Genomic DNA, 288358 nt, shown 5'->3' with positions numbered 1-288358 from the left:
TTACTAATATTTCTTATAGTCCTAAGTCCTTTTCATTTATTATTTTACCTTACAGCATTGCGAGCGTTTTCATAAATAATCATGAATAAATGTGTAAGTTCAGCAGTGTGATGCAAAATGTGTGGTTAGAAAGTAATTGACATATGGAGTAGATTCAGCTTCAAAACTAAGAAAAAACAGCAAACTCACTTGAGATTACCTTAGTCAGACAGAAGACAAATAGACAAGTTGCAGACAAACGATGTCGTCCATGTTCACATTTATACCATTCGACCTTAATTGAGTTTTCGTGTAACGTATCATACAGCCATGCATTGTATCATTTTCATTTTTCTCAAAGTAACACTAATGGCGGACATCAGGATTTCTAAGCGCTGCATCACTTAGGCTGGCATTTTTGCACTTAAGAAACATCTACTGCTAATTATATATGGAATATTATTTATGGAAAAGTGAAGGTGCGCTGGATTCATATCGATTACTCATCTGTTTATTACATACTTGTAAACACCACATCACAATATCATTGCCATTCCGGTCAACCGGTACTTCATTCCGTACTGGCATTGCTCCCAGTCACTTCTCAGTCAAACTATAATTCTATATACTATTCAGTAATGAAGTTATTTTTCGCGTAATTCGTTGTCTGTTTTCCTAGTCATAACATGTCTTATTTTTTTAAATCCTACCTAATAATTAATATTGTCACCAAACTTTACTATAATTATAAGCATATCTTTATCTTACTATCCAGTCACTACTTATTTGGTTATCCAACTATCCAGTTACCACTAATCTGGTTGTCCCACTATCCGTTCACCAAATATCTAGTTGTCCAACTATCCAGTCGACACCAATATTGTTGCCCCACTATCCAGTCACCACTTATCTTGTTGTTCCACTATCCAGTCACCACTGATTTGGTTGTCCAACTATCCAGTTACCACTAATCTGGTTGTCCCACTATCCGGTCACCAAATATCTAGTTGTCCAACTATCCAGTCGCCACCAATATTGTTGCCCCACTATCCAGTCAACAATATTGGTGGCGACTGGATAGTTGGACAACTAGACCCCACTATCCAGTCATGGCCCTGCAGGTAGGGCGTTAGAATTGTACCTGCTGCCCCTATTGCATGATCGTAAAAGGCGACTAAATTTAGGATCTTATCTTTTCTCTTCTTCCTAACTGACTTTATCTTTCCTAATGCCTTCCTTGGCACTGCCTCACTTTTGGCCTTGAGTTGAGCGTTCGCCCCTGTGAGGGAGGCTCTGGGTTCTGTCCCCTGGCCGAGACACACCAAAGTCTATAAAAGTGGTAGTTTCTGCTCCTGCTTAGCGTTCAGCATACAGGGAGTGGGACGACTGGTTCGCCCGTTGTCAGTATAATGTGACCGGGTGGGGTGTGTTGCTTGGTGTCTTCGGCGGCATGCTTCAGTGATATAGCACTATAAAAAGGGCAACAGTTCCACTATACAAGAAGACACAACACGAACATACCGCAGTCTCCCAGTACACTCATCTCGCACATCATACACGCAACACACCACATACATGGGAGGCCGTCCTTACATGACCATAGCTGTTAATAGGACGTAAATAAATCAAACAAACAAACAAACAAAACTATCCAGTCACCACTTATCTTGTTGTTCCACTATCCAGTCACCACTAATCTGGTTGTCCCACTATCTAGTCACCACTAATCTGGTTGTCCCTCTATACAGTCACCACTTATCTGGTTCTCCCACTATCCAGTCACCACTAATCTGGTTGTTCCACTATCTAGTCACCACTAATCTGATTGTCCCACTATCCAGTCAGCACTAATCTGGTTGTCCCACTATCCAGTCACCAAATATCTAGTTGTCTAAATATCCAGTCGCCCTCAATATAATCTGGTCCCACTATTTAGTCGCCACTAATCTGGTTGTCCCACAATCCGGTCGCCACTAATCTAGTTTCCCCACTATCCAGTCACCGCTTATCGTTTTATCCCACTATTTAGCCGCCACTTATCTGGTTGTCCCACTATTTAGTCGCCACTAATCTGGTTGTCCCACTTTTTTTAGTCACCACTAATCTGATTGTCCTACGAAACATTTACCATTGATGTGATGTGTTCTTCTATCCAGTCGCCAATAATCTGCAGGGACCAATTATCTAGTTGCCATACTAATCTACTGTTACTCTACGAAGGCTGAGCAGTATTTTTCAATGCCCTTCTTAATAACTCCGATTATAATTAAATACATTTTCAACAAATTATTCATATTTTAATTTCATTTCAAATAACGCCAAATATACTTCCTACTGTTGTTAAACGATTTATCACTATAATCTTCTTGTAATTATTTCGTGAAATTGAAATCCGGCTATTGAATTCGGTAAATTTGACATACACACTACAGACCTTTGGGATTATCTTATTAAATCTACAAAATGATTGGATTCTACATTTCTTATCGACTTTGGTTCTAATAAATTTAAAATATGAATTAAATTTTACAATCTGAAAGGAAAATGACTCCGGTTGTTTATATACGGGTTATATTAACTGATATATGAAGTGATATTTTGGTTAATAGATTTAATTGCAAAATGAGAACCATATTCGTATATTTCGATTTAAACTGAAAGTAATACCTTCTAAAAAATGTTACAGCTGGATATCTGACACATACTAGTAGTCCAGTGTAAAAGAAATTATTGTAGCAGATATTATCGCTCATTGTCAAAAGAGAGCTTATTTTACTCTAGGATATTCTAGACTTAAAACATACACAGACATTATAACTGTAATATGAAATTGTGGATGATATACCACCGCGATTCTGATATTCAGTTATTTACATATTACGGTGTCTTCTGCTGTCATGAGTATGTATTTATTGTTTTGTCATGGGTCTATGACTCAACATTGTATATATGAGATAACACGCCGTATTGTTACATACATTGTACTGACATAGCCATCAATACCCACTTCCAAGAGTAGTAATTAGATATAAGAAGGCTGCAAAGTTCCAATGGAGACTAATACTACTCAATTATAGTCTACTACATACAATACGACGATTCCAGGATACAAGGAACTCTTCTTAGTAGGAGGTAGAAAACGTTGATTTAGTCATGTGACCGCGAAAAATTTAAAGCACATTTTTCCGTCATGTCGGTGACACTTTCAGACAGAGAATACCAATGTCCGAGTAAGGGTCAGTGTCGGTAATACTTGCTCGATAATGGAATTAAGATAAACTGTTATTTTTTCTGTTTCTTAATTGTTATTAATTTTTGGAAGAAAGTCCCCACGTAAATTATGAATTATTTGTGAGACGTAAGATACCGTTGATTTCCAACAGCTAGTCGACAGCTGCATTTAATGCCGTAATTTACATGCCATTTCCTTGTGAAGTGTTTATAATCAATTTTAATGCATATTAAGATTATATTTAACACAATATGTTTTGATAATTAATGTTAAGTGTTCTGTCATAATATGTAATTTTTCCAACCGTGGTCAATCATTACATATACCGCAATTTTGTTTCAAATGTGCCATTAATAAAGCCATGTGATAAAGAAAATCACAGGACTAAACTGACTGAATGTCGTTTTCCGGAAACGGCGTACTGTGCTTATCAAATAGCATTATATGACTGCAACACTTCGAATAGAACTGAAGACACAAATCCCCTTTTAATTAGTGTTGATATATTAAGTTAACGCGGTGGCACTGTCGTTAAGTATGTTTAAGTAACTCTTTAAAATGAAATTATATATAGGATCTGAAATGAATGTTCATTCACACGAGATTTCACAAATCTTAGAAGACTTCATTCTTGAGAGTCATGGCGAGCAAAAAATAAATAAAGAAAATTACAACGATCTTCATAAAATATCGTGAAATGAACACACCTTAAATATTAAAAACTGTTCCCGGATGATGAACCATAGTATTGCGATATTCCAATCATATTGTACTGAGTATTCAATATCTCAGTACGTAGGCGTTTTAGTTTTAATACGTCAGTTTGTCTGACGTAATACGTCAGTGTGTCTGACGTATTAGGTAGGACAGGATCGATCATGTGGACATTGTTTTGTCAAGATATTCAACTGCAAAACACATGTTTTTTTTTTTTATTTGCTTTTACCCTTTTCTGATATTCATTTTGTTCAATAACTATATAAAGCAAAATAAGAATATTTAGTCAGTACATATGTACGTAAAACCGAAATTACAATTTACCTTAAAACCGAAAATACAAAATAAAGATGACTTTGTTTATAGTATATATGAGGTATTTCTTTGTCCAATTTACATCATTTATAATATCGGATGGATATTACTTACTTGTATCAATTGTCACCAACTTGACAATTTACAAGTCGAGACAGTGAAGTACATTAATGAAACGGTACCGGTGATACAAATATAGATTTAATGTAAATGTATTTCTTATTACAAGAAATAAAAGCTTATAAAATAACCTATACTGCTATATCCTTTCAGACAATAAGGTCAGACTCTCCCGATATAAAACCGAAGGACGCGTCCTCCCGAGAATGGAATCATGGAAGTGCTTTCTTACAATATATGTTATCACCACAACGACATTGCTTTTTATACTTAAACCTTCAACTGCAGGGAGCTCCGAAGCAAGGGAAACAACTCATGTAGTCATCATTACAATGGTTTCATACTTGTAAAAACAACGAATAGCGTTGTAAGTTCTGCACTGATAACAGTTTACTGTATCATCTCCAACACTTGTTTATTGCAACATAAAAGGAACGAGGAATGCACAGCAGGATTCATCAACAATAAAAAGAGAACAACAAAAAAGCCGTGGAGTATTAATCAATCGTAAGGTTCCTTTTTCTGTGCTGTATATTTTATTGGTAACATAAATATTGTCCACATTAAATGTTTTTCTACAGATGTGCAGACAAAAACCTCCGCCGGGTGTAAGCAGGTCTTCGGATACGGAAGCCGCAGACCGACAAAAGCTAAGTGGTGTATATTCTCATTACCATAGAAATAAACCAGAAATGCTTTAAACACGTTAAGAAGACAAAGACAAAAAACAGAAAGAAGAAAATTGCCATTCCTAAAATGCATACAAAACAAAAAGTTTCACCCAAACTGAATATACATACGAAAATCTAAATTACTTTCTTGATATTTGGCTAGATTTGCACAGCATGTATAATCTAGCATCTTTAGCCTTCCATACCCTGTTAAAGGCGTGCGGAACTTTGTAATAAGGCGGCAATGTTCCGTAAACTATTCTATTAGCACGAATTCCTAGCCTCATCCTAGGATACATGCAACTTCAGGGAGGGGGGAGGATAGGTGGGTAATGGAAAAAAAAAAAAAAAAAAAAACTTAAAAGTTGGCATAAATCACGATACAAACGGATTATTAATTTCTGTTTTTCCCTCATTACGGCTGCTACTCATAATGCTATGATTGAGTTTTTTCAGAGGATTTACAATTTTTTTTACATTTCATATTATGTTTCTTGATAATTAAACTTCAATTATCCTTGATTTTGGGTTGATTTGTCGAACGTCTTATTAACTGCCAGGGTCACTTAAAGCAGTGTCATATTAAAACAATGGAGGAAAGCCAGAGTACACGGATAAAAAAACACGACTTATGGTCATTAACTGACAACTGCCGCACATGGGATTTTAAATTCATGACCGAGAGGTCAATTTGTCCTCGTGACTTTTTGAAGAGGACAAAGATGAATATACCAGACGCCTCATAAGAATTTGCGTTTCCCGCTACAGATAAAGGACCTATCCGACCATTTTATATTAAACACACAGATTGTGCGATGTGGCGTAACAACAAAGCCTACAAAGACTAATGCATGAAAAGCCAAGAAGTACTCGTATTATCTCAAATATAACCTCAAATAGTATTAATACTATATAATATCGAACGAGAAACTATTCCATGCCACGAAAAATATTTATATATAGATACATAAATAAATAAATAAAAAATTTACTCACCCTGAAACTGCTATTACTTTTCTTGTTTTATTAAATACATTTTTAATAAGTGCAATGAGCATCACGAGTTATAGACAATCGCCACACAAGACATGTATCGTATACATAAAGGTATTTGACAGTAAGTCAAGTTGGTTTGGGAAATAAATATACAATTCGTTTTTGGAACATTAATTTGAAAGCCAGTTCAAGTATCTTCCATCTTACTGTGTAAATCCCAACACTCCTAACCTACCACACTCACATAACAAAGGGAATACCACGCTAATAGTCCCCCGGTAATATTTCTAAGTTTAGACATAATACTAATGAACCAATTAGGTTAAGTTACAATTTCGATGCTTCATCTCATATAGATTATATGACGGGGTCATCATGGTTATTTTAGACAAAGCAGTGAAGTTTGTACAAATTAACTAATAGTTAGCCTTCCAAAGTTATCATCTACTGCTTCTTCTTTCCATATGATGACTCCAGATAATTTATCATACAATGTTACAACAAATCGGGTCTTCAAATAACGATTACTCCCAGAAGTTACGCACGTTTTACGATTTCTGAGGCTCGGGTTTAAACGGCCTTCTTGAAACTTTGGCAATACAGAAGTATTTCTCGTTATGCGGTCGTATCAACTTGAAGATGGGGCTGTCAAAAAGGATATGTGTAAACCACGTTACTTCAGGTCAGAAACTGACATTGTTGTCCAAGGAGAAGGAATACAACGCAGATACATTAATGATAGGAGATCTTCCTTTCTTACTAAGCTGCCTAAGAAATATGGTAATGGAACATCATGTTCTCGCTGTTTAATTTTGTAGGGTTTGTGTAAACACTCTAGTTCTACCTTTGGTATGACTAAAGTCCGAAGAAACATCACAAAATAAGGTTCTCTCTTGATAAACAATGGAGCTAATAGGATTTTATAAATGCAGAGAAAGAATTGAGAAATGAAAAAAAGACAAACAATTTTCTCTCACAACCAATAAAACATGATGCACTGTACATTTTAGTGGTATATCTGGCTACTGAGAATGTTACTTTACGAGGGTATGAAGCTGTATTTGTACATGTAACATTTGCTCTGGGCCATTACAACAAAAATAGTTCAGCTTCTCAAAACTACAACGCACATAATGCTGCAGGTAATACCGCCTTAACTACCCAATAGTAATCATACGACGAGAGTTGTAGCGAACTAGGAAACATCAAACGAATCTATACAGGTATTTTACAGACATCTACGTCATATTTTTAATTAACATTAAACAGCAATAAAGATAATTTGTTCAGCATAAACGTTATTTTCATGACATTTTACTGAACCTGGCAGCAATTTAGACATACTTGATTCAAACGTAAAGCATGAATATCGTCCAAAAATATTATGAAGCTATTTCAGGTACATCTGCACGATCGCTCCATTTCCTTCAGTACATATCACTCAAAAAGCCTCCCATTACTAAATTTTATCGCCCACCTGTCGATAATGAACATGCATTTGTGTGTCGTATATCAATCCTGGTTACGCTGTCATTTTGACTTTTAAAGAACGATGAGATTTGTATAAAGATGTGATGTACAGTTGATACATGAAGACAATCTCTCTCATTGTCTTAAATGTGGGGACAGCAATGAACTTTGTGTTCAGATTGTCACTAAGGCTCACCTAAACATTCTTGTTATATTAAATGCTACTTGTATTTGTTTATTGTACTAAAGGTTATAAGATAGATACAGTGTATGTGCAAAAGTTTCAATTGAATTTCAAAGATATGAAATATTCAGATATATAAAATCAATTATGTACAGTACACAAGAACTTTTTTCACGGAAGAATTGTTGATATGATAAAGGCAAATAAAGCATATATATATAATAAGGAGGCAATTTATCATGTGTTAAAATCACAAATGTTTTTCCCCCACTCTGTGAGCAAAGGAGTAAAAGATTGTGTTCGGTAAGAGACCAAATCGCCGAAAGGGCCGAAGTTAAAACATCGCCGACGAGATAATCATAATCTTGTTCTCATGCAAGCCCGGGTCCTATTCAAGAAAGGGTCGGGCATGAAGAAGAATAACTGCACGAAGTAGGCAGTTTATCGTTAACATTTATCTAAGATGCACAAGGTTCGATGTCATTCCAAACTCTTTCGATAGACTTTACAGAATTTTAATGTGACACATGGTATCATAAAGCCGTCCACGTAGATATAACGGCATAGAATGGTCCATGTAGATATAACGAAGCGCCATGGTCGTGTTCCGTGTGTTAATATAACAGGAGTAAACAAAACATGGAGAGCTAATTGCCGGGTATAGAACACGGGCAGCTGTCCCAGGCTACACCGACTTCAATTAGGTGTAAAACAAACGAAGCTACTGAGGAAGGAAAACAATTCAATTAAAGCAATGAGAAACACTACAGCCACTGCAACCATCGCAGTCTGAGGCCCATTAATCTTCTCGGTAAGGCAGAGAGGCGGGTTATATGTGTTGTGTTTTGATAACGTGCCATTCGTATATAATTTAGACTGCTTGTTAGAAAATATGTAAAATTCATTATTGCGAATAATTGACCTTAATATGCAATAAACTGTTACCGATTATTTCTGTCAGATAGTTCATAGACATGTGTAAACTATTAGGATTACATTTTCTACATAGATCAGACAGCGGATAAAACAAATCGAAAATCACATACTCATGGTCTTAAACATATTTCTGTATCACTACCTGAAAACTCAACCAGGAAATATCAGTATATTTAATGCATGGATTTAATTACAAGATAAAAAGGTTGGACGTTTTAGTTGCATAAAGCACAAGTAAAACTGTTTATTGATGAAGTGAATGATTTCGTCATTTACTAACTCCAGGTCAATAAGATTCATACTAAATGATTTTGATTTTACATTGAATTTATCGATATATCTTGGTCTTTTATTTCGAATTATTTATATACTAGCTTTATACCGTTTTACCTCATTATACTAACTCCAAAGTCTTCACTTTAATATGCTTTCTAGTCTGAATATTTATATTTTGTCATCGAGCAGCAGATTACCTTGGAATGGTTTGATACACCTGATAAAATGTGTGGTGATTAAAACCTTTCTTTACCATTACATGTGATGTCTGTGTTACATACCTTAACCTCAGGTAGCCCCACTTACATTAAATAGTGAATTGGTCTATTACAAATCATTCATACGTCTTGTGCACGACAATTTTATCATCTATTACGCTAATTTGATCGAACAAAAATATTAATAAAAACTAAGGAAAAGCAACGTTGGCAAACGAAATCTGCATTGTGTTTAGCATTGCTAGTACAATTAGATCCCATAAGGCAAAATCAACAAAAAATATCAACGTTCGCTTTATCACTGTATACATGTTAGTGTGACGTTCTTCATCAATTTCTAACACAAAAAGACACAAAGCCAAAATATCAAAGTGACATCTATTTATCTTATGACTTCACTTTCCATCAATTGCAACTGCCATTTTCAAATATTTCATACTTTAAATGTATCATATTTCAATATTAAATTTCAATATGTATTTGTAATCATTAAATTGAAATTCCCGATTCTGACGTTGACAGTTTCACAGCGATACGAGCCAAAAATTGCTTTCTATACAAGATGTTTGAGAAGACACGGTGCAATATGATTTATTGATTTGGCTTTCAAACAATTAGCGGGACCATTCAATCATCATTTTATATTGCGTTACTATTATACCTCTGCAATCAGCCTTTTGACAAGGTTGTCTATGGAAAGGTTTGTCTTCTAACGATATTAGGGCACTGAATTTGTAACTTAGTCCCGTCCATCCTCCCGCCCGCCTTTACTTTGTTTTGAGCAAAGTCTTTAAAAGTATATGCAATATACAATATTTCAAATAATCAAATTGTGATATTTGCGTGGGGAAATGTCGGTAAGTTGTCAAATAAATATACTCCTATAGACAGATCGTGAAATTATGATTCATTAACTTTATTCTTGGTGTCTGTGAAAATCGAATCGTACTAGCGCAAGTAACCCGGTACACATACCTGGTTTATTCAGTAAATCTCTTCGACAGTCAAAATTATATGAGGGTGATTGAGAGTTGATACTGTAAAATGACACATTTATGTGAGGACGTATTCATTTATCATTGGAGACACGTATCACCATTGCCAGTGAAATATCAAAATTGAGAAAAAATACAATATACATGTAATATAAGCTTAGCCGAAGTTAAAAATTAAATATATCTTCACTACATAAAGTGATTACACTACGTTATGCTATAAAGAAATCCTTATAAACAAAGCCTACACTGTTATCACGTCTGCTTTACTGATAAAACTATGAGATGTGAAGAAGCTAGCGTGCTAACCTCTCTGTATTATGATTACTTACTAGGAACAAATCGAGGTCCCGAGAGTTTGCTTATGTACAGAACATTGTTCCAGTAAATTAATGCAGATTGCGGCCAAATACGATAACCCGGGGTCATGACATTAGTTCCCCGCCTATAGTACATCTTCAGTAATGGCTTCTACTGTGTCGTTATTATACATTATGTACTTAATAAAACACCCTCGGTGCGAGGGGAAACATATGACATTCCCATGGTACCATTCATTTGCTCACGAACAGATTCATCTCCAGAAAACCCCTTCCTTGATTCAGGCTTCGTATGATGTTAGCTCGTACCTCGTTTGTCTTACATTTTTACCATATTTAGAGTGGCTTCCCTTTGTTATTGTCTGCGTCCAAATGCAAACAGATTTCTTTTTTCAGACAATAAGATAAATAAATCTTTCCGCTAGATTGAGCGTCAGTTCCTGTTGACACAAGCTTAACGTCGATAGATTCGTCGTCTCCGAGGCAGACTAAGCGTTTAATGTATTGGTTAGGATAATTACGGAATTGATTTTCAATTAGTCTGGATTTCCATGTGAATGATTAAGGGGTCATCTTTGACCAGTGTGTGCCCTGCGCTTGATATTCGCCAATAAGACCAGTTGAATGTACCAGACGAAATTAGATCATGGGTTCTATTGTTGGTGATGACGTTTCTCATCTACAGTATGTCAAAGTTGGTAAGAAGACATGTTCGTGGTCAGAAGGTTATAGCGAATCCAAATATGACCATAATTTAATAATACAACGCTTTAGAGATTGCTCGTGACGTCACGCCAGTGCCGTTCACCAAGTATGGTCAGTGATTGTGTACCGATCAAAGGTTGGCATAGTTATTATAAAACTGTCATACATTCAAATATCATACAGCTGTTGTGATTTGTGGACACTATAAACAGCATGATGAAATTTTGTGAAATCCCCTTCATCGTTGTAATCTCATGTTACATGTCGCCGACGTCTTCCTTTCTTTCCTTTCTTCGTTTTTCTCCTCGTCGTTCTTTTTTTAATTCTGTAAAACCTCTTCGGTCACCTCAATTTTGAAGCCTCAGGGAGTCCCTGGCTATTTATATGACGATGATTAATTAATCAACCATACAAATCCTCACTTTCGACCTTGTTATCTGCCTCCTTATTTTGATCCTCCATCTTTTTCTTATCTTCGTTCTCGCCTTTATCGTTTTATTATATTCCTCTCACTCTACGTACGAGTCACCATCTCTTTTTCATCTTTTTTCCGTGGTCCTTTTTCTCCTCCGTGTCACCGTAACACCAGTCTAGACACTGTTGTTGTTGTTTACCTACTCTTTACGTATTATACTTCAATCGATGGTTGCATCATAACGCTTTCATCAAATAATGTTGAGACATCAGCTGAATTAGATATACCACGAAATGTCACGAAGTAAAATGCCACTAGAATCCTTTGGGACAATAAAGACACGGATGTAATATTGCTAATTCCAGAAGCTGCTTGATTGTATTCCCCAGGTGATCTGTATTTAACAGACGTAAGACCATAATAGCCCATCTGATTGTGTAAAGCGTCTCGGTAAATACAACAATATCTTGTTTATATCTGTTGCAACAATTAATCTTGTCGATAATGATCACGGACAGAAGACTTCAAAACCTTCAATAACGTAGATGGGAATTCTTTTAATACTGTTGATATGTACAGATATTCTGGAACATAGAAATCTTTTTGTGTTAAAGTAGATCCATACTTATAAAAACTGCGCAAATTCATATGACGCTAGAACCAGAAACTGCGGAAAATGTTTTGAATTCCAGAATAGTTTCAATACGAAAATCATTAAATAAATCAAATAAAAGCAAGGAAGTGAAAATAAGATGATATTGCTGAGGTTTTTGCAGTCCCTGTCTTAGAGGGAGCCCGTCCGAATCAAAATTTCGGAATTATTAAAAAAAAATCGGATTTCATTAAAACAAAAAAAAAATTGGAGAAAATCATACCAATAAATAGCCATAAACCAGATGAACTGATGTGGAAAGGTTTTCTGCGGCATAATTTCCAAAATCATATTAAAAAATGACCCATCTTATCCCTTGAAATGGTGATAGAGTTGTGAGTTACAAACTTCAAGCTTACAAAATTATGAAAATTTGATCAAAGACCCCATGTTTAATGATATTTAAAACATATGTATTACCTTAGACATATCGTATACAAATATTGTAAAACTGACATGGATTTTCATTTTACTGTTTTGCCTAATCATTGATTTTTAGTGGCGAAAATATAGCAAAACATGATAACTACGTATATAAACGGTCTTGGAAAATAAATGAAATTAGTTAGCATTTGTAAAAATACAATAGTTTTATAAATTGTTCTATCGCTAGAAATATAGGAAAAAAACCAACAGGTTTAACACTACATTCACCCTTATATTACAGATTATGATTTTTCTACTTTCGTCCAGCCAATTTGCACGGATGCTATATTTAAAGCTCAACTCAAAAAGTAGTCGCAAACTAGTCTGTTTTACAGATATGAAATCTTCATGAAAAAAAGGCAAGAAAATAGGACCTGTTTGATAAAATGGCATGGCTTTTGGAGCTAGTTGAGTAAAAACATCTTTTTGTTGTGCACCATTAGCGGTACACTGTGATATGCTCTCAAGACTGACTATTTTTATAAACAAGTCAAACTGTGTGAACATTTACCACTATGGACCTCAGGAAAGTGGTCATGATACGCAGGTGGTGTTTACACAGAGGTGGTCGCTAGGCCAGGCCTGACTTTTGTATAAGAATATCATACCCTTTAATCCAGTGCTCTCCTACGTTTACCAGTCCTGAGAGAATACCCCAATACGTGCGTATAAACCAACAGATGCTAAGATGACGATCAGAGACCAAACGATCAAGATACATTATGATAGCATGTAACTACACCGCACTTATGTCGGCGTATCCATATATAGCCTGTTAACTGTTTTAACTGTTACTTAAAGTAATAAGAGTGATTCACGATAATGTGATTGTATGTAATCCGCGAACAAAGAAACATTGATATAAACTATAGATGTTTGCGGTGATGTTTCGATAATATAAAGTAAAATACCTGGCTTGGTAAAATAAAGACTTCTCATTGGTTATGCTATGATACGATGCGGCCGCTACATTTGAGTATAATTGACCTTGACATGGATGTATAGTGATGTCAAATTTACATGACGCTACATGACGCCATTATAATTTTGACTGAGGTCAGTCATTTAGGAATGCATAGCAGTATCCTAAACATATTACGTTTGCTCCATACACTCTCTCCACTGGATCACTTGCAAATGTGCTTCGCCAACACGTGCAAAGCTTGAATACATAACTTTACCTGGTTTTAAGTAACGAGGCAGATGATTCTGATAAGGATACTTTTTATGTTTGAAGTGCAATGTAATCCAAAGGTGTTAAGTATTCCATGAACGTCCATAAAGGCAGGCATATAGGATTCAATTAATTAGTCGTACATATGAGACAACAGTTTACCATATGGTTTTAAATGTTAGCATTATGAGAAAGTGCAAATTACTGCGGTCATAGTGATCAAAGCATCTCAGTTTAAAGTAACCATACTGAGTCTTAATTAATCTATGATGAAAGTGTGCAAAACAACGGGAGGAAGGTGTCAAGAGTTTCTATGGTAACAGATCGCTAGAGGGTACGATAAACGGTATGCATTATTTATAGTTTACAATCCAAATATTTTAAAAACGTTAATATGAAAACTAATTTTCTGAGAATTATGAGTTACATTATATCACCCGCTGAGAATCGTTCTAGGCTGAACTGCAGAATTTGTACTTCAATTATTACAAAATGGGCAACTTCCAACTCATAAATCTAGTGTATAACGAACGGTACCGACATCATGTTCCAGTTCATCCTGTCACCCAGAACTCATTCCCATTTTCTTGGAAATTGTGATGTTGCCGGAAAATTGACGAATACAATTGTTTTTTTTATTTACTGAAAAAAAAAATCCTTTATCATGTTAGGCGAAATTGAGTTTAAGATCATCCACTCCAAACTTTTATGGAATAATGAGGTCGATACCCTCTTGAAATAGTTATTGAATGATGATGAGGTTTTAAAGCTAGGTTGTTATCTATACGGCTCAAAGTTTGAACTCCTGTATACTCTTTGGAGTGTTCAAATGCCACCAATATTATGATTTAATTTTACAACATTTATCTTCTATCTAACCAGGTTTCATGGCTTGAGTGATCCAGTGCCTATATGATATGATCTGGTATCATTTCGCATTTCGCACTTGTTTGTCTGTTTCGTTATTCCTGCCTTTACTCTTTTATTGAAATATTGTCACATAAACATCTTGACGAGGAATAGGGGAAAATACTATCGAAAAAATCTAATAGTCAATTAACAAATGTTGCGATTTGAAATGATTTTATGTTCTATCCAAAAATTTGTGGAATTGTTTTGATAAATTGACACTCAATAGCGAATCGTTGGTGAAGAAAATTCGGATTTTGATTTTCATTAGTATTAGGCACTACTAAGTCATATTTCATTGCATTGCAAACACCAAAGGAAATGTGAAGCACTTAGAAAGCATCGTCTCCCGTTCCAATATGTAATTCTAGATGGCAATCCAAGACAAAGTCCCTCTGATATCTGTTGTTTTGGTTTGATTTGCGCGTTTATACGAATAACTTCAAGATTGTGTTAATGACCTTGAGAAATTTCGACTATGTTTATATTTACTATGGCACATTTATCATTATAAAGTGCATCTCAACCAGAATACCAGCAACGTATTGTATCTCTTGGATTGTAATATGTTAGCTGACAGTTTTTTGGGCCTAGCAAAGACGACTACAGCATTGCCTGTTATCATTGGTTATAGTGCAATGAAAATGTATTAACCTAAGTACTACCAATGTATCTAACCTCGCTTTCACCGTTATCTTTTTAGTTGTATATTGTTTTCCGCTAGCTGCTTATACCATAAAATTGTCCAAATTAACCTGTTGAATTAGATATCCAAGAATTGCACCTATCAGGAATACATCTTTTATAGTCGGAATCGATTGGAGTTCTATAGAATATATATATTCCGAATTTACGTGTTTTTGTCACATTATTTGCGCACTATATGATCAGTTTCAGTCATTAAGCAGAAAAAGTTTAATTAAGAAAGGTTAAAATAGTCCAATTTCTAGTTTCAATGCGTTTGAAACACTGCCGTGTTCAACTTAACTTAATTTAAATGGTTGATTCTGGTTATTTTTAAATTTCCATAAGATGACCTTTTCATTAGGAACTGGTTTCTTCATGAGCTATTACATTATTTTTTGTTGAATGTAGGCACAATAAAGATAAGAAGAAATTCTTTTTTTTCTCATGGTTACAATATATTAATTTAATGGCAGCCTATTTGAGGAAAAAAATGCTAATAGATTCGATTGGAAGAACTGATACACTCACTACTGGGTCACAGAAAAAACCATACAGTGTATACAGTATACAAAAGTCCATGGAAGGCATTATTTATGACATGTATTCAGAATTAACTTATAAAAACACATTTTAAATAAATTGATATGTACACTTATGTCACTGCCACTTAATCAATGGGAGTATAATTATACAATCGTGACCACACTTAAGCTCTGTTATGCTGCATGCAACAATTTAAAGTGTGCAGATTTTTAAATGGAAACAATTATATTAGGTTTTTTTTTATTGTTTGTTTTAAAGCATTATTTTATTTTGATTCAAACTTTATTTTTGTAGAAAGCAACATTTAGAAATTGATAATCTTTGGTGTCTTTGGTGTTTTTTGAATCTCTGAGAACTAAATGGTCTGTTTCACGCTTATATGTGTTTAACAGTCTTTACATTGGTCTATGCAATGCATAAAATAAATAGGACTAGACTGAACTTAAGACTAACAAATACGCAAGGCAAAATATTTAACTGAAACGGATATGGGACCAGACTGACAGGAAATTAACAAAATATATAAATACGAAGTATTCATCTTGTCGTGGCATTCAAACAGAACATAGAAAAAAATTGGAACTCTATATTGAACTACATTGAATACCGCATTGCTTTACGAATTCTATTAGGGCATTCAAATGCGTTCCACTTGTTTATGGTATTGCAAATGAAAACGATAATTATTTAGCATAACAGAACCTCAATATTGTAAAGGTTTGGAGTGGTACATGTATTTCAGGAATGTCACGACCATGGGCAGTGTTAACATGTTTTATGCTGACAGTTCCCACCCTAATGTATGCGCTCAGCGACGTGTGAAATGGAAGTTGTATAAACAATATGATCTTAAAATTGATTACCTGCTCATTGTTGATAAACAAAATCATCAGCAGGAAAGCATGTTTCAATATGTGGACGCTGTGCTCACAGCAGAAAGTAAAACTGTCTATTACAAATGTTAGTATAGCCGTGGGGCGCCAAGTGGCGTATTTGTTGATACTTCGTTACCTCGGGAACATGACTGGCCCTATATTTCGGTCAGCTGTGGGGTGTTTCTATGGTCAGTAGCGAGTGTAAATCTAATAACGCGGTCATTTGTTAACAGCACCAGGTTTTGACGAAAACCGGAACTGGTCCTGACACTAACAGAAAGATATCCACACAGCTTAACATGTCATAACATCGACATTCCTTCAATAGGAGGAAACATATTATACATGACTGATGGCCGGAACAGACCAAATGTACAACGCCGTACATGTATTTCACAACAAATACATAGAAAGTACGTTTGATGTCTTACTGGCACTTCGCTACTTACTAATATATGATCATCCTCTAAAAACGGGCCCTGTAAAGACTAGAGTGCAGATACCACGTTCCTTTTTTGAGTGAACTAAATTCACAATTTTCAAATACCTGAAAATCTCTGAAGTTTTGTATCAAGTTGAACCACCTGTCTTACATTATCGTTAAAACTATTGCGGTTTTTTTTAGAAAATGTCTTTTGGTAAAATAACTCAACACTCTTTCAACGAACTATGAGGCCGATCTTGTAAGTAGATGACAGAAAAAATAATAAATGAGACAGATGATCGCTAGTAGTTACAAGTGATCTTTTCAGCTCCACTCAACCCCATTAAAACAAAACATTAAAACACGATATAGTATGTAATTTGTGTACTCAACGTTTCCTTTTAAAGAATTCAAACTAGGTTTTCTGGATGAACTGTTCATGAGATTGATAACCTGACTGACTCACATACAGTAATACAAAACCATAACGAACACTACCTGATATTAGTATCACAAAAGGAATAATTTATGTTTTCTACCTCCCAAGAATGACTGATACGTCTACTGAATTGATAAACAGGCTTCCGAAAATTTACGATTTGTGATCATTCTAAACTTCAAATGTGTTTACATTGCAAAGTTAGTATTGTTTTTTTCTGATAATGCTTGTGGAAAGCAGGTGGATGACATTTATGCTGAGTAGGTCCCGTGGGGTCACTGTGAGTTGTTTTTCTCGCTTTAATTCATTCATATCTTGACATTGCTCAGTATATATCATACACCCAATAATTCCCTATTTGAAATCTTTAAAGTGCTCGTATAGGTCGTAGACCTATCCGATGTAGTCTTTAGACTGTTAAACCGTCATACATTACGTTGTTGCTGCAGTGCAATGTATATATATTTTCTGACAAGGATCTCATATGCATTCGCCGCACTGACAATTTAACATTTTTTTCAGTTAGTGTCATTGCTGGGTTTTGATGCAAAGACATGACCATGGTGGAATCTCCGCTAACAAATATGATATTCGCGTTTCGCTTGTCAATCCTAAATCCTCTTATCAGTGTTAAAGTACGAACATATTCTAAATGTCTGGAGTTTGACAAAGATATCTGTATCTGGACAAGCAAATGTCCAGAAATTGATATGCATTACGAACTCGACTTAATCCGTTTATCTAAATATTTTATTCAAACAAAAAACTCGGTCAAAACATGGGACCTTGTCAAACACGACGTTTGAATTGCATTACATCGACTTTTGAAAAGACTTGAGATGTGTTGTGGTACACTGTACAGACGGGATGTTGATGGTTTTTTCCAGGACCTACTGCTATTGCCAATGTAATACATCGAAAGGATGCGTCTGTATGAAAATGACAAAAGTTTCACTATACTAGAAGACGCAACACGAATATATCACAATCTCCCAGAACACGCACCTCAAACTGCATACATGCTACACACCGCAAATATGCGAGGCCGTTCTTACATGTCCCTAGCTGTTAATAGGACGTTAATTTAAATCTACCAACCAAGTATGAAGTAAATACAATGGCAAGTCGAATAGATGAATGACAATATTGGTCTTTTTATTAGTGGAGCTACTACCACTGATAATAATAGTAGTATAGTATTGTTCTTTGCTACATGATTACGTCACTGGTTTGGAAGTATTACAAAAAGCCGTCAAGCGATGTTATAATTACATTGTAGTTACTAAAGTTAATTAGGGCAATCGCATGCTATCTGCAGGCAATGTGTGACTTATTGGTACCTAGGCTCTGTATAAAATATTTTGGGGGATAAACTGCAATGTTAAAAGCGCCCTCTGTAAGTAGACATTTTGGTAAACTAGAAGTTGGAGTTTGGAGTGTAATCGGTGGTAAATGTTTAAGGATTTAAAGTGATTTTCAGAGATATGCTTTTAAATATTGCAAAGTTTCTGGTTTTTAATATATTTTGACTTAATCTCCTCGCGAACTATAGTATATTCCTTTCTGTTTTAAAACCTTTAAGAGGAGCTTTTTGTATTTATAAAAAAGTAATCATTTAAGAGTAAATTGTCCATACCATCTGAGATAGTTAATATGTAACCTGCACTCTAAAATCAAGCTATTTCTAAAAAAGATATTATTATTTGCATGCCCAGGATAGAATGATGTCAACTATTCTATAGAATGTCCCAATAATGAGTACAGGGGCGATGTTAGACTCATCATCTGGTTTACACGTTCATTACATTCTTTGCAAGCCACGACGCCAGTGTGTTGTAGACAACATATGTCTGTCTGTTTGTCTTTTAAGCACTCTATGACTCGGTCTCAGCTAGCAATATTAACAAAAAACGACCGTTAGAATTGATATGAATGAAGAATTTCAAATCCTACTTATCTTCATTCATCCTGTATTTCAAATATAGACTTGTCTATCATTAATTAAAGTAAACTTCAGACAAGCTATACATATAATGCTACGAGTTCATCGTAGCCATTGATAGAGAGTAAGTGTGGAATATCGTTTTCATAAAGAAACTATCAAATAAGCATTCATGATATTTACGTAACAATACAGAAAGCAGCACAAAATAATATATGAGGCGTAATTTACTTCCGGTTCCGGTGCAAACATAAAAAACCCCAAATAAATCTGAAATTTAAAGAAGGCATTGATCTCTGGTATTAAAATGACGCCTAGTTTCTAATTATCTTGACATTACGGATCAATTTGAAGGACATTCATTAAAACATGTGATTTGCAAGCGACATTGAAATGCAACATCCCTTAATTCAGATAATTATTGTTATTCACGACTGGGGGAATTCGTCTCCTAAAGTGGAGAGTGACATTGAATCTCACTTCAAGAAGAGATATATATACAAAGTCATGTAGAAGATGCATTATAATGTGTTTTAAAAGCCATATTCCATGTTGTTCAGAACGAAAAGCTTCCAAATTCACAATAATTGCCACTGTTGAAACGACAGTGTGATATTAATTGGAATACGCTTTTTGTACTATTCAAGGCCGCACAGGAATTGGGAAGGACATGCAATATGAAAACATGTACAAGTGTCTTATGTAGTGCCTTGTTTTTCTTGGATGATAAAACGCAAGTGGTGGAGGCGACGAAGCCTAAGGTACTTGTATTTGACCTTGATGAAATGTTTGTTACGATTAAACCACAGAGGATCTTATGCTTCTGCTTTCCTACCCAGTCTAAATGAGAAGCTAGACTATCAGGTTTGCCAGGGATATGACGTCTGCTGTTCGCTGAATTAATTCTCTTCGTGCAACATTCCAACCTCATAAATGTTACAAATGCTGTTGTTTTGCTTTGTTTAAGATATAAAAAGTTAAACATTGTCTGACGTGAGCTAGATACGAGTAGAACTGAATAAGCTATCTTTTTCATAGATGTTATACTATGGTCTATATATGCGATATAAACGATTGTACAGTTTTGGAACTCTAAAGAAAATCGTCACTATTTCGTGTTAGTGTATCTAAACAGACGTTGTTGTGTAAATACTACCTGCATTACAGGGAAATAGTTCCCAGTGTCACCCCGAGAATATTACTGTCACCCGGGGCAAAGCAGAGACAGTGATATTCCAAGGGTTTTCATTTATTTGCAATCAATTGAAACATTTTACTAATTTTAGCAAAAGTCGAAACTCATCGTCGGCAGTAAAATAACATAACAGCTTCCATACTGTACTCACTAGCGCTTATTACCATTGTATTATCAAAACAGATCACACACAATAAGCATTCTGTGAAATATTCTTGTTGGCTTGTCTCCTGCGTTTGCTAAAAGCTTTTGGTTTCGTCCCGTCGTCTGTTTACAACATTAGCAACGTCACGAAGGCGCTTGTAATCGCATGTCTTTCTTTCACCTAATAACCGATAGGATTTATTGAGAACCAACATATTGCGCTTGAAAGGTAAACGAAAGGTGTAAACGGAAAGCTAAAAGAAATACAAAAAATACACTATCACCCGTTGCTAGGGGTTGCTACGAACGTGTCTATTGTCTCCTATTGTTATAATGTTAACTGCCGTGTGATAGTGTAAAATATCAAATATCTCTCGACCAATCAGAATGCAGGATGCTCACTTGAGGTATAATAAATGACCTTACCAACTGGAAAAATCGTTTACACTCGCGCAAGAATACATACACCGGAACACTGACTACCGCAATAAGTGTATAAGATTTTGCCTTTTTGTTTTTGTATTTTTTAATTCTTCAATATAAATAATTTCAATGTATTGAAAACCATTCAATACATTTAAGAAAAAAAGTGGTTGAGAAATATTGCGTTAATGTATTGAAAAAGATACTATTATTGTGGAACTATATTTTGTGTACTTTGACAACATTTCCCAACAAATTAGAGCTAGCTGTTCCGGGATTCCATCAATTGACCGGCTGTTACATCAATCTTATAATGTTAATAAAACGAGGTTTCATTTTATCGGAACAATAAAGTTAAAAGAAATAGTTGGTTGAAATGTAAATATAAGGAATGGTTTGTATTTCTTGTTGTTTACTGGTGTGTAAACTGCATTTGTTGGACAGATATTTCAACATGACGCGCTAACGCATGTCATTTAAAATATCTGTCCAACAGATGCAGTTAACACATCAGTAAACAACAACAAATACAAATCATCCCTTAAATAAAAGTTGAGGTATAAAAGAAATTGCAGTATTTCCAATTTATGTTTTATTTTATTTTGGTTGATATATGATGCCAATGCGAACGGTAGTGACCTATATTGCATTGCTATTAAATAACTGCCGCTCAATTGTTTTCCTTTGAGAAATGTTGTTGAAACTAGATAACGACAATCTTAAAATCAAAAAATCTTAACTACATTGTGTAATAAGACTACAACACCCATTAGTTGTAGAATTAAGGAGTATGTATACACTTACAGACATAGAGATACTGAAGGTTTTCACAGAAAAAAAAATCCTTAACAAAATAGCGTTCATAGATTCAATCTCTAGTTGGTATCCTACTACCTTTAAAACCAGCATTAACACCATCGGTGAGAGGATCTTAAGAAAACAACACTTCAATTTGATAAAAAAAACGATTTTAATTGTATCAAGTGTAAATTACACTTTATTTGTGGCGTCATGTTTAGATAAAGATTGTTTTCGCACTCATCAATATAGTTGCTTCCTAATGTACAGCTTATATCTAATGTATTTCGATATATATAGCAGATAATGGTAAAACTTCGTCTGTTTTCCTATCCCATTACTTAAGATATTACACCACATTTATCGACTACATTTCCTGTTGCTTGACGACGTGACATTTGTTGGTTAACCTCTGGCTGCAGATGTGTTCTTATAATCATCAAAGACACTATGTTTGTATACACCTCTGGATGGAACGGTGATGACACTATTCCACAATACTTGTAACAAACAATACATTATAATGAACAATACACCGCATTCAAACAGATGATGGAACACATTGTATTAATGTAATACATCATCATAAAGCCTAATATCTGGCAATGGTCGCACCTAATGAAAGAATGAAATGTCCTCGGAAACAAAGTATGTATATTTATATGAGACATACAATTCTCTCGACATCAAGATAATGACATCCGACGGAATGAAACTCTCAGATTTCTCAATGAATTGATAAGGTTAGTGGTTAAACTTCTGTTCGTAATCATATGGTACTTTGTATGTATATACAATGAAACATATGGATTGGCCTTACGAATTGATCGCAATAATTCGGTAATATATGGTAATTCTCGGTAATTTTCGATAATTGTCGACAACTTTCGGTAAAATGGTGGTTAATTGCGGCTATCCCGATCAATATCAAGTAGACTGAACCAGCATAATCTGTCCCTACAATAGTATGGTCCGAGTGGAATCCTGGATATCCCAAGGAATAGCTCTCTGTGATACCCCGACATCCAATGCTGGAGAGGACCTTCTTATCACCAAAAGCAAGTGAAATTATTCTCTCACTCTTTTCCTCAATTACCTATGATAAGAACAACACAAACAAGAAACAAGCTGTTATACAATTAATATAATTAACAATAAAAACAGCGGAAACAACAACGTTAGTATTAACTGTACCAACAACAATTGATTTATTAACAAATTATAAGTCTCACAAACTCATAGAGGGTACGAATGGAGTTAAAATACCTTACTAACATATTTCAATGACATATAACAATGCTATTTTATAAATATTTGAAACAATGTCATACTTGATACTTTCTAACATCCACGCCTGTAAAGAAAGCAATGTATCCTGTCTTCTGTTTGCACTGTTTGTTTTGCTGGACACCATTACCAGTAAGCTTCAGTGAGATAGCACTAAAATGTTACAGATATTTCTGCATGCTTTAGGTATTATCAAACCTTAACACAACCTCATAAAATACACTTAAGCCGCTCAAATGACATTAGATGATTTGATAGAAAACATATTACAAAGAAAACCATTTATCCTTAAACCAATCCTTTGTACTGACATCTTGATTCTGTGTCATAACGTTTTCTTGTTCAATGATGAAAGCTGACCGAAATGAATTTTGCTGCTGATGCCGTCCATATACGTAGGTATTAATATCACTAGACAGCATAGGAAATAAGGCAACAACAAGTTAAGGGAAGACGTATAACAATGCGTGGTATTTCCTAATATTGATGTATGTATCAGATATAACATGAATATCACTTCTGAGCTGGACTGTCTTCTTGAATACGTCAAAGAAAACAAATATCAATTGTCATTTTCCATTAGTATCGCTTGATATCTGATACGATCGAGGGAAAAGCACTCGGATTGACATTTCGTTATACGTATATCAGCGGTGTTCGTTCATGAACGAATATCATAGCATTGTCTATAATACAAATATCCAAGCCTAATTCTGCACATTAGTTCAATAGACGGAATTTCTCACAAAAACTGGCGTTTTACATTTTGATAGAAATTGCGTACAATGCATATATTTCATGTCCGACTGGGTAAATTATTTATTGAATTAGACCGGTCTGACTGACGGATACATATATTTAGACGGAACGGCCTTGGTCTGCTGGCGAGAATGATATTTAGCGTTTCACAACAGTTGGATATGATATAGATCTCTCTTATACTGATATTTGTTATAGCATTAAGTGCACAGCGACAACTATCGATATCTTTAGATGAAAGCATTCGTCTCCTTAACCCGTTTTACTGCACACATCAAATCCAAGTTAGATAAGTGATGGATACTATAGGCCAGATGATATTCAACAACTCCGGCATAAATCATACAAATGATATCATCTGTAAAAGTGAATGGCCAGTCCCAAATTGTTTGTACCCTGCAAATTTACACAGATATTTCGTTTATCATTTCTCGCCGCAGAAAATCATCATCATTTGTCCCTGACGCTACCATTTATATACAAATAGATGATAACTGATGGAATATTTATTCAATAGACTAAATAAATAACAATGTAATATTGGAAGTCTTAATTAGTGTTATAGTAGAAGGGACTTACAATGTAATTTTACATGCATAATAAATCGTATTAGACATACATTTTCAACTTCATCGGATTACGTAATCCTCGGGTTGTTCATATTTCCCTTCTCGCTTAAGCCAATTGAGACATTTTAATTCTTTTACGTCACCTTTGGACAAAGCATATAAAGAGTTTTATGCATTAAACTCAAGACGTCACAACATCCACCATTTTTAATCACACTCTTGGCAATATCCCAGTTTATATAAAAAAAATATAAGACTCATTCATATGTGGATATGAAGGATAGGGATATTCTACCCGAGGGTCATAAATAGTAGTGAAACCCGAGGCTTGATAAAACCCGAGGGTTATGCAACATTTTTGATCCCGATGGAAGAATATCCCTATCCTTCATATTCACTTATGAAAGAGCATTTTTCTTTCATACCTCGACGTTATATTGCAATTTTACAACTATAATATCCCGCCATTTTGAAATAAATTCGAAGAAAACCATGACTGCAAGTCAATTTTCCATACATGAAAAATTACGTGATATTTTCAACACAAATTTCGTTGTTTTCATCTTTTATAATAAAAGTCAAGTTTGTGAAAAAATGTGAACATTTTATCAAGGAAATAGTAATTGTATTGACGCCGTGACGTCATGAGGCTTTATTGGATGGGTAGCAATGCAATACAGCATCAGGCGACATGAGTGTATTGCCCTAGACCAGCCAGTATTACACCCGTAGGTATGAAAGAAAAAATGATAATACGCCCAAACGCACAAATGGCGTGGGTTCATGTTGGGACAAAACGTAAAACAACTGATTGCTCTGTTTTTTATTACCACATGTATGTATTATAACATTATACCCTACAAATGATAAACCAAACTCTAGGCAGATATATTATTAAGGCATGGCCTTATTTTAGTTCAACTGTTGACGTATTGTAAAAGCAATCGTGTAATAATTATATTTCAGGAGTTATTAAAAAGATGTACCTCCCATGTTCTATTGTAAACTCGATGTGTGATATCAACAAGGATCTAACAAAAGGTTTGTTTTGTATTTTGGCTGGTGTATGAAATATTTATTATGTTGGCATGTGCCTATCAGATAGAGATGTTTGCCTCCCTTTCTCTCTCTCTTTTAAACCTGATATGATATGAAGTCATGTCAGACTGAAACAAGTGCCCAATCAGTGACTATTTATATTACGATATAGCTAGGCGTAACTAGCCGGCAATCTTACAACTATGAGAAACGGTTTGTAAACGTTTACTCTTTGTAATTCCAGCTTTACAAAACATTTATGTACCTCTCTATTAATTATGCTCCGTCAATTTACCGCTTTTACCAGCTGAATATCGTAATCTACGCATGATTGTGATCAAGAACATATTTCGTTAACATTCAACTGCTCTCATAGTTGTTAAAGATGAGTCACTTAAGTTTATGCATTCTCTATATTTTATGTCGACATAACAAGGATAGTATGACTACACCATTCTTCGCATTGGTATTTTTATATATTTGTTATTTTTCCGAGTGAATTATTCTATTTAGTGAATCAAATGTAGTATTCTTCCTCCAATACTATTCAGAAGAGCTTTTATTTTCCTACCTTTTGGTCTTCAGTGCAACTATAATTCGCAGACCTGTAGCGGCTGAGCTTATTTATTTTGCTGTAATTGTGCATTTTTGGTGACGCGACACGACCTAGGAAATGACCTTAAAAATTAATTTGAGTGTGGCCCTGACGCCACATTTTGAGATCGGATGCATATCTGAAGATTTATTTGAAGACGACCTTGATACGGGGAGACCAAACAGGACCTTCAGGATAGCTCCCGAGATACAGCTGTAACCTTTCAAAGATGGCTATATCATAGGATTATACGTGGTCATTTAGAACGTTCAGAGGGAAGGCGATGCAAAGTATTGTCTCCGCATGGACGAACCGACGGATGAAAGGCGATATGGAAATTCGATGATTTGATATGGATTGTATAAGATGGTTACATATTAAGAGAGGCTGTATGATACACTAAGCGTTTGTCTCGAAGCTGACTATTTAATTTACTGTACCATCATTGATTATATTGTACATGTCTATCAATAAAAGACGCGCCTCTCTCTATGGAAGATCATTTGCAGACAATATGCCATGTTGTTCCTACAATTTGTAATGTTTATAACAATTACGTAAGTTGTACTCATCCGTCGGTGTACCTTCGAGGATTTGATTTGCTCCTTCTTTCTTGGAGTGCTCACCAGATTAACCGTCTCGCTGAGTCCCTTCGGAGGTTTGTGTCAGTGAAATAGAAACATCATATACGCTATCAGAAGCAGTGATAAGCTTTGAAAAGTTGTGAGTTATAATTTTATAAAAACAAATAGTTTTAAATGTTGTATTTGGATTGAGGTAACCTGAACCCTATCCCCCCACCGACCATAAAAGTTATGCTTACGGGAATTACTAGAAGTATCAATTGTATCTCAACTTACATCTATAAGCACTGCATTTACTTGACCAAGCAGGAATACTAAATAATACACCAAACAAACAAAAATAAAAAACAAAAACAAAAGTGCCATAACGAAAAAACTGTTAAAGAAAAATGGAAGAAAATAGAATATTCCAAAGTTTTCTTTGAACAAATAAATGCGTATATAATACATGCTTACTTTCTAACAATTTAAGATTTATTTTAGTGTGAGATCCCGGCTTTCCGTGTCGAGCACCAAAATAAACCTTGTATGGCAAGATACTAACCATGTATTCTGTTTATCCTACAACCATTAGCTCATAAAATACATATATATATAGAAAAAAAATTGCCGGTTATTTAATTGGTTCGATTTGAAGCAAAAAAAGGTTCATTCACTAATTAAAACTTGAATGTAAGTGCACTCCTTCTTACTGCCGTTTGAAATATATCAACGCCTTCGTAAACAGTTCCAGAAATCCTATTTGTTTTAATTGAGAATGAAATATAACTGAAAATGATATGAAAATACCGCAAAACCAACCATTGCCCCAAAAAGAAATATTTACAATAAATAACTTTTAACGAAAGACGACACCGCAATACTGGGGGTTTTAATATCGTAAAAACTCGGGGTCAATTAAAAAAAAATATCATCAGATGTGATTGAAATGTTCGTGATCGCATTGACGGAGTAACATTTTGTTTTGACAGATAAAGCAAACGTTCATCTGGCAGTAGTTGTCAGTTACCGGTTGTATATGCGACAGTTGCAGTATAAAATAAACCTTGTATTGTAAGATACTAACCATGTATTTTATATAGAGCACCACGTTGCACTTGAGGGCTGCAATACTTAGACTGATTAGTGTTAATATGATTACGAGGTCACCAGGTGCATTCTGTCTCCGTTAATGACTGCTTTAGTTCCAGGAATGGCTCCGGACAATAGTTAGGGATTAAAGTCGCGATGCAATGGCAGGTGGGGGTCGATAAACTCTGCACTGACAAGTATAGTTAGCTTTCACAAGCATACCACAACCAGTAGCTAGAATGGTAATCCTCCCGAGTTATGAGGGATATAGTTAGAACGATACAGTTCTCAGGATATTAATTTTACAATGATATATAGGTGACATTCCAGTCGTCAGAATAGTAATCCTAAAAAGTGAAATAATTGCATCATCTCAGTAGCTTTGTCGAGTTCGATGCTATGAATGATACAGTGATATTGTAACACCACAGAACGCTATCTAAAGTTTTTTTAATGCTGTTAGTGACGTCTTGTCTTAATTGCTCATTGCTAGAATGGATGTCTTTTATGATATGTGTCAGTAATGTGACCGTCCCGTGCCCACACTGGTTACTTATCATGGGTGTGGGGGACATCACTGCATGTAGAACCATATGTTAATGTTACTCTTACAAGGAATAGTTGGCTTTGTAAGCTGTTATAGATAATTAAGTCATGTTACTCCCAAACATATTCCGATATCTTGTACGGGTAAGAAAACTAATGGGCTGTCTGCAAGACTATGTGGCCGTTTCCTTTCAGTCTAACACCTCACGGTCACGGCCGCTTACATTCGAAATAATTTTGTAGCAATTAATTTACGAACGAGTCAGTTAAGATGAAAGGACTCTTTTTAACCAAAATGGTAAAAGGAGATATAAAAAAGTAAAACCTATAAACGCTACGTACATTAGATATATATATGGTTATCTGAAACATGACTTACACACATGTAGTTGGAGGATAGCATAACATCTATCGAAACAAAGTAAAAGTAACCTTTACTTCCTTACACAAAGTGGGAAGATGGTAATAAAATGGTTCATATCGTCTTTCGATGAGAACCTATATGGATTCTTTTTGACTTCTTTATCATTTTTAAACATTTGAGCATTAGTTGAGTCTTGCAAATTTTCACTATAAGTATATACAATATACAGATTTTAATATGTAGCCATATAATATGTTAGTTTCAGAGTGATTAAATCACCACAGTGATAAGATTGATGTACTACAACAAGGCCAACCCGCAAACATTATACCATCTAATGTTTTTGTTTTCGTCTCCATTTGCATTTGCTGTTGTACCTGAATTGCTGTCTAAGCATGTTTTATTGATTAGATGGTTATCCCAATACGTTCCGTTTTTTATTGCAAATATACATTTTAATGTTAATAAAATTGACAAAACAATAATTTGATGTTAAGAAACGAGGACCGATAAGTTTACTTCGCATCCATAAAACCATTTTTTTTTTCGTCAGAATTGAAATTGTCAACAAATACATTCTATTGAATGCAATACCTGTTATCGTGTTGTAATGGTAATTGATACAGACATGCATAAAAATATGATATCATCGGTTGTGTTTTTGACATTGGGATAAAGGACACATTGTCATAAGGATACATGGTGTACAACATTACAGATGGATATTCGCCTTCCTGCGGTATTGTTTGTAAAACAATAAAAGTCTGATTCACCGGGCGCTAACTCCCATGGGACACGTCCATATATAATTATGTGTTTTAATTTCACGACATGCGTAATGTGAGATGGCTTTAATATAAACAAAACTTCATAAATAAAACATATTTTAATCGGGAATGGATTATAAAATTACACTAGTTTGAATATGGGCAGGACAGTTAGAAGGAAAGCAATGGGAGTGTCCATATTATAGGTGGGATAATGTGTATGAAAAACGTTATCTGTTGCCATTGATTAAAGTTCTATACTCACATGTAAATTAAAAATGATTCTATATTTCAAATTTGATGCTGATGGTGTCTGATAACAATCAATCTATGAAACGCCAATGCTGAATATGTGTTGCTTTCGGTTTTTATAGCATATCTGTTTTTGACGATTTGGTGTTTGATTAACGGGTTTTTGTTACTCTTGAAGTCTTTAAGAACAAAAATACAAAAGACATTCAAAATCATAACTTTCTGAAACAATTTGTATTGTCTTGTCATTTTCCATCTTGTCTTCGTCACTTAATTTATTTTGTGTTCAATTTCTTGACATAGGCTTTATTCATATATATATTGAATTGCCATCTTCCTTGTATTTTTTGTTCCATAGATTTGCTGTTGTGTTGATACACATCTACTGACATATATGCGTAGTTCCATGTAGTGATGAGATGTAGGTTGATGGTATCGTTCAACTCTCAGATTACAATTACACGGTGGGGAATCACGTGGTCTGTAGTTGGTGTGTTACACGAATCAAAATGGCGGCCGCCAGCAGTTGTGCCAGAAAAGGAGGTAAGTCACTGAAAATACACTTTGTATTGGCATTTTATAGTGACGAGCATATGCTATACATAATTCTACACAAACCGATACCTTAGTTGTGTTGCAACGCTCTGTACTTTTCTGTAACATTCTGACCAAAGTTTTGAATCGGAGCGATTTTGCTCGTAGTAGAATTGGTAGTATACACGAACATACACTTTTCGTACGTTTTCTGTCTTTAGTCGGACCCATTCGCTGTAAATATGATATTGTCTAAATATTATAGTCTATAGTCTTTGGTTTTGTAAAAGGATCGTTTTTGGTTGATGAGTTGACCCGAACTGCTACATGTACATGTACTTATTTCCGTCAATCTGACTAATCTGGCAAACATCGATAGTGTGTGCTCAAGTATGAGAGATTAACTTATACCAGTTAAAAGTAAGATTAGTATACTTGTTTAATTGATTAAACTTTAACACATAACATTGGAAGGTGAGAGGATATACCCATTTGCATTCCGCATTTGACCGGAAGTGGACGTCGTTTGCAACATCAGTCAAAATGGCAAATATGCACGTTTTTTACGACAAATATGCCATAAAAACAACAGGAATCTGTAAAATATGCCGTACATTAATTATTGGCTTACATCATGTTGATCTCCAGTGACTGCAGTCCCACTAAATTTAAGCACTGTCGTTGGTAAATATATTGATAAATTACTTTTACTATTTAGAGTGTTGAATATAACAAAATAGTGATTAGTTTCTTTAATTGTCTTTGAAATACAAGGGATCCCTGGTGTTATTCCCACAGGGAATAACCGCAGTGGGCCAACCCAATGAAAATGGATGTTGTCACACATTTTTTGTATTTGGTGGATGGATACATGACAGTCATGTGATTTTTTCAGAAAATATAAAATTTAAAAAATTATTTTAAAAATCGGGTTATTTATAATTATTATACTGTTTAATAGTAAATATCCCGTTTTTTAAATAATTTTTCAAATTTCATATTTTCTGAAAAAAATCTCATGACTGTTATATATACCCATCAGTCCATCCACCAAATACAAAAAAATGTATGACAACATCCATTTTCATTGGGTTGGCCCCCTGCGGTTATTCCATATTTAAAGATTGAATATTGCTTTGGTCGGTTTCATGGGGTGATGAATTGAGTTGATCTTGAAACAAATTGAATGACTGCGAAGCAGTTCATGTTGAATTTGTTTCAAGAGCAATTCAATTCATCACCCCATGAAATTGACCATAGCAAGATTCAATCCTTATATTTCAATTCAATATATTAAATTTTTGTTGATCTTTGTTTAAAAAATGTGAGTTTCTGGGCTTGTGCAAGTCTACAACGAGAGACGTAAGAAAATAGTGCGTCATTAGAATACAACTAATTAAAAATAAATGGCACAAATATGACAATTTATTTTACATTTATTTAGAAGCAACTTTATTATCAATGTAATCCAGATGAACCATAAAACATTTACAATCGATTTAGAAGTGATTGTAAAAATGGTCCGCCGAAAATGCGGAAGGATAATGTCTAGACTGTGTGATACGGTTGTCTCCCAAAACAACTGATTAAAGGTAAATCAACACTCTTTGACTTTTATATAGTATTTCTTATCGCCGTATAGGCTTCATCATTTGTTTGTAACTGAGACGTTCTAACGTAGTTTTGACACACGTCACACAGGGACTTGACACATTTTATTTTTCTTCGGTAGGCAATGTTGCTGACTCGAACGATAGACAAGAGTCAGTAAGACGAAGGTTTATGAAAATGCTTTTAAAATTGTAGAAACCTTTTTTTTAAAACCATCGCTGTTTAGATCTTTGACTGGGCCTAGTAGGAAGCTACATCTACGCCATCTTAGGCAAATGTAGGTCTAGATGAAATATTTACTTGCGCGAAAACCGATGTTAAGATAATACCCAAGTTCATACCCAAGTTTATGAGCAAATGAAACCGGATTTTTTTAAAGTAGTTTCATTGAGTCCAACTTCAGTGAAAATTGACTATAACTTCGGAATTTTTAGTGAGAGATTTTTATGTCTTATTTCTGAAGGAAAGAGTCATGACATTGGGTCTTTCCTTAATTTACAATCTTTATTTCTTTATGCAAAATGACGAGATAGTTCCTTGTGATTACCGTAATTCTAATAAAAAAACCTAGACACGGTGCTCGCTAGCGTTCCCATGTTCCAAATAAAGACGTTCCCTACAAGTTTCGCGAATTTGAAATACACTGTGTGTGGTGTAGACCATATTCTCTTTAAAAAAACATTTTACAAATTTGGTATATTATCTGGCCTTTTAATACAGCATATCAACATATAATGTTAAATGTTAAAGTTATATGTGCCGTAACTGGGCGATGATTTTGACATGCTATTTTTATCAAAAACCATAAGGTTTGATGAATAAAGCAGTAAAAACCATTCAAATGGCTTCAGATGACTTATAAACGTTAGTTATAACACAGAAATTTTGTACTGAAAAATTGTTGTTTTTATGCCTTAAATATGTTTAAACGAAAACATACCTGCAGAAGTCACTTTATAATTACTAAAAACACTGTAAAAATGTGTAATGAAATTGTAGACCACAATTTGGCTTCATGGTCTCAATGTATGTACTCATTTCACTTCACTATTGATGTAAATAAATTATTTTTGGCAGTACTGCCAAAAATCATTTTCAGCTTTTATTTGTACATGTAAAATTAAAACCTATGCATTGAAAGCACTGTAATTTTCAAAATGTTAGTAACTTTTGGTGATGAATAACATTAAAAGCTCATATTGATTCGTGAGTATGAAAAATACGGCACATATAACTTTAAGACTACTGCTTTTAAAATACTCAATAAATACATATTGAAGCATGGATATTGTTCATTAGTTTTATTTATACTCTTCTGTACAGTCCTATTTTAATCAGATAGCATTCTTGATGGAATCTTTTTGTATGGCAGCACGTTAAACGTTCCTTCTTTCCGTCGTTCTGACAGGCGTTTTCTTACGGTCTTGTTAAGTGATCTCTGAAAAATACCAAATTCTTATTATTGATGTTGTAAAGATTAATTGATTGTAATTTATAAACTTGTTTGTGATTTTCCCTTTGGATGAATAAAGTTATAGTAAGTAATATGTCAGCCTAAATTGTTTACGAGAAACCATCAATGTCTTTCTGTGACTAAGTTGTAGGTTCATTCTATAACATATTCATTTATAAATCTGATTAACAAACAAATCTCAACATTACCAACACTTAAAACATTAAACATGTGTGTTAAATACCGTATATATCTATATTAATCGTCTTGGCATGGGTGGACACAGACAAAAAGTGTTATGACATTCCCCAATTTTCCCGTTTGTTTCCTTCACCAGATGATATGCAGTCACGGCTTTGATGCGGTACCTGTGAATGTCCTGGATATTATAACAGTTGTCATAGATATTGAACGATATTCCATTGAACGATAGCTTGTTAACATATTACATTTAATTTTAACCGCCCACATACTACATCATGCGGTTGATTCTAACTAGTATTCTACTTAATCACGTAAACATACTTGAACATCATTACATGTATTATAATATCATTGTTTGCCAGCTTAGTCAAATTAACGGACATCCACTGTATGTAGCAGTTCGTGTCAACTCATCACTCCAAAACAGTACGTGTCTACTCAACCTTTCGTAAAACCAAAGAATTAACAATGAACATGATGTTTTCTGTTAGAAAGGTTAGATGTGCAATTGAATGTAGACTTTAACATTTAGACAATATCACATTCACAGCGAATGGCACCGTCTAATTACATAAAACGTACGAAAATTGTATGGTCGTGTATACTACCAATTCTACTACGAGCAAAATCGTTCCGATTCTCACAACTTTGGTCAGAATGTTACAGAAAATGCAGAGATTTGCAACACAACTAAGGTATCAGGTTTGTCTAGAACTATGTATAGCATATGCTCGTCACTATAAAATGCCGATACAAAGGGTATTTTCAGTGACTTACCTCCTTTTCTGGCAAAACTGCTGGCGGCCGCCATTTTGATTCGTGTAACACACCAACTACAGACCACGTGATTCCCCACCGTGAATTAAGAAAGATTATTACGGTGATATTTTTATACGCTCTAGTGTAATGGGAGAAGTGTACTTATTTAGATTAGATGTAAGGATAATTGATATGATTATTTTCAAACTTTTGTATTGTTGTACATTTTACCTAGGGCAGTTTAATATGATAATTTGAAGTTAGTATTTATCATTAAATATTATTACCTTTTGTAGATATCAACTTCTAAAAGTCACGATATAGCTACTACAAGTGATTCATAATCCATTTGCTCGAGCTCGTCTCAATAGCTTACATGAGAAGCTTTACAATCATGACGGTAAATTCATATTTCATTTAGCAACTTTCGCATCCATCTTCAAATGTTTTCTGTTCCGAAGACAGATAAAATTAATATTTTTCGGGAGAAATTCAATTACATCATTGATGTGTCATGCAGTGCATCGATACGTTCTCAACACGACACATAAAAAAGAAACAGTTTTTAATATGGTTACTGAACAAATGGTATCAACTTTCTGAAACAATTTGTAATTTCTTGTCATTTTCCATCTTGTCTTCGTCACTTTATTCATTTTGTGTTCAATTTCTTGACATCGTCTTTATTCACATATATATTGAATTACCACCTTCCTTGTATGTTTTGTTCCATAGATTTCCCGCTAGCTTTCAGATCATGTCATGTTTGGTTATCCTCTGTAGTGGTGGAGTTTTATATCGTCAAATAATGTTATTGTCGAGTTTTCCTTCATTGATTTAGTGTATAGTTTCATCGTCTTCTTCCACAAATAATTTAGCCATGTTGTTTTATGTATTTACCTCTGAGAACGGACGTGGTAACGTAATTTTCGTTTTGTGACAAATGGCCATTTTTTTCTGAATGACATGTTTGTTAAGGCTACAATAACGCCTGCAACATTCTTGCTCATTCCAGATCCAACAATCAATATTAATATCATCTTTTCTTATTAAAGTTATGTACAGTATGTGTAATAGAATAAGATTATAACTTAGTTTTCCAACTTTCCACTGAACAATCTGTCTTATATGATACAGCTATAGTGTGTATGTTTGGAGATAAAGTGCTGTCCCATTGAAAGATACTGACTAAAGACATTACAAGGTTGATAACATGAACATTACCGTCATTCAAACAGGTGGCAAGTGCATATAGAGACAAACTATGCAAGTGCCCATTACCTAACTATGTAACTAAATACTAACTATGTAACTAACTCTGTAATTAGATATTAACTATGTAACTAACTATTAACTAGTTAACTAACTCTGTAACTAGATATTAACTATGTAACTAACTAATAACTATGTAACTAGATATTAACTATGTAACTAACTAATAACTATGTAACTAGATATTAACTATGTAACTAACTATTAACTATGTAACTAACTATATAACTAGATATTAACTATGTAACTAACTATTAACTATGTAACTAACTCTATAACTAGATATTATCTATGTAACTAACTCTATAACTAGATATTAACTATGTAACTAACTATTAACTATGTAACTAACTCTGTAACTAACTATTATCTATGTAACTAACTCTATAACTAGATATTAACTATGTAACTAACTATTAACTATGTAACTAACTCTATAACTAGATATTAACTCTGTAACTAACTATTAACTATGTAACTAACTCTATAACTAGATATTAACTCTGTAACTAACTATTAATATGTAACTAACTCTATAACTAGATATTAACTCTGTAACTAAATATTAACTATGTAACTAGATATTATTTATGTAACTAACTATTAACTCTAACTAACTATGCATCTATGTATTAACACTGCAACTAACTATCAACTCTGTAACTATGTAACTAACTACCTAACTATGTAACTAAATGTGAACTATGTTACTTGCTATTAAGTACGTAACTAAGACACGGTTGGTTGCACTATGCTACGCTACGCGGATTACAATACATAACGTCCGCGTGCTTCTTCGTTTATTAGCATCGATAATGTCCTCCACACGTACTTGTGAGGTAAACCTGAATCATGCTATCATGACAATGATGTAAAGATAAACATTAACAAGAGTATCTACAGTTCACAAAGAGAAACAAATCCATTAACATATCACGATTGGGAGCTTTCATTTCTCTTCTGTCCTCTTCTTCCTACACCGTCCGAACATTAGGGAAGTTAAACATTCATTCCTTCAAGTCATAAGTTACTAGAGAATCTTCTCCGGCAATAATTTTCGTAATACAATTAGTCTCCTGGTTAATGTTGTGGTGTCACGGGGCATGATTTAATGACATCTCAATGTATAGAAATGTTTTGTCTGTTTGTGTGCGGTTTTGTTTGCTTAAGTCCAAGGAAGTTTTGATAAGTATCTATTTTAACTGGATGTCATAGTTCTCCTTGGTCAGCGTGTGCATTTAAATAATTGATTGACATTAAGAAGTAATTAAAATATATAACTATGTAATTGACAGCCTCGGTCTCCACAATAAGTTGAGAAAGCTAAACAGAGGCGTTTCCGTGCACAGTAGGTAGATATAGAATAGGTTTTGTTTTGACCTACATGTACGGAAAATGAAATGTAAATTTGCATAGTAAAACGAAATTGATTAATTGATTGACACCGAAATGTACTCCAATGACGGTTAACGTGACTTATATTATAGGTATTTCGTGTTGAAACTGATTACCTCTTTCCGTTCGGCGGGTCGAGGCGTATGTGTTTAATTTCGTATCGCATTAATTTCACAATCACCCTCACCCTCTGATAGCAATGAAATTAATTTCGTCTGAAGCATGCATGCATACATACATGTACAAACGATATAGCCGCAACCGAATGCTTCAAAATTCAAATGCAATCATTGAAATAGGTTCCATCGTGCATTTGATAAGGTTCGTCGCCTTACTGAAGCACGTGCAAAAATATAAATATAAATAAATACAGCAGAAAATCGATTCCAACTAGAAATACGGACTAAAATAAATATAGAACAAGAATTAATTCAACAACAATTTACTTAAACACATAATGAGTTTCCATTCAGCTGGTTTAATTCACACATCGGTACCGATTACAGTTGGCTAGGTAATCCATCTTTTGCATGGAACACAGCTTCTGTCGGTTCATAACACTGCAAGTCTATCATGACAGTCAATAACACTCAGTACAAAAAAGTGACAGAAAGTCCAAGTGACCGGGCAAGTAACCTGTTTAATGTACGAACGGAGAATCAAGCACCAGCTATTTACGTCTAAGATAACTGCACCATGTACTAACATATGAATTGTTCATGTTCGGACGGAGACTCAAGCACCAGGTACATAAGTCTTAGACAAGGCTTTCAACTGCACCTTGCACTTAACTTTCCAACTAGAAGGTATGTTGCGTACCAATATGTGAACACAACTCAATATGTGAGAAATTGGGTTTTCTTCACATATTGTACGATCCAGTGTTATCCCCAATTCTACATTGAAAGATTCCCATTAGTGTAAATAGATGTAGTACGCATTCATTACGGTGTCGTTAAAAGTTGATTGTCATTAGGTAGCGGTGTACAGTAGATTTTAAAATAAAATCAGCAAAATAATGTGCATGCTTTAATTATGTACACACAGCTTTTTTACCTTAACTAACACCTTTATAAAAGTATATATATTTCTAATCTACACAACATTTACAATTGTCATGCAGAGTTCATTTTTGGACAGGTCTGCTTTTTGTTGTTTTGTGAGCCTGTAAAAACCATTGTAACCAAATTTGTTTTTTGAAAAATTGCAAAAAATTGGGATTTTCAACCCAAAATTACACCCTCTCTACTAGATTTTTTTTTTCCTGAACACAGTTTAAAACCAAGCATCACTGTCGTGATAGCGGACTGAGCCTATTTGACATAAGTATAAAATTAAACTTTTGAGCAATCTTACCTCGTACCGCGGCTATCAATTTTTGCTGCTACAGAGTTTTTTCCGTCTTAGACGCACATTCAGATACCTTCTAAACCATTAAACTCGAACCCATTTTGTTGAATTTCTTTATGCAAATGTGAAGCCTGCATAACAGTCTCTAGATTAAATTCACCAATCTTAGGACATAAACATTTTTAATCTTTTATGCATATATTAAAACAGGGGCTTTCTGCTTTATGAAAATCTCACCCATGGCCATTCGGTTTAACTGTACACTGCGTGTCTTTTATCTCTGTATTATTAAAGACAATGCGGTAGTATCACATTCAATCACAATCGTTTTCCTGTTAGGACGAGCCTGTCTATCACACGGATTCCTCTCTGAGGTTTCCGGGGGATCGACCCACGCAATAAACACTGTGCCGTTATATATTCGCACAAATGTTTAAAGCTACAGTAGGATAATTTAAGCGAGAGGTTTTTACTTTCTCAAATCAGATGGGACACAGCTTAGTGTCAGCTCCCTTTGATTAGTGAGGAGATCCTGGACGATTTCCAAATCACATCTCCAATATTTTTCCAGATCGGAAAGCCCGTGTCATGCGGTCTTTAGTGGTGCATGATGACGCATATGTAATACTTGTCTTGAGGAACAGCATGAACATTTGGATCACCTCTTGTGTGTACGCTATAACGGAGGTCAACCGCACTTTTATTGTTCGGAAGGATTAATGATGTACTACACACGCCAAAATCATGCCGCTCTATAAATTTGATAGAAATATTTTCATCTGATGAAAAATTAAGTGAACAAAGTTGATACTCGACAAAATGTGAGAACATTAGGTCTAATTTGTCGGTGATTGAGGCACGTACAGATAGATACACTCCACCCTCAAATATCGGCCTCTATCACCGCTTATAACAAACGTCCAGAAATTATATGTTTTGAGTAAGAATTAATTCTCCTACATTTAAGTCACGTCATCTAAAGCATGACGTCTGTCAGGTTCTGGAATGGAACACTGGTAGTTTTGGCCGCTATTTGGAAGCAATGACTACTAAAAAACGTTCTGCCTACTTTCTATTTTTTTTCCTAATTTTATTTTATATTTTTGTTCCGATTATCAAGTTACAAACATAACCGATTTACAGCACCTGCATTTTAAGATGTTATAATAGGGTCTGCTTCTCCTTTATGATGCAGTTTTACACCTTCAATTCCTGAATGTTAAAGGTTATAAATCCATTCCAGACACTGAATAATGTACCCGTCAGCTCTTAACACTACCAGGCTGCAGTTATTATACTGCGGTACTTAACTGTATGGCCGACATGCCAGCTAAACACGTGATAGCATTCTGATCATGTAACCTTAACGAGTTATAAAATATGTCATGTCGAGACAATAGAAAAATGATATGGCTTTATGGCGCGACAATATTGACTGGCATCCGATTTTCACGCATTTTTATTGCCATTTCAAAACGTAATTCTTATCGATAGCGATGTCCATAGCTTACATTGAAATGCTCTTAAACATTTTTTTTCGTAACCATCCTTTAGCATACACTGCCGCTATCGTAACGAACTATAACATAGCACATGTGGATGCCTACGTAGTCTGTCGGTTAATCGTCTAGTATACAGGCCTTGAGAAAATGAAATGACAGAATTATTCAGATTATCATATGCCTAATACGTAGTGACAGAAAACACTATGTAACGATTTCAACAGATGGATCCATCGCCCAAATGTTTCAAAACCAGTGTTGATGATAATTTATAGCATTTCCCTAAATTCCGAAATTATGTCTTTGGGCAACACAGAAAGGTGTCATTTACAATCTATTTGTTATTATTTAAATCATCTAAATGATTGTTTTTTTCTCTTTTTCACTAAAGCGTTTCCTTATAATATATTTGATGAAACGTCATTTTACAGTAGTACATGTAATTGACATCCAATCATCCGCAAGCACAGGAGTCTGTATCTTGCCGGTAGGAACGTAAAAATGTCTACCTGTGAGTTTCTTTTCCATAACAGATCTAATGTTTTCTCTTCTTCTTGATATCTTCAGCTGACCATTCGCTCTGCAGAAGGATCTGGGTTATATCCCTTGGTGGTCTATAAAGCTGGTAGTGTCATACCTAGCACACTACTCTGCATAAATGGAGTGGGAAGACTGGTCTGATCGTTGTCAGTAGAATGCGAGCTGGCGACGTGTGTTGTTCAGTGTCTTTTGTCAGTACACTTCAGTGAAATAACACTATAGCATATTATACATAAACGTCATATTGTGAATAATAGATAAAACCTATCTCTATATGGATGATAAGTGTATTTCACTTGTCATATTATCATGGCTCAGAAACCTCTCAAATCTTAAAATTTTAAAGAAACATATTTTCGTATATCTTGCAAATCATTAAAAGTAAAGAAAAAATGCAATAATTATGCAGTCAATCAGTCGAATAGCGAAACGCAGGGAAATTTCGATGGCAATTTCCCAAATATTTTTGTACAACTTAAGCTGTCCGTCTCTTCAACAGAGCTTACATAATGGACGAGGATTCCTATATCCAGATTACATATACATCCAAACAGGACTATGTTGTTGTTGACGTTTCGTCTTTTCTTGCTAATGCCTATGTCTTCATACAAGCAGAGAAGCATCACAAACTGTAGATTTCTCGGCAAGCCTTTATCGTTCTTATGAATGCAGAAAAGAATAAACATGTTGGAATTTACGATAAATCGCCTAAACCCCAAGTTTGAGGATTGATACGATGGCAATTAACATGTTATTCCCGAGCGTCGGAAAGTACTGAAGCCTTTTAAACCTGATCCGTCGATCCTCGAAGGGGTACTTTATATATGTCTGCCTCTGAAACGTGTTGAAGAGATTTTACATCTCCACGTCATCAGAGGGTTTGACAGTGTACTGCGGTCTTTTCAAAATGAGACGCGTCCATTTTACCCAGACTACTTCCGGAGTGACAACTGAAACGTATTATGGGTAATTTCATGTCGTTAGCTGATGGACGTTCTTGTGTGATGAGAAGTCCTCTGGGATCGAAAACCGGTAAAAGACTAGAAAAAGCACGGATGTATTGCGTCTAAGGGAGGATAAAGTTCGAAATAAACAGACGTAAATCTGCTTTCTTAATAGGACAGAAATTTTACAACATCGTTCCTGCAAAGAAAAAAACCGAACACTTTGCACTGTAATAAAGTTCGTTTACAAGACACAAGCATACACCAACCTTGGTGGAACTTATATTCATATGTTTCTTCGTATTATGTTGTCGTTAAGATATTCCAACATATTACGACAAGCTATACTGACCACCTCTGGGTATTGAGTTCGAATGATATCTGCGACTATTGTCAGATACTGAACATTGGACGGTGTGTTTTCTTGGTACTCCGGCTTTCCTTTACCACCTAAACCCGGAATGTCCTCAAATGACTCTGGCTGTTGATAGAATGTTATCAAACCTATTAAGCATATTATCGATACTACTACCGCTTCCAATTACAAATACAATTATACCGATCATATGGCAATTACATACCATTTTTGAAAACTAAGCAATATGGCGCCTTCTAGCGGTGCCCAGATATGACACTGATGGATCTAGCAAAAGTGATTTTTTTTTAAATTACTATCAGACTGTAATTTTCTTTTTCCTCGGAATCAAAATTTATCTTTGATGTGATTTTTTTGTACATTTATATGTTATGATGTCATCATGCCTCACTGCTCAGACAGATAATTACGTAGAAAGGTTTCTAACCACCCAGAAGACTGATGACCTGCAGCCCTCCCAAAGGTAGCATTGTTTCAACAGCAGAAAAAAAAACGTAATTACGTTCTAGTGTTTACAACAAAACACGGTTGATTGATAAATGAATACCAGATCAAACCTTCATGTTCATCCGGGTAAATAATAAACCCCTAATGTTGACAAAACGAATTAAATGCCGACAAGTTTGCAAACATCAATATTTGTATAATGTTTGAACAGTGGTGATGGATACCGCGCAGAGGATATCATTACCCTATCGACAGCAATCGGGAAATTAACAAAGTTGGGACTTATTTTATTAAATAAGTGCATTACAACATTTTTAATGACTTTGGGTGAAATGCTACAGACAATGATAATGAATAAATAATGAAGGTTGGAATAGCAAAATCCACGTTATTTACTTAACTTCTGGACTCACGTTTGCAATGCAGGAATTTATAACATCATTCACTGATATGTCAACAGAACCAGAAAATAGATCGCATGCTACTGAAAACCAATACTGTAACTTCGAATGGCATTGTGTATCTATTATAAATGATTATATATTTTAGTAATAATTAAACAATAAAACAACTGTACGGATTTTCAAGATTCAATTGATATAAGATGTAGAAAAATTAAATGACATCCGGCCGTTCGCATGGTTTAGAATCGTGTTCAAATGTAGTTTCAATAAGGTAACACTCGTTGTTTAACCTTTGTATACTTCATGTGTTACGAGGATGCGATATATTCTTCAGTAAAATGTTTTTGCTAAATCATCGGTACTCAATACAAAATAATAGTAACAAGGACTTAAAGCAGCTCACATAAACAGGTATAATGTGTGATCATATATAATGCAAAGACTGCAGACAAAGCAGTTATCATACTCCCAACCTGGAGCGGAACGTTTAGTCCAAGGGACGCATACTGACAAACCGCACAAAGAACATCAAAACGTAATGTTATTTTAGTTTACCATGCTATTTACAAATTATATGGCTATGTTATAGTGTATTACACAGTCAATATTTCCCAACCTGAAATTTACCTGAATTCGACCAGAATTTCTGGTTAAAACTCGAATTTACCGAAAAGGAGCAGAAAAGTCAATTTCTTGTTAAAAGACTAACATTGATTTCCCCTGAAATTGACCTGAATCTCACATGAAAATCAAATTCTGGTAAATTTCATGTGAAATTATGACCTTAATTTTCTGAGGTCATTTTCACGTGAATTTCTGTTCAAATTCATATGAAATTCTGATCAATTTCAGTAAAAGATTTAATATGAAATGGACTTTTTAGCTCCTTTCAGGTCTATTTGACCAGCAAAAAACTTAGCAACAAATTGACAAGAATTTCAGGTCAAGTTTTCATGTAACATAACAGCGATTTGACAATGAATCATTCGGTATCAAATGCATGTTCTATGGCTACGCTGTACTTGCATTGTACGCTGCATCGTCTATCGTCAGTGTATGAGAAAGACGTACACCACACTAAAGTAGAATTTGTAGGACAAAATATCAGGAATAAAGGACCGTGGTGAACGAACGAAAATAACACACACCTGATTAAGACAAATTTATTGAAAACGACAGTTAAAGTTAAAGAAAGATGCTAGTAAGCGTTGAATGTGATTGTTTGTGCAAACGGAGCTGATGAATTGACATTTAACCCGAGAAAATGGTTTCTTGATTGTGTTAGACAGTACACTCAAATAGTGCTTAACCCTTTCAAACTCGTCTCAGGAAGCCGTTAGACTTCCGCGACGAAGGTTATACGGATAGCATTGCGTTCACGCCATCTCAATAACCCTGTTTGATGTCAGTGTAAACAGCCACTAGATTATAAGGAAAGACATCTTGACCCTTCAAAACTTTGGGCGGTTGATCTAAGTGCTAGGGAACTTCACAAATTTTCTGTTCATTCGTTCATGGATATATTGAATTTATCAGACACAGAGAAAGAGAGCTCCATTATATACCAAAGCGTATCTCGTAAGCTGGAGACGTTTCTTAGGAATAAGGGACGGAAATTGTGAAAGGTATGCCCATGTACAATGGCAATTAAAAGAGAAAGGCATTTGATTATTTTAAAGGATATTGAAGGCATTGGGTACGCTATCTACATTTAAATAAAATATTTGACCTTGCTAACAAGTTGAGAAATAAGAGAGTTTCAGGTTGTTGAACGGGTGTGAAATGAGAAAGAAAGTAATAGTAGCTTTTCCACTGAAGTAAGATACATAAAAACCGTTGGCATTTCATTAACGGACGAAAAAAAGAGAAATATTCCAGACAGAATTGTCTTCGTGATCAATGCAAAGACGTGACAAATGGAACATTTTGAACAGAATCGAGCTCCATCCATTTTTAGTTTTGGTTTAATGACGGGTGTCAATGATGAAATTTGAAATGTTTATTAATCCTGTCCCAATGTCTGTTTACTGTTTATTAATAAATCTTCACAGAGGTCTTATTACCTTGTTCCTTTAATTTGCTTTTGTAACCATTATTATATGGTTATTCAGATGTACTTCAGACAAAACCTTTAACGCACTCAAAAACAGATTTAGAATATGTTTTATGTCCGCGATAAAAGCGTCAGTGCGACAAAGATAGAAGTTCGTCTCTACTCTTGTCGCAGACGGAATCACTGAATAAAAGCTAGCGTAGAAACTACAAATGGATTTTGTAAATGACGGAAGCGATATCCGGTAGTGTTAATGAATATCATATCTCGTCTAGACAGTTGGTTCTTGATTAGTATTTTAAGAATTATTCAGATCTCCATCATTATTTTTTTTTCTTAAGTCGGAACGGGAAATGTTCCGGAAGTATTGTTCTTATATACACATGTATGAGCATGGGTGTGAAATGATTTCGAAAGAAAACCTTTTTGCTAGAGGCCATTGTTCCCCATTGATGCAATATCAATGACATTCACGAACTGTTTCTATAATTGCAAAATAACTCTTTTTATTTAGTGGGGATTTGCCAATGCATGCTGTGTTTGCAAAAGTGTCGTTCCTATTTACTAGACAAGTTCTGATGCATTGTCATTTTAATTCATTATTTTATAGTTTTCCACATTTTACTTTACACATTTAAACTTATTTTATCTCATACTATGATTAATACGCCAAAGTTATATTATACCAGGCATACATTTGTGTCTCAAACAGCTTGGCTACATGTCTGCGAAATTGGTAAAATGACTATTCTTGTTCGGCGGCTACAAGAGATTTCATTAACCAACAGTATATCAGATTTTTTTTAAAGGGGTTATCTGAGAATTTTCGCATGTCGTTGCAGTAGGTTTCAGAATAAACTACAAAAGGAGTAGGACAGTGTGACTCATATCCATAGTCCTCGTTAGAGTACCCGATTTGATGATTCGGTATCGAACGAGAAGTGTCCGAAAATCATAAATGCACCCGCTCCAACATGTTAATGTGGTATAATGTGGATGAAAGGATTGCACATGGATAACAATAAATACTTTAATACTTTGATATTACCTACAGCCTCTGTAAATCAGCTGAAAGAGCAAGCTTTTTTTGGCTCAGTCATGGAGCCGTTGGTTATGACGTTGAAGGGTAAAGCCCAATACCTGGTCGCAAAACTGAATAGGAACGTGTATATTCCTTTTTTATATACCCAATGTTTTTATACCAATAATAAATGAAAATGTCAATATCAATTCAAAATTATTAATTTGATGTATACTTATATAAACATTTTGCAGATTTGTGTCAACATCACATGATTCACTTTTAACTTCTAATTTGATTTAGCTCTCGTTGGTGTACATCGTAAAAATAATCATGACCGACCGATCCTACCATAAATTTGTATGTTGCAATATTATAAACGAAAATTTAAATTTTCTTTATCAGTTTATGTATGACATTGCTTTATCTCCGTACTACCATTTGAATAGCCGTTGTGTAGATTAGAAGCGGATACATCCCCCAATGATAGGAATCTCTCCCTGCATATAAACTGATCAAGTAATACGTGATCGTAGCAGGCCGACCTACGGCTATTGACGAAGGAGGATATCCGTTTATTGCCTTAACGATTTCCATGACACATTTCTGCTGTATTGGCTAAGATCAGCATGCCATTCCGGCGACTGCTCAGAATCAGGACCGGATCGCACTGATTGTGTGACTTATGTATGGCTATCTAATCTGCCAATAAAACGAGACGGGTACGTGATTGAATACCCATTAGGGCAGGCGACCGATCGATAGATCGATACAGACAGATTTTGGATGACCTAGAAATGACATGTAACGCAGAAGACCAGGATATAAACCGTGCCAAACACTGGTAAATTGGTATTGATAGACTCACCATCTGTGAAAAGTGTGTTCATATCTGGAATCAACACGTGTAAACTGTCAAGAGAAAAGATAACTTTGCAATTTTAGAAGATATTTCCTTAAAAGTTCTCCTTGTCGTCGTCCGTCATGAACGATTGATTTAGGAACACCAATCCTATTTAGCCAAAGAAAATACACCATTGTGCTGCGTATTTACTTTAAAATGAACATAGCTGAAGTTAAGACATATTGTTGGCAATTTCAGATCTTTACTATCTATCGAAAATAATTATTTGTTTTATCTTATCTATGACCTTGTTATGTATTCATGATTGTGTGTCTATAACTAGTGTACAACTAGTACTACTGTACACTAAAATAACGCGCTCAGATATTATAATAAAGTTATAAACTCAAACTTGACGAAATAAGAGCATGCGAAGAACCCTAGAAATGTACAAGAAAATCAGACCTAGTGTTAATGCGGTCTGTTTTTTATTGTCGGACTTTATCTTTAGCAACGTTTCTCGGAAATAGTATTTTTTTTCGAAAATGATTAGCTATACTGCTGACCAGACGAAATTCACTGAACAGTCTACAGAGACCATCCCTAGGTGATGATGGTCGTCCTAATGCTCCATTACCGTCTCACAAACAAAGATACGAACCGTGTATTAACGCTAAAAAATCTCCAGAGATGCGACCTCCAGCTTGTATTTATACTACCATACTGTTATCACTCTAAAATTCAAGGCTACTTCCGTTCGTGTTGACGCATGTCCAATTGACAGTTCCGTTTCCCCGGGCTGCAACCGTTCGACACCCTTGTAATGACACGTCAACGTGCACTAGACCGGTAGCACAGTCTAACTACCATTATCCCTCCCTATTGGATAATAATTAGACAATTTAGAGGCCCGGATGTGGGCATTGTCTGTTATACAACGGGAATCATCCTCGCAAAGATGCTTGTCTGGCATCCTGTCAGCCAGGACCTTGAGTCGTGAGGGCCATAAAGGGGCTCTAAACGCCAGTCGATGAAAAACAATAATGCATTAGAGTCATTATATAAAAACGATCTATTTTAAGAACCCCGTATTTTTAGAATCAGATACTTGATCTCTGTAAGACATACGTACATTTTACTATTTTTACGGAAGCAGTCAACAACTCAATATATTAAAAACGTCCATTGGTAATTGACAATGAGACATTTATTTAAATTACGTAATTAAAATTGAGTAACGAATCACTTTTATTTACTGGAAATCGTTTTGACTTACCTTACACACTTTTAAGATTATCTAATGCTTGACTGAGCCGATTTAATTTAGTCACTATAACCCTACCAAAAAATCCGATTCAATTTACTTTACATTTTCAATACATAATGCGTTATAAAATAATTTAACCAAGAGAGGTCCAAACTTTTTTTTTCTGTGTCACGACTATCTAATAATGCATGAGCTGAAATATAAACTGACAAAATGGAGAAGTGGCTGTAAAATGGAAATAAACAACTGTCACTTTGGATCTAGCTTTTAAGGGATGCAATCAGGACAACTGTCAACTAGTGTGTATACAATTCTACAGCAGTTAGGATGCATTGTGTATCCTTAATGAAATCAAGTGAAGAAACTGCGATGTATCTGCAACTTGAACCGAAGGAATTTCTAACGTAATGTTATTAATTGTTGATAAGACAGATAAGGTTGTCCATTTTTATTTAGGTTCTTACATGATGAAGATGACCAGTATCTTTCTGACCTTGATCCACCGTGATATAAACACAGTGGCCTCGCTAACATCAGATCCTATTAATGAAACTAATGACCTTTTTATGTTCCGTCCCTATACTGCCTTCAGTCTTCATTTGAGAACGATTTCTAACGTTTGCAGTATCTATATACATTGACACATTGTATGTTTTACATAATTTTGGATATTACAGAGAATGCAACTTAAATTAACATAACCCTATTTTACCTGAGTGTGTTACTTTATGTACGAATTACCTCCCTTTCGAAAACTTTAGGTGAACGTTGAATGATACATTAATTATATGCAAAATGAGCTGTATCAATGTCATACAACGCACGTTTTATATAAGACTACTCACACGTAAGGTAGGGAAGGTGGGTGTCAAATAGTCGTAGTGAGTACACATCAGGCAACTCCCCACTTAGGTCGTATTGAGTACACATCAGGCAACTCCCCACTTAGATCGTATTGGGTACACATCAGGCAACTCCCCACTTAGGTCGTAGTGAGTACACATCAGGCAACTCCCCACTTAGGTCGTAGTGAGTACACATCAGGCAACTCACCACTTAGGTCGTAGTGAGTTCGCATAAGGCAACTTACCACTTAGTTCGTAGTGAGTACACATTATGCACTTCCCCATTTAGGTCGTAGTGAGTACACATTAGGCAATTCCCCACTTAAGTCGTAGTGGGTACAAATCAGACAACTCCACACTTAGGTCGTAATGAGTACACATCAGGCAACCCCCAACTTAGGTCGTAGTGAGTACACATCAGACAACTCACCACTTAGGTCGTAGTGAGTACACATCAGACAACTCACCACTTAGGTCGTAGTGAGTACACATCAGACAACTCACCACTTAGGTCGTAAAGAGTACATATCAGGTAGCTCTCCAACTATGTCGTAGTGAGTACACATCAGGCAACTCCCAACTTAGGTCGTAGTGAGTACATATCAGGCAACTCCCCACTTAGGTCGTAGTGAGTACACATCAGACAACTCACCACTTAGATCATAGTGAGTACACATCAGGCAACTCCCCACTTAGGTCGTAGTGAGTACACATCAGGCAACTCCCCACTTAGGTCGTAGTGAGTACACATCAGACAACTTACCACTTAGATCGTAGTGAGTACACATCAGGCAGTTCCCCACTTAGGTCGTAGTGAGTACACATCAGGCAACTCCCCACTTAGATCGTAGTGAGTACACATCAGGCAACTCACCACTTAGATCATAGTGAGTACACATCAGGCAACTCCCCACTTAGGTCGTAGTGAGTACACATCAGGCAACTCCCCACTTAGGTCGTAGTGAGTACACATCAGACAACTCCCCACTTAGGTCGTAGTGAGTACATATCAGACAACTCCCCACTTAGATCGTAGTGAGTACACATCAGGCAACTCACCACTTAGATCATAGTGAGTACACATCAGGCAACTCCCCACTTAGGTCGTAGTGAGTACACATCAGGCAACTCCCCACTTAGGTCGTAGTGAGTACACATCAGACAACTTACCACTTAGATCGTAGTGAGTACACATCAGGCAGTTCCCCACTTAGGTCGTAGTGGGTTCACATTAGGCAACTCGCCACTTAGTTCGTAGTGAGTACACATCAGGCAACAAATTACTTAGGTCGTAGTGAGTACACATCAGGCAACTCACCACTTAGGTCGTAAAGAGTACATATCAGGTAGCTCCCTAATTATGTCATAGTGAGTACACATCAGGCAACAAATTACTTAGGTCGTAGTGAGTACACATTCGGCAACTCACCACTTAGGTCGTAAAGAGTACATATCAGGTAGCTCCCCAATTATGTCATAGTTAGTACACATCAGGCAACTCCCTATTTAGGTCGTATTGAGTACACGTCAGGCAACTCCCCACTTTGGTCGTATTGAGTACACATCATGCAACTCCCCACTTAGATCGTAGTGAGTACACATCAGGCAACTCACCACTTAGGTCGTAAAGAGTACATATCAGGTAGCTCCCCAATTATGTCATAGTTAGTACACATCAGGCAACTCCCCACTTAGATCGTATTGGGTACACATCAGGCAACTCCCCACTTAGGTCGTAGTGAGTACACATCAGGCAACTCCCCACTTAGGTCGTAGTGAGTACACATCAGGCAACTCACCACTTAGGTCGTAGTGAGTTCGCATAAGGCAACTTACCACTTAGTTCGTAGTGAGTACACATTATGCACTTCCCCACTTAGGTCGTAGTGAGTACACATTAGGCAATTCCCCACTTAGGTCGTAGTGGGTACAAATCAGACAACTCCACACTTAGGTCGTTATGAGTACACATCAGGCAACCCCCAACTTAGGTCGTAGTGAGTACACATCAGACAACTCACCACTTAGGTCGTAGTGAGTACACATCAGACAACTCACCACTTAGGTCGTAGTGAGTACACATCAGACAACTCACCACTCTAAGTCGTAAAGAGTACATATCAGGTAGCTCTCCAACTATGTCGTAGTGAGTACACATCAGGCAACTCCCAACTTAGGTCGTAGTGAGTACATATCAGGCAACTCGCCGCTTAGGTCGTAGTGAGTACACATCAGACAACTCACCACTTAGGTCGTAAAGAGTACATATCAGGTAGCTCTCCAACTATGTCGTAGTGAGTACACATCAGGCAACTCCCAACTTAGGTCGTAGTGAGTACACATCAGACAACTCACCACTTAGGTCGTAGTGAGTACATATCAGACAACTTACCACTTAGGTCGTAGTGAGTACACATCAGGCAACTCCCCACTTAGGTCGTAGTGAGTACACATCAGGCAACTCACCACTTAGGTCGTAGTGAGTACACATCAGGCAACTCCCCACTTAGGTCGTAGTGAGTACACATCAGGCAACTCCCCACTTAGGTCGTAGTGAGTACACATCAGGCAACTCCCCACTTAGGTCGTAGTGAGTACACATCAGACAACTCCCCACTTAGGTCGTAGTGAGTACACATCAGGCAACTCCCCACTTAGGTCGTAGTGAGTACACATCAGGCAACTCCCCACTTTAGGTCGTAGTGAGTACACATCAGGCAACTCCCCACTTAGATCGTAGTGAGTACACATCAGGCAACTCCCACTTAGGTCGTAGTGAGTACACATCAGGCAACTCCCACTTAGGTCGTAGTGAGTACACATCAGGCAACTCCCACTTAGGTCGTAGTGAGTACACATCAGGCAACTCCCCACTTAGGTCGTAGTGAGTACACATCAGGCAACTCCCCACTTAGGTCGTAGTGAGTACACATCAGGCAACTCCCAACTTAGGTCGTAGAGAGTACACATAAGGCAACTCACCACTTAGGTCGTAGTGAGTACACATCAGGCAACTTCCACTTAGGTCGTAGTGAGTACACATCAGGCAACTCCCCACTTAGGTCGTAGTGAGTACACATCAGGCAACTCACCACTTAGGTCGTAGTGAGTACACATCAGGCAACTCCCCACTTAGGTCGTAGTGAGTACACATCAGGCAACTCCCCACTTAGGTCGTAGTGAGTACACATCAGGCAACTCCCCACTTAGGTCGTAGTGAGTACACATCAGGCAACTCACCACTTAGGTCGTAGTGAGTACACATCAGGCAACTCCCCACTTAGGTCGTAGTGAGTACACATCGGGCAACTCCCAACTAGGTCGTAGTGAGTACACATCAGGCAACTCCCAACTTTGGTCGTAGAGAGTACACATCAGGCAACTCACCACTTAGGTCGTAGTGAGTACACATCAGGCAACTCACCACTTAGGTCGTAGTGAGTACACATCAGGCAACTCCCCACTTAGGTCGTAGTGAGTACACATCAGGCAACTCCCCACTTAGGTCGTAGTGAGTACACATCAGGCAACTCCCCACTTAGGTCGTAGTGAGTACACATCAGGCAACTCCCCACTTAGGTCGTATTGAGTACACATCAGGCAACTCCCACTTAGGTCGTAGTGAGTACACATCAGGCAACTCCCTTTTTAGGTCGTAGTGAGTACACATCAGGCAACTCCCCACTTAGGTCGTAGTGAGTACACATCAGGCAACTCCCACTTAGGTCGTAGTGAGTACACATCAGGCAACTCCCCACTTAGGTCGTAGTGAGTACACATCAGGCAACTCCCCACTTAGGTCGTAGTGAGTACACATCAGGCAACTCCCCACTTAGGTCGTAGTGAGTACACATCAGGCAACTCCCCACTTAGGTCGTAGTGTGTACACATCAGGCAACTTACTACTCAGGTCGTAGTGAGTACACATCAGGCAACTCCCATTAGTCTATAGGTCGTAGTGAGTACACATCAGGCACATAGGCAACTCCCACCACTTAGGTCGTAGTGAGTACACATCGGGCAACTCCCCACTAGGTCGTATTGAGTACACGTCAGGCAACTCCCCACTTAGGTCGTAGTGAGTACACATCGGGCAACTCCCTATTTAGGTCGTATTGAGTACACGTCAGGCAACTCCCCACTTTGGTCGTATTGAGTACACATCATGCAACTCACAACTTAGATCGTAGTGAGTACACATCAGGCAACTCACCACTTAGGTCGTAAAGAGTACATATCAGGTAGCTCCCCAATTATGTCATAGTGAGTACACATCGGGCAACTCCCTTTTTAGGTCGTATTGAGTACACGTCAGGCAACTCCCCACTTAGGTCGTAGTGAGTACACAACTCACATTAGTCTATGAGTACACATCAGAAACTTACCACTTAGGTCGTAGTGAGTACACATCAGGCAACACCTTATCTAGGTTGTATTTAGTACACATCAGACAACTCCCTATTTAGGTCGTAGTGAGTACACATCAGGCAACTCCCCACTTAGGTCGTAGTGAGTACACATCAGGCAACTCCCCACTTAGGTCGTAGTGAGTACACATCAGGCAACTCCCCACTTAGGTCGTAGTGAGTACACATCAGGCAACTCCCACTTAGGTCGTAGTGAGTACACATCAGGCAACTCCCACCTTAGGTCGTAGTGAGTACACATCAGGCAACTCCCACTTAGGTCGTAGTGAGTACACATCAGGCAACTCCCACTTAGGTCGTAGTGAGTACACATCAGGCAACTCCCCACTTAGGTCGTAGTGAGTACACATCAGGCAACTCCCTATTTAGGTCGTAGTGAGTACACATCAGGCAACTCCCTATTTAGGTCGTAGTGAGTACACATCAGGCAACTCCCTATTTAGGTCGTAGTGAGTACACATCAGGCAACTCCCAACTTAGGTCGTAGTGAGTACACATCAGGCAACTCACCACTTAGGTCATTGTGAGTACACATCAGACAACTCCCCACTTAGGTCGTAGTGTGTACACATCAGGCAACTCCCTACTTAGGTCGTAGTGAGTACACATCAGGCAACTCCCTATTTAGGTCGTATTGAGTACACATCAGGCAACTCCCCACTTAGGTCGTATTGAGTACACATCATGCAACTCACAACTTAGGTCGTAGTGAGTACACATCAGGCAACTCACCACTTAGGTCGTAAAGAGTACATATCAGGTAGCTCCCCAATTATGTCATAGTGAGTACACATCGGGCAACTCCCTTTTTAGGTCGTATTGAGTACATGTCAGGCAACTCCCCACTTAGGTCGTAGTGAGTACACATCGGGCAACTCCCTTTTTATGTTGTATTGAGTACACATCAGGCAACTCCCTATTTAGGTCGTATTGAGTACACATCAGACAACTCCCCACTTAGGTCTAGTGAGTACACATCAGGCAACTCCCCACTTACGTCGTAGTGAGTACACATCAGGCAGTTCCCCACTTAGGTCGTAGTGAGTACACATCAGGCAACTCCCTATTTAGGTCGTAGTGAGTACACATCAGGCAACTCCCTATTTAGGTCGTAGTGAGTACACATCAGGCAACTCCCTATTTAGGTCGTAGTGAGTACACATCAGGCAACTCCCAACTTAGGTCGTAGTGAGTACACATCTGGCAACTCCCAACTAGGTCGTATTGAGTACACGTCAGGCAACTCCCCACTTAGGTCGTAGTGAGTACACATCGGGCAACTCCCTATTTAGGTCGTATTGAGTACACGTCAGGCAACTCCCCACTTTGGTCGTATTGAGTACACATCATGCAACTCACAACTTAGATCGTAGTGAGTACACATCAGGCAACTCACCACTTAGGTCGTAAAGAGTACATATCAGGTAGCTCCCCAATTATGTCATAGTGAGTACACATCGGGCAACTCCCTTTTTAGGTCGTATTGAGTACACGTCAGGCAACTCCCCACTTAGGTCGTAGTGAGTACACATCGGGCAACTCCCTTTTTAGGTTGTATTGAGTACACATCAGGCAACACCTTATTCAGGTTGTATTTAGTACACATCAGACAACTCCCTATTTAGGTCGTAGTGAGTACACATCAGGCAACTCCCCACTTACGTCGTATCAGGCAACTCCCTTTTTAGGTCGTAGTGAGTACACATCAGGCAGTTCCCCACTTAGGTCGTAGTGAGTACACATCAGGCAACTCCCTATTTAGGTCGTAGTGAGTACACATCAGGCAACTCCCTATTTAGGTCGTAGTGAGTACACATCAGGCAACTCCCCACTTAGGTCGTAGTGAGTACACATCAGGCAACTCCCTATTTAGGTCGTAGTGAGTACACATCAGGCAACTCCCTATTTAGGTCGTAGTGAGTACACATCAGGCAACTCACCACTTAGATCATATTGAGTACACATCAGGCAACTCCTTACTTAGGTCGTAGTGAGTACACATCAGGCAACTCCCCACTTAGGTCGTAGTGAGTACACATCAGACAACTTACCACTTAGATCGTAGTGAGTACACATCAGGCAGTTCCCCACTTAGGTCGTAGTGGGTTCACATTAGGCAAATCGCCACTTAGTTCGTAGTGAGTACACATCAGGCAACAAATTACTTAGGTCGTAGTGAGTACACATCAGACAACTCCCTATTTAGATCGTAGTGAGTACACATCAGGCAACTCCCCACTTAGGTCGTAGTGAGTACACATCAGGCAACTCACCACTTAGGTGTAGTGAGTACATATCAGGTAGCTCCCCATTATGTCGTAGTGAGTACACATCTGGCAACTCCCAACTTAGGTCGTAGAGAGTACACATAAGGCAACTCACCACTTAGGTCGTAGTGGGTACACATCAGGCAACTTCCCACTAAGGTCGTAGTGAGTTCGCATAAGGCAACTCTCCACTTAGGTCGTAGTGAGTACACATTAGGCAACTCCCCACTTAGGTCGTAGTGAGTACACACCGGGCAACTCCCAACTAGGTCGAACTCCCCACTAGGTCGTAGTGAGTACACATCAGGCAACTCCCAACTTAGGTCGTAGAGAGTACACATAAGGCAACTCCCCACTTAGGTCGTAGTGAGTACACATCAGGCAACTCCCCACTTAGGTCGTAGTGAGTACACATCGGGCAACTCTCCACTTAGGTCGTAGTGAGTACACATCAGGCAACTCCCCACTTAGGTCGTAGTGAGTACCACTTAGGTCGTAGTGAGTACACATCAGGCAACTCTCCACTTAGGTCGTAGTGAGTACACATCAGGCAACTCTCCACTTAGGTCGTAGTGAGTACACATCGGGCAACTCCCCACTTGGTCGTAGTGAGTACACATCAGGCAACTCTCCACTTAGGTCGTAGTGAGTACACATCAGGCAGTTCTCCTCACTTAGGACGTAGTGAGTACACATCAGGCAACTCGCCACTTAGGTCGTATTGAGTACACATCGGGCAACTCACCACTTAGGTCGTAGTGAGTACACATCGGGCAACTCTCCCACTTAGGTCGTAGTGAGTACACATCAGGCAACTCGCCACTTAGGTCGTATTGAGTACACATCAGACAACTCACCACTTAGGTCGTAGTGAGTACACATCAGGAAGTTCTCCCCACTTAGGTCGTAGTGTTTACCGCGGCTTTCCCTGAACCCAAACCATAGGTAGGATAGGAGATAAATGTATGTCTCCGAATTGTTTTCGGCATGGAAGCACAGGTACATCGCAGGTAACAGTTTGCATAACTGTTTGAAATTGCTAAGTGTATAAGCAAAACATGGAGTGGGGATATGTAACTGAAAATTATTAGTCTTCAATTGTAGGCTTTGACTTTTTCTTACGGATCATATTACTTATACAAATGTCTGAATATTCAAAACTAAACGGAAATTGCATCTGATTCCATTTTTTTTAAAAATATGTAAGAAAATCTAATATAGTTTATTTTTGTCTAATCTTGAATGTTGAAAAGACCATTAACACCACATAATCAATTTGAACCATACATATGTAAGCAATTCAAAATACAATATTGACATATTATGTATATTTCAGTGTCTTAAATGTTTAAACTGAAGTAGATATACAGCTAAAACAATAATATAGTACAATTAATTAAAACAAATATATATTATGTGGCCTCCCAATATGAACTGCTTGACCTCATGATAAAATTGTGTTCACTCTTTCATACTGGTAAGGATTACAATGAATATACTTTTCGTGTAGCACCTCGTGACGTCCATACCATTCCTGGTTTTTTTTCTTAAAATGAAAGTATCTGCAAACCATGCATATCATATCAGATAATAGTTTCAGAAAACATTGCCCTGATATGCTGTGTTAAAGGGACAAAACTTTTAAAAGTCCCATACAATAACAATAAATACTATAAATACATATTTGATTGACAACTGATCAATGCCAAGCACACGGATATATCATTTTTCTTTCAATTTCTACAAATGTAGCAATTTTTGTCCATAAAAAGTGACATCTCTGATGTGCGTATCCTTAAAGAGTTGTATTAATAATTACTTTTTTTCTATCTTTACAAACTGCCTTGCAAATTATCTGTCCATATCTGCATAGCCTGAAAACTAAATGGATGTGTTTCATTTCATAAGAAATGCGTTTAACAAATAATTGAATGGTACTGAAATTATCACTGACTTCATTAATGACATATGGCCAGAACATTTAAACTGCTAATTAACTTTATCGTACAATCTATTATGTGGTCGTTTTATTTACCTCTTGATGACAAAAGAAGTTGTATTAATTACAGTAAATAAGAAAATAATACATTGAAAAACAATAATGAAAACAAAAGTATGATAAAACTGTTACCCTCATTAATAACTGGTGTAAACCCAAAATAGATTTGTAGTGGTAATCCTAGTCGGTGATTCGTCAAAATCGATAATTCGAAAGATTGATATAAATCACCAAGATTCCGGATATATGGTTTTAAAATTAATCTTTACTAATAATCTCATTGTCATGGCGGCACTTGAAATAGGGACTTAAAAGAAGCTGGGCGTGATTGTGTTTTGTGTGTTTTCATATGTTTGAATTTTTATGAAATGCTAAAAGTGTAACACAATGAAACGGTGTTTTATATCCTAAAGCATATCTAGTGTCCACTAAACGGTGTTTTTATATCCTAAAGCATATCTAGTGTCCACTAAACAACGTTTGGAGTGCATGACAAAGAGGTTAATGCCAGTATAGTGAAATTATCATTAATTATCCTTAGGTATATCTGCAGAATTTTCCTCGCTTCATCGCTTCGGATTTCGCTTTTCCTCTATGCTTGATTACACCCACATAATGTTCTTTATCGGCGTGGACAGTTTCGCCGCTACTATTGTGAAAGAACTCACCAGCCGAAAGTTGTTTTACATCCTTCATTCTAGTAGACCAACGTATTTCCCTAATTCTCTGACGGTGTCAAGTGTTGGTGAAGTCGGCACGGATTTTAACATCCAGAAACATTATGGTGACTTCCGAAACACATTTATAAAATGGCCAACATTAGCTGATCTATTCACAGGGATATTTGGAAGATCGTGATTGATTGGCAGTCGAGAGACTGGTCAAAGCTAAGGAGGGATTTTCTCAGTAATGGCGGAACTTGGGGAGACAGTAGCCCCATTGTTACATGGTAACCGATAACTCTCGCACTCCGAATGTTGGCATCTCAATCAATCTCCCTCCCCCTTCAAGAGACTTAAATTGGACGACACTAACAAACTGGTACAGAACTCTACCGAAACCGCTAGCACATTAGGATCTGTATAAATTGAATAGTAAGCCTTCGGATATGTTTATTATCTGATATTTTGGGGACAAAAATCAAAAATGCTTGACTCGTTCATTTGAACATAACGAGGGCATAGTCATTAACGCTAAGGCAAAGTTACTGCGACAATGTTAGCCTGACTTATTAGGTAGAATTAGTTAACCTTGGTTCGTGATATTTCCATATTATAACCACATCTAATTAATTAGTATTGCAAGTTATCATATCATTCGGGTTAATTATATTTGAATGTTTATTAAATCAGTTAGGTCAGAACCAAAATATTGTTTCAAATTATGAAGGGTTTATAAGTTATATGACTAAACGTAACACTATGACTTTTTTTTACTTTGCCGTATCAATTCTATCTACATTTTTGTAGGTGATAATGGTACATATCTATTAATGCTTGTCTTTACACACATCAGTGTCATAAGGATTTCTTTTTACCAATATGTTGATACTATTATTAGAATTTGTTGTGACTTAGTTAATTTACTAGCAACAATGATGTCATATGTATACTTTACATTTCTTTTTAACATCTGCAGTATTTCCGTAAGGCAGCATAATAAAAAATTAATATGTTCCTATTTACACAGTTTGTTTTACGAATTTCTGGCTTTTCGAAAAGATGTACCCATTTACTAAGGGAAAGTCAAAGAAGAAAACATCACAAACTTGTAATAAAATTGGCATTACCATGCATTTGTAGAACTTGGCAGACTCTGTCATAAAATTAGAAATATCAAGATGTACACCAATTTAGTCAGGGGTGGTACTACAGTTGCCTCATCAAAAGTTACATAATATTATACACAAACAAATATTTACAGTTTGCACTGACATGGACTCAATTACCATGCATTCTTATATTATCATTATCAGTGCATAATGATAGTACAACACGTGAGGCGATTCTATAGTTATGGGAATAGTTGCTGGTGTAGCAACGTGGGATCACCTTTGGTGGGAACATACAAATGACTCAATTCCAATCAACTGATCAATCGAATTCGTTAACGATGACGAGAGAGAACAAGCTATCGGTATTTTAATAATAATAAAAAAAACATTCAAATGTCGTGAGAATAAATAATTTTCATTTACGTGAAAAACTGTAAATATAAGATATAGATTTTTATTTTGTTTAGGTTACGAGGTTATAACGATAATGGAGTCCGTGTAAATTATATGTTACCCGGCTTCGCCGGGGTTACATAATTTACACGTGCTCCATTCTCATTATACCCTCATATCCTCAATAAAATAAAAGTACATTCCTTAATAAAAAGGACCCTTGTTATTCGGATACGGCGACTCACCTATGGGATTGGGCATCGTATGGACGGTTACCTATTTGTAAAACAACGGTTGAAATCAGTCACCATATCATACATATAGGAAAACAATTGTCAGGTTTTTGGAAATAGTAAAAGTGGAGAAAACATAGGTTTGTTTGCATTAAACAAATACTGACCTTTTTGTATGCACTATTCTCAGAAACCCCGTTCAATTCAAAACGGTTTTTGTTTTACAGTATCACTGTATCTTTTAACGTGAGTATTTATTGTTCGATATGTGCTTCATCAGCAATTTTACTATCTAAATGCAGTAAATGTTGTGTTATTTTTTTTCTAAATGTCACATTTAGGATGTATCTGTGTATTACATTGCAGTTTTCCATACATTGAGGGTCTATCTGCGTATGATATGGCCGTAATACATATATTTAAATCTGCACTTTGGCGAGGTTGCCGGCGTACTATTGTTGTATACTCTTACACTTATATCACAATAAGTCTGTCAATGTCTTTACCTATCATGGAGATGTACGCTGTAAGTAAATCCACGCTAACACTAAAGTTACAGATTTTATATCATTTATCAACTGCGTTATCATCCCGTAAACAAGAAGATAAAAAACATATCAAATAGTTATCCCTGGGTAAAGCTAGTAAACATGTAAACAAGGTATAATATATATAATCACATTTTTCGAAGTGAAATATAAGATTTTATGGTGAAAATTTAGGTGATATTTCAACTGGAGTGAAACCAATCGGAATGCAGCATTGACAGTGAAAATATCATTTGATTGTTACGTCATTGGATTGGCATAAAAATGACGTCATATTTTTGTGTAGAAATATGACGTTATGTAATACTCACAGGGGCAAATAACACTTTAACATACAATGGCGGAATGACCTTTAGCGGAACTAGTATACTAGTCTTCTGTAAATGGAATCGACAAATTAGAATATCCCCCATCTCGTGAGGCGGAAACTAATATTTTTTCACTCGCACTTCGCACTTGTGACAAATATAAAAGTTTCCACTCGATGAAATATAACTGGTATTCATCAACACACAAGGACTATATTCCTATAAATTATATCATATGCCTAATATTAGATATCCATGACAGTGTTCTTTGTGTTGTGAATGTTCAGCATAGTAAATCTTAATATATCTTAATATCAAGATCCTTGTTTACGCGACTTTAACATTTTAATATTAACCATATGCTTCATTGCGTTTTGAGATCGAGGGATGACCAACTGATGTTATAGTTGATATTACATTTGACTTCCTTTTAATGTATTGATCATGTGCGCAGATTCAATGTTTATTGCACTCGAGGCGAGGTATAGAATGCCTGATATGAGCAATCCCCGCCAGTATCCTTTATACTTGTCAAATAACATGTTTTAAATGGCCTTATGCCTGGCAACTGATTTGCAGATCATGTATATAACACAATGAACTCTGACTCAATCCTTACATTTCTCTTTATGGTTTGTGATTCTGGTCATTCTCTTTAGTGACCTTATTGCAGTTAACTTCATCTGATGTTGGATAACACAGGAAATATCAACAATTACTAATACAACCATATCTTATAACCTTTTGAAATGTTATCATCCTCACTATAGAAAGTTAAACTGTCGCCTGTGTGACCACTGCTAAAGTCGTTTACCACAATTATTCACCTGGGTCGTCATCAATGGTTTTTTTCTATACATATTTTGTTTAAAAGAGCCACGTTCTGCTTCGTTATTACCATATAACTGACGCCTTATCAGTATTGCAAACGTCGATAAATAACAGAATATACACTATGACGTCACTGGCAATGGTCACCTTGTCCATTCGTGGTCAAGAAGCGTCCCTAGGAGAGCCACTAGAAATCGTTAGTGGAGAGACTTGAAGAGTCGTAGATGGCTGGTCGACACTCGAGGGAAATCTCGACTCGAGAGTTGACACAACGTTTAGATTATGTCCGATTATTAGAGAGAATGACCGAGACTCAAGACTACTCTCACACCATTACAAGTCTAAATTGGGTAACCTAAATTCAGACTAAAAGCTTGAGGTCAATATCCTGCAAGGCTATTAAATATCTTTATATTCTTTATAAGTAATTCCAACCGTGTGAACAAAACAAAATCGTAAAATTTTCGAGGCGATTTTATTCAAAATATTTTTATTAAATTGTTAGATTTAATAGGGATTGGGCAGCAGGCTATGCCTTTATAAGCCCTCTCCCTGTTGATACATACATGTAAATCTCACAATCATATATATAATATATGTAATTTTACAGACAATATTGAAATTAAATATATATTAGGATACACTTGTAAGTAATACTATGATAATACTCCAATAATGAGCAGGTATAAAAAGCATGTTAAGTATAAATTTTCGAGGCGATCTGCCCCTTTATCAAGACAAACAAAACGAACACGTAGAACTTTGTCCCGCATTACTGTTCGTATCCTATTATGTAATCTTGTTCGTTTTGTTTGTCTAGATAAAGGGGCATCGCCTCGAAAATTTGACAATTTTGTTTTGTCCGCACGGTTGGAATTACTTCCTTGTCCCATATTTACCATTTGAAATAATTCGTATCAAACAGACTTACGTTTGCTTGGATCCCGTGTCATCTGGAAAATCCTGTTGATATTACTTCTTTGACCTATATTCTTTATACATATACACAATTCAATAACCCACTTTCACGAAAAATACCTTGAGGTGTGATGTAATGTCTAGTATTGTCTGATGGTATCCAAGGAATGTGGTCATTAAAATAACGTTGCTTTCACAAGAAATACGAATATTGGTTAAATGATGTTGGTGATTAAAACAGAACATCTTTTGCATAGCATACAAAGGATCTGTTTTTTTTCTCCTTATATGCTTAAAAAGGATATGATAGTTTTTCTATGTTTACTTTAAATTATACTTCGACATACAAAAGACTATTCTTTATCTTAAATCAACAACTGACGAACATAAAAAACGAATTAAAGTAAGATAAGCAATTGCTTTTAAAACAATTAATCAAGTTATCGTCTACAGAATATGTAAAAACTAACAAATCTTTGAGTATCATTCAATATCGCATAATCTTTTGTATTCGGTGTTTCTAAATGTTTGTTTATAAAACCTAAATTCCCTCAATGCGAATTAATTCGGCGTGTTTTATGTACAAGTTTCGCTGCTGAAAGCAACTTAACCGTGTTTTATCGCTTTATGAGGACATTGTCGGGTTCCAGCATGTTACAACGACAGAGGCAGCTATTTACTGACGGTATGATTGTATTAGAAGGGGTTTAACCCCATCTATGGACTCGGAAGTATACACTGACACAGCATTGCTTTACTCACGAATCGCTAGTGTCGTTAAATTTGGAAACAACGAGCTCAGGAAGAAATTATTGGATATGGCGTACGAGCATTGCGTGGTCGTAAACCTCTGTAAGCATTTAATACTAAATCTTTGAATTACTTATAAAAGGCATTGATCTAGTTTTGTAACTAATGTATCAAGGAAGTTATGTAAGCTGTATATCACATGGTTAATCAAAACAATAACACATTCCAGCATGTCTCACCAAAAGTAGTAGTTACTGATCCTGCTTAGCGCTTAGCATACAGGGAGTGGGACGACTGGTTCGCCCGTTGTCAGTATAATGTGACCGGGTGGGGTGTGTTGCTTGGTGTCTTCGGCGGCATGTTTCAGTGATATAGCACTATAAAAAGGACAACAGTTCCACTACACAAGAAGACACAACATGAATATACCGCAGTCTCCCAAAACATGCACCCAGCATAACATACACGCAGCACACCGCATACACGGGAGGCCGTCCTTACATGACCAAAGCTGTTAATAGGACGTTAATTAATCAAACAAACAAACAAAAATTACGAGATTTACATATATATGTGTTAACACTTGTTATAATTTTCGAAACGCGTTACTTTACTACACAAAACTGTGACAAAGTAATCGTCAACCTGATCCATGTTGAGAACAAGGGAAAGAAATATACGCCTAATAACAATTGTGAGGGCAGCAGGACTGTAGCATTTTGTTTATGATATAACAAAAACATATTTAAAATTTATGAGACTTTTTAAACACATATTGGATGAACTTAAACACCAAGTTAACACAATTCTAAGTTTAATTATAGTAGATTAATACTTCGATCAAATAAAATACATGTAAAATAAAATTGCATTTAAGTTGATGATAAATTACATGTATTTCTGAATGGAATAATCTTGACATGCACTGTTGTAACTTAATGGACTAGGGGACAGAATGGCCTTATTGAAAATTAATCATTGTTACCTAATACCTATGATTTATTTCCTAATATTATATTTAATTAAACTCTAAAATCTGTTTACAAAATAATCCAGTTAGCGGGTGTAATTACATTGTTATCTGTATAGATCAGTTAATATCAATAGCCATTTGTTATTACTGCTAGTCAACGAGGGAAATCTGATTATTGAATTATGTAGTTGTTTGTTATGAAACCAGATGCTCTGTCATTTGAGAAGATGATTTTATTACATTAGGGTATATCTTATTGCTTTATAATCAGTTAATGTCACGTGCAGTTAGGCAGTTAGGTAATTAGACAGACTTACTTGTTATACAATCCTATAATCTGATGACAGATATATCTGTGAGTGAGGTGGACTGGCAGATAGCAAGGCCATCAGCAGAATCACAGTAAGGATAGCGAAAATGGAAAATGAAGTCTTTGATAACAATCAAGTACTATACAAACACAAAAACAATGTCCTGTGTCACTACTGAATGGAGTTTGTAACGTAATCCATTCTATACTGGTATTTTGATAAAGTTAATAATTACTTTTGGTTTCAAATATAGTTAGATACACTAATCTCTCGCCAAATACAAAGAATCATTCTTCAACAGCACACATACATCGTGTATTTGAAGTTAGGAAATTTACTTCCCAAGAATATGATTTGTAATGATCTAACAGTATTACTTACATCAGCACACTTTATTGGCACTGGTAACTCCGATAGCCCAGAATAATAAAAAATCAAAATATTCATTCGTGTGTTTTAAACTGAATTTGCATCACAAAATAATTAAATGCACATTTGTCGTTTTTGTTCTATAGCCCAGATAAAAAAACCCACAATGAAATATCATAGATCAGCCTATAATTTAGTATATTAATTTTTTGTGCTTCTTAAAATAAGTAAATAAAACATTTTACAAAAGTTAGTGTATTTTAATACAAAACAAACTTCAAACACCACACGGAGAATAGGTATCATACCTCTTCTCCCTGATACTTAAGAGAAATTCAATTAACTCCGCATGCAACACCTTCCAACTATACTGACAGACTAAACAACTGAACAGACAGACCATGATGGTGGGGGATGACGGGAACGCTATCAAACGCCATACAAGGGTGTGTAGCACACATAATTAGAGATATAAAAACAGCCGTATAAAGCAGTCGGTCCAAAAGAAACTGTCTGCGATAGAAGCGAGGTGTGATGCAGCATTCGCCAACGATTCGGAAACATGCGATCATGTCAATTGTAGGGTTTCATCAAAGCGACGATGAAAATTAATTAAATATGACGGTGGAATTGAATTCCCTATGGAACAGCTGCATGTATATAGTTAGAAAGCATACGACTTACATCGTCTATCTTAATTACATTGTTGTAATGAGAACACGTAACATGGATTCCGTAATCCCCCTCTCCACCCCACTATAGGCCTCAGCCAGCTACATTCTGGGTGGCATCTGCTAGGCGCTTGTATCGTATATGTAATCAAGCCTAATGCAAATCAACTTCGCCACAGTTTCGAATAAAATTCCTAACATGGGAATACATTTTTACAGAGTCAATTACCTAATTATTTCGCAATATGGCCAAATGAAAACGACCGAGGCATTACCAAGTGTATGTTGTTTTCAATACTTTTAGTGGGATAAATCAATAGGTTCACATCTAGAGAGACTAGTAATCAAGGCTTTTATTTACGCTTGTCATTCACGTATCAAAAGGGCGTCTCACCCACTCACTTCATGTCAAAAGAGACCACAAAACAGCCAATCATGCAGTTTTATCGGCTTTCCAGAGACTTACATTTTTTTTGTCAGGCAATGGCAATGATGCATATTGTAAATCATTAACTATGTCATACGAATTAAGCATAAATGATTAAATGATTCAATATTTCAAGTGTTAATGGGTACAGACAGTGTTGCAGGCATTAGGTAGTAATTGGATTTGGCGGAGAAAATGGAGGACAGGAATAGCTCTGTAACCTACCATTTGCCATTAATTTACATGTTTCCGACCTAAAAATGTAAAAAAATCAGGAATGTCAATATCATGTTAAGACAATATATATACAAATTTAAAATCAATAAAACAATATTATAGTGATACACTCATACATGCTAAAGAATGATAAGACCAGATGATGCGAAATTATTTGCTTTATCACTGACACTTGACGTATCAAATAAGTGGCCAACTGAGGGTTTTCCGTCCCTAAGGAAAGTTTCTTCTCCTTCTTCCGCTTCTTCTTTTGCTTCTCCAGAAGGTTGTCCGAAATATTCTATACACTTATTGCACGGATCGTTTGGAACTTTGCACATATCTTCAACATGTTCCAGAGTAATGAACGCAATTGAGTTGGTGGTGAGAAGCTAATGATTCTCGATAGGAAATAGCTACATTTGTAAGTCAGTAAACAAAGAATTGTTACATTTGATATATTTTAAAATTCTTGTAATGTGCTCTTGTTTTACTTTCAAATCCACTATACGGGGAATCTGCATCTTTATAGAGTTCTGTTCTGATGCGCTTTATATCTTACGCTGAAAAAAATGTACAAGAAGTAATGGTATAAAATATCTTAATTTCTGTAATTTGAACAATGATCCATATCTTTTCTTGCTCCTGCTATATATAGTCAAACCTTGCTGATAATGTCGTTATCTGAAAGAGCATTGTTTGTTTGATTTCAAGAAAGCAAGACAGAAACAACTTATAATAAATAAAACTTTGCTTGAAGAATCAAAATACAAAATTTACATTTCCGTTTTCTCTTTGCTATATAACCTTACCAACTGCGAAAACGTTTACACTTGCGTAAACGCAGTGGTTGCCGCGCAAAAATACACACACCGGAACACTGACTTCCGCAAGTAGTGTGAATGCGTATCCAGTTTGGCCTATTGTTTCTGTATGAAACATCTTCAATAGATTGCATTTATGAATGTTATGTAAATCTTAAATTATATATCAGCAAATAAAAAATAACAAATATTGTGTAAATGGGATAAAAAAGATGAAGTCAATGTGGAACTATATTTTGTGTACTCTCTGAATTTGACAACATTTTCCGCCAAATTGAAGCCAGCTGTTCCGGGATTCCATCAATTGACCGGCTGTTCCAGCGATCTTATAACATTGGAAAAACAGAGTTTTATTTTATTTGAACACTTAATTTGAATGAAATGGTCGATCGAAATGTAAATATAAGGAACAATTTCTATTGTTTGTTGTTTACTGGTGTGTAAACTGCATTTTTTGTACATATATTTCAACATGACGCGCTGACGCGCGTCATTTAAAATATCTGTACAAAAAATGCAGTTTACACACCAGTAAACAACAAACAATAAATCATTCCTTAAATAAACAGTGCTGTTTAAAAGGCGAAGGACTTTTATGAGAATATATATGATATATACAATAATCTGTATATCGTTATTAGTGATACGCAGTAAAAACAAATGTTGTAATGTTTCATATCGGCGTAAATTAAAAGTGAGTTCGATATAAACAGATGCATAATTACTGGTTATTAACAGCAATTTTAATTCCAGAACTGTCTCCTATATATGCAATATGCTACATGCGTTTGCGTTTTGGGAGACCTCAGTATATTCGCGTTGTGACTCTTGATTTACACCAAACTTCACCTCATAATGTCGTTGACCAAAAGGAAATCATTCAAATATTTTGCAGTTCAAAATTAACAGAAAAATATAATATTTTATTATCCATTTAAGGGAGACGTGGAGCTGCATCGATATTTAATACTGGAACGGTATTTACAACACATATTTCACACATTATGAGCCATTTACATGGATTAAACCCGTAAAACACATTAAAAAAAAGGCAACACAGAGTTAAAAAACATATAAAATATGTATTTCAACTTGAAGGAATCCTTTTAGTTTAGCTAAATAAATGATGACGCTAGGTTTAATATGGGGATACGATTTCCTTTTAACACAAGTCCTCCAGATGTAATATTTAACTTTACGCGTCTTACATGGAAACATTTACCTACAAACGTGAGTCTTTTCTGCTGCAGATTAAAAAGCAAAATCGCGTTAAGGATGAAATACGACATCTTTCCATTACACATCACACGGGGCCAACAAACATGTCAGTAAGCTCATGGAGAAGACGGGACTAGGAGTGTTACACAGGCAGAGAATGAGTCCCCAGGGAGCTCTGTAATGTAGAAGCTAAACCAACAAAAAGGCAGATCGTCACATCGAAACATTATGAAGACGTTAAGAGCGTACAGGTGCCGAATACCGCGACATTGCCATGTAAACATGTTCAATCTTAAACTTTTGTCTCTCAATAATTCAGACAGTCATGACATTTAAAATATTTCCCAACTTATGATTCTTTTGTATCCATCCTTCATTAAGCACCGTTGTTCAAATAATTTTTTACGTGATTAAGTTGGTCTTTGAATATGAATGTAGATTTTTTTTATCTGACTTTTGATTATATGTACAAAGATGGCGCTGTTTAGAAATCCTATAGTTCTTTGACATTCTAGAACCATTTTGTCAAGTAAAGCGACCATAAATACTCCCAGCTGCTGATGGTCCGTAACCTAAAACAACCTACAGACCTTAAAACCCGTTTTTATGTACAACACTATATAATACTGCCATTTTTTTGTCCATCACCGAGAACTGCTTACTTCCGAAGCGTGAACGCGTCATTAAATATCATAATTGATACACACTTTATTTCAATATTCATTGCGTAACATGCGGTGAAAACGTCAGCTGACGAGTTGTGGCGTCATACACACATGTAATGTGTACAGACCGGATATGTTAAAGTAATGAAAGTGTCCTTCTTTGATCACGAGCGTGGATTTAGATAATGCCTACTATGTATGACAGTAGTGAGGTATACCTAAATAACCCAGTTATGACGATCAATGGATTTCCAGTATATATAAAACAGTGATTGCTGCCGGAAACATCTAGGGGAAATCTTATCATCATTGTCAAGATATGAATCTCATTTTCGTACTTCACAAACCATGAAATTGAATTCGAAATAATTGCTCAATAATTTCTTCACATAACGGGAAGTTGAAGAAGACTCGTTGGGTTTGATTCTGTAGTAGAAAAGGAGTAGTTCGGCATATTTTGAAAAAAGCAATCGAAGGTTATCATGAACAGCTAACTCGATCACAAAATGATCAAATCAGGCAAAACAATCGCATCCTGTTACACTTATCTTGATAAGACTGTAGGCATGGGCTTATCTGTAATTCTAAATGGTCTTCATATAATTAAACTTAATATTTCACACCTAAATCTATTGTTTTGTTGAACTAAAGTTGAATTTAACTGCATAATATTGGGGTATTAGCTATCAGACGTAAATTACGGTATATTCATTGACTGTGTGTTAGCAATGTGTACCTCTTCACTGCATATTCCTGTATTTTGTACACAAACAGTAAGTATAGGCAAAAATCAAAATATCAATACGATTATAGAGAAATTGAATAGAGTTGATTTATTTTACTCTAAAGAAAGAAATATATATAAATTAATCCAGGCGTTTCGGAACCTAAACCCTTCATATCGTCATTTACAATATCTTGTATGCAAATCAAGGTCAAGCTTAAGCTTTATGTTTTTTTTCTAGATATTTAAAACATTTTTTTTCTATTATTACATATTTAACAAAAATATGTTTAATAAGCTATCGATGCGCTAGAATGTAGATAAATAATATGGAGAAATACAATAAAAATATTAATTCATTATGTACGATATTTGTTTAATTTAAGTGTTTTCTATTGTTACTTTCATTGTTGGGTTGCCGTCTTCCATACTCGAGTTTTGGTCCCTACCAATATAACGGCGATCCTATAAATACAGTTTTATTTTACATGGAAGGTGGCGTCAGTTTCAGAGTCAGAGTCTATAGTGGTTTAGTGCTTACAGTTGAAATCGATACTTTTCTTATGGTGTATTTTACCAAGCATTTCCATATTAACTTAAAATAACCGCACATGTTGTTTCTCAATAAAACGATGACAAAGGATCATGTACATTGTGGTTTATCAAACTTCTGATCAATAACAGTAAACTCATTTCACACGTCAAAGGTTCAGTGGTTATTATTTAAATGTCAGCTGTGATATCCGTTAGCGCTTTGACGTCATTAAAATTGATTGACATAAATTTGACAGGGATTGACATATACTTTCCAATAAATACCTGTTTGATTGACAAATAAATAGAGTCGTATCCCGTTTATATCCTGTAAGACAAATTTGGGTTGTAAGGCTTTGATGGGAGTGATTGACACACGGGAGGGAGCACGTATCCCACAGGTGGTACCAACCGTCTTACTGTATTTATTGCTTACCATCATTGTCAGTTAGAACAGACTACTTCACTCTGGTCTACAGGAACACACGTGCCAGTTACTATCAAACTACCGAAAATTGAACTTCAAAGCATTTGAGTACACAAACAAATTGATGAATTATTTATACTTTGAATTAAAGGCGACAATCGACTCATGCTATATGAAGCAGGGACGATAAATATATATATTGTTATTAAGCCCGAGCACAATGATGGGATAATATCTCCTATTACAGTGATGAGCTATGTAATCCATGCGCAGTTAATTTCTATAAGTACAGACAGTAAGATATCATATACATTTAGGTGGTTAACTAAATGACAAAGTCAACCCATTGTCACTTGTCGGTATAATGTGGCTAGCATGCTTCAGTGAGATAGCACTATGAAAAGGTGACGCTATTATAATGACGATATTCCTTGTGTCTTGATGAACACCACTTAAACTTTACAGAAGGCAATCGCTACTAGTTCCGCAAAAGGTTAATCCGCTATTGTAATTTACAGAGTTATTTGTACTTGTGATTATTATGTCGTATTTTTGTGAGCAAAGCGTCATATTTCTACACAAAAATAGGACGTCATTTTCGCGCACAAACTAATGATGTAACAATCAAACTGATATTTTCACCGTCAATGCTTGCATTCTGATTGGTCGAAAGCGAGTGAAAATAACAAAATTAATATTTTCACTGCAGTGAAGTATATCGCTTTTATGTCCATCGTAAAACCATATATTTAATGAACAAGTAAAACCCATCGCCTAGCAGCCACTCTAGAGGACAGTGCCGCATTTGGCCTAAAACTCACAACCTAGAAGTAAACATCAACAAGTGTCTACCGTGGTCTCCTTTACAAACAAAACAGACTATTTTTTAAGTGATAATGGCGTTGATCAACGACTATTTCAGTTTTTATTTAAATATGTTATTTCATCACATAATCAGCCTAATATCTAGTGCTTCTTTCGCGTTTTACTCCCTGTGCGAATTTGTCATTGGCTCCTCAGGACAGGCAGGGTTCTCAAACATAATTTAATATCCTACATATCCTTGTTTTATTTTGTCTATGAAAATAACAAGGAAAATCGTGCGACGACGTAGGTAATGAATGCTACGCTTTGAAACGAAAGATAAATTAATTTATTTAACTTAAACAGATTTCCAATTAATATTTTGTGTGCATAGCTAAAAACAATAAACAACTACAAATAAACTGAACACGCCTGCTATAAAATATTGCACACTTAAGAAAGAAACAAAGGCTCATAACAGGAAGGTAAACTAATAAATATATTGCATAATTGAGTTAACGAGTCGTTTCGAATTGAAACAATTGATATTGTCTTCATCGTTATGGTATATGATATAGTTACTTCCTTTCGAATGCATTTGAAAGGAAACTTGTGCATTTCATAACTCATGCATGTGCTGTTCATTACACCATAAGCAATCCATCAATTATCTGTTAAAAGTAACACTTTAACAATTCAATATAAATACACGAACGATGTCGGTATGAAGTTATCGTGTAATAACATGATAAACAGGTTATACTTTATTGAGTCATAAAACCAAGTGCAGTGAAGAATCGGTGGTGAAGGTTACTACGAATGGTGCTTAAAAGTATTTATAGATATCATACATAACGAATTTAAAGTTACATGTACCATAACTTGGCAAAGTTTGACAGGCTGTTGTTATTTCTTTAGTAATCTATTGGAAACTATAAGGTTTGATGGCACAGATTAAAAACATTCATGATACCTTTCAGATATAAGTAGTAGTACGGACGTCATGCACTGCCAGCGTCCTTGTTTGTGTGTTCTGTATATGTTTACATGTGAGCAGAAATCACTTAACCGTAACAAATAATACTGCTGAAATGAAAAAATGAAATTGAAAAACAGACCTTATCTCTATGGCCTGCCCTTATGTGCTCGTTTCATAACACTGTAGACATTAATATAATGATTGTTGGTATTACTGCTATAATTCATTTTGATAATACAATTTACGATTTACGTTTCATCACCACTGGAGATACTAGTCCCGAACAAACGTTATCGGGTATCACGTGGTACGTGAATTAGTCCCATTACGGTGCATATAAAACAATGAAACAAACCGCTTTATTTCCAGAATATCTATTTATTTCTTGTTTTCAGTGGACGGTTGTTAAGCAAATTGTAATACTGATCATCTTCATTTTAAGTTTGGTGACATTTTCGTTTTCTATTCTGATTTAAAATGAGACGTTTATTTTCCGATTAGTTGATTGGTTAAAGTTCTGCTCCCTTTATTATGATTAATAAGCAGTAGCATAAACAACTTAATTTAAAGAATAAGATGTGTTTAAGCAAAGTATAAGAATCGAAACCTTTCTCGCAAGGACAAAAGAGAGACAGTATCAAGGTGGAAATTAAGAATAGAAAACATAACATCCCAAATTCAGTCGCCTTTTACGATCATACAATGGGGACAGTATGTGTAATAATATTGCCCTACTTGCAGAACTATCATCAAGAATTATTCAACATTATCTGAAAATCAGAGTTTTAATAATTTCATTTCAATGATTTCGAACTGATTATAAAACACATCTAATGAAACTGGAGTGTATGTAAACGTGAGCTTTGTTTTTTTCTAAAAATGTGTGATCAATGGTAAGAGGATTATCAGTTGTTATAAAGATGATATTACAAATGAACAAAAAACAAAAACACCATACATTTATGTAACCATACGTTAAAATTCCAAAAATATCGTTCGTATTTCAAACTATATGTGTTATGATCACTTAAACAAGCACACCAAATATGCTTTTACAAATAAATAATTAAGTTGACACGTTTACATCAAAACATGGTGAATTCATGGCGTCACAAACATCATCTGCGACGACCCTAATGAGACAGATGCACCTTGTTACCTTTTGTATTTAGTACCATATCACATAAAACATGGCAGACGTTTGTCATATAGGAAGGACTATTGATCACATACGAATCATTACATCAGTCGGTAACCGTTGTTTCTGTGACATCTGATGTATTTTACCCGTGTTGGAAGCATATTGACCGATACATCAATGGATGGGGCCTGTCAAGTTCCGCGAATCATTTCCTCGATCGCGTCTTTGCTGCTCTGACCTTGTGTTACATACTAATGGCGCAATTTAGTAATCAGAAGATATTTCAATGTGCCTTTTGGAGATTCGACATGCAATTCTTCGTGTTTGCAGCGCAAAACAATCCCTCATTTACAATTACACCTAGTATAATAGATACGCATGGCCCGGATGGGGATATTCTGTTTCTTCTAGTACTTTTCGGTCATGTTTTAAGACTAATTCTCTTGCAAGTGACAATGTTGGCTACCACGGGGGTTTAAGGGCTACCACGGGAACGTTGGATTTCAAAGACGGTGGGAGTGCGAACTATAAGAGGAAGCTTATGCTACAGAAAACAATAATGGAAACGTAAAGACTAAAGCCTACAGGGAACACAAAAGCCCTGCCAAGAGAAATAATTATACGTAAAGTAACGTGAGGAAACAGACAAGACTTCAAGGTAGACACGTGGAGTCCAAGGAACCAGAGTAGACTTGGGACTATCACGGGAGAAGGTTGATTGAGAACGAGACACAAGGGACTAGATCAGTGTAGCCCTTAGGCAACGGGGGAAAACCCAGGCGGGATTGGACTACGTATGCCTATACAAGGGGAGTAGTAACTACCCAAGTACACAAATTATTACAATAGGAGATCTTAGAAAGGGAGCTTAATGTGATGTAGCTTTATACTCGACAACTTGTAATGTACATGAACTATATAGAAATCAATGCTTAGGCTGGTGTTAGTGATGTATGGGAGGTTAATTGATAGACTCGATCATGGTAAAAATTTAACAAAGACTAAGTCTGTAGATGTACCAGAAACGTACAATATATATGTCAACAAATCCAATATGGACGTCATAAAATCAAGTCCGTCAAAATGTTTTTGGTGTATTGTATTGTGTTTGATTTACAGTTTTAGCACTGAAGTCTATGCGGTGCAGTCTACATTCTATCTATTCGGTATCTAATTAAAAAGTCCCCTAACATTAAGAAAGGTTTTATTATTCTTATTTTATAAGTTAAAAAGATGTGCACAAAATAGCTGTGGCAGATACACGATTCAACATCTTCACATTGTATTATCACATTGGCGAAACACAACTACAAGTAACGAAGAATAATCCGGCTAGATTATAGCTTTCATAAAATTTATACTGAATTTAGCGCTTCCATCAATTAATTGTAGTTGCAAGACATGATTTTTCCTGCCTGGGCAAATTTAACATGCTAAGGGTCAAAATGTCAGGCGAGAACCTATAGGGATGGTGTTTAACTGCCAGGATTTTAGAATTCCGCAGAGTACGTGTAATTCCAATGCTTTCAATGAGTCTGGGAAAAGAACATTAAAACGACTCCTGCATGCTACTTAAAACAACACTTGATGGACCGAAGCGTTTGACAGACAAGGTAAGAGATGATCTCATGAATACTGATCAACTTCACCCAGACGCTTACAACAAAAATCAATTTTTGAAAAAAGGAAGTATTCTGAATTTAGAAATAGAATGTACCTATACAACCACAACTTAAACCAACTGTCTACATTTGTCTCAATAATGCCTTTTCTCGTTTTATTGCTTTGGTTTTGAAGGTATAGCATCAAAGAACAGTGCAAAGGGGAAACAACTTAGACCACGCAACATAGATGATGAAGTGGTTACTTAAAATTATATTCGTACAAGTTAAAATGAATGCAGATGGATTACGGAAAGACATGTTTCACAGGAAGAGAAGAGCCGTTATATTAGAAAACAAAAATAGAATGAGCTACGGTAACATACACAAGTCGAGACAATGCATAGTTCAAACTTTGAACATTTTTTGTGTCCAATATATGAACCACTATTTTATCATTTATTTATTTTGAAATAACATCCAATGAGGTTGATGAGGAAGATTGTGGGAAAATATCAGCCTCAGAATAAATCAAAATCTAAGGTTTGTTAATAATTATAAACAATTTTACGTATGTTGTTGGCAATCACGATTTCAAGGAAAATAGGAAATAAATCAGAGAAACATCGTAGGAGTACTGTATCTTTGTTTAAACATTTACCTAAAACATATATAGATAGTGACAACCTTTATTGTCCTTTGTGTTTTTATTTGAGCCAATATCAAACAAAACGTTACTTAACGTTTCCACCATGATAAGCAATCTGACACTACTGTTGCGTTGTACGGATGGATTTGCCATAGAAATATTCTTTGGACACCATACGTAAGAGATTTTAAAAAAAACTTTCAAAACTCTCACTTTACAGACGTTGCCATCCAGAGGTTACACCATCACGACAACAGAACATTGACTTCAGTCGGTGACAGACACAGATCCTTCTAACAGGCGGAGTCATGTCTAACTATCCATTTTCATTGAAATGGTAGCAAAATCCCAAATATAATATCCCCTAGTATTGACCAAGATATTTACAGCAATATATCTACTACTGGTGATATTTTCTCAGGTAAAATGCGACAAGTACAAACGACGCATTTGGTACAGATCATATAAAGATAAGACATGGAACCTAACTCTCGGGAGTTCAACTTCAGTGAAAACACGACAATATATTACATGAATATTCATATTTTTAGAAATATGCGAGACAGAACTTTTTAAGAGTTATTTCATATTCTCACCAGTTATTAGAAATTGGATAACCATGGAACTGATACCCAGACAATTATTTTGTCGGATTAACTTCGCCCAGACAATGTATCAATATCGAGTATAGAATGTTTTTTATTTATAATGCGATTTAATGAATTGTATGAATCTAATTTCAGGGTTGTTTTTAGACATTTTGTCGATATTGTATGCATTTTCATTTGATCTAATATTTCATTTTAAATGAAACGAAACGCTCAAAAGTAGTTATCGATTCAGAAGATACTTTTATCGAAAAAGTAAACTTCAACTCTGTCTGACGACTGATGTATTTTGTCAATCAACTGACCTGTGCCCGTGGATCTATACTATGATACTTTCACATGACTCCTTCTCTTTCATGAAGGATAGGGTCATCTACCCAAGGGTCACAAACTATCATGTGTTTGACGAGGGGTTTACAACCGTTTGTAATCACGGGGTAGAACATCTATATCCGTCAGTTCTACACATGATAAAGTATTATGATTATAGTATAAAGTATACCTCGAGTATTTGTTGCAATTTTACACTTATGATAGCCAACCATTTTGAGAAATAAAATCAAACAGCAACTGCAAATCCATTTTCCAAACATGAAAATTGCGTGATATCTTAAACGCAAATCACGTTTTTGCATTGAACAAAACGTTAAAATTAATCGAGAAAATAATTATTTTTGTTGACGCAGTGATGTCACGAATTCCTAGTGCTAGGGTTTTCATGTAATAATTGACAGTGATTTGCATTAGTTGAACCAGTATTCCACACGTAGGTAGTATGAGAGGAAATGTAGGTCAGTACTAGGACGACATTTATTAGTTGAATCATACTTCCGCTGCGTTTATAACATGCTCTAAAATGTATTCGTGTGCAATAAAGTATTGCTATATAATGGTTTGGTTTGTTACTTTGTTATTAACAACGTATCAGTTCCAATTGCAGTAGCTCTCAAGTTTCCTGTATTTAAGGTAATATGATCCTCTCTGCGTCGTCCGGCGTTGCCTGTTAACAGCTATGTGTACATCTTTGACATTTTAAACGTCTTCTCAAGTTCCAACGGTGACATTTAGCTTATGTGTTGTTATTTTCCGGCCAATCTGAATCCAACGATGGCCACCACATCCGCCATCTTGAAAACACATTCATCTCAAGTTCCACCAATGCGATTTAAGTAAACATTTTATAAAAGAATATGACATTTGGGTTTTTGTTATTTGAATTTTTTTTAAATCTTTTTTTTCCCGTTTTTTCTTCCATTAATAAATGAATTTGACTGAGTATTCAATAGCAGCTATGGACCCCACATTCCGTTTTACCACTCACACGACTGCTTTCCTATATAACGTAAGGCAAGTGAAGTGAATGTTTACGATGCTTTGCATTGACGATAAATCTTGATTCTTGTTTTTAAATGTCATCTTAGTGAAATTAAAAGCATCGTATTTACATCCAGATCTCCTATACTATCTGGAAATGTTCGCCTACACAGTCAGGTGATACCATTGGATAAGAATGAGAATAGGACTTATTCTTTCTAAGCCACGATAGTGACAGTTTAGGTATACCATATATCAATCAAATAATTAGGAAAACAATCACCCGCCCACGCCAGTTTGGAAATATAACTAGATAAGCATGTCTTTATTAAATGCTGAAATAAATATTTATAATCAATGCAAAACCTATGCATCACGAAGGTCGGGAAGATCATTTATGTTTATAAAGGAGGGATATCAATCAAGTGTGGTTTCTGTATTCAGTTAAATAATCATGTGCATTCATTAGACTTTAAACTACTTTAATGGTAAAAAAAATTCGATGCAAGCCTTTAGAATAACAATTGGCTTTGGTGGCGTGTTCATATACCTAAGTTCATGGTGACAGACTAAGACCGAAATTAACAAAATGTCTTATGCAATGAACATTGCACATCACACATCGTAAACCTTAACAACAAACTGCGCAAAAACACAATCATCAACCAAACTTTAATCTGACTATTGTCATTTAGTTCGTGACACTAACTCTCTATAATATAAAGACGTATTACTGATATTACATGGTCAAGGGTAAACACAATAAGATGTTTTTTTATGTTAAACAAATTTTATGGGTATTAATGTCAGCGTAAAAGTTTTGTTTTGGCGTTGGACATCACCAAATTACCTTTTTCGTGTTTTGGTTCCAAAATAGTTTGCTGTGGTTTACTACATTAACATCATATTAATATCCAAGGTCACTCCATACATTGTATATTCAATATGGTGCGGCGTGTGGCTGTCTGTATATCTTGGGAAGCTGTGTTATATTCATGGTGTGTCTCTATGTATAACTCTTGTCCTTTTTATAGTGAAGCATGCTGCCAGGAAGACACAGAAAAAGCACAACCAACCTGGTCACATTATACTGATAACGGACAAACCAGGCGTTCCACACTCTTTTTGCTGAGGACTATTCAGGAGCAGAAACACCCACCTTTATTGACTATAGAACCCAGAGTCTCCTCAAAAGGGCGATCGCTCAACTGAAGACCAACAGTGAGGCAGTGTCAAGGGAATATTGGAAAGGAACCATGTTGGATTGATGCAATGGTCCTGCGACTGAAATATAATGCGGTAGATAAAACATGAACACTAGTAGACACTCTAACGACACAAATATCTGGATATCAAATAATTTAGTATTGCATTATTTCATTCCATGCGCATTTATAACTTGACAACTTTGGGGATGACTTTTTGTGCACACTGCATTATGAAAAACTGATCGCATACCAACAACCATGTAGATATAATAAGGGCGCAGCCTTTCGTACGAAATGCGAAGTACTTCTAAGGTAACACTCACATGAAAACATAAGAAAAAAACTATCTCCAAAATCCAAACCTCCATACTGCCAGCTTCAGTTTGCGGCCGTTATTTTTTATACATATGGGGAGGAAGATCATGGGTTATCACCATGGATATGATGCTTTTAAGTTAGCTCATTATGTAAACGAGCAGTTCAAACGTTCTTATGATTTGACAAACGTAATCTTCATCTGGCAGGAGTTCAGTGCTGTCGCACTTTATTTGCAAGCGTTCAAGTGATTTAGACCACCTTCCAATATAATCAGCTGATCAAAAAAGGAATCTCTGTTACGGAAATAAAATTTCTTCCTTCTCTAATGGGGTTTTCCTTCTCAAATGGGAGTTTGGGGACAATGATAGAGTGTGATGTATAAATAGAAAGTAAATAGAAAATTCGTCTCCTTTATTTCCATAAATTGCACTTTTAAACATTGCATTATCAATGGTTACGCCCTTTAAGGTGTTGCCTTCATTCATATTAACAATGTAGAAATTAATACATTCGGTAATCATTTTAATTTTCAACAGGCACTTTGAAGTCAAAAGGCTATTTTAAGATCGATGTTAAATCTAAGTATTAATTTAAGATTTGAAGATCTATATTTTTCTCCAACCCTGGGCCTGACATTTTGCACCTGTGTTACACATAGACAGACTACACCTGTATTATGTTTGATCATTTAAATCGCCCATGATTATAAATTCATAATTTATGAAATATTAAAATTCAAAACAAATTACCTTTGATAATATCTTCTTAAAAACAAGAAATACAATTTGTTCAAATATTTAAAAAGCGCATTTCATACGCAAATAATATGCGACTTTTACCTGTATAATTCTATAAATGTTTTGCAATGAGGCGTGCATTACGTTACATTAAGAATTTTGTCACAGAGAGACGACTGAGCTATATTGATGAATATGTTATACAAATATATATAACAAAAATCTGTTTGATACACAACACTAGCAGTATCAAACTGTTCCAATGCATGCATAATCATTAATTATTAAACAATACAATCTAATTAAGTTAATTTACTATTTATATTTCAACTTGAGATTATATAAGGTAACGCTCACCGGTAAATACGTAATGATATTTAACAGTTTTTGTTTTATATCATCATATATATCTGATCCCATTGTAGACATGGTGCGCGAACATTACTTAATCACGATTCTGATTATAAAGTTTGACTGCTGACGGAAAATCACACATCAAAGGACTTCACTAGTGATGTAGACTTAGCTATAGGGAAACGTAATGACCATACTTCAGCTCTCCTGGAATTTTATATAAAAGTTGGAAACAATCTAACAGATAGTTTGTTTAACTGATTATTGGTAAAGATTCCCCAAACCTTTTATTAATAATTCGATGTGACATAGCTTTTATGTTACTCTTGTAGATGGAGGTCATATGCACAAACATTTAATTTATACTGAATATAAATCTTTAATAATAAGATCGCGTACTAACGGTCATCGGTATTGGCGTTTTGAACCAGTAGTTATGAGCATAGAATATGTCGGAGATTTCTAAAAATTACAAAAAAATGTGTTACTAGGAAATAATGAATACTTTATGACGTATGAAGGCTTTCTATTCCGTCTTTGAATATTACAGAGTTAGCTCCCTTGCGGGTAGGTATCGATTGTTATGTTACGTCATTATTTTGTGAGCGCAATTCACGCCGTTTTCTCCGAAACGTATGACGTTACGCTCGCAAACACATGACGTCACAATCAATACCTACCCGCAAGTGCAGATAACTCTGCAATATGCAAATTCGGAATTTTACAACAGCCATAGACTGTTATACGAGTACTTAAAAGTCAATGAAAAATAACCATGAAAAATAAAATAAAAATAAAATAACTAAAAAGATATTTAAAACAAAATCGGATAAACAGAGTTTATTTTACATGGTCGAAATACAATTTCACCTAGCAACATACAAGTTATACTGACACGCTCATATATATCTGGACCTCCAGTCAATATATTATCATACCTGTCTAAACGCACAATGTAGATACTTCATGTCCGTCAAAATGTCAACTTCCGTGAACGAATGATTCAATTACAATCTATATTAAGCATCACCAGTTTGAGTGACTTGACAGGAACATTAAGATATACGGCTTTAGGCTATCAACCTGTGCTTTTATCAATTACACCTCAACTAATTTTCATTTGAAATATGAACATTATTTTAGATGTTAATTGAATAATTATATTTACGGTGTAATAACTGTATGTGTTTGAAGTCTGTCATCAAGCCAGCGTGACCTTTCCACGGGAGTGTACCGTACATCAAATTTGACAGGAAAATGACTTCGGTCGGTGACTAAAACAATTAAGCTGCGATAAACAATCGAAGTATTTAAAGTATTTTTAAATTGACGTTCAACTCTTTTTATGTACTTTAAACCAATTTCACAATGATAATAATTCAATCAGGTTCCAAACTATTTTCTAATTTCGTTTAATCGTTACAGAAACAACACTCAATGTAAAGAGTTTGACATGTTTAAAGATCCGTTCCGCGATAAAATAAAAGTAAATGAACCTTCATCGTAATCTTCTGTGTTGTAGATATCTTACCTAAATGATTAGCAAAGTAATTTACTGCTATTTTTTTCTAAATTGCGCATTTAAAAATATAGGTCACTGGGATTAAATGAATTTGTGTATGATGAGAGTACACCGTTGAAATACGGGATACATACGGTGGTTGTTATAAAAAGTTTTAAGATTTTTAGATGGTAAATAGGCAGAACCTTGACAATAGTTAGCCAGTTAGATCTATTTTCTACTTGTTGTTACTACAACAAAGAATAGATAAATGAAGTAATACTTCTGGTTTCCTGAACTTGTCATAGGAACCTAGTTTCTATAATGTCCGTCATCAGACCTCTTTTGATAGATAATAATATACGTGATTATGAAAAGAATTTTGCATTCGTAAAACATATTGTATGTGTTATTATACAGGATTTTGTTGTATGATGATAGACAGATTGTAATTACAGACTGCAATTTAATTTGCATTCGTGGAAACCGTTCTCAAACCCTTAATGGACAATAAGCTTTGCAGTGTAATCCAATCGTAACCAATCACATTTAAGTTAAGGTTTCAGTTGATTAAAACACATTTATAATGAACACGTTTACAAAAAATCATGCTTATAAGGTGGTGATATTCATTTATAATATTCAAAGTATCTGCATTGTTGGTCTCCAGAGGTTCGTTATACCGTTTTTACTGGTCTGAGATCTTAAGTTATGGATAAAGGCCAAACAAATAATATCTGTTTCTGGTTACATTGGCAAAAAAATCGGGAGGATATTTTTTTGTATCTTTCACTAAAAAATAATGGCCGAACCGGAGCCAGATCGAAATCTCGACTTTTAATTTCATTTTCGTAGAAAAGTGGAGAAAAATTAAAGTCGGGGGTAAAAAAAATAGGGTCGGTCGGATAACCCTAAACAGACATATTATCTTTTTTGGTCTAATCAAAAACTGTTTAAGTCTAAATATATCTTCAAAAGTCTGACCTTCGACCAGATAAATAATGTACAACACTAGATGAGTACCCAAGAAAGAGACACAAACGCTTAGTCTACATAACGAACACAAAAAACCGTAAATGGCTTCAAATGTTCTCTCTCTTGCTTTCAGATGACCCTTATGTACGGCGAGACTGGACTGGTCAATGCGAAGCCTGGAGTGGTCAATGACGACATTTTTTTGTAATCCTTCAGACCTGTCGCGATTTCTGATCGATCTACCGTCCCGACCTTCACGTCATTCACAAACTGTAGGGTGTTAATGCTTTCAGTGCAATAGCAATCGGATGAATGGTGGTGGAACCTACGGGCTAAATGTCTCCTCAACAGTCTTTTGGGATATGGTTATCGTTATCATGTCAAAGCACGACGACCTTCAGGTAATAGGTGAAGGTCGCAGCTATTCTGTACGAAAGATACAGGGCAATGTCAAATGCTGTCTACGTCGTGATCCTGTCCACTTTATCCATTGTAGTTTATATCCCAGAATTAAGCACATTACAAAAACGCCTTCCTTCGTTTTATTTTATAAAATCATCAGCTCTAATAGTTTATGATATCTCAGTTAACTGAATTTAAGTTAAATTCGGTAAGTAGATACATTTATAACAAATTTCGCCCCATAATCAGTGATTTCGGTCGTACACTATTTTTACGTATGTCAATTATGTAATATAGTCTGGACCGATTTTCATTGGTTGGAATTACATTGTGACGCGTCATGACAGAACCAATGCAATGAATTCAGGAAAACTGACGTGACGTCAGGATTTCGAGGTCGGCGGGGCAAAATGATGGCCTTCGCTGGATTTTTCAGCATAGATTTAATATCAGATTCTTCGAAATATAGGTAATTGTAATTATGTCTTAAAACGTCTTAAACTTGTGTTCATTTTATATGGAATTTCATAAAAAATAAGTAAATGGCAGAAAGCTATTAATACTGGTGTGACCAACGATAGTTTCAATAAATGATAACTGAAATTTTGTTTTGAAAGTCATATCGATTTTGGCTGCACAATCATTTTTCTTTTTTGATTTGTGTCTGTAGCAGTACATCAGGCAACAGGCTGAGACATTTGACGAATTGCGATCTGTTTAGTATGGCGAACTCAGTTGTTTTTGTGTTAGAATTATCAACTGTCGCATGTAGTGCATTCTGACTAAAACGAACTAAAAAGCAATAGACAGACGAAATCTGGCAAAAAAGGTAGAATCAACACAAAGCGCCAAACTGACAGAATGCACAGAAGAACGTTCAAAGCTGATAATGCATATTAAAAATCATGAATCTCAGACACCTTACTGTTTTTTTATCACACTTGTATGGATTAGCTTGCATTGTCAGCTTTAATCAAACAGTGCTATAACGAGACAATGTCAAAGAGGACATTATTTGAGGCCTTGTCACCTACAATATGACATAGTAAGCAAGGCATGCACTGTTCTGCAGGGTATCGGATCCACATTTAATTATTGTATATGTAATTTTAGACTTTACGTGTATAGAACCTAACTAGAGATAACATTTTAATGTCTAAGTTGATTTACAAACTGGAACCATGAACCAATGAAAAGAAACCCTTAGAAGAAACAATAACATATTGTTTAAAATAAACAATAACCTATGGTTTTATAAGAAACAATAACTTATGGTTTATAAGAAACAATAACCTCTGGTTTTAAGAAACAATAACCTATGGTTTATAAGAAACAATAACCTATGGTTTCTAAGAAACAATAACATATGGTTTCTAAGAAACAATAACATATGGTTTATAAGAAAAAATAACCTATGGTTTATAAGAAACAATTACCTATGGTTTCTAAGAAACAATAACCTATGGTTTCTAAGAAACAATAACATATGGTTTATAAGAAAAAATAACCTATGGTTTATAAGAAACAATTACCTATGGTTTCTAAGAAACAATAACCTATGGTTTCTAAGAAACAATAACATATGGTTTATAAGAAACAATAACCTAAGATTTATAAGAAACATTAACCTATGGTTTAGAAGAAACAATAACCTATGGTTTAGAAGAAACAATAACCAATGGTATGTTTCCAATTTCAATTTGGTAAACTACCTTTAGGACATATTGAAGTCAGGGTCAGCATCTCTGAATAAAGAGGACCGGGTGATGTAATGAAGAGGACCGGGTATTGTAATAATAATGGTATTTATTTGTCTTTTGAATAAAACAAAAAGAAAAGTGGGAAAAAATGGACCGGGTGACAAACAAAAATACCTCATATCAGGAGATTGTGTAGCTATATGTTAACTCGGTAATGTGAAATTAGTAGTAATCAGATGAACTATATATGGACCCTTGGTATCTGACATGTATGCATATGATTCAAATTATACAAAAATATGAAGCAACAAAACAATATGGCGTAGAGAAGATTCCATGTTTGAGATCAGAGACAGTTTTACCTTGTCAGAGCTGCAAATGCTGAAACCTGTTACCTTCAAACTAGTGCAGATTGATTACAATTAACGGAAAATGCAGCCGAACATGCATCTTTCATCAGCACTCTCTCATAAGCCTTGAGTACATCTTAATTAAACTATTAAAGCCAGCAAAGAAACAGTATGGGCTTTCTGTGAATGGACTACACTACAATCAAATCACTGCTTAACACCAGGTAGCCTTTTCTTCTGAGTTTTAATGAAGACAGAAAGTGCCAGATTTGTGTTGAGAGCGTTAGTATGACTTCCCCAGCATGGAGTAATATAATGTATTTTACAGTTGGAATGCGATCATTCGTCTTCTGTTCCTAATTATGAGATTTTATTCATTTTTGTTTTAATCGTTCATTAATGGAAGTTATATCACTCGAGGTATTTTAGGAATTATATCATAATTATATTCCACAGATTATTACCTTATTACCTCTCGCCGAAAAAGGGTCATTCAATCATTGTTTTCTTTCTGCCTCTCATTCTTAAACAAACATGAATGACTGCCTGAAACTGTATTTAGTAACTTATTTGATTGATTTATTATTTAACTTCTTCTAAGAATAATTACTAAAAAACAATTATTTTGATGTCAAAGTGAGTGTACATAACTATCCTATCAATTTTCGTATCCAATGTTTATTATTTATATGTATATAAGTCAGGTGAGCTAAGTTTACGTCTACCACGTCAGCAAACCATGACAATTTCTACGTAAAAATGTATTAGAGACATATATATAATTGGCAAGTAATTTGCAGTAAAACAAGTACCATATAACCATATGTCGACGTTGGTCTGCGTCTAGAAAGGCTAGTATGGATTCCTTGTTTCTTCCGCATTATCAAGATGCATATATTCTGCTAAAGACACCTTGTCGTCTGCTTGAAATGGTTGTGGAGAAAAAGGCAAGTGTTTTCTGTCATGAAAAGAACAATCTGTTCATAAAATATAGTGTCCGCACTATACCAATGAAGCTAATATTCTTGGAATGACATAACTTACATCCTTTATCACTCAGACGCTTCTTTATCGGAAAACATTGATCGGGATCTTAATGATGCTTGGACAACATGTCTAATGTACAAATGAAATGTTTGTCCGCCGATAGAAATCCGTTGAAGTTTCCGATTGAACTGTTGATCTGTGTCATTATTTACTAGTCTGGTAGACGGTCAAACTAGCAGTAAACATTACCTCTACGGTTCAAACGGTTCTGGCTACATTTAGACAACGGAATGATTATACACAATAAAGAAGCCAGTATTTTCGGGAAATATTTTCAAAGGCAAATATTGCGCACAAGAGTTTTGTTATTTGGATATCAAAATTTGAATTAAAAATAAACATTAATTAAGTAAATAATTAATGGAATAGATGAATAAATAATGTTAGCATTTTTTTTACAAATATTTTGATATTTGGAGTTAATGTTTAACTTATTTACAACACACAAGGAAACAATATCGTTAACAGATGCAATTACTTCGAGTTCCAGACGAAAATGATCTTGTCATTCATGTTTTACGTATTCACATAAACACCACATCGAGAGCAGACACAAACATACAGGCTTTATCTGTACACTTGCGAAGCACATCCATAATCATACAAAGAGGAAGGAAATAACTGAACTGTACTAAAATGACCTTTCCTCTTTTTCCTTTGTGTCATAAAGCGACGCATAATGGCTTCTTTTTTCTGATTAAAGTCGCAGTGTCTTTAACCTCAGTGATTAGGCCGAAACATTACCGCCATGATAGCGGCATATTTAATGGTTTGGTTTAGTACCCAAAATGACGAGGGGAGATTCGCCTGGTGTAGTGATCTCCCTGTCGATAGACTGGCACGGTTTGGCAGCCATCTTTAAGTTAAAGGTGAGAATTTCAGTTTGTAACTGTAGGGACATTCTTTATCATCTAGGCAAGCCAAACACACACAGAATGGCAATAAGGCCCAGGACAATGGAGTTAGCCATTAGCAAAATAACTTCAAATGCACATGATCATTAAAGTAGCAAGTGGAATGATTTCGTAATTTTGAGTTTAACATTTGAAGTTATTGTAACAAAAACTGCTTCTAACTACAAACATATAACCTGAATATCAAGTCAGCTCTGATTTTGGCGTGATAACATCGAGACCATAGAGACCTCAGATAGACATTAAAGATGTTCACAATGCTGAACCTCTGTGAATTAATAATGACCAAGATCGTATGGCTCCAGTGAACATATATTTACGCGTATTGATTTTGGTTTTATTTATCTATGATAAACAATAATTCCGGAGACTTTGTCTACACTTAGACTGGATTATACCAGGAATATTGACTGTCTTAATGTCATGGCAGACATTCATTATTTGTTTTGTCTTCTAACCAAGAAAGTATAACGTCTGTTGTATTAGTTTTAACTGTATATTTGAGACCAATGAATGTCATTTTTCTACGGCTGAATATTTTATCTAAAAGCAGATGCGCGGCATCATTTGGCATTTTTTTCATATATCAATATGCAAAACAGTTTATGGTTTCAGGGAATTGCTTTGTTGCATTAAAAACGGTAGCGTGTCCATTTCGCGGTTCTTTTATTTTCGGTATATTGCGTTTTCACTAAAATCCGCGAATGCTTAAATCAACGAACTAGTCAGAAAAACACCGACCTACATAAAAATAATATATTAAGTAGGTGAACCGTGACGTTTAACCACCGCGAATATGTCCCGCATAGAAAAACACAAAATATTGACCCAGCGAATGAAAAGAGCTGTACAGTATTCTGAAAGATTTTCATTGTAGACTTGATAAAGTTAAACCAGAAAGATAAACAAAGAATACACAGTTCATTCTTTTCCTATATTTGTGTAAATATATCTATGTCACTGTGCCACACTACATTGTTCATCCCACTCGTCCATACATCTCCTTGCACTACATATTTATGCGTTTACCCTTTTCTTTCAGTGTGATAATTCAATACACAAACCTGCGAGTTTATGGATATTGACGAGCTTAGTAAAAACTTACAATGGAATAAATATATCTGTGTTAATTGCATGAACGGTCATGTTTCTAGATGGATGTCAATTGATTTCCACATCCTTGAAGACGTGAAATTGGTTTAACAATCCATATATAAGCTGCGCTTTGATAGATCTATATTGATTCTAGCATCTGTCTTGAATAAATACAATTTTTCTAGGAAATCAATTATTCTAATTTTTTTGTCCTCGTGAATTAAGCTCAAATAAATATCTCTACAAGTTGCATGCTAAGGTCACAATGTGTATCTGTTCGTGTTATTACAGGTATAATTACATTACATTCGTAACACAAGTAGACCTTCGGTTAAGTGTATGCATTATATTATTTCATTATAGCCATCTAGTATTAAATATGTGTAACAACATAACTGAACTTCATTAGCAAAAAGGGAGTTCGGTTGCAGTTTCGTCGAGATTTGCAGCTCAAAAAAGATTTGTCTATTCTCAGTATGATATTTTTGTCATGCCGAATTATAGTTCTGAATATATTATCAACGATACTGCTGTTTTCCGAGGTAGCATATCTCTGAAAAAGGAATGCTAGAGGGACGAACATTCGTGTTGCAACATTAGTTGATGATTATTGTAATATAAATCTCAAAACAACTCAAAATTTTGCAGACAATAACAAATAATCATTCTCGCAAAACAAAATACTTCCCGTCGAGCTCAGGGTGTATAAAATGAGCTAGCGAGGGTCTTCCTCCAAGACACCAAGAAGGCCGGTAATTAAAACAAACCTAAACCATACGATACCCACGGATACTTCAATATCGTATACTTGGTGTGAGGATCCGATAATTTCAATAGTGATTACTATCATTAGAGTCGATTATTGTTTATTAAGGGGAATATAATCAATGTAGGTGGAGATTAAAATAAAGACATCTTTAAAGTGACGACAATCTGTTTTGAAAAAAAATGTCCTGCTATCTTTTTACTATTTCATGTACATGCTATCTTTTGATTGAAATTTTCGCTTTGGAGAATTAGCGATATGTATGAATGTATTTGAAATGTAATTTCTTGTTCCTCGTCATAGTGATCAGGAACTAATGTTCAACGAACACCTTTTGATTACTGTCTTCATTAATCATGCGAATTTATCGGCCATTGTTTATGGAGCAGACAGATGGTAGTTACGTTACATTATTCCTAGGCTTGTTACCGTCCATTATTAGAGGATAAGAGACTGTCTGAGCTCATCCACGAAACAGAGCAGTGTACATAAAAACACTCTCTTTCCCTGAAAGGATCCTGTTCATAGATATCTAACATCAGTTAGTATGCTCAAATATCTCAAACATATCTATCACGCTGATATTACAAGCACGCAAACAATGTTACTGTCTATCTTTTCATCGATCGACATTTTTCTTCATTTGAATATTTTGGCATTAGAAATAGATGGTTAGCCGTAAATAATTTTCACTGGTAATTTGAACCTGGCCACGTTCAGGCGATCAATACGATTCACAGACCATGAAACATTCTATCTCAGACGATGCTGACTTCGATTTCACGTGCCAGTTCCCGTTGTGACGTCACGTAGGATCAAAGCACGAGTCACGACGGGTGTTTATATTGGGTCTTAATTGGATTTCGGAGGATTCAAGCTGAAGTCAGTGAAGATAACTTACAATGGTTAAGTTGCAATGCATGTTCGATAAAGGTCATCTCCCTAATATATGAGGTTTTTTTGTGTGTGTGTGTGTTTTGTTTTTGTTTTGCTTTTTTTGGTGCTTTTTTTTTTTTTTTTTTTGGGGGGGGGATCGTTAAACAAATTAAAATGTACCACTTATATTAATTGTAATGGTTTGGTCGGTTGGTTGAGTATGTCCTATTAACAGTGCATGTCGTGCCGTCTTGTATGTCACACTACATTTACAGCCAGATCTATCACTCTCATGGAGTATTAACAGTCTTGTATGTCACACTACATTTACAGCCAGATCTATCACTCTCATGGAGTATTAACAGTCTTGTATGTCACACTACATTTACAGCCAGATCTATCACTCTCATGGAGTATTAACAGTCTGTATGTCACACTACATTTACAGCCAGATCTACCACTCTCATGGAGTATTAACAGTCTTGTATGTCACACTACATTTACAGCCAGATCTACCACTCTCATGGAGTATTAACAGTCTGTATGTCACACTACATTTACAGCCAGATCTACCACTCTCATGGAGTATTAACAGTCTGTATGTCACACTACATTTACAGCCAGATCTACCACTCTCATGGAGTATTAACAGTCTTGTATGTCACACTACATTTACAGCCAGATCTATCACTCTCATGGAGTATTAACAGTCTGTATGTCACACTACATTTACAGCCAGATCTATCACTCTCATGGAGTATTAACATTCTGTATGTCACACTACATTTACAGCCAGATCTACCACTCTCATGGAGTATTAACAGTCTTGTATGTCACACTACATTTACAGCCAGCATCTATCACTCTCATGGAGTATTAACAGTGTTTATGTCACACTACATTTACAGCCAGATCTACCACTCTCATGGAGTATTAACAGTCTTGTATGTCACACTACATTTACAGCCAGATCTACACTCTCATGGAGTATTAACAGTCTTGTATGTCACACTACATTTACAGCCAGATCTACCACTCTCATGGAGTATTAACAGTCTGTATGTCACACTACATTTACAGCCAGATCTATCACTCTCATGGAGTATTAACAGTGTATGTCTCAGTCTGATGTCACACTACATTTACAGCCGATCTACACACTACATCTCATGGAGTATTAACAGTCTTGTATGTCACACTACATTTACAGCCAGATCTATCACTCTCATGGAGTATTAACAGTCTTGTTGTATGTCACACTACATTTACAGCCAGATCTATCACTCTCATGGAGTATTAACAGTCTTGTATGTCACACTACATTTACAGCCAGATCTATCACTCTCATGGAGTATTAACAGTCTTGTATGTCACACTACATTTACAGCCAGATCTATCACTCTCATGGAGTATTAACAGTCTTGTATGTCACACTACATTTACAGCCAGATCTACCACTCTCATGGAGTATTAACAGTCTTGTATGTCACACTACATTTACAGCCAGATCTACCACTCTCATGGAGTATTAACAGTCTTGTATGTCACACTACATTTACAGCCAGATCTATCACTCTCATGGAGTATTAACAGTCTGTATGTCACACTACATTTACAGCCAGATCTATCACTCTCATTGGAGTATTAACAGTCTGTATGTCACACTACATTTACAGCCAGATCTATCACTCTCATGGAGTATTAACAGTCTGTATGTCACACTACATTTACAGCCAGATCTACCACTCTCATGGAGTATTAACAGTCTGTATGTCACACTACATTTACAGCCAGATCTATCACTCTCATGGAGTATTAACAGTCTTGTATGTCACACTACATTTACAACAGCCAGATCTACCACTCTCATGGAGTATTAACAGTCTTGTATGTCACACTACATTTACAGCCAGATCTACCACTCTCATGGAGTATTAACAGTCTTGTATGTCACACTACATTTACAGCCAGATCTATCACTCTCATGGAGTATTAACAGTCTTCTATGTCACACTACATTTACAGCCAGATCTATCACTCTCATGGAGTATTAACAGTGTATGTCGTGCAGTCTGTATGTCACACTACATTTACAGCCAGATCTACCACTCTCATGGAGTATTAACAGTCTTGTATGTCACACTACATTTACAGCCAGATCTACCACTCTCATGGAGTATTAACAGTGTATGTCGTGCAGTCTGTATGTCACACTACATTTACAGCCAGATCTACCACTCTCATGGAGTATTAACAGTCTTGTATGTCACACTACATTTACAGCCAGATCTACCACTCTCATGGAGTATTAACAGTCTTGTATGTCACACTACATTTACAGCCAGATCTACCACTCTCATGGAGTATTAACAGTCTTGCATGTCACACTACATTTACAGCCAGATCTATCACTCTCATGGAGTATTAACAGTCTTGATCCAGAAGCAGAGGAGGAATTTAATTTTATGACAAAAAGATGATTTTGTTGGTTTTTACGAGAAACCATATGACGTCATATTTGACAAGCAGTTAATATATATTTATTTTAATTTTCAAACGAATCAGATCCAAATGTTTAATATGAAAGTAAAATACACGAGTCACGCTTCTACTTTTGCTTTTGCAATATGATATACTGAAAATCCAAACAAACCATTTCTGATTTATTTCAATGTTGAATACCTTAGCCGTTACGCTTCATTGCATCTTGTGTTATCTGTTATCTGTGACACTCAAACAAACCTTTCAGCGTTGTCGTCACGCACCATTGCCGTAACAATGATTTGTGCTCCATTTTGTCACCAATGGTAATCTACATAGTTTATGAGTTTTACGACAGAGATCGAAATGTTTTCAATATGAAGTCAATTACAGTCTGTGTCTCTGCTATGACGAAACCTATCCCCGGCATCAGTCGTTAATGATGAACAGCGGATATATAACCATTTGCTAAAAAATCGCTGCATTCAATTTACACGAACACGTCTAGACGTTTTTAGAAATATTCATCGAAGTCTAGTTTTGAGTGCGCTTACCAACCGGAAATGACCTTGACAAACTAATCGATGTTGACTCGATCTATTACAGGATTAAATTTGACTTTATTCTGTTCATTTTTTAGTTATTTAACCAGTTTTAATTAAGGGCGCCCATCCTCATTATTTTGTTTTGTCTTCTTGTCTATGAAAACATAAAAAAAGGTTCCTGACGAATCTAGTGTAATGATAAAGGAGACAACTCATAATGTTGTCATGCAGACGCTTGCATTATGACAAGGCCTCACGATCATAAAGCATTCGAATGACCATGATCTGATTTAATAACCCTGTTTCGTTCGAAGCCACACATGAATTGTTCTACTAGTTTTAACAAATTCAACATTAATACCCCCTACAAACTTACATGTATATTGCTATTTCATGTTAAATATTGATTGAGTAAGTATTATCATTTATTATAACAAGAAAATATGCAGTGGATGTATTATAAAGTACAAGTATATATGATAAAGGGAGATAACTCCTTAACAATGACAAATAAAGGTTTTTTATTATGCTGAAATGCTTTATCTTAAAAATTGTAGCTCTTGAAAATTGACTGAATGAAAGCAAACATACCAATCGTTATATTTTTAATGACAATTGATATTTTCATCAATCTGTGAGAATTGTTTAGGTTATTCGTACGCATCATTACTACCTCATTACCAACAAACATTGTAAACAAGAACTAATTATGAAGAGAAAGGAAACATTTTTTTCAAATAAATCCTCTTGTAGTTCTTTAAGTAATGTGATGTTTGCTGATGCCATTGAGGTAACATACAACAATGATAACGATGTATTGTTAGTAGTGATAATCATAACTTGTATGTTATTAAGAATTCGTGAATTTAAACAATGACCATAATAACTTGAGATGAAAAAAGATAATTATTTCAAGAAAACTTGTATTAGAAAAGGATATTTGAGTGTTCTGTACGAATACTTTATACACTGTTTATTAATCATTTTATAAAATAAAATGCAAAATAAAAACATCAAGCACTGAAATAATTTCATGAGTATGTAATCATGTAGGCGATAAATGCGTACTGACTGCATTAGACCCGCGTAGTCGTTTTGTAATTACGTAGAAATATTGCACACTTGGTAGTGCCAGTTTACTGCAATATAATGTGAAAGGCTCCCAGGAGGGTACCCGATTCAGTTTCGTTTTTATCAACAGATTTCTTATAAATGTCATGCTTGTTTACACGAAATAAAGTATATTTCAGTTTAGATTGTATTATACATAAAGATACCAGTATTCCTGCTCGCTTAAACACAAGGACAAAGTAGATAGTAACCCGCAGTTGACATACATAAGGATACCATTCTCTTTCGTACAATCGAGTTTTGATATTTGATTAGTTGATTTTTATCCTTTTTGTGCATTTTCCATTTTAATCATTAAATCAAATGCTAGAAAATGAAATGTAAAAACGTATTACACAAAGAGATGAAACATGACGCCAGTTTATCTATTGGATGATATGAAGACACCATTCTTCACCAAGGTTACCAAGGTTACCATTGATATTTCACGTTTGACGTGTCAATGTATTGAGTTTTTTACGTAATGTAGAACCGCTCATCGCACGCTATTTAAGGAATAAATTTTAATTTGAGGTTATGTGAACTCAACACAATAAAAATTTTATTCCTTCTATTTACAGTTTTTCACGCAAATAAAAATAATTTATTCTCGGGACAGTTGCATATGTTTTTTAAATACCCATATTATCTTTTCTCTCCTATCATCGTCAACGAATTAAACAGCTGAATGTAATCGAGTCATTCATATGTTCCCACTAAAAGTGGGGTCATTACCCAACTTTCCTCGCTGCATTGCTACGCCATTGGCTATTCAAGTAACAACAGAGTCGCCCCACGTGTTGCGCTATCATTATACACTGATAATGATAACACTAGAAAGCATGGTTATTGAGTTCATGTTAGTGGAAACTGTAAATATTGAAACATAACATATTGAAACATGAATTTAATACAATGACAACGTCTGGGTCGGCCATTGTCAGAATAATGTGACCGGGGAACGTACAGCGGCATTTATGGGCAAGATATCCAATTTTACAAGGGGACAAAATCAAATATACCAGAGCCTTCCCATACGTACATACGATCACACACATCATCACGTAGCACACATATAAGGCCTTCCAGGCTATTAATGGGACGATATACTTAATAAACCAACCATTGAAGAAACTGTAAGGATTAGATAATCATTGTTAAAGGAAAACTGGACAAAGATAACACTGATCAACCACGGACCAGAGGTTTAGGGCCAGTGGTAGAATTTTAATACACATTGACATGTCGGTCACATTGTTACTGAAATGGTTGGTATTGGTTAATTTCTGTTAATTTAAGAACTATTTCAATGCGTCAACAAAGTGGATGGGTCCAGTTGTTGAATTATCCTCTGTACAGTCACGGACACAGCTATGAAGTGCTAGTTGCAGAGACCAGTGGAAGCTGGAAATGTGTATATCGTCATTGCTGTACGTTGTAGATGTATCTATAATTTGCACATATAACTTGGAGACCGATTTAGATACCACGATTACCCTGCAGTCTTCCCAGGAGTAAGCTTTGACGCCGTTTACATTATAAAACAAGACGATAATACCATCACATCCATTGTGGAATCACTTCCGTTACTCTTTAATTTCAAATTCCATCAACAGAACAGACTGTGTTGGTTTTGTATTTTATTCCTCAATACCAAACATGATGCAACTGCATATGAAAAAAAAGTGAAATTCCCCTTGCTATGGACAAAGAATCAACCTCGGATTGTGTACTTTAAAACTCGACGGCTGCCACAGTATCCATCAGTGTATACGACAGATTCAGCAAAACGCTTGATAACATGACATTTAAGCTGTGTTACGTGGTGCTCTCGCCATCTTACGACAATCTCCTGACCATCGTCTGTAGCAATGACACGCTTGGAAGTCAGCGATAGCCTAAACATATTGAATTCGTCTAAACTCTCCAGATATTGCTACTGAAACTTTTCCAAACGACATGTTTTTCCAGTCTCCTAGAAGACTGCATCGGTCTATAATGAAGTACTTAGTTAACATTCCTATTGTAACATTTAATGACATAAAACGTTTTTTTTATTTCAAAAATTGAGGTAAACGATTACTAATTAGATAAAGCTTGATCTAAAACATTCGTATTTTAAAACCGACTAAATACATATAAATATTACAGATATAACTTAAACAATACAAGAGTAATGCAATAAAGATGAAGAAAAGAGATATAAAGAAGATTAAAAACAAACGCAAGATTACCCCTCCATGTTCATTGTATACCATGGAGGTTAATTTACATAGAAGGCAATAAAAACACATTAACGATAATTCAAAGTGTGTGGTTCACTATCCTTCCAAAAATCTGGAATTTCACTTTTCACCTGATATTGCCTTTACCTAAAACTGTGCATGTAGAGATGCATGTTCATGACATTGAATAAAAAGCCTCAAAGAAAACAGGCGTTGCGTTCAAGACAATAACAATCATACTGTTATTATTGGCTTCAGTGTCCGTATAGTATTTCCTTGACTGATTGACAAAGCTGCACGTGAACCCGTGCGTGCGTTTCGTATATACGAGATAACCATCTGTAGAACAGAGCGAAGGAAATGATCAGGAACTGCTTCGACAGAATGATTAACAGAACATCACTTATGTTCAGAGTGTGGCACAAACTTACTACGTGGTTCTTGGATATACAAAGAAATGTTTTACCCTTACAATTTTGTAAACATTCCATTTCATGTACCATCCAAAAATGTTCAGACTCCGTTGATCTTGTTGTTTTATATATTGTGACGAAGGTTCACTATTACAGTTTCCCAATGGTTCAATAACTTTGACATTCATAAAACCTATTTCAAATTTTTTTGTGTTTATTTTACAGATTCCATTCTAAGTTTCCTTGTTTTGAAAGCAATGGGGACTGGCTACATTATCAATTATATGAAGTGGGATACAAATACATTAAAAGAACAAAAGGTGCTCATTTTGTTGAAATATTGCCATATATGTTTATATTATATTGTAATTATCAAAACACCTTCTTCATTTCCCGGTTATAACAGCAAAAGGACAATATCTGGGTGTAGCGTGAAAGATGTAAAATACATACGGTGACCATCCATAATATGCATAAATTAAGTTAATCCGAAGAATTGACCAGTTTTGGCCTATTAAAAAAACAATATTTCTCATTTATTAACAACAAAGCACAATAGTTAACAAGCTGTTCTTTACCGTCTTTATAGTCTTACGTATTTTTCAAGTGTTTTCCAGTGGTTCAATAACGTTGTTGCTCACCAAATGTCTGCGAACAATACATTTTTATTTTATTTCTCAATGTTCTTAGTTTCCGTTGAAAACAATATACACTGACAATATTACCAGTAATATGAAGCGGCATATAATTCTATCAAAAAGGACAAAAACACAGGAACATTGCCATAGATAGAAACAACCATTTTTCGTGATCGCTGGCATGACAATAGTGACATCACAATGATGATGACTTCATAATAAAAGTGGATGGCAATTCATGGACTAATGAAAGCCAACAACGCTTTGTAACGTTACATCGTGGGATTGCAGATATAAATATACAAATGAACAATGACTGATCCATGGATGAAAGAGACAATATTTTGCTTTTGCTTATTCAAATAATTATATTCACATGATACAGTATATAATATCATATTCATTTCCGAAAGGCAAATTCCAAAATTTTCTAAATCCATAGTATTGCCGTTTAAACGTATTTTCACTTATTTCCTCTTCACAAATATCGTCTGTTTCATCGCTTATTGAGCAACAATAGAACAAGCGGTGATTGGATGAAAGCAAGTGTGACACAAACTGCGTAATTCTGATACTGATACCATTCGGTGAATGAAGATTGCACGCTCAGGTGTAATTTTGCGGTACTAATGAACACTATGGCCTTCCAACACATGATCTATGAATGGTCTATAGGTTTGCTAGATTGAGCAGGGAATGGGGTTACTAATGACAAATGTTAATTTCGCTACCGGAACCATGATATTGGCATGACCTGGGCAACAGTCTTCAGGCCGATAATATGTTCTCGTGAAGACTCGCCTCCTCACACGAGATTTAGATTCAACAGTTGTATAGATAATGTCACGCTGAATTTCGTTCGTTACGTCCATGACGAACATTAATTTGTAAGGCAGATCTCAAAAAGGTCACGGGAGTCCAAACCCGGCTGTAAACTCATTACATGAGGAAAGTGGTTCCATAGAAGCAGACTTTTTTATTTGATCCACATTTACATAGTCTCTGAATAATCAAAATGGAGTTTGGTAGCTTTTCTAATACTACTTTTAGTTAGATTTAGATGGTATAGTATCTCTGTGGTAATCGTCTAACAAAATTCCACAATCCGGTTAGTACTCAAACTCAAAGAGACCTAATGGTTTTTGGGTTGATAAACACCAAACACTGGGTCGAACTGAAGTAATTCGTGATAATGACTAGTGGGACATCGTAGAGTTAGCGTATCAAGTGTGCTCTGTGTATCTTGATAAGTGATAATCTGTGCATAAAGCTAATTAAGCATATAGCTGTTTAAACACAGTGAGTCATTGGTTTCACGCCTTTGTCAAATTAATACAAACTGTACTAACTTGTTTTGGCCGTGAAAGCACATTCAATACAAATTTCAGATTAGTATTTTACATGTGTTAGTTTCATTTGAGCTACTTAAGTCATGATCCACTGAAATAAGTGAATGTAAAACTAATAAGTATGTAGTCCAAGTAGAAACCTTTCCGTTTGTATATAATGTCAGAGTGTAAGAGCCCATTTACATAGTGAAGTTATCAGAGAAATGGACATGTCTTACATCCATACACAATATTGTAAAACAAATAAGTTTTCATCTAAAAGAATATCTATCCCCCTCTTATTTCTGGTTTGACCAATTAAAACATTAACACAAATGACGATATATTTTCTATCAACTATATCATGACTTAATTATCAAGACAAAGTTTAACTTTGCCACCTGTGCAATGCAGAGCAAACCCTTTCCTGCATATATAGCATTAGAATTGACCTAACGTGATCGTAAAATCGTAGAATTTGTCCCCACAAAACAAAATAAGCTGAACGACTGGTTAGTACGTACTTAGTATACGGATATCTGATAGGATTAGCCATTATATGTCTCTAGTGAACACAGTGCTATATCAGAAGGGAATATTAGTGCTGTTTGGTATTATCATTGTGAACACTAAGAGAGACACAGCACGGACAAACCGCAGTCTCCCAAAACAAAACTTAAGTACACATGACATATCAGTGAGGAAGAGTCTTTTATACTAGTAATACGTATGACGCTTAGCAAAGTAAATCATCCGCCATATTAATATCCGTATATTCAAATAACAGAGATATGTAAAATCGCATCACTAATGTACAAATTAGAAATCCAAAATTCACTCAGTTCATCATTTCAATTCAGCATTCATGGCTTTCATTTATATAAGTCTCCATTCTTTGAAAGGATGTAAAGTCAGCTTGATTGCAATTCAACTTACTTTTTATTTAAAAAAGAGGTATATTTAAATGCTATCAAACTAGAGGAATGGAATAACTGTAGAGGAGCACGAATAAAAATCTGGCTTCATCAGGTAAGAATATTAGCTTGTCGAATCGTTGACCTTCACCCAGTCTTGGCAAGTAATAACGGCGGTTCGCAAATTACCTGAATAATTTACTAAGCTGCACTACATAGAAGGGGAGAGTCTGTATCAATGTCCGACTTTTCAACCAGCTGATGTAACACGGAGAGCAAGGAATTCATTACTATGATGTCGAAATCGATATCCACATATTAGTTTATTTAAATTATATCTTAGTAGAAGAATATGATAATTGAAGACATGATTCAATATAACGTATCATTATATCGTTTTATTGTTTGTAATTTTGATTTCAAATGGTCAAAGTTTAGATACCGAATTCTAAGAGTAAAACGGTATACAAAACAAACCAGACAGTTATTTTTAAAAACAAATCAATGATTTATCCGATTCTGCATCAAGTGCAACCTTTATATAGTGTATTGGCGTTCTTCAAAGGTAGTTTATTGGATAGAAAAACATTTGCTCATAATAATGATCACATCCTGATGACCACGAAATAAGTCCATCTACACGAACGCCAAGGTACTGATTTAGCTAGCGATGTAAAGGGATTTCTAGCGAACGTTATAACAATAACAATGGTCTCAGGGATGGAATCAACATCCTCACTGTTTTAAAGTTTCAATTTCTAACAGGAAAATTGTTTTGGCTAATAAACATGATATATATTAACTATGATTGTAACACTAATTTGAATATCACTATTCTAAACATTACAAGTGTTTAGTCACACACAAGACTATACTTATCGCCATGTGACGATTCAAATATCTGTCATCTAAACAAACTAGTTTTGGTTTCACACATGTGCTATGTGCAAAAAATAAAGATAACTGTTATGTAAAGCTGGAATTTGATGAAACACATGGCAATACCAATGTAAAATTTCCAAGGATCTCAGATGCTGGAGTATACTATTTTGATTCCTCTTATTCATTCAATCATTGTCATATCGACATAGAACCATTACAAATTAAGCAATTCAATTACAACTTAAGGTAGGTCCATACTTTTGAAAACCGCGCCAATTCATATAACGCTAAACCGGAAGCTACCGAGGTTGTTTTGAATTACAGAATGGTTTCCGATACGCTACGACATTCCACTTTATTTTTTCAACAGGTGAAAATTGTTTACATATAATATTGAATGTTTAAAATAATTAAATAAATCAAATAAAAACAATGAAGTGAATATAACATGCTATCTCTGAGGTTTTTGTAGTCCCTGTCGTAAATGGGAATGGACTTTCAAACAAGTAACGTTCGTCGCAATAAATGATAAGAGGGGACCTGTCCGGACTGAAATTTCGGAATTCTAAAAAAATCGCCTACAGATTCCCTTAAAACAAAAAATGTGGAGAAAAGCATAAAAAGAAACAGACATAAACCAGATAGAATATGACAAAAACATATGAATTGATGTAGAATGCTTTTTTGTGGCATGATTTTTAAAAAATAGTCAAATATGACTAATCTTAGCCCTGGAGGAAATGGGGGTAGGGTTGTGAGTTACAAACTTTAAGCTGACAAAATTGTGAAAATTTGATCGAGGACCCCATGTTTTTATAAAATATTTGAAAAATATATTACCTTGGGCATATCATATACAAATATTGTGAAATTGACATGGGTTTTCATTTCTTTTTTTGCCTATTTATTGTTTTGTTTAGGGGCGAAAACATGGCAAAATATATCCTCGGAAATAAAAAAAAATAGTTAGCATTTGTAAAAACACAATAGTTTTGTATATTGTTTTATCGTTAGAAATTAAGGACAAAGCATCAACAAGATTGAGACTACATTCACCCTAATATTAAGGAAAACATATCTTTATGAATTTTACTTTTTGCGGCCAGCAAATTTGTACGGATGGTATATTTCAATCTCAAATATCTCAAAAAGTAGTTAGAGAACACCCATTTTTCTATACAGATTTGATATCATGAAAAATACAAGAAAATAAGACCTATTAGAAAAAAATGACATGGGTTTTACCAAAAGTATGGAGCTACCTTAATAAATAAAAACAGATATATTGAGTGAAATTGGAACCAAGCGCAACAAAGGAGAGTGCCTTCATATTGGGATCATCTTTAGATCTAGTTTGAAAGATTCATATTTCATCAGTTGTCACTTCTTTGCCTTATGATCCTGATATCACTTTCGGAATTAGTTTCTAATTTAGTCTCCTAGTCCCACAATGATAGCTGACCCCTTTATATAGGAACCTGGAAACTATCTCCCTTAGCCTCCAGTGAAACTATAGTTACATTTCTTACAGTATCCTGTTAGAATGTAAAAAATAAATCTCCATTTATCTATGCCACAGATGAAATGTAAATGGACACCGTTTAAAAATCCTTATAATGAATCAGTGAAACCCATTGGAGAATGAAAATATTTGTACTGGAAAAAGAAATATTACGTGCAATTATCCCACAGATACAAAACCAAATCGAATTCATTGACCAATTTTGGGCAATTATGCTTTTTCCTATACGACGGTGATTCGCCCTAGAATAGCGCCGCATTATCTTTACTGGAAAGGAAGGTTGGGAGAATTGATAACAAATGAAATCAGTGCTCACTTATCCCCCAGAATTAAACACGCTTTCCTCGGTCCAACTTCCACGTGTCCTTGATCCCATTACGGAGGCTTAAAACCCTAATAGCAAAATCCCAACAAAACATTGAGGGATTTCTTGGAAATTGGTTTGCAACTAAAAAAAATTGTGAATAATTACTCAGTATCAGAAATAACATTTGATGCTGAATAACATTGATTTCCGATAGAGCATAAATTATCAAGACAAAATTGTGGACTTAAATATATTTAAGAACGATTAATATAATAACTTAAAACGCGGCAGTGTATTTTTTCTATACTTAAACGATCTGGTTTTTCAGGAAAGCGATAGAAAGTGCTAACATTTTTTTAAAATTATAAGTTATTGAACTTAGTTTCAAGGTTCAAAGAAAAGCTTTAAAATCAAGAATTAAAACTAGAAATTAGTTAAGGTAGCTCCATACTTTTGAGAAAACCCATGTAATTGTTTTTGAAGAAAATATTATTTTCATGCATTTTTCATGTAGATTTCAAATCTGTAAAGACAATTGGGTGTTTTCAACTACTTTTTGTGATAATTGAGCTTGAAATATACCATCCGTGCAAATATGATCGACAAAAATAGAAAAATTCATAAAATTATGTTTTCCATAATATTAAGGTGAATGTAATCTCGATCCTGTTGATTTTTTGTCCAAAATTCTAACGATAGAACAATACACAAAACTCTTGTATTTTCACAACTGCTAGCTAATTTTCGTTAGTTTCCAGGACCGTTTCTTTACGTAATTATAATGTTTTGCCATATTTTCGCACCTAAAAAATCGATATAGGCCAAAAAGGAAATGAAAACTCATGTCAATTTCACAACATTTGTGTATGATATGCCCAAGGTAATATATTTTTCAATTGTTATATAAAAACATGGGGTTATCGTACAAATTTTCACAATTTTGTAAGCTTGAAGTTTGTAACTCGTAACCCTACCTCCATTTCATCCAGTACCTAGATAGGTCATATTTGACTTTTTTTTTTAAATTATGCCGCAAAAAACATTCCACGTCAGTTCCTATGTTTTTGTGATATTACATATCTGGTTTATGTATGGTTTTTTATTACGATTTTCTCCAAATTTTGTGTTTTAAGGAAATCTGTATGGAATTTTTTTATAACTTTGGAATATCGGTCCAGACGGGTCCCCTCTTATCATTTATTGTGACGAACGTTACTTCCGGTGTTTGAAAATCTATTCCCATTTACGACAGGGACTGCATAAACCTCAGAGATATCATCTAATTTTCACTTCGTTGCTTTTAAAAAAAATTATGTTATGATTTTAAACATCCAATACTATATGTAGACAATTTTCAACTATGGAAAAAATATTCCAGTGAAATGTCATAGCGTATCGGAAACCAGTCTGGTGTTTTAAACAACCTCTGCAGCTTCCGGTATCGCGTACGTTATATGAATTGGCGCAGTTTTCAAAAGTATGAACCTACCTTAACGTACCTTTTGCAAGTTGTTTCAATAGTTTCAACTAAATTATGTTTTAACAAGCATGTTAACTATTGTAAATTGGCATATACATATGTACATTTTTATTTAGTTTTACTTAATTGGTAACATGATAAAGTCGTGGAGGCTGATCATTCTAAGACACATCACTCAACTTTAAGTAGAAAATCATTCGATTTCAATGTTGTTTCAGATTCGGAAATAAAAAAACATCTCAAAAAATATCCAATAAACAAATAAGCGGTTGTGATTATCTTTCTTTTCCATTTAATAGTACAAACGCTCATTAACGAAACTGCTATAATGAGCTATCCAGTTAATACTGTGGATATATTTTAGCTTCATACATACAAGTAACATAGAAATAAATTATTTGCGGTGATACAGTTACTGTGTTGTGTATGCAACATGTTTTCATGCAGAGTGTTCATTCAAGTCAGTTGCTAGTTGAATTACCTACAGCTGTATGGTCTAATTGAATGAAAGAAAAACGTAACGGATCGACATCCCTGATAACCAGGCCATATTTAATTTACATTTTTTAATATTTATATTTACTTGTCACTTCTACTATATAAACTAACCAAGGCAAAGTGAAATATATGATGGCATAACTGACACCCAAAACGTGACCATTATGACGTCACTAATGTTGACGTGGTGACGTCAACTGATCACCGTCAAAATGGCTGTTCCATCTCGTGGATTAAATCGTCTTTGATAAACGGTTTTACTGGTCTAGCTTAAACAATGTTAATTCAGAGACCCCAAAATGAGTTGATAATGTAAATATAAACTTTAAACTATCTTCCTATGGCATCTATGGTATAAAGACGCTAGTGCGCATTATGAAGATTGTCTGTGAAGCTCTCGCATCTATATGGACCATACATGCCATAGGAAGATAGTGTAATGCTTAATTGAACTTTCCAACATATTTGACAAAATTCCAGGTACGCTAATTTCGAGGATGTTCCGAATGACATATTGCAAAAAAGTAAATATCAGAAATAGTTGATGGATTTCCATTACATGCAACTTTGTAAGGTTGACTGAAAGAAATGCAGAACGGATCGATAACGAGATAACCAAGCCATTTTTATGTAACTTACATACTTTGACAGAACTTTCCAACAAGTTTGACAAAAACCGGGTACACTAAATGCTGCCGAATAACATATTGCTAAACAAAGAACTCGCGTTAAATATCAGAAATTACATGCAAATTTGTATTTCGACTGAAAGAAATACATAACAGATCTCTGCAAACGAGGTCATTCTTAAATATCTCCCGATAAAACTTTCCGAACAGTTTGTCAAAATACCGGGTACGCAAATTCCTAGGATGTTCCGAATGACATATAGTAAAACCCTCGCGCTAAATATCAATATCTGAAGACGTGGCGGAGTGAGAAATCCCTGACACCTGACATTGGAGGGCCAAGATGTAATAATAGTGTTGTCTGTGACTAGTGCAAACATTTTGGGAATTCAATCGCGAACTGTTATGTAAATAGGTACATACCAGTGTCATGTCGTGGTTATGTAAGGTTACTTGATTTGCTATCAATGGCAGAAATCAAACTCCGAACATCTCACTCATGACTGTAGTTGTACTCGTAATAACACCGGGGTCTAAACTAAAAACGCATGTAGGACGCTTCAGTAGGATGCCATTAATGGCACATTCACCTATGTATCAGGCTTGGAAATCCAACTTTACTGCAAACACAGACAATAAACATTTAATGTTTGTTTACATGACATCAGATGTGTCGAAAACGGGGCAGACAATTGGTATCTTATGTCAGACTATTCGTACACATACAATAAGCAGGGTACCAGACAAACAAGGTCGAATGAAAGGCGGCGTTAAAAATAAAAATAAAGATACATGTTATAACACAACGAAAAAATACATTTTTGATAGCAATATTTTTTATCCACGTTTAAAATGTATCAAAGAAGGTCACTATTGTCTGGAAGTTAATTAATACTTTATCACATAACTGAGTTATTATGAAAGAAAAACAGTAATTCTGCGTCTGGTGTGATTATGTGATGCGGAACAATTTGTAGTTTGTGGTGTATGCTTATGCTATCGTTTGCGTTCCAACGTCATAGTTTGGGAGTTTTGCATTCCAAAGTTAACTCCACATCAATTTTCATTACCGTTGCCATATCTTAACAGGTTTGCTTTCGTGTAGATCATTTGTCGTTGTATTTGTTTACGTCCTAAACAAAAACAATTGATAGAGTTTTCCCTTAATGTTTCCGTTTCAAATGACATAGAATGTGAAGGAGTTTGGTTTATAAAATGAGAATGTTTTTGTCATTTCTAATAAGCAAAGGTAGATTGATAATTTTTCGTTTTACAATATATAGGTCAAATGTCAACGTTATTTTCATTGTACGTCTCAAGTTGGTGTGTTAGTTGTTTTGTCATATATTAAAACGCAAAATGAAATAAAAATAAAATCGCACTATGAAATAATTTTTCGTGCGTTAAAAAGTTAAAAAGTCCGTCAATTTTCCAAAGTGCGTTGTATTAGTGCCCTTATTTCGGAAATTTGAAAAAAATTCGTTTGTCCTATTCACGATTTATATCATGCCATATTTCAACATCGAGAGTAAAGTCAATCTCTAAGTTTTCTGTTCAGCATTGTTACAAGGAAGCATGCCTACATTCAGGAAAAACATTTGACTGGTCGACGATGCATTAACTTATTTTCTCAGCTTAACTGTTACTATGTTACGATATATTAATTTGAATCCATAAATCTCAAGGCGTAATGAAAATAACTAATGTTATCCCACACACATATTTCCATTTGCTTTCACTACACCGTGTTTACACCGACTTTACTTATATACAATTGTCCTCATGAATTATCTCATAAATGGATTTCTTTGCTTATCTTTTTCATTTTGTGTGTGTTTTTTTTGTGATCAGCTGAATAGGCGATTCGTGTTTTGAAATTTATTTGTATGACGCTTGTCGAAAACTATTCGTCTTTTAAAAATAACTTTGCTGTCGTGCGTTAGAAGCGAGAAAATTCACAGCTAGACTTGTGTTCGAACCTGGAACCCCCTTAGTCGAACACTGTGCTAATTGAGCTATATGATCGTTGGCGATCGACTCGGTTGAGAACCGCTCTGCGTGCTTTAAATCGATAGAGAATCAATTTGGCCTTGGAACGATATAATAGTCGCATCACCTTGATCAAATTCACTCATGGGATGTTATATGAGAAATAATCCCACATTCACCTATTCTCTTACATGTAGGTTGAAGATGCCGCCAAGTGAGGCTGTTTTTGTTAATTATTATGTAGATAATTATGTTTGGATCACAAAAACACTCATCAAGCCTATAATTAATTATGTATGTGTGTAATTATAAATACGCTAAATATACTTCATGAACTAAAACGAACGATTCCGGAAATAAATACATAATTTGATATTTGTTATTTGTATGATAGGCGGTTTTGATTCCAAAGCGATGTCAGGCTCACCATAATCTTTGATGGAAACAAATATAAACGTATGTTTTGGCACCAGTTCTAACGTAATAGCCTTCATCCAAATACATTTTCTGTTATCTTTCAATGATTGAAGACCGTATATTACAGATCAAAACATGTTTATATTTAATTCTGCATCCCCACGGAATCAAACCATTTAATGATAAACTTCCATGTTCAATGGATGAAACGTCTTCTTGTTATTTACTTTGTCATTTTCCTGAATGCTGAATGTACTATGCCAACAAATGACAAGTCAGTGAAAGCAGTAATGGTTGGATTACATATTTATATCTCTATTGGTTAGGGTAACGTGTAAGTCACAAAACAAAAACCGCATTTCAATTTGACACACGTAAACATAAATGTTTTATGTTATAGCATAAATCAACTCTTCGATGTCATCCTCGATAGTTCCCTCGTCCTTACAACGCAACATATCAGTCTAAAAATAATCTAGTTCTTATAAGCATGCTGTTCACTTCCGAGTGATCGACGTAAATAAATCACGACCTTTGTAGCATGCCAATAACTTGTCTACTGTTTTCATTCTTGTTTATGAATTTGGTATCACCGCTGGTCTTTATTTTGAGTCATGTAAATATCATGTGCCAGTCAAATGTCTGTGCGAAATATGTGTTTCAATCCTTAGGATAATTTACAATATTTTATCGTACAATGTTTGTCATCGAGCCGCGTTTAAAATAATGCCATCAGTATGTATTTATATGTAACGTCAGTGCATTTGATATTATTATTTCATAATGATATCAAAAGCATATTTTAAAATTTCAAGAAAATTTTGGAACTACTCCTTTGTCTACACGCATTCGATAACGGATCGCAAAAATTGTGCAAGAGGTAGACGCAAACACTAAGCGACAAAGAAACGTTAATTTTTTTAATCTCAATCACACGTAGTTATTACTCAGCCTACAACAAAGAAGCCAGATATTTGTTATAAATTCATGTGTAATGTGAATCGATAGATGCAGCAAATATGTTTAAAACGATCCCTATATCAATATACAACTACTGTTTAATTCAATATCAAATACTCAAACATACATCTGCAGGTTTAATAGAACAAGGTCCATCTGAATGAAAATAATAAGTGTAGACAAAACCGCAATAATAGGATAATTTTTTGCAGCAGCTGCTTTACCTTTCAATTCAAAACTTTATGCTATAGACCCAATTAGGAGGGGAAAAACATCCAACATATGAAACACTAGATTTGATAACAGACGTTCGGGTACTAATTGTTACATTTCTTATCGATATCCGATACTTCTCTACTTCTTTGAACATTTTATACACCCTCACGAGGTATTGCGTTAGTGCTCACAGACAAAACAGTTTGTCGGGGTTACAAGGTTTAAACTCATACAACATGTAAGTAAAAGAGGGGTTGCAATGCAGAATAATAAATCGGATTATATAAAACGGAACTTTACTTTGTGTTGTACCTACGGTTTTGTTAATCAGGTGTTACTGTACCCTTCTGATTGGAAGGGATGGTCCCTTGTACACCAGGACGACCATTATATTCGCCGTCAGTTCCTAATGAGGAGCAAAGACCGATGTTGAGACCAAGACTGATCGAGCCAGTGAAAAGTAACGATGGTAAACATACTAAGAACAAATGCTGACTTAGAGAGACATATGAACTCATTAACGGATCACATTTCACAAACGTAATGGTCCTGATTCACCGGCGGAGCCACGACCACCATTCCTTCACTCCCTGATGAATTAGACGTATGTTTCAATTGGTTTTTATTCTGGTCCTCACTACTGAGAGGCCAGATGTCGGGTTGTGATATGTTATATATATATATCATACTTACCACGATAGTGTTATTTTACATTAGCGTACTAACTTTAGGTGGCCATGTGGCGGAATCACTGTCTACCACTAATTGCTGGATACAGATATTCTCAGAAATCTGACATCACGTAACTGACTAATATATATCATTTTTCATCACGATTTCTTCAAGATATATTGTATTATAGCAATGAATGGTTTTGGGTTACACACTTTGCTGTGGAATTATTTAACGTCAGCTTTTGTTTATATACACATTTATCTCTATTGTCTGAATAAACTGACGGACGTCTATTGTATAAATGTTAAGACAATTTGTAAAACGTGTTTGGACGTAAATGTCCCGGTAGCATCTGATAATGATTCCTGTTTGGTGAAGAGCAGTTTTCACAGCTGTGCTGAAGTGTTGGATTATATAGGGCCAGTAAGGACAAAGGTACAGTCTGAATTTCAAAGTTGAATACTTTCTAATTTGACATGCATTCAATCCACAGAATAAAGGTTATTCAAACACGGTCGGCCCGTAAGTATAAGGTGATTAAAATAGCATAAATAATAAAATTACTAATGTTATAAAACTGGCACTTTATTTTATACGTTATATTACATATACGTATTGGTAAGTATAACGATGATATCTCCGCAATATCAAATGTATAGGCATGGCTCTTGTCCATCTAGCTGCAACTCATCTTATTTAATTAAGTATTAGTCTCAAGATTTTTTAGTAAATAAAGTCATAAATGAAAAAAAAAACAAAAAAGCGTATGTTAGTTTCTTTGTTTATGACTTCATAAACACAAAATATATTGAGAATTATGCTTATAATTTAATTTGAATAACACACTAGGTTCTAATTCGGCAAATATTTCCGTGCTTTTACTTAAGTTTACAATTGAGTTCTGTCTCAGTATTATCTTGGCGTTTAATTTGGCAATGGCGGTGGAATTTTAAAATGTCCGTAGGATATGGTCATCGTGATGACGTCATAATACTAGACGTACAATTATTTCGATCTATGCATAAATAACATCAAACTCATAACCAATAGACATGGGTACAACATATGAAATTTGATAATATACTAATACTCTGAAAAAGACATCGTTAAGATGAATAATTCTCACAGAGTATGCTTACGAGTTATATTAAAAGCGTAAGTTCTTAAAACAATTGTCAAATATTATGTTACCCATTTAGTCTGTTGTTAAATTCCATCTGTCTGTTTTTCTGTGGAACCTGTTGACAATAAATATCTATGCATAATATGTGGATTGGTGAATGTTATTGGGATATTGCTGTCGCTATCACATGAAAACGAGAAAAAAATGTTCTGTTCCGACATGAGGTCACAGTATGAGCTGTTATTCTGCTGTTATTGCCCTATTGTTGTTTAAACTTTTAATGTAACTGGACCTGATTATTTTAGCCTATAACGGGTGTCGTCGTTCCTTCCGGACAGTTCCTTTTTAACAACAACTGGTGTAACATTGAATTTCCAACAGTCTAGGTTCGAATCTATCCAATCACATACCTATGTCGGTATTGCCATTAGTATCATACACATCATAGATGCAAAATGTTTAACTATTGTGAAAATAATAAATATCAATGTAGTCCTTACCCATTAACCCATTTATGTTTATTTAAAGTAGAAAATAAACAATAAAAGAATAATAATCGTTTTCACTCATTTATTTGTACATAAATATTTCTTTTCACATACAACATAAGTCAAGGTAAAACGGTGATCAACCTGAACGTGTGTCGTTTCACACGCGGCTTCCATATGATTATCAATATCAACCAATATCAATAACTAATAATAATGAATTGTTTTTCCTTGAATCAGTTACTTTATCAAAACACTTATAAGTCTGATTTGCATATAAAATATTTTCGCATGAAATTACATTTTGTTTTTATGACATGAACCACCAACGGATCGTGGGGATAGTAAAGAAGACTGGCCAGTTTACGGATCGTGGGGATAGTAAAGAAGACTGGCCAGTTTACGACATTTTAAAACTTGATGACTATCAGTTAACAGTACTTGTATACAACTGCGAACACGTTTTGATGAAACTAAATGCTGTATTTTCATTATAATATTTCGATACTATCAAAGTTTCCTGAACTATACATTTCCATAGTACAAACATTTATTATCAATGCAATATAATTCGCTAATATCTAATTGATCTGTTTAAATTTAGACAAGTTTAGACAATTAATCAGAACTGATTTATGTTTAAATAACACTTAAAATTATCATTTCGAAGTAAATCATTTTGATAACAGGCAAGCAGAAAAAAGACAAAAAGAAATCTTTCCAATATTGAGTTATTTTACTTACAACTTTACCAAAATTAAAACAAAACATCTATGTTTCTATGAAAAACTTAAAACCCACACATATTCTTTTCGCAATGAAAAAATGAAAAAATGTCTTTTTATGTATTGTTAAATTGTTGTTTCAAAGGTAAAAACAATCGTCAATTTCCATTTTTGAGCGATCCACAATTTTAATAATATTCTGAAAAAAATCTAGCTAGCAAAGAATCATTTTCATGATGTCATCCTTCCTTTGTTATGTTGTATTGAACATATTAGGATGAGTTGTTTTACCGATAGACTTAGATGGCACGTTTCACTAGCTGTGTTGTTACGTTTGTTTCTACACTGTTTAGTGTAGTAGAGATTGAGTTTTACTAGGTATCATAAAGCGACACAGAATATCCGAATCGGCCTTAGAATAACATGTTATGAAGATAGATTGCTGTCTTTAGCAGAAAGAAAAGATTTATTTTATTGGAAATATGACTAATAGCGTAGTTAGAATTACAAACGCTTGGCTGTTCAAATTGAGTAATTCAAATGCTGAGATGATTGCCTCTAATTTTGTAATTGCGTTCGGAAACTTTGAAATGATATATGCTTTGTGTCTGGCAAATCCAACAAAATTCATTAGAATAAACAAAACTGGTACGCTCAAATACGTGTTACTAATGTCATTCGAGGCAGAATGCATATATCGAAAGCCGCTTCAGTAATCTTAGATAATTATAAACCAAGCGAAATAATCCACACATTGACATGTGTTCATTATAATAGATTGGCTAATTACGATAAAGCTATGGAGTATGCACGAGAGTAATAATGGTTTGCTATTGGGAACATTTTCACTGCGATTTTATAATTATGCTTCTGGACAAATCATGTTAATTCTACCATATTTTAAACAATACCAAATCTTTAGTACTCACTTAAAACAAACAGAATGTCACGATAAATGATAAAAATTAACAAGAATAAATTATATGGGACAGACCCGTTTTATTGCAAATAATGACGAATGGAATGAATTTACTAACATAAAACATACACTCGATTTACACATCGAAAACCCCAGTTTTGGGTTTATGCACACCCAGTGAAATCTGGGTATTGTTTTACTCAACATATCCTTACTTCCGGAAATGACTTAACGAAAACTGCTCAAATGATACTGATACATATGTATAAGAAAGTCCGATAGCTGATTTTTTTTCAATTCAATACTGCATATTAACGAAGTATTATCAGATAATGTTGATATTCATAGTTGTTAATATTCAAACAAATGATTTAAAAGTCTTGAAATATATGCTGGTTCATTCAACGAAATTGACACAGACAGACGTGAACCAATGGTCACGAAATAGTCTGAACTTATCGCTTAGTCAATCAAATTATGACAGTATCAAATGTTACGTCGTTTTTGATTGGTTAAGTATAACATTACATCAAAGACTGATTCCTGATCGTGAAGAGAGATAATATAAGTAATTTAGAAATATGCTCATCTCTGCTAATGTTTCAGTTACTTTCAAATTGTCATTGACATTCTTGAGTCGTAAATAGGCAAATAATGCTGTTTAACATGTATTCCATGCCTATTTACATAGAGTCAACCAATTCATTTTTCTAAATTTGCATGGGTATTTTTCATCAAATATGATTTAAGATGCTTGAATTACTGATTTTCTCAAATGTGAATTACTATACCTGAGTATTTAAAAACACTATGCAAAAGAGTTTTGACGGCTTAGAAATGTTTGATATCCAACCTTGAGTAATATATGATAGCATCATAAACATAAAATGGCTAGATTAAAAAAAAAAACGAATGACCTATTTCAATTAAAGCATGCTTAAAATAACATTTTATCGGCTCTGTATTTGCTTTAAACACATATCTTTCAGATCCGAAACGTTTTATCGATATTCGAAAATTTCTTAAACGTAAACTCATTTAAAATCAGACAAGTAGCATACGCTTAACAATGGCGTAATAACATAGTATCATATTGCACTTTCATCATTATGTATAATCCTTTATAACATAAAACACAGCTCATTATTATAGTTTTATGAACAGAATCAACCGTCTACACCCATATCTAACCTCAAAACATCTCATGGCTTCAGAAGGTTTCCGCTCTTTTTGTCATAGTACACATTATACTGTTTGTCCTTGCAAATTGCTTCTTGTGACTTGTACCAGTTGTTTACCTAACGACTATCAACATCACGAGTGTGTACTGGAATCTAGGGACGCGACGCTATGATATGTCTAGGCGACCCGCCAAGGTACTGTTATGCTATATATTATATGCTCGTCAAATGTTAAGTTGTTGGATTCGGCATAACAGAGATCTTTTTGTATCAAAAGTAACATAATTAATGCCATGTGCCTTGCGGTGACAGCTGCTGTCATGTAATACGGAGAAGCAATCAAACGAAATATTCAATAAATGTCCTCTCAATTCGAACATTTTACAGAGTAAAAATTAAATATCTTATATATATATATATAATATACAATATGTATTTATGCATTTTTGAAATTAATTTATATCAAATACACTCTCTCCATCTAGTCACATTACTTAATCACATTGTTCTGGTTTTAAATATGTACAAGATATGTGTTATAAACTGCACTCATACCGGTATTGACATCATCATGGAGCTCGATGATGGCCACATAATTCGAACCCAGGCTATAATGATCAGTCGAGGATTGTGAGTTATGCTTAACACGACAATGTGACGATGATGTGGTAACGATTCACATATGACATTCGACAGAGTTTGATCTAGCATTACTATAGTAACAAATATATGTACAAAATATCTCTTCAGCGCTTCTGTAGCTATGTACACGCAGTTTGTGGTTGCATAATAGTGTGTTTTGCGATCCAAAACACTCTTTGTACAATAACTGGAGGTTTCTGCTTTCCTGAATAGCTGTTATTGCAACACTCGACACCATTCTAACTACAGCGGTTAACACCAACTAAGCTTCGTTCTCAAGTGTTTTTATTTATAAATATGACGTAACGTTGTCTTTCTCGAGTTCAAATCGTTATTATACAATCATAGAGATTATATCACGGCAATCACTATGTCACACATCACCTGTATCCAATGTTTGTTGTTTACAGAAACAATAGATAATATTTCATGTCCAGTTGAAATTCACACAATGCGATGGTCATAGTGAAAGAATGGAGAAATCAATGTCGTCTCCTTATACAAAATGAAATTAAACATGATCTCGTTGCATGTTAATCCTGTTTTCGTATTCCATTTAAACACCGTAGCTAACTCTAGCCATATAGCAGAAATGCTTAGCTTTAGACGACAGAACCGTTCTGTGTAAATTTGATGTAGGTTTTAACATCATAAATGGTCATCCTAATTCTGGGCGAACACACGGTGTAATGACGATTGGCAGACACTACCATTACAAGGTCAAACACAACCAACTATGATCACTGGTTCAAAGGCGTCAGTCTTTAGTATCTATGCCGAGTTCCTCTTAGCGAAAACCTCCAGGTAGCTAAGGACATCCTTCAATGATACGATGACAGGAGACGGATACAGGTCAAATAAACATTTTTGAAGTAAACATCGTGCGCGGCATCCGGTGTGTACTACCAGAAGTTTATATTGCTCTCTGCCTTTAAAAGTACCTTATGAGGTATTTTGTAGTACAGTTATGTAGCGTATTTCTGATTTCATAACAACAATAGTTAATAAATACGTACACATTGTATGTCACCTCGTCACAAGGGACGAAATTGTTAACAAAATTATCAATATCGATGTTTTACACAAAGTTCTCGAACTCGCTGAAGACCCGCTTGTCCGATCCATTCTGCTTGTACTCCTCGAAACTGTGTCTGAAAAAAATTGAAGGCCAATATTATTTTTCAGAATGTCTCAAAAATGCATGCGATTCAAAATTGCAGCAATTTAAAAAAGGTTTGTCGATTCAGTTCTTATAATGCAAACCAACATTCATTTGTAAATGTTGACGTTTCCTACGTAATTTAATCATGACATATATTTGAAAGAATTTCCTTTTCATTCCTGAATACGCGAAGTTAATCCTTGCGAATGAAATAAATAGAAAGTCGCGAAAGAAAGTTTATTCACATGAAGTGAGTTTATCAAACATAATTGATAAATCAAATTAATATAATTATCTCGATTATAATCGATATGATATATAGGATACAATCGTGTTTTAAAGGAGTTTCTTCTACTCTACAGGAAAGATGGTGGTGACAAAGTAAATATTATTGTGCTACAAATGGTGAAACACTTAACACACTCCGCTCCCAAAGATAAATGACCTTTTGGCCTAGTTGGTGATTTGGAACATGCTTTAGTTATTTTTTCAAAATTGCTGACATTATGCGTGGAAGATATTTGTCCAAAGCACATCTAAACTATGAAAGTCAAACAATGTCCCGCGCTTGACTTTGAAGTCTTCTGATCATTTAGGCCTTTCCACGCTGGGGCGTATCACTACTCCATTCTTTACTTCAGTAACGTAGGCAAGCGCTCACAAGGGCCATGCTAACAGGGTAGTTCACAAATCTATTGATGTACTTGTCTGGTACTTAACGAGAGAATGCAGGTCAACCTAGCCAAAAGCTTGACACTAGTACTCTACATGGAGTATAGTCTTTATAAAGGACACGTGACAGTAGCCATAAAGCAGGGCACGTCACACATAAAAAAAAATCTACTCGTGATCAATAATCAACAAATATAACCGTCGGATCCGAACCTACTAACACACGGGCTAAAGCACGTGTACATATGTTCATCGTGATCAAACTTATTAATGCTGTCTGTTGTCATTTCTACCAAAGCAAAATCAAAAGAAGAAAGGAAAAGAAGTCATGCCCAAAGACACGTGTAAAATGCAATGCGCTAATTATAAACAGGATGCAGATATTACAAACCAAACGGTGCCAACAACAAACACACAAACGTGATGTTATAAATTTTTGTTTTGTGAGTTCGTTCTTTCTATATATATTCTCATCTTTTTGTGTTTTAAAACAGGGTTATTACAGTAGTTGGTTAAACGAGCATATTAGTTATGTAATATGTTGTACGGTTTATTTTGGTAATTAGTAAACTATTATATCGTTAACTATTCTAACGTTAAATATGATTCATAAAAGTAATATTGTATGTTTTCTTTACGTGTATTGTCGCTAAGTCTTTGACGGAACTTTGCATATAATATGGTTTTGTTTGACATGATTTCAATTCAGGAATTTACTAAGTATCCCGAAGTCGTCATTGTTTGGATGGTATAAATGCCTGGGAAAACTCCAAGACAAATATCAGTAGTGAAAATATGCTTACAGAACTCCGTCCTTCTGAGAACAACAATGCTTCCCAATATCAAATCTATTCCATCATTCCATCACTCTTACCCATTGGAATTTATTCACAAAATTACACAAATTATATTTCTTAATTTGTTTAGGCGTTTTTCTCTCTTATGTTAGATATTTTAGATACTTGGTAGAGGTGATCGACCAAAACTGATTTAAATTGCTTGACAATGCTATCGAGTAACGACTTCAAACATCTAATTATTTCATTGTATGGATAAATATTACTTTGGTAAGATTAAGAAAACAAATTATAAAATTATATTTTAAAACCGAATTTATTCGTTATCAAGTACATGTATATATATCTTAATAGAACGGTGTTATTTCGGTCGATCGACTTAATATATTTAAAAGATATGTAAGTTAAAAGACATTTTCCTGAATTGATAAATAAGCTATATTAATTCGTATGCTATCTAACCATTGTTATCGTGGCATATTGAATCGTTTCTTATATTAACAGAAATGATATGATTACATCACAAACTGTAAATAGACCAATGAATCAACGTTTAAAATCTATTTAGATTGTACGAACTTAGCAGATAAGATTGTCCATTTATTTTGCTTTGAATGATGATCCTTATGAAGTGACGCGACTGCAATGAAAGTACGATTTCATCCCTTGCCCAAATGAGATTTTATTTCCCTTAATGAAAATCAGATTCAAAACAACGTGATTAAATAGAATGCGTCTTGTTTAACCCTGTCATAAACTTAACAGATATGTGATTGCCATATTAAAATTGCAATTCTGAATTCAACATGTCTTACAATATGAGTTGTTATTTATTATGATGCAAAAGACATTGCGGGAAGCATTCGGGTACCTGTTTGGGGGATACAATCATGTGTTTATAATCGATACATATTCCTTATAATATTAACGCCATGGATTATTTGTTTGTTTCTATAAAAACTGATATTTCCCCATACTTAATCCTTTGTAATAGAAACATAACTAGTTTAGAGAAAATCGATTCTTTGGTAAAATTCTATTACAAGCGAAAACGCTTCTAAATCCTTATTTGCAAGAGATCAAGCTGATAGTGAAAATGGGATAAATTACTGGAATGTAATTTTCAACAAATTGGGCGTGGGCTTATGTCATCAGCACTGGAGTTCATGGGTACAACACAGAAACCAATGATTTCGGAAATGTGATTTCGTGGTATTATGATCGGATCTTTGACTACCGTAATTGCGTGCTATTTGCACTTTTATTGTAGAACTCCAGCCATGTGAATGTCCACATACAAACATAACCAATGTGAACGAGATGTTTGATATTGAAGATCCCTGTCGTAATGCATTCTTTGAATTGTGTGACGTATGATTTTTATTTTTATTTACGGAACAGACGACTTATAAGATACCGTATCACCTTTCTATTGGTATATATTATATCCAATACGTAGCTTAGTTTTTTTTCACGACGAAACAGATATATACTTAATTCTTATCATCATAAATCAACCACAATTACATGTAAAATGAAAACCGAATATCGGCGAACCGTATGCACCTATCGTAAGTAACGTGCTTTAAGACACAGAAATGAGCAAATCCGGCAACGAATCACATTGGCTTCATGGGGGAATATGTCATTCATTTAATCGACAAACTGTTGCCATATTATATTTCCTTAAATATTTAAATATAACTGTCATTTTGTATTATCAAATTTTGCAAGGCTGACAAAAATACGGTTCTAATATTTGTAATATGTAAATATAACATCGTGTATAGAAGATATTTGGTATCGCCGTTTAGAGATTGTTTGTGAGTAACCTGCAGGTATTTTGTTATTATCAATATATATATCTGTAAGAAGTAGCCTACATGTATACAGTTTGAAAACTACCACAATTCCCGTGCAGTTAGTAATACATAGTGTTATATTTCACACAGCACGGTCAATCAAGCCTTGCTACGCTACCGGAACCGGAAATAGCTTACCCTTTTCTCTTTTAGTTGGGTCTTTGTCCGGCGCTAATAATTCAAAATAAAACAATCTTATATTAAACAAATGCAAAAAATAGCTGAAAATGGTACACAAAAATACATGAATGAATTATAAAGTTTGATTCGTGTTTTGTCAAAGATTAAATGTAATTACATGTACATCTTCTTTAATATGTTTTTTTTTCCAATATTCAATAAGTGTGAAGTGTGCAAGAAGGATTATTAACATATAAAGTAGAAAGAGAATCGAAGGAATAAAACGGAGAATAAAACAAAAAAAAATATATTGTTAAATGTTCGGCATTGATGCAGGCTGGACGTGAAGGGAAGAAGAAAAAATCTGGTATAGAGAGAAAGGGTGAGTGACAAACGATGAAAGCAACAATATCAACGTGAGGATACAATCACAGTACTGTATATACGTTAAGAAATGATAAAAAATACATCAGAAGCAACTAAAATGGAGGGGGATGGAAAAAGTTAATCTAAGTGCGCATGTCTACCTTTTCTGTTCGGATCTCTCCGATTTTTTCCTGCATCGCGCACTAACTTCATTTCTTCACCTACACGAAAATCACAAGGCGATCTTATAAGACGCATTTAAAAAAATGCAAAGTTCAATTGATCATCCAGGTTTAGAAAAAAATATTTGAAGAAACTTTATTTTGTCGTAAAATGTACAATAATTTTGGCAGACATGCTTAATATTGATATAAAATGTACTCATATAAGTAAAAAGTAGGATGGTTTCTTTTTCATCTAGCGGATTAATTTAGGCATTATTTGAAACTTATTTATAAAAACATAGTATCGAGTACCTGAAATCAAAGCAATGGTGAATGTAATAATTAATTTGGAATTGAACTCTCCAAAACTATACAGAAAACCTATATAAAAGTAGAAGTACTTTAAAACATTTAATGATTTCTGCATAAAATGTGACAATAGTTCAAGGATATTCTATATCGGTAAATGAGAACAATAAAACAAAAAAATAAAAAAATAAACCGTTAACATCCAGGGACGTGCCGGGGTCCGCGACGTTCCTACTTCAGAGTAGATATACTAAATGAGGTGGCAGATCAAGCTTAAAATGCACACTCAGAGGACAATCGTGATTTTGGATAATGATTATGTAAAGCAGTGAATAAATAGTACCAGAAACACCATTTAAAGGGCAGAATGTAATGCAGTATAGAAATCAAGCCTTTTAACCTATACCAAGCCAGCAGATGGAGAGAAAGTGTAGAAACACCAGAAAAAAGTTGAATATGAGTATAGAACAATTGATCAACGTTATAAGGAAATAAAGTGTTGATGGGAACAGAAGACCATCCAAAGAAGGGCTAATTCCTTACAAACCGTTACCGTTACTTTGACCAATGATAGTAGAGTATAAGTCAATACTGGCAAAATGTCTGACCGATCAATCGAAAGAAAGGGAATGTGCTATGTTTCTGTTTCAGAAAAAGAAATGAATCCATGAAAATTACCGATAACAAATATGGTATCAGAACATCAAGAGCACAAAGTCTATGATGGAATTTGATATACAAGTATGTTATTACTACTAAGAGATAGTAATATTTGCAATGAAAACGTCTGTGTCCGTAACAACATACACAATCATAATATTATATCATATGCTGTATAACAAAGTAACATGCAGGTGTTGGTTGTCTTTAATAAAAGATATTGAAATTTTATTTCTTACTTTGATGTCTGCTTACAACAAGGAACAATGCAAAGGGGAAAAAGCGGAAATGTATTTCAGATATGAACCCAAACAAGACACGTCCGAACGTGTTGATATTGGATTTGATGTGTCTTCATTGTCTCAATGGATGCTGTTAGTACCCATATTGGTGTCTAGAACATGACGTTTGGACACTCAAGGACACGCTAATGTTCTCCTGTACAATTGTATGGGTGAGGGATAGGAGAAGACTGAGAATGCAAACGAGTGAATTGACACATAGGCCTTCTTAATTAGAAAACATTGCCAAAAGAAAGAATATTTAATGACACAAAGGAGCGAAACATTGAACCGATCGTGAGAACTGACCATAAATATACGTCCACTACTCTTATAAGGTTTCCATCATGCTATATCTGTCTCTGAAAGAACCTAATGTATAGAAGCTGACATGTCGACGTACACAAATTCCCATCAACACGTGGACAAAGATAGACAGATATAGGCGGTTTATCGCTACTATTTGGGTCAGTAGAAAGACATCTGAAGATCCAGTGTTATCTTAATATTCAGTCATTATTAAACGGAAATGAAAAACATGTTTTATAGAACACTGGTACATGTAACTTCGGTTCAGAAATGAATTGATTGCACCGTGGTAGACAAAAAATTGATTTACGTCGAAACCATAAATAGTTCTCGAATAGACACGTTATATAACGAAACATGTTATTTCCTCGATCATTTACTAGTTAGAAATCGTTCGTGTTTTTTTGTTGTTGTTTTTAGCCTTTCCGCCTTGTCGACTTTTCTGTAAGATTATCAGAGAACAATCTACTTGACCAACATGGATTCGATGAATCTGTATTAAGCAATAAATGAATAATAGACCAACGGGCAGCAATAGCGTTCAAGATATTTCTAATCCAAATGCTTTTTGCACCACATCCAAGTGGTATTAATACTGCCAATGTTAGAACTACATGTAACTAGGGCAATGTACGTGGAGCACGTAGACAAAATGGTGAAAAAGACAATTAAATCGTATATAGGAACAACTTTCGTTTTCCAATAGAAAAACCTGATTGAATAGATGAAATTGTAACACCATACTGGACAGCACATATTTTAAAATGCTTAATAATAATGCAGATTTAGTAGAGCTATTTAATTCTTAACTATCTACTAAACCTTTTAAATAAAACAAAAAAACAGAAGCATAATATTTTGAAATCTACAAGGTGCTTTATAACATTTAAATTGAAGAACTATCGAAACAATGAAATAAAACAGAATGTTGGTGGAAAATTACTAGTAAAGAAAAAAATCCGAATCCAGCTAAACGACGGATTTCAGAGCCCGGGGTGCACATACGATCCATTCACACATTTTAAGGAAACGCACAACGCTTAATAGAGCACCTGCGTAAAATCGGCAGCCTGTTAATGACTTACACAAGACCACATCATTGAATAATTTCAACACTGAAACGATACACAAAGCTCCTCCATTTCATTTTCTTGATGGTTAAGTGATATTCCCGTGAAAATATCGACCAAGACTTCGACATTCTTGGAAAGACGTAAGTGGTTTTGACAATGCTCAAAAGACACTTGAGTACAATGAATGCGACTGTTTACCAAAAGTATTGCTTGGTTTGAATTCAATGTGTCAATATTGTCTGCAGATTCTCGGAATATTACCACCGTGTTTTACAATGCATAGAATAACGCCATTAAGGTAGTATGTATCTGCTAAGGAGAGGCATACTTCATCGTCTACTGATGACTCGAAATTAAAGAGAAAAACATGTTAGTAATGATAGTACATTCTAATAAAACTGGCCCTTTTTCCATTCAACAAGATTACGATATATACATCACTTCCATTTTCCTTAAATTTGACATCTTATTTCGACAACAGAGTAAAGTATTGTTTTTTTATCGTGATAGTTCTAATATGATTAACCTTTAGAGGCTCTCATTATCAAATATTCCAGTTTCCCACCCTGTGTAGTATTAAGGAACTGTGCACTTTAAGAATAATTTCGAATGCTGTATAAGGGGTACGTTCGTCATAAATAGCCCTGAATATAATGTGCGCTTCATAATAGCTTCATTGTAGCATTTTCGCTTAGCTAACATGCTGAAAACTACTATTTTATAAACATTCATGATGAAAAGGATGTAACAATCATCTGAATTTTTTATTTATAATATATTAAGTAAAAATGGATGGAACAGATAAGATATTGAGTGGTCATCATAAGGAAAACATTTAAATAAAACAGTGTGATTATAGGGAATCATAGTAATTACGTGAATATACAGAGTCGGAATTATACTAATCATATCTAGACATAGTATATAATGTATTGTTACATCCGATGTGATATTCCCGCTTATTTATAAAACAAGGATAATCATACATGTTAAATATTTCCACACTTATTTACACTATACTTGTTTCTAAGAAGGTGCGTGGTATATTAGATGTTCGTGGTATTTTATTGACTATTGCACCTTATCATTATATTCCTTACCATAAATTAATTTTAGGATGGCTGTGCTCATCTGCTGGTACTTATTAAAGTATACGAATGTGTGTATATATATGAAGGTCATATATCTGCAGCACGATTCAAATTCACTTGGCCACAAGATGAAAAAATACTTTGTGCTACTCTGTCCTTTAACACATTGTCTAAATGAAGAAAGACTGTCCGAAACACCTGCGGTGTCCATAATATAGTGACCTTGGAACTGGCGGATGATTTTGACGTGCAGACAGAATAATAGACCCGTTATTGCCCGCATCGCCCAGATAGAATAGATACATTTTATACATTCGGAGCCTTTTCTTCCTGAAGATTTTTACATTGTTCAGACCTTGATATTGGCATACTTATATCCTTAGCCTCGTTCCAGAAAAATTGAAGTCGAGTCTCACGGATTGTATTGCAAATTGAAGTCAAATGTGCCATCTCATTTCAAATTCAATAAAATTTTATTTCAATTAAATTGAAAAGGGATTGAACAACAGCAATGCATATGCAAGTTATATGTCTGCCATCTCATCACTTCATGAATCGTAATTATTCACAAATTGTGTTGTGGTGGCAATGTGTTGTTATGTAAATTCACATGTTTGGTTTTTTTTCCTCCTTCGCTACGTAGATTTAGATACATCATGGATCGCTTAGATGGTTACATGTACTATAGAGAAGGAATGTACAAACAAACTAAAACGTTCCGAATAGTTTTACTCTTACTATGACAACAACGGAGAGAAATGGGTATAGTCTGCTTCGTGATGTACTTAGCGTTGTCTGCGTAACGTCGTTAGTAGGAGTTATAACAGCAGTCTCCCAATCGTACCCTATGTTGGAATGTGTGCAAGCAGATTTTATCGAATTGCACGAAAATGTATCCCCGCCCTAAAAGATAATGTACTCACATCTGTATCGGCATTTATGAAAGTCATTTATAACGTCGATAACGAAAAAAACGCTCCTTCTTCTTATAATCCCTATTCCATGAAGGTCGCTTACATACGTCGACGGAAATAAATATGACATAAAGGAACGGTTGATGCGATCCCGTCTTGGCAATGAAAAGGCTACAGAATATGTATGTTAGCACTGCTGTGAAAAAAATTTATATAGTATGGAAAGGTTGCTTATTTATAACGACACTTGATCAAGATTAACGCTGCAAACGTGCCTCGAAACTTGACAATTAATATTGTATTTCTGCCGGAACATTGTATAACAAATTAACTGCTGGCTGATGCTGACTGTTCTGCTAGTAATACAGGTTTTATCTTTTTATTACATATGACATACAGGTGGCCTAAACAATACACAAACTATTTGAACGTCAGCTGCAGCTACAAAACGTACAATATGTTTTATAAATGTCTTCTGAAAGCTTACACAAAGAGATGGGTTTATCTTTACAGTATACCATCAAGGAGCGACACCACACTTAAGGAATACATGTCATGACCTATTCCCACATGTTTTCTTCGGCAGGTCATTAAGCTCTATTGAGTTTTTATCCTGGTATGAAACATTTGTCATGGTATACCCCCCATGGAATGTTTCCTTAGACACAGAAATCTTCTAATTAACTCCATTCTCGAGTACTTTATAAGCTATATGAAATTATGAATCAGCAATCATTTCGTTGCATGGCGGTATGTCGAAGAATAAAAACAGTAAAATTTACAGTCAAACTTATTAACGGTTAACATAAATACACCATGTTGGCATGTACTAATAATTATAATAGGAAGTTGTAGAAATAGAATGTATTTTTTACAAAGAAAAACATAAACTGCAATTGCATTTGAAAGAAAAAATATCTAGAGAGATTCTTTCGTATTGCAAAACCATAACACCCAATGATAACCATGAAACAGTGTATGACTATAGACTTATACCGTCTAGTGTTGTAAGGAGTAATAACACGCCTTGTCTATTCTAATGATCTCGGTATAGCTTCGGTCAGTGCAAAACGTTCACAAGACTCTGATTTGTCATCGCAAATTATGCATTCGATCGGTAAAATCATTCGTTATTTCAGACTTCTATGAAAACAGACTTCGCTGATGTGTTATAGGCTATCACGACTTGTTATCCTTCCTCTTTGGTTGATAGTACATTGTAATTGCATAATATATTAATCAAATATAGTCTGTACAATACTGTACACTGTTAACTTTAAAGTCATATTGTGAAATAATTGTGCTAAAGTACAGCATATGTTCAAGGAAGCGCAAAGTTTAATATTAACCAGCAACTATCATTTATGAATTTTATGTCGAAAACATTATCTGTGTATAGGATGCAATTGATTGACAACTTAAAAGAAAACACTCTTCAGTAAAAGCTGCTGTGTCCAGCGTAAACTTGTCAGAATCCCAAAATACCAAGGAGTAAACATGTTGTAACTATCAAAGCCAGCACTCGAATACATTAAGTCAACCAACCAAAGTATGGATTTGAAGGCACCACACACTCATAATCAATGACAACTTTTTAATCATTTGAAAAATAATGTTCCAGACATAAGCGAACTTTTAAGGAAAGATTTCACATTTGTTTGCTGTCTACGTTCCCGTGTGATTTGTGTGGTGCAGATAAAGTGACGCCGACAAGATCACATGCAGCGTCCCCCTGATGTTGTCCTTGCAGCTACCAAATTGTGATACATAGATCCCCACAAATAATCAATACAGTAACGTGATAATGTCCCGGAATAATCCGAATTTATCCGAGTTGTAACGAAGCTCGATTGACTGATCTGGTATCCAGACGCTATTGACAGGCATTATCCACGACTTCATAGCGAAATTCGACGGCCAACGCGATATGTTTTGTTGCATGTGCTCGAGCTTTTCAAAAGGAAACTGTTCATGGGCATTGCATTGCAACATAAAACTTCCTCAAACATTCTCGGTTTTACGCTGACATCTTGACACATAAAATATGTCTTTCTAAAATTTGCTTTTAAATTGATGTCCTATATTTTTTTCAAGTTTCGTTTTACATAAAAGCGTCCTCTGGTAAGGATTCCGTGTATGAATATGGTAAAAATGCCCGTTCGTGTCTAGGGAATGGCAGAAAGACAGTGAACTCATGGGTATTAATTTAACACTACATTTCCTTAAAGTGCAGTTTTGGCCCTCACCCATTCAGCACATCACGGCGTCAACATAGACTGAATCTCAGTGTCACAGTAATACTGGCAGTACAGCAGCCGTAAACCAAGGTTTGAGACATCTCTCGCGTGACCACTCTAACAAAACGACATCTCGTTATGGCCGATCGCCACCCTCTATACGTCTCATCCTGTGGATGGTTCCTTTACATATCAAACACGTAGAAATTTACTTATGCATGAAGTACTTAATCTAACAGGTCAGCTGTGTGAAATGTTACATGTTTAGGAACATACATAAGGATCATTCTGCCTCATTATTACAAGCTACTTTACCGTCCGACGCGTCACACGGGAGCCCGATTGGCCGAACCTCCATCCTGTATCAAACAGACCTAATCCTAGGTGTCTCGCTCTTGTCAAAGGGTAAATGACCCATAGTTCATATATAAAGTACATTCAAAGCTCACTCTTCAAAAGTAAATATAACAATGCATGTAACCATCGTTAAATACTGTATATGCGAGGGGGATTTTCGTTGCTTAAGCGAAGACCTTTTGCACCGCAAAACATTTTATATAAACGACATTACCGAATGTTACTTCTGTCGTGAATATAACAACAACGTGCAATATCTACTCTTACAAATCGCAAAATTAAGCATTATTTTACTTAAAGTATTCACGTTGACAGTAAACGATATTTACCTACAAAATATCTCGAATCGACCCAACCAATCAAATTTAAATCGAACATGTCATGACCTAAGTATCACCATACAGCACGACGTTTTAGTTATGTTCCCAGCATTCAATGGTTAATCGGAGAAAGTCCATTCATAAAGTTAAACCTTTCCAATGGTCGCTTTACAGGCATTTAGTGTATTTGAGTGATAGGTTTAGCAGGACCCTTTTGTCAAAACTAAATTTGTCCCCTTTTAAATACAACCAATTATCTAGATCGCTACACAAGAGCGCTTATCAAAGAAACCGATTTGAATGTTTTCCAAGTCAGGCAATACTGTGAGAGAATATTCTTTGTCATAGACAAATGTGATTTTGTAACGACTTTTAAAACAGAAGAAAAAACCAAAAGAGAAATTTCCTGCTTCTATTCGCTCGGTATCAATATTCATTTGCTTCAGGAGTTACTGTCTATTTTGACGGTAAAAGTATAGTAACAATCATACTATATGACAGAGTATGTGTTCTACTGGCTCGAAATTAGAAATTTCATTGACGTTTGTAGTTTACGAGATATTCAATTTGCGTTCATTGCAATGAAACATGAAACCAACTTCCCGATTTGTACTAATGCATTACGCGTATAATCGCTGAGGTTTGCAATCTGTTTCGTCAGTGTGTGGGATTAAACGATGCAGTCTTTGGTTATATGTTAGTCAGGTTTCCAATACAACTGGGGATGTTAGCATAATGTATTAGGGAACTATACCGCGAATTCGTCACAATGCAATTTACAAAATATGAGTAAACTGTTCTTTCTGAGAGATTTGACATTCGAAAGCTAAAGTCGTGTTCTGACAAAACCGAGTGCAATGATTTTGAAGCTGGCGAATCCTAGTTTTGTAGGTTTTGTTATCGTTAATTCACCAAGAAAGTCGTATTCATAATACCTACATTTTCTGATAATTCTTTCTTTAATAACATTATATTAAAACATTAAGTAAAATGTTGTGCATCTTGATTCCAGGAGATATATTCCAAGGAAAAGGTTAGAGAAAGTTTGAGGAAGATATGGATGAAAACAAGCAATATGTTAAACATTGTGAATGTCCAAAGAACAAAAGAGGACATAAATAACCAGAGATAGTAACAAGATGAGTACAAAGTATCGGTAGATTGTAAAGTCAAGAACGAATAATGAAGAGAGAGGAAAAATAGATCCACAGGACAAATATAAAGTTTTGGGGTAACTTATAAAAGTCGGAAGTGGAAGGATAACCGAGGTTTGTGCATTTAAGGTCAACATTTTCATTTATAACAGAAACAAAGAATTCTTTTCTAATTTTGTCATTCCATGATCAAAAAAAAAATGAAAAAAAATATCATTTTAAATAGCTTTCTTGTGTAACTGGTATATATTATCAAATGCCGCAGTGGAAATGTAACGAAAAAATGTAAACCTCAAGCTTATCTTATTTAAATGTCGTTAAATTTGAAATTAAAGTATTTCCAAATTAAATCAAATGCATACATAGAATATTACAATTCCAACTATATTTATATCAGAAAAAGAACAAGGAACGAATACTAACAACACTTATACTACTAGTATTCCTTGTATTGATGTAGTCAGGATCGTGAAAGCAAGAACATGATGATATTGACATGTATCTAAGCAATTTTTACAGAGATAATTGGGTGTAAAAAAGAGATATACTTACTATTTAATACATTGACATCCATACTGACTGTCTCTAGGTCGGAGCTCCGACACACATACCGTCCACCATCACTTAAAAGACTATACTCAATGATTAGATGGCTGATCAGGGATCTACCAGGCACTTCCGGCTTGTATTTTACAACTTTGATTCGTCCCCGCCATCTTAGGTCGTCTTTAACTATCATGTGACCATTATGGAACCAATCAATATCGTCCGGTGCACGTACAGCACCTGTGGCGTTGCAATCTAACCTTATCTCATCATATCGACTTACATATTCTGTTCCTCGTATACTTATTGCTAAAAGAAAAAAAAAATATATTTCGTATTTGTAAGTGAATTAGAAAATGTATTAATATATTGCTGAAAATGTTAAAATACAGGTAAAATAATTAATGGATATATTTACAAAATATCTTAGGCCAAGTATTTTATCCAACTTAAAAAAATAATCCTGAAAACATTTTACAGCAGATAAGAGACAAATATTACCATAGATTTTAAACAGAAAAAAATAATATCATTAGTTGTGTACTTGCATTGATGGGCTAAAGCATGTCGACATAAGAAGTGTTGGATATAAACTATCCGCGATCCCGTTTTATTGGAAAACTGAGAACAGCATAAACATTATTTATTTGCGAGTAAACCTATATTGCAATATATACAAAAATATTTCTTTCCTTATCACAAACCCATCAAAATGTATGTTCTGTTAATTATTTGGTGACGCACGCTCAAGTGTTTCTTTATCTTTACCAATAAGACGGTACCAATACAAAAACATGCACATGGTAATGAACACACTTACATTGGTAAGACCTACCCTAAGGAAACTAATATTAGAGGTGATTACATGCGATATTATTGATATTCTATATCATTAGAACGTATTAAACATCTGTAGCAAAAGTGGTAGGATGTGATTGTTGATGGCTACACCGGGACACTTTTGTTTTTTTATGTATAAGATATTGTCAGCTTCAATGCACCACATTGCCAACATACATTAATCCTGTTTCAATGTCAATTAACGTGCGGTTAGATGTTAGTAGTATCGTTACATTCAGTGAGAATAAGTAATCAATTAGTGAATGAATGTCAGGGTGTACTTGTCTCCGAGGACTGGAACACTGTCAAACAGGTGATTGTTAAGGCAATATAATGCAATATTGACTGGATTAATGGGATATCAATGTATTATTGACCTTAAAAAACTATAGACTATTTCAAGATATAATTTTGCATCTTTTTATAAATCCATAGGCAGAAAAAATACAATTAAATCATCACAATTGTTGGGTTTTTTAACAAAATTTCCGGCATCCTCAGACACATGTCAAAAGGAGACGACAATTTGTAAAAAGAGAAGCGACATCTGTATAGGGTTTTTAAAGTATATACTGACTAATTACATATAATCTTTAAAGTTTTGAAATACAATAAAATAAACATTTATATAGATTTTCATTTAAAAATAGAATTTGTATTTTGTACACAGCGCTTTATCGGTATTTAAAAATTAAAAAACCAATCACCAATTTTAAAAGGACAAAATGATAGCATTTTACACGAGAACAAATAAATCTAATATCTGTTGTCATGGAAAATCACTTATTACATGTCCTTATTACATTTTGTCTGTTTTGCTACCAAAAGTAAATTTGCAAATATCATTAGTATCCCTTTTATCATAAATAATTAATGATAATAAAATGTAACGCTTTTACTATCAATGGCCCTTTATAACTCAGAATGAAATCATTTTTATTTCGTCATGAAATTATTATTAAATGGCTACTGAATCGGATGAATTGGTATCTTAATGTTAATCAACTATCATCTACAATTCATATACGTTTCTGTCATTGTGGAAAATGATATGGACAATATTACTAGACATCAACCTTAGAGTAGATGGAATTCGGTATGTCGTTTACTTAAAGCTTCCATAACAACTTCTGACGTTTGTGTTCAGCTATAACAATAAAAACCTACCTCTTACATGCAAAAACAACCGGGAGGGTAAAAAGAGAATAAAATCCCGCAAGCCCATGTCAAATCCTGGCGAAGGTACATGTTGGTAGAATATTTAGAATCTTATCTTTGACCAAATCAGCTTTTTTTGCTTATCTTGCAATCTTTCAAAATATAAGAAACGTTGATGTGGAGCTTAAATATGTCAACAGGTTGACTGTACATCTACCTGTAACATTAATAGGTAGGTCCTTTCACGTGCTTTAAACTTACTCCTGGACACCCACCGCTAAATAGGTAACATTTCTAACATAGCTCCCTTCACATTCTGGAGACTGTCCAGCTGAATTATATCTAAATCATCAAATATGTCTCATAACGTGGGTTATTTAGGAAACTGAAGTCACCGGAAGACGCTCAATATCGTAGTAATGCTAAATTATATAAATGAAATATATTCTTACAAGCTTACAATTTTCATCAACAGTCAGATATGCTTTTGTGTGATAAAAGTGATAACTTAAATAAGTTTTAAGGATAAAAGATTTCTGCCTGCTGATTGTTTTATGACAGAATGCTTTTATTAAGGAAATGTTCCTCTATGTTCTAACTGCAATATACACGTAAACAATATACTCCCCATATTAGTATAACTAAAAAGAACCAAACTGTATGTATGTTTGTCCCTATGTTTTCTTCCAAAATTGAAAAAAAAACACGAAATCAATTCCACAAAAGCGTGTTGGAAGCAAATAGCTATAATAAACACCACTGACTGATAAAACTGATTCGATGAATATGTTTCAAAAATGTAACAAAATATACAGACAAGTAAAGCTTTAAAAGAAAACATTGCAAAGTAAGATGATACCAAAAGAAATCAGGAATGAACAGTTTCTCAATTTGAAGCAACCACAGAAAATAGTCATAAAAGCAGAATAACATATTTGATAGAAAATAGGTATTTTTGTTAACATCGCTTTTATAATCATTCAAAAAGGAGAAATTAGTTGGTCTAGAAACATTTAAATGTCGATAAAACCATCAAAAGTTAATACTGCAACATGATTGATGATTAATCTTTAAAGGTCGCCATCACGGGGCGGGAAGAGACATTTGCCAAAAGATCGTAATCCGTGTTTTCAAATTATGTAAAATGGCGACGGAACTGGCGACAGTGGAATGGTTCTGAAGCTTACTAACAAAGCGCTATATTAAGTCTGAGTGTCGACAATCGAATATTACGTTTAAAAATGGGGATTAGAAATACTGACACACATTCTTCTACTGAAATAATTACATAAATAAATTCATTTATTTGGTCGTCTAAAACATTAGATTGTGTGTTTTTGAGAAGGTTTTATGCTTGAATATTGGATCTTGGTTGAGATTGGTACTGATGGATAACACGTAGCATGCAGTATCTGACTAGATAAACCTGAGCAATATGATAAACCATCACACAGCGTACATTATATTAATTTTTCATTTGTTTTTTGATGTCTTCAATTTTAAATTATTCAACGACACAATCAGAATATTTACCTTAATAATTTAAAGCATTAAGCAGCACGGTTTTTATTTAAAAACAAAAATATGATAATTCTGATGTTTTTCGCCAATTCCCTGTTTCCGAAGAAGCTTTTCACATAGTTGAAACACTTACAATCTAAGAACATTTATAACAGTGTATCAATTATGTTTTGACATCACAGATATTCATCATGTATAATCTACCATTGTAAAACATTGTTTATATGAAATATAAAAATGAATCTCGGACATTCCCAAAACAAATTATCAATAACAAGACCATAAATAAAAATAAGAAATAACAGCAGTATATGAAATTCTCCTTTGTAACTGAAACACTAATAAGTTGGTAAGCAAGTACTTGGTAAGTGCGCCATGTTGGTGAAGGATTTAAAAAGAGTGATAATGTGCCATTGAAGCAGTGATGATTGGATGAAGTCGACAACATTGTGAATATCTTACCTGGCTCAATGTGTAAAGGTGAATCTGTGAAATGAAACCTCAAGTTTTAATTTCTTTTCAATTGGATAATTTCTGACATAGTCCATGTCCTATTGACAAATATATAGGGAACGTAATAGCATGACAGATAACTTCTATTTATCGACAATAATGTAGTTAACAATGTGTAGATCTCCAATATATTGTTTCTGTCTGTAACGTGTGTGCTGTCTTTAAACCACCTAAAATTAGGTAATGTTTCCCACAAGAGACATCTAAACAATAATTGTCGGAAGTGAAACATGACTAATTATGATATGTAAGCTTCTAATAGCATTCTCCTATTTCAAACTATAGAACTAAGCTAGTTGTAAACTACAATTTTCCGTAAATGCGGTTACTGAATTTCATGTTTTTGTTTTTTTAAGCTTACCCCTTTAATCTTTATGAATATGAATTTGAACTATTTGTTTATTCTTTCGGTTATTAGACAGAGCACTCAGTAGCATTAGATGATTACGTAAGGAGGAATTAGTATTATGAGTGTGGGAGCACATAGGTAGAGGGAACAACGACTTAATTTTCGTGACTATACAGATCTAATTTGTTTTGCTGTTCTATTTTTAGGAGGAGAAATACTTTTAAAATTAGTCGTAATGCTGCTGTTATTTTTGAAGATAAGTAACAATTTTTTACAGTGAAAAAAAGATACTAGAAGTAATGTAGGTCTTCCTTTACATAATCCAGGCCATGTGACCAATTGCTTTAATTATTCTGAAGACCAATGTAATTTTGTATATTATTTTTCAACTTATCCTTCATTTTCACGTATGAGCATTATATTTTAACAATCATATGATTTTGCAATAAGGATGACTGGTACTTCAGGTAAATTAAAATTCGTGGTTTAATAGGATGATATTTGTCGTGCTCCCAATTATCAGTATATATAAAAGAAGGGAGTGTTAATATAAAGATGGAACAATTAAGGGCAGCATACGTGTTCTATATTAAAGCCAAATGTTATTAAGCATCATCGATACCCCGATTAGTTCACACGCTTTACGTATTCCAATATTAGTTTATCTCAAATATCGTAAAAAGAATGGCGGTTAATATACACACCACAGGTCCCAAGTTATACTCAATTTAAGGAAGGTCTATAGAAGCATTACAACCACACACTCAGTTAAAATATATTTTTAAATATTTGTCTTAAGTCATCCTCCTAACATACATGTATCTGGTGTCTGTTTAAACATTAACAATTAAATACAGAATTATTTTACTTTTGTATCGAAATCATTTCAATGTATGTAAGGGTATCCATGATATTGTGACGACATTTAATTTCAATTTAATTTCAACAAATTTTATTGCAAATAATATGCAAATGGATTTGGCAACAGGCAAAGCCTTTATTAGCCATCTCCAAACAAATCCGGTATAGTACAATTATCAACAAAATATTTTAACATTTAACATTACATTATGAATGAATATTATTATTAGTGTATCTCCCCAATCTATCATAGTAGAAAAATCTAAAAAAATCTTTTAGTTTCAGATATATATTGTGACGACATCATTGATGACATAATTAATTAAATACAATATCCACATTACATCGTTACGTAAATAATCCATAGTTAGATACATACTTTTTATACATGGTATTATGACATCATCATTGTATGCGTACTTTAACACTTTATTTTGATGACATAATTAGCTAATTTAACACTCGGGTATAATCTATATAATGATACTATCTAACACTGTAAGGTATACATTGTATGATGACGCCATCATTTTATGCGTACATTGATACTTAAATTAAATTTGATGACATCATTAGCTTATCTAACACTCGGATAATTTATGAAGTGATACATATCTAACACTGTAAGGTATACATTGTATGATGACGCCATCATTTTATGCGTACATTGATACTTAAATTAAATTTGATGACATCATTAGCTTATCTAACACTCGGATAATTTATGAAGTGATACATACCTAACACTGTAAGGTATACATGATGAGTATGAATGTTTTTGGCGCTGATCTGACATTCGTATTTGCCAGAGTGTCGAGGCTGCGCCCGTTTGATGATGAGGTTGTACTGGGTTACCATGCCTCCCAGCTTCTTATGATCAACACTGAGCTCTTCCTGAGGATCAAACAGTAACGTCCCCACTGTTAGCGGATAGTCCAACGATACCTTCCGCCAGGAAACCTGAAATAAAAACAGGAAAATCTTGCAAAGGTACTCACTAGAAGTTTCCTACTGTTAATGGATAGGACAAAGATAGTTTTTGACAAGGAACCTTGAACAAAACAAAAGGGAAATATCAAAGGGGTATCAAAATAATGCTGTCACTTTCAACGAGTATTGCAAAGATAATTTCCGCCAGTTCCTGGAATATTGAAAGGGCTATCCATAATGTTTTGGACAACCTGAAACTACATCTACAGAAGAAAAATAGCACAGCTGCATCTTATACAACGTGTTAGTAGCAGATAATTAAGGAACTAGGGAAATACCAAATCCGTAACCAACAATAAATTGTGTTAAGTCATCGTCAACGTAAAAATGCTATCTCAAGATGTCATTGTGGACTTAACGTTACTTAAGTGATTCCATTTTTTTTAAATAAGCATGTTATATACTCATCAAGCTCCGTAGTTAAACAGCCAGTATTATAATATAAATATTGCCTGGATATATTTGTATGTCTCAATGTATATAAACTTGGTGTCATCGTTGACAATACCATGAACATCTTCGTTACTTTTTTCTTTTTCTTTTTTTTTTTCAGAATACATTTTGAATTATCAAGAAACACATGCCAAAAATGGTGTTTCCTATTAGAAATAAGATGGAGATAAATATCTGACTTATTGTATCTGATGAATCAATTAAGCTCAATATGCAATATCCAAGTTTAGGAGTCAGTATCAGTATACACGCCACTGTGTGCTTGGTATACAATTACTGTAGGGACATTTTCGTCCATCCACTGTTCAACTAGGTTGAAAGATGCCAAGAACTTTTTTTCCATATTCTAAACTTAAATATCGGATATCAATTTCCCCATCTGGATTTTAATAAAGTCAAAATAAATTCCATTCTGAATTCGTTTTTATATTCGATTATGATCATTTTACCACAACTTACACGAGCGTCCTTCGAACGTTTACATAGCAGTATCAGCTATTCAATACACATTATCATTTCATCATATTTCAAGAGGCAAAAATATACCGTGAGCGAAACATGCATCGGCAAGTAAAATGATAAAGAGTATTTGAGATCTATTATCGGATCTATATACATTTTGTCCGTGGTTGCGGAAATAGTCATCTGGTTTCCATCAGGCGATATACAAAATGACAGAAATACATATGGCAGGTTCCAGTATGGTCTCAAAGATTGCATTCGAAATCGGCTGATTTTCCGCTTGAACAAACAATGGCGTAAACCTGATTAGAAAGTTGCGTGTAAACTCCCAATGTCTCTTTGCTGATTAAACATGGAATAAGAGAATCATTCAGACGACGAAGATGATTAATAGGTCAAAGTGACACATTTTCTATATATGTCGGGATATTATTGAAGATAATTAATAAACTTAATAGGTCAAAGTGACAAATTGTCTATATATGTTGGGATAGTATTATCATCTGTATGTAAAGTTAAAATATGTCAATTTGCATTGACATAATTTTCTTAAATAGCTAAATAAAATAATCGCCAAACTAAAGCGATAGTTCATAATGCTAATTCATATGTACATATCACAACATGAAAATGGAAACTGATATTGACGACAAGAAATTTCCCAAGAGATGACACACTATCAGCATTGGCATATCTAGTTTTACATTCTATCATTTCAAATAACTTCTTGCTAGCTATAGAACTCGGTGATCCAAGTAGAAAGATGTATTACCATCCCCAGTAACTGAATGCACCATAAACCGAAATGAAGTTACATAAACTATTTAGTTGTCCCATTGACTTAATATTAATTAGGAAGAAAACGCATTTCTGTAATATTCGTGCACACAACAGTTTTTCAGATCCAATAAAATGATACTTAATCTCACAGACCATCTTCAAAGTGAAGTGGTAATTCTTAGGTAATAACTGACTCGATTTCACCTTATTATGAATGTATTTCCAGTTGCCTGAGATATCTTTATATGCATCTCCATTGCTCTATTGAAAGCACGTTATTATCCTATAAAATGTATTATTAAGTGTAAACCGATGCTTTATTAGAAATGTTTTGATCTATTGTTCCCTTGAACTAGACCGATTGGATGACATATATCATTTCCGTGGTGTGGCGATGCAGAGTGAGGGTAATGTTCAAAGAATCTACCATAAGTTGTGTTATGTTTCTAAGACGCTGTTTCGATCTGACTCGCATTTCAATCGGTGTCTGTTTCTCATGCATCATATCTCCCAATTTCGCTTTCAATAGCAGTTATTCCCAGTGGATTCTACCTCAATTTGTAATATTTTGCAGACATACATTAAAGCATTACAGGTGTGATAGAAAAATGTAATTCATCGCGTTCTCTATAGTTCGTCGATGTTGGCTTGAATTGGATTGCTGATTAAACTGGAAATGTATTGCCCAGGGGAATGGCATTTCCAATGTATTAGAGACACGGGACAACAACTCAACGAAATTTTTAGAATTTTCATAAAGATATAACATCAGAAAAAATATAATGATTGCATATTGTCAATGAGTAGAATGCTTAAATACTTTTACACGTTCACCGAAACATCCTCCAATTACAAAAGGAAAAGTACATACCTGTTTTATTACAGGATGTGTTTACTTTGAACTGGTAGTCATAAAAATGCCGTAGGTGGTTTACGTCTCTATTATGTATCTTATCATGCAATACTTCTTTATCAATGATTTCGAATAAAGCAACAGTTGAAATGGAGTGCCGCCAAGCTAACTATCTTTGTTTAAATAGTTTTGCCAAGAAAGCATTGGAATTTTTGTAATTTATGTATATTTTGAAATTCAACTTTTGCATGATATTTATTTTACACAGATATCTAAAGGTGGTATAAAAGATGAATAGGAAAATATAACTCGAAGTAAATAACTGCGATACATAGCGGCTGTGTCAGTCTACAGCTCACCAAAGTTATTAAATCATTAAATGTACAAAAACTGTGTTGTATGACTCAATTTTAAACAAAACAAACCTCCTCAAGCCCGCTACCTCTGTGTCCCTAGATTGATATTTTTCGAGGATACCATCTTCAATTCCTAAACCTAGCACGTCCTTGAATGACCATGACAGTTATAAGTACGTTAAATATTTGAAAACTAAACCAAACATTGAAAAATCTTTACACACTTGAATGAAAAGACCAATGTTTTCTGAAGAAGGTATTCTATTCGAACCTTTCTAAATGAAATACATTATGTCTATAATATGTCTGACCATACGTAAATCAAAATCGCATAAAGTATTCAAATACATGTGAAATGAATAAAATCAAAATTCATACTAATAACGATGATATTTCGCTTTGACATTTCCAAACGCCTACAAGAACTTCCATGTTAAATTTCATTTTTGAAGACAACACACATCAAATGCCAGAAAAGTATTTATCGATCGATATGCATTGTATAAATAATATTTTTACTTCAGTGTAACTATTGTAAAGTGTCTGCAGGCGTTTTCATACACCTGATGAATTTATATATATATATCAATATCATTATGTATATAAACTGACGCGTCATTTGAATGTAAAACATGCTCTTCATGGATGGTATTTCAAACATTGGTACAGATGTAATTTAAAAAAAAATACAAAGACAAAGGACTATCTAAGAGATAAAGCAATACCCTAGCGCGTATGTTTGATACGTCATACATACAAACATTCAATATGTCTAAATGTCCTGTTCGACAGTGATTATGATATTTATTTTTGCAAAATTAGACATTTCTAAGTTTTGATTATTCCTTTGTATGATAGACATATCATTTTGGTAGTGTGAGACATTTGTTTTCTCTGAGTGACGTTTGATAAGATGTCTGAAGATTACTTGAAGGTCCCTACGTGTAACTAACATTGTGCGCTCTCTACTTTGTGGTCGTGTTTCTCTGTGATTAAAGAGAATTCGCGCCAGATTTCACCCACAAAACAAATTAGAAACAATCACTTACGCTAATCCTAAAACGTCACTCCAATTAAACATAATCAACGTTCTGGGTATCAAAGTAGATAATGATAGAAAATTGCATGAAATAACACATTCACCATTCTTGTATGAAAAGTTTTATAAATCGTTGCCTTTGGTTGTGATCAAAGTCGCGCATGCGCAGCAGTTATGAACAATCCCAGCTGTGAGAAGTAAATCATGCGGATTACATCAACTGACCCCCGCGCAGTAATATGGCTTTCTCGTAACACGTTGATATACGAGGTTTCAGTAATCTGTGTCTGTATATGAGAAGTTGAGATCAGACATGTGTAGATGGTGATGTCAGATTTCGATAACAATGTTGGGGATAACAAGCTTTAGTTTGACAGGTGTAGAGTTAATGTCGGCTCCTGATAGTAGGCATGGGAAATGTGTAAAAACTACTGGTAAGCATAACTCTTTAAAACAAATATGTCTTACGATAAACAGCTTATATTCAATACTAATCAAGGTTGTAGAAACAATAGCCAATAAGTACAATGCAGATTATACGGAAGTCCGTTAATAAAATAGAACCACGTGTTTCTGGGAAGGTTTCGCGTACAAATCTCCATTGATTTGTGAAACACTAAAATATCTGTCTATAAAAAAATCAAAACGTAACTTGTTAACGAACAAGAAAGTCATTACGTTACAATTACGTTACTATTGAGAAATAAGAAATTCCCCTTGCAAGAAGCAAGCTTTTTGCCCTTGAGGGAAATTACCAGATACAAATAATACGGGGCATTTTATTGTGATAAAATTGATTTTAATTGAAACTTTTTATATGCAATGTATTTTTAGAATTTATTCATAAATTTTGTGTCAGCTGTAACTGGCAAAAAAACAAACTCAACCGTAAAGTTTTTTTTTTCTTCCAGCATGCGAATCATATCATACAGTGGTTTCATAAAAAAAATAACCACTGTCTTTGATTAGAGTACTATAAAAGACGTAATCGAATAACATTGAACAACAAAAGAACAACATTGTTATAGTAAATCAAATCAGTAAATGATTGAGCATCATTTTTGAAAAGAATAATTGACTCACGAAATTACACAAAAGACGACCACAACCATAACTTTCTAGCTAATACGAGTATATGCAGTTAAACACCTAAATGTGATTTTCATATTTCTGCCATAAAGAAATAATTCCTTAAACATGACTGTAGAATGGAGCACATTGATACGACTTTGGTGGTCAGAACAGTTAACATTGGCTCTATAAGGCTACATAGCGTTTTATTGGGGATCAAAAAGTCTGACAAACCAACTAGCAGATAGGTTTAAAACAGTTGCTGTACACATTTTGACCAACTGAAATCGAATGGAACATTCCCCCGTGTATATTGGCATGACACAACACGCATGTGCTAAATCACAGATTCATTTTATATCGGCATTTACGACGCCTGCTTCTAGTGGGACAAATTTGTCTGCGTCCGTTCTAATGTAGACCCTTTAGACATCTCCAGGGACCCGTCAGTGGACCATGCAGACAACGTACAAAACAGGTCTGCGGGCTTCGTGTAACTAGCAGGGCACCAAAGACGCTTTACAAGAAACCATTTATATACATTGACCGACTGAGGTCAGATTCTGTACAGATATATACAGCCAACAGGATGGTATAGACATGTTTCTTTCATATGGTGATCTTGTGGGTCGTAGGGTGAATACAAATTGGTTAGTAGGACAGCGTTAGACCAGTGTCTTCTTTTTACAATCATGAGTAACATTTATAGCCTTTAGGTATGGTTAAATATAAATCTGGACCCAAGGGAGATCACCACCACAATCACGACAATAATCACACATATCACTTTCTTGTTTTAGATGTCATACCTTTTGAATAAAAGTGGAGATCATTATGTTTCTTTACCCGACAGTCTATAACCTTTTCGAGTGTTAATAGGGATAATGTTACTGTTACACTTAATATACCCGTTGCAGTCTTTTGCTATCCAAGAAGACAAATTATTTTCGTAATTTGTTTTAACACCCCAATTTACAATGTAATGTAAATGCAGTTCTTAATAGAACAAATAAATTTTCTGTATAACATCTGACATTTCTATCTTAATGACTGATAAATTTATTCCTGGAAGAAACATCACCCGGTTATGGAGGTATTTTTTCAGACATGTCCATGATATGTCGGTACCTTTGTGAGACACGTCCACCTAGGAAACTCGCACTTGGATGACTTCTTAGATCTTTGACAGCAGATTAAGAAATATTGAATTCCTTGAGGACAAAGTGTCTGGATTTCATTGTGATCCCCTGACCTGTACTTCAAAATAGTAATTCTTTCGTGTGTAAGAATATGTGTATGCGTTAAAGTCTGTAGAACAGCGCGGTAGATCATTTTGCAGTACACGTGTTTTTTTCTCCTGAAACTTTGTGTAGAAATCTATGTATCAAGATATCTTCGGAATATGCATGACATAGATTATGTCACAACTGGGTTAACAGAGCAATATATCCCACACCATTCTACCAAGTACCATGAAGAGGATCCCCTGATATATTGAATGAAGAACAAGCTAGTAAATTACCTCAGAAAGCTTTACATTGCTGGTCTGTGTTTGCAACACGAAAACACATACTTTACACATAGGAAACAGACAGCAAATATGAGATGTTTGAATATTTACAATAATTTTACACGATGACTGCGCATACTTCGATGCTTTCCTTAGTGTACCATAATTGGGTTTGCAATCAATGACATTACGGCCTTTTTGAAATGACATATGATAGCAGAAGCCAGTCCCTGAAATACACTAGGAATATTGATTTTCTCCTACAAAACAGCTTTTGATTGACAGGTGTCCTTATTGTCCATCCGACCATTGTCCAGACGAAAGACGATGGCTATCGTATCCCCAATATGGTCACTTCGCAGCTGGAGATTCTATGTGGTGATCTGTCTTTTGTCTACAGAAAGCAATATCTTGTAGATACTTCCACAACTCGTAGTCTAGAGGGCAATGGCCCGAGAGGCTGCACTTTTCCACACTTACAAATTTGGTGGCTGTTCTTGTGAACCACTGGTTACAAAATCGTAAAGAATGTTACAGCAGACTTGTTATAGAGACGGTAATCTAACACATAGATGCATTGGATGTAACGCAAAAACACCAAAAAAGAGAGAGAAGGGTACATTAACCAAGCGTATAGTCTTCAGACCAAATTATCGAAGCACAATGAACGACTCGGAGGAAAACAATCGTAAACTCACTACAAGTCTGACAGAGGCGATTTAATAAAACATTTATGGTGTGTTTTCTTATCCACATTAACGTTGGCTTCGTAATCAATATTTGCTTGACGTCACGACAGTAGTATTGGTGATACCATGCTGTCTCGTTTTACCAATATCGGAATGTGTTGATGGCCAGAACCTAGCCACGCCGTCCCTTGTGCATGTCCGTGTACTTTTGTGGACATACAGACAGACACAGATAGTATACCCATATTAAAGTTGTACTTTTCGACATCGCCATAAACGGCTCACTGAAAACGGACAAATACGAAATCCCATCAACTCGGAATTACAACATGGACAACATTGAATGCGGCAAACAATCACAGTTGAATCTTCTTTACTCAAACTGGCTTTCTGGATTGGCCGATATATACATGCAGTGTTTTTCACGATAGGCATTACACCTATCTAGTTTCGGATAGCATCGTAGTATTGTATGTGAAATAAGCCTAAAATTGGCAATAAAACAAAAATATTTGATTTATATGAATTGTATTGTATTTGGTCGATTGATTGTATAAATACTGCTTTGGTTACTTTGTATAAATTGATATCACAAGATATATATTTGATATATAGACGAAATCGACTCGTCAATCATAGTATTGGTTCAAGGCATTATCGTCCAATTACGGCGAGTTTCAGTGTCGGCATCATGCTAGCTAAGCTCATGTTACTATTCTATTGAAGCGATCACGCGTGAAGTGCAAAACAATTATAAGGGAACGTAGTATTATGCGATCATCGATAAATGACGTAAGTTAATTTGACGACTTCCGTAAAGATCCAGCATAAACAAGAGTCGTATTGTGTCAAATCAGCATTTGAACTGATTTCACCAGTTATACCTACTGGTATATCATTCCATTACGTATTGAACTGTGATTTCGAAATGACAGTCTATTCTTAGGAAACGAATTGTCAACCGTCACAATTTAAACACAAAAACGGCTGAGTTACGATCAATAGCCGTATAGGTACATGGGGTGGGACAGAAGCAGAAGATGCTGTACTCTTTGATTGCATACAGAAAATCGTTAGCATTCAGGACCGGCACCAGCTAGAATTTGTTCAATTGTATTAGCTAGTGGGATAGGGGTCAGGCTGTCTCCCGTAACCGACTGTGTGTTTTGGTACATGTCGTGGCACAGACGTTCAAACAATAGCACCCTCTATTAGTGAATTCAATATACTATGAACAATAGTCCAGGGTTTTTTTCAGGAATTATTCCAGTACATTCTGGAACCAAATATAGATCATTCAGTCTTCAAGTCGACTTTTGTTTGTTTTAGAACGTCACGTTCCAGTTGTTGATGTCTCTTATGTCCACTTTTAAGCTGTAATGTTGACCATGGCTGACACTGAGCATTTTATGATAAGTAGCTACTGAATTGTTGGCTAATCAAAGGCAATGACATTAACACTTGGGTAGCATACATACTTGAATCTTTATTCTGTGTATATATCAATATCAAAATAGCTACTAGTTTCGAATAATACACTAGTTTGAACGTTACTCGAAATACAATTAGTTCTAGTTATTGAAAAGACTGAGAAACGGTATCATTGTCTTGGATCGAATCCCATTAGTTCATGAAAGAAAACATTTATCTGTTTTGGTGAAAAATGTACGAACATTAGACAGGGATGCAGACTGAGAAAACCATTACGACTTATATATGTAGCTTGCTTATCGAACACAGTACCGAATGTAATAGGACGGTTATACATATCGAACGCGAGCACGGACCGAAGCAAGGCGGAAGGTTAATGGACGTGGTGGAGAAATTCATGCATTTATTCAGTTGAAATGGCGGTAACATATATACCAGTATTAACTAGAATTCTAGCACTTTAGCAGGGACACCTGAACGTCATTTATCTGTCTGTAAAAATCTGAATATTTCCAGGACAGTCGCGAGGATATTGGTGTCGTGCATGTGTGTGTGATGGGATTAACTCGCGGTCTTTAACATGACTGGAAGCACCCTGACAACATGGAAATAGATGATTGACTGACACGATCTTTTGTTATACATAACAGAGGGAACAGATATTGAAATTATTTTCAAGTAATTTTTACTGTTAAGAGTCCATTACACTTTTACATTTTTATAAACAGACTGAACCTTTTATCTGAGGTTGTACTTCTCTCCAAGTTTTCAATTCAAACTGCCTATAAAATGCCACTTTCATAGACACTTTGTTTCCTTTTGGTGTAATCACGTTATCAATATCTTTACAAACGACATATTCCATGTCATTGTAAATCCAGGAATAGGGTCATCTGTGTCTCCTTCTCTTGATTTAGCAATATCAGTAATACCTATAAATGAACGGTCCGACCTTGCCGATACGAGGATCTGAATATGTGTGAGCCTGGTAAGTGGGAAGATAGATAGATAGATATGCTTCTTGTAGTTACACCTCTAGACTGAGATCAGGGACAGCGATATACGGGGCGGTATTGATTCCGAAAATCTCAAAGTACACATTATATGGGAATTTTTCCTCGCTGTCTGACTTGTGTAATCTGACCTTTATGGGTATAGATTGAGACGAACACTACTCTCGTTCCCATTCCTTACATAACACCTTTGTCATATTTCCTAGTCGTGACCACTGTGTCTTCTGATCATCTCCATCCTGGTCCTGACCCATGTCAATGCTTACTCCTTCCCGCCACACTCTCCTACCTTCTCCTTCTACTGCCACGTGTCTTCTTCATCTCAGTCCATACCTCATCTGCGTCAGTTATAGCTCAATCTTCCATAAAGCATCTCCTGTTTTCTTTTCCCCCAAGAAGTTTAATTTTCTAAGCCCATTCTTTGTCTACTTTCTCTCCTAGCTCTACAAGCGATCTCCCTATATGTTAACTCTGTTAAATTTAAATATATTTCAGCCATCAGTCCGTCCCTTTGCAGATCGGTATTCCTTTACGACAGCGCAACATGTATCTGGATGTTAACTGAGGATGTCACAATTCTAAGACCACTCTGGTTAGAAATCCCTCTAAAAACAGGTATGACTACGACACTTGCTAGTGTCTATTGTTATATCATAGCAGACAAGTCTGTTAGGCCTCTGGGTCTAGTGTCATTTTAAATATCCAGGACAGCTGCTGCCTTTTACGGTTTTGATATTAGTAGATATAAAAGGTCGTTGTATGACATATGTTTTCTTGTACCTACTCCTGAAGTATTTCATCACATTTCTTTCAACACGTCCGAGCCCTCCGAAGTCGTTATTTCCGAACGCTATCGTACCTCCTACCAGATACTACGATCAGATGGTTCCCGGAGAGGCAGTGTCCTTGAAGCAGATCAGGCTTCCGTCTGATGAAAGCTCTATATTTGAAATGGTTCCCGAAAGAGCAATAGGATAGCAATATTATGTCATATTCTGTAGATGGGACAGATATCTACCACATGCACCATCTGTAGTCGGGTTTGGCAAGATACTGACGGCACACGCGACAATGGAAGTGCAGACAACGAGAGGGTCTTGGAAAATATGTCCTTGGAGACAAAACTTCATCTCAAGTTACTTATAAATTGTATATGATATTTTATATACAAGTCGTTATTGTAGTCAAAGGATACAGCAATACTTGTATTAGATACTCCAAAAGACATAAAAATAGTCATCAATAGAAACTATTTAGATTCGCTAATGTTCTTAGCGAAAGCAATAGTCACGTGCATTGTGTGCTTGGGGAGTATAACATGAATAAAATTATAACTATGAATATAAAAATAGATAAATAAGAAAAAAAGAAAGAAAGAAAGAAAGAAATTGTAAGCGTTTTTTTATAAACATATGTTGGGAAATTGAAGAAGACATCATTAATGCAATCACTGCACATAAATACAATCGTATGCCCTAATAATATTTTATTTGAGTATCAATATAATAGTTGTTTAGCTTTTAAGACACATGTTGCAACTCTAATAGCTGTAAATGTATTTGTTTTAATTTAAAGTTCAATTTACATCAGTAAGTTGTTTCTGTTTAGTTATTTCAGTCATAAATCCATAGTTTAGGGATCAATAAATAAAAATCTAATGAGATTAGCTTCAAAACATAACGTTTTGTTGATGATTGTGATAACCAATATTATAAGTGGATTTTTTTAGATGCTAAGATCTTTCGATTTCTAATCCTTGAAAGGTACATCATGAATTTAGCTTGACAACGAGTTATAGAATTAAAGCTAATCCAGAATTACAATTTTAAAAGTGTAACATTAAATTAGGATGAAATCGGTCGTGTCAAACCGGAATCTTACTATGACATCAGAATAATTCAGAGCTAAAAATTTGTATTGATGGTTTGGCCGGGATTTGTCTCAGCATGTTAACCACAGAGTAAATGTTTCATTCGTCCTCCCTGAAACCTACTGAGCTCATTCCAGATCCTTTGAAGAACCACGAAGCCTACATACACAGCATATGTAGGCTTACTGTGTTTGTTCTATCAACCTGTTAAAATTAATCGCTTTCTTGCTAGCTAGAACATTAAAGGTAATTAATAGGAATTCTGTACGCATGCCTTTATATAATAATGTGACGAGTAGGTATGCAATCGTGTAGGACAAATGTCGTACATCCCAATGATCTGACTGTGAACTATACCCAAATCTTTTCAATTATCAACTTCAAGGGGAACAAGTAAATGGACTTATGCAAACTATCCGAACATTGTGCGAATACTTTTTTTTCAAAATAGCTGGACATGTTTTCACTTAGATCACGCATCCGTTGGAAAATAACAAGCCATACCACTTGTTTGTTTAATATATGTACCTAATATTAATGTGGGCATATATGTATCATAATAAGGGAAATCTTCCCAATGTTGATGTAGAGTATTAATGCTAGACACAATATACCTGTATTCACGGTTTCTTAAGACACTGCATTGATTTTTTTTCTGCCAAACACCCGGCAAGGTATGATGTAGTGGTAGCTTTTCTTTAAATACCCCCTTTGTCAATTTGTTTGGTTTCCAAGATAAACAAAAGTTAATGAAGAAAACTTAATTAGTTTTTGAGTAATAAAGCAATCCTGACTGTATACTTGTGTAGAGCTCCCTGCCAGGAATGATGGAGCGAGAGACGAAGAGATTTATGACGGTGCACTGTTGGCAGGCATGTTGTATTCTGGAAGTAATTATAGCCATCACAGGTATATAGTGCAACTATGGCGGAGGAATGGTTCCGAACGCACATGTCCGTTTCCTGTTGGAATTTGGTCTGTCATTGTGCTGATATGTTGTCATTTCAGCTAGCGTTCGTCTCGTGTAGACACGTACATAGGAGGAGGGGGAGGTGCCACTGACATGTGCAGCGCGAGCTTGTTTATCAGTGGTATATCATAAGTGGCTGTGTACTGTCCCCGACATTATGTTGACGTCATCGATATGTCATTTGATGGCATTTATACCATGTTGTGACCAGTATATCTCGTTGTTATCTGCAGTGAGATATTTCCTCAAATGTCATCGATATTAGGTCTAACATCAGCCACACCTTATCGAAACATTTGTTGGTGTTTGGTGGACAGCGACACCAATTTTTTTTGATGCTCCACCGCCGACAGAGCACAAATGATATTCATCATTTGGACAATATTTGGTGTTTAATCATGTATATATATGCCTAATTAACACAAAAATGATAGAAAATAATTTGTTTCGCCTCTGATGCATGCGCAATCAGTACTTCATTTCATATAGAATATAGTGCCATAGAATTTTTTCGGGATGCAATTAATTATTTTTCATATTTTTAACTTGAAGTAAAATTAGAAGCTCAAACACTTCATTGGTGATATAATGGTGTAAAGTAAGTATATTTTGTAACTGAAAAAAATACTAAATCGTCTGCTCCAGTTTTTGATGATGAAAAAATACCATTTGTCAGCGGTGGAGCATCTTCAAAGTCTTCAATCACTGTTAATATGCCATTCAAATAGATAGCTACCACAATGTGCTTCGGAAGTTGGGTTTTCTTTTGAGAAAATGCAGAATATGTGTCATTAACAGCAGTTTAACAACAAGATGTAGATTCAGTTCAAACAAGAAATTACAGATTTATATACTGCGTTCATAGCATCCACTATAAAAATCCTTACCTGTTTGGGTCCGAGATTCCGGATCTTGCACTGAAGAATGGCTAATTCTCCCATATGGACGGTGACATTTGTTTTTGTTGGTAAAAAGTTTGGGGTGAGGACCCGGCGCTTTGACGAGTACCCGGACACTGGAAGAGATTAAGAAACAAATAATTAAAGCAACATATTCATTAGACAGGTTTTGCAAATTTTACTACATGGAGGTCGCAATACATATTCATTTCTCAAAGAAAAAACCTTGAACTATGTCCTAGTTACCATATAGCTACTACTGATACTTCTATGTATCTTACCCACGTTTCCACACCTTCCTGGACCACACAACACAAGATAATTGGCTGGTGAGAATCAGATTATCAGAGAGGATTTATACGGCGAAGGCAGAAACAGTTCCTGTCACTTTTGATTTTAGAGATGGCTACTCCCTCGTGATAAACACTTCGGGAAAAACTGTTAACCTAAACACAAACCAAAGATTCCAGAGCTGAAATATTCCCAATCATCTGACTTGCTAGCCTTTATTTTCACTGAAATATTCCCAATCATCTGACTTGCTAGCCTTTATTTTCACTGAAATATTCCCAATCATCTGACGTGCTAGCCTTTATTTTCACTGAAATATTCCCAATCATCTGACGTGCTAGCCTTTATTTTCACTGAAATATTCCCAATCATCTGACTTGCTAGCCTTTATTTTCACTGAAATATTCCCAATCATCTGACGTGCTAGCCTTTATTTTCACTGAAATATTCCCAATCATCTGACGTGCTAGCCTTTATTTTCACTGAAATATTCCCAATCATCTGACTTGCTAGCCTTTATTTTCACTGAAATATTCCCAATCATCTGACTGCTAGCCTTTATTTTCACTGAAGCCTTTATTTCAAATCATCCATCATTGCTAGCCTTTATTTTCACTGAAATATTCCCAATCATCTGACTTGCTAGCCTTTATTTTCACTGAAATATTCCCAATCATCTGACGTGCTAGCCTTTATTTTCACTGAAATATTCCCAATCATCTGACGTGCTAGCCTTTATTTTCACTGAAATATTCCCAATCATCTGACGTGCTAGCCTTTATTTTCACTGAAATATTCCCAATCATCTGACTTGCTAGCCTTTATTTTCACTGAAATATTCCCAATCATCTGACGTGCTAGCCTTTATTTTCACTGAAATATTCCCAATCATCTGACGTGCTAGCCTTTATTTTCACTGAAATATTCCCAATCATCTGACTTGCTAGCCTTTATTTTCACTGAAATATTCCCAATCATCTGACGTGCTAGCCTTTATTTTCACTGAAATATTCCCAATCATCTGACTTGCTAGCCTTTATTTTCACTGAAATATTCCCAATCATCTGACTTGCTAGCCTTTATTTTCACTGAAATATTCCCAATCATCTGACGTGCTAGCCTTATTTTCACTGAAATATTCCCAATCATCTGACGTGCTAGCCTTTATTTTCCTAATATTCCTCACTGAAATTTCACTGAAATATTCCCAATCATCTGACGTGCTAGCCTTTATTTTCACTGAAATATTCCCAATCATCTGACTTGCTAGCCTTTATTTTCACTGAAATATTCCCAATCATCTGACTTGCTAGCCTTTATTTTCACTGAAATATTCCCAATCATCTGACTTGCTAGCCTTTATTTTCACATGTCACATATACTTCTCGCAGGCAAACCAAATGATATAGTACTAACGCCTGTCGTAAATGTTTGTGTGTCTTGGTGGGTGGCTGACCTTACTATGAATCTGGTAGGTACTCTGTTCAGATCGATTTTCACAATATATTTGGAATTCCCTAAAGCAATGTCAATTACACATTCTTTTTATAGTGAATTCATCTAAGAGTGAATTCCGCTGACTTTGATTAGAGTAAATATTAGATAAAACAATAAATGATCTTAGTATTGTCCAAAATTGCATGAGGAGATAATGAATAAAGTCTTCAGAACTTCCTCTTCAGCAACATACATTGAGCTTTGTACGACGGTGGAGAACTTATGAATAACTGACGTCAATATTACTGTATTTTATTACTGCTATAATATTTGTATGTCATGTGTTATATTCAGCGTATAATATAATTATACATATACTTATTTATGTCACGTTCTCTATTCAGAAACACATGGTTCCAAACGCCTGGTATTTTATCGGGATGTTCAGAATAAATAGATGAATTGTTCTTGTTTTGTTCCAATTCAATTATTTTGAGGTTTTACTTAAATGTTGTTATTCTTGTCTTACAATGTACTTCGTCTAGATAAATGGATACCACAACAGAGAATACCCATGGCATGCAAAATTGTTCTTGATTGTGCCACAAAAACCTAAATCAGATCTGACGGTAGAAAAAATACTTAACGCTCAGCTCTTTCAAACAAACTTCTTACAATAAAAAATAGATAAACAAAAAATAATAAAAAATATTTTAAAAAATCCGTTGATAACGACAAGGAAGTATTTCTGATAAAGTACTACTCTCTTAAGACACACACTGACTGTTTATATATGTGTGTGGTATAAAGTATTGGAAGTTCCATCCTAAAATCTTACAATCCACATTATACATATATCCCTGGATTATACACAACACCACGCAACTATAATATGGCGTGATATTAAGTAATAAAGTAAACGCTGGGAACCGTTAAACTCTGTCCTAGATTTACAAAATCATATCAAACGGCAGTAGCGAAGATAAATGTCATAATTATGATCCAAAATCGAATTTTTGCCAGAATTGTGTCACTAAAACAAACGACTCGCTCTGGGATATAAAAAGGAATGTGTTATGAAAATCCTGATAAGCTCTCAATGGAAGCTCTAATCTTAGAACATGAAAATTGTGGCCAACGAAGTGAATTAAGGAAAGGAACTACCCGCATTTTCCACGTAATAAAATCATAACAATAACACTGATGTTTTGTATGTTTTATGATAACAGAATGGTGTAGTCTCCTACATGTATATGTCCCGTACAACGGTCCACCTCTTAGAGCGATTTCACAATTGATACGCTCTACCTAGTCATCATAGATTCTATAAGCATTTCTTCTCTATTTTTTCCACCTGCTTTTAATTTTCTTCGTATATTTCTATTTATATTTCTCCGTTTTACTCTTCATTAAAATGGAGGATATAACGAAATTAATGCAAAGTTAGGAGGTATCATCTTAAGATCGACAGTATTTTAAAACTTTTACGCTATTAAAACACATTGACAACCTAAACTAGCCTTATTAAATTGACATTTGATCGTGTATGTTATGTGTGTACATATATAGGGCCACACCAGTCCTTTACAGGGAAGTAATATCACATTATCCGAGCTAGACATACCAACGGCTTCTCTGTATCCTTTTGATACTTCCCTAAGAAACCTTAGATCACTATAGTCGTCTGACAAACGACACTAACACAGGCACTGTCACATAGACATGTAAATAAAGTCCATTTGAGTCTCAAGAGGTATAAAACCTAGAGATCCTGATAAAGCAACCATCGTAAATATGGAAAAAATATAAAACCAGTATCAATATTCAGATCGATCTAAATAGATTACAGATTTGTCTAAAAATCCAAAAAGTCATGAAGATGCAAAGATCATACAATTAAGAGATAATAGATAAGATATCTAATTTGTGGAAAAGTAAATAACTGTAAGGTCAACCCCCCAACCCCACCATTATTCCCCACACCCTACTTTGACCCGCGAAAACAAAATTAAAACAACTAACAGCAAGAACAACTTAGCCGCATGCACAATTTTATAACTCGAAATCAGATGAAGGTTTAATCAAACCTGTAACATACATTCTTTCTATATTCTACAAGAAAATCACGCGTATATTTCATAAAAACTACATCAATAAAATACCTGCTATATAAGGGGCAATTGATAAACATAAATGTGACAAGTCCTGTTTAACAATTTATCGACTGAATTCACCGTATATGTATAGAATAGTGCAGCAAATCCCTTTTCACTAGCATATATAGGTACGCGACATTGCCCTTTTAATAGCTGAGGGGTAAACGATAGGTAAATGTAGGTGTATAAGAGTGTATAGCAGAGGTTAAATATGGCACTAAACCTCTATAGAATTCCTACATTACAAATGTCTCGAGAGTTTCAGCACAATTAACTTCCTGAGTGGCACTAACGTAATCACACCAGCAAAAGCCAAGGTTGGATAATACATATCCCCAAGCTTAAAGGAATTTACAATTTAAATATATAACTTAACTAGCGCTCTTCAAGGTTGACATATCCATTTTGCATGTCACGGAATTTCGACACAATCCTCTGAAATCTTACTATTATGGTTGTTTTGTACCTAAGTGGCCGTGAATAGGTATGTCTTTAGATCGCGTTATTATACAGTGTTATGTGGGGCCGTATTAGACCCGTCATACTTAGTGGTCAGTTTCCATCTCTATAGGTGGTCAGTTCATAAATCTTCATGTCCATTGTTATTTAAAGCGAGATCCTTATGTCTAGACTATGTAGACAATAAGGAACTAGTCCGGTTTACTATAGGTAAGATACAGCACTAGATGAATCAGTATAGTCAACTTCCCCGTCAAAACTGATAATTTAGTATTCAAATCTTAACTACTATTATTATTTATTTCAGAAATGATGCAACATGAATAGTCATTTTCAAAATAAAGAAAATATTCATAAAGATTCAATGATATTTCAGTTTTACTTCTTTTTTTGTGATTCGGACGGACGTATTTTCTTTGTACATTTGAAGTTGACGGTGCTTTTGATATGAAAAGACCCCTTTACACTATCTTGTGCTGCAATAGAGACAATAGGGATCCAAAGACTTACTTTAGGGAGACCAAATGTCTGGGGAAGGGCCCAACACGATCCGGTAGAGACATACAGAAATCTAGTTCCTACATGTCTATTCTCCACTATAATTTATTTAGCTTCCTTTCCGTTCCGGAATCATACCTTTAATGTTCCGAGTTAATCAAATTAAAGTATATTGTAACCAAACCTCACTACACTATAGTATCTGCGAAAGTCGGCTGTAGGTCTCCCTGGGCCTTGACAAACACGATTTCGACAGTGCATGCTGTCTAGGGAGATTCATAATCGAGCTTTCTCCAGACGTTCGAGAAAATGATAAAATTTTATATACCAATGCCGTGTCCATATAAACAACAGTTAAATCTTTTAATTGTGCCCAAGTCAAAAATAGATTGAATAAATTGAATTTGTCTCCCGACAGTATAGTAATTGTTCTGCTAAACCTGAACCTAATGCAAGTTCCCCAGTCGTTCACTATAAAGATGATCCTTATATTGTAGTCATTCCCCATATAAGTAACGCATCCTATAGCTATTATTCAATGTTTTATTCTAAATTGTAATTGAAAATTGATTTTAGTATTTGTTACCCTAACTATTTCACTAGTTATTTTTCTCGATATGCACAAAATGAAACAGTGCATATGTTCCATATGTACATATAGCTTAAAACAATAGTTTAGTTAATTTAATTGGAACCGGGTTGATATTTAGGGAATAGTTATTGGTTTATAGATTTATGTTTTTCTTACAAATGTAATAAAACAAACAGGATCATGGTTCATTTCATATTCGTTTCACACATGTTAACAGAAACAGGTCCACGTGCTCCTTAAGACCAGCTGTTCCGATTTATCTATCAGAGAAACACTTTGATTTTTAGCCATAGATTTTGTAACATTATTAATTACAACCCGATAATTCAATAATATTTTTCAATGAAATTATCGATTTGACAACACATGCTATGTGTGAAAATATCCACTTATGGACAAAATAAATGAATTATCGGTACATAAAAGATAATAGCATTCAATCAAAGTGTTTCCGCAGTATTCTGTGGTGATTTTCACACGTTTATGACATACCAGAACATGCCGACAAACTATATTTGTATTGTCCATGTTGACATTCGGATTTGCGACCCACTTCACAATTCATAGCTACAAAATAAAGCGTCAAATCCAACCAAACATTAATAGATGTGTTTATATGTCCGTCACAAACAAGACACACGTGGTTTCAAAGTCTGGTCAGCTTAACATTAACCTTTACGTATCTAAAGCACGTGATATGATACTACAAAACTGGAACCTTTACCACAAAGACGTACGTTTTAAACTTCAACAAAGAGTAAACAAACATGCACCATGTGCCCTTTAGCCTTTATACCAGTATTGTGTCCCAGTTACAAAAATTGTTGTTTGAAGACGAATTCTGACGATGAAGAAAAGCAGGAAATCAGTGGTTAGATGTTGTGAGTAAAGCAATGAAAAAATCAATAGAAAGCCGATCCATTTATCAGCTGTTACGGAGGCTATATTAAAGCCTATACAAGTCTATCGTCGTTTACACTAAATCTACCTAATTATTTCTATAAAACTCTACTCTGTCTGTTTAAAACCAACAAATAAGTGACAAAGGCGTCGGGCGCGAGGAATACGATATATATTGTATATGATATAATTGATATTTCATAAACTTATTGGCAAGAAAAATTCCCCACATACCCCAACTGATTATACCATTAGTCATCCACAATTATAAGAAAACATCTAAGGTGAGGTTGAAGATTATTTGTTTGAAACAGAATTTAGACAACTTTGTGATTAGATGAGCTCCTGTTAATATTTAATTGGTATTTCGATTGCTGCCTTTCTGAAGATTACATTGTAAATTTTTGTCATGATAAACCTAAACAAAGTAAGATCATTATGTCTGAATTGTCAACACTACAAAGAACCAGAATATCTCGTCATTTTCTGCCCATTGACGTGTTAATGTCGTTGCATTCAATTTGATTACACTTTTGGAGGATATACATCAAATAACAAAGACAGTATGTGTAAAGCAGGTTTAAAATTTACCAATCCAAAGATAACTGATTTTGCAGAGCTTCATTTATTGTTTGTGATTGAATTTGATATTGATAAATCATAAACGAAAAACAGCAAAATTTCTGATAAACAAACTGGAAGGATGAGACCATATGTTCTTGAAGATTGATTGATTCATATACAACGACAGTTATGCATTCTTACTCAAAGACATGTGTTGTGTCATGTGTCCGCAATGAAATACCTCCTCATCTTTAGTTCTTCAAGGTAATGTACAAGTTTCAACTAAATCAATGTCTTGATAGTTAAGGTATCTGTTCCTGTTTTTGATCACAATTAGTCTACACTAGGATAGTTATTACATATATGAGGTATTTAACCAATTATAAAACCATCGAAGCACATTTTACACTCCAAAATGATACTTTAATTTTATTTATAAGTGTGCCAGATTTCGCCATGGCCTTTTCCACTTTGACAACACGCTAAAGAACCTCCACGACCTTTGCTATTTTAGATACTTTGCTGATATTTGAAAACTCGCGTGATTTCCCACAAGGACCTGCGGATGCACTACTACCGGTAACAGTGTATTCTGTGTATTATCGATACCAATAGCTACTTATCTCTTGGACGCCTCCTCTGGGACAACGACAATGTCAATCACTTCGTTTACACGTATGATTTGGTTCGAAAGACGTTATTTTTATAGCTTTTACATACGTCTATCATCTCTTAACACAAAGCAAATTAAACTAAACTGTTTTAATAGCAGTGAACACGAAAATTTGGAATACTGAGAGTATAAATCGAAAAACCACTAAAGCTTCTTCAACGACATGAGGGAGGTTAGAGCAATATAAGTTTTCCGTGCAAACAAAATCACTTAAACTGTCTATAGTCGTTCTGATGCACACGGCACCATTTAAAATGCATTGTGAGTATTACGAACTAAGTAACGAGTGTATAACGCCCAAGCGGATGTGTTTAGGAGTGTGTTCCCTTACATGGAGGGCTTTACTTTGACTTAAAACGAAATCGTATCAATGCACGATTTCACATGTTTCAGAAAAAACCTGAAAAGTCTTTAATCCAAGTTTAAAATCTGTCACCTGAGGTAGAAAATGATATTGCATTTCGGTATGTTCTAATCTCATTGTGTTTCTGCACGGGAGATGTGTACTGCTCTCACCAACAATACAAAACTATTCCATAAATAAGCTCTTGGCAAGAAAAGGTTTGATGGAATTCCTATTATCCGAAGTCAACCAGTAGATGTTGCACTCTGTTAATTTTAGATCTGCCAATAACTTTACATAGGATGGCACTCAGAGAGAATCCACGTGCCTCTCCCAAATTCATTACTGGGTGTTCTATCAATAAAGACTTTCCCATTTACCTAGATGGTTTTTTCTATCTTAAACTGTCCAGCTTGATTTAAAAGTTTTGTTTGTATGCCTTGATTGCAGCCATTCGACTGTTCACAAATTTGTGAATAAAAATGTATTTGTATATAAAACATAGGGCTCGGAAGCAATCACAACCGTGTGGACTAAATGAGTTTTCAATTTCCAAGGTAGTCTGTCCAAAGACACACATAAAACAAGCATGTACAAATGATGTAGAGGTAAAAATAGAAAGTACAAAGAAAACAAAGGAAACAAGTATTATAATGAAGTTGGACGCAATAAACCCTCTGGTGAATGGAGGTCGAAGGCGTTTATAAGATAGAAAGAATAAAATACAATAATCATTGTGTATTGTATCATGTTCCATTATATTTGGCATCTCTCCATCTCCGGTGGTGTGTGAATTGGGACACATTCGCCAGAAGTTTTGAGAACTTAAATTTTATTTTAGACAATTACAGTTTCAACTTTGAAATCTGCCAGCAATTTGGTAATAAATGTCGGGTTATCTGTCAATTTTTGTATCTCCGACTGATGTTTGATATACATACATGGATTTGTCTGCATTTCAAGGTTCATGAACTTTCTTGGCAAATGCTTTATTATCATAAAATCTTGGCAAATACAACATTGGTTTTAGAATAAGCTACATGTACATATGTTCTATTTCCGTGGATAGGACATTCGAACCATATGCCGGTGTAAAATGCTCTATTAAGCCTCATTGACTAAATCGGTTTGACATTTTGTTGTCCGATCAAACAACGCAAAAACATACGAAATCTGAAAGATCAGATTTCAATCTTTGATACAACTATGTAAATCTGACAATTCTGCCCTCGTAAGTATATATCATTTATGTTAAAACGCTGACTGAAATATACATCATACTGGTTACAAATACGGTAGTTCAAATTCCAGTCTACAGAACACAAAATCATGCAAGAACTGGGAGCGGCCAAAGAACGTTGTTGGCCGGGAATTCCTGTTGCATGTTGGTAGGTTAGGGGCGCGCGCGAGACCTTCACAGGGGATCTCTAATAGTGGGTTCTCTAAAGTAGACATGGACGCTAATTACAGGACTTGGCGGGGTTAAGCGACGGGACCCTCTTAAACTAAATCAAATTCTTAGCTATCTCTTACGCGTTTGCTTTGCTCGTGCCAGTAAAAGTTAAATTTCTGCTATAGGATCATTAAATACGATGGGAAGACCTTTATAAATTTTTGCCGATTTTCTCTATCTATTCGCCATATCACGCGGTTTTACAGTATTACCCCCTCTTGTCCATGTACCATCCTTGAGCTCACAGTAATTACATTACATCCGCTAAAGCCATAGTGCTGGTTAATAGTGTCAACCAATCACACAATATTAGTGTTTGAACTTAGTTCCGGAAACATCCAATATCCCTTCCTCGCACATATGTTTACGTCACTAGATTGTTTATATCAAGAGTCTTCGAAAAAATATCTCAGTAGATAATAAAACTAATACAGCCTCAATATGAATTAACACGACATTGTCAGAAAAAATATACTTAGATAACTTCTGTTTCAGTAAACGGAGAAATAGAATGCGGTGTTCCACAGTACATACCGTTAATAGAAGATGCAGAAAATAAAATGCCTAAAGTTGTTCATTGTCACATTGAAACCACAACTGTTAACATACATATTGATATTTTTTAATGGTATCGAAGAATGTAACTCATATTGGATATTTCAATGGCAGTACTAACGAAACCGATACAGTTGATCAAGTATGATGTCAATCAGCCCAGTGCACCATTGTATCTAGCGCATTTACAGAGTACTGCTTATTTGTGTTCCATTTTCAACAATGGCATATGCATAAACTTCTTCCAAAATCATAATCGGAGAATAAAGACATACGAACAATTTTGACTTCTTTGCACAAAAGATCATTAAGAATAATGATCGGTCATTTAGCCATTTGTACCTAAATAATGTTGAATCATTGTCTCTTTACCTATTTCGGTGCTTTTTGTCGACACAACAGAACCTTAAGACACAGAACAGATGTATATTGTAATGCAATTTTCCTGCCGGCTGTAAGTATATGCTATGTAACTATCAAAGAGCCACGGAGGATAGTCAATGATAGTAGGATATGAACGATGTTTGTACAGCAATTTCCTGATATAACATTTGTATACTTTGTTCAGTCAGTTCGCCAAATAAATAGCCTCTGTCGACGATATTGCGTTTTATAGTGAATGTGTGTTTCAATCACTGTTGTAGTCTTACGTATAAATAACAGTAAATATAACTCATTCTCATCCATTTCCTCGACCGCTAGCTGAACATCACAGCGTCAACAAATGGTTTAAAACGTCTAACACTATTTACAGCCTCAGCGCTGGCGATAAACCAGCGTCCTTGGTAGTACACGATTAATCATGGCAGAATCAAATGTCACCAAACCAATGCTACAGCATTTCAAGAACATCCCAGCGTTATTAGATTTGTACGCACATATATCAAGCTGGATAGTAGTCAATACATCCAACCTGTTATTTATAAAATTGAAACAAAACGGGGACACACATTTGGTTTTTGTTTTGTTTCTGAACAAGGCATAGAATTGTACATTATTTAACCAGTTAATGGTACGACTAGGATGGGCAGACTACTGTAATGACATGTTACAAATGGCGTATCTGTGTACAGGTGTATAATTTACTCCAACGAAGATGTCAAAAAGATTTCGAAATAAAATACATGGATGTAACTTTTGATATACATTCTTCCAAATCTTGGAACCAGAAAATACACAGAATGTCTGTTTGTGTGCCGTTAACTGATTCCACTAAAACATGTCCAGAATAAATATAGTCAAACTTACAGTGACATTTCCGATTTACAGTTTTTGTTCTTTTTTCCACATCAATAATCGCACATTTGTGCTTTGCAGATTTAAATAATCATAGTGTTCGCTAGAGAGAAGCTGGGCCGACGATAAATTACTTTCAATCTATGGCGATTTATTTTTTCTGCAATGTCTAGACAAAAAGCAAACGCAATTATAACTCAAATACAATAGAATAGAGAAGCCCGCCAGACCTCAAGTACCGAAAAATAATAAGCGAAACAACAAGCGAATTGTTAAACTGCTCGACTGTAGAGGAAGGAACGGATTCATCGAGATGTGCGGGATGTCAGAATTATATGAACAACTTTTAAGTAATATGGTACAGAATATGGCTGTGAGAACACATTAATACTTTTCTGGTCAGAAAATAAACGGTCGGACTAACATGGAATAATCAGTGACAAATAAGATGGCTATCATACTTTCTTTGGCAAGGAAAAAATTCTTAAGACATGTTTAACATTAGACAAAAGCAATTTCGAAACTCTATGCATATATTACGTGGGTATGGCGCCAAGGAAAATGTTCGAATTCTAATAAGGTACATACACTTGTCTCCTTTTTAGAAATGTTTGGTAACGCGCATTTTGAAGAAATGCGTTTTTGAGGTTATGACCTGAGTATATTATTAAGGTCGTAAATGATTCTGATAGTGATAGAATTGTGCTCGGGTTTTTTCAAATCAAGAATATCAAACGCAAGTGAAATGAAACAAACACACAATGATGAAATTAATAAAAACATTTGTCCTTTTGGCTATTTTTTGTATAACGATATGGAAAAGCAAACCTATATATCAACTGACTTTCAAAAAGATAATACAAAGTACTATTTCTCATTATCACATTTTTTAATTGTTTTAATGTTACACATTTTTGTATAATATCTCCACGCTGCTGTAATCTGTATTGTTTATGTATTTAGGTGACCCATTCACACTCTCGGTACGATCGATGTTTCCGACAGTTAAAGGCGAATTAAGATTTATTACAGTCGGTTCTTTCTTAGCTGCTAACCAATACGGCGGACGTAAAACTGTGTCGATCTCAGGGTGTGGACAGAGACGATCTGTTACATAACAATATACTGTCTGAATGGTGGCATGTCAAAAATCTAAATATAATGTGTAATACCTGGTACCAACTGAATACAGTATCAGTTATGCATGTACATGTATGTTTGTAACAACGTAAATTCCTCCGTTTATTTTTCGGAGCACCCGCCTATATGACGGTACAACGAAGTCAGATACACTCCACAAGGGATTACTGGGTTTAGTGTCTATGTTGATGTGTACGACTTTATAATCACTATTCCTGATATTTCAAAATTAGAAAAGCAAACAAACAAACATAACCACCAACAAGATTAATCATCTCCCCAAACGCAAACACGTACCAATCTCCTAATACATCAACTCACTATGTCCTAGTGATACAACCAGTATCTTACCACTACAACAACCTATCCAGGTGTAGAATTCTGACTCTAATAATAATAAACTATGATGCAAATAATGACCCTTTTCTCTACCCTGTCCAAGACTTGAAAAGGTATTCTCTCTATTCAAAATCATGCCCTAAACATAGTTCGCATTAATTTCATATTTTGAAATACGTAATATTTCTCTAATTCCAAGCTTTCATACTACAAATCACCTACACTTTTCCTCCTCCCCAACTAACTCCCGTTACTTGTACCCACCTCTCAACACTCTCCTTCGACTTCCCCTAACTGTCACCCTCCATGTCACCAATACAACCCCAGACTAAATTCATACTACCTATTTCCGGTACCCCAGACAGAAGAGCTCTTGCCCCCGTCCGGTACCCCAGACAGAAGAGTTCTTGCCCCGTCCGGTACCCCAGGCAAAACAGTTCTTGTCCCCGTCCGGTCCCCCATACAAACATACCCCTACCTGTAACCCCCTCCCGCCCCCCAGACAGAGGATGTGATTATGATGTATGGGTTTATTCTTGATTACCTTAATTCTCTCCAATCAATCATACATCCCTAAGTCAGACGAGTGGCTTCTGGTTATCAACATCGATTTCAGATGATTAAATCTCAAGTATAAGGGCTATTAGCTCTAGATGTTACTAAAAATACCCTGTAAATCTACCGATTATTGATATGCCTTGCTCTTAATGAACAAGCCATTAATTGACAATATTGTAAGCATTCATCTGTATGGTCTTTTTATCAGTACCTCGGCAAGCGTGTTGGAAATCGGATTGCTGCATATTGTCTCTGTGACTATTATGTGTTCCACGGCGCGATAAGACAGCTGGAATATTCCGGTTAGGCTGGCTGATATTGACGTTCACAATATATTAGTCATGCAAAATAATATCCATTCTAGCCTGGATTTACGACCAGTTTCATTAGACATGACATCGTATGTTGTCAATGTATCCTTTTTGATTTTCGTTTTATCAAACTTTGTGTGAGATGTAATTCTTAAGATGAGTATGGCTACGTAGGTGTATGTAAATATTCACATTTTGCTACACAATAATTCGATGTTAAAGAAAAATCAAAGATTTGGATTTAATCAACTCTTCATCAATATGGTTTTAAATTGTTGATTCCCTTGTTTACGAATGTCCAATGCAATTGTTTTAACATTAGAAAATAAATTTTATTTGACATAGCATTATTTGTTGTCAATGTATCCTATATCATTTTTGTTTTATCAAAGTTTGTGAACGACGTAAGGATTAAAATCGCCTAGGCAAATAATCCGTACTTGTAATAATTCCATGTTAAAGATATTTAGATTGTTTTTTTTTTTTTTGTTATTAGAGCTAAAGTCCTTTTAACAGTCAGTGTCAGTTAACGGCGGAAATGTATCTAACTACATGTATACCTGATTTAGCCACGAATTCTCATCACTATTTCGTCATTACAAACTTCAAAGTCTAGCATCGTCTTTAACTCAGCTGAGATGCTGATCAATCAGATAATTATCATTTACTGCTAATCAAGTTGTTAAAATCAACCTGCTGAAATGAAATTCATTTAAAACTGTCACGCAATTTATGTGTGGTGTAAATCGCGCTACGGAAGCCTTGTCATGTCTCTCACGTGAGATGTTCGACTGCACCGAACAAAGACGATTGCTTTTCCTCTTATACAAATATTTTCAAAATGATGAATGGAACGTCATGAATGAAAAGATTACTTTTTATTTTCTTTTTATTATTGTTTGTGTACAATACAAAAATGCTAGGTCATAGCCACATCCATTATGAGCATTGTATGCTGGGGTTTTGTGTCAGTGTTTGGTGTCCTGAAGATTGCTGGCATGGTATAATTATATAAACATGACTATGTCAGTGCTGTAATCATATACCAATGAAAGTGACTGTTATACCAAAGTTATATCAGGTTGTCAAATTCAGAAGTTCCAACATAATAAAGTCATTAATTGTCATTCATATCATAAAGAAGTTTAACGGCTCAGTATACTATCGTGTGATGTTATGGACTGCGTGTTAAGATATGTTAAAATTACATCTAAAGAGAACAGACAACAATGGGGCTGTCTAACCTTCTCATTTATGTTTAGACAATGATTCCATACATAAAAACGACATTTTAAGTAACACCTTATAAAAAATGTTTATGCTATTGAACGATACATGATATGCTTTACTTACAATATTCCCAAATTTATTTTCATTTCTTGAATCAAATATATTTTACTATATAATTCAACGGATATTATTCATGTCGTAACATTAAAAAGATTCTTTCAATTAAGCTTACACAATGTGGAACCGAAGGAAACCTACTGTACAAACTATTGCGTAAGTAATACATGTGTATAAAAAGTTGCTTTCCAATCAGTCTGAAATTTGTAAGATATGATGTAACCAATGATGAATTTACATATGGAATTGAGATATAAATATTGTTTGAGGTGAAAACTATTTTCAGGGCTGTGTAACCCCAGCGCGTATTAATCATATTGCTCATGTCTGTTCTGTAAAGATTCGTGTATCGCCATACGTATGTCATTTCACAGGTAACATTTAACAATCTATTCCACCTTAATGGTACTCTACACCCACACCTTTGTCCGAATTTAATCACCTGCCCTTAATGCACCCATGCTCTCTGGGGGGATGATTAATATAAGAAATGCATCACTACACTTGTACAGGTTATAAAGCATGCTTTGCTGCAGGAACCCATGCCGGCTCCAATACTGCAAATTGAATGTTGCGTGTTTCAATGATTAAAAGCTTATTGTAAATAACGAGATCCTACTGAGACACACACAAAACTTAATTTGAAATCTTACTAAACATTCACATGAATCCTTTAAACGTGTTTCTGTAGGTAGGTATTCCACACTGCTGTTTGTTGAATTCCCTTCGTCAATATCTATTGTCTTGACAGAATTAAAAAAACACTGTAGATTCTGTGTATATAAATCTATTTTATATTTTAATGACAATATTTATCTTTTATTTGAACAGGCACCATGTGTAATATGATACAACACCTTTTAAAGTTGAGATACAGAGATCGACATCCCTTAGGGAGACTAGTTTAGTATTAGAAACATACATATTTCACATTGCGTTACGTAATCTGGTGCCAAAACTGTAGACACATGCCAGTTTTATATAAACGACGTGTGTTTGCGTTATTTCATCTTTTTACTTTATTTATTTTAGATGTCAAACTTGTAATACACAGGTATATAATTTACACTAAAAAAAAAGAAAGGAAATCTTAAGAAATTAGAGTTTTCCGTTTTCTAAAATATTTCCGTGATTTTACTTTACGCTATTAGGGTGTAAACACGTATCCGATAACGGTTTCTGCAATACGCGACAACTTGTCAACAACACGACAAGCGTCTATTGGACACTGACCACCGACAGAGATGACACCGGAAGTGTCAACACGCCATCTTTGAAGCATCCTAGGAGGTCGGACCAACAGTAATGTGAGCCGATTCCACCCACGGTTTTACAGAACATGATACACTATGACAGGATGTCAATATTTACGCAACTGTGTCCGTTTCTAACTCTTAACGTGCTCCGCACATCTGCCGAACACTCTTAAAGGATTATTTGTCGCCCACGGTTGCACCTGCTGGCGAAGTGCAGCATCCTTGTGCACGAATCGTTTGTCCGTGACATCAACAGCTGTCAGGCAGATTTACTTCATTAAGTAAAATAACATGCATAAGTAATTTGCAAATTGACACGCGCTGATGATGACAATACGAAACTAAGTCTATACATTTGCTGATATACGATATATACGTCCTGCTGAGCAGGAACAATGCACGTGTTGGCCTGACGATGTCAGATTTGACCAGCGCCAGCCTGGAATTGACATTATAGAAATATATTTCAGTTTCTATCGCTATTACGGAGAGCTGACCGATGTTGTGATGTGTCATATATTGACTAAAATCTATCTGGTTCTGACAGAAATCAAATATCATTCCATCCATCTCATGTCCCACTCTAAAATCTTGTCGACATTACTCCAAAATTGATCCAGCAAGCACTGGACATGACAAGTGAGCTGGTAAACAGCTAGACAACGATCTGTGCTTTACATCACCCCGTACTGATGAGGACTATCAATGCCCATGTAGCTGTCTCTGAAATCCTTAATTGCCATGTATCTGAGGTTTGGATGGTCGTATTTACACAATATAAAGAGGAAGTGTATCTGACAGTTGCACAAATGTCCCTACTTCAAACCATTGTTACTAGCCAGCATGATAATGCTATATACAGCTACGTGTACACTGTAGATCTCCGGTCTGTAGAGAGGTTCGACCCAACACATTCAGCCAGAAGTCTAAGATTCGAACGAGTTGAGGAATGTTAACTTTGTATTTCTTATGTAGTATGTAGCTTATATTTATACAGTAATAATTACCGATCGTATTATATTTCTCAAATGGCAAAACACCTAACTAAAACGTTTTGACGTGCTAACACGTGAACTGATATCGTCTAAATACATGTATCGAACACCCAATAGTTCTGCTGTTTTACTAAACGTAGATATTAAATCGTATCATATGTAACATCCAATAGGTTTGTCTTTTCTGTAGCTATAAAAGCATGATCCGGTATCGGACGTCTATGGTCTATCCAGACAGTTTACGAGCGAAGGGAACTTTGCATTACGTGCTAAGAAAGTCGGTCGTAATTCATGATTTGAAGTTTTGCGTTGAAGAGATAGATTTACCGCCGCCGATCGGTAGCTGAACCCATGTCATCAAGTAACCGCAACAAGTAGTGAAACGTTATCCGTTGGCAACGGCGCGAGCCAAGGTTCGAGTATCGCGATAATTCTGTACGGTTAACATAAATTACATCAGCATACTTAATTGCGTTATATACGGTGTTAGTAAGCGTATATGTGAGGGAGGGAGGGTGCATGATATATCTCACTTTTTGTCCAAAACAGAACTAACCATTCATTTTGGCGGTTTTTGTCAATCGTACTGCAGAGTATTGTAAAATCAAGTGACTGGATTATAAATAGTATATTTATGCCTATTTTAGATAGACACGGATAAAGAGTATTCCATAATTGGATGTCTGCCTAATATTTGCTATTACTAAAATCAAACGCGTGTTATTTCAAGCTGTTTTTTTCTCCTAAAATGATAACTTGAAAAGATTAACAAAATTATTGCGAGAGAAAATCAAAGAGAATTACAAAATATCACTTTTACACGCAAAATCTATTTTAAAATGCTATGTTATTTGCACGCATTTTCCGTGCTTGGTATATCAGAACATATTCAAACTCGGCCTAATAGAGAGCTTTAAGCTGTCGAGGAATGCACTGATAGCGTTCTCAGAAAACACCAAATGATCGCTAGGCTCGTACAATGTATCCATCATAAGACGTAATGCGGTAGTTTGTGTTACAACAAAAACCCTGGTCCATCTGCCGCCAGACAATCAGTATACTATGTATATCAACAATTCTTCTTTGTCGGCCAACTGTTCAAATTGATCTTAGAGCCGGATCGTGAGAACGAAAACAATATTTGTCATATTTACGCCAGATATAATATTTTATAGATAGAGCGACAGAATAATGAAATTCCTTTTATAAAACGACATCCAATAAAAGGCCAAAGTAAATCTTGAAATTCAATTAAATTATATTTTGAAGTCCGAAATCTATATAAGACAAGCACATTGTTGACTCTGTACGTTGTAACTATGTGTGTGTTTGTTGTAGGCCCTAATACTGTTGTGTATATGTAAACAGAGGCTCCACGTTAGACACGCTAGCCACTTTTATATTGTCTAGGTTATCTTCACGTTTGTTTAATTCGATATAGTCAGGGTTATCGACAAGTTTGTTCTGGATAGTCAGAGTTATCTGTTTATTATTGCATGCTTACATTCTCCCTACAGAACTCAACAACCCTTACGGAGACGGAAACAAATCCCAAAGTCTAGATCCGCGTACTTTCTTTACTGCAGGTTTTCCAAAGATAAAAAATTTGATTGTAAATAAAGATATTTAAAGAGTACATGTAGGTTACCTGATGTTTCCGGAAAGACACGTGCTTTATCCTGCTATGTTTTATGTTGGAGCGCGTAAACATACTGAATAGTTAAAACTAATATATAAAAAAGACTGTAGTCCTTCTTTGTAAGAAAGAAAGAAAGAATAAACAAGTCGAGTTTTTCATTATTGACTTCGACCAGACTGATTAATATTGACATGACTGGGGCGTTACTACTTATACATAAATTGAAAAGTTACAAATATCCCTTCTATACATAAATCGTGATATGTACTCTCATAAAATCATAATTTAAACTTTGGCTGCTTCCTATTTAAGCCAGCAATAAAATACAGTTGAACAAACTATTAAGTTTAAGTAATAAATTGTTAGAATATAATACCAGCTTTTGTTGACAAATGTATATTTGTAGTAAGATGAATAATGTATAGGGACTTTCGTCTATATAGATATTAACATAATCTTGTTTGAAAGGCTATAGAATATAACACCAATATCAACCATAATGCACGTGGTATAATACGAAGCATGGGATGTTACGGATAGTTTTTATTGGCCCTGCTCCTCCCAGGGTCCGCCCAAGATTAGTGTAGAAAGAGCTATACCAGTTTGTTACCTTGAGATATACAGTACCTATAGAAAGCCTTTTGTCAGTAGACGTATTTTGCCAATGTAGAAACTAGTGTTTAAGATACAGTTCTTCTATTGTGTTGTTCCGACGTGTTTGTCATAATTAGAAATCGGTTTCTGATGAGAATACATTATGATCGTTTGCGCTAATATCCCCAAGAATGAATAATATCTAGTCAAATTAAACATGATAAGTCAGTCAATCTAACAAGGTGGAACTCCCAGTTTCTTATCAGACCATTTTCTCTACAATATTGGCACGCCCTGTATCAGATGTAACGCGACAAACATTGTTTCATTATGAGGTAATGTCATCAATTTTAAGCCAAATACTTTCCTTCAGCGAAATTCTTTCACCAATATAGGGGGGCAGAGACATTGATTTTTGACTTACATCAATTGTTGATTGATTTTATGTTCGTATTTTATTAAACATAAAACTCTATGCCTAATAGTTGAAATTAAATTGATAATTTTGCCGATGTTAACCTTTTCATTAGCATACGACCTCAGGCATTTTCAGCAGAGCGGCACCAGCCTTGTAAATGAAAGCACATTCTATTATGTATTTTAATATCTGTCACTACAAAGGAAGCTATGCTCACAAGGGATTTAGAACTCAGTAGGTAAAATATCGACAAGGAAATCACAAAAGCAAAAAAGGCAAAATAATATATTAATAAACATTAAATTGGAATTTTCTAATACGCCATGTATTGTCATTACGTACAATAGAAGACAAGGTCCCGATTCAGTAGAAATCACTTCAGAAACGCATGTTCGGTGAAATGAACGGGCATTTAAAATTTTCTTGGTTCGATAACGCCTTGACATTAACATAGTGACAATATCATATGAACATTATTTGCTTGAATTTCCTACTATATATCAAATATAATTTATTGAAATTAGTGATATCTACATATTCGAACTGATTTTCGGCTATACATACTTTATTTTTGTATGTGTGATTGAGACTAAGTTCAAATCAACTTCGCTCTGGCGCCAACACAGATATACACAACCAGACTATCGCTTGATAAGAATTTATGAAATTACGGAAACCGGTTAATGTGGAATGTTTGAGGAAAAAACTAATATAACGTAAAATAAATATCAGAACATATCGGCGAATCATCACTTTCAACCAGTGATTCCATGACTTATGTCTTTTGCAATCAATCAGAGCTTAGGGTATTCGATATTTGATATGAGAAAGGACTCCCTCCTCTTTTTATACATTACAGACAGGGGAAAGGAAGAGGGGACCTCGACCCGCCATTTCGCTTAAACACACGAACAATTTACTAACAAATAGCTAATCCATGCATAATAGTGTCTATCTAAATTATTTCACGATTCGACACATAAGTCCATGGCCCTTTCCCGTATAACTCTATGTAAATTGAGTGCATTTGACCGCCCCCAGCACATCCGCTTATAATAATTCCGATGGAACACCATAAGCTCCAGTGGAACGTCTTTGGTGCCAGCTATAACTTACAGTACAGGAGGCCCCTAATCTAATTTCAAAAATCAATCGAATTTCGTTCTGTTTGAACCACAATCAGGGAGATATTTATCGGCAATTTACTTGAACAAAGATGGCTAACAAGCATGTTGAAGATGTAATAATGATCCAACAAAGAATAAAGTGCTTCGGGATATTTTGATTTTATACTTAAGAGATATGCCAATAAACATATGCCGACGACCTTATAGAAACACTAGGGAATGTACGGTTTGATAAAACTGCGTTTTAAACACACGTTGGAGAATGTCATTTCTTGAAGGTCAATACAATGCGGTTTTGTCGAGTGATGACTAGATATTGAGGATAGCCAACGCGACTGATAATTTTAGCCCTTGATATGCACGGAAAACAAACCAGTGGGAGTAGTTCCTGCTTGATTTGTATGTAGTTTAGCCATAATGCAATTCAAATTTTGCAACAGTAGGTCACCCAATGAATAATTTGTCCGGAAAGCTCTAGTTTTGCTTTATTTTGACCATACGCATTGGGATATTTGTACATCTATAACGAGAGGCAGGTCGTCCCAGATTAAGGTTGATCCGAAACTGCTCTACCTTTCTTTATAAGATAGCTCAAGTCATAACTTCAGTTTGATGAAGATTTATGTGCTTAGTAACAACGTCAGAACATTGAATCTACGGTAACATCGCAGCTGGATCAGTGTATTAAAATGTTTTATAGGACGATTATAGTCCAGAAATGTTAATTCATTGATTTTGTACCGAAATGTGAGAGCAATTTACACTTTATTTGGTATAAGACTGACAACTTCCAACAAACGACAACATTATCGAACACAACCAATTAGATGTAAAGATAATCATAATAGTAATCTCTCCGCCCCCACAGCATTATTGTCAAACTCAGAGTTATTACGTAACTTTTCTAACGCTGGTCTAGAATAACAAACTAGGCCTGTGTCTGTAAGACGATGAGGACTTTCTTTAGAACCCTAGCTCCGTATCCTGTTCCCCATTACAGTTTTTATCATTCCCCTACAGCCGCCATGGTTCTGCTGTCGTTCATACCACATGGACTATTCTACCCATTATCGTTATAGAGACGAACATTGCTGTCAGGTCTTTAGGAAATACACAGTACATACACAAGACAAATTAACTATAAGGAACCTCAAGCTAACATATTTATTTCATTTACTTCCGTCTCACTGCCTATAGATATTAAAAAAATCCCTGGCGTTTCTCTTGTCGGTATTCTTTATCACTAATTAAAATGTTAACAATAGTTTCTTATAGAAATCTGATGCCGTTTTCTCACGACGCTCATTGTCATAATGGTTTTCAATATTGGTAACGTGGTCTTCATATTCAGACGTTACCAAGCAACCATATAACGTTATATTTTACTTGATCATCACATATCCTAGACAGCTCTGTTGGGAAAGTTATCACAGGAAACAGAACGAGACATGGTATTTCAACTTTCAAATCGTTTGAACATTTCGAAACCACATTGATATAATATGCCACACTATGAAAAACAGACCTAAGGTTAGTTTGCGCTCAGCAATTCTATACCTCCAGTTGTCTTAGTTGTCTTAATTATTGTCTTAGTTGTCTGGTAGTGAAACATTACAAAACCGGAAGGAACATCGTATAGTTGTTTGAGAATAGTATCACTTCGATTTACAGAAAGTCTTTCCGAACCTCGTATACACATATTATATGTTTTGCGCTCAAGAAAACACGATAGACCGATGGGACACTTCATTGTTCTAACGGAAAACAATGACTAAAACATACAAAAAGAAGAGCGTCTATATTGGTGATCATATATACTGTTCTAATTCTTTTTAAAAGCAACATAAAGACAGACTACCTGAGTATTTTTAACTTTCTCATTGGATATGTGTCTTACAGACAAATTATAAAGAATCGATGACACCGGGACTTGATATTTACATTACATTTGGGTCAATGAGAATCACCATACACGATAACTAATACAATGGCACACATGACTTGTTATCGTATGTGTAAATGGAATGTTTCTCACTGATGTTATCAACCACAGAAACCTCACCATTATCGTCGTACGTACTTTGTGCCGTTCCCTGCTCTAGATGTTAGAACCTCAGTAATCACCTGCTACATCCTTTTGTCTTTAGCAGAGCCTCTCCCATGCCGCCTTGTCATTTTTATGACTTTCTGTGTAGAGTCGTGTGATCGATAGTGGAACTGCTTCCCTCTTTAAAATATCCATTATATATTTTAACACCAGAATAGTTAACATACTTTTTCTAGTACATCGTTACCCTATATATGTCCTCTAACACACGTACATTTACATCCTAGTACATCGTTACCCTATATATGTCCTCTAACACACGTACATTTACATCCTAGTACATCGTTACCCTATATATGTCCTCTAACACACGTACATTTACATCCTAGTACATCGTTACCCTATATATGTCCTCTAACACACGTACATTTACATCCTAGTACATCGTTACCCTATATATGTCCTCTAACACACGTACATTTACATCCTAGTACATCGTTACCCTATATATGTCCTCTAACACACGTACATTTACATCCTAGTACATCGTTACCCTATATATGTCCTCTACACCGTTACTCGTCATCGTTACCCTATATATGTCCTCTAACACACGTACATTTACATCCTAGTACATCGTTACCCTATATATGTCCTCTAACACACGTACATTTACATCCTAGTACATCGTTACCCTATATATGTCCTCTAACACACGTACATTTACATCCTAGTACATCGTTACCCTATATATGTCCTCTAACACACGTACATTTACATCCTAGTACATCGTTACCCTATATATGTCCTCTAACACACGTACATTTACATCCTAGTACATCGTTACCCTATATATGTCCTCTAACACACGTACATTTACATCCTAGTACATCGTTACCCTATATATGTCCTCTAACACACGTACATTTACATCCTAGTACATCGTTACCCTATATATGTCCTCTAACACACGTACATTTACATCCTAGTACATCGTTACCCTATATATGTCCTCTAACACACGTACATTTACATACAAACAACTATTTATTTTCTTATCGCGAAAACACAAAAAGACAAAATGAGGTTCGGGGAGACCGCGTTAAATATATGATTTAATCGAGAAACTGGTTTTATGACAAGACTGTGTGCTGTTCCACGTGAACACAGTGCATTTTTCATTAATTTGACTAAGCAACAAGAAAAACAGGTTACACCATAAGTGTTTACAATAATAACATAAATATTGATATCATTGTACGAATGTCATTGAGAAATGGAGCAAACAACAATACTTTAGTATAAAAGTACAAATAGAGGAGTATTGATTAGCCGCCGCTAGTTACATAATCCGTGTCCCTCTGTTACTTTCATACAAAATCTTAACGTATCTATATGGATTTGCAAGGTTTTAATGAGAATGCTATTGAATTTATATATAATTATAACAGTATTTAAAAGCAATAGAAGACATGAAATTCCTAAGCCGAACGCAGTGTTTCCTCTCTGGACTGCGATAAGCGGCTTTGCTTGCATTATCAACTTTGTTGATAAAACATTGACAATTTATGACTTGTCGAAAGGTGTTCCGAAAGTAAGATCAATGATTGCCATACCAATAAACGAAGTCCATTTGAGTTCCGATAGAAATGTAGTCATCGCTGCATCCGATCAATCACTTTGAATTTTAAGATACGACAAATGGGTTTATTCAGTGATTATACAAGAATCAATATTCTTTAGTCTCACCATGAGGCAAATGCTTCTTACAGGCCAAATTACTTCTATACAACTAGACATCCAGTCATATATATTTTGACAATTCAAAATGATGCCATGATTCGACATGTTTTGACTAAATAATAATTTAGAAAATGAGATAAATTTATTAAACTTTATAATATCATAGTAATACATTTATTTTCATGAAACAAATGTCGTTGCAGTTTTTATTTAACCAAATAAGTTCGTATGGTTCTTATGACAATTACACTATCCTGATGCATTGTTGTCGTAAATTTAGAGTGATGAAATTTGAAATTGATTTCCGCAATATCATTGTCAACTGTTACTATGATTCTATGTCAGGTTTAACGCTAGTCAACAAGAGAGTATTTTTTACTGAACGCCATTTAAGTTTATAAAATTAGCGTTAAGTTTAGTTCATATGTGTTTAAAACATTTCCCCGTAATTCGTTTGCAAAGCAAATCCGTTGTCATTTCCTTTGATATTAATACTGTCTCGTAGGCCTATGGACATATAAAGAGGATATTAGTACACTATGTCATTAACAGAGTTAGTCCTAAGTCTGGTATAAAGTTTACCATTTACAACAGACCCTCCAATACATGCAGTATGTGACGATACGTTATATAATCTGGATAGAAATGCAAGGCAATATAAACTTAAAGCTATTTAATATGATAATATTTTTAGGACTTTATATTTACTGAAGTACAATGAAAGTAGCAATTTAAACGATGAAAACAAACAACCTACAATTGTAATATGGTTCACTGCACGCAAACGGTCAATAAGGATCGTTAGAAACAATTTCAAAGAAACAAAATGTGGTAATTGTTTGAATCATAGTGCTTCACAACAATTACGTGTACGAGGCTTCGGAACAAATACCAATATTAAGTTCAATTTGATCATTTGTACAAACAATCTGGGCATAATGACTCTGGTTTAGTCTATTACTATAGTTGTGGTCCTTAGATGGCAGTATATAAGGAATCGTAAATAATGACAAATTAATTACAAAGAAAAAGTTTCCTTATTAGTCTAAAATCAATTAGGAAACACATTAATACTATTACCGAAATCCGCTATAGATTTCAGTCATGTCTGAAATGCATGTATTAGGTCTATATACAACGGAACACAAGGATAGTGTTTACCGAAATCGAGTAACCAGAACTATGGCAACCACCCAAACGACGATTACAAAGCTTTAAATCTATTACATTGTCAATGAATTTAACATTAGTCACTGTTGCTTGCACGCGAAGTTTGAACATTGACAAAGAAAACCTCAGTATACGTTCACGATGTAGATATCAATGTGGCATGCATGATCTACCCAAAACCGAGCACTGATCACGATTCATAGTCTCATCTACTCGCTTCTCTGAACCCCCAGTAGAGCCATTGCGCACGATATAGTACCTTGTACAGGAAATTGTCTTGATCTATCTTCATTTCATCACAATGTTCAAGGTCTACTCTGTGTGGCTTCGTTAATCTATCAATAAACCCCACGATCCGGTATTGCCGTTACACGCAATTCTATATACTGGAAACTTAACGCCTTAATGGTATAACAGAGCTATTAGGTATATACGTAATGCTTATCGTAACTGGGTTAGGTATCATAGCCATTGTTTAGAATATTTCTCTAACCATCATTCACACATCATTCAATTCGTACGTACTTCAAATCAGTTCTAATCGAGATAGTTTTGTATGATTATAAACGAGCAGTTTAGAATTATGATTATCACCACAAAGCCTATGTCATTTCGTAACGAAAATCATCAATCATAAAACTCTATTAGTTTGATTGATTGGTAAATCTGACATGGAAAAAGTAGCATTGAAAGCTAAACGTATACACTATAAAGTTAAGAATGAACGGGGATATAGATATATAATTCTGATATAATCATTGATGAGATTTTCTACCCATTCACACTCTATGATTATCTTCAATAAAGAGAGCAGTATGACAAAGTCTATATTTCCATCATACTAGAATGTGTGGTTGAGGACATGCAATTGTCTTTGCAAAAGCCCAGAAGAAGAAAATGGATTTTCTCATGAACGTCTCACAACCTTCCAACAAGCGAAACATCGAACCTGCCAAGGACTTGGTCTGGTAATGTGTTTCTGTTCATGAATGAAATGCATCCATCGAATATGTTTCCTTTAAATTACCTCCAGCATGAGATATCTACATGAACCTAAGCACATCCCCGATGTGTTCTTAAGCTGTATATATTATACCCAGCATGCTTTCTGTTTCAAACCGAAAGACTATCAATTATCATTATTCAACACATGTAAAACTCATCTAAGAGTTTAAACATTTTTTCTCAATCTCAGAACAAACTATAAACCTAATGACAAAACACACCCCATCTTTCAGGTGCAAACATAAGCCATTCAAAAATTCATCATTGAAACTTTAATAATTATCATCATTTAAAAACCATTAATTTGGCATGGATTGAATGTTTCGTTTGTCTTTCGAACAACAATGAGGAAGTGAAATACTAAAAGACGTTTCTGACAATGGGATTATAGGTATTAATTGATATTGAAATATCCGTGCCGATTCTTTATGCCATCTTGACCTTTAAACATTGGCCACAGGGCTGTCGTTCGGTAACGTTAAGTAGCGATTTTATGGATATACGTCCAAATTACTTGTATGAAACGAATGAGTGGGCACGGTTTCGTAAAGAGAGGTTTTATTTTCTGAGTTGTAACTCAGTTAGCGTGTAACGTTAGTGTAAAAAGTAAACAATTACAGACCCATTAAGCGATACCGGCGTTTTTGATGTTATATTTGGTACGAATTTCATATTTGGTAACTGTCTTGTTGACAAAAGGGCAAAACACTTAAGGACAACAGAGACAGGTGTAATATGTAAAATTATTTAATGCACATGAACTATAATAATCGTTTGTTTTCTAAATCGAAGTAAGATGGATAAGTTTACGGTTAGGAATGCTACATTTGAAATAATCAGAAACAGTCAGATATAGAAACCTATCTCTTCATTTGAAATAATCAGAAACAGTCAGATATAGAAACCTATCTCTACATTTGAAATAATCAGAAACAGTCAGATATAGAAACCTATCTGATTGAAAGTAAATCTATCTGTAGGACTATATTAGTAAATATCAAAATGTGTTCAAAAAGATAATGTACGGTATACTATAACAGTTTTGTATTTTGATTGACAACAATTTACGTTTCAACAATACCGAAATGTCGATTGTTTTTTAACAAAAGCTGAGCATGTTTTGGTTTACGGGTAATGCAAGGCTAATGTAGTGGATGTTTTATCGATGTATTTTACTGTTTGAGACGTTAAAAAGCGAGTGATGTTAATCGTCAAAGATATTGTCTTTTGGTGCCAAGACATAGTATTTGTCTAATGGTATCAGACCAACATGAGGTTTTCCAATGAGCTTTCAATCATTGGTAAATCCTTCAGAGTAATTAAAACGCAACATCCCCGAGCTACGGCGGTGATTACGACTGCCATGGAACGGTCTTGACGATAAGGTTATTCACTGACGGAAGCAAACCTTATCAGTCATGTTGTTTGCCATTACTTCAGAATCTACTAAACGTTTTAATTCACAAAAGGCACAACTAATCTTATTCTGGCATCTGTAGAATGTTTTCCGGAATCTGCAGAATGTTTTCCTTTCAACATGTGCCGGTAAAAAACTAGTATCTGAAACCGCCATTATGGATTAATAGATGAGTATCATTAGAATTGTGACTATCATAGGACCAGATTGTTTCTACTAGAACCACGCCTGAACATAATATGAAAGAGCATGGTTGATGTGAAAAGTGATTTGACAAGGAGACCCGAGGTTTTCGGCATTGAATGATAAACAGTCTGAATTGAAGAGTGAATTATATGATAAAATCATTCGGAAACGTAGAACCTTCAAATTGACCAATAACCAAATATCTGGCCGGGCAGAATCTATGTTCAGAGATTGTGCTATCACTGTGTAATACGTCAGTTTTTATATAGTGTCCACACTTCAGGTTTTTACTTGGAAAAGATTACGGACATTAAAATGCAGTAAGATAATGGTTTATCAGGATTGGTTCCGCTCATGTATCGTAAAACACGTTGTAAAGCATAACATTGATCTAAATATAAAACTAAATCGTCTGGCACAAACGAAATAATAACGAAACCTGCTTTGAATCATTTCATTGTTTTCCAGCATACCATGTTCTGACTAACATTATCAAGCAAAACGTGACGGTCGAACAATTATCCTACAAAAAGCACTTACACATATATTCAAATCTTCTATACATTCCAGATATATATAAAACTACTTTTATATCTTGTGTAGGAACTTAATTGAAAGGATGAGATAGAAAATAGATAGAGATGTGGTGCGTTTTATTACAAAGTATTGTCATGTAAAATGTGAAATCAATTAATGAGATAAAATTAACTTACCCGAGATAAAACAAAGACGCAAAAATGATAGTTTTGCAGGGATATCCATCACCTAACAAAAATGATACAAAGGAAATCGATTGTTCAAAATTGATCAAAATAGAAAGGCTTTTATATTTGGATATCCTAATCTCAAGTTTAATCTACATGTATCCCCACAAGAATTGAGAAAGACAGATAAAAACACTGGATGCCTAACTAGAGTCTATCATGTCAAACCGTATGAAAGGTTGTACTCTCTCATTCGCCAAGCCAGCCAATCATATTTCAACGTCACTTTGTATGACAATTTTAAGGGACACACACATTTTTGAACAGAAAATTAAGCTTGTAATGTCAAATATCTTGTTACTCTTTACTCTTTTTCTGGTAATAAATCAATTAACTGAACATTACATGGAACCACGCTGACTATATGTTTCCGTTGGTATACTTGTACTCCTTCTAAAACTTTAGTATTGGCAATATCAAGTACTGTCTATCGGTCGACGTTTACATAGATGCAACTACCTCTAACGCAATAAACCTGAATATGTATTCGGACAATAGGCCAGTGTCCAAGCGTGTATGTTTTGTATAGTTATCCAGGCTAATGGTACATATGGTTTCTATGTCTGAGGTTGTGTTGAGTGTCAAACCCCATTGGATTGATGGTACCCCAGTGAACTGTACAAGTCACGTATGCTTCCGAGACACAATGCTATCTGTACTTTAAATGAATGGCAAACAACACAAGGAAGCAGCCTCCGCGAGGACCAACATCATTCAAAAAGGGAAATTAACATCAAAATCGACACTAGAAAAAACTTCCCTGAATCACCTTAGACGTTTCAAAAATAGAATTATCGCCAAGGGACGCGAGGGGAAAGAACTGAGAAGCGGAGCTGATCAATGTCAATAATTAAAAGTACTGTAAATCAGCTTGGTTACAAGATCTTGTAGAATGTAACTGATTCTGACAAAAGTGTTTTAATTAGAACTGAAATCCGCCAGTTTGTATCGATCTGGTTCGTCTGGCATCACTCAATTACATCGCCACCATCACAGAAACATCCAAACAGTTAAAATCGTACACAGAACCACAATTTCCATCCACCATCACAGAAACATCCATACAGTTAAAGTTGTATATATAACCACAGTTTTTATCGCATCATCATAGAAACATCCAAACAGCTAAAGTCGTACAGGACCCCATTTGTCATCCCTACCATCACAGCATTCCTAACAGTAAAGTTGTATATAGGACGACATTTAGAAAAAAATCATATGAAACCACCTGATTGTCCAGGACGACTTTGGGACATGATTTGTAAAACCTAAGATGACCTCGGTTGTTAGGCTGTTTAACAAATTTTAAACCATTTTACAACAAGTGAAGTATTTATTAATATGACCACAGTATGGCAATATCACTAACACGGTTATAACGAACCTCGGGGGTGGGGGGCAAACTTCGTCATAAGCATACTTTATAATACACATATTGCAAATATGACATAACGTTGGCGGAGAATGAACAGGCTATGTTACAACCATACATTTGTTGTAACCGTGTTCGTTATAAACGTGTATTGCTGAATTATTTTCACAAAAATTTCCCATTCCCACATGTTCACGTAGTAGTGCACAAGTCCACACCATGACAATGCCATTGATATCAACAAAGATATCTTACAATTCACGTACAGCAGTGCCAGGGGCTACTGTAAGAGAGACTGTTGAAATGGTCTGACTTTAATCAACATTGTGGAACAATTTTGTTTTCACGTCTACTTCGTAAGCATCGCAAGCATTCCAAGTAAAAAGTTCATTGCAACAAGTGTTATTACTTTGGCATGAACTTTTCTTTTCTGAAGCATATTGAATTGCACAATAGCACTAGAAACGCAATTAAGATCATGAAAACACATCAGGTGATCACTATTTTAAGAAATACACTTAAACGTGTTTCGAGAGACTCTTTTGATACTCGACATTCAGCACTTAAAGAAAACAAATAAACATTTTCAGAAAGCAAGGCACGGGTCTCAGTCTCGTTGATTGTATTGCGGAATATCGCCTGTTCTTATGTCGACAATTATTAACAAAATGTCTTAGTTTAATAATATAGCTTAGTTCATGCAATAAAGTTAAAACTATTCTCTCTAACACGACTGCCAGTTTTTGTCGGCTCATTAAAATCAACAAACTATTGTTTCAAAGAAATTAATCGAAAATTTAACTATAATATGGTAATATATCAGGTACACTGGTCTACTTCAAGACTCATTTTATATTCCTTACTTATTCCAGTTGACACATTAAACCACCATGTCGATTTATTGACTAGTGTCACTGAATACCACGTGATTGTAATTAATGAGGGAGGAGTGAAAGGCTAAATACTTGTGGCCCAATGTCTTGGATCTGAATGTGTTACAGATACGAAAATGTCATACCAGACGCATTACTCCCGGAATAAAGCAGACGATCGTTACCTTGTGGTGGGAAGGGTCAGAACAAATAGCCTCTAGGACAAATAACGAACCGTCAACACCGCACGAGCAGGAAAGTAAGCAGCAACTCGAGGGGAAACAAACATTTGTCAATGACGAGACGAAATCATCGGAAAATTACGGAACCGTCCGTTAGTCTCAAACAAAAAATATATGCTGAGACCCACTAGTATCAATAACAGAAATGTATGTGTATTTCACACTTCCATGTCTGGGGACTCTTATGTCCAAAGTTACTACCAAGATCCCTTTCGGCACGTCATGTTTTCATAGGATATTCTTAAAAACGTCATATCAAAGCTACAAAGTTTATTATTAAAGTTTAGTTGAAATGCTTTGTGCCATATCAGAAGGTAAAAATTGTCCTAAATTCAAGTTCGGAAAGGGACGCCACAAGCATACTAATCCATCATTCAACTATAGCATTACATGCAGTGCAGTTAAAGGTTGTGTTGTTTGGTTTATTAATTTATAATTATAACTTTGTTGTGTCTCCATGCCTCTTTATCAAATAATCTGTTCTTCATTCTTTAAAAGTCCGTTGTATTCATCAAAGGAGTTATTTGCGTTCTTTTTTACATTAATAGATCAAATTACATATTCGCTTCAAAAAGTTATGAATTTAGATAACAATATTGCTATGTTGAGCTTTGAACGGATACACCTTAATCACAGATCAGTATTGCATAAACTGGTATCATATTCGTTTCCACATTTCACAGTATTCTTGTCTTCTATTTATATAATCGCTAACATATTCAGCGACTCAGGTCTGCTGAGGTTTAGTCCCAAAGGCGCTAACCTTGACGCCCATTCCAGTGTAAATGTGCTGAAATCACACTTCTGAGACGAATGTGTGAATCCTACATTAGAGTAAAGGTGGTATGTCGCCCTGACGAAACCTTTATAGGACTTCTGCACTTGTACTCATATCGCCAAAGCGTTCTGTACGCTAGGTGATATAGTAGCAAGGTTGACTGATTGACCACTGAGACTGAACGTCTATACTGTACTTATGACCATTCCGTATTACAAATTTAACGTGCCTGTACAAATGAAGAATGTTTTTACATGTATATTACCATGTTTAAGTCATCTTGCGATAATGGATGCCATGTATACATTATTCGCATAATGAAATATGGATTTTGAGAAAACAAGTATAACAGAAATGTAATATGGAACAAAGGTTTATCTCAATTGTCTGTTCCAAATAGTGAGTTATTTAACCATTCCCATTGTACTAAGAACGAACTATCGTCGGAATCAAGTACTGTTCAAAGCGTCATTTGGAGATAATTTTGTTGATTTCCTAGAGATCAGCAAGTTTACCTTCACCGTCAAATGACCAAACCCGTTACACCTTATCACTGGAGTAAACACATCTACCAAATAAAAAATACAATAAGGTGAACTGGAAAATCTGTAGAATTCAATAATCAATCAAGAAGACTGTCAATGATAATCAATGAAGAAATTAAATTACTCTATATAATTAAGAAGAATTTACAGCCACATGAAGCGGTGCTCTCAGTTACGTGAGTTTGTAATGATGAACACAATGGAAGGAAACATAACAATAATTGTGGCATTTCATATAATATGAAATCTTATTCTCAAGGGCAATGGGTAAATAGCAACACATTATCTTAATATATACATTCTTCAGAAGTTCGTGGTACGAACAGGTTTCACGATCGAAAAACCCCAATGCAGATAAATAAGAACTACTAAACACTCCTGGTACAGCTATTACATGTCACAGTGTGTCGTGAACGTGTTTATTGAGACCCAAACAGGCTTCTTTGACAATAAGGTCATAAAGTGTTTCTCTGTTACAAAGTGGGACGGCAGTGGGATAAGTACACACTCAACTTCAAACCGACAGTGAATAGGAAAACAATGCATTGAGAATGGGAAAGATATCCATGTGATCAGGGTTTGTAGAAACTTATAAGGTGTGGCAAAATACAATTAAAAAATTCAAATAGGTGTTTGTAAGAAACATCATGATATGTAAAATATTAATTAAATGGATAGAAGAAACATTTCAGAAAACCTTAACAAAGTGAATAGCAGACATAACGATAAGTGATCGTTACAACTCGTCAGTATTGAATAGGTGCTAATGAGGATTGTGAATGTCGGAAAGGATTTCTGAACTGTGTTGACGCAAAACATGATGCCATTAAATAAATTACACATGAACGTCGTAATCAAATCCTGAAAATAAATAAACATAACAGTGCCTAGTAAAGATGTTACTTTACATCGCTGTTAAATGGACTCGATGTCTCTCTAATCACATATTGCGAGAGGAGAAGTGAATCTAACTGCTCATTTGGGATGTCTTAAGCACTGGTTGAAGACGGGAAAACATTGCAGTGATTCGTCTTCCCGAATTTATAGCTAGCATTGTGTTTTACTAGGATATCGTTAATTACGTCAGAGTGATAGCTTTGAACTGTAACAATGTGTCCCAATGTAACCTCTTGGGTTTTTCACGCATGAACAGCATACACAGGATACATCGAGAGATCTCCGGAGATATCTCTGTACAGCATACACAGGAGTCATCGAGAGATCTCCGGAGATATCTCTATACAGCATACACAAGAGTCATCGAGAGATCTCCGGAGATATCTCTGTACAGTATACACAGGAGACATCGAGAGATTTCCGGAGATATCTCTGTACAGCATACACAGGAGACATCGAGAGATCTCCGGAAATATCTCTGTACTGTGTAGTCGCGAAAATTCCCTCCACAAAATAAGAAAGCAATATAAAAAGAACGTATATAAGAGTAATCTTAAACCATATGGACATTTTGAATTCAATATTTTTGCCGTTTACGTCAAAAAGTTTGACTTATTCTGGAACGGACTAAAAGTTGAAAAGTGAAAATAATAACTGCCTCGTTTTAAGAAAAGCATTCATTTCGATCAAACACTGAAATACGTTTAGCGTAAAACCAGTTAACGATATAAACATCACACCTGAATTCAAATCAAGTCATATGATAAAATAATTACAAACAGTTTACTTAATTTTGCACCCGTATACTTGTCCAATGGTCTATGTGTCGTTTTTTATTTACGTTGTTTGCTTAACTATTACAATAATAGCCTTGAGCTAAAACGATTTCTGGGAGAGCAGGTATCAAAGGAAAGTAACAAAATGGTCTTACCAATCTTTATTCATGGCTTGAAAGAGTGAAATAAGTATTTGTTACAAAAGCAATTGAAGATCGTGAACTGCATTCCATGTACTTAAATTGTTTACTGACATACATAAAAAATTATCATTAATAATCAGTCATATTCATAAACTGCTACCTATTTTATCATTTTATGATTCATCAGTGAGTGAAACTGACTCAAACACTGACAAGAAACCAACAATTTACCTCCATGATGATTGGATCAGAGCAAACACTGATATATCAATTGTTTAGTTTTCACTTAAATTTGCCGTACACACACCTAAGTTGTTATTGGTATTTGACTGAAACAGTTTTTAGTGTTGGGACACACCTACTGAACCTTTGTTCTTTTAGACACACAAAATACATAATATGGATAGCAGTCACTCAGATAAAGGCAATTCCTGTCCAATGATTAATTTGTAGCATAACCGTAATTAACCTTAGCATGGAAAAGATTAATCCAAGACACACAAAATACATAATATGGATAGCAGTCACTCAGATAAAGGCAATTCCTGTCCAATGATTAATTTGTAGCATAACCGTAATTAACCTTAGCATGGAAAAGATTAATCCAAGACACACAAAATACATAATATGGATAGCAGTCACTCAGATAAAGGCAATTCCTGTCCAATGATTAATTTGTAGCATAACCGTAATTAACCTTAGCATGGAAAAGATTAATCCAAGACACACAAAATACATAATATGGATAGCAGTCACTCAGATAAAGGCAATTCCTGTCCAATGATTAATTTGTAGCATAACCGTAATTAACCTTAGCATGGAAAAGATTAATCCAAGACACACAAAATACATAATATGGATAGCAGTCACTCAGATAAAGGCAATTCCTGTCCAATGATTAATTTGTAGCATAACCGTAATTAACCTTAGCATGGAAAAGATTAATCAAAGACATGAAAGTGCAATAAATTGAAGAGGATCACTAGTATTAAACAACCTCGTCAATTCAGTGGCCTACACATCCTTCGTACCGCCATCTTTTACATTTGTTTTTCTAAGCTGCTTTCAGGATCAGTTAACAACTAAAATGTCTTCTATCAAATCTAATCGTTTTTCATTCTGGAGTTCTGTTTCGTCCCCGTACGCATGCAATGCAAGAGCATCTTTACGACATGTTTGCAGTTCTTCCCAAGTGTCAGTTATGGCTTTTCAATCATGTTTTCATGCTCATCTTTAAAGCTTATAAGTCCGAGAGTAAAATGGATATGGCATCTTATGTAAGACGCTCATTTAAACCATGTGAATTTCGCAGCCATTAGCTGTAAATGAAGAGCTGCCATTACCTGTAATCAATAAGCCTCGTAAAACATGGCGCCTTGTTGTATCGAACGTATATGTTACAAGATGAAGTTCGGCATAACGCTTAGCAATGGAAAGATTGAAGAAGTGCAATACAAGTCTCAATACAACAGGTGATATCTTCCTTAAAGGGCACGGGGACTAATTAACACGGGCAAAACTGGTGCAAGTATAAAGTCGTTATCATTACGATTTCACTTCCATAGATCAGTTGAAACACAGACTTATCATACATCAAATGAGTTTAAGGTTATAAATTTTAAGTTCTAAATATATTGATATTCCTGTCTGAATTATTCATAAAACGAACCAAGCAATATTTCCAGAAACGGTTTTGTGACATAATTGAACGGGAGACAAACATCGATTATGCTACTGTTGTTAAGGAATGCATATCGGGAACGTCTCTAAATATGATACGACTTATGTTCCGTTGTAATAGGCATATTCCCTCACTTATAAACAAACTCTCATTAAAAACCAACTTTTAATATTAATAAGTTCTATCTGAATTTGTCGTTAATTAAAACTGACATCTAATGTGCAATGCTTCTGAACCTCTGATGATCTGCATCAACCAGATAATACATTTTACAATTTGAAACAACTTGAAAATTATTTACAACACATTTTCAAACGTTATTTTGTATTTGAATTTAAATCATATTTATATACATATGTATATCTGTATTCGATTGGGAAACGTATTCACGTAAATGTACCAGTATTTATGAAGTAAATGGATGAAAAATGATGAAAATCAACCAGTAAAAAGAAATAGATACTGCGTCTACATGTCTAGCACCTCAGTGTACTTAAAGAAACGGAATATGAGGAAATGTGAGGAATGTCGACTTGATATCGATATAAAACTCGGTAATTAAAACCATGTAGCGATACATGATACATTGATACGAACGTTATTAGTTACATTCTACCTGAAATCAATTTACGATACATATATCAACGAGAATGCATCTTTAATAGATTTCATTTCTACCAATTATTTCGAGAGGGGTAATCAGAAATCTGAATACTTACGATGACAATTTTAATCTAGGTACAATAGCGCTGCCTTTATACCATTTTATGATACATCTTACGTGACGCATGAAAAAATGAAATGTCGCTAAAGAAAAAAATAATAAAAAGATAAATGTATTTCCTTCTGACAACTTTACACTATTCACATGCTTTTGTTCAATGACGTTTTAATCACACATCATGATAGACATTAAATGATACCGATGTTGTTGTATCAGTGGAAAAGGGAAAAGCAATTTTGCAATACGCATTTTATTCGATGAGAGCAAATGGGAGAATGGAGTAATACATTATGTAACACGTCCAGAGTTCCCGCTATGAAAAGGGTGTGCTGTGTGTTTAAATGTTACGGTAAAATAAAAACACAATTTAGATAATGTTTTATGTAGATCGGCGTTTTCATTAGTAGCAGCTTTTGTAAAGTAAAATCTATTCGATATTGGGTTTATAATCGAGTTGGATATTTCCTTCAGACATAAGAAAATCGAAAAACCAAACTTGAGATTTTCTGTACTTTCACTGATATACATTTTTAATATCTATATAAAAATATTACTTGTAAGAAATTAGAAAACATAAATATATCAGTAGAGTATTTTCATCTTTTTTATATGGATTTACAGGGAAGATCGAGTACTTAATGTTTTACGATTATGACTTACATATTTCAAACGGAACGATAGTGTAAGCAACAAAGGGAACTCACCAGTTTAAATGTTAATTGCACTTTACATTTATACTTCCTAACAATTAATTTAAATATTTTATGCATTAATTCTAACACTGATTACAGCAAATTATAATAGTAAGTTACACAACCGAAGCATCAATTAGAATATAAAATAGGAAGATTAAATAAATGTTTTCCACCTGTCAAACACTCTGCTGACCTCCAACACAGGAGAAGTTATTTACCAACAATCTGCATCATAAATAGTTTTAACCGTGACGATATTTTAATTGTCTTATTGAGGTGTGTTACGTCAAAAACTGATATGCATAAATAAAAACATAACACATTAAATCAAACCCGATAGCGTTTATAATAATTAACGATGGCCTCAATAGAAAGAACCCCTTGTTTTTTTATTAGGAGTTGTATCAAATGCCCCAAGCGACAAGTATAAATGCCTTACGTTTCATTTATAACAGTTCTATCAAACGAACTGTCGCCTCACTTCGCATTACCGGAATGTTATAATACAATTGAATAGATGTACATTAATACTTGTTGTTTTAATTATCGGCAAAAAGTGTCAATATGAATCTATTTTAAGATTAATCATAGCCTAACGATTGAAATATTCGTAGCCCATCTGGGAATATTTACACATTAATCTAATCTAATATTTCTAATACATCCAACTAATAAATCAATTATATGAAAATGTAAATGTTTTTTTTTTCTTAATTGAAAATTATAATGTAGGTAAAATCAAATATGAACATTTTAATCAAATTAATATGTTCTTGTCGGAAAATAATTGATAATTTTTTAATCGACTAGGTAGCAACTGACATTCTTGAAAAGAATGCGGGAAAGCTATATAGTCTAAGAAGGAAATGTCAAAAGACGGACTTTACATGTTTTATATTAGATATAAAATACTACATACTACTCTACTCTTTCCCTAAGCATAATAACTTTATTGCGTACACCTGTATCTTTACGGGAAATAATTTTTGACATATATCTTCAACACTAACTACATGGCATAAAAATTGTATTGTAATAAGTTTATCGGGAGATAATTATATTACTTCGCAAAAACATATTTTACGGAAAACCAGTAACATCACGTTTGAAAGTATCTTCACGTGGTAAAGCTACACAAAGAACATTATGTAAGGCTCAGACTTTCTTTTCCGGAGATAAATTATATTCACATTATAGTTTTATTGCTTGCTATACAACTCTAACCCAAAGTTAACATAAGAATACCTCAAATTGTGAGGTTATCTATTTTCGGTTACTTTTTATTGTATAAGAACTAACCATGACTATTTTGGATAACCGCCCGCACTGGAATTCAACCTTTGAAAATACGGATATAAAAGTCTAGAGGTAGCACCAAGACTGTTTCATATCAAACAAAAATCAAAAAAAAAATCATTCAAATGGTGTATAATTCTACAAATATTTTACACATCAAACGTTGACATCTGTTTAACCGTCAATTACTTTATAATTTTAAATGAACAGACTGATTCATACAGTTTATTAAAGGAAAGGTCTATATAATTTAAATCCATCAGCTTCATATTCCATAATAAAATTATGCATTGAATAATACTGATGTTACTATTGATACATATTTTTTCTATGATAAACACACATAATGTTGTACACTTTATACTTAGTCTACCTAAGCAAGCACACACTATGATATGAAGACATAAGTTATTACTACCTCGTAATGTGTTTATACTTGAAAACTGTCGCTGTATCCCGACAACATATGTCATTTATTTGTTACAAATATCATTATAACTATGTGTAGGCCACAAGTTTGTGTAGCACTAAATGGCTGAATAGCGAAGGGAACATCTGGTCACTTCAACATCTGGACGTAATACCACTAACAATATAAAATGCAACTTCATACATTAAAAGCCACGTGCGCGAGTCTTTACAGTGTTAATCAGTCATCGAGGAGTTTACAGTGGAGGAGGGGAAGTTACTAAGTGTATAAAACCATACAAATATATAGTGTTACAACTATCATCATCCACTGTAAGCATGACTCTTGACAGAATATGAATCTGTGTTACCCACCCCGAGTTAAATTTGAGTTATGTGCATGCCATTCAATTGCAGAAGAAACAACTAATACCTAGCTATCACATGACTTAAAGTAGTTTGACAGACTAATTCGATAGTTATTAGAAATCCTGAACATTAACATGGATTCACTGTACAATTTATGCCTGACATATGTTGATTGAGCGAAGGATAATCCATTCTTTTTAAATTGTATCCGTTATCTTTACGATTTGGTTAACTAAATTGACATTACCCGAGTTATAATGTTAATCATGAAATCAATCACACTTTTACATCGATACTGTTATAATCAGTATTAATAGGTAATAATCTACATTAAAGGCTTACCTTTACACCACTGATAGAGAACAGTTGATGATAATCAGTCTTGTTTTATTACACTAACAATATTTATTGTGGTAAGTACACTCTCACTAACAACGAAATTCATATATCTGAAAAAATAAATCTAAACAAATTAACTGTTATTACAGGATCTCAACAGAAATACCCATTATAAACTAACTGTATGAAAGGATGGAACGAAAAAAAATTCATTTCAAAGAAGTTTACGAAAGATACCACAATTGAATGACATCTTTCAAATATGAGTATAGTAGTCAATTGAACAACGAATAAACTATTATAATCTGTTATTAGACTGTTCTGTGGTGTTGGGGTATATAAGGGTGCAACATTACCTATCATAGATAGTATACATTCAATCCACGTAGATTATTGACCAAGGAATATTACCTGTAAGGCATTGCGTAAGTAAAGTAATCAAATGTATTTCAAGTAGAGTGTAACATGTAGATTGTAGTATTTACCTGTAAAACTACACTTACCGGTAATTAGTAATTACCTGTAAATAAGACTTACCTGTAATGAGAAGGGCGCTGATTACTATAACCACCGTGGACAGAAGTCTCCACGTGGGCTCGATCATATTTGTCGCAACAACAGAAATATACTCCACGGTGAATCCATGTAGAACATAAAAATGGTCATGACACGGAAAGACCTAACATTTCACAGGTTGTCCTCCCGAAACAACATCAGCAGATAGGTACACGCTATAGCACACTCTTATAAATTACTGAATAAGGGAGGACAAACAAACAAAAACAGAATAATCTTCCTCTTCTAGTGAGTGAATTAAACATCCACAACTCTTTGAAGGTACTCCCAGCGGCTAAACCGCCTAAGGAATCCTGTTGTTATCCATTCATGTTATTCTTAAAACGCGTAACTTTGGAAATAAAAAAATGACAGACCACTTTTTATCCATTGATGAATGAATTGACTGTAATACACGCTAATAAGTACCGTATTCCTTTCTTATCAATCCACAGGACACAAATCAAGTGTTTTTCCTCCAGTTGATGATACTTGTATTGTCATCGTCGTTATTGGTCTCGAAGGAGCGATGAAGTTTGGGCCGTTAGTACGGACCGTATACTGAACACTGAGGCCTGGTGTCCGTCATTCGTCACACTCGCTCTGAAAGATTCAAACGACATATAATGAGCATACAAGGTAAATCCTGTTAAAGGTAACACAGCTAGGAGCTAGTAGCAGAGAGCTCGGTAGCTACCACACGACTGACAGTACGGACATGGTTGAAATAACACATGGGGAGGCGATTGAGCGTTCGGTAGCTTTTACTTGTGGCGAGGCAGTGTATGCATGTAGACGGTCCAGCATGACTATACGCAGTATCACAGCCACCCACGGCACTGCACGCTCTGTACGGAGGGGAGGGCTATATACTAGTAGCAGTCAGTGACTGTGTGTTTGTTTGACAGGAGCGCCTCAAGCTTCGGTCTACACTTGATATCACCGTTAAAATCCCAGTATGTTGTTTTAAAATGCATCCGTTGAAATATCTACCTAATATCTGTCCTGATAGATTAAATTCTACTCTAAGGTACCGCCCCCAACTCGCCGTGTGTTCTAACTAGTGTTATTCTGTAGGTAGGCATATGTTTCGATATAGTATCTAATTATCTGTATAACCAGGGATAATTATAACTGTTTTAATCGTTTGAGCAAGACACTTGCATACATCCAAAAGTAAAAGTATACGTGCACACAGGTAAAGAATGTAGCAGAGTAGAATATTACGACATCATTTACATATTTAGTCAGAAGCATGCCTCGTATATCTGGTCAGATAAGACACATGCAAGGTCTGATATACTAGCGAACATAGTAACAGCGTAAACGCATGTCACCCGTTACGTGGAATTTTGAGCAAAAGAATAAGACTGGATTTATTAACGTGTGCTACGTCCAGGAACATCGAGGGTGGTATGACCGATTTGGGGTAAAAGTGCGAAAGAATGAGAAGAGGCAGAAACGTAACATTTATTTTGACACTTTTTGAGTGCTAGAGTCATTGATATAGACGTATTAGAAATAAATTAAAGAAAATTAAAAATTGAAAAATGGAGAAGTGGTACAGATGACTCGCACTATAAGATACCACATTGGTATTTGGTACAGATGACTCGCACTATAAAATACCACATTGGTATTTGGTACAGATGACCCGCACTTTAAGATACCACATTGGTACTTGGTACAGATGACCCGCACTATAAATACCACATTGGTACTTGGTACAGATGACTCGCACTATAAAATGTCACAGTAATGCAGACAACTATAAAATGTATTATAAAATGTCTAAACATTAACAGCCACCGTAACCAGGAGTTTATGTAGGTGTGTACAAGTAAATAATAACCAAACCAGATGTAGGAAACATTGACAGTATGATGACTATGTGTTAATTTCCTAATCCGACTGTGTGAGATACAGACAATAATATAACACGAATGTCACAGAAAAACATTCCGTCTGCGGCACACAATATTGCATACACTAATGTCACTTATTTATGTTTTCGTCTGTTTCGTCGTAATCATTACGAACATAAATCTCCGACATTTCATACCACAAACCCTGTAGAATATGTCAAAAATGGAGAAGTGGTACAGATGACTCGCACTATAAGATACCACATTGGTATTTGGTACAGATGACTCGCACTATAAAATACCACATTGGTATTTGGTACAGATGACCCGCACTTTAAGATACCACATTGGTACTTGGTACAGATGACCCGCACTATAAATACCACATTGGTACTTGGTACAGATGACTCGCACTATAAAATGTCACAGTAATGCAGACAACTATAAAATGTATTATAAAATGTCTAAACATTAACAGCCACCGTAACCAGGAGTTTATGTAGGTGTGTACAAGTAAATAATAACCAAACCAGATGTAGGAAACATTGACAGTATGATGACTATGTGTTAATTTCCTAATCCGACTGTGTGAGATACAGACAATAATATAACACGAATGTCACAGAAAAACATTCCGTCCGCGGCACACAATATTGCATACACTAATGTCACTTATTTATGTTTTCGTCTGTTTCGTCGTAATCATTACGAACATAAATCTCCGACATTTCATACCACAAACCCTGTAGAATATGTCACTCGCACTTTTATCGTTATAACATACATATTTGTGTATTGGATGTTTCTTATGTAATTGCACGCACCGACGATACCGTATAAAAGCATTTTAAAGTGATTTGATTACGTGCATTGTTCTCACACACACATGACTGCTTACCAGACACCATATGAACGTTGCACTTATAGATAAAACAATCTTACTTAACATGGCCAAGTTATTACAAGATAGCATGATAAATTACAGCACGGACGCGTGTACATTCACGCGCATAATTTTAAATAAATCATATCATTGTTAGTTTGAATTTCATCCACACCTGGTAATAATATTCTTACTGACATGGAACTTCGATTATCTATCCAAGTATCGGTTATAAATGGCTTGCAAACCTGGATATAAAATACTGTGTATTGTGCGCCAGTTTAATCTTAGAGTGCCTTATTTCGTATTGTCAAAATCACGCAATATAAGATTTCCATGTCTATGTGTATACATTGATAATCAGTAGCGTTATCATCGAGGGACTTTTGTTTAATGTTCTTTCCGTTATAATTTTATTAGTTTTTCAGGATATTTTGTGTCCTTGCGTTTTCAGAGTAATAATATGTTTGACTCGGACTGTTTACCAAACTGAAAAAGGGATACTCGGTGAGTAATTATTGATTCACATTTTACAATGGACCTGTGTCTGTGTTGGATGTTTAAATGTGCTATTCTTCAATTATCATAAAGTGAAGTGTAACTGATGCTGACAATTCCGATAAACAAGAAATGACCACATTGGGCATACTATGTAAGAATACGATTAATAAATGAGAACATGAATGGACAACAATTAACGTTTTAGAAATAATGGTCGATGGATGAGTCAATCAATTAGTCATTAGTTTACGACAATAAAATGACACACACCATCTGGATAACAATAAAATGATAGAGAGAAGCAAACGAAACAGTTAATAATGTTCAGAATCACATAGCACCAAGATGACACAAGCAACAAACAAATCAGACGTTCAGACAAGCACTATATAATACCTGTAGCGTGATACCACATAGATAGCGACTCTGTCATCATACTCAGTGATCTCTTTATAGCGACGGTATTACCATTGTCAAACAATATAACAAAAACTTCCGGAAAGGACAGGGTGATAAGAGTCAGGTGATTGGGATATGGGTGAAATCAATGATTAATTACTGTAGTAGTACCTACTATATTTAATAGTGGTTCAATCTAAAATATGTTTACACCAATGTAACCTCTACTATTAAATTCGCAAAAAAAAGAAATTGGCATAATAATGTGATAATGATCTACAAAAATTGAATATAAACATGTGTGTTTTAAATGTACTAAGGATAACTGTATTTCAAAAAGAAAAAACTTACAAAAGCATTTAGCATCAGACAAAGTCTATTTTAGCGGTTTTAGGATAACGGTATTGGTGCCTTTTGATACTGATATTAAATAATAAATGCACTCTCCACAAAAAAAAAACAAATGTTCTATGCAATACTTTTTTCGTGAGTATTTGGAGGAAAGAGGTAAATATTGATCATATCTGTTTCTCCATTGACTTCAGTAGACATCATGTAAGGATGCCCCAGTGCTGTGTTACGTCCTCGACCTACAACTATCTTAGTCTCCCACCAGTAGTTGATCTACTGCACTCATTATAAGCTTTGTGAAATTTGACTTTTAGCTATAGCGGATTAATTGAATAGTTGTTGTGGGTGTGTGTCTCCCAGTTCATGGAGGACTAATCACTTACGTACATAACCACAGACCCGAGTTGTAAATACAGGTTCAAGTGCCTCAAACAATGAAGTATATATCTATATTTAAGTGTTTACTCTCATTTAACATATATATAACTGTTTACCAAGCTTAGCTCGTGATGATCTATATATCACCATGTTAAAAAAGTCCTATTGTTAAATTTTAACAAGGGGCATTGTGATCAATATGAATGTTTATTTTCAAGTTCGTTTTAATTTCATTTGTTTATCCTTTATTGCAACTTTAAACACGTGAATTGATCCTTGGAATCAACAAGAAAACCGCTCGATAAAAAATCAGAATCGAGGTACAAAACATACTACCGGGTAATTCATCCTTCTTCTAGGCCTCTTTCAAACATAGAACTCCTCGTTTTACATTTGCAACGTAAACATATCCTTCAACACAGTTATCAACTCTCCTTGCTATCATGTAGTGTGAAAGTGTCCGTCGACACTGCCCGGTGTGTATGAACCCTTCCATCCTCGCCTGATGTGTTAACGTACACAAACTTCAGTCACCATCATGTATCTGAGAACGGTGATAAAGTTTTATTATATTGATAGAGGGTGGGAGGAGTTATTCATATGTAAGCGATAGTTCTTGGTAAGCCGGACCTGTCCACAAACGGGTTGGATTCTTTAGTGGTTTGAGAAAAGCAAACAAATGCTCTAATAACACATTCGATAGAGCTTCGAGTGCGAGTTTCGCTGATAAACTCACGCGACCTTCTGCTGAAAGGCTTATACAGGTAAATGTTCAAGGTAAAAGTCACAGGTAAAAAATGAGGCCTTCATGTAAAAACACCCGGTTAAAATACATGCGTGAGCTATTAACCATGCTTCTCAAGACTTGCATGCCAATATCAACAAGGAATTTAAATTTTAAAAAGTAAAACTATGTGTGTGTTCTTAGTGAAATAAATCCGAGACACATTTTTACACACAATGTATAAAAAATAACATGTAAAACTTTAAATCATATGCTTCATTATGCTACTGTTTCTTGTCAAAACTACCTATGACAACACATGCATATGACATCACTTATGTTATAGTGTTGAAAGCATATATTAAGTTAGAAAACATCAGAATAGAATACATTATCACCTATTTTGTACAAAGTATACGTCCACGCAAGTTTTGTATTGGATATTTACATCATAGAATAAACTAAATTATCATGTTGAGTAGGGGAACGACATTCAAATATAAACAAAATAACGATTAAGATGTTGTACTCAATTTCTAATGAAACACTGTCCAAATTATCATTAATTAACATTTGTCGTCTTTTGAACAATACTCTTACATTTTTTTAATGCAAACTTTAATCATCATTGTTTCTTTTAATAAAGCTATATACCAATCGTGTATGTATCTTTGTTTCACCAGTGCTCAGCTTCTGTTTTGCCTTCTTTCAACAAATTTTGATAAAAATATCCAACGTTTTTAAAATGTGGCTTTTGGTATCTAGTGTTATTAATGCAGAATGTAAACGGTGAAATATAATTAATTATGTTGTAGCTAGTGTAAATATTAACAACATAGTAAAATTAACGGTTAAAAGCATAGAGTAGGTTTACCAATTTAGAACACCTGTGCTAAGAGAACATGTGAATGATGTGAAAAACCCTTAGTTCAAAGCTCTGACAATATCATCTAAATATTCTTTAATCCGTGCAAAAAACAAAATAACACGAAAGCAAAGTATGAGTCTTAATCTCTCTCACATTATCACAAACCTCAGAACAGAGACGTCAATCACATACTCTAGAACAGAACTGACAACCAGCAAAATTCCAACTCGCTCCTTATAAACCAGCGGAAGTGGAAGACCGCAGGAATCTGCTGTTGTAAATGAGGTTTGATCCTCCTCTGTGGAGAGGTCATCAGGATCTGTGTAGTATTGTGGGACGGCTATTAAAATAGTGTCTCTTCATCGAAAGCCCATTAACAGGTGTTTGCTCTATTCGTTGTGACAGTCTATCGCGCTTTGCGAATCGCTCTTGTCCTCGTTAAATATTCACTTCATTCCTGTGCTGAATATAGCCATTGACAAGAATGGTCAAAATCCATGCATATTTCAGATATTTATTTCCGAACACCACCTGTCTCTAGAAATATCGGAATTGTCTGAAATATAATTGAATAATAAACGAAGAAAACGTCGGAGTATTATACTATAGCATTGGATAAAAATGGCGAATTATGATCAGCTGGGACAAGAACAGGACAGAAAAAACAACAACTGGTACAACTGCATATGGTGGTAATAAATGCTCCTATACAAGGTTCATTTTAATAACGCCGCGTTCACAGTGAGCCACGACCGAGTAACGTTAGAACGCTTCCATAGTGAACATGATATATACATCACACTTGTGATAAGTAAACTCATCAGAGTAAGATTACAAAATATGTGTATTGTTGATGCAGAAACCTTACAATTTGCTTTGGACGAAAACCAGTTTAATTACAAAAAGTGATATGTTTTTCTAAAGAAAATTTTTATAACAAAGCATAACAAATAAAAAATAATATCATATGTTTAAGGAAATGAATACGATCAAATGGAAACGCGATGAATATTAGTTATTGTCAAAAATCTGGTGTCAAAACAATATTATATGACAACACAGAGTGGATATTGACACCAAATGTTTTACCGAACTGATTATAGCAAGCTAACCTGATTTAGCATTTAGAATTTACGAAGAGGTTTTCTTCCCCCCTTTTCACTCTCCATTACTACTTGATGACATAGAAATACGTATGTGTGAGATTTGGATGAATTTGATATATATATCTAAATACCTTTGAAATAGAAGGCACTTCGTACATTGTAGTGTTGTCTGACTGCAACAAACCACCGAATACTTTTGGCAGGACACCCAAACCGGTCATATTAAAAAAGCAAGATTTACAAACCCTTGGATTTCTTACCAGGAACAAAACTCTACCAAACTGAAGTCTGTGTCAAAGGAGACATGGGAAGCAAAGCTACACAACTTCTCTTCATAAGTAAGCTCGCGTATTTAACATATTGTGTTTAATCTTTGACGTCGTGTATGTTTCAATACTGCATGCCTTTTCAAGAACATTTTAATAGTACTATATGAGTAAAATAGATACATTTTCAATTGGAAACAGAAATATCAGCCAAATCTTGTTGGACTGAGTGTTCAGCACATACGTGACAAACAGCTTTCAGACAATGACACGGTTTGACCTCGATATTCTGTAACAGCTTTCACCTGTAAATACAAAAAGCACTAGACCAGGGTGATGACCAGCTAGGTATTGATGTTTATCATCAACGTATCAAACACTGACCAGCGTGACCAGGATCAGAGCCACTTGGTCACACAATACCAGCTTTGTGTTCCTGCTGAGGACAGATTACTAACACAACAAGCTGATATTTAATTGGACGTTTACGGTCAAAGGGGAAGTCAATGTATCCTGGACGAGGAACGTAAATACAAAACTGTCACTCAGGCGACCTCTGATCTTTCTTAATGTATTAATTAACGTAAAGGTTTGATTGTTACAAGAACTGAGTTGTCTTTTAAGTATCTTTGTTATCGTAACTAGCATTGGCAATTAATATTTTACGCCTGACTGATCATCGGACGCTGAGATGAAGATTATATAAAAAAGTAGGCGTTGCCGATTCCGACAGTTACTCAAACTTTGACCTTTAAGTATACGTTTATAGATACTAATCCTAATACTAGGCGAATCTCAAAGCACCAACATTAAGAACTGTTTCTTATTTCATAGTTCTTTAAAAATAGTCTGCTTCAATTGGTACGCTTTACACACGTTTCGAGAACACGTAAACCATGTCGTTATTTTGTGTGTGTTTTATTTACTAATTCGGTGAACCATATGGACAACATTAAGCTAATAAGATGGAAACCTAATTTAAGTTTAGTTACATAAAAACTGACGGTATTCGGACTACCAGCAGTAAAATTGACTTTTGAATGGATATTTATTATTTCTTATCCTATGTTAGGAAACATATTGAAAAAAATAATATGGGACAAAAAAAAAAAAAAAAAAAAAAACAAGACCTGGTCAAATTACCTTAGTAAAAGAAACTGTACCTTTTGCCGAAATCAAACCACTAATTGCAAGGGTATGTAAAAACATGGTGATAAAAAGCAAAACCTAGTCTTGGCATTCTTTTTAGCTACATTTGTATCTTGTAAGGTGCTTCCAGTAAATGTGAGACTATAATGTAACAGATGTATATCGTGACAGATATTCTGGAATCTCATAACAAGTCTCGCGTTGTTTTGTCTAAATGCAAAAATGAAGGAGGTTTCCTGTGTTATATTACGTATCCAGTGAAGACACTGGCCTGACTGTTTACGTAACTTATACGAGATGATGATGAATTTTTCCCCTCTACTGTCCTCTGAATCGGAGATAAACGGCCAAGTGTTTCAGAGTTACCGAAGAAAGACCATATGGACACGTAAATGCAATCTATAAATATATTGTTTCTTCTAAATCCAACAGTTATGCCCAGACATCTATTCATTGTATCGAGTAATTTGTTTATCAAGATGGGACAAAAAAATCATGGTCAAATATATGAATATGTATGAAGACGTAACGCGATGCCTAAGCCTTGCTTCCGAATGGCGATGTACTATATCACAAAAACGTATTGATTCTTGTAGCAGCCAATGAATATTGACACCAAATGCGTTTTAATAGAATAACAGGAAAACATATTGGAATAGGTCTTGTGAATTCAATAACACCATGCATGACGAGAAAGTCTGCAGTTTCTTGGGTAGTTATGAACCTCTCAGAGCTGTTTCGAATAGGTTGAAACCTTCTTAACTGTTGCCCCCATGCAATAAACTTCCAACAAACGCCCTTATAGCATATGTGATGCTCATTTTACAAATATTGTATACATTATATATGGGTTTTTTTCTGTCAGCGAAGTAGGTAAACAAAATCACAATTTACAGCGGAATAAGAATATCGTTTACACGACTAAAATTGCTTTACACCATTATCCGCAATATGTGTACGATTACTGGCGAGGTGAAATGGTCCGGAATGGGGCACCACAAAGGGTATAATCCAGGCAAAGTGAGGCACCCAAAGGGACAATTCAAAAGGAAAGGCAAAATAATGAAGGCTTCCGAATTTTGTTTAACACACACACAAAAAATGAAAACAGAAACAGTGTTCTCCAATAAGTTGAATTGAATGTTACATGAAATAGGATCTTCACACAGAAGAAGCTGCAGAAAAACACTGCATTTCCGCATTTGATATCAACATTCATATAGGAAATAATGTTATCACTTCGCTTCGATAACGAAGAAATAAATATACAATAATTAGACAACAGATGTACTTGTTCCTTAATTTTGTTTCATAATTACTATCTTCCTCTGAAATTCAGTAATCATAAATATATTTCTAGGATGAAATTTGCTTTGATTAATGATATTTTACTGCTTGTGTAATAATGTGTGTACACACAGGATGCATTCTCATTACTGATGATGTGATATAGCCTGCAGGTGAAAGTCCTCTATACCTCGACCTGACCTACATTACACATTGACCTAAATCACATATTACGTCACAGCTTTGACCAGATTCCTGTAGTCATTCCCACGATGTGATTTGTCTTTACAGCCGATGAATTGTGTCGATGTGGTCTTTTGAAGTGTGATCAATCAATACATAGTCTCTAGTACAAAAATGTAGTTATATAGAACAATGGACATCTAAAAATGCATTGCAGTAAATGGTTAGCATGGTGTTAACTCCATCTCACAAGTATTGCACGGAATTGTTTGACGAACTTATAAAATCAATATTGTCTGTCTGAATGAAGCCGCCCAATCCAGATTTACTTAAACGGAAAAACGTAGGTATTCGGGCATAGCACCCAAAGTATTCACATGTTCTACTGGCGAATCGAGCCTCGGCCAACGAGACACATGCACTGACTTGCATCAAATGACTACAATCATTAATTCTTACACTCCCGTACGTAGCTAACACATGCACTCTGCCAGGTTTTATGATTAATTCTTACACTCCCGTACGTAGCTAACACATGCACTCTGCCAGGTTTTATGCTGAAAAAATCTCAAATGCATATGTTGTGTTAAGTAAATTCAATAGCAACGAAGCATAAAAAACTGATTTTGTTGTATGTTCTACTAAAAGACAGGGTCATTAAAATACATATCATATGTTAAATTGAGACAAGCCTATGAACCTTTAGTTAAACAACCGCGGCTTTCGAACTCGCTATAAAGTGCTGAGCTTGTGTCGGACTCGACATAAAATGTTGAGCTAGTGGTAATGTGACGGAACATTACGCCACTGTAACCTATATATACAAAACAATAGCATGAACAGATGCACCACCTTATCACTGCATTGATATTAAACCACCATAAGCACTGATTAAGTAGAACTCTCGCCGTGATAGCATTACCTTCGATCCAATACAGGGTTATGATAGAATGTAAGATGTAGTCAGAGGTGTATTCAATTTTCATGCTTCACTGCATTCCACACTTCGTCACACGCGTTACTAACATTACTATTTCGAATACAAGTCACCAAAAGCTTTTGAGAATTACAATGACGTCAAACTAAAATGCTTTGTTAGACATCTCAACGGCTTCTTGAGGGACAGCTAAAACCAAAACCTGAAATGTCTATATTATATATTGCTGGAATCAGTTGATATATTTTTTCTTTTAAGCTGAATTGTCATAAATACTAAGCTTCCTCCTACTGGATAAAACGAGACTTTTTATGGTAAAAATGCCACAAATCGCATTATCAATGGCCTTTCAGAACCATTTATCCTCCGTTACTGAAAACATAGACAATCAAACATTTGATTCATAACACCATTGTGCTTATTCAACCCATAGTGTGAAAACTAAAAAATAACTATATCGTTAAAGTTATTCTTGTTTGCATTATGCTCAGTCAGTGAACAAGTAACGCACAGAGTGGAAAATATATGTGTAGCACATCTCACTCACCTAAAACTAATTTTCTGAAATAATATTGCTTCTAAGGCACTCAGTGATGTTATAAGGCAGTCAGGATGTAATAGACGATTGTTTTTTACTTGTAGCATAATTAGAACGACTAATGGGTTATTATTGAAATAACAACAAATTATCAACGGGATACTTATTGTAAGACTGGCTTCGTCATGTCGTTATTATTTTTTGTCGTACTTTTATATTTCACTGCTGAGAAAAGATGGAACATGTCAGGCGATATTTATTAATTGCCAATACAAAGCAGAATGTCAATAGGTCCGGGAGGAGGCCATCAGTCGCTAGTGTGTGTGCCTCCTGTGAGAACATCAGTAAGTTCTTTGAAAACTGAATGTTGAAACACTTGGCAGTAGTTTAAAGCATGCCCATCAAAACCGCACTGCTTTTTGGAAAAAATACCGGCACCTGATTTCATGCTTTTCTGACTGTTTGGAATGTTGGACGAACAGTACCTAGTTTTTCTGCCTCAAAACTAATTAGTTGTATTGCTCCATGGAACGGCCTGAGAGCAGCAGAGCCGTTTCTGCGGATCTAATATGAGCTTTGTTTATGAGGTATGTTTTTCTTTTGAAGCCTATAGGTCAAGTTAAGCGAACCAGACAACAGCCATTCTGCTGGGAAATGAATGTCAGAGTAAAGCTGAGTCTTTAACATCACGCTGATACGAACACTACCTGCATCGTAGAGCAATACTGTAAATCCTTACTGTTTAAAATGTTTCTCTGTGTTCAAAAAGCTAATCAAATAAACAACTTGCACAATTTGCTGTTTGAAATCAGATTTCACGCGAACGTTTTGTGATTATAAACACAAAAGATTAATGTAAACGAATAATTCCTCAGATAATCCACCTTGGGGAAAGGCGAAATCCAATTTTGTTAGGTTTGGCACTCTTTAGCATGTGCAGGGATAGATTAGTTTGAAGGTCACAGACGTAATTATATCTCATATAAAATTAATAAAAAGAAAAAGAAATCAATTTGAAAACGGAACGCTGTAACTTTTACACAGAGTATTTAATGTAATATAGGGTTTTTCACTGAGTCCTTTAATAAATCTCTAATTTAATAACAGTGGTTGGAATACAAAAATGATGGACAATGCAGACAGACTTGTTTAAGGAAATATTTGGTAATATGAAGTAATATAATTTAGTAAAGAATGCAGAAGCGGCCTGGGAACGGTTCTGAGAACTCACTAAACATATTAGGTAATGTGCTCATTTAACAACTTTCTGACAACGCCTGGTGATACATGATTTTTTTTCAAATATCAGTGGTTATCTACATAGTAATGTATATACAATGATTTTTAAGAACTATACAAAAGATTTGCCATACGACTTTTTGTCTATTGTTTATACACTAATACATGTCCTTGAAGGCGTTGAATTTTAAATTAGATACCTGCATTGATATTTCGATCTTGATATTGATTATTTAAGATCGTTACTAAACACAAAGCAAGATTCACATTTTAAACATTTCTAAAATTTATATCTGACATTAAAGTTTAGCATGCATTATTCTTTAAAGCGGGTTAAATAGAGCAAGTAAGTTCACATGGACGGTTGTCACGGAGACAACAATGTCCGATGGTAAGGAACATTTAAGAATGGTGTCTTGCTCTCTGGAGCTATCAAGTAGGGTATGCAAGGTATATAAACGCTATCCTCGGGTTCTTAACAAGCTACAATGTGTGTATCTTAAAAAAGGGAAAAAATTATTCTTCAAAGGCAAACACAAAATAATGTATCGAAATTAAATTTCCATTATCAAATGTCGAAGTATTGTAATAAATAACCAAGGTACCAATATATGTTGCTTGGCTAACAATAGCTAAACTGTTTTAAGAGTCGTCACATGTGGCTTAACTTAATTTGAAGATAGGTCTTTAAAACAAACAAACTTAATTGATATTTAAAATTAGACTTCTCTACAGCATAATCAACATTTTTCACAATTAATTGGGGCGACGTAATAGATATTTGGGTATATAGGTCATATTGTTTTAGGCGACGATACCAACTTCATTGCGTTAATGAACTTTTAGAATTGGGCCATGTTGGATTAGTTCTGCTGAAATATACTAATTGTATTGTCTAATGAAAGACCATAAACGAATAACATAACAATAGACTACAATATATAACTGTTACGTCATTCAGCGAGTCAGCAGCGGTACTCAGTGTCAGAAATTAATTCTATTAAATTCAAAATATGAAATAGATCATCGAAATGTCGAGGGGTATCAAAGACATGGAAAAAATATTTATCAAAAATGTCTGAAAAAAAAACCTTTTTTATTGTTTACAATGTCCATTCATTTTCATTTTGTCAAATATTTATATAACTCGTGATATGATTGTAATGATATGGGCTTATAGCATCACATAATATAACCCTCAATTGCTGGTTGAAATATCAACAGATGGTGTAACTTTGGCGCCTTTGTGTATTTTTGTCGGTACGACGCTTGTCAATCTGCTTTGTATATCACAGCGATCGGCATTGATTCAATCATTGAGGTGATTTAGATTGTTACAGATATAGTGCCGAGTATGTTTAGTATGGTCGGAGAACAATGTTTACATCTATTGTCAATATTGTGCTTCCTTTATCATTGATGTAATTCCAACTGATTAAATTCCAATTGTGAACACGATCAATATTTTCATAAATTATATGAATCATTTTAAACAACATCTGTTTGAACCTAAATGGCCTACCTTTTGACAAAGATCGCGACACCGCTGTCGACGTGTTACGTTTTATCCGGATTTTACATGATTTCTTGCGTATGTTATTCGTGTGTCTTCAACATTGGTCCAACTCTGTTGACACTGGCAGTTATGCTGAATACAGGTTAAGATACCACAATGTGTATACAATGTCCTAACAGAGATTATATGTACATGTAAATCCTGTGTACCATCCACTGGTATAAATGCTATGATACCACATACTTATGTCTGTTTACGTTTCACGATTCAATGTTAGACTTGTTAGGGTGACTATGAAATGGAATACAATATTCCAAAATAATGTACATGCACTATGAACGTACATAAGCATCGATTGGGGTGGGAAATGAAGTCGTGGGGACACAATTGTAAATGCCTAAGGTATAAGTGGATTCTGAACTAAAATAAGAAGAAGTGAAAATGTTCAAAAACACCATGGAACTCCATGTTAGTCACAGGGATTATTGGAAATCTTTTCGAGGCAATTTTTTTTCACTTACTAAACATTCATGTAAGATCATCTATTGGATACACAAACCGAACGTAGTTCAGTTCTTTAGCCGTTCCCGTTAAGTCAGGTATATATGAAATTACATTAATGTAAGACTATTCTATTGTGTATACAAACCGAATGAACGGAGTAAGATTCCTCAGTCGTTCGTACTAACTCGTTTTATATATGAAATGCCCTTTATATCGAGAACATATCATTCGCCGAGCTGGCTCTATCCTTCGACAGATAGTTCTAATTGATTTCCTACCAATCCACATTGTACATATATGTTTACTTATTAAACATATGTATTTACTTTCTCTTTTAATCGCGACCTACGCGTGTTTATTCTATTTTTATAACCAACTTGTTTCCTTTTGATTCCAAAGTATAGCAGTTGACACCGGTGTTTACGTGTGACTCTTTAACAATACAGGGCTTGATTTAGGATAACTCGAGTATCCAGATTTATCTTCATGTGGGCACGAAGCACTGTTTTATAAGTCGACGTAAGATCCTAATTTCAGTAAACGCTTAGAATACATGCAAATTTAACATGAAAATGTTGTAGATTAATATATGTATTATCTAGCAAATATTTAACATTCGTTGTCTATTTGTTAAAGGTAAATACTACAAATAAACCAACACTAATGCCATTATTCCTACTCTGCCGACACTCATCCAGCCTAATTAACCTGTTTAACACTCATCCAGCCCAATTAACCTGTTTAACACTCATCCAGCCCAAATAACCTGTTTAACACTCATCCAGCCCAATTAACCTGTTTAACACTCATCTAGCCCAATTAACCTGTTTAACACTCATCCAGCCCAATTAACCTGTTTAACACTCATCCAGCCCAATTAACCTGTTTAACACTCATCCAGCCCAATTAACCTGTTTAACACTCATCCAGCCCAATTAACCTGTTTAACACTCATCCAGCCCAATTAACCTGTTTAACACTCATCCAGCCCAATTAACCTGTTTAACACTCATCCAGCCCAATTAACCTGTTTAACACTCATCCAGCCCAATTAACCTGTTTAACAACACCAGCCCAATCCTCCAGCCCAATTAACCTGTTTAACACTCATCCAGCCCAATTAACCTGTTTAACACTCATCCAGCCCAATTAACCTGTTTAACACTCATCCAGCCCAATTAACCTGTTTAACACTCATCCAGCCCAATTAACCTGTTTAACACTCATCCAGCCCAATTAACCTGTTTAACACTCATCCAGCCCAATTAACCTGTTTAACACTCATCCAGCCCAATTAACCTCCAGCCCAATTAACCTGTTTAACACTCATCCAGCCCAATTAACCTGTTTAACACTCATCCAGCCCAATTAACCTGTTTAACACTCATCCAGCCCAATTAACCTGTTTAACACTCATCCAGCCCAATTAACCTGTTTAACACTCATCCAGCCCAATTAACCTGTTTAACACTCATCCAGCCCAATTAACCTGTTTAACACTCATCCAGCCCAATTAACCTGTTTAACACTCATCCAGCCCAATTAACCTGTTAACCTGTTTAACACTCCTCCAGCCCAATTAACCTGTTTAACACTCATCCAGCCCAATTAACCTGTTTAACACTCATCCAGCCCAATTAACCTGTTTAACACTCATCCAGCCCAATTAACCTGTTTAACACTCATCCAGCCCAATTAACCTGTTTAACACTCATCCAGCCCAATTAACCTGTTTAACACTCATCCAGCCCAATTAACCTGTTTAACACTCATCCAGCCCAATTAACCTGTTTAACACTCATCCAGCCCAATTAACCTGTTTAACACTCATCCAGCCCAATTAACCTGTTTAACACTCATCCAGCCCAATTAACCTGTTTAACACTCATCCAGCCCAATTAACCTGTTTAACACTCATCCAGCCCAATTAACCTGTTTAACACTCATCCAGCCCAATTAACCTGTTTAACACTCCTCCAGCCCAATTAACCTGTTTAACACTCCTCCAGCCCAATTTACCTGTTAAACACTCAGCCAGCCCAATTAACCTGTTTAACACTCATCCAGCCCAATTAACCTGTTTAACACTCATCCAGCCCAATTAACCTGTTTAACACTCATCCAGCCCAATTAACCTGTTTAACACTCATCCAGCCCAATTAACCTGTTTAACACTCATCCAGCCCAATTAACCTGTTTAACACTCATCCAGCCCAATTAACCTGTTTAACACTCATCCAGCCCAATTAACCTGTTTAACACTCATCCAGCCCAATTAACCTGTTTAACACTCATCCAGCCCAATTAACCTGTTTAACACTCATCCAGCCCAATTAACCTGTTTAACACTCATCCAGCCCAATTAACCTGTTTAACACTCATCCAGCCCAATTAACCTGTTTAACACTCATCCAACCCAATTAACCTGTAAACACTCATCCACCCAATTAACCTGTTTAACACTCATCCACCAATTAACCTGTTTAACACTCATCCATTAACCTGTTAAACACTCATCCAGCCCAATTACTGTTAAACACTCATCCAGTTAAAACACTCATCCAGCCCAATTAACCTGTTTTACACTCATCCAGCCAATTAACCTGTTTAACACTCATCCAGCCCAATTAACCTGTTTAACACTCTCAAGCCCAATTAACCTGTTTAACACTCATCCAGCCCAATTAACCTCCAGCCCAATTAACCTGTTTAACACTCATCCAGCCTAATTAACCTTTTTAAACACTCATCCAACCCAATTAACCTGTTTAACACTCATCCAGCCCAATTAACCTGTTAAACACTCATCCAACCCAATTAACCTGTTTAAACACTCATCCAGCCCAATTAACCTGTTTAACACTCATCCAACCCAATTAACCTGTTTAAACACTCATCCAGTCCAATTAACCTGTTTAACACTCATCCAGCCCAATTAACCTGTTAAACACTCATCCAACCCAATTTACCTGTTTAACACTCATCCAGCCCAATTAACCTGTTTAACACTCATCCAGCCCAATTAACCTGTTTTTTAACACTCATCCAGCCCAATTAACCTGTTTAACACTCATCCAGCCCAATTAACCTGTTTAACACTCATCCAGCCCAATTAACCTGTTCAACACTCCTCCAGCCCAATTAACCTGTTTAGCACTCATCCAGCCCAATTTACCTGTTAAACACTCATCCAGCCCAATTAACCTGTTTAACACTCATCCAGCCCAATTAACCTGTTAAACACTCAGCCAGTCCAATTAACCTGTTAAACACTCATCCAGCCCAATTAACCTGTTTACAATCACTCGCCAGCCCAATTAACCTGTTTAACACTCATCCAACCCAATTAACCTGTTTAACACTCATCCAGACCCAATTAACCTGTTTAACACTCCTCCAGCCCAATTAACCTGTTTAACACTCATCCAACCCAATTAACCTGTTTAAACACTCCTCCAGCCCAATTAACCTGTTTAACACTCATCCAGCCCAATCAACCTGTTTAACACTCAGCCAGCCCAATTAACCTGTTTAACACTCATCCAGCCCAATAACCTGTTTAACACTCATTAGCCATTAACTTAACACTCATCCAACCCAATTAACCTGTTTAACACTCCTCCAGACCAATAACCTGTTAACACACTCATCCAACCCAATTTACCTGTTAACACTCATCACTCAAGCCCAATTAACCTGTTTACACTCATCCAACCCAATCAACCTGTTAAACACTCAGCCAGCCCAATTAACCTGTTTAGCACTCATCCAACCCAATTTACCTGTTTAACACTCATTAGCCCAATTAACCTGTTTAACACTCATCCAGCCCAATTAACCTGTTTAACACTCATCCAGCCCAATTAACCTGTTTAACACTCATCCAGTCCAATTAACCTGTTTAACACTCATCCAGCCCAATTAACCTGTTTAACACTCATCCAGCCCAATTAACCTGTTTAACACTCATCCAGCCCCAATTAACCTGTTAAACACTCATCCAACCCAATCAACCTGTTAAACACTCCTCCAGCCAATTAACCTGTTTAACACTCATTTAGCCCAATTTAACCTGTTTAAACACTCAGCCAGCCCAATTAACCTGTTAAAACACTCATCCAACCCAATCAACCTGTTAAACACTCCTCCAGCCCAATTAACCTGTTTAGCACTCATCCAACCCAATTTACCTGTTTAAACACTCATCCAGCCCAATTAACCTGTTAAACACTCACTCCATCCAACCCAATTAACCTGTTAAACACTCATCCAGCCCAATTAACCTGTTTAACACTCATCCAACCCAATTAACCTGTTAAACACTCATATCCAGCCCAATTAACCTGTTTAAACACTCATCCAGCCCAATTAACCTGTTTAACACTCATCCAACCCAATTAACCTGTTAAACACTCATCCAACCCAATTACCTGTTAAACACTCATCCACCCAATTAACCTGTTTAAACACTCATCCAGCCCAATTAACCTGTTTAAACACTCTCCACCCAATAACCTGTTAACACTCATCCAATTAACCTGTTAAACACTCATCCAGCCCAATTAACCTGTTAAACACTCATCCACCCAATTAACCTGTTAAACACTCATCCAACCATTAACTGTTAACACCATCCAGCCCAATTAACCTGTTAAATCACACTCACTCCAGACCAATTAACCTGTTTACACTCATCCAACCCAATTAACCTGTTTAACACTCAATCCAGCCCAATTAACCTGTTTAACACTCATCCAGCCCAATTAACCTGTTTAACACTCATCCAGCCCAATTAACCTGTTTAACACTCATCCAGCCCAATTAACCTGTTTAACACTCATCTAGCCCAATTAACCTGTTTAAGAAGACACAAACAGTCCAAGCTGTCCTCAGATAATACAGAGAAGAATTATTTCAAATGTTAACCATGAAAGTAATTATGCATGGATTGAAATACAACGTGTAGAAGAATCTTTTAAAGTATTGTTTCCAGTGGTACAGCAACATCAATTAAGATATAGTATCAGAATCTCCTATGGAGGATAGGAAAAGCTCTATACTTAAAGTTTGAGTAGTATGTGCTATTTTATAGTCTAAAGGATACTACGTAACGTTGAATTTCAGAAGTATGCTAACCAATCCTTCATTGATCAGAAATACACACTGCATTATTGAAATAACAGTATTATGTTAAGGAGAAAACAACTTAAACTGAAGGTTTAGCCTTATTTTCAATCTTATTTAGCCTGATTTTTTTTTAAATGAAACACATTTCTATAGATATTATTACTTTTACCTCTACACTATCCTTGATGAATTCTGTTTCATATCCAATGACCTAATTTCTGTACGACTTCATTGTACTTGCGAGCTTTTAAATCAATTTTCGCTGCGTGCTAGTTAACATTCTCATGAGCTTGATAGCCCTCTTAAGGCTGATTAAAACACAAATAAATAATGAAAAAATAACTAAGGAAACTGTTATTATTAAAGCATTATCTTCACTTGCCATCAGAATACCATAAGTAAATAATCTTAAAATAAACACCGAATTTTACTTTACTTTTGTTCATAATTATTTTCAAAAGAACAATAGTAATACCATTATATTACCATATCTAAAAAATAAAACACATGTTGGTATCATTGATATCTCGTCTCTGACTAACTAACAACATTTTTATGAATTATGCAGCGTCATATGGCAATATTAATTCTTTTAGGATAATATTTTCTTCACAGTAACGCTGATTAAATTGACATTTTTTTCCTGTTCACAGCCCCATAATACATTTCAGTAGACTATCTGTCATCTGACATCAGTTAAAGTCTGGTTTGAAAATCTATTTCCATTTCTTGTTATTCCATTTTGACAGTTTCATTGTTTTCACATCCATTAATAAAACAGTAATTGGAAGCTGCCTCAGATGAAACGTCTAAGTAATTATCTGCGCATGAAAAGCGAGCTTTTTATTTCGAAAAAGAAAATTAAAGATACATACTGAGGGTGTTTAACACGCTATTATTGGTAAAGATACCGAACATAATCCTGGTATCGATTTAACTACGTCACAATAACAAAGGTCTACTGACACGGTATCATAACGAAGACAACATCACACGACAGAACATTAATAGAATATTTCAATGACTAACATCTAACAGCATTTCATGGTGTAGATATGAAACCTCTTAAAAATGGAGTTATGGACAGCTAAATGCTGTAATAAATACATGTCGGTACCCCTAGCTTCGAAAGTATGCTTCTGTGAGGTAGCATCATCAAGTACACACAACATACCACAGCCGCCCAAATTATAAAAGCTATACACTGCTCACAGACATCTCGTTCGTAGGTGATACCTTGTAGTGTCGTTTACCAGTACATTACATACGGACTAGTTTTCCGTCCATTGACAAAAACATAAACGATATTCATCTGCTCCCTATTCCGAATTGTGACGTCATGTTTTGGCGACCGTAACCTCATACGTTTCGGAGAAAAAAGCGTGTATTGCGCTCACAAAATAATGACGTAACAATCAATACCTATCCGCAAGGGAGCTAACTCTGTATTATGCAAAGACGGAATAACCCACTTGAGGAAGTTAAACGGGTTTTAAAATGATATGATCTAAAGGCATAGGACGTAATCAACTTTTATTTCTAATCCTATTTGGTTTTTTGTATTTTTTTGTATTTTTTTTTTCTTTTTTTGTTAATTGCGTACCGTGTACCTCCCATCACGTTTAAACCCCTATTATACAGTTATATGTTTATAATTTATACTATACCCACCCGCTAATTATCAGCGAGCATCGCCACACCCGAAAGTGGTCCAATTTGGGATAATTAACGAATTAGAATCCATGAGCAAAGTTGTGGAGTTTTTACCTTCCGCTTCATATATTATGATAGCATGATTAAGAACATCTGTATGTGGGATAACCCCTTAAGTACAAAACTGAAATAAAGCATATGTCTATTTGACATTTATTGCAGCAATAAAAAGTGATGTCATTTTCAGTGTTTGTGGTGGGGCATTATCGCAGATACTTAAGTACAAATGGGGTGGGGAAAACCACCAGTAAATCAGTCTATAAATAGTAACACCACGCCTGACAAGATAATAACATTCCCGTCATTGATAATGCGTCATTAGGATTTACTTGCTTATCAAATCCATATAGTGTGTTGTTAGATAAATGTCAGGAGGTAGAGAAGTTGGTTATACCGACAGACTACTGGTAGTACTGGGCAAACGTGCGAAATGGTGTGGACACAGCGGCGGGAAACAACAATCTTACTTTCATTTTCAAGCACAAACTGATATGTCCTTGAATGATCACAGCCGATAAAGCAATGAACATCAAATCCACATTCTTTCTACACCCCAAACACAAAGATCTGGTTATTTTCGTATGTTTTTACCTATACAAAAGTCTAGAAATTATTGTTTCGTAATCTTAGATTAAATGTAAAGCCGTAAAACTGTACCTCTATATACTTTATGTTTGTATTAGCAATGTTTAATATAGAGCTATGTTTAATATAGAGCACATTATCTAAGTCGATCTACAATAAATTCACTAGATTGAAAGTTCGTAAAACTGTACCTATATTATACTATATTATTTCCTTAGCAATGATTAATATAGAGCTATGCACATTATCTAAGACCTACAAAAAATTCAGAGACACGAACATAATACCATAATTATCAGGTTTCTGTACACAACAATATTAATATAGACTGTATAACATGAAATATTCATGAATACTTTCTTTCTTGGTTTCGAGCTTTGAAATTATTTCGTGGATACAAATATTTGTCGCCGACAGGACAATGCCAACAGTGCAATGTAGAATGTGGTTCGTTATTTTTTTTTATATTTTTGGCTCTGTAGCAACCCTGACGATAGCGAAAATGTCTACAAAATAAACAAATATCATCAAGTTACACAACTTTCATTCTATACAACGATTTTTTTCATATTAATATTATCTTCTTGTTTTTAGACCAAACCGTTTAAACGGTACTCGACATGACCACAAGATACATATTGTATTACATTGTACATGTACCTTGGAGCAGAGACGTGTCAAAAGTCCTGGGAGGGACAGTGCCAATCAGGCGTGTTCGAATACACTTCATTGGATTTAACGAGGGAGATTATTGGTGTAAGGTCTTCAGGGCCTGTCAAGTCACCGTGACGGACAGGATCATCATAGACTATTACTGTCAAACAGAACGCAGAATGTCAGAAACAAAATAGAAATGAAATGACCGACATATTATTAGATAAAACGCGATATGCCTGATTTATGTCTAGTAGCAGCGATTTGCCGATTTGTTAAGTCTATCTACCAGAGTGATGACAGGAGAGTAATTGTTATTACTACAGACAGAAACGGGAAGATATACCGACTTGCAGGAGTGATATTGTCTGTATACCGACTTACAGCAGCGATGTTGTCTGTATATGTCTGTATACCGACTTAAAGCAGTGATATTGTCTGTATACCGGCTTACAGCAGAGGTGATATTGTTTGTATACCGACTTACAGCAGTGATATTCTCTGTATACCGACTTACAGCAGTGATATTGTTTGTATACCGACGAACAGCAGTGATATTGTCTGTATACCGACTTACAGCAGTGATATTGTCTATATACCGACTTACAGCAGAGGTGATATTGTTTGTATACCGACTTACAGCAGTGATATTCTCTGTATACCGACTTACAGCAGTGATATTGTTTGTATACCGACGAACAGCAGTGATATTGTCTGTATACCGACTTACAGCAGTGATATTGTCTGTATACCGACTTACGGCAGTGATATTGTCTGTATACCGACTTACTGCAGTGATATTGTCTGTATACCGACTTACAGCAGTTATATTGTCTGTATACCGACTTACTGCAGTGATGTTGTCTGTATACCGACTTACAGCAGTGATGTTGTCTGTATACCGACTTACAGCAGTGATATTGTCTGTATACCGACTTACAGCGGTGATATTGTCTGTATACCGACTTACAGCAGTGATATTGTCTGATTACCGACTTACAGCAGTGATATTGTCTGTATACCGACTTACAGCAGTGATATTGTCTGTATACCGACTTACGGCAGTGATGTTGTCTGTATACCGACTTACAGCAGTGATATTGTCTGTATACCGACTTACTGCAGTGATATTGTCTGTATACCGACTTACAGCAGTGATATTGTCTGTATACCGACTTACAGCGGTGATATTGTCTGTATACCGACTTACAGCAGTGATATTGTCTGTATACCGACTTACAGCAGTGATATTGTCTGTATACCGACTTACAGCAGTGATATTGTCTGTATACCGACGAACAGCAGTGATATTGTCTGTATACCGACGAACAGCAGTGATATTGTCTGTATACAGACTTACAGCAGTGATATTGTCTGTATACCGACTTACAGCAGTGATATTGTCTGTATACCGACTTCCAGCAGTGATATTGTCTGAATACCGACTTCCAGCAGTGATATTGTCTGTATACCGACTTACAGCAGTGATATTGTCTGTATACCGACTTACAGCAGTGATATTGTCTGTATACCAACGTGCAACAGTAATGTTGTCTGTATACAGACCGTCTGTACCTGCGGCCATTTGTGTGTCATCACATAGTGCAATATTGTAGACATGAAAGATATGAACAAGGAAAAGGAATACATAAATAACATCAACAGCATGCAAAGACAGTTTGACCGAGACCGAATATAAATGTTTGAAGAAGGTCGCTTACCACAAGTTGTTTAACATATTTTTTTTCATTATAATGCAGTGCTCCAACCATCCTAACAGTGACAAATATGCCAGGTAAGATGATGTTAACATAATGTGTCTTACGATTGTTTGAATTACGTCACTTAATGAAGATTTTAGTATTGTTTAGATAATTTAGTTCAATATCGGTATCAATCTCGCCTATCAACAGCTGTTTATAAAAATGTGTAATACCTGTTCCTCTGCAAGTCAAAAATTGATGAAATGACGTTAAAATATCAATTGATACATTGTATGCACAACACGTATGCAATTTATTGTCATCACATCACTTCCGTCAAACTACATGTAAGAGTATTATCTCTGGGTAGGACATTAAATTGTACCCGCTGTCCCATTGCATGATTATAAAAGGCGACTAAATATAGGATCTTATCTTTTCCCAACGTCTTTTTTGACATCAAATCACTTTTGGACCTGAGTTGAACGTTCTCTCACATGGGAAAGAGTCTACGTTCTGTTCACTGGTCGAAACATAACATTATAGTCTATAAAAGCGGTAGTTTCCGCTCCTGCTTAGCGCTTAGCATACAGGAAGTGAAACGCCCGGTTTTCTGCCATTTTCAGTAAACTGTAACCAGGTTGGAAGTGCTGTTTGGTGTTTCTGGCTGCACAGGACAAGAGTCCTATTACCAAAAGGGGACACAACACTAATATACCGCAGCCTCCCAAACGGACATTCACACTCGCAAAACATTGCAAACAAAGGAAGACATCCTTACATGACCGATAAAACGATAACAACCAATGTTATGCCTAAAACCTTATCTGTTTATTTGTTTACCTAAGAATCAACTATGGGGACTATGAGTCTAACGTGGCGGCTCGGCTAAGATACCAGCAAGACTATTTGTCCATTATTATTAGGTCAATAGAAGGTGGCCCGTATAATTAGGGGCTAGGGTCCTGTCACATGTTGTCAGCTTGTAAAACAGGACAAGTTAATTAGGGGTTAGAGACCAAAAGGTGTCTTTCCGCACACAGCCAGATTGAGTTACCTCCTCTCCTATCACGCGGAAGCGATATCGAGGACGTTTCGTTCAGGGTCAGTAAGAACAATGCATTCGATATACTAGGATTACCCGTGTAACATGACGTGGCATTGTAAGGATGAGATATAGTGTTTCACTGCAGGTAAACGAGGATAAATATACAGATAGTTTTATCACATTCTGGAGATTATTGTCATGGCCTACACAGACAATTAAACAGAGTAACAACTTATAGGGACAGTGGAATCTTAAATCACATTATAGACGACAGTCTATCATACTGGTACAACACACGCAAATATCGCATAAAGACATGTCTAATGCTTCTGGTCCTCCATCACATAAAACGTAGCTATCCTTGTGACCCCCATATAGTAGTACCAATATACTTTTACTGATGCCCCAGTAGGAATGTGTCCTAAATCCACAGTGTATGAACGGAAGTGTATAGTATAATCATTAGTTGCTTTTTGTATCGTCACTTGTGAGTATCGAAGCGGGATGAATGAAAACAGGCATGGTGTACAGGTCGGTAAAACACGAAATATCGGCATTATTCGTAACTACAAATATGTTTAACATTATAGACGTCCTCATAACATGTATATTAACAAATTCATGAACATGATTTTGAAAAGAATGTTAGCAAAAGATAAGAATCGAAGTGTAATCACTGAATTACTATCAAAACTGCGCTATATTTTCGGAGGAAATTGTGTTATCCTCCGTTTTTCCTGAAATATATGTTATAATTGTAACTTATATGAGTATTTTGATTATTCATTTATTTAAAGTTTCTTTATTCTTCATCATTCGTAATTAGAAAGCAGCTAAAACATATCTTAAAATATGCATACATGAAATAGTTTTGTATAGTCGCTTGTTACTTTACTGTATAGTCGCTTGTTTTAATTTAAAAAAAATACTGTATAGTCACTTTCGCTAAAATCTCATTGCAAATCGCTCATATTTCTAATTTTCAGCAATTTTCAAGCAAAAGGAACTTACATATGATATCGTTTAGGCCACAGGATGTGTTCAGCATTGGGAAACATATAAACAAAAAGTGGAAAGTTGCGTAAATCTAGTATTTTTATGATTTGATTCATGGAAAGCTCACTTTTTTATCACGTGATTCCCCGGCGACACCGATATTAAATATGTACACACCAATCGACACAGACACACAAGGGTGGATAAGTTGCTCATCACTATCATCACTAATGTTAATCAGACTATATCCATTAATATAAAAAAGATGATATGTGTGTATTTTGCCCACGACGTCATTCACAGGAAATTTTGTGTCTTGATAATGGGACATATAGCCTCGAAAATTTGACAGGACTTTTGTCTATACTAATGGAATTATTCTTTTCCCTATAAGATATATTTGAACCCAATTTATATTTACGCGTGCGATTAGATTTTACTTATTTCGCTGGTGACAAGAAATCGTGAAAATCAATCGCCACAACAGTGACATTACAGTAAAAGAAAGTTTTTAAAAATCGTGAAATTGAATCCCCGTCGAATAACGTTAGACACGAAAATATGAAAATAATTTTGTAAGTGAACAGCCATTTCCAGCGTAAGAAATATGGAAAAAGTAATTTTTGTTTATGATTCTAGAAGGATTTGTTTTCTACGTAATTCCGACATTTTTAAAGTAATGACTGGTACAAGGAAATCCAAGCTATACCTGAAGTATCAACGTGGTGCATTCTATTGAATATTTGTTGCATTTACTCCATCTAAATTGTAAATGACTATACCATTTTAACTGATCATCCTACAACTTCAAAATACGATTAAGTAAAAGATATTGTGTCCATTAATATGTATTTATGTGTTTTATATTGTTGGATTCATTTATAAACATGCGATGGTGCTTGAAATAATTAAAGCCAGGCAGAATACCTTAAAATAGCGCAAAATATTAGGCGGGTGTCTCAATTCTTCGATGATGAACAGCAGATCAACTCACGTAAAGTGTCTGAAATGTTAATGCTGATTAACCCTCAACATTCCATTAGTCACTGGTAGTTCAAGTTGCTATCCATGACGCCGCTTATAACTAAAGATTACAACAAAAACGTATATAATAAATAAAATTGACAAATCATCCACTATCCATTGTTTCATTTGTCTATACAGACTCGCAACTACGAAATCTAAAAAATACTATACACTTCCGTTCATACACTGTGAAATCATAGAAATTCCCACAACAAATTGGTTATTTGTTCCCCAATCTGATTTGTTTATCCATATTTTTCAAAGCTAACACTGATTGATTTTGGCAGTGTGGCACAAGATAACAGATTGTCTACGGTAAACATTTCTGAAAAAGTCAACTAATACATTTCCAATGAAAGTCTTGTGAAATTTTTGATGATTTCTGACTTAAAACACAACTGCCGACGCAGTGGCTACATAGTAAAACATAACTGAGATAATATGCCTAACGATCGACTGATCATGTAAGAATGGAAACACACGTGACCTCGTTTTGGAGGACGCTCGTGGCTGTTTTATAACATATTACTGGAATAAAAAATATAGCAGGCAAACCTGACAAAATGTAAATGGAATTAAATTAGCAATGGCTGCATGCCTTTCAGGGACGTTTTCTTTTGAAATCTCAGAAGAAAAACTGCATTGCATTTATAAAGAAATTCCGCGGTAAAAAATCCCCATTATTTCGCGATGAATTATAGCTGTGTCCTCGCCAAACTCGAAAAAGTGTTACAGATTTTTCTCAATTGCACGAAAACAAAAAAGCAGCACATTTTATCGACAAAGCCACGTTTTATGCCTTCCTGTTGTCTCATTATACCTGAAGGTCACGTGGAAAATTAACGAGCCAATGAAACAGCATGGACTCCATTTTCTGCAGAATTACATCATGCATAAAACATGGCTTCCATTTTGCGCGGAAGATTTTTCTTTACATGTTACGTGACCGTCCTTGTATATATACTGTCACTAAGAATAAGGCGATTTACATGTCGTTCGCGCAGTAATTAATATATCACACGATGTGCATTATTGACGTGGGTTTTGTTGATAAAACAATCTACCCAATATGTCACACTGCATTGTGGGAAACGTTCTACCCACAGTGTCGCTGTGCGTTTTGCAGTTATCGTCAGTTTGTTTACAACATCTCAGCTGTATACTCGAGAGGCAGACAAATTATGATGTATTGGGCTTGATTTTAGGAGCCAATGACATAAATAAATCTTCCATTAGAGACATAAAGGCATTCGTTGTTGGTAAAACAAAGCTTTGTGACGACAACAATAATAGATTTTAAGGTGTACCGTAAATCGCTATCCGCGTGCTTTGTCAACATTACTGTGAAGTTCGTTTACCTTTCAAATGTAGCCAGATTCCCTTGTTACTGTAAAATGTGGTACTTGTAAATATCAGCAATATATTAACCATTCCCGTGATCCACCCGCTGAACCACATGCGGTGCCTAGTTCCTGAGTTTCTGTCTGAGATTCGATACCATATGTCAGTTCCTAAGAATGCGGATTATATTCTTACGGTTTTAATCCTAAAACTGATCTCAAAATGTGGCGAGGATACCAAAGATTACCCAAGTTCGAGCCATTTAATATTGCTATTTTATTTCGAATATAACACCACCTGCGTAAATAAACACATTGCTGATTCTGGAAGTGAGTGAAGAACATATGTTCTAAACATGAAAAACTAATGAATGACAATGCCACACAAACTCGTGCTTTTGGAGTTCTTTTCTACTTCTCAATGTAGAACGTAATTATATTCAGCATCTGGCCTAGGACAAAACGGCCATCGACAATGTGGAGAATTGTCAGCTTTTAACATAAAACCTCATCATTATTGATCAATAAATTAGTTTTCATTTCTTTTTATGTCCCAGTCTTTTCTCCTTTTTTTTTCATTGACCATACTTATTTATATATCTATGACGATGTTGATTATTTGTAGAATTTTATAATTGAGATTAATTGATAGCGTCTTGAAACGAAAATTAAGTTTACCCTGTAAGTTAACAAGATCTCGGTATCATGGGATGGTTTTGTAGTTGGACGATAGTACAAGAAACAAACCGATATAACACCCTTTTATTCTTCATTTAAAAAATGTCGCCCAATATAGATTCTTGTTATAATGCAAAGGCCTTACACGGTAAATAGACAGCTGTTCGTCCCATTATAACAGTTTGAGGGGGAAAGATTAATTGAAATTTTATCTTTACGTTGTGTTGAACATCTAACCGAGCGTAACGAGAACGGTTTAACAAATACAAACATTCTCAGACACTGCTGTGACTTTGCTAGCCCTTTTAATGAGGCGTTGTCATATTCTGTAAAATGAAGCGCTGGTATTCTTCTTAACTTCACACATGATTGAATTATTTCTTTGACAAAATTTAATTTTAAAACACTTTATCATATCTTATTCTCTGAACAAGTCCGGGGATCGGCAGTGAATTCGATTACATGCGTGTGACTGTAGATATACGGAGATATACAAGTTAAATAATTAGCCCGGCAATCATTCGTGTGTCGGGTGAGAGCGGAGCTTTTATATGTAACGCAATGTCGGCTTAACACGCTACCAGTTATCGTAAACAGTATCACTTGTTATACACACGGTCCAATTACACAAATGAAATCAAAGGTTAGAGTGAAATTAAAGACAAAAATGTGAAATGTTTTATTCTAAACCGCGACATTACATTTGAACATCCGGTGACATTTGCAGTGGTTTATGTTATTGATGATCATTTCACTGTGTGTGTAGATCATGTAGGTAGGTCAGGGTGAGCTATGTCCTAAAAATGTGGTGCAAATAGCAGGACGAGATCAAACAACCGTCCTAGTTAAGTTCAAAACTATGCATTCATGGAAAATCTAACAATGTAGAAGCGGAAACAGATTTAGTAAACATGCACCATAGTGCTCACCATGCAAGAAAGAACTTGAAGAATTAAAGATTTCGTTTGAATGTGTTTTAGGTATGTTTAACGTTCTCTTGATAGTTAAAGGGACAATTCACTTAGGCAAATTCTTTTACATAACCAAGAAGAAAAATATAGCATAAATGTATTGTTCTACATTTCTTATGAAACATATAACGTAAAACATTGACAAATTCCACGACATTGTTAAGTATTTTAATTAATATCGTTGAAATATCATATCGTTGATCAAAACGATTAAGCAGGTACAGTATGTACTCTGTACCCATACCCGAGCAAAAGTCGCGCACGTTAAACAAATAAACTACATAACCACTGAAAAGGTGATAAAATGATTTTTAGACAAGACAATTCACCTAATAAGGTAAACATACCACTGTCAGAGCAATTTGAGCAGTTCTAGACAACAGTTGCATTACTCTACGAGCAAGGGACAGGGCTAGGCATACAAGAAGTTCGACCACAATGTGTAATGGCGGACAGCGAGCGAGTTTGAACATCAACACACATGTCACCACATTGGGCTTTTCGGGCATATTACAGTAAAACCGACTGATCCAGTTTCCATAAGAACAAGGGTTTTTCCGATATATGTACAAATTTTAATTGTTCTCTTAGACTGAATTGTCCCATTAAGGTCAGTCAAGTGTTAGAGTACGTATCGGGGTGCTGAGATGAAAGAAACCGGAGTTATCATTATGCGCTCATTATCTGTCTAATGCCTCATACATCGGCGACACAATTAAAGGTGACTGAATATTACACGCCTGACCAGCTGTTGTTGTCAAAATAACATGACGAATTTAAAAAGGTAATTATATTTCCAAGGCTCACAATTTCGTAACAGTGATGATAATGTGGCGATGGATCAACCCTATAACTACAGTACATGTTAGCGTGGGTCAGCATCACGTGTTTTAATATAAGCATTTAGGTAACAACGTGTTACCTACTTTCTGAATCGTATATAATTTGGAGTCCAACTGTCCGAATCAATAAACCGTTATTTATCCTATTGTAAACCTTTACCAAACCGGGCCGGAGTCCTTAACTCTCCGCGGTACATGTGGCCTTAAAATCATTTTCCGTGCCGCGCTGTCACGGAATTTTATCTATTGTTAACTCTCATGGTATATGATAAAACTATCTAGAGAAAGCATCCGCTACCATGTTCATGTCAAGGTCAGCTGCTCGCCATACAGCGGGCCGGACTATTTCCTAACATAAACGTATATGGTATTTCTATATTGTAAAGATTTCCTGGATGCGATCACAAACTGATGCCTTCCTGACCTGTGAAAAAAGAAGGAGCATAACAGCCCAAGAAAGCTACGGCCATGCCAATCCCAAAGGTCATATAAACGGGAAGTGTCCGTCTATCTTAGGTTTAATCTCCAAGGCGGCCACTGGAATCCCGGAATTCTACATGGACAGACAAGGCTGTCGATGGATCACTAATCAGCTTAGAGCGACTCGTGGCCAGGTTTGGTAAACCTCTGAATAGCCACCTCGCACATGATTACATTTCTTACCGTCAAATCTAAAATAATTCCATTTGGCATTATATGTATGAAATTATTCCGTTGAAAAAAAGCTGACGATGCTTCTATTTTATCTGGTTAATCTCCATATCGAGGAAAATGTCTATGTATTGGCATTAGAAAATCTGGCCTGCCATTTTGGAGAAGGCAGCATCCTTCATTTGCTTCTCAGTGTCTGATACTTGTTGTGATCCAATCGAAGGTAAAACAAGTCAATACCAAAATAGCAGCAATCAATGGTCGTTTTGGATCGTTAATGAAAATTAAATAACTAAACAAAATAATGACAATATCAAGGAAATGTCATGATGTCTGGTATAAGTTCAAACATCGGCGATTACGAAATGCGTCTCAGCTATTACAGTGATGTTTATTCTTTCTGAAGCACACGGGAATAATAGTAGTCACGATACACGCAGTACATCCGGTCTAATTAAATAATATGTATGACATGGCTATTGGAATAAGGTTTGATTTTTGTTATGAGAAGACACTGACAAGTGAGCACGTGTCAATCGCATGTCATCCCGGTAAAGTATTAATTGCCTCAGACAAATGACGAATTTGTGAATATCGGAATATGAGGATAGTAAGGAAGTAAACAAAGACAAATGTTAATAAGCCTTGAATCAGCACTATAACCTCAAACCTTTGCCATATATAGCCATCCCGCCCGTAGTTTAGCCAAATCTTCTCCTATTCTCCAATCCTTTATTAATACACCTATAGATATAAACAATACCTTCATTTTTTTATTTCCCACATAGACCGGAAGTTAATATTGATAAATGGAAATAGCAGGAACATAACATAAGACCGGACCATTGCGATATGTTGTGCACCGGAAGGACAACTACATTTGTTATATAGAGAAGAATTTGTAAATATTGAAAGGATCATAAGTTCACACCTACAATGTATATCGATATCAGAATGAAAATAAAAATGTTCGTTATCCTATACTTACCGGAAGTCAAGATTGTCCAGATGGCGTGACACATAGGAAGTCAAAGTAGTTATTGACTGACGTCACAAACATGGCTGACTGGTTAGGGTTACATCATCTGACAAATATAAATGTATGGTGTGAAAATGTATTGCTATTGCTATTTGCATAGGATGGAAATATCAGAAATGTAGAATATAAAACTAAGTAGCCACGTCTATATAGTATTTGAGAGAGAAAATGTGTTACCATGCAATTGTTTTTGATTTACTTAAATATGTTTTACGTCATATTTTAATGTTTGTTTGTTTGATTAATTAACGTCCTATTAACAGCTATGGTCATGTAAGGACGGCCTCCCATGTATGCGGTGTGTTGCGTGTATGTTGTGCGAGGTACGTGTTTTGGGAGACTGTGGTATATTTATGCTGTGTCTTCCTGTATAGTGGAACTGTTGCCCTTTTTATAGGGCTATATCACGAAAAAATGCCGCCGAAAGACACCAAGCAACACACTCCACCCGGTCATATTATACTGACAATGGGCGAACCAGTTGTCCCACTCCCTGTATGCTGAGCGCTAAGCAGGAGCAGAAACTACCACTTTTATAGACTTTGGTCTGTCTCGGCCAGGTGACAGAACCCAGAGCCTTCCTCACAGGGGCGAACGCTCATCTCAAGGCCAAAAGTGAGGCGGTACCAAGGGAGGCATTAGGAAAGATAAAGTCAGTTAGAAAGAATAGAAAAGATAAGATCCTAAATTTAGTCGCCTTTTACGATCATGCAATAGGGGCAGCAGGTACAATTAATTATTTTTGACTATTGTTGTTATTGAACATTGAAGACAGTCGCATTTCTGTTCTACAATGACACTTTGTATATGATGCTTTGTGCCTGTGTTATTCAGAACATCATTTCGATTAATACTTCATTTTTAAAAACAAGAACTAGCACTGTATCTCTGCGCCAAGAGGAGCAGGTTCGATATGGCAAGTTCGGTGTTCACCGTCACAGCTCGTTAAAGTGATATCTACGATGTGACATTTAGTCCCCTAAGAGAACCAAATCTCCATTAATCTTCCAAAATGTTATTTGGCCAAACTTTTCCCAGAGGAATACTTGCATGAATTCCAATCTGAGCACAGCATTTGTGTGGCGTATGTGTAGAAACAGACAGCAGCGAAAGTAGGACAGTTCTGTTATCACCATTGTAGCGAATCGCTAGTTTTAAGTTTTAAAGAAATCGCTGTTAGTTATTAAAAACTCGGAGGGAGCCTATTTAGGCGTTGTATCCATTCAAGTAAATTATTTCCGTCATACATCGAGTAAAAGTTTTACAAACATATCGTAGTCCCCATATCTCTTATACATGTAAACCCAATATCCCAATGTAAACATGACAATAAATGTAAAAGGGAAAGATAACATGGTACAATATAAAACAAAACGTATATCTGGAACAATCTTTTAAAGGCACGTGCGTTGTTTAATAGGGTTAGACGTAAATTGTCATTTTAAGACCTGTCAGGCTTTTGTCTTGGGGGGAAAGCACATTAGTTTCCAGAGAAAAGACGTTGCCCTCCGAAGAGTATATAGAAACTACCCCGCAAAGGCGTCCAAATAGGGACACGTATCAGACTGTTTATCTAATATTTAGGTGTTATTGTGTAAAGATAGGTGTTAAAACGTCTTCCGGAAATATATATAGAATGCTTTCCTAAACAACAACAATCAAAACAACAGAACGACTTCCGCTTGTCTAAGTTTATTGTTGTAGGCAAACACTTCCGTTGGGAAAGCCTAGACGTTTGAGTCTGGCCTTCTTAATTGAGCGTCTGCAGTTTCTAGAGCGAAAGCATGGCCACATTGACAACATGTTCGTTTAGAATCTAATTAACCGCAAACAGTTAAATGTCGTCCGCTTCACTACAAGCCTATTGCTATCGACTCAAATGCTTTAGGCCATAACTTCTATAAGGACGTAATTTCTATCATTGTAAGCGGATATTTAATTACAAACGGAGGTCTACTGATAATTATCCACTTCATTACGACTGGACCAGCTCGCGCAATGATCGCGCGCTTGTCTCGAGCAGATATGGTGTTTAAATCAATAAGTGTTCTAAGCCGACACATACATTCACAGATCAGTCTGATTTCTACTTTAAGAGTACGGCAGCCGAGATTAACAACCTTTTTCACTGTGCTGAGGCCATACCAAATTCGTTTTCCGGCGATTCAAATAAGCATTACATATATTTTTTTCTTGGTACATTAGTTGTAGATATAAAAAATATTAATACAAATTAATCAATGTTTGTGTATATTTATAAAATAAAATTTGATGAAAAGGAAAACATATTTACGCATGGAATGTATACTTCGACATCGAAGCGTTATTCACTACATACTCTATACAAATATGTGCATCCCTCTTCAAGTCAAGCGAGAAACCCATATTGGGTTTCTTTCTTCGGTTTTGCACCGTTAAATTCCTTTCAATTTCATCTTAAGTTTTGTTTTGAACATTTAACACGCGAGGTTGCTTCTCCACTTAAATAGAAATGACGCCGATTTAGAGAACAGTTACACCAATGGTTTATGTTACGATTTTGATATAACATAAGCGACTTGATGCAACATTGTGTACAGATAGAAACCCCTTGTCCTCCAGCCCTCCGGGTGACATTTAATTTACAGCTCACCACTCAGGCTGACAAAGCTTCACGGCCAGCCCCTATCGATTGCCCATCACTAAAGTTACAGAAAATTATAGGTTGCTAATTACACCGAGTTAATTCTGAGACCAATTATCCCTGTTACTATATTTAAAGTTTAAAGATGATGTTCACTGCTACAATAATTAGCCTCTGCACACAGTCTTTTCTTTTAATCGCATCTTTGACCATTGCTCTAAATTTTAAGCTGATGCCTTTTGTTATTTTTAAGGTTAGGAAACTTGACACCATTAGTACAACTTTGCCGGGAACGACTCTTTTTTCTTTGTAATATATGTACACAACTGGATAAATGTATTTCATATAAACTAATTTTTGGTAAGTTTGCGTATCATCTCCGAAAATATTCTAAGTTAGGGAAAAAAACCCACATGGAAACCATTGTCAGTACTAGAATGATTCCATTTCGTGTTTAGACATTTGAGAAAAGTTTATGAGTTGTGTTGTTTTCGTAGTATAACACAATGAAACAATAAGAGCCTGATCCTAAGTTACGACCATGGGGAAAGGCTTCCAAAACAATACCATACATTACATGTAAGTGTGAATTAGAAATCGATATAACATGTCTTTTATAATGCACAACATACCCAGTATGTTAAATAAAGTGTAATATAGACCAAGTCCGCCCAAACGGCATGGCGAGGCTACATGTAAGGGACTCCCCTAGGAAGCGCCAAAGAAAACGGTATACTGACACACAACCATCAACAACTCTTGGTCGAGTTAACACCAGGACCATCAGGTTCCAGATAGACTAATAACTGGACGTGGCAGTGAAAGATGGAAACTAACCGAGGCGTTGAATGGGTGTGTTCCACAGAGCTGAGTTTAAGTGCAAAACGTTCTGGTCGAACCACGACATGCAATGAAAGCATGGCTTAAGCACGTCACTTCCGGTTTAATGGAAACAAGAATGAAACCATGATTGAAGAGTTGTTGCGTTAGATGACTGACCGAGGCGATAGAGTCAGTGCAGAGAGTCTAAGGAAGGCATAAATCACTTCCAACCACGCGATAGAATATAGATACACACTGGACTCCTAGATAGATGTTTTACCGCTGAATTCCATTACGCAGTTTTGTGCAGTGACACAGTTTCAGATGGCTAGAGCTTCATTTTAAGAGCATGATAAATCTACTGGGAGAAATAAATACCGCTGTAATATAGAAGTGATGTATAGAATTTAACACGGATTTCAACGGGGATGCCACAGTATAGGTGGGACCTAGTCGCGTTATCAACTCCTATATATGTGTACGTTGTGTGAAAATGATCATCACTGGGACACAAATGTGTTAGATGCCTGAACATGGTTTAGAGTACTTGCCGCTGGCTAGTTACGGAGCCAGGAGGATTAACGGGTGAGACACTGATTCAGTATTGAGGACACCACCGGACACGAAAAAGTTTGATCAATGTTTATTGATAAGAAAAAAAAACCGCCTGCATTCATACAGATATTTCATTTCATATACAATAATACAATTGCATGATTGTTTTTTTTTAATTTCGTAAGCCTATCCATGACATGTATTTTTATATATGTTAGATAGGTCATCTTGTTATATCGAGGTAGAGAAATACCACATGCCACGTATTTAGGCTTCTGTAGTTTTCAAAGCAAAAGCTGAATGTTTATTATAATGAATTATAAAGCCAGAGCACCGAAATCGATGACCTTAAGACACGGTTACAAAACGAACATTAATACAAGAACGTATGTACATGTAAACAAACAATGAAGGTTCGTACACATTGTTTACTGCGTGGCGCAATCATAGTGACAGTGATACTGCGCGGAAGATGATGCTGGTATAAATAAGACGACCCGCGTTATAGAATCTATTTTATTTTGACTGTACATGAAGTGATGACCAGTGTTGTATGAACAGTAAGTGATAACGAGAATCTCTAAACATTGATCAGACTTACACTCACTTTAAAATTGAAAACCGTTTGGTTAAGGTACTATAGGTATTAACCGACAGATGACATACATGATGAAAAACGATTAGGTGAATGACATTTCTACTGACCAACTTAAATAACGTAGGAAATATATCACATGTATACCACCGTCTGTTAATCCTTATAAAATAGCTTTTTCAAAGATGTCTGACTTTACAGTATCAGGTGTGCGCGAAAATGTCACTCGTGGAAAAAGCGCTTACGTGCAGTTTTATGACAAGTCATAACAATAAATTGTCAACATGGCTCTTTTACGCGTTTTATATCGTAGCAATATTCCCAATTTCCTATTTTATTTCCAAGTGAATCATGTATTCGCTGTTTTTCTATTGTACAAGTGTAAATTTGAAGGGCGAATCAGTTTCCACCGATTGAGTTGTCAATAACTGGTAATTTACAATCGTCAAGAGGAAGTGTACCGACGGAGCATGCTGCAAAAATACAAGATTGTCAATTCGGAATGTTTCGTTTTATTTCATGAAATGAATTCAAAGATACTAAACACAAATTTATGGTCCTTGAGTTGGAGTTCAATGTGTTTATCGCGGATATTTATAAGTCCAGTTGTCACAAAGGCCGACGTATTTATGGCTACCGTGCAGGGTGTACTGCAAATTGATCAGAGGATCAAAGAAGCTAAAAATGGAAACACGTATGTTAGGGTCCGAGATTTAAAGGTAATACCTGTACAGGTAATAAGGCATTAAACAGATTCGAGCTGATGACCTCGAGGGTTGTAAACATGTCACCTGAGCCTTCACATTATACCCTTGAATTGATTCACGAGAACGCTTAATCGATTGAGATCATAATCACTCCGACGCTTGCATACCCTGCCAAGAAAAGAGAAATCAATGCAGGTATGTCCTGCAAAACTGTCTTACAAACGCACTTGCATATATCAGTGTAGGAAACACCCCTTCCCGTACCATTCCTAGGAGATCGACCTCCGGCTTAAAGTTGATACTGTGTCATCAATAATTAATAAGCAGTGAGGATATCGGTTGTAAAATGACTGACTTGGGCTAATTAGTTCCCAGCAGAAATCCCCAGATTATGATACCGTTTTCTGGTAGCTGAGACACGATATTCTTTCCAGCTTGTACATTATCATACTTCTGTAATTCAAAACCAATATTTGGTTACCGCATGAAAAAATAGATACAACAGTTATAGATAGAGTCAACCCTGCCTTAGCGACCAATTCCGTATAAAGATCGCTTAAATGACCCCTTTGCCAGGACGAATTATCAATCCAAAAATAATTTGTCCTATATAAAGACAACTGGGATATATATAGATCATATTTTTGGTCCCTTGGGTTGTCTTTATAGATAGGTTTGACTTTAGTAATAATACACTTGTATGTGTACCGAACAGGGCATAAATCACACAAATGCTACATGTATAAACAACTCATTTTACACAAATACACAACACGTTGTGCTAATTAACACTACCGCTATCGCACTGTCATATTTAGCTATAGAATACAGAAAAACGGTGATTGAACTCTAAATTTAACATGTAAAATACCTTTATATCTTTAATGTTGCGTCACTGCAGTGAAAATGCCGTGCAGTTTGGGGCACTTACCATGCGGAAAGGCCGTGTGAAGCATGTTAACAAATTACTCCAGGTCTGTGACAGGGTGACGCCATAGGCTCCTGGTTTTCTAGTGCTCTATACAGGACAGGGTATTAAAATGTCCGTCAAATTTATCTTGACATCTGGCGCTCTGAGATTACTAGCTTTAAATGTCAAAAGATGTTTTTGATATGATATGATGCTCCTATCATTGTCGTGTAGGTCTCGTGAAAATTTTAAAGGATACAAAGGGAGGTCATTTGTCAGGACAATTTACTGCTTTAGAAGTTTTAAACACACACGAACAGGTAAATATCAGTTAAAGTTCACTTGTTAATTCATGGCGACATTTCTCTCTAAATATTTTTTTACACCAGACTTGAAAGATATTCTGTTGTTTATTAATGTGTACATCTTATACACAAATATCCATACAACTGCAATTCACTAGCCCTTAAAGGCTAGTAAATGTAGGAATGCAGGTGGTCATATTTTCAGATTTCATTTTAGTACCATAAACGTTTGATTATATCAGCTAATACATGTAACATTTGGACAAAACTAAACGGCATAAAGGGAACAACTAAGCAATGTGTATATGAGGTGTGTGCAATATGATTATAAACTACTTATCTCATGTTTTGATAAATATGCAGCTAAGGTCACTTTAAAAAAGAGGATGAGACATGGTATACATGTAATATAAGTGTGTAGTATATGATGGGATAGAATTAGCCCATGTGTAATGCTATGAGGTATTAAAAGTGCCTGAGCATGTGCTTTTCGAAAATTTAGTATACATGTACAACTTCAAGATTGTATAATATATCAAAAAGGTGTCCATCCACCAGTCTTAACTTGTATATACGGTATACATGTTCACGATTGGATGTAAACCGCCGCACGTACTGGCTATCAACGATCGACATCAAACCCTTTTTTATACTTATGATATAACACATTCAGCGATGCTCAATTTGAAAGGTCTCGGCTATCCAGTAAGTCATCTTTATAATAGTGTTAACTTTCTGGCCAGTTCCGCAACACAAAAGCTTTAATACGTGTTAAATCGTTTCCATAGAACGTACCAATATAATGGTAGGGACGCGGTCGTACCCACCTAACCCCTGCCAAAATATAGATCCATCGAACTTGCCAATTAACGGAAAGCATGCGTTTTTATATTTTGTACAGACAATGCGCTCCCTTTAGCGTTCGATACTGCGGCGTTAAAGAGGCGCTGGAGACCCATGATAAGTTTGATCTGTGGTATAAAGTATAAGTGTATTCCGGTACGCCATTATCAATGGAGCCATCGATCCTACTACCCAACGCCTTAAAGTGATAGTAAACATTCATTTTATTCCATTTTCTTGTTTGTATTGAAGTTTTTATTTAAACATGATTGTGTAATTTATTTTATTTTCTATCAATTAGGAAATATCGATAAAAGAACAAATGGGTGTGTTATGTTCAAATGCTGGCTAGTAAAACGTAGGTATTCAGGTTTAACACGAATGGAATTAGAAAGGAAGTAAAATTCTATACGCACTTAATTTTGCTCTAAGCTCCACTTGGTGAAGGATTATATATAAACAGACAGACATCGGAACATTAACAGAAATTCATTTTGATGTACTTTGAGACGAGCATCATAATTATGAATGTTCTCTAGAACTTTTTAATTCGGCAAAATTGTAGAGCATTCCAAATGACTACTGTTGTTAACTTACAAGCGGAGTTGTACATCGGGTTAGAATCATGCCTGCTGTGCTATACCTCTATAGCATGGTCGTAGAAGACTTTTAAAACTTGGATTTTATTGTTTCTCTCCTTCACAACTGATTTCCATCTTTCTTCTCTCTTGACACCACCTCACTTTTGGCCTTGAGTTGATCGTTCGTGCATTTGGGGAAAACACCATGATCTGTTCTCTTACCACCCACACAAACCATATTCTATAATAAGCGGCAGTTTCTACTCTTACTGAACGTTCAGCATAAAGGGAGTGGGACGACTGGTTTGCCCGTTGTCGTTATAATGTGACCAAGTGGGTTGTACAATTTGGTGTGATGATATTATGTGATATGCCATTGTAAAGTACCCAGAACTATATATATATATGCAATAAACCTTCTATTACCTAAAGCAGACATTCAAAATTAAAAAAGGTAGTTCTTATTGAAAGCGGACATTGCTTAAAATGAAAAGTTAGATAAAGCAAATTTTTCGTAAGTTTATTTTCTTATTTTGCTAAACGCCCAAAAAATCGATATGAATAAACTTAGCTTCATATAACTAACTTCGTTTATATGCCTGAGTTATATGTGATATGTGAGAGTGGAAGGGAGGGGAGAGTTGGGGATATTATCGGGGAGGTGATCGCATGCATTCGGGGCAGAAATATTGTTTTACGCCATAATTATATCAAAATCCCCCGACACCAATGTTCAACAAACTGGGTTCCATCCTGAATTCCTCCCTAAACACACTCCGCTGATCAAAGGGTAATAATTAAATTCAATGGCAAAAATTATCTGCTAAACAGATACTTGCCTTTTGGGATTCATGTGTTTCTAATGGAAATTAGTATAATCCTGCAAATAGGCTCCTATCATGATTCATCGCCGCTGTTTCGTAAAGGCCACGAGCACGTTGTGATAGTTGCGTATCTCGAGAATCAACAGAGAAAAAAACCTTTTGTGTCCGACGATAACCCAGAATTATTCTATCGTTTATATAGTGAAAATTGAAGAGAAAACCTGGCAAAGACGACTTTTTTGGGTCTAAATTGATTACAATAATTCAATGGAAAATCAATGCTGCTGATCTTAATTTGACTAATTCAAACATCTGTGGAATTTCAATTTACTATCAGTTTCACGTGAATGACATCTTCATATCATAATATCAAATAAATCTCCTAAATGACACAGAATTATAATAGGAGGCGTTCAGTGTAAAGCTTGTTTGAGAATTGATGTGTACCGAAATTGTTTGTTATTTCGAAAACGAACAGGTTTAAAATTTTTGCAAGGCTAGCTACAGTCCTAGAAAATGCAACTTGCTGTAGGATTTAGAAGGTTCTTCCACATCCTCGTAAAATCCCATTTATAAGAAGAGCATGAGTATAATTTAGATGTTAACCCCGTACAATTTTTTTCTTTTTTTCTATCTAACATATTTATGGATTATCAATGGCATGACTGTGGATGTGTGGATATAATAAAACGACGAAACAAGAGTTATTGTTTTCGTCCAAGGAAGACACGAACCATATGTACTTACACTAATAGTGTACATGTACCTGTATGTTAGAACAATGGAACGTACACCGATATAGCAAGTTACAACACCTTACACGAATAATGTATGTTAGAACAATGGAACGTACACCGATATAGCAAGTTACAACACCTTACACGAATAATGTATGGTAGAACAATGGAACGTACACCGATATAGCAAGTTACAACACCTTACACGAATAATGTATGTTAGAACAATGGAACGTACACCGATATAGCAAGTTACAACACCTTACACGAATAATGTATGGTAGAACAATGGAACGTACACCGATATAGCAAGTTACAACACCTTACACGAATAATGTATGGTAGAAACAATGGAATGTACACCGATATAGCAAGTTACAACACCTTACACGAATAATGTAAGGTAGAACAATGGAACATACACCGATATAGCAAGTAACAACACCTTACACGAATAATGTATGGTAGAACAATAGAACGTACACCGATATAGCAAGTAACAACACCTTACACGAATAATGTATGGTAGAACAATGGAACGTACACCGATATAGCAAGTTACAACACCTTACACGAATAATGTATGTTAGAACAAAGGAACGTACACCGATATAGCAAGTTACAACACCTTACACGAATAATGTATGTTAGAACAATGGAACGTACACCGATATAGCAAGTTACAACACCTTACACGAATAATGTATGTTAGAACAAAGGAACGTACACCGATATAGCAAGTTACAACACCTTACACGAATAATGTATGTTAGAACAAAGGAACGTACACCGATATAGCAATGTACAACACCTTACACGAATAATGTATGTTAGAACAATGGAACGTACACCGATATAGCAAGTTACAACACCTTACACGAATAATGTATGTTAGAACAAAGGAACGTACACCGATATAGCAAGTTACAACACCTTACACGAATAATGTAAGGTAGAACAATGGAACGTACACCGATATAGCAAGTTACAACACCTTACACAAATAATGTATGGTAGAACAATGGAACGTACACCGCTATAGCAAGTTACAACACCTTACACGAATAATGTATGTTAGAACAATGGCACGTACACCGATATAGCAAGTTACAACACCTTACACGAATAATGTATGTTAGAACAAAGGAACGTACACCGATATAGCAAGTTACAACACCTTACACGAATAATGTAAGGTAGAACAATGGAACATACACCGATATAGCAAGTAACAACACCTTACACGAATAATGTATGGTAGAACAATAGAACGTACACCGATATAGCAAGTAACAACACCTTACACGAATAATGTATGTTAGAACAATGTAACGTACACCGCTATAGCAAGTTACAACACCTTACACGAATAATGTAAGGTAGAACAATGGAACGTACACCGATATAGCAAGTTACAACACCTTACACGAATAATGTATGGTAGAACAATGGAACGTACACCGCTATAGCAAGTTACAACACCTTACACGAATAATGTATGGTAGAACAATGGAACGTATACCGATATAGCAAGTTACAACACCTTACACGAATAATGTAAGGTAGAACAATGGAACGTACACCGATATAGCAAGTTACAACATTAACACCTTACACGAATAATGTATGGTACATGTAGAACAATGGAACGCACACCGATATAGCAAGTTACAACACCTTACACGAATAATGTATGTTAGAACAATGGAACGTACACCGATATAGCAAGTTACAACACCTTACACGAATAATGTATGGTAGAACAATGGAACGTACACCGATATAGCAAGTTACAACACCTTACACGAATAATGTATGGTAGAACAATGGAACGTACACCGATATAGCAAGTTACAACACCTTAAACGAATAAATGTAACGGTTAGAACAATGGAACGTACACCGATATAGCAATGTACAACACCTTACACGAATAATGTATGTTAGAACAAAGGAACGTACACCGATATAGCAAGTTACAACACCTTACACGAATAATGTATGTTAGAACAATGGAACGTACACCGATATAGCAAGTTACAACACCTTACACGAATAATGTATGGTAGAACAATGGAACGTACACTGATATAGCAAGTTACAACACCTTATACAACTTTATAGATCAAATGCAGGTATAATCAGTTATTTTCGCGATTTGGACGTAAGAGTAGAACATTAAATTTTAGCTAATCAAAATTTGGTAATTTGGCTCGAAGTGTATAAGTCAACTGATTCTTAATATTTTAGGCGACGACCTGCAAAAATAAGCGTGTGTATATCTAATTTAAACGAGGCAAGTTAATAATAATGTACAAAAGACTAATGAGCTCATAACCTGTGGACGTCATCGCATGAACGATACCCTAACGCCATGGTATACTGGTCTTACATTTGGGCCGTTTAGCGGGTTTCATAAAATACCAGCTCCCTTCCTCTGCCTTATACTTCCCTGTCATTTTAGCTCTATACAAACTGTTAATGAATTCATTTACTTTTACATTGAACATCGAAGGCAAACAATAACGTCAAAACTATGATATTATACCGTTTTTGTGCAATAGCTTTCTATATTTTAATTAGGGTGAATCTTCTCCCTTTGAGTTACCAATACAATCCCTTTCTGTAGCCGCTGATACAAACGACTTACGTTCTTTTTGTATTCGTCGATTGTTTACAACCGCACTGTACATTGGAACTTATTAAACGAAGACAGACATTCGTGTAACCCACAGGGAGGCACCATGGAAACAAAACCTTTACTAATTATGGTTGTTTAGTTGTTAAACATTCAGTGGTAAATTCATAGAACATTTGCAGCACTGTATCTTTGTTTCTAGTGTATCCCGCCGTGTGTTGTATCACGCGGCCATTATTCAAGCGTCCTTGAGACTCAGTGCCAAGGCAAATTCCTAAACGCAATGATGATCAAGATGTATGGTAGAACACGGCGAACTGTACAATTATCTAACGGCTAATGAAATTTGGTGTACTTTAGACACAAGTTACAATTAAACAAACACACTGGAAACTCTGGTAAATTGGTCGTCAACATGAACGCACAATTAACATTACAGGAATGAAGCGAAACCTTCACAACCGTTAAAGTTAAAAGAGTGACATTAGCTCTGTCCTTTTATATTTTACGTTTCTAATTTAAATTCGATGTTTCTACTTTACATAATAGACAAGAGGAATGCGTAGCTAAATGTTACAGCGGACATATTTGCAGATGTTTTAAACATTCCACAATTAGGTCACCTTTGTTTAATTTGGTGTATTATATTTAATCAAACTTTATTAACAGCCATGGTCATTTAATGTAATGCCTTGAAGGCTGTGATATATTCGTGATTTAAAATTAGATTTCTGCCTTTTTGTAGTGATATCTCATTGGGGCATTCAACCGAAAGTACCACACAGAAATTGTACAGATAAACAGGCCAGGGGATGAAGAAAAAACTGTAAGCATTGGCATCATCTCTTTAAATATTTCGATTTCACCAAACACAAAAATATATATTTTTTTATCTTAAAAATGAAATTCGTGTCCTTTTTCTATTTCGCTATGCTCATTTTTATGTAGTCCGTTGGAGCCAAATTAAAAGCGTATTCCTTCTGAAAGCTATGTATACATGGATATAATGTAACATGGATTTTACATATAATATGCTATTGCATGTTAACACCTATCATTGTATCGGATCAAATCGATGTAGATGGGTCATTTTTTTAAATCTCTGGAGTATTTTACAGCGGCTTAACGAACACATAAAAACTCTTAGGTATTGACATAAACTTGGCAAACTCGTGGAAAATTCTGGGCGCGCAGAATGAAACCTGCAAATACAACTTAGCATCGCAGGCTTGTCATTTTGGATCAATATAAAGCAAACAGTTTAGCTTCTATTGATATGGTAAATATATATGTATATAAATTATAAATTTTAGACGTTGGGTTATAGACTGATTGTTCCATAGAAGGCTATGCATTACAATTTGCACAAATAAATAATTTTATCAGTGTGTGATTTTTGTCATTATACTTTACAGTTCTGGCTCATTGAACAACAACAACAAAAAAAGAAAAAAGAAAACACGGCCTGAATCACAACAAAAAAAGAAAAAAGAAAACACGGCCTGAATCACGCAAACTTAATATTGCAATCCTTCTGGTTGTTGTCAGCACTAGCCGTCCCAGCTTATATAAAGTATTACGCCAGCCAACTACCGACCTCAAACACAAAACACCAAGACGTTAAGTGGTACTATACAGAAATATTCAAAGTATTATAACAGAATACTTTATTGGTACAATATGCCAGTAGTTGTTTTCACAAATGTACAAACCCATTACAATCTTCATTACAGTAAAAGACATATATTCTATAATACAAAGTAATCTTTTGTGATTGCTATAACAGGGTATGTATCCTATGTTCCATCTCCGCCTATATTAAACAATGTAGCGAATGTCTGTTACGTATGTTTACACATCAGCATTGATAAAATCGGAGATCACCACATATAAATATCAAGGTCTAGAGAACGTAATTGTATACGCCCCAAGAGAACTGCTCTACAACTTATAATGATATTTTAAGCAGAACATTAAACCCCATCAACTAAACCAAGTTCTATCAACATTACCTCACAAAGAATGCCTTGTGATTCTGGTATCATCCCAAAGAAATACCATAACATCGCTATCCAACCCAATAAAATGCTTCCTACCTTTCTGTGAGGGTAATTCTAGACAAGAGGTCATCATAGACTTACACTTGGTTTCGCCTTCAAGAAAATGGTGTTGAAACAGATTACCGATCAACTGATAATTCCCCAGAGCACCTGTCGGCAAACATTATTTTGCTTTGAAAGTTAAATAAGTTGTTTGTTGATATCCGTAGGTGTATGTATAACCCCCAGCATATCAATTAGTTTTACGAGGAAAGTGCAACGAAGCGTTTCTATCTATGTGTTTTCTAGCACGTGTGTAAGGAAACCCTACAACAGGTGTTTCTTACTGCGATCTACGGTAGAAGTATACTAATGTATTACAGACATAGTTCGCATCTTTCCGTCACTTTTTTTTGTATTTTCCATAGCTTTCGCATTACCTTGACTATTTCTGATCTATCAATGCTTTATCGATTTCCGAATGAATACTCGGGTCATTTCAATATCTTTCATGTTTTCTGATTGTTTCGTCCCGTAACCCACTTGACAAAGTGTTTCGCCGAAATCTCCTTTGTCTGTATACGGTGTTCGTTTATATTCCTCTGTTTTGATTATTGTCAATGCGGACAATGCATCTTGTGTAAGACGATAGACATGTATTGGACTTGTGAAGACAATTCTTATAACATGACGCAAGTTTATTTTACATACGGAGTGTTTGTGAGTTTCACTTGATGAACATGTCATCAATTCCGATGCTCAATGCCTCAAACCAAAGACTGGTTTCATATATATTTTAAATTTTGACAATATTAAGAAGTTAGGACTGAGATTGGGATGCGGGATGCTAGTTGTGAGGTAATATGGCTATTAACGGCACATTTTGCTATGTTACGAAATGTAATTTCACATCAATATCGTCGCACTAAGAAATGACGATGTTGTCATATATCTTAGATATCATGATTTTACGTTCCGACACGTCGGTGCACAATGACCCGTAAATGACATTCAAACGCAGAAAACAGTTATGTTTAGTTAAAAGTACTTTTAACGTTTCCAACCCCATACATCAGATATACAGCCTCTGTATACATATCCGGCATGTTCTCCCTGTCCAAAGTACATCGTCCTGAGCGACATGGTGCAGCTGGTGGAGACACCAATAGTACACTGTTATTATAAAGCACGAGGTGGCCCCATATACCGATTATATGTTTAGAATGAGCTGTTATCATTATAAATCAATAAACACTTATAATCACTCGGGCGTGAAAACCCACACACCAGTAGTATTGGGCCACACGCCTGCTAATTGGGGCTAGTTTGACGCCTAGTTAAGACTGGACAAGGCTACCCGCAGCGTCCATTTAACGGACAGAGGGGCAATTAGGGGTACTGTTACCGACATTGGTCAGTATGTTCGGCCAATTTGAACGCCACTCAGTGCCTACCCTGTCACTCCAAATCGACCACAGAATGGACAATTACATTCAAGTATGGCAGGAGTGGTCAGAGGAATGTTAGGGCTTCCGTTTCGGTAAGATAAGGCCGCGATGCAGTACCATACTTAATGGACTAATTTCGACACTCTGCATGAACGGACAATGCCGGTCAAGCCTAATGCAGTCCTTTGTTTTTTTCTTCAAATCAATGACTCGCGTGCGCTTCCTTCATTGCTCAGCTGTGTAAACGGCTTCTTGTCCCAAATTTTATCCACAGTCCAAAGCAGTCTGTAAGCCGATATATACCAATAATTGGAGAAACGGAAACTGAGAACTGCGATCTCGGAGGCCGTCCTCCATACCAGGAATATAATAGACCTTTAATATGGCTTGCACACTTGTACAAATCATATCATAGCATCAAAGTAAAGACACGTGTCTGGAAATATGAATCAAATAAACACAGCATATGATCTATCTGCACTTAAAAACATGATATATATCCGACAGACCAATAGGTCCCCAGGTGTCTCGTTCATGGTGTTAATGAATGAATCACGTGACAAATCGGTATCCATGGACACTCCGCACTAGTGATGCAACGAAGTTGATGAATCGAGTGACTTTAGACGAAGTACGTCGTTTTCATGGTAAAAGGGTCAGAGAATATCAAACAAAATTAGGAACACACGTGACCGACTGGGATTGTGAGTGTAATCATTTAGGAGATTTTGACTGTTTAGTTGTTTAACAACTAATTGCATGCATATACATCTTTTGTTATCAAATTAATGTTATGTTCGTCTTTAATGCACTTTTACTTTTTTGTCCACTGAAATGTTAATGATTCAACCAAAAAAGTGTCAGCATTAAAATAACATCCAATGTAGAATATGTCAAAAAGGCATGTTGTAAAACATAGATCTTAACAGGATATATCTTGGTACTTGGTGACTTACTACCGCTGTCGATTGATACATAGTACGGCACTAATCGATATCGTAAATTTTTACATTATTTTTTATATTCTTAATATCAAAGATATGCTGTATCTCATAAGCAATATGTGAATACTCACATTTACATTAAATCAAACACACATGGACTTATTTTAGTCTAACTTTTACCCACACACCAATTATACTATAATAATTCCAATATGTTTCTCTTCCGTCGACTACAAATGACCAATTCTTACTGTGGTGTCAACAAGCGTCTGAACTCCTCACACAGAGGTTTGACAAGAGCTTTGTATGTGTTCTATGTAGGTCAGAAGTTGGTGAGAAAATGTTGGGGTTGGCCAATGCAATACATTTGCAGTCGCCATCTGGCTGCTACAAGGACGATTAACAGCAGATGTCGCTGCTAAGTCCAACAGGGAAAAGAAATGGCAGCCACGCGAGAAGACTAGTTTTTTTCCAGCCAAGCATTCAGTGTATGATTTGTGAAGGCTGTATGTCTACATGATTACGGGGACATTACTTTGTATTTAGTGTTGTGAATGGAGCTATAGACTTCCTTCAAAACATCGGTAGTTTCTTTCTGTGACATCTTAGTATGCAGCACTGAGATTCGTAACCATGCTACTGATTGGCTGAACCAATGGCGTGGAAAATATGTAAAAAAAAACCACAAAGCCGTGATTATGAACTTATAACAAAATTTAACCTTATCCTCACGGTTTGTTTGGCTAAATCTTGTCATTCTTGTTATGTAGCTCATTAACACAGAATAGTCTTACTAATCCGTACTAATTAACTATATTTAACAAATGTAATACATTTACCTAATACACTTCGTTTAACTACTTCTAGTGCTTTATAGCATAGAAAAAACGATACAGTTTTAAAGTAAGGCACATAGGAATTAGGGAAATAGTACCACGGAGCTATTCATGGAATCGAAGTCTCTGTATTGGCGACTAATGTGTTGCTTGTTGGATACATATATTATAGAGAGCGTGATTTCTGTTTAGGGCGTATTAGAAAAATCCAAACTAATATCCGATAGTTTGAAGCAGTCTTTCTAGATTAAAATGATAAATTACTTTTAACTTCAAACAAAATGATTCTGAGACGTTCCCTTACCATAGTATCACAGGTATATTTGTTTCTGCCTTTCTTGGCAACAGAACAACAGTTTTCTGGCATCGTCTTTTTAGCTGAATATGTATTAACAAAGGAAGACGAAATCTGTTCATAACATTCTAACCCCATGACAAGATGTTTATATTGAACAATGACACGAATTCTGATAGGACGTTTCATTAACATAAACCCAGATGTTCCTTTTTATGTTTTAACAATCAGAGGTGATAATTTAGACACAAATCTTTCCGTTTGTTCAGAAATTGTAAAATTCTGCCAATTACATGTATAAGAAGTTAGTATGCTTTTCAATACAGCAGTATGCATTCGTCATATCCTTTCGAATCTTTATTTTCATTCATGTTTTACTTAAGTACAGGTTGTATGTAGTGATTTTCAATAAAAACACAATACGCTTCACAAATGAAAACGTATTGCTGTTACCCGTTATTGTAATTATTGTTGTCCTGATTTCTAGTAAAGTTTTATCGTTTTTTATCATTTACCACTTCAAATGAATTATACATAATATGTATCATCCATTAATTTCCTAATTCAGATTGAGATATAACCAATTCAGATACAGAATTCAATTAGAGAAAACGTCGGTAAAGCTTTGGACGTTTATTGTTCCGAAACACCGGTTTAGCATTCTTATTAATACATATTTTGTTCATTTTATGAATACCCGTTAAAATGATACGAGCGTGACTCCAATTCGGTACCTGATTGAAACAGTATTCGTGAAAAACACTATGACACGTATAGCCTAGCGACATGTCTGATCGCATACCCTGTAAGGTCTAAATACTACAAAACACATGACAGACAGACTTTATTGATTTCATTGAAGGGAAAGGAAATGAATGAAAATTTCACTGTTTGGAAATCATCATCAATCTCCTTGAACAAGAGATTCCGCTGGAGTGTTTATCATGCAAGGCATTGGGGACGAACCTTTGTTGGAAATATTCTGATATTGTTTCCGGACATTTTGGAATGCCTATGAATATCCATGTGTGCTTTATGATGAAGCGGGGGGAGAACAAATGCTGTATTTTATGCACAATAGACGTAGATTGTGATGTTATCTAAATTTATACTATATAAAAACAGAGAAGCGCGCGCACGGAATCATTATATCTTGGAAATATGGTAATTAAATAATGAATTGTAATCAACAAAATTATGTCCTTAGATATGAAAACAAAAATACTCTACACACTGATTTGTATCGACTTCTGTAGTTCAAATAGTGAATTATCAAAAAACTTGCCAGCTTAATTAGCACTAAAACATTTCGTTTTATTCATACAATCTACTATTATTTTTATTATATGTACAGAAAACCTACAAAAGTTATATATATTTGTATTGGATAGAAAAATTGCTTTGATTATATTTATCTTATCAATAATGAATCAATGCTCAATGCCTGTAACAGTTTCCTACACAAGCTAACAGTACTTCGGAAACTACAGACAGACGCATATGCTTTCTAACGTCTCTGGTTTGTCAGATTCGAGGACTGCCTTTGCTTTTTAAATACGATTTGAGTTCCTTTGAATTTTATATATCTCTCTAATCTAATCATCTATCTCACTTAACTGTGCATGTGTGCCATCAATATTGAAGATATGTGGCCTTGTCTGTTCTATAGGAGCTCCTTTCTAACTTCTGTTCCTCTCTTCTACAAAGCAGCTTTATTCAATATACAGACTGGGCCACTTAGTTCCACATGGCCTATGTCATTTTAATGTTTGTTACGGGTAGAATTAAAAATGGAGCTTGGACATAAACTCCAAAGGTTATCTAAGAAAATTAACAAGGGTTCGAAAAAAGAGCTATGTATGTACATGTAGTTGCATTATCGTAGTTCAAACGACTTTTAGGACCGATAACAGTGTCGTTTCTAGCCGACGGAAAACATATATTATAGACAGGTACTTACAATGTTACATCACCTGTTAAAGCAGAAAACTTTTAAATGGCTGTATATGGTGAGATCATTGTTGGCAGTATTAAACAAAAATATGAGTATTTCATGATAAGGTTTTTCTCACATATTAATTCAGAACAAAGAGGTCAGTGAAATAAAAGAGAAAGGCATATCATTCCATTGCTACCAGATCTAGGTCTGTTATCAAACTTGCTTAGAAAAGAGAAAGAGAAAATTAATTCTCTCCGCGCTGAGGATATGTCTGTCTAAAGAGACATATATATTCAACCGTTTCTATGATTTATACGTCAATCTGATAGTGATAATATTCCGAGCCTTCTCATAGCGACAAAGAGACTGAAATCCAAGTCGCAACCCAATACTAATGAACTACACTAAAAACGATTTTTAAAGATTAAAAACAGAATGTTTCTGAAAATGTCGACCTGAGTAGATACAAAGTTGTCTGAAAATCGATTAGAATATCACCTATGTCTCAATTTAGTTGGATTTCACGAGCACTGGTAAATTTGGGACTAATCGTCGACACGTTCACACCGTTGTAACACGGTTAAATCTGAGACGGTGATAGTAGTGGGAATTTATTTTCTGATGTGTAATGCAACACGTATGATGACAACTTCTCCTGTGTTCTGATGACTTAACAGAAATTCAAAGCACTATAAACGTTCTGTCGAAGCTTTTGTAGTTTGGGGAAAACAAGAGCCTATTTGTAGGATTTTCTATACTCCAAAGATGACACAAACAACCAAATAATCTCATTTCTTCCGTTACGATTTGGGTAATAGCCAAGATGGCGACGAAGTGTCGAAGCGGCATACCCATAATGCAATTAGGAGGGAGAAGAAACGAATTTGAAAGATTTTTTGATGCAAAACTTCGTGCTTATAAACATTGTATGCACGGTGAATGGTACTCACATGTTCTTTGAATATTTCTCAAGAGGGACATGAAACTTTTAGCCATTTAGGAAGCAGACGATTTAGGATCAGTTTGCCTCAATTAGTCATTAGACACCTGCGTGTTCCTGCCTAACGAACGTGGAACACAATCCCTGGTCCAGAACTGAAAGGCGATGTGTTATAGAGTGGACAATGTTGTAGTAGCTATTTGTGCAAACCTAGAAGTACTATCGAGTTTCTAGAGACGTGGATAAAATAGCCAATTACATACAATCACAGCTATCAGGTCCCATATTGGCAGCAAACGCGTCTGAATAGAAAGTTGGAGTGGTTTATTCGTGTCTGAATTTCTGATATTCCGTGTTTAAGGAGAAAATAATCTATCAAAATCATCTTTACACCATATAAGTATTATGCCTTTTTTATTTGGTGTCTTTTGTTAGATAGACAAAAATGTTTCTAATTTCTAATATCGATACAGAATTTCAATAACAAAGAACTGACAACTATTACATGTACATCTAGATCACTGTTATCGTTATGTAGATCATAGCAATTTAACATTTACTGTATTATGTCGAAACAAGAAACCGTAATGAAGTCTTTATGTATACCCATATCATTCACCAGTTACGATGTGGTTAAAGATATTCAAAATGTCAAAAGGTATTTTTACGCATTGTCTCCCAGAACCACAAGTAGTGTCTGGACTAATGTTTGTCTTACCGTACTTCACACGTCATAGGACACAAACTTTATATTTGGTACCCCGTATACTATACATTGTGTATGTCGTCACTACATTTGTTATCCGACAAATATCTACTGTCAATAGTTTCGACATTTGCAGGAAGATTAACTAGCGTCATGACGGATTTATTTTTGGTTTCGTTTTCTATAGGACCAAGGCACATGTACAACAGAGTGCAGATCAATAGCACACAGTCAGTGCAGTCAAGTTACAATGGTACTAAATTCTGATGTGCTGCATGTTTTGGTGATTTCTAGCTTACTGGGATAGTTTTCCATTGAAAAGCCGATAGGGACTCCGCACATACTAATCGATTTGTTTTCAATATAGATATCAATGGCGAAGTTTTGAGAACTTAATTATACATCCTTTCTCATGCATTGATAATCATATTTTAAACCAGTAGTTTAAAATAATAACCCGTGGTTGGAATTACTTTTAGAAAGTAAAGCATACACCAGCGAAGACATGCCTTAACAGATATTTGTCTTAATTTGGGTTTAAAACCAATTGTGTAAAAACCATCAACTAGCTATAGATTATTATATTTCTCAACTGGATAATGTGATCGTACTACGACGTTCGTATTACACAATAATGAACTCACTATAGGTGCATTATTAAAAAAAATATTTGGTTGACACAAGAAAAAACCCCAAATGAATCAATGAAAGCATCTAATAATATTAACATCTTATTAATATTAACAGATTAAATAACGCATACACGAGCATTACATCTACTAAAGAAAAGGGAATTCCGTGGTCACATGTACTCTGCATAAGACGCAGAGATTAACGATGGTGCACGGTCTAGTTAATTAAAATCCATAAACTCCATATTATAATATCAATATTTATAAACATGCTTTAGTCCTATGTTCCGAAATACCACCATCCGGGTGTAAATACCTGGCGGAAACTGCTCACAATGTTTAACATGTGTACAGGACTCATCAACAGAGAATGAAATGCCTAAATGCCAACGATGTTGCTGTCCAATTTTATAAAGCATGGTTATCTTCTAGATAAACGAGTTTTAGATAATGATCAAAAGCATGTTATCTCTAATTAACAAAACTGTGAACCCTTGCTTTAGTGCTTTGGAACATTTGTATGCTAGAATATGCCTAAAAAATTTTCTATGAGTGAATGAACACAAAATCACCAGAAAATCTAATTTGATAGAGAGAGTTTGATATCGGAGACAAGCATTGTACTAGGCCTAATTATTTATAATTGTTTACATATAAGTATGACCATAGCATCGGCTCATGCACTGTTTAATGGCAAGGTGAACACTAGAGGGATAACGGGAGTCACTCAAAAGACTGTGTAATATCACGACGAGGAAAGTCCTTTGATAGATATATATAAAATGTATTTACAACTTTAGCTTTAGGATATCGGAGACAACGATTCAAATCATATCTTATCTTGTATTTTGTAAATTTTTACTTGGCCTTATTTTAAGTGTAATTCGATTTTAGAACCAATATTTGTGTAAAGTTATCCGACTGTCAATAAAAGTTACTCTAGTTGAAGTGGCCCTTATGTGAAAGTGGAAACCAGTGGTATCAATTTAAAGCAATAAAACTAATAAAATATATAAAAATACACATGACCATACCTATTTACATGCTGATGAAACATATTCATGAAGTTAATAAAGAATTTTTTTCAGAAACACCAGGTTTTGATGTGCACAAGCGACAATATCTTTATTTACAATACCTTCTGTTTTTAAGAGAGTGCCTGATATTACTGGTCCCCATCAATAGCGTGAACTGATCCGCAATAATTTGCCAGCATGTTGTATAATCCGTTTTACAGCCATAACGTGAAATGATGCACCATGAGGTATACATAAGAGTGCCGACAAGCTCCTCTGACCCGGTTTGTTTTAAGACAGACATCGTAGATAACATAACACGTGTTAGTTTGATAAACTAAGACTTTTATTAAACGATATTCACCGTTAAACAAACATGTGATGTCTCGTTTGGCGTTAACTGCGGAAAACCTAGAGATTGAAATAATAAATTTACGCCAATTTGAGAACACAGGTGAGGATCATGAAGAACGTCTGATACGACTCCTCGAACACTTATAAGAATGGGTTTCCCCCACACGTTGTGGATACTATAACAGATATACAAGGACTGCAGCTGTTCAGTTCAGTTGTCAGTTACTAATTTAGTTGCGAAAAAATGTTTTTAGTCTGCTAATTAATAGCTACAAAATATCGAAAAAAATATTCGCATAATCTTCACCATTTTACTGCTAATTATGATGATAAAGAATTGTTTGAATTAACAGATAGAAACAAATACATTTTCCAGGTAAGTATGCGCTATTATTTTTGTTTCTGTAGAAATCTAATCAAATTAGTAACTTTTTATAATCTCATTAGTTATCATATTGTTTTCTACGAACCACCAAAAATATATGAAAAAATTACTGGAAAATTTGCTTCCGCCTGTGGCTTTGTGGTCGTTGAAACTCTTTCGACATGAATGTAGGTCACGGAGATAAAAGTGAAAATGCATCACCCTACCAGCTAAGTATACATTTATGATGCATCTTCCATCGATCGTTTGCCCGGGAATTACACCATATCGAGATAGTCTCGTTGCATGCTGATGCCGAAATTTAAAGAATCTTAAGCTTTGGATAAAACTTTTTTATGTGCGATGTCAAAATCATCCTCGAATTACGTTCAAACGATAGGCTGTACTTTATATTCATATTTTCAAATCCAATGTACTGTTTGGGGAAAAGATTATAAGGTGAAAAATGCAAACATACCGAGAAAAATGATCATGAAATGAAAACATTATAACCTTGAGAAAATAAAATTGGATTAAAAACAAATCATAACAGATAGTTCTTCACATTACACTGATACACATTACGTATAGCTTTTACCAACGAGGAGGAATACATCTACACGGTATTACACAAACTATCTGGCTTTGCTGTAAGACCCGCTGTTCGTTGTAATTTTTTGAACTCCCGGGTAGTTAATTACATACTTATAGTGCGGCCAATCAGCCTCGGCCTATGTCTGTGAGCAGTTTGCACCAATACCACCGCCACGTGCCAATATTTCAATATCAAAAGTTACTCGGAATTCTTAAACCTTCTAAGGTCGGCATGATCTTCTTTGATACGTAGTGTGATCAAGGCTTCATCGTTACCTACAGGCACTCGCTCGTAATCCCACAAAACATCCGGGACGAAATTGAAAGCGATCCGCACTTACCATAACACTAATGAAACTTCGCTCCACGTTTCTGAGAGGGTAAGTATATATATTTGGTGAAGGTATTCGGAGAGAGTTAATAGAAGCAATCAAATTACCTTTTGTCTCGGGCACATTTATAGAATCGACATACACTGAGATACATGGGAGTAAGCTCTTCATTGCAGCCAAAACTAATTCTGATATGAAGCATGGAATTTATTTGAAAATCGATGTTACGTTCAATCCAGAAATAGCAATAACTTAATTTGGAATGTGCACGTACTTGCATATGCACAGCATAAATTCTTAACTTTGTAATGCAAATGAATATATACACCATCGCTTCTTATTCCACGTGCAATCTGTAATCAATACTGCTTACGGTATCACATGCTTCATTACTCTGATCTGAATCGTATCACTAAATACATTAGGAAGGACGCACGCGGTATTTCTAGGAAAACTTCGAAGGATAGCAATTTTATATAGGTTGGTAACGATATAAGTTCCATAAGATTAATTGATACGTAATTGAGTTTTGTTGTCAATTACATGTTACCATTAATTTGCATACCTTAAAGGGAATCTTATATATGAACAAGTTACGCGATGCAATAGTAAAAACAAACTCCATAGTTGTAAGTGCACTATATCCGGTATAGTATTATATCAAGAAATCAATGCACGTTTTATAACATAGGAATTATTAAATATCTATACCGGATTAAGCAAAGACACCAGAGACAAAGCAAAATTGAAATATAAAGGAACATATAAATGAGTTATCTATCATTCGTCTTTGCTTTGTGAAGAAATGTCAAAGCCCTAAAGCACCCAACGGAATAATTCGAACGTCAACAATGTTGTTAAATAGACAAACGGCTATAAATAATTTGTTTTCTCAGAGAACAATGCAAGAGAGAAAAATATTTCCTCATCTTCATCTGCGACTTCTACATGGACCAAGAAAATACCTAGTACATATATAATAGATTACTATCAAACATGTGGAAATCGCAATATGTTTATCAATATTCGTTTATACCATGAGCCCCAAACCTCTTGACCTAAAGATACAACATGAATATACCACAGCCTCCCAAAAATACCAATATTCCCACACGCATACAGAGAAAGCCGTCTTCACATGACCTTAGCTGTCGATAGGGCGTTAAACCTAATATACTAACCAACCAGCCAACCCAATTAAAGTTCGATTGCCTTTCGAGGTACTGACAATCCTTTCGCTATTTGCTTTTTGGGACCTCGTGCTTTCATCCACCATAAATTCCTCTACAAAGAGACCACACGATGAACCAGAAATGGTTCAATCGAGCCTTGCTGAGGAATGGCAGTCCAGTGGAGGGTATGACTAATACATCAATCAGGCCATGGATGGACGAACATTCCTGGGGCCCAGCGTTACGTTACTGACCAGTAAGTCAAGCGTCGGTATGTTGATGTTTTATGGCCGTTTTTAAGTGTCAATACGCCTTTATGACATCGAATAGAAACTCTCATGAATGATTTAGATTGTACGTTGTGTAGTTTTATATGATGAAGGAGAAAGGGGTCTGCGAAAATGTGTTCTGTTTATTTAGAAATATTTTATGATTTAATCGATGAAAAATTCTCATAAAAGCTGCTCTATTGTCACATAAGATTTTATTTACATACATTATAGATGGAAGCATGTATATAGGGGGATACGCCATATAGATGAAGTATTACAGCCGTAAAACACAAGAGTGTAGCAGATCATTTCACGCCTCAGTACCTCTTATCTTTTATTCATATCTCTACAATCGATCTAAATGCCATGCACAAAAACATGTCCTAAGTCAGTATTAAACACAGTATAAACCTGCATTATTTAAACACGTTTATCGGAACAATAGTAAAACGAATGTTATAATGGTGTAATATATGCTATCACTGATGCCTAGATAAAACACATCTGGTATGTTTTGACTATACAAGCGGATGCATACCATTGCAGGTCCGGATAGGTAAAAACGGTGATAGAGTGCAATTTCGATTTTGGAGTTCATTGTACTTTTGTGCAAAAACTTAACCGTTTTATCATTACCTAGACTTGACCAATAATATATATATAAAAACTGCAGTGATTACTAAAATACGATAAATGTTCATGGGTGTCTCCTTTCTTGATGTAGAACTTTCACACCAACAAGTACGGTTAGCCAATGACAGAACAGGACAGAGTTCGTTGTTTTTTATCCGTGGTTCTGCAGCTGCCACGAAAACAAAGGAAACTTCTACATGACGAGTATTTTATGTTATAGCATGCACAGCAACAATTCAAAGCCTTTTCTACTCTCACATTCTCTTAGACATCTGAGAAATAAGCTTATGATTTCATACATACATGGAGCGCTGGCGTTATAATAGGACATAAGCCCTACGCTAATAGGTAGTAATTCTGACTCATTTATCAAACACCAAAGAAGAAGGCTGCTGCCGACCGAAGGAGATACATATTAAGATATAGTCTGGCATCCGACCTCCGTGACATACGTACTTTTTCATTATACCACCTATATCCATATATCTTCGATCGTAACTCGGTTTATACGTTCGATCCGGGACGTTTTCACAGCCATTCGATCTTATTGCAGCTATACACAAGGAGTCTAATAGTAGACGGCATTGCTGCAGTCAAACTAAGGAAGGTTTTTCTGATTAATTAAGGCATACACTATTCTATTTGATGTATCAGTCATGTATATTACATGGAATTAATACATTCAAAGATGAAATGTACATGCGAGTTTGTATTCCCTAAGGTATTTATATCTCGCTAATCAGCACGAGATCTGCTTCAGACAGAGATGTGTGTATTTCTAGTTCCGAGTGAAATTGCTCGCAGTGGAATCATTTTTACAGTATGGTACAAACCCTCTCTACCGGCCATAGTTGTGGACTTAAAAGGGGTTCTGCAACCAATTAAGCAAACTCATTAACGCTAATTCAATACAAGATTATAAAAACTCATTATAAAATTATCGTGCAGCATGGCATGCAACGCAGTACACGAGAACTGTTAAGCAGTCAGAGCCTCCGCTATCTCTGACTAGATTCTCTCGCGTAAAACACGTATCCGCGAATCTGTGAGGAGGATACTTGCCCTCCCATTTACAAAAACCAATAGTTCTATTTTATCCCATACAATCCTTAAGGTGACGATTATTGTGTCAAAGATACGTTTTTATATAGCGTTGGGGTTCCCTCTATACATTCTGATATCAAACGTTCAGGATGAACTGAATAGCGTGAGTGCTCGCTAGTGTAAAACAATACGAAATAATCGCAGAGTGTAAAGTGTCACATGCCATGAACAACAAACTGAAATTGGATCCATGGATCAATTACAGCTGGAACTTTCCGACAAGGTACATTGACATACCTGATGTCTTACGTTCCTCTTTAAGGAGGTGAAAATAGAAAACAAAACTGAATTAAACCTTAACAAATAATGTTGCAGGCGAATTAATTTAGAATCTTAAGTCATTTGAAACCAACGAATTTTGCAAAACCAAATGGTACAGTGCAAAAAGTAATGTGATATGTTGTCAATAAGGATCGCATTAATCTCGACAAGTGCCAGCCTGAAAGGAAAACTAAAAATCAATAATCAACTCGCACATACAAAGTTGTAATTGAACGGGTTAGCAAAGAAAAGTCATTTTGTTCTCTCATCGGTTCGCCGTCGTTCATATTCAAAAGCTGTCAGAATTCTAAAGAAATGGATGCAATTTCCCTCAAACAGAAATTGTGTTGAATATTTCTGAATATATTGGGTGAAATTAAATGTGTAATACAGATAATCTGCATTCTATATGTTGACACCTTAACACATTGCTGGAATTTCATCTGTGCCATAATACGGTAACGAACCCCGCCTCGACAATGGAATATATATTTCATTTAAGGCGCTGAAATGCATGCCACAATACCGGGTCGGAGCGATATTGGGTTTTTCCGGGCTCTGGAAACAAATACAGTTGAATTCATCTCTAATTCCGCCCTAGATGTGCTAGATGTACCTTTTTTACATAAATAGGCTTTGATAGGTTTGTAGAATCATTGCCAGTCCTAACCTTGCAGTGATGCAAGCTAGATGTCAATGCAAACAATAATCGCTCTAAAATTGAATTTAGTTCCATACTTTATATCCAATGGGATTCTACAAATGCGTTTCTTTTGGGAGTTGTATGTTGATTGAATTGTGCAAGACGATTTGATGGTTTAGAGTACAATTTAAGTCACGTTTCCGATATACTGCTATATCCTCGCGCGGGGAAACGGTAGTAAATGTTTACAAAATTATTTCGTTATCTAATGATATAGGACATCTTAAGTCGCATCAAATTAGAGAAGAATGGTATTCACTCGACACAATGTGATGAAAAATATTTTGTGTACTTATAACATTGTGCTTTATTGCACACTCGTTTAATTTTTTTATGGTATGTCCTTGTATTGTTATGTGTATATAATTCGTTTGGTCGCTTTATATGATTCGTGTATATTTCATGTATGGATGGTGTGTCCTTGTCTTTTTCCAATAATGTTTTGGCATATTCAATGGTCCATTTATACTTGTGTTTTGGCTGCAATCTATGATCACTTTTGGGCTTACACAAGAATGGCGGGCTCGGGAATAATGAAACAGAGACATGGTGCATTCAAATTATACTCTGTATTCCTATTTCTCACAGGTGGTTAGCGCATTCTGCTTGACAGTAATCTTTGAATCTGGTACCAGATGAGATATGACACTTGAGAACGACATCACAAGTGTAGCATATCGAATATCTTAAGGTTGCTGTAGCATTAGTCTTTCTCTCCAACACATGCTTTGTAATAAATATTCCAAAAATGCACATGAATTTCCTCAAGGGTAGTTGTATTATTTATAAAGCATGTTATCCAGCATTGACTTTGCGAACAGTCCAAATGAAAGACATCTTTATTTTCTCAAGGGCAATGGTGGACTGTCACAATCACTGTTGATACCACCATGTATACGCAAATAAACCAAAAACAAGTTCCATTTAAAGGTACATCCATACAATGTTTTCGTCTAGACCCAATATGCTTTAACTATAGATAAAGTACACAAATACTAAGTGTTTCAAGTACCTGGCCGTTAACACTAAAAGATCGCAGGTTCGGTGTGTTGTAACGATGCGATATCATGTAACATTTTACTTACCTTGGAGCACGAATTTTAACATCCCACATCTCTCCTATACGGACGAATCAACATCTTTAAAACCACTTTATATCCTCTACATATACATCATCCAGATTCGAAAAGCCAGTGCAGTTGTAAGTTATATAATGTGTTCACTAAAAAACGGAATCCCTGTTTCTATAACTGTGTCTAGACCAAAGAACCACAGCTCCACTCGGACTAGTAAATATTCACACAGTTATGGAGCGTCACTGCTACATTTCCATTCACATGGATTAATTCAATGGAACAACTAACGAAACGGTATTGAAATCCATTCCATCTTAGACAGAGAAAACGTTATGTACGATTCAAGCTTTGGGAGTAAGCAGACGACCAGTACAGTTCATTGCAGCGCTTGTTTCACATAGTACTATAACCAATCATCACTTTAGTGGTACAGGGTAGGAGGGGGCTGGTATTCTCTCTACTCAATGGGCGTGGTTAGCTGTCGATCAAATCACAGTGTTTAATCATCGCATGGCAATATTTACTCCTTAATCCTCCCATGATAAGTAAATATTAGCATTGATTTTTCGGGGAGAATATGATAACCACAAGTCGATATGTATAATGATGTTAAAGGCATTTTGGTTTACAAGGACCGATTCCGTATTTATGGAACTTGAACGATGTAGATTTGTCGGTGATATGAAATCAAAGAAGTCTACTTTTGGTAGGTATGATCATTAGAAATTTCCATACTACTGACTTATAATATCAAAGACTTTTCCTTTCCTATATCAGATGATATATCAAGGATGTGTCGACACCTGGTAACTAAGCAGAAAACAAAAAATGCAATGTTATATGTATCTAATTTAAAGTGTTGACATCATTCCATACCCTGTGCATACTTGATTTATCGGTCCTTATTGATCATTTGTCTGTTGTGATCTGCTCAAATGCTAATAACGGGCAAATGTGCTCATATCACACCGCAAATATTGTCGTCTACAATGATGATAATTATTGCATATGTCCCTCAACAAATATCGTACTCTCGTACATTACAACAATACTTATAATTATCGAGGTGATGACAAAATTGCTTTGTAGCAAAGTCCGAGTTCCCGTAATAACCACATCGATCACTATTTTCCTCGGGATCAATATATTCCTCGGGTCTTGAATAAGATTGCAAGAACAAACAGAATCACATCGTCTGTTACATAAACCACATCACCAGCAAGGTCAATATTACTATATTACAATTAAACAAAATCTTGATATCGTTTTAAACCGTGTTCAGTCATAAATTCATAGCATGTTGTTTGCGGAAGCTGTGGCAGGCTCGGGCCCTATTAATTTATAACCAAAACAGGAGTTATACGATTTACACAGTGAAGCTAATATTGTCGGCAGAAGTACAGACTTCCTCTATACAGAAAGTGGAGTATAGAGTCAATCAGATCACCAACAACGTTACCGCACGGGCTAAATCTTATCTTCAACGACTTGGTGTGTTGATCAAGTTCTGAAATTTAATTTAGTGTAAACATCTGCCGAAGGCCCGTCAAATGAATGAGTTGTAGAGAGAGATTAAAACGTTGATACGCTTTGCTGTTTCTGAACAAATGACATCACAATGCTATAATTATAAATAGTAGAGACCTAGAAAAGCGAACTGGCTGAATATAATTAAATTTGGGTGTGTAGTTCGTTATCGCGTACAACCGCAATAACGGCCGAGCATATGGAGATAGAGAGGATTAAATTGAGCGGAACAAATGTAAAATTATTCTCGTTAAAATACCCAAGCAGTTTTCATTAACCTCTTAAATCTTGTGTTATCTTTCCGACCTAGAATAAGCTTTAAAAATAGATTCTAATTATATTTTACCGTTTCCCTTGTAATCTTTTCCGCTTTTATGTCACTACAAGGCCGTATGGTATATAGCACGGAGTATGGATTAATGTACACGTGACATGTTACCTATACCTTAACGCTGACATTCCTGTTGAAAGGTGGCACTAGTATCCTAGTGCTAAAAAACGGATTGTAAATGATATTTGACTCACAAACTTTTGAACTTAAGCTATTAAATGATGAAATAGTATTTTCCATCCCATATCCTTAGTAAGCAGGAAACCACACATCATGTGGTAGAGATGAGACATTTAATAATTAGCATGCTTTCACTGGCTTATGGAATTATCAAGTTACATTGGCTGACGAATATTTAACATTTATGTCATACGACTACATACTTAACGTATCCATATGTATAGTGTTATATGAATAAATTTCAGCACATAATATCCAATAACGCGTACATTTTGATAGATATATTGTGACATAACATAACGATATCTGTTTGATTACAACACACATTTATAAACCACACACTCATACCTACCCATGTCAATGTTTACTGTGTAGTTTCTTTGTTGTGAGATTTTGTATGTTTCTTAAGTATAAATCTCCCAGGATAAAAAGTACATTAATGATGTATACCTGGTACGATGAAGTGTTCGATGATGCTGAACACGTATAGTTGGATAGGCTATTGTTTTAACCACTCAACAACTCAGGGTAGTTTCCAACAATATTTGTTTCTGCAAGTTTATGTTTAAACTCTTAGTAAGTATTGGCAAATCCTAAAAGTAACCGCGATTACGTATGAAATGCAGAAATACGTTTCAGTAACAAGAAACTTTGGAACAGTTTACATATCTAGGTATTGTTTTCATATTAAACCGTTGGGGTTGCTATACTAAACGCTATTTTCATTAAACAATCCGGAGTAACATCATGGAATAATCTTACTAAATTGAGGCAGAACCTTTATCATCTTTTCTGGGCCATCATTTTAGCTTGGGTTACTATAGACATTGGCGCTATATGTGTCATTTTAGGACGAAGCTGGGTATTTTTAAAAAAATTAATGTCCTTGTCATGAACAGCCTGCCGTCTTCATCATGTATCTATCTACAATCTACAGACAAAGAACGTTTACAGTCATTACATTACCATTGTGTAACTCGCACGAGTACTCAATATAAACTTGTGTCAAATGTATTTTATGCGATGATTTACCGTTTTGCTTTCCAAAAGTTGAAATATGTGACTATACTGAATCCATCTTTATTAATAGATGTTCCTATAAAAATAGTAATCATATTTTAAAAGTGCGTCATTTGGCCTGAATTTTGTGTATGCTCTATTTATCTCCCAACAACCATACCAGTAATTAGAGGAAAGACTAACGACCAACCGCCCATTGTATTTAGCATTCTTTTCGGGATAATTTCCAATATGTACATTAACGTGACAAGATAGATTAGTCATATTCAAACTGTCACAGGATGCATTTTAACCGTCATTACACCCCTGTTTTAACATTTAGGATGCATTTATGTTTAATAACTATAACTAGGGATCATATTCTATGTTTAACAAGAGACAGACCAGGCCCAAGACACCAACATCGTTCACCCATAAGTAAATCAAATATACGTCAAAACTCTTTTTAAAGAAAAAAACATCATGTAGATCATTAGGCCTTTTCAGGTCAGTAAGTGATCCCGAAGTTTCATCGAAATAAAAAAAGAATAAAAGAGATTTCTAAACATGTAATAACTAAAAGTCTAAACATGTAATAACTAAAAGATATAATCAAGTTCATTTTCTGCTTGTCATTTATATTACAAATTTGCTTAGTGGAAATCAAGGGCGAATGTCTTACATAATTTTTTTCGTAATATTACGTAAGTTATATGCAAGTTATTGAGGTAATCCAATCACAGCTAATACCCACGTGTAATATCGGCCACTTGTGGATGTAGATGCCCATCTGAAACGATAAACTCCCCGTTAGAAATATTATCTTATTATCTCCCTTATATTTAAGGTTACACAATACCATTTTTAACGATATGTAAGGTGTAAGTGATCGTAATTTTGTGATTGAAAGTGTGAACGAAGAATAAGTCTCCTCCTGTGAGAGGATATGTGTGTATTTTGTTATTATGCTTATTATATATAAATATTTATTTTGAAATATATATATAAAGAACAAATATTAAGGTATGATTGAAACTCACCATTATCTACTATATGAAATATTGTGTGGTGGTATAGTTTTAGACTAAGTATATAGAGAATAGGATGATCTATTTAACTGTTAGCGGTGGGTCGTCCTACACAAATTCATTGGAATAGTAAAATACATCATTCAATAGGTTATGTTAAACCATTGTAACGGTTAGCCACAACTTATCCATAGTCACTTTACGAATGCTTGGCGTAAACAGCAGTTGGCTGACGTTAGCTGTTGGTAGGGTTAGGTGACATAACCTAAAACTAACAAATCTTAATCATCCCTGAAGACATATTTTGACTCTTTTATATCAAAGACTAGACCAGTCCATTATGAAATTTCAGGGGTGAAGGAGTTAATGCTGGAGTGGTCCAACAACACAATAGCATAGTTATGAACCCAAACATCGGATACACCTCATATAAAGACGACTGGAACAAAAGAACCAAGCGTTCATAAAGAGCGTGTCCGCTCTTTCACCGTCAACCCATGTGATACAGTCTAGGACTAATCATTGTCTCGTCAAGATTTCAAACTAGGATCGCACGGGGAAGCCTTGCCACGGGATTATGAATAAAGTCTCGTTTATAAAACTGCTTGTAATCGATTATGAAATATTAAAACTTCCGTCTCTATTTTAACTATAGGATTGAAGTATGATTACATATTCTTTGTTTCTTTATTCTGGCCAATTCCTATTTGGTGCAGAAAAGAAAAGAATGTGATGTCCGGTTATATGATAGATTGATAGATGATATGTTATATGAATTATATATATAACTGACTAGAGAGATACGGTTCACCATCGGAAGGGAGACAACTCAGATCCGTAAACATGATGTGAGTGGCCGATAGTGTTTATAATGTAATATTTATAGAAGTTCATTATAACGTGACGGCATATGTATTGTGGCAGTGAACACGGCGCCATGAACATGTTGTTAGGGTTGTGTACGTTTTCCGACAGGTCAGGAATATAAGACGAACTGATGACTGTTCATCGCAGAAAATTCTAAGGAATACCCTTTATGTTTAAACAGCACTCGCTCGTAGGTGTGCAACCTGGCGAACACTGGGTTTAACAAGAGACACATGATATCAAACACCATTAAATCGCACTGCACATCACAGTTATTGTCTTTTTAAAGCTGTTGTGTTGATGTTGGTGAAAGTCACCAGGCAGTTGCGTCGTACTTCCTAGATCCATCAGTGATATGATACCGTCGTTGCTAAAAGTCGACATTGTGTTATTGAATTAGGAAATAGGTACAATACAGAACACGGCGAAATCAATAAGTGATTATTGGAGCACATGAACACATTAAGTATATGAAATTGTCTTTGTTTAAACAGAAGATGCTTACCTACCTTATCCTATGATAATGTTTTGACACTACAGTCATGCAGCCCGCGATTAGATGCTACAACATCATGGTCCATAACCGCAGTAAGAGACAATTCTAGTATTAACACCTCCTTAGATGACTCTCCTTCTGTAAATACTATATTTTTATTCACACCTCCTTAGATGACTCTCCTTGTGTGAATACTATGTTTTTATTCACACCTCCTTAGATGACTCTCCTTCTGTGAATACTATATTTTTATTCACACCTCCTTAGATGACTCTCCTTGTGTGAATACTATGTTTTTATTCACACCTCCTTAGATGACTCTCCTTCTGTAAATACTATTTTATTCACACCTCCTTAGATGACTCTCCTTGTGTGAATACTATATTTTTATTCACACCTCCTTAGATGACTCTCCTTGTGTGAATACTATGTTTTATTCACACCTCCTTAGATGACTCTCCTTCTGTAAATACTATATTTTTATTCACACCTCCTTAGATGACTCTCCTTGTGTGAATACTATATTTTTATTCACACCTCCTTAGATGACTCTCCTTGTGTGAATACTATGTTTTATTCACACCTCCTTAGATGACTCTCCTTCTGTAAATACTATATTTTTATTCACACCTCCTTAGATGACTCTCCTTCTGTAAATACTATGTTTTTATTCACACCTCCTTAGATGACTCTCCTTCTGTAAATACTATATTTTTATTCACACCTCCTTAGATGACTCTCCTTCTGTAAATACTTTGTTTTATTCATATATAACTAAAATACATTTGTTTCGTTTTGAGACATAGCATATCGTCATTACGCTGTCAATCTGTTTCTCTCAATGCTTCAGTAGTTGTGTTTTTTGCATCTGCTATTATCCATTTCGCATTCCATAACGAATATTTTGTCGCGTTGTCTATATGGCATCAGATGACTTATGAAACGTTTCGCACTTCACATAGCAACGTGACCTTTCTCGACGTCATATCGTTGATACCCGATAGTGACGTCTGTGGGAAGTGTTTGGTGACGAAAATGATGGCGTATGTTTTGGTGATATGTTTCCTCTTTATTACTATGTATTACAAGCTTCTACTTTGTCTGTACTTCCTAACATGCCATTCAGTTCTGTTGTCCTCGTTGTTTTAGATTGAGGACTGACATGAGATGAAAATGAGGTTTCATATAGATTTGTATAGGTCGCCATGGTGATCGATGACGCAGGTTTAGCTTACTTTGTCGGAACAGGTGGTTCTAGTTCCCGTCAATTCTAACTATTGGCTCACCTAACACTGTCATCAGGTACTTAGTCCTACTTCCTTTGTAATTATTGGATACTTTCTAATTTAAACTTTGAAATATCTCCTTGATCTTTCTCTCGTCGACTGTTGGCAACCGTTCAAATATAGTATTTTCTTTGAGCGAACATAGCTTTTTAGCAGATATCAAAACCTAGAAAAACTTTACCGAAAACACATTAGTGATATCAGCTATGTTTCAAAAGTAGGTTTAACATATGTTAAGCATTATTTTAGGATTTCTACTTGGGCGATTGGCAGCAAAGTGACAAAACTAGAAGAAATGATTAATTTAGATTACCAAAACATTATTGATACAACTGATTGCTCTTGCGAATTGATACAAATCTTTCCCTTTACACTATTAATATAATCAGCTATCGGTATGAGCTCCTCTCAATACTCTAGCGCATTTCTATATGTCTTTGTTTCAGTTGTATAAATACACGCTGACAGTATTTACTGTAACTGTGTGTTTTCCTACTACTTTTTAACCACATCCCCTCCTCCCCAACTTTCTCCGTTAATAGACCATCATACTCTAAGCATTCTGGGTAATTGTTTAATGCACCGCGTGAATTTAATCATATGCTGGTTTAACGTATCTCACAACAATCTTAAGTGTTATTTAAAAGGCTGACGTGCATGTGTAATCTAATAACTCCGTGATTGCTAGCAAAATGAAGCAGCTTTACATGAATATTGGGTTTATTATTTATAAATTATCTCTCGATGTTATCAAACAAGCCCATTATATGTTGATCCTAGTAAAACTTTACTCTGTATACACAGCACCAGGAACCCTCTTGGCAATCGGATACGGTTTTAACTTCTAAATGGAATATATCGACGTCCACATGACCATCATCGAACTCTTGTTCCAATCAAAGCTAAATTAGAAACCTATAGCTGTTATTTTTTTATTCGTATACTCTGTGAACGCGGTATACAGCATTGTATGGTTGTTAGCCTTACTAATATTTTCCATTTTTTCCATTGAACAGACAATTATTTGATTTGTATTTTTTCAGCAGATAAGCGTGAGACAAATTTTCTGAAGCATGCATTCGAGATCCCGCTTCGTGGTTACTTGAATCTTTCTTAAATTTAATTTCATGATAGTAATTTTATGTTTTCTTTTGAATATCAATAAGGAATCGCAAAATCCAGAATGCCGTTTCGTGGCGCCAGTATTTTAATACAGTTGTCCTTGAATGAGATCCGTTGTTTGCTTTTTAATATGTCCCATATTTCATCAGCATTGTCTTTTTGAGGGCGATGCCGGGTGCGAAACATTTATGTATGGATGTAATCATGCTGTATACCGTGTAATTTCGCGAGTGCTTTATTTTGTTTAAATTTGTGATTTTAGTGAAATTTGCGAATTCTGATCACCAGAAATTCATTGATGTACATACAGATTGTAAGAACAGAAATTTTGAATTTTCGTATAAATTCACGAATTATGTGAAAAAGCCAATTGTAAAATTTAGCCACCGCAAAAATGTCCGGATAGAAACAGCGAATAATGGCTTCGCGAATTAAAGGCGCTGTTCTGCGAGTATGTGTTGATCGATCGACTGTGCAATTTTAAAATTGCTTAGCATAAGTTTTTTTGGAAAATTACTAAATAAAATATATCCAAAGTTCTCAGAACTGTACAAGGTATCCCGACAGAGCCTTCTCTGTTTCATAGAATACAAAAAGATTTTGATCCAATTTGGCTAAAGTAAAAACGTCCTACCAAAATGGGTCCTTCAATGAAGTCATTATTTTGTTCGAAACGTTTGCCTGGAGTGTCCACAAAGTGCATCGTCTCACTCTTACGATGGAAATGTCTCTATCAAAAGTCGAAACAATGTCACTAAAACAACAATTAAAGACATACATTTGAATACCTGATCAGTAAGAACAGGTAAATATTTTTCTTAAAAAACAAACGGCCGCTACAGGTAACAATAAACTATCCTTTTGAGTACTTTTTTCTGGTTTACCATTAAACCGTCAACCGTCTGATCTTTTCGTTGACCATGACCTTAAAACAAGTCGAAAACATTCAGACGAATCAACACTATACATCTTGATATCGGAGAATGTCCTCAGCAAAAAGTGTCTGGCACTTCGGCTGAATTAAAGACACGTTCTTTATATTGATATAAATGTTTGCAGCGTGACTTTTAGCCGTCGGCTTGATTTTGGATAATATGGTAAACAATCGCTGTCTGTGTCTGTAAAATGTCGTGTAGCGTTATCCGTTCACGGTCAAACATAATGCAATGATGGACCAACTCACCGTACCTGACACACGTGTTGGATAGAAATGGATTGATCATTGTTGTTTCTGTAGGAATATAAATAAAACAGGTACACCTAATATTCACAATCAACGGCACTAAATGAGAGTTTATCACTACTTCGTGATTTTTAGCTCGAGACTTGGCAGAACATTAGCAAGTTTTACTGATCGTAGGCTTGCTACAATCAAATCTAGGGCGTTGACAAATCTGTTAATGGCTTGCCGTCGTCTAGTATTGTTGCATATTGTTAGTACAATTGTTAAAAAAAACTACTGTTGATTTAAGTTTTATCCTGACAAATAACCGTTTTATATGCCACACACTTAACAAAACAACTTTTTGTCTTTTTAAAGCTTAATCTTTAATCAATTTGGGGTTTTTTCCAAGACAAAACAACATCATACAAGAAGCAATGCTACATCAGTTATCTCTAAGTAACAAAAAGTACAAACATGATTTAACACAATTCTGGTTTCTAAATACATCAATACAAGCGATAAGAAAGACATAACATTATTAAGATGTGTAAATTTAGCATTGTTAATATTTTTGGTGATCATATTATTTGTGTAATTTATCAAAACAATACTTGGTCCAATCGATCTAGATTACAATGGTCACTCCAGGCGTACCCTGCACGCCCACCCCGAACACATCACAGATTTATATCGTATGTTTCCATGTTACTTATCCTATTGAACAATTTTGTATGGCAGTCAGTATAATAATCGGGTTAGGATTTTAAAGTATACATCAAATATACATTCACTTCACAAATTGATTGGCTGTCTTGATAAACAAAACATCCGGTCTATCCTCAGTTTGGCACCTTGCAAGCACGCAACAAGTACTGTATGTAATAATTGTAAACAAAACACACGCCACATTGTTAAGTTACTTTTACTAGATTATTTTATGTAGCCTGCCTGTGCATGGTTGTCCAATTCGTTGCGTGTTGCGTTCCTACGATAAATCATTACATACTTCATTTCTTATGAAACGTAAAAAAGGTTGTATTGTCCGTACTGAATCATATTTATCGCAGCCTCACTTTTTATGCTGATTTCTGACTAAAACGTATACAATGAATTTTTTAGCGGTTTCAAATTTTTGCGATCTGGTGCATCCGGAACTCCATGATACTACCCGATTACTTCAGAATGACTATAGTGTAAATATTATTTAACTATTTCTCAACATTTCATAAATACAATTTCGCGATTGAATCAGTATGCAACAAAATTGCAAAAATCCCTTAAAAATATCCCGTTATACGGTAATTTCGTTGTGAGCATGGTTATAAATCGGAAAATGCATGGTTCATGACGTACTTGTTAGACATAGAATGGATAGTTTCTAAACTGTATTTATCCTAAAACAGTTCTAATCATGAATGCTAATCATGTTGAAAATTATTCCACTTATACTTTTAACAGGTTTGACGCAAAAGTTATTTATTGTTGGTTTCTTTTTATTTATTTTATACTTTGATAAAGTAGCATATCATTATTCACTGTCTTATCAGTTTAATTAGGTTAAAAGTTGTTTTATTATTATTATTTTGATTAAAGCAAACCGCCAAAACACAGAAGAATTGTTTTAGATTTCCGGCGCAATTTGCGGAGAATGGCGACAGAAAGCGATAACACTTTATTGAGTAGGTTTTAATCAATTAACGCCAAGTAAATCAATTTTCACACGTCAAGCTTTCACATCACTCACACTGACAGTACAATTGTATCTAATAATGCTATTGCAGAATTCCGATGCAAAACACGCAATATCTTTTTAAACATGCATGATTTGTGCAACCATTACGGAAATTAAATACAGGACAGCTGGAATAACGATATCATCTCGATACGCATTCAAATCCTATGGAAACTGTCGCAGTCCTGCGACATCGTAACATTGCAGGTCATATGACATACTAAAATGTATCATGATCCGGTAATAGCAAAACGATGAGGGCAGTTAATTAAGACTGCATTTCTGTAAATATTGTAAACAAACACCAATATAGTTTTTTTCTGCATGAATCAAGATCTATTTCTATCAGTTAGAGTCTGAGAACATAAACATGGTCCATAAGCGATGAATATTCATCGTAAAAACTAATACAGACACTTAATATACCATGTAGAAACAGGGATATTTCAGAAACATAAGTGAAAACGATAATTTTTTTGTCTTCGATGGGTAAAAACAACTTCATTGTTATTTTACAGGTACTAGATGATAGGAATGATGTATCGAACTAGATAACAAAATGATATATCGTACTAGATGATGGTAATGATGTATCGTATTAGATGATGGTAATAATGTATCGTACTAGATGATGGTAATGATGTATCTTACTAGATGATGGTAATGATGTATCGTACTAGATGATGGTAATGATGTATCGTACTAGATGACAAAATGATGTATCGTACTAGATGATGGTAATGATGTATCGTACTAGATGACGGAAATGATGTATCGTACTAGATGATGGTAATGATGTATCGTACTAGATGATGGTAATGATGTATCGTACTAGATGATGGTAATGATGTATCGTACTAGATGATGGTAATGATGTATCGTACTAGATGACGGTAATGATGTATCGTACTAGATGATGGTAATGATGTATCGTACTAGATGATGGTAATGATGTATCGTACTAGATGACGGTAATGATGTATCGTACTAGATGACGGTAATGATGTATCGTACTAGATGATGGTAATGATGTATCGTACTAGATGATGGTAATGATGTATCGTACTAGATGATGGTAATGATGTATCGTACTAGATGACGGTAATGATGTATCGTACTAGATGATGGTAATGATGTATCGTACTAGATGATGGTAATGATGTATCGTACTAGATGATGGTAATGATGTATCGTACTAGATGACGGTAATGATGTATCGTACTAGATGACGGTAATGATGTATCGTACTAGATGATGGTAATGATGTATCGTACTAGATGATGGTAATGATGTATCGTACTAGATGACGGTAATGATGTATCGTACTAGATGACGGTAATGATGTATCGTACTAGATGATGGTAATGATGTATCGTACTAGATGATGGTAATGATGTATCGTACTAGATGACGGTAATGATGTATCGTACTAGATGATGGTAATGATGTATCGTACTAGATGATGGTAATGATGTATCGTACTAGATGATGGTAATGATGTATCGTACTAGATGACGGAAATGATGTATCGTACTAGATGATGGTAATAAGTATCGTACTAGATGACGTAATATGTATCGTACTAGATGATGGTAATGATGTATCGTACTAGATGACGGTAATAATATCGTACTAGATGACGGTAATGATGTATCGTACTAGATGACGGTAATGATGTATCGTACTAGATGATGGTAATGATGTATCGTACTAGATGTGACGGAAATAATGTATCGTACTAGATGATGGTAATGATGTATCGTACTAGATGACGGAAATGATGTATCGTACTAGATGATGGTAATGATGTATCGTACTAGATGACGGTAATGATGTATCGTACTAGATGATGGTAATGATGTATCGTACTAGATGATGGTAATGATGTATCGTACTAGATGACGGTAATGATGTATCGTACTAGATGATGGTAATGATGTATCGTACTAGATGATGGTAATGATGTATCGTACTAGATGATGGTAATGATGTATCGTACTAGATGACGGTAATGATGTATCGTACTAGATGACGGTAATGATGTATCGTACTAGATGATGGTAATGATGTATCGTACTAGATGACGGTAATGATGTATCGTACTAGATGATGGTAATGATGTATCGTACTAGATGATGGTAATGATGTATCGTACTAGATGATGGTAATGATGTATCGTACTAGATGATGGAAATGATGTATCGTACTAAGATAAGATGGTAATGATGTATCGTACTAGATGATGGTAATGATGTATCGTACTAGATGATGGTAATGATGTATCGTACTAGATGAGGAATGATGTATCGTACTAGATGATGGTAATGATGTATCGTACTAGATGATGGTAATGATGTATCGTACTAGATGATGGTAATGATGTATCGTACTAGATGATGTAATGATGTATCGTACTAGATGACGGAAATGATGTATCGTACTAGATGATGGTAATGATGTATCGTACTAGATGATGGTAATGATGTTCGTATATGACTGATGATAATGATGTATCATACAGATGATGGTAATGATGTATCGTACTAGATGACGGTAATGATGTATCGTACTAGATGATGGTAATGATGTATCGTACTAGATGATGGTAATGATGTATCGTACTAGATGATGGTAATGATGTATCGTATAGATGATGGTAATGATGTATCGTACTAGATGATGGTAATGATGTATCATACTAGATGACGGTAATGATGTATCGTACTAGATGACGGTAATGATGTATCGTACTAGATGATGGTAATGATGTATCGTACTAGATGATGGTAATGATGTATCGTACTAGATGATGGTAATGATGTATCGTACTAGATGATGGTAATGATGTATCGTACTAGATGATGGTAATGATGTATCGTACTAGATGATGGTAATATGTATCGTACTAGATGATGGTAATGATGTATCGTACTAGATGATGGTAATGATGTATCGTATCTAGATAGATGATGGTAATGATGTATCGTAAGATGATGGTAATGATGTATCGTACTAGATGATGGTAATGATGTATCGTACTAGATGACGGAAATGATGTATCGTACTAGATGATGGTAATGATGTATCGTACTAGATGATGGTAATGATGTATCGTACTAGATGATGGTAATGATGTATCATACTAGATGACGGTAAATGATGTATCGTACTAGATGACGGAAATGATGTATCGTACTAGATATGGTATGATGTATCGACTAGATATGGTATGATGTATCGTACTAGATGATGGTAATGATGTATCATACTAGATGATGGTAATGATGTATCATACTAGATGACGGAAATGATGTATCGTACTAGATGATGGTAATGATGTATCGTACTAGATGATGGTAATGATGTATCATACTAGATGATGGAAATGATGTATCGTACTAGATGATGGTAATGATGTATCGTACTAGATGATGGTAAATAGATGTATGTACTAAGATGATGATGTATCGTACTAGATGATGGTAATGATGTATCGTACTAGATGATAGTAATGATGTATCGTACTAGATGATGGTAATGATGTATCGTACTAGATGATAGTAATGATGTATCGTACTAGATGATGGTAATGATGTATCATACGAGATGATCATACTAGATGACAGAAATGATGTATCGTACTAGATGACGGAAATGATGTATCGTACTAGATGACGGTAATGATGTATCGTACTAGATGACGGTAATGATGTATCATACGAGATGATGGTAATGATGTATCGTACCAGATGACGGTAATGATGTATCGTACTAGATGACGGTAATGATTTATCATACTAGATGACGGTAATGATGTGTCGCACTAGATGATGGTGATGATGTATCGTACTAGATGACGGTAATGATGTATCATACGAGATGATGGTAATGATGTATCATACTAGATGACGGAAATGATGTATCGTACTAGATGACGGTAATGATGTATCGTACTAGATGACGGTAATGATGTATCATACGAGATGATGGTAATGATGTATCGTACTAGATGACGGTAATGATGTATCGTTCTAGATGATGGTAATGATGTATCGTACTAGATGACGGTTATGATGTATCGTACTAGATGATGGTAATGATGTATCGTACTAGATGATGGTAATTATGTATCGTACTAGATGACGAAAATAATGTATCGTACTAGATGATGGTAATGATGTATCGTACTAGATGATGGTAATGATGTATCGTACTAGATGACGGTAATGATATATCATACGAGATGAACGTAATGATGGTATGATATCATACTAGATGACGGTAATGATGTATCATACGAGATGACGGTAATGATGTATCGTACTAGATGACGGTAATGATGTACATATCATACGAGATGATGGTAATGATGTATCGTACTAGATGATGGTAATGATGTATCGTACTAGATGACGGTAATGATGTATCGTACTAGATGATGGTAATGATGTATCGTACTAGATGACGGTAATGATGTATCGTACTAGATGACGGTAATGATGTATCATACGAGATGATGGTAATGATGTATCATACTAGATGATGGTAATGATGTATCGTACTAGATGACGGTAATGATGTATCGTACTAGATGACGGTAATGATGTATCGTACTAGATGACGGTAATGATGTATCATACGAGATGATGGTAATGATGTATCGTACTAGATGACGGTAATGATGTATCGTACTAGATGACGGTAATGATGTATCATACTAGATGACGGTAATGATGTATCGTACTAGATGATGGTAATGATGTATCGTACTAGATGACGGTAATGATGTATCGTACTAGATGATGGTAATGATGTATCGTACTAGATGACGGTAATGATGTATCGTACTAGATGACTGTAATGATGTGTCGTACTAGATGACGGTAATGATGTATCATACGAGATGATGGTAATGATGTATCGTACTAGATGACGGTAATGATGTATCGTTCTAGATGATGGTAATGATGTATCGTACTAGATGACGGTAATGATGTATCGTACTAGATGATGGTAATGATGTATCGTACTAGATGATGGTAATGATGTATCGTACTAGATGACGAAAATAATGTATCGTACTAGATGATGGTAATGATGTATCGTACTAGATGATGGTAATGATGTATCGTACTAGATGACGGTAATGATATATCATACGAGATGATCGTAATGATGTATCATACTAGATGACGGTAATGATGTATCATACGAGATGACGGTAATGATGTATCGTACTAGATGACGGTAATGATGTATCGTACTAGATGACGGTAATGATGTAGCGTACTAGATGATGGTAATGATGTATCGTACTAGATGACGGTAATGATGTATCGTACTAGATGATGGTAATGATTAATCGTACTAGATGACGGTAATGATGTATCGTACTAGATGACGGTAATGATGTATCATACGAGATGATGGTAATTATGTATCGTACTAGATGACGGCAATGATGTATCATACGAGATGATGGTAATTATGTATCATACTAGATGACAGAAATGATGTATCGTATTAGATGATGGAAATGATGTATCGTATTAGATGACGGAAATAGTTATCGTATTAGATGATGGTAATGATGTATCATACTAGATGATGGTAATGATGTATCGTACTAGATGATGGTAATGATGTATCGTATTAGATGACGGAAATGATGATCTACGAGATGATGGTAATGATGTATCGTACTAGATGACGGTAATGATGTATCGTACTAGATGACAGTGATGATGTATCGTACTAGATGATGGTAATGATGTATCGTACTAGATGACGGTAATGATGTATCGTACTAGATGACGGTAATGATGTATCGTACTAGATGATGGTAATGATGTATCGTCTAGATGACGGTAATGATGTATCGTACTAATGATGATGACGGTAATGATGTATCGTACTAGATGATGGTAATGATGTATCGTACTAGATGACGGTAATGATGTATCGTACTAGATGACGGTAATGATGTATCGTACTAGATGAGGTAATGATGTATCGTACTAGATGGAATGGTAATAGATGAGGTAATGATGTAGTACTAGATGACGGTATGTATCGTACTAGATGAGGTAATGATGTATCGTACTAGATGAGGTAATGATGTATCGTACTAGATGACGGTAATGATGTATCGTACTAGATGATGGTAATGATGTATCGTACTAGATGATGGTAATGATGTATCGTACTAGATGACGGTAATGATGTATCGTACTAGATGACGGTAATGATGTATCGTACTAGATGACGGTAATGATGTATCGTACTAGATGACGGTAATGATGTATCGTACTAGATGACGGTAATGATGTATCGTACTAGATGATCGTATAGATGAGGTAATGATGTATCGTACTAGATGATGGTAATGATGTATCGTACTAGATGATGGTAATGATGTATCGTACTAGATGACGGTAATGATGTATCGTACTAGATGACGGTAATGATGTATCGTACTAGATGACGGTAATGATGTATCGTACTAGATGATGGTAATGATGTATCGTACTAGATGACGGTAATGATGTATCGTACTAGATGACGGTAATGATGTATCGTACTAGATGATGGTAATGATGTATCGTACTAGATGACGGTAATGATGTATCGTACTAGATGATGGTAATGATGTATCGTACTAGATGACGGTAATGATGTATCGTACTAGATGACGGTAATGATGTATCGTACTAGATGATGGTAATGATGTATCGTACTAGATGACGGTAATGATGTATCGTACTAGATGATGGTAATGATGTATCGTACTAGATGATGGTAATGATGTATCGTACTAGATGATGGTAATGATGTATCGTACTAGATGATGGTAATGATGTATCGTACTAGATGACGGTAATGATGTATCATACGAGATGATCGTAATGATGTATCATACTAGATGACGGTAATGATGTATCATACAGATGACGGTAATGATGTATCATACGAGATGACGGTAATGATGTATCGTACTAGATGACGGTAATGATGTATCATACTAGATGACGGTAATGATGTATCGTACTAGATGACGGTAATGATGTATCGTACTAGATGACGGTAATGATGTATCGTACTAGATGATGGTAATGATGTATCGTACTAGATGATGGTAATGATGTATCGTACTAGATGACGGTAATGATGTATCGTACGAGATGATGGTAAGTATGTATTATACAAGATGACGGAAATGATGTATCGTACTAGATGACGGCAATGATGCATCATACGAGATGATGGTAATTATGTATCATACTAGATGACAGAAATGATGTATCGTATTAGATGACGGAAATGATGTATCGTATTAGATGACGGAAATAGTGTATCGTATTAGATGATGGTAATGATGTATCATACTAGATGATGGTGATGATGTATCGTATTAGATGATTGTAATGATGTATCGTATTAGATGACGGAAATGGTGTATTATACGAGATGAGGGTAATGATGTATCGTACTAGATGACGGTAATGATGTATCGTACTAGATGACAGTAATGATGTATCGTACTAGATGATGGTAATGATGTATCATACTAGATGACAGTAATGATGTATCGTACTAGATGACGGTAATGATGTATCGTACTAGATGATGGTAATGATGTATCGTACTAGATGACGGTAATGATGTATCGTACTAGATGACGGTAATGATGTATCGTACTAGATGATGGTAATGATGTATCGTACTAGATGATGGTAATGATGTATCGTACTAGATGACGGTAATGATGTATCGTACTAGATGATGGTAATGATGTATCGTACTAGATGATGGTAATGATGTATCGTACTAGATGATGGTAATGATGTATCGTACTAGATGACGGTAATGATGTATCGTACTAGATGACGGTAATGATGTATCGTACTAGATGACGGTAATGATGTATCATACGAGATGATGGTAATGATGTATCGTACTAGATGATGGTAATGATGTATCGTACTAGATGATGGTAATGATGTATCGTACTAGATGATGGTAATGATGTATCGTACTAGATGACGGTAATGATGTATCGTACTAGATGATGGTAATGATGTATCGTACTAGATGACGGTAATGATGTAGCGTACTAGATGACGAAAATGATGTATCGTACTAGATGATGTATCGTACTAGATGACGGTAATGATGTAGCGTACTATATGACGGTAATGATGTATCGTACTAGATGACGGTAATGATGTATCATACGAGATGATGGTAATTATGTATCATACTAGATGACGGTAATGATGTATCGTACTAGATGATGGTAATGATGTATCGTACTAGATGATGGTAATGATGTATCGTACTAGATGATGGTAATGATGTATCATACTAGATGACGGTAATGATGTATCGTACTAGATGATGGTAATGATGTATCGTACTAGATGATGGTAATGATGTATCGTACTAGATGACGGTAATGATGTATCGCACTAGATGATGGTAATGATGTATCGTACTAGATGACGGTAATGATGTAGCGTACTAGATGACGGAAATGATGTCTCGTACTAGATGATGTATCGTACTAGATGACGGTAATGATGTAGCGTACTATATGACGGTAATGATGTATCGTACTAGATGACGGTAATGATGTATCATACGAGATGATGGTAATTATGTATCGTACTAGATGACGGTAATGATGTATCGTACTAGATGATGGTAATGATGTATCGTATTAGATGATGGTAATGATGTATCATACTAGATGATGGTAATGATGTATCGTACTAGATAACGATAATGATGTATCATACTAGATGACGGAAATAATGTATCGTACTAGATGATGGTTATGATATAATAATAATTACTTACATAATATATACTAATAATAATAAAAATACTGTCAGAGGTATCTTCATGATTCCAACTGTTCCGAAATCAGAATGATTTTTTTAGGGTTCCAGCAAAATTAATGTATTTTATTTTTCTTACTTTTTGAGAAAATCAACTTTTTATGTCGATGCAAAAATTCCTTTGGAAGGTCTTTATCACTACGGTGTCGATTCCGGTTGAAACCAAGCGTTCTAACGCCCTTCGAATTTGCGAATTCAAACTCAACAAAAGTAGCGGAACAATATCAATAAACCAGATATTTTCAGCACTATATATCGAGATTAATCAGGCATAGAACTCTATACCAGGTAAAAAGAATTTTCTGTAACAGTTGCGATATGAAAATATTGCGATGTGAGTAAATAAATGATTAATTTCTTTATTCTGATTACCATTTCTAAATTTGACGATTTGATCCCGAACATTCCAATGACGTCACTTTTTAGTCCTCTATATGAGCCTTGGTGATTCGACCTTGCAAGCTGACGTTTCGAAGGATTGAATAAGCATTCATCTGCGGTGTTATGGTGGCAATTTGCACTCATATACAGCTTTACATTGTTTAAAATAATAGTGTTACTTTATCTTGGAACATTTTATTATTTAAACGTCACTTTGACAAAAAGAAAAAGAAACAGTAGGCCTACGTAGGCTACAATGTTAATCTTACAGCGTTTGTGGATACAATGCTTCGTTTAGTAGATGAATTTCATGAAATATTGCACAAAAAACATCATTAACATGCTTCTGAAACATATAATTAATGAGTAGAATTGAATATGTTTGACATTGTGTGTAAAAAATCTATTTTGGTCTTTCGCCGTCGAAAACCGATGAAACCGCGGTACCACTGGGTTGCGAGCAGCTATCGTGATTTTTTCGTGGGTTTTTTTTCTTATTCATTAAAAAGCGATCTTTGAAGACTTAAGACTATCTCTGAGTCCAAAAGGTTTCGGCAATAGCATTCATTTTTTTTATATTTGAGTTGAATGCATCAAATCGGATCTGTTCCCGACATCGACTGTGCATTGTATAACATTAGGCCTACCTGACATGCAGTTATCGTGATTTTTCATGCAACTTAGTAGAATTTTACGATGCATACGCAGTAGAAAGATATAATCTAAAAAGATTGTATTGTACAATTTCTCAATGCATAATATAACTTTGATATTCCATGGTATAAAATAAGAACTGTCGTTTTCTCCGTATCAACGTAACACGAGCGTGTTCGATTGATTGATTGATGGGGCTTAACGTCCTTGTTCCGGTTATAACCGAGCCTAGGACACTAAGTGGGGAGGGGGTTTAATGGGGATATTAAGGGAGGCAATTTCGCACTTTACTGTATATAATAAAGGTTCTAAATTGTTTGGGCCAGAAACACTAACACTGTGCCTTACACTAATTAAGATTAATGAATAAATAAAAACAATTATAATAATAGTAAATAAAAAGATAAATAACCTTGTAATTTTGGACTGTCACAGAATTGTCTATGCCTACATTACCCTACCTAAGCTATATTAACATAACAAAACCTACAACCTACTCTGTGGCGGCTTGCAATAAGCCTTCTCTTTTCGAATACCATCAGAGGATCTTTAACGTGCATGGCGTGACTGACCGTACACCGGACCCCGGATTAACGTCCCTTCCGAAGGACAGAGGAGTGGTAGGGGACAGCTTGAAATAGCATAAAGGAAAGCAGGAAATACGAAATTAGGTTTAGATGGTTAATGGGTAGAAATTTATTGGGAATCTTAGATGCCATATTTTTAGTTGAAACTTGGCTATCTTAAGAAGGTGTCAGATGGGTTTAAAGAAAAAAAAAAAAAAAAAAAAAAAAAAGAAGAAGGTAGATAGATAAAGGGTGGTGTTTATAGCTCGTGCAGGGGTTGTTAGAAATAGAAGAATGGGTTATATGGTGAAGTGTTTTATATTACAACCAATGATTTCCTCGGAAGACTGTTGATTACTGTGTAAAATCATCCACAAGTCTGTCCTACTAAAGCAGATGTTTGTATATAAATCACGTTGGATAGTTGTAAAGGTAGAATAGTATGATAGAAGATGGTAGGGATTGTGGTCGGGATAGGGGGTGCTTGCGGGGAGGGGTCATATATGAAATTTGTTTGTTGTTTGGTGTATATGTTTATAACGTGATTATGTAGATCAACATGGACTACGTGCTCTCGTCAAAGAGGTAAAGCTAAACGTTATTTCCTATCGTGGGAGATGCTATAAATGTTGTGATGTTGTTGTTTTGGTATGTTTATAATGTGATTATTGTAGATCAACATGGACTACATGCTCTCGTCAAAGAGGTGAAGCTACATAATACACATTATTTCCTATCGTAGGTGATGTGAATGATGTAATGTTGTTGTTTTGGTATGTTTATAACGAGTAGGAGAAGAGAGACTTCAGAAAGATAGATTTTATATAGGAGTAGCTTTGAGTGAAGGAAATGGTGACGGCTTAATGATGGAAGTAAAGGAAAAATCAAAAATAAAGAGAGAGAGAGAGAGAGAGAGAGAGAGAGAGAGAGAGAGAGAGAGAGAGAGAGAGAGAGAGAGAGAGAGAGAAAAAGGTGTGATAGCCAATCAGGTCCACCGCCCCGACCTATTTCTAGGCATCCCATAGTAAGGAAATGGTGACGGTCTACTGCATGGTTACATACCTGCGTATCTGTCTTTGTATTTGTGCTAATGTGAAGCATACCAGAAAAAAATCAATAAAATAACAAACAAAGATTATCGAATACCAGGTATTATTAAAGAACAACAAAAAAACTTTGTGATTTGTGATCAATGTGTTATTATCATTTTTTTCACTTTTCTTCATGCTGAAACAACAGCTACATGCACATTACATTTACAAATTTTTATTTTTCCTATAAGTAAATACTCTATCGCACAACAATGTTATCTGCTTCTTATAAAAAAAAATCACTGTATATAAAAAAGCAGAAATCTGGTTTAGTGTTAACGTGCAGATCTTCTGATCTTTCGATTCTCACCACCGGCGGCAATTTTTTTTCGTTTTTTTAATATATCATGCAAACATGCCTATTCAAACTATTCACAATATCTGGCGAGGGCTACATGTACATGTAGCTCTATCTGAGGATTTACATCGGATATATACATGGTCAGTATCTTACAGTAGCTAGGCCAAGGACGTGTCCTTGAATAGGCCTGTTATAGTTTTATTTTGGTGTTGACACGGAAAGACGAGATGACTCCTGTCTCCTGGACATTAAAACAAATCATTTATTTCATCTAGGCAAATAATAATTTGAAAATTCCATATACCGCCTGCAAGGAGACGTCCTAGGCCTATCGCTACGCACAATACACTTGATCGTGGTCTTATACATATGTATTATGTAACTTTTCATCGATAATTTGATCCAGATATATCTGTCTTCGACAGTTATATTTAGAATTATGAATATGTGGAAGGAACGTATGTACAAGATAAAAACAACCCATCTCAACTGCTATTCCGGGACCGTGAAATGTAATATTGGTCACCTCAGCCCAAGCACAGGGGCACGCAAATTATTCATTATGTAAAATAATTCCTATGTACGTCATGTCCACATGACTGAAAATTATATATTATGTAAATATCGGTTAGCTTGTTAACTTACATTATATATAATAATAATAATAAAAATACTGTAAGAGATATCTTCATAATTCCAATTGTTCTGAAATCAGAACGATTTTTTAAGTGTTCCAGCAAAATTAATGTAGTGTAACTTACTTACTTTTGGAGAAAATCGTCTTTTTGTGTCCCAATTTCCCTGATGCAAATTTTCACTTGGAAGGTCTTTATCACTACGGTGTTTATTCACGTTGAAAACAAGCGTTCTGACGCCCTTCGCGGGTTAAGTTCATTTTACGAATTTAAAATCAACAAAAGGAGCGGAATAATATCAAGAAACAATGCATTTTCAGCTGTAATATCGACATTAGTCGGGCACTAAACCCAATATCGGATAATAAGAATTTCCTGTAATAGTTGCAATAGGAAAATACTACGATGTCAGTAAATAAATGTTTAATTTCTTTCGTTTGATTCAATTTCTAAAATTGTTGACTTGATCCCGAACATTCCAGTGACGTCACTTTTAGTAGGAATGAATGAAACGGCAGTCAATCCCGCCAAACAGTGACGTCACAATCACCGGAATGAACATTCTGTGTAAAATAACAGGCAATTTGCTTTCGTTTTGATTACCATCTTCTGTATGTATAATGAAAAAGTTGCAGGATAAACAGAATACCCGGTCGCTATCTTACAATACAAGTTTTGTTTTGGTGTCGACAGGGAAAACAGAGATGACTCTGAAAAACCTCCTCATCTCATCTCATCTCATCTCATCTCATCTCATCTCATCTCATCTCATCGCACAAACGATAGCAGCAGCGATATTAATTATAGCAAAATAAAAATGTCCAACGTTGGAAATATTGCAAGTACATTCATTATTTACATAAACCAGTAATTAGAATAATCATTTATTTCATCTAGACTAAATAATTTGCGAGTCCCGTACATCGCCTGCAAGCAGACGACCTTGGCATATCGCTACCCACGATGCTCTCGATCGTGGTCTTATATTATGTAACTTTTCCTGGGATATTAATTCTAGATATATCTGTTTTCGACAGTTAAATTTCTTTGAACATTATACAATCATTAATTAAATTATATAATTTTAATTTTACAGTCTTAACTGCTATTCCGAGACCGTAAAATTCAATCTTGATCACCTCAGCCAAAACACAGGGGCACGCAAATTATGACAGAAACGTTTACAAGTAATTTGATACGTATGTCATTTGAAAGTATTGGAGACCTTTTGATATGCACGTGTATATCATGATGTTTCAAGTGGATGCCCGTATTATTTTTTGTGAAAAATGAATTATATATATCATATATATGTTATAAAATTCGGTTAGCTTTTTTATTGTCATTATTGTTATATACACTGTATGTGATATTTAAACGAAAACACATATTTTACCTAAGAAGCCAATCATATATATAATGTAAGTATCGGTTAGCTTGTAATAATTAACTTACATTATATATAATAATAATAATAAAAATACTGTAAGAGGTTTCTTCATAATTCCAATTGTTCTGAAATCAGAACGATTTTTTAAGTGTTCCAGCAAAATTAATGTAGTGTAACTTACTTACTTTTGGAGAAAATCGACTTTTTGTGTCCCTATTTCCCTGATGCAGATATTCACTTTTGCCATACTTGGAAGGTCTTTATCACTACGGTGTTTATTCCCATTGAAAACAGGCGTTTTGACGCCCTTCGCGGGTTAAGTTCATCTTACGAATTTAAAGTCAACAAAAGAAGCGGAACAATATCAAGAAACAATGCATTTTCAGCACTAATATCGACATTAGTCGGGTACAGAACTCGATACCGGATTATAAGAATTTCCTGTAATAGTTGCAATAGGAAAATATTACGATGTCAGTAAATAAATGTCTAATTTCTTTCGTTTGATTCAATTTCTAAATTTGATGACTTGATCGCGAACATTCCAGTGACGTCACTTTTAGTAGAGGTGAATGAAACGGCAGTCAGTCCCGCCAAACAGTGACGTCAAAATCACCGGAATGACGTCGCTTACATATTTCCCACGGTAGTCAAAAGGAGTACACACTCATTCGGTTTAGTGAATGCATATTTTCTTGATCATCAAAGAAGCGTTTCGCTTTGAGTGAAATCGTGTAAATAACAGGCAATTTGCTTCGTTTTGAATACCATCTTCTGTATATATAATGAAAAAGTTGCAGGATAAACAGAATACACCAGTGGCGTAGGAAGATGAAACGTAATGGGGGGCAAAGGTCCTCAATATTTTGTAACCCAAATTATTGTAATTTAGAAGGGCTGAGATGAGTTTTACAATGAATTTTGATGATTTTGCGAGGGCCCGAAAGCGCGAGATTTTGGTGTTTGGGGGGTCCGGGGCCTCCCCCGGGAAAATATTACCATTTAGAATAGCTTAAATGAGTTTTGATGAATTTGCGAGCGCCCGAAAGCGCGAGATTTTGGTGTTTGGGGGGTCCAGGGGCCTCCCCCAGAAAAAAATTACGATTTTGAATGGCTTAGATGAGTTTTACGATGTATTTTGATGAATTTGCGAGCGCTCAAAGGCGCGATAATTTGGTGTTAGGGGGTCCGAGGGTCTCCACCGGGAAAAAAATTACGATTTAGAATGGCTGAGATGAGTTTTACGATGTATTTTAATGATTATAAAGCGTTCTTAACATTGAAATTTTTCGATTTAAAGCTACCTGCATTTAGAAATGATAATTGTGTCGTCATAACATTATGCAACCCTACTCGATCTGAATACACCGGCTTCACACCATCGGTACATTGTTGTGTAACATAAAAAAATGAATAAATTGTCTCGCTAAGACATAAACAGATTGATCATTTAAGATACATTTTTTTTAAAATAGTTCATAGAATCCCTTGATGGACATTTTTAGTCTAGTTCGTGTGTATTGAATTTTTACTATTTAAGGTTTGACATTATGTGCTTGAACGTTTTAGGAAATGCGCCGCGCAGCGGAAAATTTTCTAGAATGAAGTACGAAAAATGTGCAGGAGGACCCTTTTTTCTTTCAAATAAGCATTTTTGGAAAATTTCAGTCGGCGAAAATGGGGGGGGGGGGGGGGGCAAAAAGACATGTTTGCCCCCCCCCCCGCCGTCCTGGGAAACGGGGGTGGGGGGGGGGGGGGGGGGGGGTGATAGGGTGGGGTGGGGTGGGGGAGTAGTTGCCCCCCCTGCCCCCGCTTCCTACGCCCCTGTACACAGTCACTATCTTACAATACAAGTTTTATTTTGGTGTCGACAGGGAAAACCGAGATGACTCGGCAAAACCTCTTCATCTCATCTCCTCGCATAAACGATAGCAGCATCGATATTAATTTTAGCAAAATAAAAATGTCCAACGTTGGAAATATTGCAAGAACATTCATTATTTACATAAACCAGTAATAAGAATAAACATTTATTTCATCTAGACTAAATAATTTGCAAATCCCATACGCCGCCTGCAAGGAGATGTCCTTGGCCTATCGCTACCCACGATGCTCTCGATCGTGGTCTTATATTATGTAACTTTTAATGGGATATTAAATCTTGATATATCTGTTTTCAACAGTTAAATTTCTATGAACACGTGTAAAACAAGCAGTCTGAACTGCTATTCCGAGACTGTAACACGAAATCTTGGTCACCTCAGCCAAAACACAGGGGCACGCAAATTATAAAACTCGGTTAGCTTTTTTATTGTCATTATTGTTATATACACTGTATGTGATTTTTAAACGAAAACATATATTTTACCTAAGAAGCCAATGATATATATAATGTAAGTATCGGTTAGCTTGTAATAATAATAATAAAATCTTTTATTTAACAAGGGTTACATATTTAGACAAGTCTAATTTACAATATGGCCCTGCATCAATATATACAGTTATCACAGACAACAGTTTAATACAGACAACACCTTAATTAAAAAGGCATATACATTCATATCAACATATAAATATGGTTGCTTTCTAAAAATATTGGTAGAAAGTATAAAACTAAAATTGTGAAAATACATCCTTTAAATATTTTTGTTTAAAAACAGCAACACTGGGAGCATTTCTAATATCATTGTTCAATCGATTTAGTACATTGGAACAAGTGTAAACAAATGAACGCTTAAAATAACTTGTTCTAGCATTAGGAATATAAAACTTATTTGAAATTGAAGATCTTGTATTTCTCATACTAACATCCTTAATATAGGTAAACATGTTACTGAAGACACTAGGAGTATCCCCATGTAAAATTTTGTAAGCAAGAACAGCTTTCAATTTTGTAAGCAAGAACAGCTTTCAGAAAACTAAAATAGTTTTCTATTGGCAGCCACTTCAACTGAGTAAAAAGTACTTTGGATGGTGTTAAAATATCTCTAACATTTAGTAAAACTCTTGCTGCTCTTTTTTGTAGCTTGCACAATTTATGAATATAAGATTTGTTACTGGCCTCACTCCAAACAACAGAGCAATATATAAATTGTGGAAAAACTATACTTTGGTAGACTTTTTTCAGAACATCATTTGACATAAATGGCCTTAGCCTTTTCAGAACACCAATCTTTTTTGAGACTTTCTTTGATACATAGTCAATATGGTCTTTCCATGAAAGACAACGGTCAACAAAAACTCCAAGGAGTTTTGCACAATGTACAGATTCAATATGAAAATCATTTATATTTAAATTCAACTCTCGGCATTTGGATAACCTCTGTGCTGATCCAATCATCATGCACTGGGTTTTGTTCAAATTCAGACTAAGTTTGTTTTCTCTCATCCACTTGATTGTACAATGTAAATCATCTTTCATTTGTGCCTCTAAAAGATCTACTGACTTATTTCTCACACTTTGTGAGGTATCATCGGCATACATAATTACAGTAGAATGTTTAGGACATTTAGGATAATCATTTATATTTAAAATAAACAGCAGTGGCCCAAGTATTGAACCCTGTGGTACTCCAATATCTATAGATTTAAAATCAGACATGACATCCTTGTAGCTTACTGCTTGTGATCTGTTTGTCAGATAAGACTCAAAGAACCTTAATGAAAGTGGTGATACAGCATATCATTTAAGTTTATGTAAAACAACAGCATGATTAACAGTATCAAAAGCTTTTCGAAGGTCGATAAATACAGCACCAGTTAGAAAACCTTCATCAATGTTTTTAAGCCATGTATCTACAATATTAACTAAAGCTGTATCAGTAGAATGATTTGGACGAAATCCAAATTGACAATCACTTAAAAGTTTGTTCTTAGAAAGAAAATCATACAGAGTATTATGAACATGCTTCTCTAAAAATCTTACTAAGAACACATAATACAGAAACAGGTCTGTAGTTATTGACCAAGTTGGATTCACCAGCTTTAAAAATAGGAGTAACCTTGGCCTTCTTCCATTCAGAAGGAAAAGTTCCATTAGAAATGGACATGTTAAACAAAAAGGTCAATGGTGACACAATAGAGTCGCCGGCTATTTTAAGTAGTTTCACAGAAATACCATCAACGCCAGTAGCCTTACCTTCAGCCATTTTCTTGATTTCACCCAGAACAAAATCTGGTGTAATAGTTGGTGTAAAATAAGGACTGTCTGTAACAAAAATTATCTACTGTTGGTAAACTATCATCAAAGGTTTTACCAATTACAGATCCAATATTACAGAAAAAATCATTAAAGACATTAGCAACTTCTACTTTTTCAGAAATAGTACTTCAGTCAACTTTTAAATTAACGGTCAATGTTGATTTTTTTACTAGGTAAAAATTCCTTTATCTTTTTCCACAGTTCTTTAGAATTCTTAGAACATTGCATAACAGATTCATCTAAATAGTTTTGTTTGGCTTGCCTAATTTTAAAAAGAACTCTGTTTCTACAAGCTTTGTACAATAACCAATCAGATTCTAAGTTAGAACATCTGGCTTTGCTATGCAGATAATCACGATTATGCATTTCATTTAGAATATCGTCATTAATCCATTGAGCAGAATGTGCTTTAACTCGTTTTTCACACAAAGGTGCATGTTTATTTATAACACCCAGAAAAAGATCTTTAAATGCAGTCCAAACATCATCTATATCTTCAAACACCTCAATAGAACTCCATGGAACCTTTTGCATGTCAGCAGTCAGGTCTTTTAGGTTAACGTCATTGAATTTCCGTTATTGGACAGTTTTGTGAGAGTTAAGGGACCTTCCCCTAAGCTTACGGATAGCATATACAAGGTGATGGTCACTACATCCCAAAGGAATAACCCCGGAGACAATATGCCCAATAAAGTCTGATGTATAGATATGATCTATGAGGGTACTTGAGTCTCTGGTTTCCCGCGTTGGTACAGTGATTTGTTGCCGTAGGTTGTATAGCAACATCAAGTCTTTCAGTTTGGAAGATTTCAGTTCATCAACATTGAAATCCCCGAGTACCACTAAGTTATTCTTTTCCGCGGACAATTTTTCCATGACCGAGTCAAATCGGTCATACCAGTTAGCTAATTCATTCGGTGGTCTATACACTGTGACACACGTAATTGGTGAGGAGTTGTTATGCCTAATAGTAATAGATAGTAGTTCCAGGTCAGTATATATCGTACTAGATGATGGTAATGATGTATCGTACTAGATGATGGTTATGATGTATCGTACTAGATGATGGTAATGATGTATCGTACTAGATGATGGTAATGATGTATCGTACTAGATGATGGTTATGATATATCGTACTAGATGATGGTAATGATGTATCATGCTAGATGATGGTTATGATATATCGTATTAGATGACGGAAATGATGTATCATACGAGATGATGGTAATGATGTATCGTACTAGATGACGGAAATAATGTATCGTACTAGATGATGGTGATGATGTATCATACGAGATGACGGAAATGATGTATCATACTAGATGATGGTAATGATGTATCGTACTAGATGACGGAAATGATGTATCGTACTAGATGACGGAAATAATGTATCGTATAGATGGGTAATGATGTATCGTACTAGATGACGGTAATGATGTATCATACGAGATGATGGTAATGATGTATCGTACTAGATGATGGTAATGATGTATCGTACTAGATGATGGTAATATGTATCGTACTAGATGACGGAAATAATGTATCGTACTAGATGACGGTGATGATGTATCGTACTAGATGATGGTAATGGTTTATCGTATTAGATGATGGTAATGATGTATCGTACTAGATGACGGTAATGATGTATCGTACTAGATGATGGTAATGTTTATCGTATTAGATGATGGTAATGATGTATCGTGCTAGATGATGGTAATGATGTATCGTACTAGATGATGGTAATGATGTATCGTACTAGATGATGGTAATGATGTATCGTACTAGATGATGGTAATGATGTATCGTACTAGATGACGTTGATAATGTATCGTACTAGATGATGGTAATGATGTATCGTATAATACGGAGATGATGGTATTGATGTATCGTACTAGATGATGTAATGATGTATCGTACTAGATGATCGTAATGATGTATCGTACTAATGATGGTAATGATGTATCGTACTAGATGATGGTAATGATGTATCGTACTAGATGATGGTAATGATGTATCGTACTAGATGACGGTAATGATGTATCGTACTAGATGATGGTAATGATGTATCGTACTAGATGATGGTAATGATGTATCGTACTAGATGATGGTAATGATGTATCATACGAGATGATGGTAATGATGTATCATACTAGATGATGGTAATGATGTATCGTACTGAGATCGATGGTAATGATGTATCGTACTAGATGATGGTAATGATGTATCGTACGAGATGATGGTAATGATGTATCGTACTAGATGATGGTAATGATGTATCGTACTAGATGATGGTAATGATGTATCGTACTAGATGATGGTAATGATGTATCGTACTAGATGATGGTAATGATGTATCGTACTAGATGATGGTAATGATGTATCGTACTAGATGATGGTAATGATGTATCGTACTAGATGATGGTAATGATGTATCGTACTAGATGACGGTAATGATGTATCGTACTAGATGATGGTAATGATGTATCGTACTAGATGATGGTAATGATGTATCGTACTAGATGATGGTAATGATGTATCATACGAGATGATGGTAATGATGTATCGTACTAGATGATGGTAATGATGTATCGTACTAGATGATGGTAATGATGTATCATACGAGATGATGGTAATGATGTATCGTACTAGATGATGGTAATGATGTATCATACGAGATGATGGTAATGATGTATCGTACTAGATGACGGTAATGATGTATCGTACTAGATGATGGTAATGATGTATCGTACTAGATGATGGTAATGATGTATCGTACTAGATGATGGTAATGATGTATCGTACTAGATGATGGTAATGATGTATCGTACTAGATGATGGTAATGATGTATCATACTAGATGATGGTAATGATGTATCGTACTAGATGATGGTAATGATGTATCGTACTAGATGACGGTAATGATGTATCGTACTAGATGATGGTAATGATGTATACGTGATCGTATGTACTAGATGATGGTAATGATGTATCGTACGAGATGATGGTAATGATGTATCGTACTAGATGATGGTAATGATGTATCGTACTAGATGAACGTTGATGAATGTATCGTACTAGATGATGGTAATGATGTATCGTACTAGATGATGGTAATGATGTATCGTACTAGATGATGGTAATGATGTATCATACGAGATGATGGTAATATGTATCGTACTAGATGATGGAGATGATGATGGTAATATGATGTTATGTATCGTACTAGATGATGGAAATGATGTATCATACGAGATGATGGTAATTATGTATCGTACTAGATGATGGTAATGATGTATCATACTAGATGATGGTAATGATGTATCGTACTAGATGATGGTAAATGATGTATCGTACGAGATGATGGTAATGATGTATCGTACTAGATGATGGGAAATGAAGTATCATACGAGATGATGGTAATGATGTATCGTACTAGATGATGGTAATGATGTATCGTACTAGATGATGGTAATGATGTATCGTACTAGATGATGGTAATGATGTATCGTACTAGATGATGGTAATGATGTATCGTACTAGATGATGGTAATGATGTATCGTACTAGATGATGGTAATGATGTATCATACGAATGTATGTATGATGATTGTAATGATGTATCGTACTAGATGATGGTAATGATGTATCGTACTAGATGATGGTAATGATGTATCGTACTAGATGATGGTAATGATGTATGTAATATGACGTACTAGATGATGGTAATGATGTATCGTACTAGATGATGGTAATGATGTATCGTACTAGATGATGGTAATGATGTATCGTACTAGATGATGGTAATGATGTATCGTACTAGATGATGGTAATGATGTATCGTACTAGATGATGGTAATGATGTATCATACTAGATGATGGTAATGATGTATCGTACTAGATGATGGTAATGATGTATCGTACTAGATGATGGTAATGATGTATCGTACTAGATGATGGTAATGATGTATCGTACTAGATGATGGTAATGATGTATCGTACTAGATGATGGTAATGATGTATCGTACTAGATGATGGTAATGTATGTATAGATGGTAAGTGTATTCTAGATGATGGTAATGATGTATCGTACTAGATGATGGTAATGATGTATCGTACTAGATGATGGTAATGATGTATCGTACTAGATGATGGTAATGATGTATCGTACTAGATGACGGTAATGATGTATCGTACTAGATGACGGTAATGATGTATCGTACGAGATGATGGTAATGGATGTATCATACGAGATGAATGGTAATGATGTATCATACGAGATGATGGTATTATGTATCATACTAGATGATGGTAATGATGTATGATCGTACTAGATGATGGTAATGATGTATCGTACTAGATGACGGTAATGGTATGATGATGTATCGTATCGTAGATGACGGTAATGATGTATCATGAGATGACGTATCATACGTGACGTAATGATGTATCATACGAGATGATGATATGATGTATCATACTAGATGATGGTAATGATGTATCGTACTAGATGATGGTAATGATGTATCGTACTAGATGACGGTAATGATGTATCGTATAGATGACGGTAATGATGTATCATACAGATGATGGTTGATCTACTAGATGATGGTATGATGTATCGTATAGATGACGGTAAGATGTATCGTACTAGATGAGTATGATGTATCATACTAGATGATGGTAATGATGTATCGCGTACTAGATGACGGTAAAGATGTATCGTACTAGATGACGGTAATGATTTATCTATCTGGGAAAGAACTGCAATACTGCAATAGAATTATATCTCATGATTTACAATCTCTTTAATTCTTTTTATTATATGAACAAGTCCAAATATTTTCTTCGTTTGATCCATTATTTATTAACCAGAGAACTTATATACATGTATCATTCATAGGTGGATTGCTGATACATTAATATCTGGGTTTTCTAACAAACCAAAATAGGATGAGTATTCTGTAAAAGCAACTTCGTTGTTGCTATATAAGTGGCCATGTTCAAGCTTTTATCCTGATTTAATGCTGAGAGTATTTTATCTTTTTTTGTGTATAGTTTATTATCATCGTACAAATCGTTACCCTATTTCTTTTGATAACTCGGTATGAAACAAAAAAAAACAATTACCATCCGCCTATCGTCTCTGCCATGGTAAGCTGATTTCCCAATTACTAGCAATTTAAAATGACACCTTTTAAAATAAGTGATTGTTCGTTAATGTTTTGGAACACATGAAAACATCGCCAAAACATCGCCAACAATAATGGTCCGATTCGCTATCTGATCCAACTAACGGCCTGGATATGTAAAGCTAAATAACAAAACGTGTAAACTGTCACTAGATATCACATTGTCATGATGAGGTGGCTGTGTTACCATTAATGTCTCTTTAAACAGAATCCACATTGATCCATTATGCTGTATTTGCATATTACAGAGTTATCTGCCCTACGGGTAGGTATTGTTTGTGATAATGTAACGTAATACTTTTCAGATGAAAAAAAAACCCACAGCAAAGTGTTAAACTCTGTAATATACAAAGACGGATTATTATCTGGACCCTTTTGACCATATTTGTAGATTTTATTATAACTGAATTAGATACCTGCGTAGTGATACTTCAGTGTAAGATAGTCAAGACGCGAAGTTGTCTGAATCACGTTTCTAGAAAAGATTTCAAAATTGTGGTGAATGTAGCATCTATGTGTCCTATTTCAATAATGTGATAATATTCAACATATTCGCACTCCACTAGAAAGAAAAAAGTGGAATATTCTCATGTTTCAATCATGGAATGTGTCGCTTCAGATCTATCAATTCACCTTTTTTCGTCGGTAACATCTGAACTTATCTTCATATAGCTCTCTTGGGCTAACAAGAAGTACTCATCATGTTCACTGATTTCCCCACCAAAATGAGTTCTTTTTATATTTAGTAAACAAGATTTTTTTTCCATTGCAAAATGCACGTTATTCAAAATGGATACCCTTGTGGAAATTTGCTTTAGTTAGGAATCTTTCTTTAGTTATGTGACATAATTATCAGCAGTTTTGATAGTGCATTTCACTATTTCTACATTGAAGCCCTGAAAGCTCATTGAACTGGTTTATCTTTGTAGGTCCAGTGACCACCGAATACCTAGTTAGAAGTGTCTGAAGTTTGTGGCGATCGTATTTAACTGGTAATAAATATCTGTGGAACATTAAACAGTGACACCTAACTCAACGAATGACTAGCACTGTTCATTACTTAACGTGTCCGGATACAGGACCAGATCATTGAATAATCTATGACTATTGTGTGTTACTGCCGCGATAATGTCATTGCTTTAAAGACAACTCAGGCGGAACACATAAACTCTATTTTTCGGATCTCCTGGGTACGTGCCTGTATTAATGATCTCTTTCCTAGTTTATCATTATCTGTTAAACTTCCATTTGAAATCAAAGGTATAACGGCGAGAGTTCTAGGTTTTTATTCATAAATGCAAGTTATGCCGGAACCGGAATATCGGCTTCGACTCGTGGGAATAGTCCAGGTGTAACTCGAGTAGCAAACAGTGCTAAATTGATTTGGTGTCAGATAATGCATTAGCCACACTGGAGAGACTGCCAGTTGCTCGGTTATTCTACTGTAGTTGAGATAAAACGTTAATCAAGTGCATGCAAATACTGACTCAGCCAAAAATTGATCTGGTAATAATTTGAGTAAATATGAAAAATACATATATTATAATCTATTCGAATTACACCATGCGTAATCATATATAATTTATAAAACGTTTACTAAAGAATGAAATATCGGTATACAATTTACACGTTTTAATATTCATTGTTATGCTTTGCCCGGCGTCATCACTTTGGTAAACAAAGCTATCGATTAAACAGAATTTCTTTCATCTAAAAGTTTTCTTTTCGCCAAAGATTGGTGTAGATGGTGTGGTTACACTGCTTGTCCACGAGCTATCACAAAACGGTGTATCAATAAATAGAAATAATAAAATGAAAATGTTTCTATTTGTGTTACCCACTTGTCTGTATCTCGTCAGCAATTTAAGTATATTTAGCTTTATCTTCAGACTAAGATAGCGGTGCGAACTGCAGTAATGGTGATGAAAAGTAAATAAAAAACTACTGACTACATTGGTAATAGATTTGATATATATCCCCGAAATATGTTTCACATATTCTTTATAATTGTCTTGATTAAATCGCACATTTAGTTTTGATTTGTTAACGTTCTACTGTCAGTATGTTCCTCAATTTACAAAGCATCAGTAACCATTACTAGAAATCACTCCCGTTTCCTCCAAAACAATGGATCAACGCGGGCACTGTCAAGGTTTGAATATCAATTAAACCTTATGTATTACTCTATGAACACAGTTTGTTACATCGCAGATAACATGTATTATTATACCTCAAGTG

General features: G+C 35.3%; 1 protein-coding gene across 5 annotated transcripts; it reads right to left on the bottom strand.

Moving 5' to 3' along the window:
* Nucleotides 1-112519: 112519 nt before the first annotated feature.
* Nucleotides 112520-252458, bottom strand: LOC138333065 (zwei Ig domain protein zig-8-like). 5 transcript variants are annotated; one of them, XM_069281180.1, is made up of 10 exons: nucleotides 252090-252458; nucleotides 222230-222326; nucleotides 189196-189816; nucleotides 148297-148424; nucleotides 134663-134882; nucleotides 132662-132685; nucleotides 128687-128989; nucleotides 119427-119486; nucleotides 118918-118950; nucleotides 112520-115437 (listed from the first exon to the last, which is right to left on the bottom strand). In XM_069281180.1, exons 3-10 carry the CDS (start codon nucleotides 189260-189262, stop codon nucleotides 115313-115315), a joined length of 960 nt encoding a protein of 319 aa, XP_069137281.1. In that variant the 5' UTR covers nucleotides 189263-189816; nucleotides 222230-222326; nucleotides 252090-252458; the 3' UTR covers nucleotides 112520-115312. The 5 variants fall into 5 exon arrangements, with proteins under 5 accessions (XP_069137281.1, XP_069137279.1, XP_069137284.1 ...); XM_069281178.1 differs by lacking the exons at nucleotides 222230-222326; nucleotides 252090-252458 and having other exon boundaries at nucleotides 189196-190083; XM_069281183.1 differs by lacking the exons at nucleotides 189196-189816; nucleotides 222230-222326; nucleotides 252090-252458 and adding an exon at nucleotides 148590-148689.
* Between the last annotated feature and the right edge of the window lie 35900 nt (nucleotides 252459-288358).

This window comes from Argopecten irradians, chromosome 10, assembly GCF_041381155.1.
Source record: "Argopecten irradians isolate NY chromosome 10, Ai_NY, whole genome shotgun sequence".
Taxonomy (NCBI): domain Eukaryota; kingdom Metazoa; phylum Mollusca; class Bivalvia; order Pectinida; family Pectinidae; genus Argopecten; species Argopecten irradians.
This window is presented reverse-complemented; position numbering and strand designations above follow the sequence as displayed.

Excerpts from the sequence above, each read along its gene's own strand:
- LOC138333065 (XM_069281180.1), bottom strand. The coding sequence starts at position 189,262 with ATGATCGAGCCCACGTGGAGACTTCTGTCCACGGTGGTTATAGTAATC. Across the intron at positions 132,686-134,662 it reads TGTATACCTTACAGTGTTAG|ATTCACCTTTACACATTGAG; the intron begins GTATGTATCACT and ends TTCATTTCACAG. Across the intron at positions 128,990-132,661 it reads ACCTTTACACATTGAGCCAG|CAATAAGTATACGAGGAACA; the intron begins GTAAGATATTCA and ends TTTTTCTTTTAG.